Source organism: Desmodus rotundus, chromosome 9 (assembly GCF_022682495.2).
Source record: "Desmodus rotundus isolate HL8 chromosome 9, HLdesRot8A.1, whole genome shotgun sequence".
NCBI lineage: Eukaryota > Metazoa > Chordata > Mammalia > Chiroptera > Phyllostomidae > Desmodus > Desmodus rotundus.
Genome location: NC_071395.1, coordinates 103,854,775 through 104,114,000, shown reverse-complemented (window position 1 = coordinate 104,114,000; position 259,226 = coordinate 103,854,775). Strand labels below are relative to the sequence as shown.

At 43.6% G+C, this 259,226-nt stretch overlaps 5 protein-coding genes, 1 long non-coding RNA gene and 4 pseudogenes across 23 annotated transcripts; 3 read left to right on the top strand and 7 right to left on the bottom strand.

Annotated features, from left to right (window-relative positions):
• Positions 1-12,564: 12,564 nt before the first annotated feature.
• Positions 12,565-13,648, bottom strand: LOC112316468 (large ribosomal subunit protein eL18 pseudogene; annotated as a pseudogene).
• Positions 13,649-15,540: 1,892 nt separating this feature from the next.
• Positions 15,541-24,857, bottom strand: LOC112316469 (small ribosomal subunit protein eS1-like; annotated as a pseudogene).
• Positions 24,858-30,379: 5,522 nt separating this feature from the next.
• CDK12 (cyclin dependent kinase 12) lies at positions 30,380-102,186 on the bottom strand. Of its 9 annotated transcripts, XM_045182178.3 has the most exons (22): positions 100,493-102,186; positions 95,592-95,660; positions 94,382-95,263; positions 87,493-87,669; positions 86,565-86,704; positions 85,770-85,940; positions 80,889-81,078; positions 75,819-75,875; positions 75,093-75,194; positions 69,643-69,720; positions 68,550-68,666; positions 67,938-68,069; positions 66,010-66,221; positions 64,637-65,089; positions 60,014-60,817; positions 48,287-48,395; positions 47,674-47,813; positions 44,006-44,104; positions 41,540-41,587; positions 36,107-36,308; positions 35,635-35,822; positions 30,380-30,514 (listed from the first exon to the last, which is right to left on the bottom strand). In XM_045182178.3, exons 1-15 carry the CDS (start codon positions 101,539-101,541, stop codon positions 60,105-60,107), a joined length of 4,542 nt encoding a protein of 1,513 aa, XP_045038113.2. In that variant the 5' UTR covers positions 101,542-102,186; the 3' UTR covers positions 30,380-30,514; positions 35,635-35,822; positions 36,107-36,308; positions 41,540-41,587; positions 44,006-44,104; positions 47,674-47,813; positions 48,287-48,395; positions 60,014-60,104. The 9 variants fall into 9 exon arrangements, with proteins under 9 accessions (XP_045038113.2, XP_045038112.2, XP_024428678.2 ...); XM_045182177.3 differs by lacking the exon at positions 41,540-41,587; XM_024572910.4 differs by lacking the exon at positions 41,540-41,587 and having other exon boundaries at positions 60,014-60,790.
• A 5,522-nt stretch (positions 102,187-107,708) lies between these two features.
• On the top strand, positions 107,709-134,039 carry MED1 (mediator complex subunit 1). Its single transcript, XM_024573050.4, has 17 exons — positions 107,709-107,941; positions 110,127-110,233; positions 114,130-114,208; positions 115,769-115,823; positions 115,928-116,060; positions 116,770-116,798; positions 119,209-119,280; positions 119,992-120,066; positions 120,699-120,772; positions 121,135-121,224; positions 122,255-122,366; positions 122,878-123,002; positions 123,232-123,350; positions 124,108-124,309; positions 126,521-126,616; positions 126,731-126,836; positions 128,423-134,039. Exons 1-17 carry the CDS (start codon positions 107,917-107,919, stop codon positions 131,655-131,657), a joined length of 4,734 nt encoding a protein of 1,577 aa, XP_024428818.2. The 5' UTR covers positions 107,709-107,916; the 3' UTR covers positions 131,658-134,039.
• LOC139440291 (uncharacterized) lies at positions 133,509-136,109 on the bottom strand. Its single transcript, XR_011650411.1, has 3 exons — positions 135,186-136,109; positions 134,921-135,089; positions 133,509-133,624 (listed from the first exon to the last, which is right to left on the bottom strand). It is a non-coding gene; the product is annotated as an uncharacterized lncRNA (long non-coding RNA).
• A 45-nt stretch (positions 136,110-136,154) lies between these two features.
• FBXL20 (F-box and leucine rich repeat protein 20) lies at positions 136,155-218,332 on the top strand. Of its 7 annotated transcripts, none has more exons than XM_071219377.1 (16): positions 137,095-137,227; positions 150,824-150,944; positions 175,384-175,445; positions 190,723-190,777; positions 193,540-193,614; positions 194,895-194,989; positions 195,476-195,544; positions 201,204-201,299; positions 203,403-203,529; positions 204,632-204,706; positions 207,651-207,781; positions 210,409-210,469; positions 211,076-211,120; positions 214,649-214,705; positions 215,678-215,890; positions 217,363-218,332. In XM_071219377.1, exons 3-16 carry the CDS (start codon positions 175,384-175,386, stop codon positions 217,468-217,470), a joined length of 1,269 nt encoding a protein of 422 aa, XP_071075478.1. In that variant the 5' UTR covers positions 137,095-137,227; positions 150,824-150,944; the 3' UTR covers positions 217,471-218,332. The 7 variants fall into 7 exon arrangements, with proteins under 7 accessions (XP_045038285.1, XP_024429203.1, XP_045038284.2 ...); XM_053911175.1 differs by having other exon boundaries at positions 150,824-150,958; XM_045182350.1 differs by lacking the exons at positions 137,095-137,227; positions 150,824-150,944 and adding an exon at positions 136,155-136,264.
• Positions 144,787-145,997, bottom strand: LOC112316255 (magnesium transporter NIPA2 pseudogene; annotated as a pseudogene).
• Positions 183,335-185,236, bottom strand: LOC112316444 (large ribosomal subunit protein uL30-like; annotated as a pseudogene).
• A 2,664-nt stretch (positions 218,333-220,996) lies between the features above and the next one.
• LOC112316385 (transcription factor CP2-like protein 1) lies at positions 220,997-234,391 on the bottom strand. Of its 4 annotated transcripts, none has more exons than XR_011650408.1 (17): positions 234,255-234,391; positions 233,648-233,799; positions 233,441-233,514; positions 232,394-232,499; positions 232,180-232,286; positions 229,834-229,986; positions 229,484-229,594; positions 228,918-229,015; positions 228,644-228,698; positions 228,284-228,377; positions 227,837-227,927; positions 227,323-227,405; positions 226,715-226,860; positions 226,535-226,586; positions 224,640-224,699; positions 224,433-224,560; positions 220,997-221,473 (listed from the first exon to the last, which is right to left on the bottom strand). XR_011650408.1 is itself a non-coding variant. In XM_024573244.4 (15 exons), the coding sequence occupies exons 1-15, from the start codon at positions 234,335-234,337 to the stop codon at positions 226,069-226,071; spliced, it is 1,443 nt and encodes a 480-aa protein (XP_024429012.3). In that variant the 5' UTR covers positions 234,338-234,391; the 3' UTR covers positions 225,864-226,068. The 4 variants fall into 4 exon arrangements, 1 of the variants encoding a protein (XP_024429012.3); XR_011650409.1 differs by having other exon boundaries at positions 224,458-224,560; XM_024573244.4 differs by lacking the exons at positions 220,997-221,473; positions 224,433-224,560; positions 224,640-224,699 and adding an exon at positions 225,864-226,106.
• A 10,024-nt stretch (positions 234,392-244,415) lies between these two features.
• On the top strand, positions 244,416-256,848 carry STAC2 (SH3 and cysteine rich domain 2). The gene is made up of 11 exons (XM_045182588.2): positions 244,416-244,618; positions 250,737-251,043; positions 251,375-251,472; positions 251,640-251,730; positions 252,765-252,877; positions 252,967-253,039; positions 253,131-253,192; positions 253,657-253,760; positions 254,149-254,200; positions 254,563-254,700; positions 255,182-256,848. Exons 1-11 carry the CDS (start codon positions 244,529-244,531, stop codon positions 255,284-255,286), a joined length of 1,233 nt encoding a protein of 410 aa, XP_045038523.1. The 5' UTR covers positions 244,416-244,528; the 3' UTR covers positions 255,287-256,848.
• Positions 256,849-259,226: the final 2,378 nt, after the last annotated feature.

The following is a 259,226-nucleotide window of genomic DNA, read 5'->3' as shown; positions in this document are numbered from 1 at the left end:
AGGGTCTGCATGAGAGACGCACACGCACACCACACCGCAAGCATTCACAGGCCGGGCGCGGGCGTCCGGGGGCAGGGAGGGAAGTCCCGCGGCTCCCCTCCCCGCAGGCACCTCTACTCCTTCCCGCGGGTGAGGGTGGAGGCCTAGATCTGGGGGCCGCCGCGCCCCCGCCCGACTGTGCCCCGGTGGGCGCCAGAGGCCCAGCGATTTCCGGTGGCTGGAGAAGGGATTTCTGTCGGAGTTGTCCTCTTGGCTCAGGCTGGCAGGTGGGCAGGGAGAGGGCTGAGGGCTCCTTCTGGAGGCTTCCCAAAAAAAAGGGGCAAAAGAAGAACCTCTCCCCACCGGAGGCAGGAAATCAGGCATCCAAACACACGGTGCAAAATGCAAACCCACAGGCGACACACCCACACACTCACCCACACACTCACACGCAATTTTACCTTCCTCTTGTAGCGAAGATTAAACTCCCGTCGGACACCCGAAGTGCATTGCGTGTTTCTGTTCAGTTTAATGACGATTAATAAATATTTATGTAAATGAGATGCAAAGCCGGACCCGGTTTCTCACGGTGGCCTCGTTTCATTCCAGGGATTGAGCTGGGGCTCTGGGTGATGGAGACAGAGTCAAGTGACTGTGCAGAGGCCAGGTGGAGGGACCCTGGACATTCCTGGGTAGGATTCCCACCTTCCAAACCCCCTCCCACCCACCCACCCACTGGGCACCCAAACAGTTCCACTTGGCGCCCTCCCCCCCAGGAACTTGCACAGGCACACGCACCCCCGGCACAAAGCATTGCACTAATCTTACACTCCTTCCTTTCCCAAACATGCACAAGCACCTCCATTGAAAACTAAATCTTCATTGCTCAAAAATGACCGAGTTGGGAACAGCCAGTCGTTTTACAGCCCTCTGCCCGCTGTCACACAAACCAAGTGCGCGAGAACAGACAGCCACTCAGGCCAGACGAGGATATTTTTAAATAAATTAAAAAAAAAGATAGGGTCATGAGGATGAAATATTAATGGAGGAGTTGTTTTCAGTCTTAAATTTGTATTTCAGTGGCCTCAGGGGAATGGGCCATTTGTAGCCTCAGGAGTGTTGAAATTTGTAGGGGTGTTGATCAGGTTGGCAGAACACCCCAGAACTCTATGAGGGTGCCTGAGCCTAGGCACCCAGCAGGCAGAGTGGAGCTTGACCTAGCGATGAGTTTCCCCTGACAGGGTGTGGGAGCCCTGCAGGTCCACAGCCTCCTTCCTGCCAGGTGAAGCTCCTCACGTCGAGGGAGGTGGAGGAAGGGCGCCACGGAGGAGCCTGTCTTGCCCCAGCCGCTTCTGCTTGCGCGTCTCAGAGAAGGTAGCCTCATCGGTCTCTTTCCCTGAGCCTTCAGGGGCAGAGGCACCTCTGAACTGACTTCCCTAAAAGGACACCTCCACCTCAGACACCAGTGCCCACTGGGCCACTGGAATATGTGGGAAGGGGACCAAGTCCTACAGACTCCCATCCCAAAGCCTGAACACACTCAGGACTACTGGAACCCCGCTTTTTCTAATGATGCTTACTTCCGTTGCTTTTAAAAATTGTTGCTTGTTTTAGGGCTGCAATGGATGGAGGGGCTTGTAGTGTTGGGTTTGGGGCTTGAGGTTGGCTCCAAGATCCCAAAATGACAGCACCCTGAGAAAAGTGGGGAAAGAAAAGGCAGTTGAAAAGGAAGCCCTAAATACAAATGGTGGATTGGATTCCACTGACCTTCAGCTCCACTGGCTCCCCTAAATGACCACCTCCAAACCCTCTCAGTCTCCTCAGTAGAGTTGATGTCCTCCCTCCTCCACCTCGCACGGATTGCGGACAGAGCGGGTCCCCAGCCGGGAGCTGTCCGATCGCGGGTGCTGACTCCCCTGCAACCTTGCACTTTCCCTCCACAAAGGGAGGGCGTGCGATCCTGAACCCCTCGGGGGCGCCCAACAGCTTCAGGCCCCTTCTCAATGCGCTGCCGGAATTCTGGGCAGAATTCGCCCCATTTTCTGGAGAACTCCACTGTGATTATTTTAAAAATTCACCGCCTTCTCTGGAATTCTCATAAAATCGCCTCTCTAGAGTGAGATTAAACACTGGGCCTTCATCCCCAGAATTTGCTCCTGTTGGGAGTCTAAGTGGGTCTTATCGACCTCTGAATCACCCCTATCCTTGGGAGAAAGCAGTTGGCCCGTTTTCCTTCTCTCCCATGTCTTGCATGGAACACGGAGCGAGGCACACATCCTTGACCCAAATCTAAGGAGTCTGGTCTGCTTGTGGCATGGGGCATGGGGCAAGGCCTGGCAGGGGCGACTGGGGAGAAAAGCGCCTCAGCACGCATCCTGAGGCCTGAGTCTTAACCTGTCCTGGGAGCAAGGTTAATTGAGCTTCCATCCTGCTCAGCTGGCTTCCCATAACCCTTTCTGAAGTCTGGGGCCGGGCAGCACCAGCATTCGGGTGGCTTGGGGCTGGAAGTTAAAGACCCCTCCATGTGGCTCCCCTGGTCAGACCACAGGCCTCTAAGCTTCGTTCGGCAGGCAGCCCCACATGGCTGAGTTCTGTTTTCAAAGACCGATTCCAGCCCTTTTTGACAACTCTTGGGCTATGTGTCAGTGGTCACTTCATGTGGGTAGGGGTGCCTGGGCCCCTTTTTGATGGGGATCCCGAGTGCCTTGGCTTTCTGTGACTTGCCATCCACAGTAGGCACCTCTCTCCCAATTCCTGACCCCTCCCCCACTGCCCCTGCACTCCAGCTGCACTCTACCCTCTCATCGCCCTCCTCCCCAGCACTCGACTCCCTGGCAAGGCGGCGAGGTGAGCACGAGAAGAAGATGTGTGCAGACACGAGGCCCCGAACTCCCCCTCGCAGGTCCTTTTCTCTCGCTAGCTCTCCCGCTTGCCCTCTTGCACACAGAGAGAAGCTCCAGGAGCAGAAGGAGGCGGGAGGGGGGAGATGGCAGAAAGGGACCAGAGTGGAGGAAAGGAGGGGGCGCTAGGGGAGAAGTCACAGAGAGGACGCCCTCCTTGCCCCAGCCTGAGCAGCAGGGATCTCCAAGCTCACACCAACTGGCTCAGCTCCAACCCCAGGGCTGCAAATGTGATGGCTGGAGCCATTAGAGGGGTGTTTCCCCCCCTGATCTTCCCACTCCCAACCGAAGTCCAGTGTTTGGAAACAACAGCAAAACAGAGGTGTCTCTGAGTTGCTGAGGCCATTTGTCTATCACCGAGAAAGGGGGGGGGGGACCATTGCTGCTTCTCCCTCTCCGCTGAACACCATTCCAGCCGTGAAGGCCATGGTAAGCGCCTCAGACTCCCAATGAACCCCCAGCTCTGATTTCAGCACCCAGAGGGTCAACCCAGTACATGAACTGCGAAGTGTGGTCCAGGGAAACTGAGCCCCATCGGAGTCAGCGGCATCGGAGCCCTGACCCTCCTGGGGCTGCACTGCGCTGCCTTCGCTTCTCTCTTTTTCCTTTATGGGAAAGTCTGCACGGCTGAGCGGTCAGACTGTTCGTTCCCTCTTGGGTGACCTTCGTTTGCTCCTCGTCCCCAGACTCTGCAACCTGAAAGTACCTGCTCCTCAGAGGAATCTGTTGCTTTGAGGGGACATTGAAACCGAAGGATAGCCCCAGATCCCACAGTCCAGGTCTTAAAGAAAATGAGAAGGAGGGACGGTGCCGGCCAAGCCTGACCAGCCTTGGCCTCAGCCTCTACTCTCAGGCCCCTACCCCCCGTGTGACCACAGGCGCCGCCCCTCCCCAACCAGCTCCCCTGTGAAGAGAAGGCACCTTCTCTGCAGGTGGCAGAAGGGGCAGAGGGGCCCCGGCTCTCAGGACAGCCTTCCGGGCCCACTGTCACTTCTTTCCCCTTTAGGACTGGGGTGCCCAGGCACTGGTCACAGCACCAGGGGTGAGGTGGCCACCTGAACTGTGAGAAACCTTAAAACCCTGCTCCTCTTCCAAATCCTAAGGCAGTTTCTGTCCCTCATCTTTAAAAACTCTGGACAGTTTCCCTGGGTAAGAAGTGGTAAGAAAGGGCACAGGCACCTCGGAGGTCTGTTCGGCTCTCTTAAACTTTCTCCATCCGAAAGCATGGGGGTAGGCAGAAGCGCCCTGCGCACCCGGGAGTGCCAGCAGCAGACCGAGACAGGAAGGAGAGCACCGGGTTTCTGGGAGGGGAAATGCCAAGGGCTGGGGGCCTCAGTCCTCCGGTGTCGGGTGGGAAACCGCGGCGCTGGTGGGAGAGGATGAGGAAACCCCTAGACGCTGGCTCTGCCAGGGGAACTGGGGCATCGCCTTGGGCGCAGAAGCTGCCCAGATGTGCGCCCGGGTGTGGCTCTGGCGCTGCCGACTCGCCTGCCGGCTCCAGCGCAGAAGCGCAGCTCGGTCCCCCTGGACAGCCTGGGGCTGCAGGTTCCACACCCGCAGTGCGCGCCTGGTGATGGGCTATTCGAACCTTCCTCTCGGCCTCTCTCCACCTCTGGCGGCTGTCTCCTGCTTCTTTTCGGAATTAATTGTATTAGGAACGAGTCTTTCCCGGGCGCTTCCGCCTCCCGCCCGAGGCTGCCTGCGCTAGCCAGGAGGCCAGAGCTGCGAGGTCAGGTCCCGCCAGGGCCCAAGGAGCCCCCAAGTACTTTTGGGGACCTGCATGCCAGTTCCTACCCTCAGCCAAGTCTTCGCCAAGGGCACAGCTGGGCGGGGTCTGGGCAGTCGGCCCGGCTTGGGACATCTGTTCTCGCCAGAGTCGCATTAAAGGCGAGGGATGGGGGTGGGGGCTCAAAACCAGCCCCTCAATCCCAAGCGGACGCCTGTCCTCTCGACCGCAGGCGGAGGCAGCAAGGGACATCGGACGGGAATAGTTTTTCCTTTCCCCTTGGGAAAAGAGAGAGACTAGGTGTGGGGCAAGTGGGGTCTTCCCTCTTGCTTTCCTCTCCTCGGCTCCCCAGCCCGATGCCACAAGGGGCCTCGCTGCGGGAGGGCAACAGGGTCCCCCGGCCCCGCGGGAGCGGCTTGGGAGCTCCCGGAGGCGCCGGCGCGCGGGATCCGCTGAGGCTGCGGCCGGCGGGACGTGGACCGGATCCCGCTTGCAGCGAACTCGCGTTCGGTTGGGCTACGAAGCCGAGGCCCGGGGCGCTGGGCAGGGGGAGGGTTAAAAACAACTCAATTAAAACACTGCAAACATTTGGGTTTATATGAAGGGGAGGGCGGAGCTTTTAAAAAAAAAATCTAGGAAGAACCACAAAGCCCCTGAGCAAAACCAAACCCAAACCCTTAACTACTGATCATTTTGTTCCAAAGACAGAAAAACCTCTCAGATAGTTCTCCCTGGTGCCGCCACTGAAACAGTTCCCGCCTGGCGAAGCCCGGCCCCCGGACACCCCTTCGCCACCTCAGCGCCCTGGCGCCAAGCCCGGGTCGCCCCCTGCCCACCCTGTGCCCGGTGTCGGTGCCAGTCTGGGCCACTCAGCCGGTGCCCGGTGCCCGGTGCCAGGCGCGAGGGGAAGGCGGGGAGGAGCCGAAGCTCCAGCTTAAATTCCATGGCATCTGTTCATTATTATACAGTGAGGATTTTTATATGGACAGCTAAATTAAAGACAGATTTTTGCCAGAATTGCAGATCCCATAAAAATGATGACACAGGATGGGGGCTTTTTCTTTAAAAAAAGAAAGATTAAAAAAAAAAAAGTCAGCCCAACAGCCGACAACCCAAACCCCTCTGTGCCCTTCTCCTCCGACATCAGCGAGTGTCTTTGCCCCCTTTGCCCACCGCTTCTCTTCCACCAGCGGGGATGCCCAGGGAGACTCAAACCCCAGCGGCTCTTCCCGCCCAGCCTGCTCACAGATGTCCAGTGGCCAACCAGCTTGCTCCACAGCCACCGGGGTGGGCAGAGACAGGACGGCCAGGGTAGGTGTGAAGGGCCAGGTGGAGAACTGCAGCTGGGAGAAGCACCGGAAAGGGTCAGGAGTCAGGTGCCTTAACCTTTTCGCACTCCCAATCCCAAGGGCAGGCTGTGTTTTTGGCTGGTTGCCAAGACTGGGGACAGGCAGCGAGGACCAGGCATGTGGGGCTCCCTCCCACTTTCCCCTCTAATGGAGAGGCCGATGCAAGGACTGAGTGCTGGGCACAATTTGCCCAGGTGTGGGAGTTCTGGAATTTTGGATTTCAGAGGTTCTAGAACGCTGGAACCTGCACCTTGGTGGGATTCTGGAACCTGCAGGGGTTCGGGGATTCTGGGTCCTGCGGGAGGGAGCAGACTTCCCAGACTTTGGCGGTTCTGGTTGCAACAACCGCTCACGTTCGAAGTTCAGGGATGAGGCCGTGGGGCCGAGGGGGGACTGTAACAGACTGGGCAGGCAACCAGGGGCCCACCGAAGGGGTAAGGACCGCTCTCAGGGGTTCAGACAGGTCCCCCTTGAATCAATGACAACCTTTATTTTTTTTTTCATTAATTTTTTTCCCAGGGAAGAAAAAGAAATATCTGTGGAGTTCTGTGTCCTCCAGACAATTGCTGTGTCTGTGTCAGTGTCTGTCTAACTCTGTCTGTGGGGCTGTCTGCTCTTCTCCCTCAGATTGGGAGCTGACAGAATTCATATCAGAGGAGTGAACGCAGGGACATCTGTGTTCGCAAGGACTGTGCCTACTCGAACCTGCCAATCGCTCCTGGCACGCGCTGGGTAACAAATGCCTGTTACCTCGGAATGCTGGCGGGTGGGGGTGGGGTGGGGGAGGGCGCCTGGCACCGCCCCTGCTGCCAAGCTCCGCCAAGTCCCCCTCCTGCCCTCGGCCCCCTTCCCCGAGCCGGGGGTCCACGGAATTGGATTGTTCATTAATTAGCAGTGATTACAAAGTCTGGGTGTCTCTGAGCCCGGACCACCGGGTATCCCGGGCCTCCCCGTAATCTCGACCTCCTGTCTACCCCTGCCCCCTCCTCGTTTTCCGGATTAACTCGGGGTTTCTACCGAGGGAAGGCTGGCGGCCAGTCGGGGGTGGGGTGGGCCAAGGAATGCAGGGGAATGGGTCTCTGGAGGGGAGAACGTCGCTCAAGTTGCCAGGAGGAGTTTCAGTGGGCAAGTGCGAGGGTCTGCGGGGAGGGTTCGCACAGGCGGGAGGGGTGGGGGGGCACAGAGCCCCAGAGAGACCGAGACCGGAGATCTCGGACAGATGGAAGCGAGACAAGGCCGAGGAGACGCGGAAGAAGGGAAGGACCCTGGGGAGAGGGTGGAGGCCGGGGCAGCGCCGACCCGGCTCTCTCCGCCCGGGGAGCCCCCGGGATTTGGCCCACCCCGCGGGCCTCCCCCGCCTCTTGGCCCAGGCGCGCTCCCTGATCCATCAGCTGGTTCCGCCATCGGAGACGGGGGAGGGGGAGGGCGCCACGCCACAGCCAGTGCCAGCTGGGGGGGGGAGGGAGGGGGTTATTGCGAGGAGGGGCGGAGAGCACATCTAAAATTCCGAGACATCTGTTCACCCAGGGAGGAGACACCGGCTCGAGAAGGCTGGGCGCCCTCACCCCGCTGGCTCTGCCTGCAGTTCCAGGGGCGGGACTCCCGCACCCCACCTCATTCCCGTACCCCAGCCACCTAGGCTGGCCAGCAGGGCAGGGAGGGGGGCGCCAAGCAAGGGATCGGGCTTGGGGTGTACAATTCAGGAAGTGCTGTCCTGCTGGCGGGTCTTCAGAAGGGAAGAGTCAGGGCCCAGAGGAGGGACGTGCAGAGCAGAGACGCTAAAAAGGAAGGCGTGGAGGGGTGCGTGTCAGCATGGATCTCCCCGGAGCCCCCGCAGACAACCCTCTACACACACACACACACACACACACATACACTCCCCGATCATACACACTCAGATATAAATCCTTCCCTGTGAACACACATAACTGGCCCCTCACATTCAGTCACTTATTCATTCAAGCAATTTTACTGGATGCTCGGTCTGTGCTGGGCCGGGGCTGTGTGTTGGGGAGTTTCCTTCCTACCCACCAGGAGCTGTGAGCACGGGCGGAAGCCCCAGTGCACAGGCACACACTGCCCTCACCGTCCCACACACTCTGTCCTTATGGAGTAGGGGGAGGACCTGCAGGGAAGGGTTCCAGGAGCAACACCCACCTCCCACCTCCCTCATCCAAAAGCATCTCTCCCCAGGGAGATGGACAGGGGGCTCTGAACCTGCTGCCAGCCACTTGTCACCTTCTTACCTAGTCCCTATTGGCAGGAGCCCCTGCCCCCAGGTTTGGCCAGAACAAGACCCAGCCCCACTTTGCAGCAACCCTTGATGACCACTTCTCTTTCCTGTGGCCTGGCCTGGCACCTGCCCCACCACGAGGGCTGCCCTAGCTGGGCCGACAGAGGCCAGGCCTCTCAGCTGGGAAATGTCCATGTGGTTGCTACTTAAAAACTGATTTATGAGGCTGTGGCGGCTGTGGAGGCTTGGCCTGTGGTCCTGGTAGTAATCAAGGGCATATGCCCATCTCGCCTGGCACTGCCCAGCTTGTGAGCCCAGCCCTGGCCTCTGCTCTCTTGCTGGGAAGAGAGAGGCATAAAAGGTACCAAGTCTCCTTTCTCTTCAAGCCATTTCTCTCTTCCTCCACTCTCTTCCTATTTCCTCCTCCTCCTCTTCTTCCCTTTCCTCTCTCCCTCCTCCCTTCATTCCTCCTCCTTCCCTCCCTCCCTTTCTCTTCCTTCTCTCCCAAGTGGCACGGACCAGCCTGTGTGCCGGGCTGGCGCTCACAGCTGCAGCCCATCTGCTATGATTGAATGGTGACAGTGATGAGACAGGAGCTGGGGGGAATGGGAGGACATGGGGGCCGCCCTGCCACCCCCCACCCTTCCTGTGCCAGCCCCCACATGCTTCCTTGACCTCCAGACTGAGCCCCCCCATTATGCCTGTGCAGGGTGGGGCAATCCCACCCCTCTAAGTAGTGAGGGAATTCCTTTCCTTCCAACTAGATTCCTGGGAAGCAAGAGACAAGAAAGGAGCAGAAAGATAGGTAGAGAAGGGGAAGGGAGTGGGGTTGGAAGGGCAGCCTAGAGGAAATGACTCATGTGTTCACACCTGCACTGACTGAGGGGGAGTGCTGAGGCTCCAGGCTGGGCAGGAAGGCACAGGTGTGGGCCCTGGGTCCAGCTTTTTCAGGAACCCAGGAAAACATCCTTGACAGCCCCTGGTGGGTACCTTGTTCCCCAGACCCTGTTGCTTTCCTTACCGTGGGGTTCCCCCTCTGTACTTCAAGAAAGAAGTTTTAGTTAAACATGAAGAAACAGTTCCCAACTGATTCAGTGCAAGACCAAAATGCAGCAACATGGAAGCTAACATGTATTTGGAGAGTATTATGTGTCAGTAACTGACTTAGGCATTTTATATAAGTTGATGATCATCTCAACCACACTATGAAGTTGGGACTCTCATACCACAGACCATGGCACTGGGGCTTACATATGCAGCTTGTTTCATAGGCTTGGCTTGTTCTTTTTGGTACAAAATGAGAGAGAAGGAGGGAGGGAGAGAGGGAAGGTGGGAGGGAGGGAGGGAGAGGGAGAATAATTATGAGGCCCCAATTTTTAAAGAGCTCCAATATTCTTTCTTTTCCACTTACTCCACTCCTTATGCCTCTTATGCCTATGCCTGCTTCTCACCCTCAGTCAATCCAGTATCTAATCACCACTGAACACCCACACGTGTGGTTTTTCGTCCTGCCCTTGCCAATATTCAAAGAGGTGGAAACCCCCAAAAGGCAGCCATTCTCTCCATCTCACCCATGAGGAACCCACAGACACAGACTTGACTACATCTGACGCCCCCCTTCTTTGCTAGGGCAGCTGCTGGCCCATAGAGTCTCTCTGCCCAAAGTTCTGGATGGAGGATGTTATTGTGAACAGCTGAAGGGCCAGGCCGGACTTCCAGTGTAATCTGGGCCCCTAAAAGGATCAAGGGAGCAATTTGCTCCACCTGGCATATGTCTCCTGCCCTTTCTCTGGACGTTGTAGTCTCTCGGGGCCCTCACGCCCTCTCTTGCTGCTGCCATCTGCATGTCCACTCCCTCCTTCCTCTTTCTCCAGATTCTTTCCTCTTCCCTTCCTTCTTTCATCCATCTTCATAACTCTTTCTCCTCCCCTTTTCTCTTTTTGCTCTCCCTCATCTTTCCCTTTATCCCCGCTTGCCACATTATGTGATAAGCCCTTTGGGGAACCCACCCCCATCAGGAAAGTGGGTATTACTCATGTTTCATAAATTTCACAACTAGCAGGCTAATGGCGGGACGGCTATTCCTATGAGGCAACCCCGCCTGAGGGAAGTTTTCCTCTCAAGAGAGGGAGACAGGAACCCACCATCTAATCTTGTGGATAAGCGCTAAGCAGCCGTCAAATCCCTGCTATCCCCAGAACAGATCCCGACCAGCACCGCTGTGCACTCGTCCCACACAAACCGGGATGAGACATCAGATGGGGAGCTGCTTGCAGGTCATGATAGGACTTGCCTGGTGTCTATCTCCTTCCCCTACTATTTTAGGGTCCTCCAGGACAAGGAGGCACCTGAGAAGGGACAACTGCAGGCCACCAAGCACCACACACCCAGGACCCTCACCTGCCATGGCTCCATACAAACTCTTTCCATTTTTGGCCCTGAAGAGCAAAGATGGACAAATCCTTGAGCTTGATCCCGCTCTTTGGCAAGGATGGGGGGCTGAGATTACCTCCCATCCTCACCTCCTATTGTTCAAACATTCCTTAGTTGCCCTTGGCATCTCTTCTCTCTGTCTCTTCCCCCATCCTGTATCTGTGGATTTCTCCCTCCCTCCCTTCTCTCTCCTTCCTTCCTTCTTTCTTGTCTACCACCCATCCCAGGTCTCAGCCTTCTGGAAGGAGGATGGGGTCTGGTTCAGCACCACGAACAGGCACGCTGGTGGGGTGGGAACCTAAGGTCTACTGCTGGGATCTGTGCAAGCAGTGACTGCCCTCAGGCTTCTGTGTGTGTGTGTGTGTGTGTGTGTGTGTGTGTGTGTGTGTGTGTGAGTGTAGCAGAGCCTGTGAGATCGCCTGTCTCTGTGTCTCTCCGGGGCACAGCCTGTGGGCGTCTCCAGTTGCATCTGTGTGTATCTGTCTGTGCTGTGTCCCTGCCTGCTCCCTGTGTCCCTGGCTGAGAAAGGGGACAGGATGAGGACGCTCCGTTCTGGAGGTGGGGGAGGCAGCGGGTGGCTTAGTATCCCAGCCGGGCCTGGGGGCGTCATCCTTGCCCAGACGCGCCAGGCACCATGTGGCATGTGTGCCAGCCGGCACAGGCTGAGGGCATTCTGCCCGGCACGGGGAGAGGTGGAGGGGGGGTGCGGGGAGCTGGAGACAGGCAAGGAGAGGTGAGGAGCTGAGCTCAGAACTCCACTCTGGGGCCAGGCCCCTTCCATCCTGTGTGAGCCCTGCTCACAGGCACACGCAGGAAGACATGCACAAGCTTCTTGCCTTTGTGAGGGCCCAGACAGCCACATAACCATCACCTCACACACACACATATCCTCAGGGAAATGCACGGGGGACAGGCCTGTTCTGGTTTGCACACCACCTTTTGCACACCGGTTCCTGCACAGATGCGCACACACACATACACAAACACCTAAGCCATCCTCAGAGGGTGGGGGAGGCAAGAATCACCCCTTTGTCTCACAGAACAGGATCCTTCACTCACTTCATTGGTGGGCACTTCCTTCCTGGGGTACCAGGCAACCAGTCTAAGGGACTGGTAGCTTCTATGACAACTGTCCCCCCCCCCCACAGCAAGTGGGCAGGTCTCCCCAGCACCGTGCAGGCCCTGGGGCTCTCATCAGGAGTGCCTGCCCTCAGCACCCAGGGACGTCCAGGGACAGAATGCTGCCTCTGTGCTTCATCTGGGAAAGACTGAGTGAGGGGCTGGAAAGACATCCAATGGCTGTTCCCTTCGTCACCCTGTGGGGCCCTCCCCCCCTCAGAGAGTCTTGTGTGCTGCAGAAACCTAGATTTCTCACCCCAGTCTCCATACTAATTGGCTCTGTGACCCCGGGCAGGTTATTCCTCAGTGAGACTTAAATATGACCATTTCTGTAAAGTGGCTAGCTGAAGAGAGCTGTCATGAGTGGTCACTATTAGCATTGTTATGTTAATGCTCTGGAAAGAGCGGTTAGCAGGATTAGATGAGATAACTGTAGCCAACGTTTCCAGCGCATTATGTGACCCAGGGCGGGTGCTCAGGGAACATGAGTACAGTGTGAATGCTGTGGCAGAATTTCAGGGATTTAGGCAGTGACAGGATTTAGGCCGAGAATGACAGCATTCTCTCTCCAAACTCAAGAGGCAAGGGCTCCCCAGTGCAGCAGGAAGAATGGAAGTTAGACAGTAAACAAGCTGAAGGACAAACTGGGAAGCAAGAGTGGGTGGTGAGAGAGCACCCTCTTGTGGTGGGGCATGCCGATCTCCATCCTTCAGGGCCAGGGAACCCTCTAGAGGGTCTCCATTCCAAGTGTGAACTCAAATGTTTTTCAACACCCAAATTTTTTTTAAAAGATTGTATTTATTTATTTTTAGAGAGAGGGGAAGGCAGGGAGAAAGAGGAGGAGCGAAACATCAATTGGTTGCCTCTCACCACCTAGCCCACAACCCAGGCATGTGCCCCGACCAGGAATCCGAGGGGTGACCTTCTGGTTCACAGTCCGGTACTCACGCCACAGAGTCACACCAGCCAGAGCAAAAATTTGTTAACAACAAGGTAGGCTCTGGGGTTGGTTTTTGTAGCCATGGCTTGAACTTCCAGCCCTTGGAGCTTACATAGGGTTTGGTGTGGTTGTGAGCGCTTCTGCTGGGGACCTTGCCAAAATGCCTGCACACCTCTGGGCCCTTTCAAGGACCAGAAAGTAGGATAGTGCCACCAGCCTTGGAGGAGCTCAGGACCAGCTGGTGGAAGGTGAGGATCTTTGCCCCTGGCCTTGAGGATGCCGCGGGGGCAGCTGCTCACACCAAGCGCACACTCTTTCAGCTTAGGCACCTCCTGCTCGTGCAGGTCATGTTCATTGGTTGCAGTCCCTACAGCTGTGGCGGCTTTGCCCTCCTGCCCAGGAAGCTTCCTCTTCCAGAACATCCAGGAAAGGGACAGAGGCGGCCCATTGGTGGGACTCATGAACGAACAACCTCTTCAGCACCACTTGCTTGAAGGTGGAGTGGGTTCATCTGGCTAGAAACCTGTACAGCTTGACCAATAATAGGTAGCCGTCCTGGCTCCTAGGCTCGTTGGTCGGAAACGTTTGGTCTTTGCTGTGGCGGATGTCAACTCCCACGATGGCGCCTCCTGCTCCACCAGGTCTGGGTGGGGCGTAAGTCTGAACACTTTATCCACATGTCTCCCCTCCTGTTTCTTCTCTTGGCTTCCCCATGTCAATAGATGGTGTCACCAAGTTAGTTGCTCGAGCCGAAAACGTGGGCATCTGCCTGGAGTTCTCCCCGTCTCTCACTCTCCATATTGACTCTGTCCCAAGACCACTGATTGTCTCTCCAGTGCGTGCCCCACGTCCAGGTTCCTCTCTCCTTTCTCAACACTTCCCCTCCTGATCCAGGTCACATCACCTCCTGTCTGAGTCTCTGCTCTGACCTCCCACCTTGCCCCCCTCTGACTCATTCTCCCCCAGCATCTAGGGTAAGCTTTTAAAAATATAAGCTGTATCAAAAAATAAAAATAAAAAAACAAGCCGTGCCTTTCACTTCCCGCGTAAACTCTGCCCTGGCTTCCTTGGCACACAGATTAAAATCCATACTCCTCCCCAGCTGGGTCTGGTCCCTGCCTCCCTCCCCAGTGTCATTTTCTGCCTCTCCCTCTCCGGGCCCCAGCCTCACTGGCCTTTCCTTCCAATCCGCAAACACTAAGACCACCTCTCCATCCCAGGGACTGGGCTGCTTTCTCGGCCCAGACAACTCCCACACCTCCTCCCCATTCTGGTCTTGGATGAACCCTTTTCATCCCTCAGTTCTCAGTTTGTGCCCTCACCCCGACAATAAACCTCTTTGGATGCCTCTATCCAGAGATGGCTTCCGGTTATCCTCTAGTTCAGCTTGTTAGTCCCTTTGCAGCTCTTTACTTAGCTGTTGACTTGTTATTCGCTGCCTCCCCTGCTGGCCTGTAAGCCCTCGGAAGGTAGGGAGCACCGTGTTTGTTCTGTCCCCATGGAAAACGCTGTGCTCTGCATGGAGCAGGTACTTAGTCAGTGCGTTTGAATGACTGAGTTGATGAGTGCTTTGACATCTTTCAGGTGGGGAGGGGGACAGTGAGCGGGTCCGTAGCCTGGGCTACAACCTGCTCCATTAGGGGTCTGTCTCATCTCTGTTTCTTTCTCTCAGGAGGCCTGTCTGCCGGCAGCCTACTAATTATATTTTACTTGACTATAAATCTTTCCGTTAAATGTAATTGAAAAACATACCTTTCGAATCATCGAATTAACCTAGCATCCACTCTGAGGCGGTAATTAAAGACTTCCTAGAATCTCCCAGTGGTCTGGGGAGAACTGACTCAGAGATCTTCCTCTGCCAACCCCAAATGCGTAGGCACCAGTCCCCCTGCCCCCAGGAGGCAGGGGCACAGGACCCAGGCTGCCCACAGCTCAGGCTCAGGGGCTTAGCGTGTTCCCTGTCTTCTCTCTCCACTGCGGGACTCAAGACAGCTGGGAGCAATGCCCGGACCCCAGCCCAGCACTCCGTCTGGCCCAGGGTGTCAGTGTTCCCCTCTCCTGGGCTCCTGGCTCAGAGCTGTCTCAGGTGGAAGGTCATGAAGGAAGGAGAAAGAGGAGGAACAAATGTTTTCCCAGCACCTTCAATGAGTCAGGTCTGTCCCAATCAGTCTTCCCAGCTCCCTGAAGACAGGCTGAGGGAACTGATGCTGTGAGAAGTCTGCAATATGGCAGGGTTAGAAATCAAATCAAAAGGCCAATGTGCTAGAACCTAACTAATAATATTTTCTCTCTTCAGAGTCCCAGCGCTGCCCTTGGTGACTGCGGCCTTCAGGCCAGCCCCTCTCCCTTCCCAGGACTCCAGTTCCTCAACTCTTCTGGTTTCCTAAGCCCCAAACTCTGGAGTCATCCTTGACCATGCTCTTTAACAACCCACACCTGATTCAGAAGCAAATTTGTCTGCTCTGCCTTCAAAATAAATCCAGAATCTGAGCACCTCTCATCAGCCCGCTACTACCACCCGGGTCCTAGCTGCCAGGACTCTCTCCTGGATGACCACAGGTTCTGTCTTTGGTCCCCTTCAGTCTATTTTTGGTGCAGCAGCCAGAGTGATTTTTAAAAATAACAACTCTATTATTATTATTATTAACATCACACATAGGATTTTTTATTTGCCACCATTAAATGTCTGAATTTTAAATAGATTCTTGGACTGGGGGGTTTGCATCCATCAGCTCATTCAACTTGAGCACCTGCCTCCTTCCCAGTAGCTTTTCCAGAGCTGCGACCTTCACCGTGAAGTTCTGTGAGTACTCCCCATTCAAACTCGGGCTTCTTCAGCGTTTCGACTTTTCTAACGAAGACACCATGGAGCAGATAAACAGATTGGCAAGCCTTTTCTATGTTGTTTCCAATGCTATCTAGGATCAATCTATTGACTACTTCTTTCTTTTTTTGCATTTTATTTATTTATTTACAAAGAGAGGGGAAGGGAGGGACAAAGAGAGGGAGAGAAACATCGATGTGAGAGAGAAACATCCATCAGTTGCCTCTCATACTCACCCTGACCCCAGGACGAACCTGCCGCCCAGACCTGTGCCCTGACCTTTCACTTTGTAAGGACAACGCCCAGCCAACGGATCCACACCAGTCAGGGCCTGACCACTTCTTTCAAGTGCTGTCCATCATGTTCTTCTCGATTTGACGGACCTGTTGGTGCTGAGCATAGGAGGTATTCCGAATCCGATTGTTGTTTTTTAGTAAAACCAACACAGAGTAGACGAAGCAAATAACCATCGGTAGTCTTGACATCAATATGAGCTTCAGCCATGGTCTGCCAGTTTTTCACCACGGAGCACATTTTGTCCTGGGTAAGATCCACGCCATGGAAATAAGTCAGGCGGCTTTTGCCCTGACCATCCCCAGTAATCAGCTTGAGTTTTCTAAATGCAGGCCAGCTAGGTTCACTTCAAAAACGTGACCCTCGAGACCATCAGATGTGATTTTGGCCCTTGGAGGTCACGTGACTGGTGTTTTCCCAATATTTCTCATATTGAACATAGCTGGTGCTTTCGTACCACACCAATCCGTCTTCGAAAATGGACCCACTATTTTCTTCTTGGCTCCCTTTTCACCACCTTTCTTAAGGTGCTTGTTCTTGCCCACCACCATGATTCTGCTCAGAGAGCCAAAAGGCAAAATAACAGCTTTATTAAGATACAATTCTGGCCCTGGCCAGTGTGGCTCGGTTGGTTAGAGCATCGTCTCATAATCTGAAAGGTCGCGGGTTCGATTTCTGATCAGGGCCCATGCCTCGGTTGAGGGTTCTGTCCCCCGTACGGGCGCATGCGAGACACAACAGATGGATGTGTCTCTGTCACATCGCTGTTTCTCTACCTCTCTCTCTAAAAACAATGAAAAAAAATGTCCTCAAGTGAGCATAAAAAAAAGATGTAATTCTGAACACACAATACAATGTGTAGATGATGTATTATAGAATAGTACCCCTGAAACCTATATAGTTTTATTAACCAAAGGTTAATAAATTCAATAAATAAATTTTTTAAAAGATTTAATTCAATCATTTAAAGTGTACAATTTAATGGGGTTTTTTTAGTATATTCAAAGCTATGTGACCAATACCACAATCAATTTTGAACATTCCACCACCCCAAAAAGAAACCTGTACCCATCAGCAGTCATTCTCCATTCCCCCCATGCCCCCTCATCACTAGGCAACCAAAATAAAATATCACCTAAGTCTGAGAAGCTTCTCCTGGGTGCCCCATCCCAAACTGCACCTCCTCTCCTCTCCTTCTTCGCTTTATTTTTCTCTTCAGCATCTATCATTATCTACCATGCTGCGCATGTTACCCATTCGTTATGTTCGTTGTCTACTTCCCTACCCCCATGGTCATATGAGCTTCCTGTGGGTGGGACTTTACTTATAATAGCACTTCCAGTGCCTAGGACAGGACCAGGTACATCCTGTTCATTCGTCATATTTGTTGTAAACAAATATTACATGAATAAACGAATGAACAAACTCAGTAATAAAGACATTGACGTCAAGGATTTCAAAAGTGGCACCCATTCTCTAGAGGCATGCAATGAAGACGCACCCTAGGGTCCAGCTCCTGGGTGCCTGGATTCCTCTCTCTCTCTCTTCCCACTTGGTCTTCTTCTCTTTCCTGCCCTAGACACACATTCCACTCATCTCTACCCCCTGTGCAGTCCTCACCCGTACACTTGTCCCTCCCTAACCTGTACACTTGTCCCTTCTTCTCTCCTTCTGGCCTGCCCTGCCCAGCCCCTGACTCTTCCCCACTCTCAGTTTTCACCCTCAACCCTGGAGAACAGCCCATGGATGCTCTGTGGCAGACCATTAGAAGAAAACTCAGTCTTACTACCTAAGTCCTCCCAGAATGATGGTGTTCACTTACTGTGCATACAACTTGGGCCAGGCTCAGAGTTGAGTGATTTAGATCAGCACCGCCAGGCAAAACTTTCTGCAATGATAGAAATGTTCTATTTCTGTTCTGTCCAATGTGGTAGTCATTAGCCAATATGAGGTTATTAAGCATTTGAAATGTGGCTGTAACTGAGGAAATGGCTTTTAAATTTTATTTTATTTTAATTAATTTAAATTTAAATACCCACATGTGGCTAGTAGCTTCCAGTTGGGGGTGCAGGATTAGACACGTGATTTTATTTAATCTTTACAATTATCTTGGGGAATAGGTATGATTATCCTCACTTTACTGATGAAAAAGAGTGGCTAATCAAAACGAGAATCCAGGTTTCTTGGTTTCTAGAAGCCCGCAAAGAGCTGTTTTGGGGCTTAGGGGTGCGAGTTTTGTATGTAAGTGGGACATGGAATGACAGCCATTCATTTTTTTCATTCAACAAGACTTCATTGAACCTCATCTGCTAAAGGCTGGGAGATACACACAAATCTTTTCTTGGATATCTCCTGGGACACATTTTCATTCCCATTTGACAGATGAGAAAGTTGAGACTCAGCTAGATTCAGCAACCACCTGATCTCCCTGCTCCTTCCCTTGACTCTTCCGCGCTCCCCTCCCCCAGCCCCAGTCCAGTCTTCCTATAGGAGCTACAGTGAGCCTTTGAAACATCTGTCCGATCGTGCTTTCCCTCCACCGGAAATTTGGCCAGGGCTCCCCATTTTACGCCCCGAGGAAACTAAAGTGTGTACAGAGGCCTATGGGGCCCTGTCTGTTCCCCCTCCACTCCCACTGAGACCCCGCCTGCTGCTGCTCTCCTGGACCAGGCCTACCTTACAGCCTGTTTAGTGGCTGCTCCCTGATAGCCACACTGCCAATTTCTTCACCCCTGCCGTTCTTAGCTCAAATGCTGCCCTTCCCAACGAGGCCTACCCGAACCTCCTGCTTAAGAGGGCAACCCCCACCCCCCAATCTAAATCACCTCATCATGAACTTTCCCCCCAGAGCACTCACTACCTTCCCCTGAGCGGGGCAGACAAGGCTGTCTATAGGAGTTAGACTTCCCCATTTTCAGAGCAGGATTGGGAGAATGAAGCCCCTGGCCCGCCCGCCCAGCCTTGTTAACCCCGTGATCTGGTCGGTGCAGTGCATCCATCCCTTATACTGAGACTTCTTTTGGTGCCTTTGCACATGCTGTTCTCACTGCCTAGAATGCTCCTTCCCTCCTTGCCCACCTGGTAAACTCATCCGTTAAGACCTTATTCAAGCCTCTGTCCGTGGCAAAGCCTTCCCAGATCCCAGAGCAGGGTCGATCACATCCTGGTGTTCCACCGTCGCAGCCTTTCCCTCTGCTTAGCATCAGGTTAAAAGCCATAGGCCCAGGCTTCCTGGGTTGGAATTCTAACTCTGCCACTCCATACCTAGCCAGGTAACCTCAGGCAACACACTTCATCTGTCTGTGCCTCAGTTTCCTGATGTGGAAGTGGGGTGAAAATAGCAGTATCTGTCTGACAAGGGTGTGAGGAGTAAATGATTTACTCTATGCAAAAAATTCGCTCCCACACTCGGCACAGAGTAAGTGCCCAATAAGGGTAAGCTGCCGTATTTACTACTCTCACTTCTTTTCCCCCCGGGGCAGGGCTCAGCTTGAGTGTTTGTCTCTCCCAACAGGCTGTGAGCCTGGAGGGTAGGGGATGAAGCTGATTCACAAGGCTGGTGCAGAGTGGACATTTGGCCTGGCAGGACAGTCATGCTTCTCCTTTTTCCAGAGTTTTCTCATTTGCCCCTTAGTATAATCCCTATAAGCTGGTACTAATGTTCTTCCCATTTTACAGATGAGAAAACTGAGACCTGGAGGTGAATGCCTTAGGGCCCCAGGAAGCAAGCAAGTAGCAGAGCCAAGGTCCACTGTGGGACCCAGCTGACTCCAGCCAACCCCTGCTGAGCCTCGATTTTTCTCATCCATAACATGGATCTATGGCCCTTCTTCCCCTCTCTCAGGCTTACTGTGTTAACGTATGTAAATGTAAGAGGAAGAAGGGCGTTTGAGTCCCCCTTATGAACTAGGTAATGCTTTGTCTAAGAACAAGAACTATTCTGGGGGTGAAACTGAGGACTAGCTGAGACTCAAACAGCCCCAAAGCCCCAATCAATTCACCCCTCTCCCTAGGGTTTGTCTGGAGCCTGGGGCCAATTCAGCAACCTCCCCCGCTTTCCTGGGCCCACTGCCAGCCCCTCCGCCCCTCCCCCCCCCCCCTCCCCACCCTTTGACACTGGAAGACAATGGTGGGCAGGCCCCAGCCTTTGTGAGTGGGGTCAGGCCAGTTAATCTTGGGCCCGGTCGAGGAGGAGCAATAGGGGGACCAGGGGAAGGGAGAGGGGGCTGCATGTGGGGGACAGACAACAGTGGGCTTGTGAGGTTGGGAGGACGTTGGAGGCCAGGGGCCCAAGGAGTAAAAGCTTGAACATGCTTTGGGGAGCGTTTCCTCTGAATGTAGATTTGAGATCCTATTAAACTTGCCAAAAATTTGTGTTAGCTAATGGATTCTTAATTCTGTCTAAAATGAGAGAGGGAAAATTATGCCATTCATCTTGTATTGGTTTGAAATTACATCTGACACCTAATCGATCATACTGTGGAACATTAACTCTTTGGAAGAGACCCAACTTTTCCTCTCTCCCTCGCTTTCCAGAGCTCTCCAGCCACCCCCACCCCGATTCCTTTTTCTGTATTTCATTAACTAAGCAAAGCTCTGGATGTCTCTGGGGGCACGGGGTGGGAGTTAGGGAAAGGGTTCATTTGAATTGGAGGAGATAACCAGGACCCCCAATCTTCTGCCCAAGATTGGAGCCCCTGCTTCCAACCTTCAAGTGACCTCCTCTCTCTCCCTGCTTTTTCCTTTGCATTCTGCAGTCTGGAAATGCAGAATTGAAGGCATCAGGGTATGGGGTGACCTCAGAGCCACCTTGGGGGCACCAGGGAGAGGCAGGGAGCCCAGCAAAGCCGGGACAGCACCTGGGGCTGGGGCAGGAGCCTTGGAAGGGGGCTCACCTGCGACTTGCCTGGCAGATGGGTGAGGAGGCAGAGGGCAGATGACAATAGATTTGCCTCTGGGGAGCCTGATGAGCCGACTGAAAACCCCAACCCCAGACCTGCTTTTCCAGGAGGAAGACTTTCTGACAACAGAGAGAACCCACTGGAGGCAGACAGACCTGGGCTGGGATCCTGGCTTCCACTCCTGACAAGCTGTGTGACCTTGGGCAAGTTACATAACACCTCTGAGTCTCAGTTTCCTTCTCTGTCAGAGCAGGATAGATAACCTGGCACCGGCTGGGGTGAACACTGGATGAGGTAATCCAGGCAAAACTGGGACAGGGCCTACAGCCTGGCACACAGTAGGTGCCCAATAAAGGTCACAGTCACTCCCCTCCCCAATTCTGCTGCTTCTCTCTGCTCTTGCTTCCTGCTTCACCTTTTTCTCTCCTGGCACCAACCTCCTGGCCCCTCCCCCAGGGCAGACCTAGGGCTGAGAAGCCACAGTCAAATCAGGCCATGCGGGCTGGCCAATGTCTCCTCCTGAAAGGGCACCTGAAGGAGGCCTGGGCTTCCTGGGTTTCTGCAGCGATCCCCTTCCTTCCTGGAGTTCCTATATCTCCTCCAAAACTTGTGGGGGTTGTCTCCTCCATGGAGAGCTCTCTCAGCAAACCCCACTCTGCCTGGAAGGTGGGGTCTCTTGAGGAAGGGGAGCTCTAGGAAGTGAGGTCAGGAGGAGGGACACTCCAGCTGGGAGAGAGCCAGTTGCTTTCACTCACGCAGCCCATATTTTCTAGAGAAAGGTAGATTAGGTGGGAGTGGGAGCTTGGTCCCTTAAGAGCAAGGGAGAGCCAGGAGAACCAGGTGGGTGTGAGGGGAGGAAGCAGGGACCCCACCCCCCCACCTCTTCCCCAGGAGACACAATGGCTTGTCCCTTAAGTTGGCTTTGGGTCTAATGTGAAGAGAAGTTTCCAGGACCCTTCAGTTTCATGTGAAGGGGGTTCGTCATGGAAGGAATGTGGCAAATAGCTGGCATCGGGCACAGGACAGCATGGAGGGGTTGCTAAGGTGCTTCTTTAATGGAAATCTGGGCAGTCTCTGGACCCTTTCTTTAAAAAGATTTTTCTTTATTTTTAGAGAGAGGGGAAGGGAGGGAGAGAGGGAGAGAAACATCAATGTGTGGTTGCCTCCTGCACGCCCCCCACACACACCTGGCCACAATCTAGGCATGTGCCCTAACTGGGAATCTAATCAGCGACCCCTCGGTTTGCAGGCTGGCACTCAATCCACTGAGCCACATCTGCCAGGGCAGGGCCCTTTAAATGCAGACTTTACCCTCCATAAGCACCCACAGATACCTGAGTGAATGTGTAGGTGAAGGGCCCAGGCCGGTTTAAGTGACCAGTCAAGACACACAAGGAATCATTCACTCTATCAGATATCTGTTCCAAGTGCAGGAAACAACCTGAAGTGCCCCCACTGTATTCTTGGGTCTTGTGGAGGAGCCCCACTGTGCTAAGAATAATGGGGAAAGCTCACCCAGTACCCTCAGTTACAGAGGAGGAACCCAGAACCCAGAAAGCAGGTATGTTGACCAGGGACACAGGGTGAGGCAGGGCAGCCAAGGACATAGGTGCTGACTCTCAGCCCAGAGCTCTTCTGCACCTGCACCATAAATCTGAGTGAAGTCACCCAGACCCAGCAGAGCCTATGCTGTTTCTGGGGAGGGGGCTGGAGTTTTGGGAGGAAGTGAAAAGAGCTGCCGAGAGAGGCTTTCCCTAAAGAGAGAGAACAGAGGGGGCTGGGGAGGTTTCTTCGCTCCCTCTCCCGCCCAACACACGTACAAACACAGAGTGGCAGGAATTTTATTTCCAAATGTCCCTTCTCTGGGGAGCTCACTGTTTCCCAGGAGACGCCTGGTGGAGATGCCCCTTCCTGCCAGCCTCCCTGGCAGCCACTAGGCGGCTGTGGCTCCCTCTTCTGCCTAGAGACGCCACAGCGAGGTCCCATATGGTTCGCATTAATAGGAAGTGGAGCCCAGGCCTATAGGTGCTGACGATGGAGCAGGCCAGCCAGGGGTGGCCGGGCAGCCAGGCCAGTGGGTAGACTGAGGAAGCTGCTCACGGGGGCCACATTAATCAAGGGCGTGACATGCTAGATACATATGCTGACCTGCTTTGGGTCACCAGAGTAAAAAATTCCTCCTTGATATTTTTTTACCCCAATCTGGCAATGTTTTTATTGTGTCTTTACCTTGAATATAAAAGGAATGCACAATTGTTATAAAAATAGACCATTCCAACCAAATGAAATGAACAAAAGCTCTAGACTCAAATTTTATCATCTTTTTTCCCCCCTAGGAAAGCAATTAGCCTCTGGCTGAAGTGTCCAGGACAAGAGCCGGCTGTGTTCAGGAAAGAGGGGGGAAGCATCATAACATCGTGGAATGTTCTAGAATCTGGAAGGTCTTCCTGCAGCAAAAAACCTTGTACTGCAGAGACTGACATGTGTGTCTATTTCTCCCCCCTCCCACCGCCCCCAAGATCAGTGGCTTCAGAGCGCAGTTTTTCCCACCCACTTTGTTGTTTCTGCTGTTCCCACCTGCTGGGTGCACCATGCTGCCCCAGTGTGGTCATCTAGGAAATATGGGTTGGAAATATAAATTAATGAACTCACAGATGAGGAAACAGACCTAGAGACACTTAGTTGCCTGAGTGGTCCAGATCATGTTCACAAACACGATTGCCATAGGTCTGGAAAAGCTGGCCTCAAATTCTCCACTAGCTCCCTCTTTCCGAGGACTGACAGGAGCTAAAGATTGGAGTTAGCCAAGGGGGCAAAGCCTGTGTGAGAAATTTCCCAGGTCTGGCCCTTGAACAGAACAGGGCTGAGACACTAGAGGGAGACTGTCAGAACTTGTAGAAAGAGGGGCCCCAAGGAGACAGAAGAATGACAGGAGTGGTGGAGAACCCCATGTGAACTGAGAAATTAAATCCATGCCATGCCAATGAAGTGGAGAGCACTTTTGTCCCTCTGCCCTGACAAGGAAGCTGCTCTGGCTGGCAGGTTCCACGTCATCTCCTACTTAAAGGGATTTAAGCATATGGAGACTTACCTCCTTCAAGGAGAGAGGAGGGGTCTCTCCAACACAGCAGCAGAGATGGATGCCTGCTTCTCACCTCCCTTTCTCCTTGCCAGATAACTTAGGTAGGACCCTGCCATCAACATATTGACAACTGTCAGAGAGGTCTTAACCCCATTTTACAGATGAATAAACCAAAGGCTGAGAATGGTAAAGTGACCTGCCCAGGTCAGAAACCAAGTGACAGAACTAGGAAGACTGTCAAGTCTGGCCCCTAGATGCTCAGTACTTGGTTTCCTTGGTGGGGTGGGGGGGGGGCACGATTTCGTGACCAGACCACCCCCTGCTAGATCTGGGGACAGGTTCTCTGAATCACAGAGGCCTCTGGCCTTCCTTTAAGCTCAAATCCTTGCTGTGTCCTGTTTGGTTTTGGCAGACCCTGGACCCGCTTCCCCTGAGAAATATACTTAAGGCGATCTGGGAGGCATGTGATGAGACATGTGCCATCCGGCCTTGACCCCTGCCCCCCCCCACCCCGTGATCAGTGCTTCTTGAAGATGTCACCTTTGGCCAAGAACTTCTTCCGAAGTTCTCAGTCCATCACTATGCTCCCTCTGTACCCCAAACCCTCCATATCACCCTGGGGAAGGCCCAAAACCTTTGCAGAAACACGCAGCATTCATGGCCCACGGCTGGCACCTTGGTGCCCAACACCAAGCCCCAGACAGCTCCGATCCTTCTTGGCGCCCTCCCTGCCACTTGGGGTTGGAGGTTGGGGCGGGGGCGGGGGGGGGGGCAAAGGCCAGGCTGCTCCCCCCCACCCGCCCTGCCGCCAGCGGCAGAGCCCCGACGGGCCGGTAGCCCCAGGAGCGGCGGGGGGAGAGGGCCCGGAAACGGGCCCGCAGATGCCGCCTCTGCCCCCCTTCCTTGGCCGGGGCCCCCACGGTGTCGGGGAGCAGGAGGAATCAATCAGGATAATGAAGCCGCAGCCTGCCACGCACCGCGGGGGCACCGAAGAGTCGGGGCCGGTGCCAAGTCCGCCAGACGGTTCGGAGGAGCGGAGCCCGGCGCGGCCGGGCCGCGGCGACCGCGGCGGGTGCAGTGGCGGAAGCACCGAGCCGGTGCGCGGAGGCCCGACTCTACTCGCAGGCCCCTGGCAACCGCGCCTTGGCAACCGGGACGCCCGAGAGGAATCTTAAAGCGGCAGAGCACCCTTTCCTCGCAGCCGCCGCCTCCAGTACCCCAGGGGGAAAAGGTCGTGCCCAGAAGGGTTGATGGTGGGGGTCAGGCTCTGCGCCTCTCGGGTCTTGGGGGTCCGACTGATATCCTCACTTGTTTGTCAAATGTAGATCGAACCTACGAGCGGGCTAGACAATGGGGGAGGAGAACGGGCGTGATTAAAAAATGAACAAGGTCCTGCCAACGGGAGTTCACAGTCTAGCGCGCAAGGCAGACCAGACTGGCTGAGGTGAGCACAGCCCTGCGTTCCCAGGATAAAGGGGCTTCGGTTGGAAGGCTGAGGGGCTGTTCCAAAATATTCCTGCAGCACCTCCCTTGCTCCAGGCTGTGAGTTAAACGCTTCTTTCCTGTGAGATGCACTATTATCACTGTTATCGATCCCATTTTAAAGATGAAGAATTACAGGCCCTGAGAGGTGAAGGTAGTTAGCTAAAATCTCATTTTATGTTTTGGACAATCTGACTCTGGTCAGCTTTCATTAAATCATGATGTCTGGAAGGATAGACCTGAGTGAGAACTTCCCAATACAAATTGTGTAAAAAGTAAACAGAAAGGATAGCTAAAGGAAGAGGTGGCTAATTTTCCCTTCTTCTGCCCACTGCTCTGACCCTGTCTGCCCTGTCCTGCACCGCTGTATGTGGTCAGAGGGGTAGAAGAGGTGACCTCCAGAGGTCCCTCTGGTTCTGTGATTTGATACCTTCTGCCTGAAGTCCAGGCACTGTGCCACCCTCCTGGGCAGCAGTAGTTGGCAAAGAGCTACAATCTGGGGGAGATTCCAGGCTTCTGAGACAAGGGGTCAGGGGTGGTGTGGGAGGACTAGGGGGAGTGGCAAGAGGGCTCTGGCAGAAGAAAGCCTGAGTCGATATCATTAGGAAGGCTGGGTCTTATCTCTCCTTCTCTCGTCCACCTCTCTGTTTCTGCACATTCATTCAGGTAAGAAATTTGTGCCAGGTCCTGGGGGAGACTTGGAGGCTATTGGTGAGGCAAAAAATCATGCTGGCTTTGGAGCCAAGCCCATCTGGTTTCAAATCCTGGCTCTGTCACTTATTAGCTGTGTTAGCTTGAGCAGGTGACTCGATGTCCCTGAGCCTCATTCAGTTTCCTACCTTGCAGGGTGACTGGGCGACTGAAATGCAGTGAGACAAATGGATCTACCATTCGTCTGGCACGCGGTTGATGCGTAATGAATTTAAAGATGTCTTTGCTGATTTTGGTCGTCTAACCAGGGCTCCCAAAGACATGCCCACATCCTAACCCCCAAGGACCTGCGGTGTATCTGGGAAAAGGGTCTTTGCAGATGTGCTAAGCTAACAGTCTTGATGAGGGGGGATTAACCTGCCTGGATCATCTGGCTGGGTTCTAAAGGTCACACCACACATGTCCTGGTAAGAGATAGGCAGAGGGAGATTGGACACACACAGAAGAGTAGAAGGAGCTGTGAACAGAGGCAGAAATTGGAGTGATGCGGCTGCTAGCAAAAGACTGCCAGCAGCCACTGGAAGCTGAAAGAACAGATCTCCCTTAGAGCCTCCAGGGAGAGCGCTCGGAGTCCTGCCAAAGTCTTGATTTTGGTGCAGTGAAACTGATGTTGAACTACTGGCCTCCGGAAATGTGAGAGAATAAATTTGTTTTAAGCCACCAAGGTAGTGGTAATTTATTACAGCAGCCCTGGGAAACAAATACACTTAAGTTGAGATTCCATCTTGAACGAAACCTTGTACCTACCCTTTAGGAGTTCACAAGCCAGTGGGAAAACAAGAGAAGGAAACAATGCCTCGGGATGCCCAGAAGGTGGAAGACTAAGGCAGCTAAGGCTGCTGGAGGCAGAGAGGGAGTTAGCCGGGACTAAAGCAGGAAGGACATTCCAAGCACAGGAAACAGTGTGAGTAAAGGCACAGAGTAGGAGAGGACATTGTCTTAGGAATCTGCTCACACATTTGGGATGGCAGGTGTATGGGGAGGTAGGGGTGTTGTGACGGAACTGCTGAGATGGGCAGCAGGGGCAAGAGGGCCAGGTAGCTTCCACCCCAGAATGGAACCGATCCCTCCACAATGTGCTGGCACTGGGCCCCTGGTCACAGAACCCTAGACTGCCAGTACTGGACAGAAGCCTTGGAGTCTGCCTGGTCCAGTCCTGCCTTCTCACACATAGGGAAAATGAGGCCTATAGAAAGAGAGCCCATCCAGGGAATAAGCAAGAGCCAGATGGCTGCACTGAGGTCTCTCTCTTGAGCCTAAGTGTCCCATGTCTGAGGGTCTCAGAGACTCTGCCTGGTGGTCCCTCCGTAGCCTACTTCCAAAAAGCGCAGGCCCTGGTGTCTCCAAACAAAGAGGGGGTGATTTGCATATTATTTACATGTTGCTAATTAGATGAGTGAGGCAGATTCACTCAGTCCCTTCACTTCATGACCCCCCAGCCCCCATCCTATCTCACTCCCATTGAGTTCTTTCTCAACCATCTCTTGACCTCAGCAACTTCTCCCATAATTCCAGCCCAGGACTCACCCTTCAAGGCCTCCTACCTAGTCCCAGCCCAACCCCTATGGTATTAAGTATTTGGTCCTGCTTGGAAAAAGTACCTGGTAGATTTTTAGTATATGTAGTCTGGGTGAAGGATCTTGGAGCAGGTTACAGTGGAAAGAAAGATGATGAGCTTTCCAGCTGGAGGTTTACTCTGGGACTGGGGAGCAGTGAGCTCTGATTCTCTGCAGCCCAGGGGCCATCTGAATGGGGCTATGGAGTGGGGGAGGAAGGTGCTCCTTGGGGATCTGGTGGGCAGGTGCCAGCTGCATGCCCCAGGCCTGCCCCAAGCCTCTTGGCTGGCAGCCACAGCAGCCTGTGAAGAAGCTGATTCCTTCTTTGAAGGAGGGGCAATCTTAGGGAAGGTCAGGGAACATCCTTTGGCCTAGCAGCCTAACACTGGTTAGGTTGAGATTACCATGCAAGTTATTCTGGATCCTCCGACTGGGATAGAACATCCAGATTCTTGGGGCTGTCTTCCACCCAGCACAGAAAACTGGGAGGCGCTGTGCTAAACTAAGCACATTGTCTCTTTGAAGACAGGTACTCAGTATATATTTTCTGATAATGAGGGACCACCTGTTTCCTGGAGACAGATAAGGAGGAAAGGAGGTCACAGACAGGCACAGATTCTGCCTCTGTTACCTCCCATTAGTCCCCTCTTCCCTCTGAAAGGAAGGCTACCTCTCCCAGAGGAGAGGCCTGAGCCTGTCATCTGATGGTCACCACACTATAGCCATGACAATGCACAAAATGAGCTCAGGTGCCCTAGAGTTGCTGTGGGGCTCTGTCACCACCACAGCTGACTCAAGGTAGCTGCCAGGAGCTGGGGAATATTAATGCATTAGGCTTTATGGAAAAACCTGGAGCATAGCTCAGGCTAGCAACTTGCAGAAGCAGCTTGCTCTGGTTAGGACAGGGGCCCGGATGTGGGGAGAAAGACTGCCCTACCTATGTGAACGACTCCTCTCCACGCATAGGTGATGCGTGAGCCGCGTGCACCAGTGCCACAGGCGCTTCAGCAAGCATCCTGCCCTGCCCGCACGGCTCAGCGCGCACATCCCAGTCCACACCACTGTGTGTTGCACATGAGTGTCCCCATGGAATCCCACTTCACCTCTTCTCTGCTCTGGGCCTTTTCTTCTTGCTTCCCAGTAAAATGGGAAGTGAGGTAGGCAGGTCACTTGCGCCATCCCCAGGCCAGCTCCCTTTGGAGTCTCTGCCTCCAATTTCCCAGGACAGCAAGAGGTAGATCCCTCCTTGGTCCTGAGTGGGGGGAATCCTTGCCCCTTACTGACAGAGATGACTCCATCTTGCACCAATCCCTCTGCCCCAGTAGCTCCTTCTTCCCCTAGTGTGTGACATACCATTCCCTCATCTAGTGTCCAAGTCAAGGAGAGAGGTGGGAGGAAGTGGGGTGATTCTATAGGAGTGGGAGTAGGAAGGGTGGATCAGATACTGTTCGATTTTGCCCGGGTCCCTCTGGAGCACTGCTGCTCATTTAAAATTCCGATTTAAAGCTGAGCGGCTCTTTAAATTTCCACATTAGCATGCCGCCCTGATGCCAGGCCAAGATGTTGGGATGGATTTGGCAGGAACGCCTCTAACAGCGGCAAGCAGCAGCATTTGCCAGCAATAAAACAACGCATGAATAAAAGAAGGCTGGCTTGGCAGCAGCAGCAGTAGCACAGGTAGCTGGTGAGGCCAGGAGGGGCCCACAGATTGGGGGGCTCAGAGGCGTGAAGGCCTGTGCAGGGGCATGCCTGAGTTCAGGCCTCCGTGGATGTCTTGGCCCTCACACTCAATCTGCGCCTGCAGTGGAATCTAGGGTGAGGGCCTAGGCAGGACTGGGGTTTCTCCCCTGTGCCTGTCTCATCCCCCTCCCCACAGGGTTATCATCTTGGAGGAGACAGATGTTGCCTTTGATGAGGACACAAGGACTTGGCCCATAGCCCAAGTTGTCCTACTTCATTAGGGGCCCAGAGAACAGGTAGGGTCCAAGAGAGCAACACTGCCTGGAGTGGATTCCACATCTATGACCCCAGACACCTGGGTGCTGAGGGTGCCATCAGGATAAGGGGACTGGATGAGGAGTAGCTGTGAGGACTGCATATTGGTGCTGAGCTGGGTTGGGAGAGATGGTCTGGGCTGGGCAGTTGGCTAGAATGGGGGGTGGCCAGGGAGAATAAGGAGCTGGCCTAACTTTAACTTCCAGTAGACTCGTGAATATTGTTTGAGGTCAAGGGCAGGAAAAAGGTCAGATGAAGGCCAAGGCGGAAGGCTGGCCACCTCCCAGAGGTTGTTTGGTCCAGTCCTTGCTTCCCAGGGTCTGGAGAGTGTAGCCCCAAAGAACTTGAGGCTGCCGCATCCTATGTTCCTCTGCTCCAATCACCTGGCTGAGGCTCATCACCAGCCCTGTCAAAGAACAAGCAGCCTGTCCCTCTCTTCCCATCTCTTTCCCACTTGGTCAAACCATCCTCTTCCCTGAAGTCCAAGGGAAGAGGACAGAAGCAAACAGAGGGGTGGCAGCAGATGGTCTCTGCAGTCTCAGCTAAGGCGGAAAAGAGACACTTCTCCAATGGAACTCCTCCCTTCCAGCTCACGAGAGATTTCAGGCCCTTACATAGGGAGGAGGTGCTGGCGCTCCTAATTCTCTGTCCCTGGGGAAGCTGGGGGAACAGACAGGCAGTGCCAGGCTTTAGCAGGGCAGAGGACCCATATCCTGGAACTTGGGCTAGTCCTGTCCTGATGGCTTTTTCCATGGAGATGACCTCTCAGGCACCCTGTTCTCTGGCTTACACATTGGGGGTGAGTGAACTCTAGGGTGAGGGAATGGATAAAAAGCTGAGTGTAGGCAAGAGAGATATCATTTTGTCATTTATTCATTCATTCAACAAATGTTTACCGAATAGCTGCTTTATGCTAGGCACTGTGCTGGGCACTGGGAGCACACTGGTGAACACAGACAGACGTGGTTGTTGTCCTTGTGGAATTTCCATCTGGTGGGGAAAATAAGATCATTATTCAAATGGCTGCACAAATAAGTGTGAGATAACTGTTCTAAGTGCGCTGAACGGGTACATAGTACCATGAAAGTATATAACCAAAGGCCTTGGCTGAGCCCAAGTTGCTGAGGATGAGCTTGCAAAGGAGACAGAGAAAGAGCAGCCAGAGTAGGGGGAGAACCGGCAGTGACATCACAGAATCAGAGGAGGAGGTGGTCAACTGCGCGGAGGTGCTGAGAGCTCCTGAGACACCCATTCGTCCTGACTCCTCACCTGCTAGTTGTGACTACAAGTATGGAAAGGCTCTGGCATCATGCCTGGCTCACAGTTGGTGCTCTGTAGTGATAGCTCCCTTTCTCCCCCTCCCCAAGCTAAGCGTCCCTCCAGGGACCCCAGATTTCTGGAACAAAGGAGCTGCCTAGCTCAGCCTCCTCTGTCAACTCAGGCCCCAAGCCCAGCCATCCAGTCCTCAGTGAGGGATTCTGAGCCTCTCCACATTAGTTCCTTCACACGGAGCTCTACCATTCCCTAGTCTATTTCCTCCTTGCATTGGTCTTCTACGAAGAGAGGATGGGGTTTAGGTCTTGGAGAAAGATGCCATTCTGGCTCTGCTTCTTGAGCTGAGTCTGAGAAGGAAGAGAGTTGGAATTCTTAGTAGCTCCCAAAGCTGCCCGGGGTGAATCTGAGTGTCTTAGGTAGGGAGAGGGGGAGTAGTGGGAGATGGGGAGGGGGGATGCCCACCCAAGGCGGCGTAGAGCCCAGAGCCTTTTCCATTGCAGACACCCCATCTGTCTCCCACAGAAGGCTCGGGTTGGAGGAGGTGCTGAGAAGGGGGGTATGAAGGGTGAAACTGCACAGTCTGTGAGCTAGCACAAATGCAGGGAAGGTGCTGACCCAGAAGGATGGAAGGTTCAGGGTGGGGTGTCAGCAGGACTTTTGTCTTGGCCACTCAGGACTAGAGGTCAGAGTTTGGGACTGGACGTGGGGAAGATGATGGGGACACTGAGTGCTACTTTCCCTAGACAGACTTGTGTTTGATTTTGATTTATAGCTCCCCACCCCGCCAACTAGAGGGCAAAGAATCATACCTCTCTGGCTAAAAAGCTAATGGAGTTCCTACCCCAGGGCAAGACTGGATTCATGATGCCTCCCTCTTCCCAGCAATCGGGACCTTTTCCAGACCTGAAACTAATATTTTAGTTAAAGCTGTTAGTTTTCAGGGCGTTTCCTTTCACATATGACTTTAATTGATCCCACAAAAGTCCAAGGAAGTACACATTATTTTTGGTCTGCAAATGAAGTACAAGGGAAAGGTTAACTGAATAACTAGGATCACAGGAGAATAAGAAGAGGGGGCTCAGACCCAGGCCTTCTGACTCCACATGCACCCTGTAGGCTACATGTAGGCCTTCCTTGCTCCTCGTTTTCAGTGATACTGTGCAGCTCCCTCTGCTAGGTCAGCTCTGGAGCTTTCTAGGAGAGAGCTCAGAATTCCTTCCCTGTGACTGAAAAACTCTGGAAGACACCCAGGCCTTGCTGGACATACATCTACATAGCCCCCTCCTGGATACCAACATGCAGATGCTAGGAAACTGGACATCCCCAGAGGGATGGACCTCCCACAAACAGAAATATGAGAGGGCTCTAGACTGAAAGTTGCTAGAAGGAGGGCAGGACAGGGTGCGGGGGGTGGAAAGTGCCAAGGGTCCACCCCAGGTTCCCGAACAGACCCTTGGGAATCCCTGTAGACATCCTCTCCACACATTCCAAGTTCTAAATACTTTCCCCCCTCTCTCTCTACCTACATACACTGAAAAAAACATCGTCCCACAGCTTCCCTGTCTACTCCAGTCTCTTCTCCCACTTTTTCTTGTTTAGAAGTTCTTTATCAAATATAACTTTATTTCTTCAGACCGTAGCTTACTCCATCTGAAAGTACTCTAAAACAAGTGCCAAGAGAACCCAAGACAGGGCTTCAGTTATTAAATATAAATAGACAGGGAGGGGGATTGAATATAGAGACAGATATTATATCTCTCAGTCCCTGCAAGTTATTAGGAAGAAGGCACTAGTGGTTGCTAAGCAACAGGTCTCCATGGAGGACAAGGCACTGAAAGGAAAAGCCTCCTTTGACTGAATTTTGGGGTGAGAGGGTAGGGAAGGTGGAGGTCAAAGGGCTATGGTCTGGCAGACAATGCTGCTGGGAATGGTTGGTTTGTCCTCCAAGACCAGGCCCATTCTCTGGGCCTTAGCAAACTCCACCTTTACAGCTTTCAGGATTGGTGGAAGGAGGCAAGCCTCAGGCAGTCCTCCCTTTCTGCCAGGAGGAGGGAACCTGGTTTCCATAGCAACCTAGAAACAACCCTGGCCTTGTTTTGTTTATGGCTTTTCTGTAGCCCTCTCATGGAGCACTACCATGGTCTGCTTTCTCTGACCCCCCCCCCCAACTTCTGGATTGAGGGGTAGGACCCACAGAAAGGTTAGAGGAAGGGGTGCCACAAAGCTGGTCTTACTTTGCCTTAATGTGACCTATTAAGACTCTAAAGGGGCAGTGACTTTTCAGGGGAAAGGGCTTCCAGGTGTTCTCTGACCTCTGCATCTCCTAAGGGGCTGGAAAAATCAGAGCCAAATGGAAGCATCAGATCCAAATGGTTCGGGCTTGCTTCCTAGAGGGCTAGTGTAGACTGGGGTTGGAGGTCAGGAGAGGTTGGTCTTCGGTGCCCCTTGGCCACCCACACCCCCATCCTCCTCGCCCTGAAGTCCACTGTCGTCAAGACCCGCGAATGGAGATAGAGAACATTAACTATTGTCAAGTATAAGTGAGTGGCACCGAGGGGCATAATCTGTTTTTCTAATATGACCACAAGCAGAGTGTTAGAAGAATTAGGCCGACAGCTGCTGGTCCCCCCGCCCCTTCTACTCCCCCCCCACCTCTTGCTCTCCCACTCCCTTCCTCCTCGGCATTTGCACACACCAATGGCAGCCCAGCCCTGCTCGCGATTTCTCTTAATCTTCCTCCGCCATCCTGCGCTCTTTCCGCAGGCGGTGCTGCGAAGCCGGCAGAGCCCCGCGTCACACCTTACTGCTCTCTGAGATTGCTCCACAGAGAGCTCAAGGAGATGGCAATTCGGTGCTGATGCCGGCTGGCAGCAGTTGGAAGTGGGGAAGGAGGAGAGAGAGGGAGGAGGGGAGGAGGGAAAAAGTTGGCACAGATACCAAGTTTTTCCCTAGAGAGACTGGGGGGCGGGCGGCACGAGAGAAGAAAATGACACAGAGGAAAGGAAACAAGGAAAAAGAGGCAGAGGGAGAGAATGAATTAAAGTTCGCTCAGACATCCGCATGTGGACACCCTGCCCCACCTTGCTCATGACCCTCTGAAAATCGCGTCACCCAGTCGGGGTTCCTACACACACACACACACACACACACACACACACACACGCGCGCGCGCACACTCACTCTCCCTCTCTCTCTCTCTCACACACACACAGCCAACCTGGAAACCAAAGCGGCCCAGGCATGTTGTGTGTATTTGTGCAAGTGTGTGTGTGTGTACACGCCTGTATGTTGTCTCTGTTTTGGATCGCAGTAGAATGCAGTATGTAAATGAGATGGTTATTACCGCAATGTTCATCAAGCTGAGCCGAGAAGACATTAATAGCCTGATGAATATGCATGTGAATTTGTTAATTAAGTTAATTATTCTGCTGAAAATGCATTCGTCTTCCAAGGACATTTTCCCAATGATTTTTACATGCTCTAGCCATTAGTCATGCTATATTTTATCAGGGAAATGAGTTTGCTTAAGTTGTAAAAGACAGAGAGAGAGAGAGAGGAAGAAAGAGAGAGAGAGAGAGAGGAAGGGTGAGAGGGGAAAAGGAAGAGAAAAAAAATGAAAGAGGAAGGAAGAAAATGTGTTGAAGTCGAGAGTGGGAAGGCATCTGAGGCCAGCCTGAAGTTTGAGGCCCAGCTGGGCTTTTGAAGCCTGCCCTCAATTTTTATGGGTACCTTACTCTACAATTTTTTGCCCTTTTTTTGATGACAAACTTTTTTTTTCCAGTGCCAAATTTCCAACACATTAATTAATTGTTGTAGCCAATTAACTGTAGTTGTGCAAATGAGTTTAGCACTAATTACCATGCAGTGCCTGTAATCACATAAAAAACTTGCTGAGAGAGAGAGAGAGGAGCAAGGAGGAATGGGAAGGGAGTGGTGGCAGGAGAGAACGGGGCCTGGAATAGAGAGGCAGCCAAAAAAAGGGAGTAAGTAGGGGTCCTGATATTTCCGGGTTAGGACCCGTTTTGGCTCCAAGGGAAGCGAGCTGTCTCCTAGCCGCATTTAGGGCCTCTGACAGTCAGGAAGTCTCAGTGGGGGTAAGAGCTAGTAAAGAATGGTCTCCCCTGGGTCTAAGGACTTCCAACCAAAAGACAGACATGCAGAATAGGTATCTCTGGTTGTTTCAACCACATAGTGTTGTCCCTATAAACAGCCTCAGCATTTATCTGCATGGCTGAAATTACTGGGTAAGGATGGTGGCTGCCACTGGAGAACATGTGCCATTTTTTGATGGGCCAAGGGAGATGGAGCAGAGGGATTTGTGTGGTCAGCCTGGTTCTGGAGCCATAAGTAGATGGGGAAAATTGTTATGAGTCCACAGACACTGCAATAGGCCAAGGGAGCAATGGTGACACCGACTATAAAAGAGCGGGTTCCAGCAAGAGGTGGGAGGAGGCAGCCTTTGGCCAGACACAGCTCCCAGGAGAGGAGCCAAACCTTCTCTCCTGCAAATTGGCATCTCGACCATCCATCACGTCTGGGCCAACTCTAGGTTTCCACCTGTCAGCTTCCACCAGTGCCCAGAGGCTGAGGGACAGACCAAATGATTTCTACCACTCCTTCTGACTTAGTTGGAGGGAAGGAGCAGCGGTGAAGTCGGGACTAAACACTGGACTGGCATTTTTGCTTCCACTCTCTTTTCCCCCTGAGCCACGTTCCAGACACGGAGCCTGCCCAAGGTGTAGTACGTGTGCAAATGAACTGTGGTTCCCCTCCCCACAACCAAAACCTGAAAAAGGTGCTGCCTCTCCCTTACCCCTTCGGAACAGAGAGCTCACCCTTTGTCATGGGCCTCAGTTTCCTTAGACCTGTCAAAGATACATTAACCTTCACATTTCCAGGGAGGACCTTGCCCCACTCATTCTCTGATAGACAACCAAAGGCTGGATCCTCCTTTCCCCATTCCAGGTCTCAGGTCTGTGGGAAGATGTCTTATGGGCTCCGCCCACTTCAGCCTTGTTCTTCTCTGGAAAAGGGGAAACAAGGTCAAGGACGCATGCCATATAGTCCCTGCTCCGTGACACTGCTACTCTTCTAATCAATGAACCAAAGTTAGCTGGGAGGACCTGAACTGACCGAGGCTGCTCCAATGCACTTCCTGACTCTGACATCTCTCTTCAAACACGCCCTTTTCCCAGCAGCCTTAGTCAAGGTCTCAGAAAGCCTGGTGTAGTGAAAGAGCCCTATTGTCTTAAGTTCCAGGCTCTCCTTTGCCATTTAATAGAATGTAGTAGTGGGGAAATCACTTACTGTGAGCCTCAATTTTCCTCATCTATGAAATGGAAATAATAATAGTGCATGCGCCCTGGCCAGGAGCTCAGTTGGTTGGAGCCTTGTCCAAATTTATCAAGGCTGTGGGTTCAATCCCTGGTCCCAGCACACGTGAGACTCAGCCAATGAGTGCATGGATAGGTGGAGCAGTGGATCAATGTTTCTCTTACTTCCTCTGTCTCTGTAAAAAAAAAAAAAAAAGTCAGTAAAATATTTTAAAAAGTAGTGCAGTGCCAGCCTGAAAGGTTAAGAAACTAAATAATTATGAGTATAGCCCTGGCTAGCATGGGTCAGTTGGTTGAACATCATCCCACAAAGCCAAAAGTTGCCAGTTTGATGCCCAGTCAGGGCACATGCCTGGGTTGCGGGCCTGGTTCCTGGTTGGGGCACATGTGAGAGGCAACTGATCGATGTTTCTCTCTCACATCGATGTTTCTTCCCTCTCTTTCTCCCTCCCTTCCCCTCGCTCCAAAATAAATAAATATTTTTTTTAAAAAAATCATGACTATAAAACACTCAGCACACAAAGTAAAATGAGGTACTTCATTACTACCCAGCGAGTACAAAGTGAGAGTACACAGTATTCTTTAACAGGTGACTGGTTAAACTGTGGTACATTCGTACCACGGAACAAATAAGAGAACCAAACTATTGGTACATACAAAAACTCGGATGCATCTCCAGGGAATTATGCTGAGTGGAAAAAGCGAATTCTGAAAAGTCGCATAATATATGATTCCATTTTTGATATGATAAAATTTTAGAAGTGGCAGATAGATTAGTGGTTGCCAAGGGTTAAGGAGGGGGTGGGACAGGCATGATTATAAAACGGCAACATGAGGCATCCTCGTGGTATTGGAATTATTCAGTGCCTTGGCTATAGTGGTAGATATACAATTTTATACAGATAATAAGGTTGCATATAACAATACACACATGAACAAGTAAAACGGGACAAATAAATAAGATAGGTGGATTGTATCAAGGTCAATACTCTGGTTGTGATACACTATAGTACTGCAAAATGTTACTATTGGGTTACAGTAGGCAAAATGTACAAGGCTTCTCAGTATTATTTCTTACAACTGCATGTGAATCTACAATTACCTCAATTAAGAAAAAAGCTATGATAGATTATTAATGTCTCTGCTGGGTATAAAAAGGAGAAGGGGCTGCAATTGTGTTTCCATTGCAGAATTCCAAAGAGAAAGATTAAAAAATATTGTTCTCATTAGGGTACATCAATAAAATGATCATAACCATGAGGGTGGATATTTGTATCTGTTGACCCAGTAATTTCACTTCTTGGAATTTATTATAAAAAGTGCATGAAGTTTTATGTTAGAATGTTTGTTGTGGTATTACTTAGAACAGTAAAAATATCTAAAGAATTAAAAATAGGAGATGAGCCCTGGCTGGTGTAGCTTAGTGGATTGAGCAAAAGGCCTGTGAACCAAAGGGTCATTGGTTCGATTCCCGGTTGGGGCACATGCCTGGGTTGTGGGCCAGGTCCCCAGTGGGCAAGAGGCAACCACACATTGATGTTTCTCTCCCTCTCCTCCTTTCCTTCCCCTCTAAAAGTAAATAAATAAAATCTTTGAAAAAAAAATAGAAGTTGAGCCTTATAAATCACGGCTAGCTAGGTGATTAAATATTCTATAGACTTTAAACATACTTTAAATACACCCAGCACAATGTAGGCACTCAGTAAATGGTAGTTCACTTTACTAGGGTGTTCTGGGTATCAAAAGAGCTAATGTAGGCAATGTACTTAACAAACTGTGAAGGGCCTGGCAAGTGCGAGCTACTCTAATGGCTGCCTCTCCAAGCTTCCCCTGGACGAAGCTGTACTTCCAGGTAGAACACCGCCTGAGGTGCTCTTGGCCTGAGAAGAATAGGAATATGAGTCAAGGGATTGGGGCTGTTTCCCTTCCAGGAGACCACCACACCGGCTCCACACCACGAAGCACGCTGTGACCATTCTCCCCAGCACGTGCACATACACATATTTGGACTATAATTTCGCGGGACTCATCGAGTCTCTGAGGCAGTGTCAGCCCTGCTAACTTCATAAAAGTGACAGACTTTATTGTCCCAACCCTTGTTGACTGGGCACCTACTGAGTATCAGGCACTGTCCTAGGTGCTTTACAAACATTATTACACTAGATTCTCCCCACAACCGTAAAAGGCTGTTCATCTGCACTTCCGACCAGGGAAAGCCGTGCTCAGAGGTCAAGCGGTTCACCACGGCAGCGCAGCTGATCGCAGCAGTGCCAGCGCTGGGACCCACCTGGGACCCACCTGGGACTGCGGGGCAGTGCCCTGTGCAAAGACTGCAGTGAGGCCCACATCTGGAGGAGCCCCAGGACAAAGTAGCCCTGTTCTTTCAATGCTGCTTGCGTAGGTACAACTTAAATCCATCCCAGGCTGAAGCAAAATCTCTGAGGAGAAACAGGCCTGTTCTGAAGCCTTACTTCCTGTGAGTTTTTCCATATGACTAACTCTATCCTTTATGCTAAAATCTGATCCTTCTTCTTCTCGTTAGCAGTGGAGATGGTGAATATATGGTAGGGTGCCCCTCCATGAAAGGTCCTAGGTCAGGAGGGGCTACAGGAGCTTCTCCTTCCCCAGTTCTGTTGAGGCCATGACTAGAATACTTCAGTCCCCTTGGTCCCTTGGATCTGCCCCAAGGTATCAAACCAAAGACGAGCAGCAGAAACTGGACCAGAAAGAAAGCCAGAAAGAAACGGCCTAACCAGATCAAGGAGACAAGCTTGGAGGATGGCCTAGAAGTCCCTTGGGACCTTAGTGCCAAGTTCAGGGTGAAGTTAAGGTGGGCAGTTTTTCCCACCAGGCTCAGCAGTTAGCTTCATGTTTGACATCTACCCACCTGTGGAGATGTGGCCAACATTCCTCATGCCAGAGTTTCTTGTCTGTCTTGCCATGACATCTCTACAGAGAGGCAGGGGCTGGGGGTTCTGCCACTCGGTATTTATTCCTCCTGTTTCAGTACTACCTTGCTAGACTTGCTCAGGACCAGGCAGTCCACTTGGGGGCCTTAGAGATGCCCAGGGAAGAGAATGATCATGTGAGGAGAATGTTGGGATCCCCAAGGCTAGATCCAAAGCTCTTTCTCTCAACAGGAGAGCCAGGAGGGCAGCTGGGGCCTGAGTCTGGACACATGGACTGGGGAGGGGAAGTCTTGTCCCTCCCTCCCTTCATCCTTCCCCCTCCATCAACCCAATTCTGCCAGGGCCCAAGCATGCCCACTGCTCACTTCAACTTCCCTTGAGACCTACCCTATGGATAGGAGAGGGTTAAAGGCATGGTATGGGCAAGCTATAAATTTCCCATCAGTGTGGGGAGAGTAGGACTGATGGCAGGGAGGGGGCTGGGCTAGGGGGGAGGGGGAGCTGGGAAAAAGCCAGGAGGTTGTCTCTAGGTAACAATAAACACTGCAAGCAAGGAGCAGCTGTTACACTTACTCTCTCTGCATCACAATGCTGAAATAACACTAATAAACCAGTGTGCCCAATGCACAGGCATACACGCATTTAGGGCCAGGCTCCACAGCACCCCTAGGGCCGCCCTCGGCTTTGGGTCAGGGCCCTCAGTGCCAGTGGACATACCAGTCTTGGCCTGGCTATATATACTTGTAGGGAGGATGAGGGTTGATGAGTCAGCCTCAGGCAGAGTGCAGAGCTTAGGGGCCCTAGGTTCAGATTCTCAAGGCATTCACTGGTGGAGAGTTCAAATGGGATAACTCCTGTCTGGGTGTTGGGAGGGAGGAAGGAGAGCAAGAGAGAAAAGTACAGGGAACAGACAAGTACTTACCATGTCTCCTCAGATTGGAGGGGATGGAATGGCCAGGAGTGGAGGTGGCTGAAGCGACATGGAAGGGGGGCCAAAGAGAGTTTGAGGAAGAGGAGAAGCATGTGGTACTGAGGAGTGATTCTTGTATTTCTCACTCATTTACTCTAATACTGCACCCCACCTGGCCCATCCCACCTGGCCGTACCACTTTTACACTAGAGCCAGGTGATCACTGGTTGAGGTCAGAACTGAGCTTTATTGTGGGTGTTCCAGCAGGGCCCCTGGGCTCCTGTTGCTGTCAGGGAGAGCTGGGGAGTGGAGCTGGTCCCATTTCCTACATGAAGAGCAGCTGATCTGACCCTTTCTCCAACCAAAACCTTCTCTGGATCTCCAGGAGCATCCCAGCAGAAGACACCTCACCCCAGCTGCAGAGCAGAGCCACCAGCAATGAAAGGCATAGAAACAGGCAAATGAGGACTCGAACTCTGTTGGAGAAGTCCCCTCCTCTTAGCCCATCCTTCTCTCAGTTTAGAGAGAGGATATTTATTATTATGTATCTGGACACTTGGTATCTAAGATCCCTGTTTCGCTTTGCTGAAACAAGGAGGCCCCTGGGTACTGTGGTCAAAGGCACGTATGGTTCTCTTGGTTCATCTTCTGGCCCCTTGCTGCTGGTGTGACATCAAATATAGTCCCCTACCATCCCCCTGATTGAGAAAGGATGGAGAGGATACATACTGCCAACCTGGCCTGTAGAGGAAGAGAGAATCAGCACCTTTGAAGATCTAAGGAGCATATTTCCAGGGAAGAGAGTATAGAGATCAAGTGGTCCTGTAATAATGTTTTTGTTGAAGATTTTATTTCTTTTTAGTGGAAGGGGAGGGAGAGAGAAAAAAGGGAAAGAAACATTGATGGGAGAGAGAAACATCGATTGGTTGCCTCATGTACACCCCCAACTGGGGACCTGGCCCACAACTCAGGCATGTGCCCTGATGGGAAATTCCACCAGCAACCTCTTGTTTGGCAGGCCCCACGCTCAATCCACAGAGCCACACCAGCCAGGGCTTTTTAAAAAATTCCTGAGTCATGTGATGTCAGCTGGGTACCCAGAGCTCTGAGCAGGCAAGCGAGGGCAGGGAGAAGTAGCTGTATTGGCCTGGAAAGCCCCTTTTCTGGAAATGCCCAGGAACACAGAGCTGCCCCAGCACATGTGCATGCCTAGTATCTTCTGTGCAGCCAATGGTTACAGTAAGAGCGGGAATAACTGGCCTCTCCTTTCCTCACTGGAAGGCCTCTCACTGGGATGCTCAGCCTCCCCTGTTCGCCTTCCCATTTCCCTCTCTTCTTTCATAGCTAGGGCCTCTCTTTGCCCCACAATCCAGAAAAAGAGACCTTCATCCAGAGTTCAGAGTGGGGGAAAATGGGCAAAAGAGGGCTCTAACAGGCCTGGTTCTCTCCCTTCCCCCTCTGCTGTTTTCATGAGCCGCCCCCAAATGCTATGAGTCACCAGAACCTTGAGCTCAGCTGCGCTGCCAGCAGCCTTCTCCCTGCCCCTCCTCCAGCGAAGTAGATACACCCAAAGGGCCCCAGAACATACCATCTTCCTATTCGCAGGGCCAGAGCCCCCTTTTTTATTCCCAGGAATCTGCAACACACACACATTGAGAAGAGTGAGCAAAGGAGTGCAAGAGACCCCAGCATGTGCTCTGTGAGGAGCAGGGAGCCGGCTGCCTGCACAGAGAACGGGATCGCCAGCCAGGATCGCTGGCGCACTTGGCCATTCAGCCTTGTTGGCGTGTGAGAGGGGGTGCAGGGTAGAATGGGGTAAGGAGGCTGTTTCAGGAGCGGTTATCTCCTCCTGGATCCCTCTGTGGTCAATTTGTTTTCCTTGACCTCTCTCCCTGAATGCTGATGGACATAATGGGACAGCCACTTCTGAGATGCCTTCCTTCTCCTCCTCAATGGCTGTGGGAGCTAGAGAGGGGATCTGTATAACCTTCAAGGTGTCAAAGTGAGAGGTTCAGATATCCAGATCTCGCTCCATCCAGTGGGACACACTGAGGGAGAAGGAAGAAAGGGGTCCTACCAGGAGTCCTAAACCTTAGATGAATATTGAACTCCTCAATGATTCCCTTTTCTCCAGAGTGCAGGGGATTCTGGGTGCTGCTGCCTCTGCATTACTGCAGGTCTATGCCTCTTTCCCTGCAAAAGCTCAGGGTTTCTTCTGGACTCCAGAACAGACTGCAGGCTTTGACTCCAGGGATGAAGATCTGGCACCTTTGGCTGAACCTTGGTAATATGAGGCAGGGTTGTGGAAAGGGAGGCCCTGTTCTTTAGAGAAATATCCAGAATCTAGATTGAATGCTTTAAGGGCCTTTTAGCCCCTTCAATATGCCTCCAATGTTAGAGCAGGGGTGGACAAGGAGTAAGAAAGAGGGTCTGTGAAAGCCTGACATCTTCTCTTCTCCTTCCTTTTTTAATCCTCACCCAAGGATTTGTTTACAATCTCAGAGAGAGGAAGGATGCGGCTGGGGGGGGCGGGGAGGGCAGGGTGGGCGGCTGGGGAGGGGAGGAGAGGGAGAGAAAGAAACATCAATGTGCCATAACCAGGAATCGAACCCGCAACCTTTTGGTGTACGGGTCGACACTCCAACCAACTGAGTCACCCTGCCAGGGCTCCCCTCCTTCTTCACTGCATGCTCTTCTCCACTGCTCTGTGTTTCAGGGGAGAACAGAGGCTCTATAAACAGGAGCCATCTAATAAACCCCCGCCCCCCAAATACTCAATGTGAACAGCCTGCCCTATGTTAGGCAGCCAGCCCCATGAGTGGGACTCCAGGCCTCCCAAGTTCCCAAATTTCCCCTATCTTCTCCCCACTTGCAGGCTTCTTCCTGATCTCCCCTGACAGGAGAATCTTCTTTTTTCAACTCCCGTGCATAGCTCTCCTACCCTACCCCAACCTCTCCCAGCAGGCTCTTAGAAGCAGTAGGGGAGCTAGAAGGATTCTTTCCAGATTGTTTTGGGGGATGCAAAGGCCCCTTCTCATCTTGTCAGTAGTAGAGAAGGCTGAGAATCAGACAGCTAAGAAGATGACCCTGAGGGTCTAAGGGCAGGACAGGGTGAGGAGGCTGGGGACACAGAGGCACATCCTGCTCTTGACCAGGGCCTTTGAGGATATGAAATGGGGTACCAAGACAGGAGAAGGCAGTTCTGGGAGTGGGAGAAAGGTGTTGGGGGCTGGAGAGTGACAAAGTTTCCACCCACACTGCTTTCCAAGCTCTCTGTCCATCCTTGTCCTCACCTCAACTTAGTCTCATGAAGCACAGAACAAAGAATGGTAAATTTTTTGAGGAAGGAAGATGACACCAGGAAATGCCACCTTTGGAAAGTCCCTTTTCTTCCTTCTCTCCCTTCTCAACTCTAGTGTCTGAAAAGTGAAGGAAGCAGGGGGTGGGGACTGGGACAGCAGGAAATGCACCCTTTGCTCCAACGTGCACCAATAGCAAACGGAGCAGATGGGCCTGACTAAGAGCTCTGGGGCCAGAGCACCACATGAGCCCAGGGGCATTTCTGACTCAGCTTTCAGGGCCTGGAGTTCTATTTCCATTTCTGCTCTCAGCTTAGACAAGGACACCAGGTATAAGACCACTCCTCACTATATGTTTTGGCTGACTTTTCTCTAGCAGATTGTATTATAGCAGGGAAACCTGTGATAAAATCTCAGATAAGCTCAATATTTAGTCATCATTGGGGGATTTATTTCTAGGTTAAGGAACTGGGGTAGTTGGTGCATTTCTTTCTCTGTGGACCTTATAAAATATGGTAAAATCCCATGGGAGTGGGGGTGGGGTTGGATCTGTCTGCTTAGAAGCAAGGAAATGGATGGGATAATCTTTGGAACACGCTGTATAAGGGAAATGTCCCCCCAGAAGTGCACCTGCCTGACTCCCCCGAGTTGCTTCCGAGACTCAGGGGCCAGAGACACGAGACTCCAAGCAGTAGAGAATAATATCCTGCTGACACTCTTCCCCCAACTTTCCTCTCTATACCCTCTCTACCTACCTTTCCCCGTGTTCCCAGGACTCTTCAAATCCAGGGACACAAAGCAACACCAGGACAGAATTCAACCGATTTCTCACTTCTGGGCCTCCTTTTCCACGTCTGTAAAAGGAAGGGTTCAGCAAGATGAGCTCCAAGTTCTCTTCCTTGCAACACTAAGGTTCTATGATTCATATCCCAAAGGCACCAGGCATCATTTGCATGCTGTTCTGCATATAATCTCCATGGCACTTATTTTATGTCTAAACATAGTGAAGTATCTCTGAACCCTGCCCTCCTCCTCTCTTTTACCAGTCTCTGGTTCTATGGTCCCTAGCTCTTGTCCTCTCTCTTCGGACCTCTGTCCCCACCTTCCTCTCACTTAATTTTATAGAACTTACTGGGACAAGCCCAACTTGATGAAACCCTAAGAGCAAGGAAACAGTCTTACCTAATATCCTGGCTGCAATTTTGGGCCCCAGACCTGAGTCAACCAGTACAGTTCCATCCTTTTTGGAGCTCCTGGCAGTTGGGGGTAAATTCTGGCACCTCTCCTCAGTGCCTCCCCTCCTCCTCCACCTCACTGTTCTCCATGCCAGAACGCAAAGTGGCCAGTGATTGATGGGACTGGGTTCCCAGTAACCGCACCCAGTGGCCCAATCCTCCTCCCTTACCCAATCCCTCCCCTGTCCCTATTCAGAGATCAGATTGTCTCATGTTGGTCCCTGAGGTCCCATTAATTAAAAATACATCCAATTAAATGGCAGGTGAAAACGTGCTATTGGAGCTCTCCACCCCCCTTGCCCCAGCTTGGTCCCCCCACCACCCCCCTTAAGGCTCAGCTGTGCTTTGAGCTGAGAAAAAAAAAAAAAAAGACAGAGAGAGGAAGAAAGAGGGAGAGAGAAGAGGAAGACATAGGGGTGGGGGTATAGAGGTGGGGGGGTGCTATTTGAATCTCTGCCAGGGTAGCATGTGCCAGCCTGGGAGGGTGGCACTGTGCCCTGGTGTCTAATTTCTGGAGGTGTGAGTCAGCTGGGTACCCACTTCCATTTCCCTTAAAGGGGCAGAGGGAAGTCAAAGGGCATGGCTAGCTGTGCTGCCCTCCTCCTGGGCTTGGTGGGTGAAGGGCAGAAGTGTAAATGGTAGAGGGCCCTTAGGTGGGGGTGTGATGTTCAGGGCTTGGAAGAGTCTGCGGCCTCCATTCTTGGCATGTTACTGCTCCTCCCCACACTGCAGAGAAGATAAAAAAGAGGCGGCTGGGACCCAGGTGGCAGGGCATGGCAATGTTCCCAAGTCAGGCTGGGCCTACCCCTGCCCACAGGAAAACTGAGCAAAGAATGGAGGAAGGGAGGAAGGAAGGAGCCATAATTTGGGTGGGAGTAAATGGGTCAGATCGGATAAAATATAAAAAAGTAAACGTTTGTAAGGGCACTACATCCGCCAGCACCTTATAGGTAAGAGGGCCTAGAAAGACTTGTTCTGTTTGCCCTTTCTCTAGGCAAAAAGAAACAGCAGCAGTGTGAAGTCACCCTGACCTGGCTGCCTGGCAGGCTGTGAGTAGGGTAGCTCCCTTGACGAGAGCGCTGATAACTCTCATTCTCCTCCACACTTGCTATGTCCCCAGCACTTTGTCAGCACCTGCCCCTGCCCCTACCACTCCTGGTAAAGTCCTCTGGCCCCAGGCAATGCAAAGCTAACGGGCACTGAGAGCTGTTGGGAGAGGATCTAGGAAAGAAGGGGTGGCTAAGGGTGGCACTTAGAATCCAGGCAGGAATGGGGGTGGTTTGCCGACCCAGGGCCCCCGCCTGGCCTCCTTGGCAGCCTCAGTACCTCCTCACTTCACTTTAACGCTAATTGGAGATTTTAATCTGCGCTGCTGCTCTGCTCAGGGTGCTGGGGGGAGCGCCAGCTGTGCAGTAATTCCAGCAGCACCGACTGTTTAATCAAGCTGTCCTCCTGGGGAGGGGCCTTCGGGCATGGGGGTAGGAGGGAGGAGGAGAACCTCTGTCATCTCCCTTAGCCTGTTCAGACTGGAAGGGCTTCATGGAGACTGAGGATCAATTGTGGGGTACCTCATCCCCATAAGGGCCCCATGGCCACTTGAATCCCTGGCCAACGTACACTGTATGAGGTCCGTATGAGGCTCATGGGCCAAAGCAGCCTTCCTCCCCATCCTGCTTTCTGACACCTTTTTCGGCTCAGAGCCCTGGGCTATCCTGGGGTACCCTCCTACCCCTTAGGCTGCAAACATCTACCAGATCATCCTGAGATCTGCAGGTTCGTGCTGGGGGCACAGAAGGCTGAACTTTCCCACTCTGTCTTCCCTGTCCTCTCTCCAACACACTCTCACTAACAAAGATACTTCTCTTAAACCAATTTTAAGAGATTTTTTTTTCTCTGAAAAGCACAGGTACCCCCACCCTCTGGGCTAAAAAGTGACTATCTTAGAGGCAGGGACACAGTGGAGTGGACAGCTGGAGGCTGCTCCACCCTGAAGCACCTGTGCAAGGTGTTCAGTGCCTAGAGCTAGGGGGCTTCCCAAGTTCAGCTGGTAACGTACTGGGTTATCAGGCCAGTAGGACGAAGTGTTCAGGGTTTCTGGACATTTTTAAGGAAGAATGAGTGGTAATAATTATTCTTTTGGCTTCTTAGGCCCCAGTCTCCGGCTCTCTGGCGGTCTTTCTGACCTCTGTCTTGGGGAAAGGGTGCCCTCCTTGCCCAAACTCTAGCTGCTAAGGGGCAGTTTTAATTGGTCAGCAGCACCCTCGTGTGGCAGAAACCAAGACTGCAGCTGCCCAAGTGGCCTAATGGCTTTGAGAGATCAGCCAGGTTGACAGACAGGTGGGCAGGGTTATAAATGTTGGTGCTCTCTGTGCCTCAGACTTACTGCTTGACCATTTCCAGGGGCATTTCCTGCTTTCTAACAACAGCCTATGCTGCCCCCCCCCGCCCACATACACACACACTCCAACTCTGGGTATATGCCTCTCAGGGGAGGGAGCACCTTACCCAGAGCTGGCACTTATTTAAGCCTGCTGCTAGTGCTGTCTGGATTGCAGGCATGAAAGAGGCACCGCCCAGAGAGGAGGCCTAAGGTCAAAAGGGTAAGCTGATGTCACCTCCAATGGCAGGAGAGGCTCTGGCACCCCTGCCAACTCTCTACAGGCACCAGACAATACCTGCCACCTGAGCTCAGACACAGGATCACCTAGTGGTGGGTTCTGCCCTATAGCAATCCAGTCTCCACTCCCTGTGGAGGTCTGGGAATGAACAGGGACAGACTCTTCAGAGTCTGAGATCCTTGTCCTTGGCGATGGACTCCAGATAAAACATCTTTCCTCAAAAGATCCAGGTACTCTAAGGATTCCAGGCCACTGGGCAAAATGCACACCTTCTAGCTTCAGACTTCTAGGCCCAAGAGAAGGGCGACTTGTCATTAGACCCTTCCCCTCCAGTGTCAAATACCATCTGTTTACTGGCCACTTCTCCCCTACCTACTAGATGGGGAAATGTTTCTGAACTATAGAGAAGGGGATGGAGATTTAATATCAGGAAGTTCTCACTAAAAGATTAGAGCTAGAAGTCACTGAGGCCTTCCTCTTGTTGAAGATATTTAACAACAGACAGAAATACTCCCAGAGAGAAATATGACCCTGCTTGGGGTTGGGGGGTAGGGAGAGGAGCGCACCTACCTGGCAGCAAGAAGGGTAGGGGTGAGTACTAGAGGCTGGTGACCTGCCCGGTTCTGGGCATTGACGACAGAGAAGCAGCCTGTAGGCCTCTACTTCTGGTGGACAGCACAGTGTTTGGATAGGTGGATCTCCCATCTAACCTGGAAAGGAGGTGGAGAAGCTGATGAGACGGGAGAGTAAGGAGGGACAGCACTGCCCTATCCTGACTTAGGATAAAGGAAGAGAAAATAGCTTCTTGGGGAAAACAGGGTTATGTGTATGTATGAGGTGGTAGGTGTGTGTGGCAGGTATTGCAGAGGAGGCTGAGAGTAACCCATATCAGCAGCCCACCAAAGAGAAATATCCATTAGAACAGCTGGCCAAGAGGAAAGAACGGGAATGAAATGACTGCTGATGCAATGAAGGGGGTTACCCACAGTAGCCGGGAGGGAAAAACTGTTCATCAGAAGATAGGACACCATAACAGGGTCAAATAAAAAGCTAAGGAACCGCCTCTGGAGATCGTTGGGAATAAGAAACGTTTCTGAGACGGGGTGTGAGAGAGAAAACATTTGTGTGTGTAAGTCCCTTACAAAAGCAGGCCTGTAGCCTCTACTTGACTTTAGGTTCCTACCTGGCTTGAGTCTGTGAAAGACACTGAATTTGCCAGGGCTCCAGATATCAGGTGACTGATAGATGTCACCAAACTCCTCAGGGGCCATCCCTCCTGCTGCTACTGCCACCTGTAAAAGAAAATGACAGGTCACATTAGACATGAGACAAGGGATTAGACACCGAAGAGGGTCTTTGGTCTTTTACCCGGGAGCATGGCCTTGGTAGGCAGCAGTGATGGTGACGGTCACCACTCTTCCAATTCCTTGCAACCTGAATTCATAAAACCCAGAAGAATTAATGCACTCTAAGTATGCTCCCAGAGAGAGTTTTAACTGTTTTAAGAGCCCTACCTCCAGGAAACTAGTTCCAAGTCTAAAGTAAAAACCATGGCTCCTATACTTAAAAGTAAAGTTAAGAATTCAATAGAAATAGAAGCTGTGAAACCCAAAATGACAAAGGGTGGTGAAGTTTCAAGGTAAAAGCAAAGTTAATGCAAGGAGATGACTGGAAGAGGCCATTTAGTTTTCAATCAGATCATCAGCTTGGACTCAAGTCTCTCTTGTCCAAAATAGCTTCTTCAAGAAGGGCTCATAGGCTGCCCAGCCCCCCCCCCCAAATCCTAAGAGACAAAAAAAGGATGCTCGCAGGAAGCAGGCATGGTGGAATTTGAGCATGTAGGTCTATCATATACTTCCTAGATCAGTGATTTTCAAGCTTTTTCATCTCGTGGCACATACAAAATAATTACTAAAATTCTGCAGCACACCTAAAAGTATTTTTGCTAACCTGACAAAAAATAGGTACAATTTTGATTCCTTCACACCTGATGGCTATTGTGTTCACTTCTGTCATTTTTAAATTTGACAATCTAAGGGAAAAGAGGTCTGTACCCCTGACTAAACAGTCAGGTGTTACATGTTTTAAAAATTCTTGCGGCACACCAGTTGAAAAGTGCTGCCCTAGGTAAAGGTGAATTTACATGGGGACCAACTCTACTTTGCCCCTGTACTATCAGTTAGGGTGTGATAGAGAAAACGTGAGGCTTTGTACAAGGATCTATTTCTTTGTTATTAGGAGACAATGTTCACTTTGCAGACCCACTGCCCCGCTGACCTAGGCCCATAGAACTCTACTGCTGAGCAGCGGAGTGGTGCCTTTCTCCCTCCAAGATTCTGCTTCCAGCTTAGGGACTCTTCAGCGTTGCCCTCCCTGATCATCAGTGGCTCCCAGACTCATAGGTGTGAGCATTGGAAGGGACTTGCAGAAACATCTAGGGGAGGTCCAAAGGGGAGGGGAGTCTCAGCATCAGAGTAAGGTGACTTCAGAACCTGCTGTGCCTGCCAGCCCACTGAGTACACTATTTAGGGTTTAGATCACTGTGGACCACCACCACACCACCTTCCTTGTCTCATCAAGGGAGAAAACCATTAATTCAAATTTACAAAAAGAAAAAGGCGGGGTGGGGAGAGGAGTAAGTTCCCCACCCCCGATTTCCCTGTTATCTCGAATATCCCATTTAATCAGTTCTGTAATCCCTCCTACTCTCAGAGACTTCCTTTAGTTTCCCAGCAGCTGAGATGTGTTTTCTCTCTTCCTTCTGATTCTGATTTTTAATATAGCTGTATTGTAACGTACAGGAGCCTGAATTGAGGTTTAGGGTAAATTCCTCACGTTGCCTCCGAGGGTCTTTTCTGGCTATCCAACCAACCCCCAGAGACGGTGGTGAAGTGCTCCTTGAACTCTGGAGTAACTCTGAGGGCATTAGGGCCTTTGGCCATGGCTGCTACTTGCTTCCTAATAAACCAGAACCCTTGCGTCTAAATAAAAACTGCACTTGTATAATTTGCACGTCATTGAAAAGTTAATCTCTGAGGTAAACATATATAAAGCTTCTTCCGTTTTTCTTACAATTTTTTTTCATGTTTACCTTTCCCCCTCAATCTGCCCCTCCCCCCTCAAAATCTCACAGCCCTGCCTTCCTTTTCTCAGGAAGCTCAAGGGCTTTCAGGAGTTGGTGATCTTAAAGTCTGGGGGCTCTATACCCAGACTAAGATTCTGGTTAACATTCTGGCCACTTGGATTCTAGTCTTGGCTGGCTGCCACTACCTTACTATGAAACTGTGGGCAAGGCACTTCCCTTCCCTATACCTCAGTTTCCTGCTGTGTTGCCTGAGTGGTTGAGCTGGATGACCTCTAGGGTCCCGTTATAGCTCTAGCCATCTATAATTCTATAAGGGAGAAGACATAAGTGTCCTTCCATCAGGAAGTGAGACATTCCTGCCCTCAGCACCTTCTCTCTGGGTCAAGGCAGTAAGAAGCTCCTCTATAGATGCCTGCCTTTCTCATGCTGGCTTAACTAATGGGCAAACAAGTGATCTAGGAGGCCTTCCTTTAAATGGCAAACTCCTTCTATTACTAAGAAAGGATATTAAGACAGTGATTTAACTCCAACTCTGAACCGTGATAAAGCAGAGAGGGAGACAAGGCAGGTATAATGGGCAGAAAAGAGTATGATAAGCATGTTCCCTCACAACACACACCCTCTAAGACTGCTTAAGAGTCTGAGCACACATTTGGTTTTGCTCTGAAGAGCCCCGTATAAGTAGTGGCTGCTTCTCCAATACAACTGTGTGTGGACAGGTGTGAACACATTCAGAACATCGACATACACGTCTAATCAACACACATAAGTTCACTCCTGTTCTCTCCTTCTTTAGGCCTATCTATGCCTTGTAAGAAGCTATGGTGGGAGGACACACCACATCCCAGTCTTCTCCCTCCCTGAAGTCAGAAAGGAAGAGACAGTGAGACAGGAGCTACTTGGCTTCCTATAAATTGTTTTGTCCTTCCTCACAGCTGCAATCAGAAGCTAAGGGCTCCCGCAGGCCTTGTTCTGATCTGCTGCAGGCGATGGAGGGTTTTTGAAACGGAGAGGACTTGGCTGCGGCCCCGTTTCAGCTGCCATTGGGGCTGGCTAATGGGCTCATTCGGGAAGACCCCCGCCTGCCACACTAAAGAGTCCCCCGCCGACCCCCTCCCCAGTCCCAACCCAATTAATAAATGGGGGCTCCCACTTTATGGCTCTGGGAGTAGGAACTAGAGATACAAATGACCCCCAGGGAGGGACAGAAAAAGGCCTTCCAAGAATCAAGCCAGAGAATTGTGCATCCACAGGCACATGCTGCCACAGGCTAGTCATATCCCATTTTCAAAGCATTAAAGGGGAAGGAACTGAAACAAACAAACGAACAAAACCACTCTTTTCTTTCCCAGGTGCAGGGTGGGATAGTACTCTTCAAGTCTACAGACACATCCCAGCAATAAACACTCTTTTACCTGGTTTCCATCCTGAAAAGGACAGAGTACAGGAGATCATCTAGGTACACACCACACACACAACTATTTTCCAGGGGGACTGCACCCCCTAGACTCTGCAATACTGAATAAAGACACCTTCCATCAAACAGTTAATAAACACTTCCTACTTCTTTTTAAAAGCAAAGCAGCTACCACTTTCCAAACTCTCGGCACCATCAACAGCATAAATATGGCCTGGGGTCATCATCTTCAGGGCTGTCTTTTGTCCCTCCCCTCACACTCAAGCTATCATCAAGCCTTGCTAATTCCTACGAACCCACTTCCTTTCTTCTCATTCCAGTCTTCAATCTATTCAGGTCCTGAGGGCTTCTCACTGAACCAGAAAAATGATATCCTAGGCAAACTTTCCTGCTTCCTTCACCAACACAGCTGCGAGTCTTCAGCATCATACGCACCTCATCGTGCTCTGCTGTTACTACCTACCAAATTAACTTCTAATCCCTCATTAGGTCAACAAGGCTGCCCCTTTGACTTCATTTCCTAATATTCCTTTCCTGTACTTCCCTGGTTAGTCCATTCGTAGCCCTCCGCACAAAACACACATAAACCTTCCTCTCTCCTGTTCCATGTTCACTATCTTCATTACCTTCAAAGAATCTTTCCTGGTTAACTCCATTTTTTTCTGATTATTCCTTTACTTTGGCTCCACTATTACTAATTTTTTAAAAGATCTTATTTATTTTAGAGAGAGGGGAAGGGAGAAAGAGGGAGAAAAACATCAGTATGTGGTTGCCTCTCATGTGGGACCCACTGGCGACCTGGCCTGCAGCCCAAGCATGTGCCCTGACTGGGAATCGAACCGGCAACCCTTTGGTTCGCAGCCCACGTTCAATCCACTGAGCTACACCAGCCAGGGATACTAATTTTTTTTTTTAATAACCCGAGTTAATAAATACCAATTCCCTACTTCCCACTCAGGTATGAGACTTATCTCACCCTAGACCCAGAAGCTTCTTAAAGGTGGGACCCTCCATAATTTCACCCCAAAAGTTGCCCTGTACTCAGGACATGACTCAGCTAAAGACATTACTCCCTCCCCACTGAAGCAGCCCTCATGGTATAACTCTTGGGGTGCATCAAACAACTACAAGGAGTACAGTCTTAATACTCAGTGTCAATTTTCAAGTTGTCACCTGCCCCTACCAATGCTGAACTTGGCACCGAGTCTTTCCAAAATCACAAATTGTTTCATGACTTTAAAGTGCATTGAAAAACAACAAAAAAAGCACAAGCACCCAAAGAATGTGGTTATCTCCTTGAATCCTAGTATATAAACGCTATTTTCTTTGAAGACCCCTTAGAATGAGAAGCCCCATTTCGTTCCCTATTTCTAAGATTAATCCTATCCTCTCAGGTCATGACCTGACTTTCTAGAATGTAAATCGATCCCAGAGCCACTAGTAATATTGTTTCCTACCAGCCCTACCTCTAGCCTACTTCTGACCGGCACGTTTTTTGGAAGGTCCTTAGGAATAGAGAAGTTATTCAAGAGTCTCTTTCAACTATTTAGTGAGTACTTCCTTAAATTAACCTCACTCTCAAACCCAACTCTTCACTTCTTCTAGTTTAGCCCTGGGTGGTTAGACAGGAAAAAGTTATCTGCCACTCCCCTTTATCTCCTACATCTGCTCAGGATAGTAAGATGAATCTGTCTTTTTAACTTTTCCATCCCTTAACCTCAGGTGGTGCTTCCGAATCAAAGTAATAAAAGCAAAGCGCTTAGCAGAGTGCCTGACCCACAGCAATTTCCTGACAATGGTAGTTCCTGTTGGCTCTCCCTTCTTCCTCCCAAAACCTTAGGCTTCTTTCTGGGCCTGTTCCCACCCAACTCCAACGCGCCACTGGCTAAAAATGGCACTCAACAAATGAATGTCCTTCTGTAGTTCTAACATTCTGGTTAGTTTGCTCTCCTACAAACTGCCTTCACTGGGATCTAAAATGAAGGGGAGAGGAGTAACACTAGTTTCCAGGTTGACCTGAATTACATTAAAACCACTTGCAGGAGTTTTAAAACTCCAAAAATAAAAGTAACTTTTTAATGAGATGCATCTGTATCATTCCTTCCTTATTCCTGAACTATTCTCTTGAACTATGGAGATAGCAGTGCTAAGCAAATGTCCCTATGTAAGTTATTTGCTTAATATAATCTAGCTTCCCTAGTAAAAATGTCTTCGTAACATCCCCCAGACTAAGGGCTCTAGGCCCAACCTCCAACCACAAAGATAACACTACTGTTACAATGGTGCTTTAATATGGAGCCTCCCTGAAATGAACTGTGAACCTTTAAGGCATTATCCCTGAAATTTCACTGACCCAACCATAATTTTTTCTTCTACCTATAGTCCTGTTCTTTATAAGCAATTATACACTAAGTCTCTTTCTATGTGTCAGCCCGCAGACTGATCTAGTTCTCCCTTCTTTCCATCTCCTCACTTGCTTCCTTTTTAATGAGACCTTTGGCCCCTTAACCAAAGTGGCAAATACTGGTATAAGGCCAAACCCAGAAGTTCCTGAATTTATAAAAGGGATCAGGCTCCTCCTAAGCTTTCTGTCTTTGAATTCAGCCTCTTTTCTCCAGGACCAAAACTGCATCAACCTTGGTGGAGAGGCTGTCTGCCTACAAGAGGATCCTCACCAAGGGTAGTTCTGAGACAAAGGAGTGAGGAGGATCCTCTCCTTGAGGATCAGACAGGCTCCTTAAAGGAAGGAAAAGACAACCTCCTCCAAGACCCAGGCTTTGTTCTTCACTTAGCTGTTACATTGTAGCCTTTTTAAGTTCTCTCCATGCTGTCTCCTGGGAATGGTTTGCTTGGATAACATGTCCTTCATTTCTTTAGAACAATCAACATTATCTTCAGTTTACGACCATGATATAACAAAACATCCAAAAACCCATCTAATTCTAGGTCCTAGGGAACCTATGTCTAAGTTAATTTACGTCACGGTTATACCCTCTTATTCCAGAGAATTACACTGCGGCTGAGGGTTGTATATTGCGAAAGCTTCGCTAACAACCAATCACCTAGAGTAAGTACTGAAGACTAACTTTGTTATCAGCCTCTTTCTCTCAACCTCGGACTACTAATTTTTGAAATAGAGAATACAGAGACAATCCAGGGGCCAAAGTGTTTTTGGCACCCTGGTGATTAGTCATCACAGCATCAAGGCAGTCCTCATCTGCTTTCTCATGAAGAGATAGCAGGGCCCTCTTCTCACCAAACTTTTACTTCCCACAGACACCATCTGCAACTGAGCTCAGAAATGTCATCAGCAAAAGCAACAGCCTCAGGATGAGCAAAGAGGATGGAGTGAAGGTTGAGATTCTGTCTTTCCTAGACTAGTAGAGAGTCTCTTGTACCCCACACAATATAAATTAAAAGCTCCTTTCACAGCTCTTAGCAGTAAGAAAGCATGGTTATTTTGCTTTCTACCTCACCTTTCACCCTGTAAATTGAGGATCTGGAAGAGACCTTTGTCTTCTGAATTGCTTCTCACTACCCTTCAAAACTGCATAGCAAGAGTCACTCTAAATAGCGCTCCAGGTTAAGCAATCAATACCTCTGGCAATGCCTGAGGCATGAGAGTTAGGTAGTGAGTAGGAAGAAAGAACAACAGTAAATGAAAAGGAGGTGAACAGGTGGTGGAGAAACAGCTGTATGTGGTTAAGTGGTAGAGTACCCTAGTAATTCCTTCAGGTGTCATACTTGCCCCAAAGCCTCAACTCTGGCTTGGAGTATTCCTAAGCCTGTAAAAAAGGCTACACTGGGACAGTATAATTAACCTAAGTGTCCAGGAATGCTCACCTTGCCTCTCAGGATGAGAAAACTTAGCAGTTCCATCTCTGCCTTGAACTGGTTGAGTATTTACTCACTTGAAGAACTCCCCATTTCCACTCCACCTAGCCCTTCAGTTAACTAAGTTGTGAATACAGAAGAAGTAAATCAGTATCTAACACAGTCAAGCTATGGGGCAACTTTTAGTAACAATGGAAATCCCACTTTATCACCAAGAATATTAATTAACGTCCTTGAGGCATTAACCTTACCCTACAGTTAAGGATGCCTATCTGGGAAATGATAGTGCCTAAGAAATTAGGTACTGAACTGTATGGTTTCTAGTCAGAAAGAGCCTTGGGTGTGATAAGAGGGAAAAAAGTTGTTAGATAGGTCCTCAGCCTTTAGGCCCAAAATGGAAAAGATAGCCATTGCTGTAAAGTGGAAACAATATTCTCTAGCAGGTTGAAGATCACTCTGAGTCATGAACTTCGAATATATAGGTTGAAAACCAATTCCTTTTTTCTGGAGGTTAGCCAAGAACACAGGATTCCAGGAATACAAACAATCTTGAGCTCTCCATTCACCTGGATAAACATGTGACAGCTCACAGGCAAGGGAACCGGACACTTAAACTTTGGGGTCTCAAAAACAAGTGGGCAACCCTTGTCACCACCAGTTTTTGAAAATTCAACTTCTTCCTAATCTCCTTGTTCCAGTGTACCCCTTAACTTTGTATAATTGCTCAACCCATTCATAACATCCTGATATCTATCTCCTCTCTTCCTTTCTGCCTCCAGATGAGTTTTATCTCCTTTGCCTACTTACATCATAACTAGCAGGAGTGCAGACCATACTACAAAAAAAAAATTAGCTCTCAGTGTGTTAAACCATGAAAGAGAAGGGAAAGCAATTATCTCCTCAGGTGGAGATAGTAAATATTTTGGATAATAGGAATTTTAGCCTTTTAAACAACTTTGACTCACTTCCTGGATTGGCAATGTATCAGGAAGTCTCAACACAGCTATAACACAATCCCCATGCTGACCTTACTCATAGTAACACAGGAACTGGTCAGAGGTAGAGGTGGTGGTGGTGGTGGTGGTGGTGGTGGTGGTGGTGGTAGTGGTGGTGTTGCTGGTTCTCACTTAAGAGACTATTCTTTGGTCTAAACACCTTCTTACCAACTTCCCTTGATGACAGGTGAGCTCAAACCCACTTACCTCTCCTTTCAGGAGGAGTCAGGGTACATGAAGCTCAACTCTGTTGATGGCCTGGGACTGTCATTATTTGTGAAACTGTCATCTACTTTAAAAAAAATCACATTTTATGGTTTCCCCCAACTTTTTAAATTCTCTCATTCCTAGTCTAGTGTTTTGAAGCACCTCTTCAAATCCTGAGAACTTTTTTTTGGTAGTTTATGAATCTACAGCGATTCTGAACAAAGAACCCCTAAGATAAAATGGAGGGGAAAAAAAATGCCTCTTATACCTAATTGGATTTGCTGAGGGTACAGATTAAGAAGTAAATGCAATGGAGCAAAACTGGTATAGTAACAGGAAATATTTAATTTTCCAATCTCCACTTTCCATTTTTATAAACTGAAAAAAAAAGTAATATATTACAAAATATCTGTACATAGACAAGGTACACCTGATTGGCGGGGGGGGGGGGGGGGGGGGCAAAAACAAGAGAGAGGAATAGTGTCAGGAACCTAAATCAGGGAGAATGTGGTGGCAACTGACACTTTTCTGATGTGGCCTTCTCTCTCAAAGCCTACTAGTAACCATTTTAGTACTGTAACTGTATATGCATATTGTATATATATGTATATATATATACACACACGTGTTTGGGTGATGTCTATGGCATAAGCTAACAGAAGTCCTACTTACAAATTTGTGCTAACTGCCCTGCTTTTAGACATACAGATCTGATGTCATTTTCAAATCCTTATCATGCCTATGGACAGTTGAAGAAAAAAACTAAGAAAACTGGGTCAAGAAAAATTGTTTTCAAAACCACAAAAATAACCACGGTCAAACCAGTTTTGCCTCTCATTCACGAACTGAATCAGATTTCTCATCTGTTCAAAATAATGTATTTAATGGACTTAATATCTCTGAGGGTACAATACTTAAAACCACTTTCAAATATAATTATTTGAATTTGTAGTTTTCTAATATTCAAGCTGAAATTCTGCCAAACCTTTACTTCCATCACGTTCATAGTAACAGAGCTGAAAAATTAACAAATACCTTTTCTTCCTCCACACAGATTCCAGGATATTTAAGTGTTTCTTTTTTCCTCTGCTTTTAGAAACAGTCAAAATTACCAAACATTTTTTTCTTTGTCATTTTAAGGTTAGACTCCCAAAATGGGGGCTGGGGATGAGATGGAATCATGCACGCACATACACACGCACGCATACACTCACCCCCTTCCCTAGTAGCAGGGATGGGTGAATGGAGCCTTAAGGATATTATTTAGAATATTTGGCGTAATTAAAAATAAGAGGTGGGAAAGGAAAAACATTACTGATGACTGATGATAACCAAAATGTAATTAAAATATATAGAAATTTTTATTCATATTTGATGGGAAACCAATTTTTTTCCACTGGATACTTTTGAGTTCTTTAATCAAAAATGGGAGTGGGGCCCAATGCCTCAAATTCAAATATTCTAAAACACAAAGGGCCATGTCTGAAGACTAAGAAGTCAACAGACAAAAGGTTTGGATAAACTTTAATGCAATTTACCAATACCAAGGTCAGTGAGCCTGGCAAAGCTAATTGGACACACTGGTATAAAAAGTCGTCAATGCCAAAATGGCTGGAAGGTTCTTTCTAATCAATGTTTGGCCTGAGGGCAAGGCCAGACCAAAACCCAGAGAATGATAAAGAAAAACACACACCATAATCTACCAATTTCAGTGACAGGGAAAAATAGTCTTCATGTAAGTATCTGAAGAGGGTTCTTCTTTCATTTCTCTAAAGTTTTTTTATTAGTGCATCTTTCTCTTACAAGTAGTTTTTAATTTTTTAATATAAGAATTTGGCATTAAAACATGAAACTTCACTTTAGTTCTGAAAACTATTCTTCAAGATGCCGAAGCACATTTGCCTTTTCTTTGTAAAAAAGGGAGCTAAGCTATGTTTCACAAATGTCTAAGTCTGTGCAGATAATTTATATGAATGTGCATGTTTTAAAACACATTATACGCTGGTACTCACAGAGAAATGGAAGCCAGAATGAGAAGCCTCCCAAGTTATCCCACCCTGAAGCCTGTCCCTTTTCCATTTCCTGTTTATAATAAAGAAAAACTCTTGCCATGAAATCATAATTTAACCCCCTTTACCAAAACCAAAACCAAAACCCTCCAGAGGAAAATCCTAAAAGAAATGGCAGGACATACATGCTGAGATGTGTATATGTCAATACTGTTCCTTCTCACGGTCTGCTCTTTTAAAATTATTTTTTAAGGTCTCGGGTATTGATATATCTTCAGAAAAATACCCACCCTAAACTAAGTTACACTTCCATGTATTTCCAGGATTTTTTTCATTCTGACAATATTACAATGCTGTTTCAAAAGGGGTTTTCTTATTTTGACATAAAAATATATGTGTAAACAGTATGCTAACTGCTCTTATTAGCCCTCTAAGTATGAAGACAAAATCTCTAACCCCAGCTCAGCAGCAATGGCCTAGGCTGTCTGCATTTATAAATCAACTTCACCATCAGAGCATGGTTTAAAAAAAAAAAAAAAAAAATCAGAATTGAAGAGTTACAGAGAACAATATAGGAGTTTGAATTTCCTTTCCTTTATTTCAAAAAAGGTAAAGATTATCCCAGGTTCTTGGGCATCTCAACAATTATTTTTTTCCAAACAAATGTCTCAAAAAGAGACAGAAAAAGACAAACTCTATAGTTGGGGTAAAAAAGGGAAAAGACGGGGTAAAGTCTACCTACTTGCCCAAGAACGCCACTTTCTACAGCCTGCTTCATAAGCAGGGAGTGAGGGCATGTCTTTTGCCAAAGCAGAACAAACTTTAAGGATGAGTAATTTATTTGGAAAAAAGGAATGTTTAAGATGCTCGATGGGGAAAAAAGAATTTACTTGAAAGCAAAAATTTGAGGTGGTAGAGAGGAAGGAAACATTTATTTAAATCAACCAATCACTTTTTTCCCTTACAGCAAAAGCCTAAGAGCAGCTCAAATTTTGTGAACACTATTCTCTTTAAAATACAAAACAAAAAACTAAATTGAAAAGAAAAAAACTATTAAAAAAAAACCCAAACTTTAAAAACCTAAAGAGAGTCTCTCCTGAGCCATCTCAAAACTGAAACTGTTTTCTTTTTCTTCTGCTCAAGAAGTGTAGGCAATGAACTAATAAAGCATTTACTTGTCAATTTAATGGCCCTCTCCGTATTCTCTACTTGTATCTACTAGGTAGAGTCGAAGTGAATGTCTGGCTATAACCCATCCCGGGGAACTGGTGCCAACATCATTATTTTGGAAGTCGCCTGCTTAGTAGCAAGTGAGCAAGGAATACAATGGATAGCTTTGAAGTAGCCAAATGCAGATGATTACCTCACTCTGGCAAATGATTTCATTAAAGGTTCAGAGGACTGGATGGAAGATGGACAGGGAAGGAATCTTTCAGGACACTGAAGTCTCTGGGTTAGTAAGGAACTCCTCTCCCTCTTCCCCCTCTTGGCGGGACTCTTGTAGGACCCCGATAGAGTTTTCCATAAGCAGAAGACTGAGCTGGGGCCCCCCAGTTAAGGACTGCTCCTGAGCTGCTGGCTCCACTGGTTCCTGGCCCCAGCTCCCCATAGTTTTGCAATTTGGTCTCTGCATGTGCCACAGAGTTGCTGCTTCCCTCAGCCTTCAGGAATGGTTGCCCGACCACTGAGTGTATTGCTAAGGGGACCCTGGCAAAACGGAGATCCTGGTCCCCTGGAAACTGCACTGACCCTGTACCCTGGTAACTGCTGGACTCCCCAAGGTGGCTCACAGAGCCTGAGAAGGTCCTGTTCTTCACCAGGGTCTGGGCCAAGGATTCTGTCACAGCTGGACCAGAGTTGCGTTCATCAGTGTCAGTGGCACTGAACCCTGTTTCAGGCCCATCAGTGTTTCCATAAGTCCTGTTGGGATGGGGTCGGGTGGAGTATTCCATTGGTCTCATGGCCTGGTGCTCATGTGGCAGGTGGCCAGAAGGCTCTGCTTCAGGCTGGGATAAAAGTTGCAGCAAGGCGGCTGTCACGGCTGGGTTCAACTCCTGGGGGGCGCTGGAAAGATCGCCTTCAACCAGAGGGGGTGGAGGTGGCGGCGGTGGAGGTCCAGGGGGCTCAGGGGGCCTCTTCTCTGGTGGAAGAATGTGAGGAGGACATGCTGTGGAAGGGTTACTTCTTTTAAACACCATCTTAAAAATCACATGTGATTATAAACACAAACACACACACACACATACATACTGCCCAACATAAACATATCAATACAAGTAACCAAATATATATATAGAATAAAATCTTGGGATCAGGAAATGTCAATTTATAAATAAAATAAAGTGATTAATAGCAAAACAGTTGTATTCTGGATCTAACAGCTGGTGTAAAAAGATCACATGTTTCAAATATTGTTCTGATTTTTGTCTGAGATTTCCTCCATTTCCTTCCTTAAGGGACTGTTCTAATATGTAGGCTGTTGGCAGCCTCCTGCCCCTTTTTGCTGTTGAATCAAAACATTAATGAAAGTAAAGGAGAAAGAAAGAAGATGAGAGGGAACAATACACATGCTACAGTCACATTTCTGGGACATAATCTTGCTGTACAATAGGAGACCTTGCATGGACTCGACTAATACATTTTACAGAATGTTTAATAATATAAGGTTAACACCTGAAATAGAACTTAGAGAACATACAGGAGAGATGAAATAAAGTAAAAAAAAAAAACAAACAAAAAAACCCCTTTCATTACCATCATGTACACTTGCTTCTCCAAAGTTCAGTCCCTCTCCCCATAACCACATTCTAAAGAAAGGAATGTTAATCACCACTGTCATTCAGCTTCCTATGTTACAGTAATTATAAAGACCAAAGTAATTGTCTATAATTTTCTATTTTGTTTCCCAATTTCCTGCATTTTTTCCATGCTATGACAAAAATTACTGTTAAGATCTATTTATCTTGGAGACAGTGATAAGAACCGAATATTCAGAAATGTATTAAACTAATACTACACTCTGTCTTTCCAAAGATCTTGGTCTTTTTCAAACCACTCCCCAGACTTTCCCCCCCAGCTGCTGGCTTACTTTGCCCAAGCATGCCAATCATTGTCTGAAAATGAACTCCTGCCAAGACAGCAGAGTAGAGATGTAAAATGGCATGAGTCTGAGAACATATAAAACCAAGCTGAGTCAAAACAGTGCATTTAAGAGTTGGAAGTCACCCCGCTGAAGAAAATGCTTAATGTTTTGGGATATCTTCCAAATGATGGATTTTTCTTTTCCTTATTAAAGCATATTTTGAAATGTCCACATAGTCAATTCTTTTTATCTGAGCTAGTACTCGAACAAGCAAAAAGCATTTTTTAGTTATTTTAGATATTTTGGTAGCATATTTACCACAATTATATTTTGCAAATATAATCAATAAAGTAAGTATGTAGTTTCTTAGTGTGCAGACGAAAGCACTATGAAAACACCACAAAATTGTCAGCGTATGCGGTGGAAGGATGAGGTCAGATGCTATATGTAATATATAAGTAGGACAACCAACAATCCCAATTTACCCAGGACTGCTGACAGGATTCCCAAATTGCCAACTCTCACTTTTAAAACCAGGACTGTACAGGATTAAGTTGGTTACCCTATAAATAGTGCCTGCTCAAGTAACTTGTTGACAGACTTGCTGGTTGACTAGGTGGTAGGAAAAGAATGAATTTAAGGACAAAAAATTAACTATGGAAAACTCATAACCTGAAAAGTAGGCATCCTGGAAAAGGAAAGCTAACTGGACTAAAAACAGCTGTAGCTTTCAGAACTTTTTAATGTCAATGCTACATATCTCACTACATAAAAACATCACAGGACCAGTTATTTTTAAAAGTATGTTTTGGACAATACATGAAACGGAACACCAGACTGCTGTTGTTTTTAACACTGAGGGCAGACAACTTTAAAAATGCCCAACTGCAAAAGTTGTCGAAACTAAACTTACACTTTTCCAGGTATACTACTTTTCACATTTAAACTCTGTCTTTTATGTCACCAGCCTAGTTGTTTCAACAGAACTAATTCTTGAGCTCAATTTCACATTTATGAGAGGATGAAAACTATTTCAAAGTAGCAAAAGCAGATGGATTGTAAAAACTATTAAAGGTTAATAAAACTTCTTAAAGGAATTAAAAATAAAGATCACATTAAAAAATCATACTAAGATTTAAAGTGTTAACATTATTACCAATCCTTAACAGTCTGTACTAATGGAGGGCGATATTAATGAAATGTACAAATAACTTAAAAACTTTATTTGACTCATCAGATTTCAACCATAACCTTTCCCAAACAAGTACAGAGAAGCTAAACAGTAGCCAAAGTGGTAAGATTTTCACCTTCTCTGGTTTAGTCAGTCTGCCCTCTGGTGGAAGAGCTAATGAACAGTAAAATGGCCTTAAGAGAGGCAGCAGGGGAGACACACGAGACATAGGAACCATCCCCTGGTTAATCCAGGGGTGAGTGGAATAATCAGAAGTGGCATTCTTACTCTCCTCTGAAAAGTAAACCCAACAATTTTTGGCTATAAGCCAGGCCTTAATTTTAGTTCAATTTTAACATTTGGCTGATAGCTTGTTGGCTCAATTATTAAGTGAATTTCTTTCAATCACTGTATTATTTAATTTGAACCACTTCTTTCAGGTATTTTGATTATAGCTAAAATTTTTTTTGAGGGAGATGGGAGGTGGGCATGAGATGATACAAAGGCTTGCTTAAATCCTAGATTAGCTTTCTCTTATTCCATGTTTTGGAGTCTCTTAAAAAAACAACTGGAATCAGACGACAGGATAGCAAAGTGAATTAAGAAATACAATTAAAAAGGTATACAAGTTCTAAGTTCTGGCTCCGTCAATAATATGGTTCCAGCGGTGGGACCATAGGTAGGCTAATTTAAATTCCCTGGATTGCAGTTTTCCTATCTGTAAAGTACAGGGGTTAATTTCATTTATGTTATCTTCCAGTTTTAAAGAGCTTTACATACGAAAAATAGCTTATATTTTGACCCTATGCCAGTGGAAATAAGGCATATACTTTCTGCAACATCCCATATAAAATGTGAATGCAGAACCCTGAAGTTGAAGGTTAGTGAATCTCTTCAACCCTTGTACTTCTTCTCATTCCCCAATTCATGAGGTCTTCACGGACAGTGAAAATTTCCAAGAAGTTGAAAACACTTTTTAGATAAGATTTTGCAAACAGACTGTGAATCAGAATTGATTAGAATAAACTTCTTTTCCTTCTAATAAATTGTATGCTGTGGTCATGTAAGATCAAGGTATAACATATTTCTTTTCAGTTTTCCTTTATATAATGCTCATTTTCTAATCTAAAATACACTCAATTGTCTTTTTCAGGAACACAGCTTTTAAAGGAATCATTTTTGTATGCTATTAGTTTTTGAAAAGGAAATGTATGGTGTTAATTATTTACTTAGAAATATTCCCAGATTAGTTTTCAGGAGATTAACAATGATATTTTATTAGAGTTTTCTTGAATGTACCTTTCAGACAAGACTCTGGTATCCAGCATCCACTACACTAGAGTAACATTTACTATCTGCACAATCTGATGATGGTTTGTTTGGAAGGCAGATTCTCAAGTGCGAGTATTAGTTGGCCACTATACACACAGTGGTTCAAATGCATCACTAGCTATGGATGTGGTTTCTGTGGGTTAGAACACAGGGGATTTACTTACCTACCTCCTAGGAAATGGAAAAACAATCAGTATATGAAAGGTGCTTTGAGAAGCTTTGAGACTTAAATAAAAGAAGCCGGGTAAGAAATGCATCACTTGTTGGTATGTTCTCCTGTAGACTAGGTTACAGAAAAACTGAAACTGAGGCCATTGATGTGAAAAAGAAAATATTAAAGAGACTTTTTAAGAGGATCAACAGCACCTGAGCTCAATGAGATTCATGACCGGTCTGTTTACCTGCTGCCTCCTCCTGTGGCATTGTGGGAGTTCTTCGGGGCCCCTGTGGCCCACTGTTCTTGTCACTGTTGTTTTCCTCCAGGTTGCCTGCTGGCTCCTGGGTTTTCATCAGCTGACTCAAGAGAACTGCCAACATATTCTGCATGTCAGCTGGTGTGCTTGAAGCTTCAGGGGTCTTCTGTTCTGCTAAAGTCTGGACCACTGGAGCAGGGGGTGCCTCCTTCAAAGACTCCTCTGGGGCTATGGGCTCTGAGTCCTGCTGCTGGGAAGTGGCTTCCGTTAGGGCATTGAGAGATTGGTTCAGGGCCTCCAGCTGCTGCTGTATCTCGGGGTTGGAGTGGATATTAAGCAGCTGCGCCATTTGAGGGATGCTTAGGTCAGTTTGGCTCTGCAGCAGGTTCAATAACACTGCCAGTTCACTTTGATTCAATTGTTGTGTGATGTCACCGAGGCCTGTGGGGAGAGTGAAGCCAATATAAGAGGATGAGGCAGGGCAAAGAATCTTTGCTTTCTTCAGCTGACAACAGCACCTTATAACATCCAGTGAATGACATTTCATCTTGAATGTCATTTTTCATGCCTCAAATCATCAAGACACATTTTGTTATTCTTTATATTACTGCTTAAAAATACACGGACTACCTCAAACATCTCTGTATTGTAAGTAAAAGTTATTTTATTTTACCCTTATTTTTCAAGGTCAGTGATTTCTACCCTTACTGTACATCAGAATTACTAGGCTTCAGGCCTCATCTCTAGAGATCTGGCAATTGTTTAGGGGTGTTTATTTTTAAAGCTTTCTGGATGATTCTAACGTGCAGCCAGCATTGAAAACCAGTGTTGTAGGTGGACAGGGAAGGGAAAGTCAGCCGAGGAAAAAATATCTGTAGTTTAGAAAAACTGGTGGTACCACAGAACTACTTTGTTATGAAAGTTCATTATTATACACTTTTGGATATATTTAGATCAGATGACAGTCTACAGAACTAACTACATTTAGCAATTACGATTTAACATGATTGGATTCTAAGAAGGTCTTATCAAATCTAACATATACAGGGCTTCAAATTATGTGTGTTAGAGCTCCATGGATGAACTAATCTTACGTTGAATTTGGCTTACCTAATTTACTGACTTACGCCACACCTCTAACGAAGTATTCCTTATTTCAGGAATGGAAAATAACCTATTGTAGGCTTTCTGGACCACATATACAAAATTTGGTTTATCTCCTTTTCCATTAAATGAGAACATCAACCTCTTTATAAATGCTTCAGTAGCTAAAAATTAAAACACACACATCCTTGCACTTAACCTTCAAAACCTGCCAAAATGTGCTTTAAAAAGCACAAAGTCTCTATCCCAGCACTGACCTATTGCATCCCCAGCCCCAGGCTCCACCTTGCCAGGAGCAGGCTGAGGTGGTGCTGGGCTGCTATTCTTCACAGGCTCAGCACTTGTCCCTGAGGTAGTTTCTTTTCGAGAGGTTTTGGATGGAGGTGGCTCTTCTACCATAACACCACTTTGTCGCTGCCGTCTCCGTTTCTTACTCCATAATTCATGGCAATCCTGCCAGTGGGGGAGGCTGAAAAAAGACAAACAAAGGGGAAATGTGTGTGGGAATATGTAAGTGAGTGAACAGAGGAACGAGATATTAAAATGGGAAGGCAAAGAGCAGTGGGAAATGGAAAGGGTAAGGAAAAGAAAAAAATAGAGAAGTTAGTAAATAAATAGTAGCAGTATAAAAAGAATCATGGAATACAATAGTCTGAAAAAATAGAAGTTAAAAAGCCCAGAAGATTTCTACAGTGAGAAATAAGGATCTTGCTAATAACCAGAAACACACCTGCTATATAAATGCCCACATCCAGCCAAACAGTTAAGTCTTATAACTGTTTTTGGTTGGTAGGAGGAGAAGAAGAAGAAGAAGAAGAAGGTTACTGGTCAAGTTTCAGTTGAGAATAAACAACAGAGATGACTGGCTTGTTAATGGCTACAAAAAGTCCAGGCAAAGTGGTAATTTAAATCTTGGAACAATATAAGCATATCATGATTAAACACCCTCTGTGTAAAATCAATTTATGTGTTATTTGGTCTGTGAACCAGACCAAAAACTGGTTCATTCTTTTTTCTGCCCCCTGAACTTCCATGAGTGGATATTTTCATTTCTGGGGTTTATTAGAATATTTTAATATATATATAATATATTTCCAGGCTTTCCCATGATAATGCAAATAGTCCCAAGTAGGTCGAATTTTCCTACAATAAAGATTACTGTAGCCAAAAATCTATTACAAGAGGTCCCAAATTTCAGTAAAAAGGTTTATGTATTTCAAGCCACATTCAATGTATCAAAATTCTAGTGCAATAAATTTCTTTGGAACAATCAGATTTGTAGTTACTATCTATTCATGTGCTAATAACATTCTATGCATTTCTTTAAGACACACTCTTTCTATAAGAAAAAAATGCCCAAAAAGTCTAACATGAAAGCTATAATGCTGTCAGTGATAATTTAAATGTAAAAGATTTTTTATTTGCCAGAATGTGAGCTGTGAGTGTAGAACCTCTAAGGATCTTAGAGAATACAGGAAATTCATAAAACTCTGATGAAAGAGATACACATTCAAAGACCACATTTTCTACTCGAAATTCAGGACATGGGATCTAACAGTGATGCAAACTATTTAAAATTAGGACTGTCCTTGTAAGTGTGGAACATACATGGTCATCACAGACATAGGGGATTCAAGTAGATGGAATAATTCAGAGTAAAAACTAGCCCTGGCTGGTGTGGCTCAGTGGATTGAGTGCCGGCCTGTAAACCAAAAGGTTGCCAGTTGGATTCCCGGTCAGGGCACTTGCCTGGGTTGCAAGACCCAGTTGGGGATGTGCAAGAGGCAACCAATCAATGTTATCCCTCCACATGGATGTTTCTCTCCTCTTCTTTCTCCCTCCTATCCCGTCTCTCTAAAAAATAAATAAATTCAAAAAAAAAAAAAAAAAAAAAAAGTAAAAACTCAAGGGAATACCTTCAAGGAGGTTCTTAGGGCAATATACTGGGCATACAGGAACTTAAGAAGATAGTTTGAGTCAAATTAGAATATTGTATCTAAATCTATTCCTTATTTTAAAAAAATAAAGGAATAAAATATCCTATCAATCATAGTACTATTTGTGGACACCTCTCCATTTGCAGTTCCTCTTAAAGATCAATTATTTTGAGTTTCTCATCTCCAAGGCCTGGGGTGGGGGGGCGGAGGGGGAGGTTTAGGGTCACTACACGAACACCAGCACTTACTCGGGAGGATCCATTTTGCTGAGGTCAACATCTTTCAGGAAGTCACTCTGTAGGGTCTGTTCAGCTGTGCAGCGTTTGCTAGGATCTAGTGTCAGCATGTGGTCCAGTAAATCAAGTGCTGCTGAAGGAATGCTGTGGAAAGGAAGAGAGGGAAAACAAGCGCACAATGACCCCACAGTTCTTAAACCTGTAACCTTGCATCAAAGGTCTCTGAATTTCCAGTTCCACGTAAAACTGTGGAAAGGGGGTTGGAAGCTGGCTAAATAAGCAAGCAGGTTTTTTCTTCCACAGAGGATTTAAGAAGTGCTATAACACAGGTAGAAAATATGAAGCCAGCAATTACATTCTCTTTTTGTCTTGGAAAGATCAAAAAGACTATGAAAAAACATATATAATGTTCAAAATAAAATGGTTTCCTATCATTTAAAGCCTTCAAAAAAGAAAACTACAAAAAGGCTGTGACAGAACTTCGTTCAAAAATAAAATGTTTTTCTATGGTGTGTTGCCATAATAAATTGGAACCACACTAACTCCCTAGGCCAGGAAAAGGCCAGGTGCAAACCAAACATCAGTCAAACACAGAAATTAAGTGTATATTTTTGCCAAACTCACAAAGAGAATTCTTCTCGTAGACGCCTTCTATATTGCTTCTTCGGTTTCATGGTATTGAAGTAGGGCAGCTTGATAACATCAGGCCACACAGCTGGACAAGGGCTACCACAGAGTCGACTGAAAACAAAGCAGAAAGCAGAGATAAAAAAGTGAGTAAGTCAGCATCATGAATTCTGGAGATTCTAGAAGCAGAAACGATTACGTCCTGAGAGCTTATTAAATTAGACGGTATGCAGAATGAAAAACCTGACCTCACTGCTTTAAGAATAGAGAATTAGGACAAAAAGAACTGGTTACAAGATAATGAAGAGAAAATAGTGGCACATAGTTTAAAATGATCCAAGTATTTGGTTTTGTAAAACATGTTTTTAATTCTCCACAGAGATTTTCATTATCAATTTTGTTCAGTTCAGTTAGTGTTAATCACCAAGGGCTGAGCTGGCCCTATAATGTCCCTACAGAAAAAACTGGCAAAAGAGAGCCTAAGGCTGAAAATTCTGATGGAAAATTGAGTTTACTGCATAACAAATAACAAGTTATATACTACCTTTTAAAAAGCCTACATAGCTGGCTGTATTCCTTCCCTTAAATCTTATTGAATAAAACAACCCAAATTCTACCTTGACCCCAAGCCTTTCTGAAACCCTCTATTATAGGTTCTATTTTATAATTATCTGCATACATGTTGTATCACTTACTAAACTCTGAGCTCTTTGAAGGCAGGGACCTATTTTATTTATCTCTGAATCCTAAAGTTTTAACAGAGAAAAAAATCTGTTATAAAACAGGCTCGATAAATGTGTGCTGAATAAATATGATCTCATCCTAACCTAAAAATGGAATAACTATCCTGAAAATGGCATGCTTTTATATGAAGAATAAAAAACATGCAAAGTAAGACCTAAAAAGTAGGTGGAATACAACTTCTCTATATAGAGCACAATGCAAAATACATGGTAAACCTGAGTGAGTAAAGAGAAACTTACTTGGACACAAGGAGCACAAAATCATTTAGCAGAATGGCTGAAAAGTGTTAGAAATTAGAGGATGTGACTATCACACTTAGGCACTCAGAGCACATGCACAGTTGTACCTGATCAGTTCTAGCTGAGCCAGTTCCAGATTGGCTTGAAATATAGGCTTCTTTGTAAACAGTTCCCCAAGGATGCATCTAGAAAGGGTAAAATTGAGAGGTCAGAAGAGAAATCCCTGAAGTCTAATTAAAGTGTGTTTCAATAAACTTTTATGGTATGTATATAAACTTTTATAGTATATATACCATGTTGTAAATTAGCCCAAAACTGCAGTGCCTGAGTTTTGTAACAGAAAATATATTTCTTGCAGCGAAAACAGACACTATAAAGGACTTAAATTTGCCAGCAGATCAAATCCTTGCCAACTATAAAGGACAGTCTATATATAAGCACAGAAAAGGAGTCAAGAGTCCTTTTCTATATACTCCATTGTAAATTAAAAAATAACTGAAGACTAAAAAAACCATGCTTCATTTTACAGGAATGCTCAGAAGTTCCTATAGCATAACTATACTGTAGCCCTCTTGGCACTATTTGTAAAAAAGTTTATTGTCATCAGCCAAGATCAGTATCAATACTGATACTTTCACAAATACATTATGCTTAAACACCTTTATCATTTTGAAAAGACCTTTTGAAAACTATATTGACATATTAGTCTCCAAATTTTTCTCCACAGATTACTTATTAATTACAAAAGGAAAACTAGTAACTGTTTAGTGGGAGGCAAGACAACCAAGTGACCAAAGTTAACAGCATCAGTAAGAGGCAAACAGCGTTCATGTTAATATAAATGTGATACTTGAAAAGAACAGTTATGGAGTGAATATTCCAGCCAAAAACTCATAACCTGAACCTACTGAGTCTGCAGTCTTCATGTAATATAAAAGTTATGAAAGACAAAGAAAGATTAAGGAACTATTCCAGATTAAAGATGGCAACTAAATATAATAAATGATACCGGATAGGATTCTCTATCATGTGAGGTACTGTTTCCAGGACATTATTTAGGGTAGTGACAAAATGAGAATGCAAAATGTTAAGTATTGTATTAAATATAGTGTATCAATGTTAAATTCCCTGAATTTAATAATTGTATTGTGATTATGTAAGAGATTATCTTTGTTCTTAGAAAATGTACATTAAATATTAAGAGGGAAAAGAGCATGATAATACAACTACTTTCAAATAGTTCTGGGAAAAAATATTTGGTATTTTTATAAACATGTATTTTATTCTATTTACATATTGTATATTGTATGACATATGTACACACATGCATACATAAATGAATATAAAAGCAAATGCAGCAAGCTGTTAAAAATTAGTGAAGTCCTGGCTGGTGTGGCTCAGTTGGTTAGAGCATCATCCTGTAAACCTGAAGGTCGTGGGTTTAATTCCCAGTTAGGGTACATACTTAGGTTGTGGATTTGGTCCTGGCTGAGGCATGTACAAGAGGCAACTGATCCATGTTCCTCTCTCACATCCTCACCCTCCCTTCCCCTATTTCTAAAATCAGTAATTATGTCCTTTGGTGAGGATTAAAAAAAAAATTAGTGAATTTAATATGAATGCATCTCAATATAATTATGTTGAGTAAAAGATGCGAGAGGAGCCCTGGCCAGGTAGTTTAGTTGGCTGGACCAGGTGGTTTGGTCGTCCCATAGACCAAAAGGTTATGGGTTCAATTCCCAGTCAGGGAATATACCTAGATTGCATGTTCAATCTCCAGTCGGGAAGTGTACAGGAGGAAACTGATTGATGTTTCTCTCTCACACTGACGTTTCTGTTTCTCTCACTTTCTCTCCCCCTCCCTCTCTCTAAAATCTATAAACATATCCTCAGGTGAGAATAAAAAATTTAAAAACCAGATAAAAAATGATGCAAGAGGAAAACAGAGCATACCCTCACTGTATGATTCCATTTCTATAAAATTCTAGAAATGAAAATTAATCAACAGTGGTAGAAAGCAGAACAATGATTGCCTGGGAATGGGATGGTATAGAGAGGAGAGAGGTTACAAAGCAGCACATGGACACTTTTGTAGGTTATCGTTTCACTGGTTTATACAATATGCATATGTTAAATATATACAGCTTATTATATACCTCAATTAAAAGGTTAAAAAAATTTAGTAAATCTGAAAAAGACTTACTTTGTAATGTTCTCGTTTTTTGTACATTTAAAAATATTTCAAAATAAACTTAAAAACAAATGAAAAATACGAGTACTTTATACTTTTTCATATGCATGAAATATTTCTTTTTTTTTAAGTGGGAAAAGATGCCCTGACTGGTGTAGCTCAGAGGATTGAGCATGGGGTCGCCAGTTGGATTCCCAGTCAGGGCACATGCCTGGGTTATGGGCCAGGTCCCCAGTGGGGGCCACATGAGAGGCAACCACACATTGATGTTTCTCTCCCTCTCTTTCTCCCTCCCTTCCCCTCTAAATAAATAAATAAATAAATAAATAAATAAATAAAACCATTAAAAAAAAACCCCACGTTAAAAAATAAATAAAGTGGGAAAAGAAAAAAATGGACAAAGAATCTCTCCTCTGGTCTGTGCTTTGATATGAGATTTATTCAAAAATACACAACCAATGTTTATTTGCTGTTATTTAGAAATCATCTAGCTTAACTAAATTTGAGAAAGCAAAACAAACCTAGCTCTTCAAGTTATTTGCACCTTCTTATTAGTATTTGTTAATATTAACGATTAATTCTTACTTCTTACATTCTCTCAAACCTTATCCAGTGATAAAAAAGTAAAATAAAATTTAATTCTGTTTCCAACATTAACTGCCAAATAAAATTCCAAATACAGTGGCTGAAAGAACCAACCAACCAACCAACCAACCAACCCACCAGGGTTTTCAGACTCTAGGTACAATGTATTGTACTAGTCTTTCTAGTTTCTGACCAGAATTTCAAATTGAACTGCTCCAGCAATTCTCTGAAAAGAATACCCTACAAAAATATCTTCAGAGAGACTACCTTTCATCACCAAAGTAGTAAGCTCACATCAAATCTCAACTCAACGAGTCACTGGGCTTTAAAGAAAAGTCTAATTTTCTATAATTGTAATTTCCGATTGTGTTTTTGTATTTTCTTTTTTTAAATTTCAGTTTCCAGTCCTTTAATGGGGAAGACCATCATTATGCAATCAACACTTTGCTATCACACTAAGGTGGCAGGTTGCAGAGACTGAAATAATAGTACCAATAGAGCTAAGAACTTTCCCTGTGCATCTTAATGGAGCGTTAACTTGAGAGCCTAGTTGTGACAATTTAAATGCTAATACTATTAAAGCAAATAGTCCAGAACATAAACACACCCAGCTTGAGTCAGTAAAATTTAACTAAAGCTTCATTTGAGTTAGATAGGCTACCACAGAAATTATGCTGTCTTTCTCCTTCACCCTTTTGAATTTTGAAATAAAATCCCTGCAGTGCTCCTTTTAAACAATGTTATTAATAGAGGCAAAGATTGGGGAAAAGCGATATGCTCCACTGGCAAATATGTATGTCAGAAGCCTAAAACACTGAGGTCAAAGACCATGTATGTTATGTATAAGTCATACAGCGTAAAAAACAATTAATAAACATTCCCCTTAAAAACAAATGGTAAATATTTTCAACAAAAAGGAACTAAGACTCCTTACAGCAGGGGTGTCAAACTCATTTTCACGGGGGTCCGTATCAGCCTTGTGGTTGCCTTCAAAGGGCCCAGTGTAACTTTAGGACTGTATAAATGTAACTACTCCTTCCTTAACTAGGGGCAAGGAACTCGGAGCTGCCAGGTAGAAACAAGGTGCCTGGCCAGATTTGGCCGCAGGCCTTTGCCACCTGTGCCTTAAGGAAATGGCCGATGCCAGGTGTGGGGCAAGAAATACAGAGGATGAGCCTGGAACCAGAAAAAATAAAGTGTCATAAAAGACTACTATGGATGTATCAAAAGGACTCAAGAATTAACCTGAATAAACTCCCACCAGCCAAAGACTGGACAGTTTGAACAGAATAAGGATGATAACCATAACGGAGTAAAACACATCATGTATGTTTAGTTCCATGAGTTCATTATGAAACTAAAAAACAAGGCCCAAAAACCCTCTCTGGTCATCGTAAGAGAATGCTAGGAAACCACTTCTCTATCTTGAAACCTGGTAAATAAAAGAATTAAACCTTTTCCCCTACCTTTTCCTTGTATCTAGGGTTACAAGATATCACTTGTATCTAGGGTTAGCCAAATAAATAAGTTATTTTTATTTCAGGAAGGAATGCTATAATTAGAATATCACCATCACAAAATAACCACAAATGAATTAATGGATGTGGATCATTAATAGCTGGTAACATTTCTTTCTTTTAAAAATTTTTTTATTTAATGATTTTATAGGGGGACATAATTTGTTGTTCCATTTATTTATGCACTCATTGGTTGATTCTTATTATGTGCCCTGACGAGGAGATCGAACCCCGCAACCTTTGGGTTATCGGGATGATGTTCTAACCAACTGAGCAAACCCGGCCAGGGCTCACTAATGCTCACTGATAACCTTTCAAAAAGAAACAATTATATATTATGTAAAGTGGGGTGTGTGTGTGTGTGTGTGTGTGTGTGCATAAATCTGCCTTAGTAGGAACATTTTATCAGACATTGTTCAGAACTGTCTGTATAAGATGGTAATAAAAAGGAGACTATTATATAGTACATTGTTTTACTGTTTTTAAATTCTTCACAGATATTGTACCCAGTTATTGCCTGTACTCTGGGCAGAGGCTCCCTGTGTCTCCCATACACAACCCTGACGTACCATTGACTATAATCTGTCAGAAGTACTCCAAACCATCTGTAAAGTAGTTTCAGGGTCAGTGGATGATTGGGAATCAAACCTGAATTCACCCACAATTTACAGAAAATAAAAGGAACAGAGAACCATGCTGAAAAATACCATCAGGAGGATGTAATCAGCAAAATGTGGACTGTGGTAAACTTTATAGAACAACAAATGACCCAGTTTCTTCTAAGGAAATTGTAATAGGAGTGAGGGGACCCAAGATAGATAGATAGAGAATCTATAATTAAAAGACTTCAGATAATCAATGGCAATCCATGGATCTTATTTGAATGTATTTGGATCCCAATTCAAACTAAGTTAAAAGAAATAAAATGACAATTGGTGAAATGTTAAAGAAGTATTTCTGCCCTGGCTGGTGTGGCTCAGTGGATTGAGTGCCAGCCTGTGAACCAAGGGGTTGCAGGCCAGGTCCCCAGTATGGGGGTGTGCAAGAGGCAACCACACATTGATGTTTCTCTCCTTCTCTTTCTCCCTCCCATCCCCTGTCTATACAAAGAAATAAATAAAATTAAAAAAATATATATTCAACAGACTTCTCTGAAATCCCTACCCTTTTGAACTTAAAGCTGCAAAAAAGTCAATGTAGAGAGAGAACAGGATACAAGTTAAATGAGAGTTACAAACAAAAGAAAAAGTGAAGGGAGCCTTACCCACAGCTCCAAACATCTATGGCTGGTGTATAACGCTCCTCTCCCAGCAGAAGTTCTGGAGGTCGGTACCACAGAGTAATGACTTTGTTTGTATAAGGGCGACTAAAATGCAAAAAAAGCAAAAAAACAAAAACATGACATAAATTTACAATGGCTTCTGATGCAATACACTTGTACAATTAAATGCAAATAGAAATAGCTGCCAATTGAAGACAAGACTTTCAAAACAGCTCCATAGCAACCTAATAGTTCAAAAGTAAGTTGGACAAAAGTAGGAAGGGAAAAAATAACTTCCATTCCAATTTGGGTTGATTCCTTTTAGTCTAAGGATGATCTAAGAATTTAGATAGAGCCCTGGCTGGTGTAGCTCAGTGGCTTGAGCATGGGCTATGAACCAAAGGGTCACTGGTTTGATTCCCAGTCAGGGTACATGCCTGGGTTGCAGGCCTGCAGGCCAGGTCCCCAGTGGGCGCCACGCGAGAAACACATTGATGCTTCTCTCCCTCCCTCTCTTTCTTCCTCCCTTCCCTTCTCTCTAAAAATAAATAAATAAAACTTAAAAAAAAAAAGAATTTAGATAGAATTTACTGCCTATAATCTAGGCAGTAACACATTTAGGAAATTAGAGAACTCAGACACTTACTACAACTTGCAGGATACTAGGATATCCAAGAATAAAAAACATTCTTTCCTATTTCCCACATGTAATTTTGATAAATGTCTCACCTTTCTTCAGAGTTATAGAGCCGAGCAAGTCCAAAATCTGCTAGTTTGATCTGCCCGCTGTAAAACAAAAACAATTATTTTCATAAGTAACAGCAACAACTTTCAAATCATACCTAAAAAGGCAAACATTAATTTAAGAGTTAAAAACATTACAAAAAATTAATTTTAACCTCTGCTCTTTGTTCTACTTTTAATGGTCACTCTCCTAGGTTAAGTATCTTTTGACTACTCCAGTTTATAAAACCTTAGGGTTTACCAAGCCTTAGGATTTTTTCTTTTTTATTACTATGTTTTTGGATTTGACTCAATCAAATATATCATTTATTTCTTGGCAAACAACATTGACTAGGACCTACAATATTAAATACAAATTATTGAGGGGGAAAAATGGACTTTCTAGATTAAGAGAGATTTAAGAGACCTAACAATCATATCCAATTTATACCCTTTGACTGTTTCTGGTTTCAACAAACTAGGTATATAAGACATTTTTCATGTAACTGAAAAAAATACAGGGTCCAGAAAAAGTAATGATTGCTTGAGTGCAGTTGCTAGGGTAATAGTATAGGTATAGTAACTTACAGTTTTAATTTGAACATTTCATCTAAAATGTCATATGGTGTGCTTGAGTGTGATATTGTTATGTTACACAGTTACAGGCTTATGGGGTTGTAATAAAAGATTTTGTAATAAAAAAGGGGTGTTATTTGTGCTGGACACTGTATAATATATGGACTGAATGTTGGAAGTTAATAGGTAATAGTTAATTTTGTCAGAGTATTTAGGGTCAAATGTAATGATGTCTGTAGTTTACTTTAAAATAACTCAAGCAGAAAAATAAAAAGCAAATATAGTAAAATGTTAATTATATATGTATTAACTATTAAGTAAATTAGTGTCTCAATTTTTTCTTGTAATTTGACATTTTTCATAATAAACAATAAACACCACTGTGACTATAACAGATTTTTTCAAACAGGCAACATAGCTTTGATCAGAGCAAACAATTTTTATGAATGAGACCTTCTACCAAAAAAATGTCATCACTTCCTATACCGTAACAATATACAACTATGACCTTAGAGGGGCTCTCAAACTTTAGTATGAAGTAAAAATCACCTGGAAAGCTTGTTAAAAGTATCCTGGGCCCCATTCCCAGAAATGCTGATTCAGTAGGTCAGAGCCCTAAAACCTGAATTTCTAACAAGCCCACAGGTGACGTCAGCGCTGCTGTTCTGAACTATACACTTTGAGAACCTCTTGCTTGAAAAGGGCTCATACCTACATTTCACTCTACTAAGTATTCTGTCTTTGACAGTGATGTCGAGTAATATTTTAATAACTGCAACACAAAATATTGGGGAACTATTAAAAACCATTGATTATTTCAGGTTAATCATATTTGTCTAAGTTATCTTGTAGACTATCTATTTACATTTACAGCTTGTGTTACCTCTTGGGGAATGAAAAGCCATTCACTCTTTTTTTAAAGACTGGGGATATCTCAGGTGTGTGATAGCTCAGTTCAGACAGAAAGATGAGATGGAAATAAAAAAAGAGGCTATGCTGTGAGGTGCTGTTCAAAGTATCAGCAATGGGACAGAACAGTAAAACAAAGTACTACAGGCATACAGTATTTTATTGGTCTTTGTCTTACTGTACTTTCATCAACACAAGGCAAGACCCTTGACCAGCAAAAAAAAAAAAGAGGAGTCACTGAAGGCTCAGAAAATGGTTAGCATGTTTTAGCAACAAAATATCTTTTTAAATGTTCATTGATTTTAGAGAGAAGGGGAAGACACAGAGAGAGAAACATCTATCAGTTGCCTCCCATACAAACCTCCACCAGGAATCAAACCTGTAACCCAGGTATGTGTCCTGACCGGGAATCGAACCCTCAATGCTTTCGTGTAGAGGATGATGCTCCAACCAATTGAGCCACACCAGCCAGGGCCAAAGTATCTTCAAAATTAAGGTATAGCCCTGGCTGGTGTGGCTCAGTGGATTGAGCGCCAGCCTGTGAACCAAAGGGTGCCTATTTGGGGGTGTACTAGAGGCAACCACATATTAATGTTTCTCTCTTCCTCCTTCCCTTCCCCTCTACAAATAAATAAATAAAATCTTTAAAAATAAAATAAACTAAGGTATATACATTTTTTTTTGTAGATATAATGCTTACTCTCAATAGGCTACAACATAGTGTAAAGGTAACTTTTATATGCCCTGGGAAAACAAAAAATTCATATGACTCGCTTTACTGCAAATTTGCTTTATTGGGGTGGTCTGGTACTGACCTCGCAATATATCCAAGATATGCCTGTAACAACAAAACTTTACATTAAATCAACTTTAATCATTCCTAGTTAGGATTAAGGACCTCTTACCTACTTGCTCCTAACTTCATTATATTTTAAAGCTCAATTTATAATCAAATTCTGAGAAAAGCAAAAAAGAAAGAAAATGGCTGACTTGAATACAAAATGCATTCCTCAAATTTCTTGGCATCCTTATTCTGAGAGTCTGAGATAATCTAAGACTCGAGGCATACAACAGACTGAAGTTAAAATGGCAATAGACATAGTTATAGGAAAATAGGCTAGACCTAAACATCACCAGCACCTAACACATTTCCTAATCCATCCTCCCCCCCCTCACTCTCAGTAATAACCTTCACTGAAAACAGAAGTCACCAGGTGAGAGCTACTTAACATCCTGTTACCTACAAACTTCTTGCATCTATAACCTTCTTTCTTTCTTTTCCTTCAATTACAGAACAAGTGTGTCAATCTCTTGTTCAAAGACAATTAACACCTATACCTGTGGCTACTACCACCTGTAGCCTTGATCTCAACTCCTCTAGAAACTTGTTCCTTTACATTATTTTGGATCTTTCCTGAATCTTCAACTTCTCTTGATTTTCTTTTCCATTAGCATTTAAATATGCTCAAACCTCTGCATCCTTAAATAAAAAATAAAAATTAAAAACTAAAGACACACTTGCCATCATCACCTTCCTATTAATTGTGCTACCCACCCACTTACCCCACACTGTCTCCACTGACCTTTTAATCTTCAGTTTCTCTTAATGCACTTCTTAAACTTGCCTATTTTGCATTCATGATATTCTTTATTTTCTTCCTCTTTCTCTGACCATTCCCTTGGGTTCCATCTTCTTACATCTTTTCTATGCTTGATAACCCCTGAATCTGCATATACTGCTAGTTTGGAACTCCCATGTGACCTATTAGTCCTGTTCTCCTCCCTGCTCTCATCAACTGCTTTCTCCTTCCTGTCCAGCAGAAGACTCCTTACAATTCTCTCCAGGCCAACTCACCCAAAGTCTCTGTGTAGCCAGAATTAAGCAGGCAAGAGTAGAAGCTGTATGGATCAGACCATGAGACTCTTACATCCCACTTAGTTTCCTGAATTTTCTGAATGTGGGAAGTTGGGAACAGGGAAGGGCCTGACCCACCAACCAGAAAGGACACCAAGAAGGACTTCAGTTATTCCCTGGCCTGAGACAGCTCCCCATTGAGGAGCAAAAAGAACAGAGGAAAGTATGATAATACTATAGTCCAGGAAAGCTGCAAGCTGATAGCCATCAAGTTCTTGAAGCCTTACTACTATGGGTGTAGATTAAATAAGCCCAGCTTTAATGAGAATTGTGGATCATAGAGATAGCAACAGAAAGAAATAATCTCTTAACACCATGTTTTGTCTCATAAAGATATTTAAGTACAAATATATATAGTTTATATATTTTTTAATTTAAATAATGCATTAATTACATAATTTAAAAACAAAGAATTAAATTAACCAACATCCTTCAGTGGCTGTCACCTACAAAGTTTAAGCTATTTAGTGACACATACAAAATCTTTAAATTGTTTCCTTGCAACTGTCCAACTTTACCCTTCCTGCCCTACCAATACCGGTATTTTAGTTTTCTGGATTATGTTGTGTTATTTTCACATTTATGTACTTTTGTCTGTGCAATTTCTTTTGCCTAGAAAGTTAGCCCTCTGTTGTCAGTTTTTCTGATAAATGCCTATTCATTCCTCTAGATGGCATCTTCCTAGGTGCTCCCAAATTTAAAAAAAAGGGGGGGGGGTTAATAAATGTACATTGAATTAAGTTATTTACTTGTTTAGCCCCCCTACTAATCTCAGAGCTCTCCAGTGACCAACCGTCCCATATGGGACTTTGAGTGCTAAAACCAGGAGAGTCCTGGGCAGTACTAGATGATTCGTTAACCCACTCCACAAAGACGAAAATACGTCATAATCATTTCATATTCATATACAGATAATGCTTGTCAAATATAATTGAACAATGGGTGAATCAGACAAAGATGACTGTAAACAGCCCCACTTCCTAAAGAACCAAACACTGGACTGATTTCAGTAATACCAAACTTGCTTTTTATTCCTCAATGGATAGGGCTATCACCAAAGATTACTGTCCATAAAACATCTGATATTACCAATGTAATTTAGGTAAACAGCCAGAAAGGAAGAACACAGATGATAAAAGCTTCCAAAGAATTAGCACTGTCCCTCACCAAATTCATGTCTGCCTACACTGCTAAAACATGGAATTTTAAGTACTGGTCAGAAAGGTCAATCACCAACTGCACACCTGTGTATACTCTGAAATTTGGTAATTGAGAGTCTTAAGAGCAGCTAAAACAGCAGGCATATATTTCTCTCCACTAAACAAGGGAGAGTTTCATTAAGAAATCAAACTGTGTTTGAATTTGTCTATGACCACAACAATATTATTCACTATGACAAAAAAATCTCTGAATATTTCTGTAGGATGTGAGTGATTCCTTAAATTGTTTACAATGTACAATCCTACCTCTGTTAATTCCTTATTAACACTGAAGTCTGGGAACTGCTGATCAGGATACCCCTATTATAAGTTGTTCCTAAGGTACAAACCTCAGATGTATGTAAATGAAAAAACTGTATTACTGGGTCTACCTATAACCCCAATTAACTAACTTAAACTAAGAGGTTCAAAAGAGAGAGAAAAAATGTTTAACCTCATTTGGTTTTACTGTGTTACCTGTTGTTCAGCAAAATGTTAGAACACTTAATATCCCGATGCAGGAAATTCTTTTTGTGACAGTAATCCAATCCTTCCATTAGCTGTTTCATGAATGACTTGATATGATCCTCAGAAAAGTGCACCAAACCAGATTCTAGCAGTCCCATTAAGTCATGGTCCATATACTCAAATACAAGGTAAAAGGCACCTACATAAAAGAAAAAAATTAAAAATAGTAAAAGAACATGAAATGACAATGCCTTAAATTTTAATATAATATGGGAGTTGACCATGAGGCTCTCTGGAACAACTGCGTAATTTTATAGATGAAGAAACTGAAACTCAGGAGTAGTTGAATAACTTGCCCTTTCTAATAATAAGTAACAGAACTACTAACTGAATTAATCTTCTGACTCCTTATCTAGGACTCTCTAGACTACTGTCTTGAGGGGGACAAGTGCTTCAGTCATGTTGTATTACTACTATTTTTTATGATTTAAGTCCATTGGCTAATTACAGACCTTGGGCTAAATCCCGTCTGTTGGTTGGTTGTAAACAAAGTCTTTGTAACACACAACCATGCCCATTTGTTACCTATTGTCTATGATTACTTTTGTAGAAGTCTGTACAACTTAGTTAACAGGACTCACATAATATGCCAGGGCAGAATATTTATAATATTTGGTATGAATTATTAGTAAAATTCATAATATTTAAGAATTGAAAGATGAATCATCTAATTAAATTACCTAAATTTAGAAGTAGATAAAAGAAAAGTGCATTAAGAGAATTTTAAAACATTTGAAATCCACACTATCATTCCACTTTCAACAGCGTGCCTGACAGAAAAAAATATCACATAAATTCTAGACCTAATTAAAAAATAATATATCCAGTCTCAAAGTCTGTCTCCTAGTAACACAAAGGCAAGGATTCTCAATCTAGGGGGCAGGCTTGAAGGACTTTTTGAACTCTCTAAAATGTGTAACATTTAAAAAAAATATGCAGTATTTAAAAAAAAAAAACTGATCCATCTTTGACGAAGTCCATGACCCCCCAAAAAGTTAAGAACCACTCTAATAAAGGAGTATTTTAAAGAGATTTGGCTACAACCTTATACAAATGAACAAGAAAAAGACAAAAATTGCAAAATATAAGTAGACAAAGAACATAAAGTGACAACTCAAAATAGAGAAAATAAGTAAAACTGAGAAACATAGATCAAACTCAGAAGTAATACAAGAAATGCAATCCAAGCCCTGGCCAGGTAGCTCAGTTGGTTAGAGCACTGTCCCAATATGCCAAGGTTGCAGGTTCCATCCCTAGTCAGGGAACATATAAGAATCAACCAATGAGTGCATCGATGTTTCTCTCTCTCCCCCTCTAAAATCAGTTTTAAAAAAAAGAAAAGAAAGAAAGAAAAAGAAATCCAGCCCTAGCTGGTGTGTCTCAGTGGATTGGGTGCTGACCTGCAAACCAAAGGGTTGGTGGTTCGATTCCCAGTCAGGGCACATGCTTGGGTTGCCGGCTACGTCCCCAGTAGGGGGCATGCAAAAGGCAACCACACACAGATGTTTCTCTCCCTCTTTCTCCCTCTAAAAAAGTAAATAAAATCTTAAAAAAAAATTAATCCAAAATATCATACTTCACTTATCAAGATGACCAAAACCAAAATGTACTCCATTAAAAAAATCAATATGTCAAAAATACGTCCTCATTGGTGGGACATAAATTATTAATCTTTTCCTATAAAGCTAACATTAAACATGAAAACCCCTTTGACCAAATAATTATCTTCTCAGAAACTATTAAGAAATAAATCTAGACCCTGGCTGGGTAGCTCACTTGATTAGAGCGTCATCTCATTAGCAAAGATTTTGGGTTTGATCCCTGGCCAGGGCACATACACGAATCAACCAATGAATCATAAATAAGTAGAACAACAAAACTGATGCCCCCCCACTTCCTCTCGCTCTCTAAAATCAATCAATAAAAATTTTTTAAAGAAATCTAAATGTAAAGATTTATGCACAAAGATGCTCAATGCAGTGCTATTACATATTTTTTCAAACTGGCAATTGCTCAACGGGACTGGTAAAGAAAACTTGGATTCATCTGTCTTTATGCAGTCATTAAAACATGTTAATAATATGATAAATTACTCATGACAAGTTATAAAACACTAAGTACACTTTGATATCAGTAATGTTTAAATACACATAATATAAAGTACTAGAAAAAAATATGTGCCCTGGTCAGGTAGCTTAGTTGGTTAGAGCCTGGTCCCAATATGCTAAAGTGGCAGGTTTGATCCCCAGCCAGAGCATTTCTTTTCTTTCTTTCTTTTTTTTTGATGTTACTTATTTTGAGAGAGAGTGGAAGGGAGGGAGGAAGGGAGGGGAAACATCGGTAAGTGGCTGCCTCTCACATGCCCCCAACTGGGGACCCGGATCACAACACAGGCATGTGCCCTGACTGGAAATCGAACCAGCAACCCTTTGGTTCGCAGCCCGCGTTCAATCCACTGAGCTACACCAGCCTGGATGACATTTTATTATTCTTTATATTTTCAATTTTTCTACAATGGGCACGCATTGCATCTATCCATTCATTATCTTACTATTTTTTTAAAAAATAACTCAAGGAACTACTGTAAAAGACACATGGACAAAACCAAGGGGTGGAAGCAAGGGAAGGAGGTGGGTTTAGCTGGGGTGGGGGGGAGCGGCGGCGAGAAAATGGAGACAACTGTAATTGAACAACAATAAAATAATTTAAAAAAATAAAAAACCAAAAAGCCACAGCTACTAATTAAAAAAAAAGAACTTAGACATGGCAAATTATTTAAACAGTACATAGTGGCATGGTCAAGTCTCTCTCCAGAAGCAATCAATTAACATTTTCTTGTGTTTCTTGTGCACAAGAAAACTATACAATTAATTATTTTTATAATCAGAAAAAGTTAAGACATGCCAGGATATAAACCTAATATCATATCTAACTTACATAAATTTATCTAAATACTGTTGCATAAGCAGAATTTCCTTTTATTTGCTTTAAAACTACTTCTACCAATGCAAGAGGTGCTACTTTCCAGGGCTATTTAGTATCTTTTTTAAAAAAAGATTTTATTTATTTTTAGAGTGGAAGGGAGGGAGAAAGAGAGGGAGAGAAACATCAACGTGTGGTTTTGTGGTTGCCTCTCATGCACACCCTACTGGGTACCTGGCCCGCAACCCAAGCATGTGCCCTAGACTGGGAATGGAACCGGCGACCCTTTGCTTCATGGGCCGGCACTCAATCCACTGAGCCACACCAGACAGGGCTAATTAATATCTTTGAGGCTCTGTAAAAAGGTCCAGCTTAATTTTATCCGTTACATTATAAATTCATGTACTTCATATTTTCTCTTTTTGTAAAATCTGTTTTTAATTATAGTTGACATACAATATTATGTTAATTTTAGGTATACAACACAATGAAATTTAACTTTTATATACTTTATGAAGTGAGTACCACAATATGTCTAGTAATCATTGGTCACTACACATAGTTAATACAATATTAGTAACTATAGTATTTCCTTTGCTGTATATTACATCCCCTTGACTTATTTTACAATTGGAAGTTTGTGTATTCTTAATCCCATTCCCTTTTTCTACAAATCATATTCTCTCTTAACATTCCAGATTACATTCACAGATGCCATCTCTTCATAGCTGCCCATCTCTAAATCTTCAGATTTCAGTAATAGTTAGATGTCACATATAGACTACTTCAAACATAAGTACAGAAACAATAAACAATTTTATCCTCCAAAAGACATAAAAGTTACAAATCCAGGAAAACAAATCTGAAAATTGTTGTGTGTTTTTTTTAAGATTTTATTTATTTACTTTTTTAGACAGAGGGGAAGGGAGGGAGAAAGGGAAGGAGAAAGGAAGAGAAACATCAATGTGTGGTTGCCTCTCCCACACCCACCACTGGGGATCTGGCCTGCAACCCAGGAATGTGCCCTAGACTGGGAATCGAACTGGCAACTCTTGGCTCGCAGGCCAGTGCTCAATCCACTGAGCCACACCAGCCAGGGCTGAAGATTGTTTTTAGAAATACCTGCTTTGAATTCTAAACTGTATTAGTTTAAAAATTATGTAAAAATGTGGATGCACATAAACAATAACCAGAAAGGATGATGTAAAAATGAGAGTAAGAAGCAAATTCATACAAAGAAAAAACTGATGGTTCCAAGATAGATAAGGGGTGAGAGGATGGGCAAAGAAGATGAAGAGGATTAAGAAGTACAAACTGCCAATTATAAAGTTAATCATGGTGAACATAGCATAGGGAATAATGTATACCACAGGGAATATAGCCAGTAGTATTATAATAACTACATACGGTGACAGATAGATACTAAACTTGTGGTGATCATATTGTGAGGGACATGAATGTCTCTAATCAGTATGTTGTACAGCTGAAAGTAATATAATATGTAAACTATAATTAAAAACAAATTTTAAAAATGAGAGTAAATAATAAATCTGGGTTTCAACTTCCATTATTATAATTTGTAAAAAAAGATTTTAAAACTTTGGTTAGAAAAGAATCTTATAATTGTTTATATGCTGGCCATATTAGGTGGTACAGCAGACTCTAATTTTAATAAATAACAATGATTTCTAAAAGTATAAGAGTACTCTGATGAAGAATGAATATTTTATAAAATGAGCACTTTTCAGAACAAGTGCAATCTGGTAACTAACATCTTTGGTTCTGGTATAGGTTCAAGAGAGAAGCTTGAGTTTAGTACAAACTGTTTAACAATTCAAACAGGCAAACAAGCTAAGAAAGGAAAGTAAGATGTAGCAATCCACCCTATACATAGTTCTTTGCACATACCTTTGTCCTTCTTGAAATCCAGTGCATCTTGTTTATCTGTGACAATTTCCTTCATGTTCACAACACTTCGGTGGATTAGCTGACGAAGAATTTTTATCTCACGAATGGCTGTGATTGGGAAGCCTTCTTTCTCATTGTCTAGTCTCACCTTCTTCAGGGCCACTAGCTCTCCTGTCATAGTAAATTAAAACTGTTACATTATCAATTAGCATTTGCTGACCACCATCACGAACCAGCCAATACATGCCCCTATTTTGAAAGACAGACTTAATGCCTATTTTAATGCTTTATACAGATACTTTTTTATCTTAAAAAATAAATCCCTAAGTTCTCTTTCTTATCTTTAATTTAAGATTTGAATTTTTAATTCCATATTCAGTTAGGCCTAAAAACTTTGGTTATTTAAATACACCAATAATTCAACTACATCATTTTATCTTCAAGGACTAACCCCTTACCAAATAAAGAGCAACTTATTTGTGGGGGGATCAGAGTATAGGGGGACTAAATGGTAATAAAAAAATAAATATTATTATCAAAACAAGAGCAACTTTTACATTTTACTTTTACTCTCTCTTAAATTCCAAGCAAACTTTTAATAAACATTCACAATAAATAGTAAAAGAGAGGGTTTTTAAAACTATAATAATTATATTATTCTTTTGGAAAATTTCAGTATATTTAGTAACTTTGAGACCAAGTTAGAACTCAAAATGTGCTTTTTCTAAATCTTCATAAGACATCAGTATTGCTAACTTTTAAAGCTGATACCTAGAATTTTTAGGCAATATTTACCTGTGTCTTTGTCCTTGGCTTTATATACTTGGCCATAGGTTCCCTCTCCAATAATCCCAATAATGTCAAACTTGTCCACACAGCGTTTTCCCCAATCACTTTCTGTTTGCCTTCTTTCTCCATAACGAGGACAACAAATTCTAAAAATGGCAAAACAAAAATAAAAACAAAAAGTTATTTTTAAAAATTAAGTCTATTCAAAGAAAACAATTCTTTTATAATTCCTCTGACTCCTAAATCTTTTATGAATTTCTTTATTTGAAAGGCAGGAATTAAATAATATGAAATAAATAGTTTAAATGGTCTCTCACAATGGCTAAAACAGATTTTTTTTTACTTCAGAAAGATGTAAGATAAAATAATAGATTTGCTGCTTACTTTCTTACCTCTTGATTATTCACTTCCTCAACTACAGAATGGGAAAATAATCCCTACAACATAGGATTACAATAAAAATAAAATATAACACTTTGTCAACAAAACATGCTCAGTAAAGGTAACTTTTTATTAAGAAAGGAATGCTAACAATCAGAAAATCAAACCCAGATTCTACTATGCTTATGGCATGCAATTTATGTTATTTAAGTAATGGGTACATGGTTGACAAACCCTGAATAAAAGCTTTTTTGTCTTCAATGTTCTAAGTATTATGAACTCAAAAGATACAATGGGATCAATGTTCACAGTATATTTGGATTGGGGAAATTATTTTCTGAAAACAAAACAAAACACCCAGCTAGGTTATCTGTAGATGCAGATGAATGGGTCTCCTAGGTAGGCTTTTATCCATTAAATAAAAGATATACATTAGGCCCAATCTTCTATGATTCTGGTGTGGGTTATATAAGGAAAAGTATGAGATTTAGGCCCCAAGGTTCCTCACTGTAATAAAAGCTGTAATTAAGGATAGGTCCCTCCAAAAACTCACTTTGGTCTTTTTTTATATGGTTGTTGAGGTGGTGTGACTGCCTTTGGTTCTGGAGAGTCTGGGGGAGATGGATCCCCACCAGGAAGCTCTGGAGGGAGAGGGAGGTCCGTGAGTAAGTGCCGTGGCCTTTGTTCCTTCTCCTTCTTTACTGGTTTTGAAGGCAGAGTTTCTTTTGGACTAAACAACAGAGATGAAGAAAAGAAAAAGATTGCAATTACTTAAAGGATATACAAATAAAACTTTCAAAGATTAGAATGTCTGGCTATTTAAAGATTACAACGATTTTACTTTTAAAGGAAAACAAGCCCTGTAATACAAGATAAGAAAAAAAAAGTGTTTATCAAAGTTAAAGATAACTTGAATTTTACAAAGAGAAATCTATGGTATATTAAAGAAACAATAAACTTTTTTACAATATACTTGTAGGTACTTTAACAAACTATCCTTTAATGTCCTTCCCAAGATTCTATTTGGATTTTTACTGAGATGAAATGAAACACAAGAAGTAATCATCTTAAATTTGCAAAGTATCACTGCAACTCATGAAGTCAGCAAACCTACTCCATTATTTTAGCCAGCAAAGATTTAAATAAGAAATGAGAGCTCAACAATGTAAAAAACACTATTATTGCTGAAGATGTGGAGAAAACTTGGAAAAAGAAATAAAGGTAAACTGGAAATCAAAATTAGTGAAAAATACACTCACTTATTACTCCATTGGTTTGGATGCAAAAGACAACCATATCTGAGCAGCCAAAATGAATAAATAACTCTAAAACTAAAAATATAAGGAGAAACAGTCCAAGCAACTATTTCAATATTATTAAAGCAGGTAAAGTAGAAGGTCTCTCATGATAATAAGTTACAGTAGTAGTGGGAAAAAAAGAATGGCTTTTCTGGAATAGATTAGAAACCTCAGCTTTGAGATCAATTTTTTAACTATCTCAATTTATTTATGAGTAAAGTAAGGATTTTGTGTAATGCATGTCCTTAGAAAAGATAGTACAACATACTAATTCATGCCTACAAATAAAACCATCTTACATAGTAAGCCTTTTCTGTTCCATCAATAATCTCAAAAGGCTGAAACGGATGTGAGAATCCTCCACTTTTTGACAAGTGGTCATAAAAAAACATGTCATTCTTTTTCTTTTTAAAGCTCATTGTGACTTAAGCACATTTCCATTCACAAAAGTTGCTCTGAGTTACCTTTGAAGAGCTTTATAAGATGCCTAGTCAGGCTTATAATTTTGCTAAACAATACTTTTTTTTGGAAAACAAGCTCTCTGGGTAGTTACTCCCATCAAGTTGGTTCAGTTTAACATACTAATTTCTAGAGGCCAGGTATATGTAGTTGATAACTACAGAGGATGGAGGCTTAAAATTCTTTCAGGAATACTTCCACAGAACCATAAAGAACAGTTCTATCCCTTGCAATGTACCCGTTTAAAATTTTTTTATTTATTGATTTCAGAGAGAGAGAGAGGAAGAGGGAACAAGAGAGAGAGACAAGAGAAACATGGATTTGTTGTCCCACCCATTTATGCACTCATTGATTGATTCTTGTATGTACCCTGACCGGGAATCAAATCTGCAACATTGGCATATCAGGACAACACTCCAACCGAGCTACTTGGCCAGGGCTGCGATGTACCTCTTTGAAGCATACTGCTGCCCTTTGTGTGTTAAACAACCTCCAAAGCTAAAACTTCCTACCAATTTTCATCATTTATTTTTTTATCCTCACCCAAGGAGAGAAAGAAAGGGGTGGGGTGGGGGAGGGGTAGAGATGGAGAGAGAAACACCTATGTAAAAGAGAAATACTGATTGGCTGTGTTCCATACATGCCCTGTGGTGTACAGAACGATGCTCCAACCAATGAACCACCTGGCCAGTGCCCAATTTTCATCATTTTAATCTCTTGTAAATCAGAATAGAATCTAGATTAGTTTGTACTGTATCAACCAGATGGGAGTGCAAAGAATGATCTGAAACTCTGTTAAATCACCGATAAGAGATGAATTTACAACATTACAATTTGTACTACGTTTTTCTACCCTGGGGACAAGCCTATTACCAGGGAACTCTTGAGTCAGGTTACAATATTCATTTCAAATTTCCCCAATTTTTCAGACATTCAGGGAAAGAAAATTTCTCACTTATCAACTTATGTCAGATAGTCTTTTGTATTCCTCAGAAACTATTTTTTAATTTTATTTTTCAGTTACAGTTTATATTCAGTATTATTTTGTATTAGTTTCAGCATAGTGGTTAGCAGAATATTTTTTTTAATAAAAAAGATTTTATTTAGTTAGTTTTAGACAGAGGGAAAGGGAAAAAGAGAGGGAGAGAAACATCGATGTATGGTTTGCCTCTCATGTGCCCCCTACTGGGGACCTGGCCCACAACCCAGGCATGTGCCCTCCTGATTGGGAATCAAACCAGCGACCCTTTGGTTCACAGGCTGCTGCTCAATCCACTGAGTCACACCAGACAGGGCAGAATATTCTTTATAAATTTCAATTCTTCATGACTCAGAAATACATTACTTCTTGGTTCTGCTTCACTAGATTCAAGTATCTGAATTCTCTCACCATCATTTTATGTAAGTTCAATCTATGTTTTGTATTTAAGGTCTTGTTTTTCTCCAATGTTTACTTTATAGGTTCAAATATAATTTGCTGCTGTGAAAATATACATTGCTCCAGAAAAAAATAACATTATTAGCACTTCTTTTTCCAAAAACAATGAGTATTTGACAGGATGTGTATGTCTTATTAATTCAAGGCATACAAGTAGAATACAGGTCAAATCCTGTTTCAACAAATTCCAATGTTCCAAAAACCTTGGAATAACGATGGCCCATAAAAATGCAATAAAACAACATTATGGTCTTTAGCCTTTAGTGTAAGGCACTCAGTAAAATATAGCTCTATACGGTTCTGAGGGACATATGGATACCAAGAGATTTTTTTTTAAATTTTTATTGTTATTCAATTACAGTTGTCTGCCTTTTCTCCCCATCCCTCCACCCCACCACCCCAGCCGAACTCACCTCCCTCCCCTGGATGCCAAGAGATTCTAACACAGGGAAGCAGACACTGAACATCTAAGTCATTAAAGATTCAATAACAGGAAGTGTTAATCTACCTTAATATCAGTACTTCCTCGTTCCCCATTTATACCTGTAGACAATTCACACATATGGTGAGTAGGCTGCATAATGTTCATGTATAAAAATTTACAAAAAGTTGCCCTGGCCAGTGTGGCTCAGTGAGCTGAGTACAGGCCTGTGAACAGAGAGGTCGCTGGTTCTATTCCCAGTCAGGGCACATGCCTGGGCTGCGGGCCAGGTCCCCAGTTGGAGGTGCATGCAAGGCAACCACACATTGATACTTCTCTTCCTCTTTCTCCCTCCCTTCCCCTCTCTCTAAAAATAAATAAAATTTAAAAAAAATTTATAAAAAGTTGCCAAGATCCAGGACTGCCCAAAGTTTAAGTGTCTCTTTGAAATTTATAATGATAGGATTCAATCTGTACAATGTAAACATCTCTAATATAAGTCATTGTTAAAAAATATTTTAAAAGAAAACTATTTAAAAAGAAAATTAATTTCCTCATAATTTAAAAAGCATAAACTACTTCAAATATGATCATTTATCCTCTTCCTCTTAAAGCAGGTTGCTTAAAAAGTGATTTATTTTTACAAACTTCAATTAAAAATTTGAGTTACTACATTAAAAATAGGGACCAGGCATTCGATTAGCAAAATCCTAAATCAAATTTGAATGCTCATACAGATTCTTTCTTTTCTATGGGAGCTCAATACTTTATAAACAGCCTTTAAGAATAGTGTAGACTCTACAGAAGCCTAATAAACTCCAAATGAATAAGGCTATCAAAATATAAAGTAAAATAAAATAAAAAAGATTTTAAAAACCCTATGTGGATAACTGAAACTTTAAACAGTATGCAGATGATCTCTTTAAAAGAAAGAGATCCTAATGAACAGCTATGTTCGTGAAGAATGCATTCTATTGAAGTAGGTGTTTGGCAGCCTTTGCTTCCTGTAGCCAAGATTTGTAAATCATAAATCAGAAAGGCTTTTGCAATACCATTAGTTAAATTCACTCCTGCATTCGATACCAGGTAATACACTCCTGTCCAATCTATATGTTTGAAAGAAAATTTTCATTCTTTCCCCAAAAGGATTTTAATTAGAAGACGACAAATCCACCCTGGCTGGTATGGCTTAGTGGATTGAGTGTCCACCTGAAAACCAAAGGGTTGCCAGTTTGATTCCCAGTCAGGCAGGGCACATGCCTGGGTTGTGGGCCAGGTCCCCAGTAGGGAGTGCAGAAGAGGCAATCACACATTGATGTTTTCCTCCCTTCCTCTAAGGATGAATAAATGAAATCTTAAAAAAAAAAAAAAGGACAAATCTTCTATACAAGCTTTATATAATCCATGTGCCAAATGATTTAACTACATGCCCCATGTCATTTCACACAAGCCTTGACTCTGGCTCCTTCAGCAGTTTTACTTATTCATTCAAATAACCAATATTTACTGGTTGCATTCTGTGTACCATGTGTAAAGCACTGTGGGCAAAAAAAGATGTATATCATATTCTCAACATTTAAACTGCTTCAATTTCATATAAGATAGAGAAGACTATGAGTGAAATCCATGTGCAACTTTCAGATTTCTTCCTGAAAAGATTTTTTACATAAAAATTATTTTTCATGTGTGAAAAATAGGTACAGCTGGTACATGAATAGAGTGACATCCCCCCCCCAAAATATATATACATATGTGACCAAAATAACCATCTTGAATTTAAAATTAATATATAATGAAAAAAGTGGTAGAAATCTTCATTTCCATTTTTCTACCTTTAATTATTTACTTGTATTATATGTGAAAAAATTGATAATAACCATGCATTTAAGAATAATTACATTGGACTGAAATAAAATATATAGACTTTCAGAATCAGAATTGATATATAATAAAAACAGTTTGCTCACTTCATTCTCTCTCATAAACATTCTTAAAGATAGCCACAAATATTCAACTAAGCACAGAACGGTCTTACTTTACCCTTCACCCCAATCTGAAATATAGAAATCCCTATGTGCCATTTATCAACATCATTCCATATCTGAAAATTTGCACTCTACATGACCCACAGTAGGTAGTAGGTAGAGGCAATAGTTATTTGGTTAGCTAAATAAACATTTCAAAACAAAGATTCTTAGCCACATTAATATCGTTCTAGCCACTATATAAGTTAATATTTAAATGAAGTTCTTGTGGGTAAATAATGGCCTAGGGTCCCTTTGGATGATGTTCAACTGACAATATTACTGTTCCAACAAAAACTATAAAACCATATAGCCTGTATCTCTAAGTATATTGTGTACCTCAAACAAACTTTTCTACATAAATTTTGGGTTCTATTCTTTTCCTTTGTACTTCTCAGAACGTGGCAGAATTCATAAATACCTATTAATATTCACCCCACAACCCCCCATAACAACCTACTAATATTTTTAAAAGCACATGGAATTTTTCTACAAAACCAGATTTACCACCATGAATAATATTGGAGCCATTCTTTTAAATAGTCCCTTTTTTTCATTACACTTGCACCTTCTTAAAAGCACAGATGGTAGTATGGAAAAGTATAGATCTGAAGGGCTGAAATGTATCACTGTTCAAATTACCTATGTCATTTGGAAAGTAATGGAGGATTGGGAATTGGTCTAGGATACAAGACCAGTGGTGCTTATTTTTGTGCTTAGTACAAAAGTTCAGTGCAGCAAACTAAACTCATATCCTAAAGAACAGGAGGGCAGGGTCTCAGTAGAAAAAAATGGTAAAACAAACACTGTTATGGCATATGTCACTGCTAAATCATGTTTGGTGGTACTTGCCTAACTATTCCTGCAAAGAAGTTAAATAAAACATATTTCCTAATGCCTTCCATAAAATCAGATTCATGCTTCATAATCATTCTATCATTTCTCAATACTCAGAGGACACATTAAAATTAGAGCTTTTCCCATCACCCCATTGTAAATTTATACTCTAATTAGAAAATATCCTACATATTGTTCCTACATGATAACTATTTTTTTAAGAACTTTTTGAAATAAACCTGGTTTATTTTTCTCCTAGATCAGGAGGAAAAAAAAAACAGCTATAAAAGACATTTTGGGGACCACTGACAATATTCAATATTATTTATATTGTTATTGATATTATTAGAGACATACTCCAGAAGTGTCAAATATCAACAGTTAAAGCAAATGTGGCAAAAAATGTGGTAAATCTAGATGAAGCATGTAAAGGTGTTAATTGTATCATTTGTGAGCTTTTAAAAGTTTCAAAATTGCACTGGCCAGTTGGCTCAGTAGGTTGGAGCACAGTCCTGTAACTTAGGGGTTCAATTCTGGTCAGGGCACATTCTGGGTTCAGTCCCCAGTTCCAGCGAGTACGGAGGGCAACCAGTTGATGCTTCCCTCTCGCATGATGTTTCTCTCTCTCCCTTCCTCTCTCTAAAAAGCAATGGAAAAATGTCTTATGGTAAGGATAAAAAAAAAATTTGCAGCATAAAAATTTAAGGAGAAAAATAGTATTTTTAAAAATTGAATCAGAATTAGCCTTATTAGTAAATAAACTTAAGAGTTACCTTTAGTAATTCTTCCTAAATAATATCATAAATAAGGATTTTTCCACTGAAAACTGATCAAAGGCATTTCCTATTCATAAAAGCATTCTAAATAGCCATGCATTAGAGTAGTTTTAACAAAGTTTGAGAACAAAAAATGTATTATACTTAGATAAAGTAGGTTAAGTTTTCTCAGTTAACTGTGGGACTTACCTATCCATGTCATCTTCTCCAAGTAGTAAGGGTGGGAGGGGCAGAGGAGGCAACGTTGATGTTTTTAGGTGTGGAATAGCAGCTGTTACAGATAATTGAGTCTTCACAGAAACCTGTACAGGGGGCTGAGAATTTGCCTGAGAGGACAGAGTAGATGTCCTTGGGTGAGGAGAAGGGGGCAAAGCTGAAGTACTAGAAACAGGAACCTGACTAAATGCTGGTTGGGGAGGAGGCAGAGGTGGTTGCTGCGGAACAGCTGGTAGTGGAGGTAAAGGTGGCAAAGGGGGTGTCTGAGGTGGAGGGGTAGTAGTTGGTAAAGGAGGTGGAGAAGAAACTGTGGGGAGAGGTGGAAGGGTTTCCTTTTCTGATGTCTCTGTCTCTTTTGGAGTAACAATCTCCTCCTTCAACACCATTGGTTTAGAGTCTTTTGTTCCCTCTACTTTCAAATCTTTAAGAACAGGATGCTTCTCAGAGTTCTCATCCACCTTTACTTTCCCTGTATCTAAAGAATTTTTGGCCTCTGCATTTAGATGTGTTACATGCACTAGTTCAGTATCTGGGGCAGATTTTTCCAATTTTAAACCTCTGGGTAACTTTTTAGACTCCAAACCTGTATCCTTAGTCTCTACTGAACTGTTCTCTTTTCTAGCCAAAGTAATAGGTGAACCCTTGGATTCCTTTCCATCCATTTTTGCTGCAGCAGCAGCTGCTGCTCTTTCCTTCTTCTTCCTACTGAGTTCAGCTCCCAAGCTGGAGTTCAATGGAAGCCTGACAGGTGAGATACTGGAATGTCGACTACGTGACCCGGATCTCTTCTTTTTACTATGGGAAGATGAGTGTCTTGAGTATGCAGGACTTCTACTTCTAGACTTCAAGGATTTCCTAATGGAAAAAGAAAAAGGCAGTTTAATGAATAGGCTATAGCAATATAAAGGTAAATACATCAGTTATGGAAAACTGTAACTTAAAAAACCCACTCTTGCCCTGGCTGGTGTAGCTCAGTGGACAGGGTACTACTGGCCTATGGACTGAAAAGTTGTGGGTTCGATTCCCAGTCAGGACACATGACTGAGTTGTGGGCCAGGTTCCTAGTTGGGGGCCTGCGAGAGGAAACTGATCACACATCAATGTTTCTCTCCCTCTCTTTGTCCCTCCCCCTCCATCTAAAATTAAATAAATAAAGTATTAAAAACAAACAAACAAAACCCACTTTTGAGCCCTGGCCAGGCAGCTCAGCTGGTTAGAGCGTTGTCCCATGCACCAAGGCTGCAGGCTCCATCTGGGGTCAGGACACATACAAGAAGCAACAAATGAATGCATAAATAAGTTTGAACAACCCATCAATGTTTCTCTCTCTTTCCCTTTCTCTCTAAAACGCAATAAAAAAAAATTTTTTAAGCCCCACTTTGAATAAGTTAGCAATCTTAGAAATAGATTAGGTATCACATAATAATAAACCAATATTGGTTCATTAATTGTAACAAATGTACCATACTAATGTAAGATATTAATAATGGGGAAACTGAGTGCCAGGACATATAACTCTGTGCTATCTTCACAATTTTTCTGTAAATCTAAAAATATTCTTTAAAAGTTTATTTAAAAAATAGGTTAGAACAAAATCTTGTATAACAATATATTTCAGGCCTGGCTGGTGTGACTCAGTGGATTGAGTGCTGGCCTGTGAACCGAAAGGTTGATGATGGTTTGATTCCCAGTCAGGGCACATGCCTGGGTTGTGAGCCAGGTCCCCAGTTGGGGACGAGTGTCAGGCAATCACACACTAATGCTTCTCTTCCTCTCTTTCTCCCTCCCTCCATCTCACTCTAAAAATAAAGAAAATCTTAAAAAAAGAACATATTTCAATCATATAACGCTAAAAATTATTTACCTTAAGGAGGGCAGATTGATATGTTTCCCCATGCTAGAAAATACCTATATTCACAATATTTACTTTTAGAATTTTGGTTGAAATTTCTGATAAAGTGAAAACATAAGTCACACTTTATACTAAAGGTGAGTTATATTAATTAGGAAATTGAAAGTACCATAATTAGCATACCTCACCAAAATGTAAATTTTTTAACTAGAGAACTATTTAATGGGCAGATCCCAGGAAAAGATTTTGTTCCTTGTATCCTCAGTTTATAATTAAGTTGTGCCTATACTAAACAAACCCCCCAAATATGAGTTAGAACTTAACAAAATATATAAACTGGAGAAACTGTCTTAACAAAATAATTTATTAAAAGTTCCCAAAACTATAATGGCTTCTGATACTTTCAAATATAAAATGATTTCTAATCAACCTTTTAGGGACTCATAAAGCAAAGCATTATTATTATTATTATTATATTTAAATCCTCACCCAAGGATATATTTATTGATTTTAGAGGTGAAGGGAGAAAGAGAAACATCCATCGGTTGTGTACCGTATGTGCGCCAACTAGGGATGGAAACCAGAGCCCTGCAACCTTTTTGGTGTATGGAATGATGCTCCAACCAACTAAGCAACCCAGCTAGAGCAAGCAAGATATTACTGCATGTTCAATTTATTTTCATTAAGGAAGGATGGGGAGAAGTGAAATCTAATCTATGAGGCAGATTATTCTCAATTGAAACCCAACTCTAATTCTTTTTGCTTTTTAATACAGGATAATGTGCTTAGGCTTCAAGGTGACGGACGGGGGGGGGGGGGGGGGGGGGAGGAGGGGGGGGCGGCGCTGAAATTAGCACTAAAAGTATAATTGAACAAAATATAATTTGCCCAGTAGTCCAAAACAAATTGTTTCCATTCCAGATCTTCAATCTCTCTCTTCATCTTTAATCACTGGTAAGACTGGCATGAATCAGAATGTTTCAAAACAAATAACATATATCTGTAGGGGAAACAACTCACAGGATGTTAACCATGGTTTTCTTACTGTTTTTTGGAAGTTTGCTCTGAAAGCTTCGTTAAAATATGAAATTATTAGATTCAAAGTACTCAAAACAATAATGACAGCATACATATGAAATTAGGATACAAACTATTGAAAGTAGTTAAGTGGATTTACCAAATACCCACTTACCTTTAAGAAAACTGTACTTCTCTTGTAAAAAACTGGCTGAAACAAGGTTTTCTCTGAATTATAGCTGGGACAAAACTAGCACCTCTATCCCAGGAAAAACTTTTAAAGTCCCAAACACTAAGTAATGTCAGAAACCATGCTATACAAAGCATTGTCTCTATAATCTTTCAGCTTGACTAAATCCTAAGGAACTTTGCTAAACACCCTTGAATTTCTGAACAGAAGCCTATTGTTAATGGGATATCTGGATGGCCATATACTTAAGGTACTTTTATGATACAAATGCTATATTTGAGACCCAGATGCGCTCTTCAAGGGAATAAAAAAAGGGGTGGGGAGTGACAACAAATAGGTAAATTGAGGCAACAATAAAAAATTTGTCTTAAAAAACAAACGTATTTTTCCACCCTGGTTGGGCTGGCTCAATGGATTGAGGGCCGGCCTGCACATCAAAGGGTCTCTGGTTTCATTCCCAGTCAGGGCACAAGGCTGGGTTTGGGGCCAGGCTCCCCAGTACGGGGCACGCAAGAGGCAACCACACATTGATGTTTCTCTCCCTCTCTTCCCCTCTCTAAAAATAAAATCTTTTTTTAAAAATGCATTTTCCCCCTGAATTAAGTTAGGTTCCACCCATCTAAAATGAAATTGCTACTATTAATCACTACGAATTTGGTAAATGCAAAGAGTTTGCATTTCTGCCAAAGCATTTTGTCTTTTTAATTTTGACTCTCGACTCAGGGTGGGGGTCAGGAGGGGGGTATAAGGGGACTAAATGGTAATGTTTAAAAAAAAAACGATTAAAAAAATCATTAAAAAATAAAAATATAAAAATTTTGACTCTCCCAAAGGTAAAACACACAGAATACCAAAGAGAGGATCTGTAAGTTCCTCTACTCTTACACTAAGAAATTTTTGTACTTAACTGTTTGGAATTCCAACGAATGAGGAAAAATATGTAATCCACAATACAAATACATGATGGTTTTTTACCAATCAACAACTAAAAATGCACACAACTCTAGGATTATTATGTAGTACTTATATTTGTGCCCTATACCATCATAGTGTGTCTCTTCTTTGTTGATTTGTTTTTACCATTTCTGCACTAGTTCCAATTAAGTGAATAGAAGAGAGAACTTGAGGTATGAATCCGAAAGGAATCACTGCAAAGCCACAATTCTCATTGAATCTTGTTTTAGTGTTTTAACCTCAACGTACTTCTATATTCCCAAACTCCACAACAATACAAATTCTCAGAATAGCCTTATTAAACTACTCCCTCAAAAAAACGAATATTCTGAGAATATTTCTTAGGGTTCCTTAAAAAACTAAGCAACTTTACAAATGGTACACACTTAAGACATCCATTTCCCTATATATAAATTTTAGCTCTCATTAGTAGTCAACTCTAGCTAATGGTATACCTGTTAAAGCATTTATAGATGTCAGCAACTTACTTTGAGATAAATCAAAACAAAAGATGGACTGATGGAGAGATAGATACATATAGACATAAAACATATAGCAAATATTAATTGCAGAATGCAAGTGGTACAAAGCTCTGGCCAGGTAGCTCAGCTGGTTAGAGCCATCATCCTGATTCACCAAGGTGTGGGTTGGATTTCAGGTCAGCGCACATACAAGAACCAACCAATGCATCCACAAGTGGAACAAAATCAATGTTTCTCTCTCTATCTAAAAAAGTCAATAAAAAAAATTTTTTTTAAACAATACAGATGATACATTTATGGATCCTCACTACAATTCTTTTAGCTTTCCTATGTTTGAAAATTTATAATAAAATGGAGGAAAAAAAGACTAAGGAACTTCAGACCCTGACAACTAAGAACTCTGCAGCTTGATCAATTCAAACTAATTTATGAATAATTATATAACTTTAAGTCAACAAAAATTATTCATATTGGCATATAAAAGATATGCATTTTTTTTTCAGATTAGAATAATTTCTCTATTGGTATTCAACAACATTTTTCTTTCTCATAGAATTTACTGACTGGCTCCAGGTACCAAGCATTGTGCTATGAACTCCATATTTACTAATTTAATCCTCACAACAACTCTAGAAGTTGTGGTTATTATTCCCATTTTACACATAAAAAAACTCAGGCATGGAGAAATTAAAGTATTTGCTAAAGGACACAAAGCAAGATTAGGATTCCCCTCAGGTGTAACTCCAACGCCCACGTTCTGCTTCTGCTTCGTGGACAAAAAAAGTGAGTCCACAAAAAAGGAGGTACATTTCATCATCTACAAACAAGAACAGTTCCTGTTCATTCTAATAATTAAATTTCAAACTAACATGCCTTTCTTGCAAAAATAGCACAGTAAGGGCACTATTACCATTTTTTAGAGAAAGGTTTTGAAAATTGTCACTGGTCAGAGTAGGTCAATGGTGATGCTGTAAAGAAAATCAAATTATCGTTGGAGCCAATTTCCACTAGGCTCTACCATCAAAAGGAAAAAGGACTAATCAGCTGAATTTCAACTAGAAATATCTGTGAAAAGACAGGAGTCTTTTGTAAGCGATCAAATTATTGTCAATTAGGAAATAAATAAACTTAAGTTTGAAGCCTCAGTGAACAGAACAAATGGTAGATGGCCTAGGCAAAGAGCCTCAAGATAATTCAAATGAAAATTTGTCTCTAATCAGGTCCAATTAAGTCTAAAGTAGTAATACCAATGTCACTTAAAATTTTAAAACAAAGCAACAGAAATAGCTAGAAAAGATTGGAAACCAGTATCAACTCTATGCACTTAACAGAAGCCTATGATTTTTCTCACACAGGAGCTTGCAGCTGAGATCCTGCTACTGTAAGTACCTACCTTTAGCAGTTCTAGGCATTAACTTTCCCCACTTTTCAAATTCTGGGTTCAGAAAAGACCAGATTCACTCACTTGAATGACTGACCAATAGTAAAATGTTCTTAGTCAATAAACGATGGAGATTTCAACAGAACATCGCTAATTGCCAGTTCCTTATAACCCACCTTAAGAAAAGACTGTTAGACAAATTGCTCACCTGGGGAGTGGACTCCGACTCAGAGAACGTTTGCTGGTGAAAGGGCTGCTGGATCTGCGTCGACCATAGGGACTGGGTGACCTCCCACTGTAAGAGCCACTCCTTTCATAACTGGACGACCGTCTCCGGCTATAGGGACTCACAGACCTCTGCCGTCTACTGTATGGACTGGGTGACCGGGTGCTGGACTGGTAGGCCGAAGGCTCCTTGTAAGGTGGGCTAATAGACTGCCTTCTTGAGGTACTTCCAGGACTCTTCTTGTACGAGTCATAATTGCTGGAGGTGTGAGATCTTGGGGGACTAAGGTCATAATCTTGGCCATAAGAAGCTCCTGAAGGGCTATCATCTTGCTTGGGGCTGTCAGACCATTTCCTGTGGGGACTCCTGGATCTCCGTTTGGGGCTGTCCACTGTTTTATAACTTTTGGGTGTTTCCCTTTTCCGATGACTTTTACTCCGGTCTTTGTGCCCAGACTTCAACTCACGTTCCTTCCGGGCCTTCTCCTTGTGGAGTTTGGACGACCTGGATTCCTTGTTGCTGCTGCTTTTGGAAATCTGTGCCTTCCCATAGTCGTCATTTTCCTCATTTGAACGCTTTGAACTTCCTGATATCCGGTCCTTCATCGATCCCGACTTGCTGGAAACTTCCTGGCTTTTTTCTTTTTCTGTCTGTTTACTTTTTAGTAAATCCCGGGAACGTCTGTGCTGGTGGTGACGATGTTTGTGCAAGCGGTCACTTCGATCAGTTCCACGACGTTCATCATTCTCCCTCCTGTCTGGTTTGAAGACTATGTCGTCAGAGAAGGTATCTGAATCAGAGCTGATGTCATCATACTCCACCAAAGGTTTGATCATTGTACCCAAAGGTGCTGCTTCGGGGGTCACCAACCCCATGTCTTTGGAGTGCTTGGACTTGTGCCGCTTGTGCTTCGACACCAAGCGGTGACGCTCTCTGCTGTTGGAGCTGCCACCTCCCGAGGACGGCTGCAAAGTTCCAGAAGCTCCTCCACTCCCGTCCTTCTTGCCCCCATGTCTCTCTGGATTGGGCATCCCCTTTCCCCTGGCCTCAAAAGGGGGAAAAAGTTCCCCAGCACTCCGGAACGTAACCCCCACCCTCCCCCCAACCCCAACCCCACGCCTACCCAAGCGCTCGCAGCAGGGGGTGGGGAGGGAAGGGACCGCGGCGCAGGCTCCTCCTCCCTCCCGACTCCCGGGCACCCTCCTACATGAGGTGGGGGTGAAGGAGCCAGGGAAGGAATGAGAGTTCCTCAGCAGAGGAGTTGCGAGACGACCGGCAGCCGCTCAAGTCCGTCTGCCCTCCTCCCCACGCAGGGCCAATCCTCAGTCCCGGGGGCCGGGGAGTCGAGGAAGTAGGAAGCCGACGGCCCGGGGCTACAGGGCCGACTTCAGCTCTGAAGCCCTGGGAGGACTGCGCGGGCCTTCCCCCCTACCCGGTAGCCCGGCTCGGGGTGGCTTCCTGTCGCTCGGGTTCCACGGCCTAGGTGCCTCACACCGCCTTTGTCCCTCGCTCCTGAGGCAGCTCCTTTTCCTGCCTCCGCCTCACCTCAACACCTCACACACTCACTCACTCCCTCGCAGACTCAGTCACACACTAGGTTAAACCGAAACGGCACTTGGAGGAGGGGGAGGGGCAATCCCAAGAATGTCGCGAGAATACTAAGCTCGCGGTACTTCGTGCTTCCCTTTCACCCCTCTCTACCGCTCGATCCAAAGGACGCGAGAGCACGTACCGGGGACCAAACGCGATCCTCCTTATTCTCGCGATAAGCTCCTCGCTTTCCATTGGATCAAAGCTTTAAGATACGGAGTTAGGAGAATTTTTTTTTTAATTCAAAACTTTATTGATAACTCTTTGAAGAAATACTCGGGAGACTCCAGCGCAAACTATTTTTTTCGTACCATTTAACTACCAGGAATGTTAGACGGGACAAAGGTCTCAAAGTCTGGGTGGTTCTTACTAAATGTTACTCTTGCTGTTAAAATGTAGCACGGTGTTTTGCAAATCAGCTGTAAAAACAGGGTGAACCCTGATCTGTGTGACTCAATTTCTTGGGCGTGGTCTGCAACCCGAAAGTTCCCTGGTTCGATTCTCGTGAGAGCACGTGTCTGGGTTGTGGGTTCGTCCAGGTAGGGGTGAGTGCGAGAGGCAACCGATCCCTGTCTCACTTTTGCACCCATGTTTCTTTCCCTCTCTCTAAAAATAAATATAATTTAAAACAAACAAACAGGGTGAGCTTGACAGGACCTCAACCAGCCACTGCAAATAAATCAACAGTGTAAGTGACCAAAAAGTGTATGTAAGCAATGGCTAAACTTCTTCCCTTGGTGCTTGAGACATGTATCCCATGTCTCCTCGTTTTATTGTTGCAAATAAATAAAACTACCTCGGGACCTCTCATCTCTGAATGGAGCACTTCAAGCCACAGGCCTCTTGAGTTCGGCAAGAGGATGAAAATAAAGTCTACAGGACACAGGGCAAATGTGGGGACATTTCTTCCCAAGTCCCTAAATAGTAACAATGCTTACAACTTATATAGCATAAAATGCGTGCATTATCTCTAATTCTCATACTACCCTGCAAAACGAGATAGCCTCATTCCTATTTTACAGATAAGGAAACCCAGACTCGGAGAAGTTAAATAACTTACTCAAGTTAACAAAGTTAGTCAAGCAAGTGCTAAAGATGAGATTCACATTCATGTCTTATGCTAAGGTACAAGCTCTTTCACTGTGTGGCACTCTTTCCAATTGGCTTAAAATATAAGAACCTGAAAGCTCATCACCTCTTGGGATCATCTGTGGCTCTTCCGGAGTTATTGAGCTTTTTATCTTCACACAGAAGATTATAACTATGAACAAGAAAATCATAATATTTATGCATAAGAAAAATAGCATCTTACAGTGCCTCTTATTTTTTACTTTTTGAAACTCCTTTGCGCACATTAACTCCTTCCATCTTCACAACTCTCTGAAATAGGGTTGTGTATGATAGGAAACTAAGGCACAGAAAAGTTGTGACTTTTCCACGCTTATTCATTCTTTTCTTCAACAAATTTACCTGTGATATTTTAAGGCCTTTCTCTGTGTAACAGTGCCCAGTAAGGGCCCTTAAAGAAGATGTAGACAGTATATTCATACCAAAGATATATGGTGAGAATGATACAGAGCACTGCCTGGGTTCAAAAGGAAGCTGGGAGTATTAAGAGAAAGCTTTATAAAGGGCAGTTGAGTTGGGCCAAGAAGAATAGATAGGATGTGTATGGATCAGAAAATTAGGAGCCAGAAAACATTCTAAATGAAGATAAAAGGATCTACTCTCAAAAAATCACTCCCTGAAAATGGTCTTGTTGCTTTTGGTTACATGGGTACTAAAAAAAAAACTTTTACTTTAAATGTTTGAGGCCATAAATCTTGATTACAAATGGAAAGGACCAAACTTTTCATGACAACTTCTTTTTAAAAAGATTTTATTTATTTATTTTTAGAGAGAGGGGAAGGGAGGGAGAAAGACAGGGAAACATCAATGTGTGGTTGCCTCTTGTGCACCTCCTACTGGGGACCTGGCCCACAACCCAGGCATGTGCCCTGATTGGGAATGGAACTGGTGATCCTTTGGTTCCTGGGCTGGCACTCAATCTACTGAGCCACACGAGCTAGAACTGATGAGAACTTTTTAATCATCTATAGAAGTAGTCAAACTAATGCTATCAAGAGAAAAGAAAGAGAAAAACCAGGGTAGAATTAAGCACTAGAACTCAGGTGTGGTAAATTTCCATCATTGCTGCAAGAGGGCCTGGATGTAAAGGTCCCCACCAGTGTCTGACATAATGGCAGATGGTATGAGATTTAATGGGCCAATTAGATGAAGTTACTGGCCTGTGTTATTAAACATTGGCATGAGTTCAGATAAATTACTCTGATTTTTTTTTTTCTTGTGAAATCGAGTTTTTGACCCAGATACACCCACACCCACAGTAAAATGGAAAAGTGGGGATGGCAGAAAGAATTACGACAATGTGTCAAATAAAATCTTGAAAAATAAAATTTATCATCAAAATTAAACAGCATTACTTGCACTTATAATTATTAACTATCTGTTTGTTACCTATTGAAACAGATTACAGACCCCTAGTAAATGAATGAATGAATAAATGTAGCTTTATACTGAATTTGTATATCTTATATTTTTATACCACTTTTCAATTTTCTGCCTGTCAGAAAATTGGTGACCCTTTGGTTCACAGGCTGGCACTCAGTCCACTGAGCCACACCAGACAGGGCTATTGTCCTCTCCTTACCCTACAGAAAGACTGTTCCTATGTGCATATTGAATGTATTTCTTGTTTAATGATATGTCTTAACTATCTTCTTGAGTACAAATTTTTGACAATGTCATTTAATTTGCATTTTTAGATGAGAAATTATAACTTATTTTATTCTGTGACCAAAATTTGGCAAAGTTTACTCTATTTTAAGCTTTATAAGGTTTAAAATTTTCTTCCTATAATTAGTATAGACATTATTGTTTATCTGTACAGAAAGCTTCCATGAGGAATTGTAGCTGTGTATCTAACATCGATACTTTAGACATGATAATAAAGTAAAAACTTTTTGAGTACTTAGGATTATTGTGACCAATTGTATTTGCAGAAGTCTAAATCAAATGAGCCCAGTCCTGGCCGGGTAGCTCAGTTGGTTGGAGTGTTGTCTCCATACACCAATGTTGCAGGTTCATTCCTGGTCAGGGTACATATGAGAATCAACCAATGAATACATAAATAACTGGAATAACAAATCAATAAACAAAAAATTACAAAAAAATAAATCAGATGAGCCTCTCAAACACTGGGTTTGTGTTTTCATATTTATATTACCAGTTCCTAATACACAAGTATTAGGTCTCCATAGATGCTTGTTGAATGACTTTGACAACAGAAAAGGAACATAAAATATGAATTGTTGGCACTCTCCCTCCTGGGAGCATGCTCACGTCTTTCTTCCCTCTCGGGGGGGTGTTCATCTCCTGAACTCTTAGGGTCTCCACAAGACTTGCAACAAGGGGAGCAATGGGCAGCAGCAGCTCCACCTGGGCTAATCCCTAGAACCTGTCTCCAAGGCCCCTTTTCTCTGACTTCCAGTGGGCCAAAGCAGTCCCACCTAAGCTCTCTGCCTAGAGTTGACAGTCCAGCAGGGAAGACAGGCATTGAACAAATCATCATGGAATTAATTAATTTTAATATTGAAAGTGTTATTAGATAGATGATAATGTACGCTGGCTGGTGTGGCTTAGTGGATTGAGTGCCAGCCTGTAAACCAAAAGGTTGCTGGTTTGATTCCCAGTCAGGGTACATGCCTGGGTTGCAGGTCAGGTTCCCAGTTGGATGTATCTCTTGCACATCAATGTTTCTCTCCCTCTCTTTCTCCCTCCTTTCCCCTCTCTCTTAAAATAAATACATAGAATCTTTAAGAAAAGAGAGAGAATAATAGAAGTCCGGATCAAGCCAGAGGTTAGAGAAGGCTTGCTTCTTTAGTCTATAGGAAGTTGAAATCTGAATGAGAGGGCCTTAGTGAAGTGAAGGGAGTGGGTAGAGAAAGGCCTCCTAGCAGTTAATATAGCCTTTTCAAGGACCTTGAGGGAGAAAGGAGTGCAGGAATTTTCTACACAGAAGAGAAAGCCAGTGTGGCTGGGCCTTGGCAAGGGCAGAAGAGCTGGATCTAGAAGGCTTGGTAGGCCCAGTAAAAGATTTGACTACTAGACCCAGGTACAGTGCTAGATAGCAGGGATTCAAAAAGGATGGGCAATTCCTGCTCCAAAAACTCTCACGTGGTAACTCAAAGGAATGAAGATAAGAGGAATAGACAAGAAATAAAGTTTGAACTTTACTTTCAAGGATCATGGTTAAAGATAACTTTGCAGCAATAAACATGTTCCCAGACATTTCCAAAGAGTTGTTCTTGTTAAATTTATGCTGTTATGCCTGCTCACCTGAACTGTATTTACTGAAGCTTTGTGAAGTGCATTTTGGAAGTGTGGGGAAAGTCTGAGACATGAGAACCAGCAGAAATTCATTGCTTAAGATCCTTACTGCAAACTAGGTAAAATCAAACTTTTCACCAGTTATTTTCAAGGGTGTGTATGGATGGAAAAAGAACGTTAAAAAAAAGTAGCCTTAATCATGTTAAGAAGTTTCACCCAATGCTAGCTAGCACTGTTGTATTTTAGCCTGGTTCTTAAGCAGTTCCGTTAGTCATGAACTAACATCTCGGTATTACTCCAAATTTCTTTGTGAGGATTTACTGATACAAGAGATATGACTATATATTCCTTGCAACTACAAGCTAAACTGCTTATTTTCACTATGATTACAAAAAGGGACACAGTCAATTGAACACCTTTGGGACCCTTTTAGTCCAAAATCTTCCAGATCTTCAAAAATATTGTAATTGCTCAAGAAATATTTCTTTAAAAAAAAGAAAATGGGAATTAAGTGTTCTGGGCTGGCTTGTAACGTGTTTCAAAGAACCAATATCTTTTTTATTGCATAATTATTCCATCTAGTATCTCAAGAAAACGTATTATCTGTAACAACATATTGCTGATACCAATATTTTTCGAAAACCTAGTCTTTCAGGAAAGAGAGCCAGGGATTTTATTTTTTTATTTTTAAAATTTAATCTTTATTGTATTATTTTCTCCATTACCATTAAGTCCCCTTATACTCCCTGCCCCCCAGCAATTACCACACTGTTGTCCACGTCCATGAATACTTTTTCCTCAATCCGTCCACTCCCTAACCTCCCCCCAGCACTCCCACACCCCCCTCCACCTAGCGATCATGACAGATGATAGCTGTCATCTATCTAGAAGTCTGTCCCCATTTTCCTTGTTAGCTCAGTTTGTTCATTAGATTCCACATACAAGTAAAATCACACACTATTTGGCTTTCTCTGACTGGCTTATTTCACTTAGCATAATGTTCTCCAGGTCCATCCACACGAAATGCCAGTTCTTCTAGTCTCAACAGATCACTGTCACTTGCCAAGCACCATACCCACCTGCCCTAAGTCTCAGACTACCAAAATCTAAGGGAAGGCAGGGTTGGTAGAATCTCGCGAGAACAGCAGTAACCCTATTTCACGATAGTTCGGTGCACCTCCCTTTCCTTCTCTCTCGCAGGATTACTGTTAATCTCGCGATCTTTGGGAAGTTCCGTTGGGGAAGATGGCGGCGGCCGAGAGCACCCTTCTCTTCTTGCCGCCTGGGACTTCAGACTGAACCTTCCTGGGAAGAGTGGGGAGTACTGGTGCCCTGCGTCCTGGGAGCCTGAACTAACTTGATTCCTCCCTTAGTGGTGGGGGACGGCTTATCCTCTTGGGTAGGACTCAGGCCTTCCCACTGTCAGGATGAAGGCTCAGGGGGAAACCGAGGGTGAGTAACTGAAGGGAAAAGCAGGGGGGCGCGACACAGCTTGGTGGGGGGGAGCCAATCTATGAGAGGAGCTGGGGTCCGATCCGTTCGCGAAGGCCACTCTCCCGAGGACGGAGAGTCCAGGAGGCGGGATTTGTGTGAGTTTTGATTCTGACTGCCTTCCCTGGTGGTGGAGACCTCCGACTTTGGGGTGATGGGGGCTCCCAACTTCCGTGAAGGTTTCCAGCTTAGATAGGGGCAGTTATTGGTCCGGAGGGCATTTTATCTTAAAATTATGGAAGACCAGGCGAATGAATATAAAACCATTCTTACACATCGTTCTAGAGGAGACATCTGCATAATATGACATAAGAACAATAATACAGAGCTGTCCATCAAAGTACTGGAAGGTGTTTTGGCATGAGTGAAATGATTAGATCCTTATGATATTAAAAGCCAGCAGTTCCCTAGAACGTCACCGTGTTCAGATCTTGTACTATTGTATATTTTTTAAAATTCGTTTGGTTTTCATCTTTTCAGTGGTTGAACTAACTCAGAACTGAAAGCAACTTTTCTGTGGAACCTTACTTTGATTCTCTAAAGTTCTACACTGCAGTTTAAATGCTTCCGTAGTATTTTGGATATAGTTCTATTACTAATACAGATCACTGTATTATTTTTTTTCTTTTCTTCTTTATTCTGAGCTTTGTAGATCAGGGACCTTGCCCTACTCATCATTGTATATTCCCTGGGATATGAATAGTTGCTCAAAGAATGTTTGATTTGAGCATTCATATAAAGATATTTGTCATCAGGCTTCTCAAGGAAAAGAAGGGGGGATATGTTTTGAAGTGGAGAGAGGAGAAAGATTTATGCCTTGGGTGCCGAGGAATGACATGTAAAATGAGGCAGGAATTTTGTCTAGTTTGCTCACTGCCAAATCCCCCTGAATATAAAATAGTGCTTGATTGAATGAGTCTTGAAAGTGGGAATTCCCAGAAATGTGTCCAGATCTATACACTGGCTGAAATAGCCCCAGAAGCAGTTATGCAGAAGATGAGGGTGTTGGAGGAAGGAGTTTGGATCTGGGTTTAGAAGATGTCACTGCCTGAAGTCTGATTGCTGACATTCTGTTTATTTTTTCAGTGACGCCTTTTCCGTAACATTCCTGCAACTAATTAACGTTTCCCCTTTTAAATTTCAATTTGTAATGTGTGTCTGTTTTTTGTTTGTTTTTAATAAAATTAAGTTTATTTAGAAAGTTACAGAGGTAGTAGAAGTCAGCCAGCTGGACTGCCTAGACTCAGGAAACAAGTTCCAGAAGCAAAAGAAGGGCCCTGGGAGCTTAGGAGAGGGAAAGGCAAAGGTAATACACCTGAGGGGAAGAAGAAGGGGAAGGGAAATCTCCCCAGAGGAAGAGCATGCTGTATCTTTGTTTTGAAGAGCATATATCATTTTGCCTTGTGTGATGGTTATTTCTGTGTTAACTTATCCACATCCTTTCACAGATGTCATCCCAAGCATGTTGTGTTTTTGTATTGCCAGTGGTCTTTAGCACAGGTCTTTGCTGATACTAAGAAGTACAGGAATTAGAGGCGGGTTTAAGGGTGGGGGAGGTTCATTTACACAGTTATGGAGCCAGTCTTGTCTACCTTTCTCTTACTGCTGCTGGAAACTCATCCTTTAGATATTGACATCTTCTCTGTCTATATAGTTTTAGTTTGGATTCAAATAGGAGACATCTGAATGACAAAGCCTGTTTTCTTGATAATACCTATAAATCGATCCCTAAAATTATGAAAAAAGATTAAGAAAGTCTATATTTTCATAATGAAAATCAGCTAACCTTACTAGACCATGTTCAAATGAATGCTCTACATATATTGTCAAGGGATTTCATATCATGAAATGGTCTTGTCACTGAATTATAGTCCTGACCCTGAAACATGATTAGACGTGGTTCTTTTTTGGTTCTCATTAAAAGGTCGACTAGAAAGTAGTCCTGTTCTGTGGTGTTTATTAGATTAGACCCATAATTTGTGTGTCTTCTTGTCATTAAAAATAAATTCTTTATGTGTTTTGAAGTGAATGAGATTGAAAAATATTTTAACTTGAGTTCTTGATGTATGGGGGGTTTTGTTTGTAAGAAAAACTATGAGGTCTTAAAAGAAGAGTTTCTAACAATGTCTTCTGATTTATATCGTAGAGTCGGAAAAGCTGAGTAAGATGAGTTCTCTGTTGGAACGCCTCCATGCAAAATTTAACCAAAATAGACCTTGGAGTGAAACCATTAAGCTTGTGCGTCAAGTCATGGTGAGGACTGTGGTGTGTGCTTTGATAATTATTTAATAAGCAAACTTCCCTGTGTCGAAGTTTTCAAACTAGCTATTATAATGTGTCTTTAGTTTTTTATTTTTATTTTTTAAAGATTTTATTTATTTATTTTTAGAGAGAGGGGAAGGAAGGGAGAAAGAGAGGGAGAGAAACATCGACGGATGCGCGAGAGATACATCGCTCTAGCAGGCCCCCAACCGGGAACCTGGTCTGCAACCCAGGCATGTGCCCTGACCTCTCATTGGGAATTGAACCGGTGACCTTTCGGTTCATAGGCTGGCACTGAATCCATTGAGCCACATCAGCCAGGGTTGTCTTTAGTTTTATTTATCATAAAGTTGATAGCTACCATGTACTCAGGTGTTTTAAGAGTGTACCTAAGAAGGAGATAGATTTATAAAATTGTGTTAATCATGAGTTATATAGTATATCGGGGTACTTTGGGCAAAGGCGCTAAGAAAACACCAATTAGAGACACACATGATAGACTGGAATAGAGACATTTATTCTTCACTTCCTGTCAAACTCTTTGATACTAATGTGATAGTAGTACTTTCATTGTACCTATACTAGGAGTTGAGTTTGCAGTTCATTCTTTTTTTTTTTAAAGATTTTATTTATTTATTTATTTTTAGAGAGAGAGGAAGGTAGAGAGAAAGAGAGGGAGAGAAACATGATTGGTTGCCCCTCACATGCCCGAGATTGGGGATTGGCCTCCCCTGACATGGTATCAAACTGGCACTGAGCCACACAAGCCAGGGCCACAATTAATTCTTAATTTACCTGTTCACTCCATCAACCTTTTTATCTACGGTATTACTTCTCCTTCCGGAGTCTTTCACCCATACGTCAAGTCCTTAGTTAAGTGGAAGACAGGGAGGGTGGGGGACTAGATGTTAAAACTTCATCCATGTGATTCTAGTGGTAGTCAAGCGATGTAGGAAAACTTCTGTGTTTTCATACTGTTGTTCCCAGTGCACCTGGGCAATGGTTATATGGGTGTGTTTACTTCGTGATAATTCATGGATCTCTTTGGACTCGTGTATCTTTCTGTATGTATGTTTTACTTCAATGAAAGTATCTCCTCCTCCCCCGCAAATCTTACCTGGGTCCAGAGTAAGTTCAGTTTAGTAGGTTTATTAGTGTTTAAAATAATCATATCAGTATAGCACTAGCAAAAGAACTGAATTTGCTGTCAAAAGACCACTGTATTTTTGGCTGGTTAGCTCAGTTGGCTAGAGCATCGTCTCAATGCACCAAGGTTGTGGGTTCTCGGGGAAGGGCACATACAAGAAGCAACCAATAAATACATAAATAAGTGGAACAACAAACTGATGTTTCTTTCTCTCTCTCTCTCCTCCCCTCCTTTCCCCTCTTTCTCTAAACTTAATCAAAATTAAAAAACAAACAAAACCCTGTATTTTAGGCTTGACACCAGCGCTTACTACTTATATGACCTTGGACAAATTATTTAATATCTCTGAGTTTCATTTTTCCCATTTGGAAAGTAGAGGCACACAATAGCAGTTTGCTTTTTCACATACATTAAGTGCTTAATTAATATTAATAGGTCCTTGGAAACTGCAACTTTAAGCGAAATGACAAATAGCAAAACCAGTATTACCATAGGCTAATTGATATACACAAGAGTTAAGTTCCTAGGGCATAGTTCTGGTCACAAAACCATTACCAAACTTCTAAATAAAGACACGAGACACTTCTAATATTAAACATCGAAATAAATGTGAGCCATACATACATTTAAGAAATAGTAATAAAAACAAGAAAATTATTTTTCAACCTGCTTGTTCTAGTTCAGGGTCTTGGGTGGCCAGAGCCTATCCTTGCAGCTCAGGGTGCAAGGTAGGAACCCACTGTGGACAGCATGCCATTCCATTGTGGGTGCACTCACACGCACAGTCATACTCACCCAGAATGGGACAGTTCAGACATGGCAGTTAATCTGATGTGCGTGTCTTTAGGACATTGAAGAAAACTGGGATACCCAGTAAAAACCCACACAAACATGGGTAGAATGTGTAAACTCCACACACACAGTGGCCCCAGCCAGGAATCAACCTGTGTTTTCTCATCAGTGTTATGAGATGAAGTTATTCAAGGACCTGCTGTAGTTCTGTTGTAAGGATCAAATCAGATAATAGATATTAAAGTGTCGTGTTGCTAAAATATTTCTGTAACTGTAAATTCTACAAATGTATGTACATCTTCTGGCTCGGGTTATGCACATAAAAGGTATTAAAATGTTTTATTTTTTAAAAGTATCTTTTTATTTATTTTTAGACAGATGGGAAGGGAGGGAGAAAGAAAGGGAGAGAAACACCAATATGTGGTTGCCTCTCATGTGCCCCCCATTGGGGACCTGGCCCACAACCCAGGCATCTGCCCTGACTGGGAATCAAGCTAGCAACCCTTTGGTTCACAGGCTGGCGCTCAATATACTGAGCTACACCAGCCAGGGCAAAAAAAAAAAAAAGTTTTAAATAAAAGAATGGCAATTTTTACAGTCTAGGAATTCAGAGGTTGTCATTTTTATACTACAAGGCAACCATATTCTAGTTTGAAATGTGTTCTATATAATTGATATTGTCATTAGAGAGACATCATGACAGAGGAATTTTAGGTGGCCTCTAAGAACTGTTTTTTGGGGCACCAGTGCCTTGGTTTGGTCACCAAAACTCCCATTGTCTACTTTTTACTTTTGCTCATTCAAAAATGTAATTTTATTGGTATGTCAGTACTTCGAATTGTTTTCAACAACTGACATTAACATATCTCAGTAGATTAACATGTATATCAGAGTGACAGTTTATTTAAAACAGAGGGTCTGTCTTTTCAGTTACCAAAATACTGGTATTCATTGTCCAGAGCATCCCCTTGTCTATTCAGGGTACAAAGGAAGCCAGGTTATTAATTAATCAGATGTTTGTTTTGTAAGGTTTGAATTAGAGCAAAGGGAGATGGATTTACAGCATGGAAAAACCTGCAAAACTATCCTCGTATCATAAAACTGTTCATATTTCTGGGGATTGGAATGTTGTGCAGAGAAAAGCTTCTTCCCTCGCTAGGGTCAGAAAAACTATGCCATTATTTTTTCACTCTTTGGGAATCCCTTTTCTGGACTACATCATCTGTTTCTTAGAGTCAATCTACTTTGACTGTGGTTTAGTCGTATTTCTTAGATTACATACAAATCATCTGATTAGATTTGGGGATTGCCAGATCTTGTGAGCTACCCTATTTAACTGAGTAAATCTTGTCATGTAGTTACCTCTAAAGGAGGCTGATGTCATTTGTTACATTTTGATTCTTCCTAATTCGCCTCCCCTTGAAGGTTATCTTTTCTTTTTTTTTAAGATTTTATTTCTTTATTTTTAGACAGAGGAGAAGGGAGGGAGAAAGACAGGGAGAGAAACATCCTTGTGTGGTTGCCTCTCGTGCACCCCGCACTGGGGACCTGGCCTGCAACCTAGGTCTGTGCCCTGACTGGGAATTGAATCTGGGAATCAAATCGGCAGCCCTTTGGTTCGCAGGCCAGTGCTCAATCCACTGAGCCACACCAGCCAGGGCAGTTACCTTGTTTTAGATGTGGGAATACCTTTCCTACCTTCATGTATATGGATATGGATGTATCCACGTACCGTATGAACTTTCCTCCTTTGTCTGGATGGACAGAGTAACAGTAAAAAGTGTATTTAAAAAAAGTTTATAGACTTATTATCAAAAGTATATACAGCCTACAGGATATAGTGTACAGACTATCCTGAAGTATTGGTACTAGGATAATGTATGTGTTTATCTGAAAAACTGTTGGCTTGGTTAACTTTTTACCTCAAATTTTTTCCCACTTAATACAGGAGAAGAGGGTTGTGATGAGTTCTGGGGGACATCAACATTTGGTCAGCTGTTTGGAGACATTGCAGAAAGCTCTCAAAGGTTTGTAATCATCTTTGAAATATGCTGATTTCTTAAAACATGTGTTTAAGAAAGATTTTACAATTACACTAGAAATATGAATTGAGATAGGTCAACTTTCTATGCTAGGTGTTGGTTTTGCTTTCATTACAAAATTGAGATGAGCTCTTACCTGAACTTTTAAACATTTTGATCTTATTTTGGAGGTTGGTAGAGACTCCAGAGATAATTGGTGGAGTGTAACTATAGATAGCAGGGGAAAATCTTGTTTTTTTTCTTTACATGTTTTCTTCTAATTAATTCTCAATTAAAAAGATGGACATTTTAATGTTAAAAGGTTTTGATTGTGTTTATGGACAAATGTTTCAGGAGAGCAAACGTAAAATTTAAATCATGAGCTTGATTATTCATACTTACAATTACCTCTTCTATTTTGCGGGAGAAGTGAAAGTGAAAAAAGATTTTATTCTGATGCCTTGCAAATGAACCTTATTCAGCTGAATTTTTTTTGTTTAATCCTCACCCAAGGGCATTTTTTCATTGCTTTTAGAGAGAAAGGGAGGAAAGGGAAGAGGGGGAGGGAAGGAGAGGAAGAAAGGAAAGGAAGGAAAGAAAGAGAAAGAAACATTGATGTGAGAGAGAAGCGTTGCTTGGTTGCCTTCTTGTACACACCCTGACTGGGGATCAAACCTGCAACCTAGGTATGTGCCCTGACAGGGAACTTGAACCCGGGAACCTGAACCTGTGACCTCTTGGTCCGTGGGACAGTGCTCCAACCAATTGAGCCATACCCACCGGGGGAGTGATGTTTTGTTAATTGTGGTAAAACATACGTAACATAAAATTTACCATTTTAACCATTTTTAAATGTACAGTTAATTGGCACTAAGTACGTTCACATCGTTGTGCAACCATCATCACCATCCATCTCCAGAACTTTTTGATTAATTATTTATTTATTTTTTGGAGGTGAAGGGAGCGAGAAAGAGGGAGAGAAACACTGATGTGAGAGGAAAACCTCAATTGGTTGCTTCTCCTATGTGCTCCAACTGGGAACCAAACCTACAACCCAGTCATGTGCCCTGACTGGGAATCGAACTGGCAACCTTTTGCTTTGTGCGATGATGCCCAACTAACTGAGCCACACTGGTTGGGGCATCTCCAGAACTTTTTCATCTTCCCTGATTGAAACTCTATATCCATTAAACAATAACTTCTCATTTCCCCCCATCTCCAGCTATTAAGATATTAATCTTTATTACGAACATTAACAAATAACTTTCTTCTTTACATTAAAGATAACTTGTCCCAAATGAGTAATGAAAAAGGGTAAGGACAAAGGTCCAATAGTGTTTTCCAAATAGGTTTTTTGGGTTTGTTTGTTTTTTTTTTGATCCTTATTACTGTATAGGCCACAGCTAACCCTTACCCAGGTGAACTTTGTGCAAATTATAAGCATTTGATCTACTGAATGTGTTTATCACTTTGAGAGGATGGGTATACTCAGCGTATTTCTGTCTTTGAAGAATATAATTTTATTTGGAGCATCCTTTGTGATTTCCTTTTTTCCCTGTTTCATAGTAACATCTTTACCAGCAATGACTGACCGTTTGGAATCTATAGCAAGACAGAATGGGTAAGTAGACTATCTGTAGGCAGAAATGTTTACCTTAGTGTTGACTTTGGGTGGCTTTATTTATGTGTCTTCTATTAATTTTTGTTTTGATTTGTTCCTGCTAGACTGGGCTCTCATCTCAGTGCCAGTGGCACTGAATGTTACATCACGTCAGATATGTTCTATGTGGAAGTGCAGTTAGATCCTGCAGGACAGCTTTGTGATGTAAAAGTGGCTCACCATGGGGAGAATCCTGTGGTATGTGTTGTCGATATTTCACTGGAATCTATGGGGTTTACTTAGAGACATTAATTTTAAAATTGTTGGGGTTTGAAATAGCTTGGGTTTAGATTTTTTCATGAGCCACTGTAGAGGTGATGTGATGGGTTACAACATCAATAGCTATAGAATGGAGTTTAGAGTAATATGGGTCCATCTCTAACATTATCCAAAAGCTTCAGCAAGTGGAAACACCAGAAGAACCCTTTCCATTTCCTATAAACAGACATGACTTGCAATTTAACTACAGGTGTTGAGGGTTTAGAGATAAATAACAATGTTCCTCTCCTCAAAGAACTTACAATAATCAAGACGGACAGATAGTCTTGTATATAGCTGATGTCTCTGAAAAATCCTGTAAAAGAGAGGAATCGAAAATGTGTGTAACCAAACAATTGGATATGAATTCCAAGGATAGCATTAAAGAGAGGTCCTAATATTTTAAACAAGTTTCTGAAAGTTGATCCTTTTATAAACTATTTCGTATACTTTGATCTTTAATTTCCCATCCCAAACCCATGGTTTACCAAGTAGGAAGAAGGTATTTGTTGATATCTTGATAATAAGGACCTTGTATAGTTTTAATGTTTTTGTTCTAAAGCATGTGCTGCTAATAAGAGAAAAATTACTGGTATCTTTAAAGGTCTTAAAGTAGTTTAATGTTTTAACATAATTTCTTTAATTTCAGAGCTGTCCAGAGCTTGTACAGCAGCTAAGGTAAGCAAGTGATATATTCCATGATATTGGCAGACAATGCTGTTCTTTAGAGCTAGGTTTATTTTATTATTTATTTATTATTATTTTTTTATTATAGCTAGGTTTTGAGGCTGTCCAAGGTTACCTTCTTTGGACACTTGGAGTGGTGAATACACAATACGGTGTACAGTGTGTTGTAGAAATATGAACCCAAAACCTGCACAGTTTTGTTAACCAATGTCACCCCAGTACATTCAGTGAAAGGTGGGGTGGGGGCGGGGACAGGAATTACCTTCCTAAGGAACAAATTTATTTTCTTGGGTCAAGATTTTTCAGAGTCTATACTTGTTCACTTTCAGAATTGGCTTAGCTTGATTTCCTACCCTATTCAATCTAGCTCAGGGTTTTTCAACTTTGGCAGTATTGACAATTTGGATTGGAAAAGCCTTTGCCCTAGAGGGCTGCCCTGTGCATTGTAGGATGTTTAATAGCATCTTTGGTCTCTCTCCACTGCTTGCCAGTAGTATCTCCTGAGTTGTGACGATCAAAAATGTCTCCAGATAGTGCCAAATGTCCCTGGAGGGCAACAATCACTCTTGTTTGAGAACTACTCAAACATCTAACTTTTGGAATTCTGTATGGAGCAAGAATACCGTCTAATTACTGAGTCAGAGAAGGCTTGAGGAAATTGAGTCTACACCATAAAAGTAACTTTTTTCACTTTAATTTTGAGAGAAATTGTTTTGCTTTTAAGACATATTGTGATATACTCCCATCATAGTGTAGTGCTAGGTTTGATGAATCTTTTAGCAATTGATGTTTTTTTTTTCCTCCTGACTTACCTTTTTCCTTTGAATTAAGTTGAAATTTCCATATTTAAACTTAAACCCAGAATTACCTCTCTGGGGATTTGAGAAAGTAATTATATCAATTTTGTGTTTTAAATACAGTGAAGTTTTCAGATAACACATGGAGATGTCTTAGGGTAGTAACATTGAGGAACTAAGTTTTATATGGAGGTTTCTCAGTGATCAGTTTAATGTACTTATAGCCAAATGCACCAAATTTGAACCAGCTTTTCAAAATTGCAATTTGGCCCTGGTTGGTGTGGCTTAGTGCACTGAGTGCCGGCCTGAAAACTGAAAGGTCACTGGTTTGTTCCCTGGTCAGGGCAGGTGCCTGGGTTGCAGGTGGTCCCCGGTGGGGGGCGTGGGAGAGGCAGCCAATGGTTGTATCTCTCACACATCAATGTTTCTCTCCCTCTATTTCTCCCTCCCTTTCCCTCTCTCTAAGAATAAATAAATAAAATCTTTAAAGAAATGAAAATTGCAATGCAACATAAAGAAATAAATTTTCTGTAATTTAATTGAATCAATAATTCTAGCAAAGGTATATTACCACCTTAGTCCAGAAAGATGGACATTGGCTTAGTACAGAAAGCCAGTATTTTTGGTTCTCATCTGGAGTAGGAGATTGCTCCAATTTATGAGCTAGTGGTGTTCTAAAGTTAATTTGTGAGCATGTTTGGAAGTGGGAACCTCAGCCTTTATACCTCTGATATTTTTAGTCACTTTGTATAGATTGTAATTTTAAGGTAGGGAGTATATTCTGCTGCTGCTCCTGTTTCTTTTTATTGCCTTCATGGCACTTCTAGCCGTAAGTATTCAATAAATGCCTGACCAAGTATCTGACATTGTCAGAGCAATTTAGCTTTCAAGAGACTTTTTTTTTTAATTTGAAAAAAAGATACAGAGAGAATTGTTGAGTTGTGTTGGATTCCTAAGCCTGCCCACAGAAGCTATTTGACTAAGAATCCAAGCTGGACTAATTGGTTCTTGAAAGCCAGGGATCATGGTAGTACTGTTTTTATGTTTTCCCCCTAGGGTAGATTTAGACACAGGACCATTGAAATATGTGGTTTGCCTCTGTAGTACCCATCGAATTTTCTCTAGGTCACCCATCTCTCTCTAGTGTTCATTTATCCTCATTGTTCGTATGTTTCCATTTACTAACAAGTGTTCTATTTTCTCAAATTATTTACTCCATTTCCTCTCCAATCAAAAGTTTTTTTTTTAATCCTCATAACATCTGGTCTTCTTAGTTAATTTATACAGAGGAAAAGGAAGTGATTTATTTAAACCAAGTCTCATTGCCTAGGAACAAATTAGTATACAAATTATCAGGTCTTTTTGACTATATTTTAAACTATTTATTAGCACCGTCCCCCAAAAAATGGACAGAAAGGAAGACATTTCATTTGCTTTTGCTACTTTTGATTGATTCTAGAAAACTGGCTGGGGCTAAAAAGAGTAGAGCAAATTATGAAAATTAGTTTGATTTGGCCATGATTTTTTGGCACTTTGTTGTTAAGATTAAGTAGTAATTATATGTTTTATTCTCCCCCCTCTCCCCTTCCCTGAACTCCTTATAGGGAAAAAAATTTTGATGAATTTTCTAAGCACCTTAAGGGTCTTGTTAATCTTTATAACCTTCCAGGAGACAAGTAAGTATTTATTTATTTATTTTTTTGCTTTGCTTTTGTTGGAAAAATCAGTGTGTATCTATAAATTGTGTGCTTAGAAATTTGTCAAGTCTCCTGCCTTACCTTATTTGTGATGTCTAATGACAATCTATAGCTCAGCTTCTAACTCTCTATTTTCTAAAGGTATTTTAAATAAACAGTATCTGCATTAATGGATTATCGTTCAGAAAGAAGACAATAATCCTTGAGATGTCTTCAACATATTGATTTCTGTGCTGAAAGAAATTCGTTGTAGAACTGTCTTGTCATTTTTACTTTTATGGTACTTGGGATTCTGTTAATCTGCTTGGCTCTTTTAAATAGAGATAAAAATTAGCTTTGAAAGAGCACTATGGATTTGTTTTTTATTTTTAAAAAGTTTTTATTTATTTTTTTTAGAGAGGGGGAAGAGAGGGAGAGAAACATCAATATGTAGTTGCCTCTTGAGTGCCCCCTACTGGGGACTTGGCCCACAACCCTTTGGTTCATAGGCTGGGGCTCAATCCACTGAGCCTTGCCAGCCAGGGCTGAAAGAGCACTATGGGTTTAAACCTTTTTAAAAGTTTTTGTTAATGGCTATTTTACTTGCTTCCAATATAGACTTGCACTCTAGCCTTTCTGTATTTGTTTGTTTGTGTGTATGTATGTATATATTTTAACTGTTTAACTCTTGTTCTCTTCATTGACTTTTAGCAAACTGAAGACTAAAATGTACTTGGCTCTCCAGTCCTTAGAACAGGATCTGTCTAAAATGGCAGTCATGTATTGGTAAGACTGGCTAAGGTGACAATTCTGTATGAACCCTCTGGGTACCTTGTTCCTAAAGTTGTTCACATAGGGGGTTGTTACCAAGGTCCTATTATACAGGGTTGGGCAAAAGTAGGTTTTTAGTTGTTTGTATGGAAAATAATACAATAATTAATAAATAATACAAGAATAAACTGTGTTTTACGTACTCACAACTGTAAACCTAACTCCCCCCCACACACACACACTGTGTATATCTCTATAATGGATGTCCATTATTATACGTCTATGTTTTACCTATATTATACATCTCATGCATTTCCTTTCACTTCTCAAATGTTGATTGCATTCCATTTTCTGAGTTTCAGTATCCCTAAGTTGTTGGTTGATACTCCCTAGGTTTTATCTTAAGACTTGTCAAACCTGGCCTCCCATCTAATAAATAATAGTAGTAATTTTTATTTGCCACATTATGTATTGCTGTATACTCAGAAATAATCCCTTTACTTTGAATATGAAATACAGTTGTTATAAGCACAATAATAGGACAGAGTTGTTACTCTACGTCTTTCAAAAGCTGAACTCATTTTCACATGGTGCACTAATACCTGCAGGGCTTAAATACAAGCAAACGTAGGTCATCTGTCTTGCAGGAAAGCAACCAACGCTGGTCCCTTAGATAAGATTCTTCATGGAAGTGTTGGCTATCTCACTCCAAGAAGTGGGGGTATGTGATCCTATTTTGCTTACTTAGAAAAATGTCTGATTTTAGTTGAGTCATTGCTTAAAATTTTACCTTGGGTTTATAAAAGCAGAGGAAGAAAATCACCAGTACTTTTTGTATTTTTAATGATTTCTAAGGTAATTAACACCTGTTTTTGCTAAATTTTATTTTTTTAATTGTGAAGTAAATTGTTGCTCCTAGAAGCCATACTTGTGCATCAGTCATATTTTATAAGCTGCTTTGGAGCATGAGTCTTCATACCTGCAAAACTATTTCCTTGTATATAGGTATATAGAAATGGGAATGTTGTTGTTTATTTGTATTTTACCTGATAAAGATGTAGTGATAAATGTTATTTTTCACAGGTCATTTAATGAACTTGAAGTACTATGCCTCTCCTTCTGACCTACTGGATGATAAGACTACATCTCCCATCGTTTTGCATGAGAATAATGGTAAGACTTTAACTGTAAAACAACTGAAGATTTTGTTCTATGTTTAAAAAGTATTTTTAAGAATGTGAATGCCCAGCCCTGCTTGCACTTTCTGGTTTGCTACTCCGTAGTAAGTTTGCCACCCCTACAAAAGTTTGCACCTGATGTAGTCACGCGCACACACACATGCATACCTACCTACATATGTATATGTACATATATATACATAATAATAAAAGCTTAATAAGGGCTGCTGTTGAATAAGTAAATGAGTAAATGAAAAGACATAAACCACCTGATTTGAAAAAATCCCTTTTAATCATTACTTTAAAGGTGAAGAAATCAGCCAATTTACTAAAGAATTACAACAATGCATGTTATTTTCTATTTGCACTTAAATACACTAAAACAAAAGGAGAAATGCCCTAATACCTCATTTGGTGCCCTTGTAACTTCATTCATTGATTATCCTATAATCATAATTCTATTTAAATACATTCTGAAGTTAGAGTAAATATTGGTAAAATTTTTTTCTTTGGACTGCATTGTTTTCTGGTTTTTTTTTAATTTGTTTTTGCTTTATTTACACACAGAGAAATATGGTTGGTTAGAAAGGTAACTTCTGCCCTGGCTGATGTGGCTTAGTGGTTTGAGCGCCAGCCTGTGAACCAAAAGGTCACTGGTTCAATTTCCAGTCAGGGCACATACCTGCATTGTGGGCCAGGTCCCCAGTTGGGGGTGTGAGAGAGGCAACCAATCAATGTATCTCTAACGCATCGATGTTTCTCTCCCTCTTTTTCTCCCTTCCTCTCTCTCTCTCTTTAAAAATAAATAAATCTTTTTAAAAAGGGTAACTTGCATTTCTAAATTATACAGGTATTAAAGTATCTGATAGTCAAAATAAGGCTGACAAATTATACAGAAGTTAGCCTAGTTAGCCTTTTTTTTTTTTTTAAATATTAAGATCCTTTCCTTATAATTTGTGTGACTTTGGAGAATACCCTGTTTCTTTTTAATTTTTTTTTTTACCCTGTTTCTTTTTTATTCCCAGTTCCTCGATCTTTGGGCATGAATGCATCAGTGACAATTGAAGGAACATCTGCTATGTATAAACTCCCCATTGCACCGTTAATTATGGGATCACATCCAATTGATAACAAATGGTAAGTCAAATATAATTAATTCTACGATGGCAACGTCCATTTTTTCAGCTTCAAGCCAGTATGAAACACCTGTTACTTTCACTTGGCTTCTCTCTAACTTGACTTTCTAGAGATTGGCTTTTTGTCTTATTCATGTAATTTCTTTTTTCAATGTCTATTTTAATATTCCTCTCTGAAGGCTGCTCATAGAACACATTTTCTGTCCTGAGAGAGAGAACTGTGCTAATCCCTCTGGTTTAATGATTGCTGCATTTTTTCTCTCGGGACTTATGTTGATCTGGAGTTATGCCGGAGTGATAATTAGAGGACATGCCTCAGAATAGATGTTTAATTAAATATATTAGGGTTAACAAATAGGATGTTCCATAGTTGGGGGAAGAAAGTTCAAAGAGTGAGTTTTGATAGGCTTTGTGAACATATGTTTATATGATACATACATGTCTAAGAATGGGTGTTGAGATTTTTCATTTTCATATCAAGTCAAAATCCAACCCTCCACTTTTGTTTGAAGGACCCCCTCCTTCTCCTCAATCACCAGTGCCAACAGTGTTGATCTTCCTGCCTGTTTCTTCTTGAAATTTCCCCAGCCAATACCAGTATCTAGAGCATTTGTTCAGAAACTTCAGAACTGCACAGGTGAGTTTTAAGCATCAGGAGCTAATCTTGTTATGAATGTGAAAAGCAAACTTAGACCTCTTTCAGTCTTGAAAGACTCAAAAAAGTACTGATGGGTATAAATGTCATGGTGTTTTGTACTGAAGTACTTTTTGAGTAAATGGACAAAGTAGAAATTATGAAGGAAAAACTAAGCTGTCAACATTTTGATCTTATTGTAATCGTTATGTTGATCCTTTTTTCTCCCCAGGAATTCCATTGTTTGAAACTCAACCAACTTATATGCCCCTCTATGAACTGATCACTCAGTTTGAGCTGTCAAAGGACCCTGATCCTGTACCTTTGAATCACAACATGCGATTTTATGCTGTAAGTAAGGCCCCATAAGGTTATGTTTGGACCCAAGATCAGAATCTTCCCTTATAGAATTACTGAGGTCAGATAACCTACTTTTGGACTGCTGGATCATATCCTATTTCCTCAGTCAGGCAGGAAATTACAGAAATCTCTGGAACATACTGAAGAAAGAACATGAGCTTCTAGTCAGGAAACAACATACGTTTCATTGTTGAAATTTTAGATGGAACTCTTTTAATGGTATTCTGAACTTTTACAAGCTTGTAAATAGGTGTTAAGCATTCTTATTGTTTAATTTTTTCAAGTGCCATGAGTTTATAATCTGGAGAAGAAAGTGCTGGAATGAATAAATTAAGGAAGGTTCTAAAACCTTATCTGTACTTGAGTTTATTGGAATGTTTGGTGATAGTGCAGACTAAAGTAATAGTTCCAAAATTCTGGCTGCACTTTAATTATATGTAGAGTATTTTATAAAAACACAGATATTTTACTTATTGTTCAGGAACCTCTTTTATATAGATTTCTGAGGTAATTTTTATGTTAGCTAGATTAGGAAACCACTAGCAGAACATTTACCAAAAAAGAGCCTTTTTGGCCAAGTGAGTGTGGCATTTATAACACCAGCTAACCAAAGAATTAACAGTGGAGTTCTATTATTCACCAAGAAATTGCTGTTGAGTTTTGAGGCACTGGGGTTTTTTTTTAGGATAGCTTGTGATTGGAGTACAGTGGGTGAGTAGCATTAATTTCCTCTGTTCTTTTTGCTTAGGCTCTTCCAGGTCAGCAGCACTGCTACTTCCTCAACAAGGATGCTCCTCTTCCAGATGGCAGGAGTCTACAGGGAACCCTTGTTAGCAAAATCACCTTTCAGCACCCTGGCCGTGTTCCTCTTATCCTAAATCTTATCAGACACCAAGTGGCCTATAATACCCTAATTGGAAGCTGTGTCAAAAGAACTATTCTGAAAGAAGGTACTGCCTTTCCTTTTGATATACTTACTGGTAGATGTAAAGTGAAAACTCCAATTTGGTGACCCATCACATTGCTTATGGAACTTGTAAAAAATGCAGATATTTGTCCTTGACTGGTGTGGCTCAGTGGATTGAGTGCCGGCCTGCTAATTGAAAGGTCGCCGTTTTGATTACCACTCAGGGCACATGCCTGGGTTGCAGGCCAGGTCCCCAGTTGGGGGTGTGAGAGAGGCAACTGCTTGATGCATCTCTCTCACACTGATGTTTCTCTTCCTCTCTTTCTCCCTTCCTTCCCCTCTCTCTAAAAATAAATAAATAAAATCTTTAAAAAATACAGCTATTTGGTTTCCACATCCACATGAACTGAATTAGAATAGAACCTCAGTGGGGGGTGTTGGGAATCTACTTTAAGCTCCACAAATAATTTGATGGAACCAGTCTATAAATTGGCATTTGGAAACCACTGTTTTTGGGGGGAGGTGAGGGGTATTGCAATGGATACTCTTTCTCTGCATACAGTGATATAATTGGGTAGCTAAGGGCCTGAAACTTGCATCAGAATCTAAAGTAGAACTTGGGGTGCTACAGGAAGAGAGGACTTCTTCATATCTAAATTTTAGGTTGTTAGGACAGTGCTTTCAGTCCTGATTATATTTCCCTATACTTTTGAGAACTTAATTGTATAGTTTAAAATGGAGTGAAACCTGTGCCCCTTTCTTTTTCTCCCAGGATTCTGGAATGCTGGAGTTTTTCCAACACAGTTTGCTATTAGAAGCTTTGATGTGAATGTTGGCTGCTCTAGTTCACCATAGTTACTTTTTACCTTAGTTGTAAAGCACTTCAGGGATACAGACATATCAGTGCAAATGGCAGGCAAGAAGAAACAGGGAAGGTAGATCAGGACATTTTTTATGGGAATAAGAATTACTTTAGAAATGAGAAATTTTAGAGAGCAAATGCAAGTGTGCTTATGACTCTTCATTTTATGTATTTGAATCCTAGGAGAATTTTCCAAATAGCTTCAGGTCATCTAAAAATGAATTTTTTTTTAAGTTAGTTATGAAATTAGTCCTACAGAGATGCTTTCTGCCAAGAAAGTATGTGATCTTTGTCTCTGGGCTGCCAGCATGTTTGCCATAGGAACATATGATGACGGATATGTGTGTATTTGGCTTAAGTATATCGTTTTAGATTGTAGCCCTGTATCCCTGCTCAACAGAGTATGGGCTGCACAGCTAACAGCAGCAAACACTGATAGAAAGCAGGGCTTATGGCAGTTGTTTTAGATGTCTGCTTATCAAATAGAATGAGGAACTCCTCTTGGCCATATTTATATTCAGAATTCACTTTTAAGGCCAGCTGTCTATATCTATCAAGTCTTTAACAATTTAGGGATTACCATAAATGCTTCATTTTAGAAAATTGAAATTTAGTTACTACTTTGGAGTATTTATAACATAACCTGGCAGATTCCTTTTATTACCTGTGGATGATATAGTAGGTATATGTGGTAGCAACTCCGGCCCGCAGTGCTCCTCCTGTCCACGGTGGATGAGAAATAAGTTGTCCCGGACACAATCTTGCTGTTCTAGCAGGAAAGAGGGTGGTGATTCCCTCCAGTGGAGAATGCCCCGAGCCCTTCTCCAAAATGGCTTTTATTGGGAATGGTTTGTGTAGGTGTATACATGCATAACTGATCAAACAATGTCAGAAAGGCTATAGTCATACAAAAACAGGTATTACCTATAGATAACAATTGAAGGAACACAGATTTGTCATAGGTCAGGGTCTGTTAGTCATGCTGATGCCAGAGGGTCTTTAAGAGGTGTTTCATGAGAGAAGGAGTTTAGTCCTTATGCCTTTAACTTAAACATCTGGTTTAAATCACCAGGGCTATACAAAACAAAGCAGAGCATGCTTCAAAGAATACAATGTATTTATCAGGCCTGATTCCCATAGGAACTGTTGGTGTTAGAGTCCAGTCATGTCTGCCACCTGCGTTTTTACCTGGTTTTCCAGGGAGACTTACTAGCCCCTTTCAGGGCTTGCTCTCGTGGGGCTACAGTCTCGGAAACCACACAGAATGGTCCCCAACAGGTACAGAATCTAGGTTCCAAGGGAAAGAATTTCATTCTTCACACTTAGGGATTATTATTGTCTCAAGTCTTATTATTTGGTTGATTATTTTATGATTTTTTTTTTGTCTTTTAGATTCTCCTGGGCTCCTCCAGTTTGAAGTGTGTCCCCTCTCAGAGTCCCGGTTCAACGTATCTTTTCAGCATCCTGTGAATGACTCCCTGGTGTGTGGTGAGTTGTATGGGTGGCTACCACCTCTCATGGCAGCAATTTGGTCTTTGTCTCTTTCTGAAAAGTCAGAAGCTGAATCTATCTTAAATACCTCCTGTATATTTTGTCTTTCAGTGGTAATGGATGTGCAGGACTCAACACATGTGAGCTGTAAACTCTACAAGGGGCTGTCAGATGCACTCATCTGCACAGATGACTTCATTGCCAAAGTTGTTCAAAGGTAGCACTGGCCCTTTTCCATGAGAATCCCAGTAAGAGGTGTATAACAGTGAATTGGAAATTTAGGAGGAAAGCACTTAGTCACTGCTTTGAATTTACCCTTCTCTGCTTTTGGATTCAAAAGCAATATGAGCTTTGGTTTTTAAAATATCATTATGAGAGTAATGGGAAGTGAGGTAGGTAACTTCAGGTCTGGTGTTAGCATTCTTTTAGGAGGGAGAGAGCTGAAATAAGATGTAAATTTTTTTTTCACTTACCCTCTCTGTCACTTCCTAACATATGTAACATGTCAATGGCAGTGTGTGGGAGGATAATTAAGCCAGTTAGCTTTCCAGAAATATTAATATGTAATTGTGAGATTTTTCTTGAGCAGGTACTAGTGGACCATTTTGTAAATAAATTTTATTAAAACACAGCCATGTCTGTTTTATTTACGTATTGTCTATAGATGCTTTTAAGCTAAGATGACACAGTAGTTCAGCAGAAACCACATGATCTTCAAAAGTCTAAACTGTTACTGGCCCTGTAAGAAAGGTTGCTGACACATTCTAGAGCAAAATGTTTTCAAACGTAGGTTTCTAAAAAGAAATGTATAAGATAAACAGTGTTTTGCTTTAAAATAAACAAGATTTCGCCCTGGCTGCTGTGGCTCAGTGAATTGAGCACCTGCCTGCGAACCAAAGGTAGCTGGTTGGATTCCCAGTCAGGGCATGTGCCTGGGTTGCGTGGGCCAGGTTCCCAGTAGGGAGCGTACAAGAGGCAACCACACATTGATGTTTCTTTCCCTCTCATCCACCTTCTTTTCCCTTCTCTAAAAATAAAAGAAATAAAATCTTAAAAAAAAAAAAAATTCACCCTGGCTGATGTGGTTCTGTGGATTGAGTACCAGTCTGCAAACCCAAAGGTCACTGGTTCAGTTCCCAGTCAGGGCACATGCCTGGGTCCCAGGCCAGGTCCCCATTTGGACACATGCTAGAGGCAACCAATCTAGGTATCTCTCACACACTGGTGTTTCCCTTTCTTTTTCCCTCCTTTTCCTTCCCTCTAAAAATAAATAAAATCTAAAATATATATATATAAAATAAAAAAGACTCCATACCAGTAGTGGCACTTTTCACAGTATAGTTTTGGGGTGATCTAAGCCATTAAGGTTTAGAACTTGATGGGTCAAGAGTTTTTCTACTGGTTCATTAACATAAATGTATATCCCATTTAATTACACGTGAAACTCCAAAAGGAGGGCATTTTGTTCATAAGTTAATTATTTACCAATTTTAGTTCATGATAATAGCTAATTATTTGGATTCTCATTTATGGTTAGTTTGTTTTTGGTGGTGCTTCAAAAGAGGTTGATGATTATCTATTGGTCCAGATTCTTTTAGAATAAATATCCAAAGCTCTGGCATTTCATAGAAGTGTTCCTGCCTGTGGGGTCACTTGCCTTACCTGAAAACTGCATTACTGCAAACCTCTGATGATGTATCTAAATCGCAGGCAAAATTAAAGCCTGTTTTCCTCAATAAAAAGTGGGTTTCATTCGGCAACTAGTGCAATGTTAACTTTGTTTTCTCTCTCTTATCTTAACAGATGTATGTCCATCCCTGTGACGATGAGGGCTATTCGGAGGAAGGCTGAAACCATTCAGGCCGACACCCCAGCACTGTCCCTCATTGCAGAGACAGTTGAAGACATGGTGAAAAAGAACCTGCCCCCGGCTAGCAGCCCAGGGTATGGCATGACCACAGGCAACAACCCAATGAGTGGTACCACTACACCAACCAACACCTTTCCGGGGGGTCCCATTACCACCTTGTTTAATATGAGCATGAGCATCAAAGATCGGCATGAGTCGGTGGGCCATGGGGAGGACTTCAGCAAGGTGTCTCAGAACCCAATTCTTACCAGTTTGTTGCAAATCACAGGGAACGGGGGGTCTACCATTGGCTCGAGTCCGACCCCTCCTCATCACACGCCGCCACCTGTCTCTTCGATGGCCGGCAACACCAAGAACCACCCGATGCTCATGAACCTTCTTAAAGATAATCCTGCCCAGGATTTCTCAACCCTTTATGGATGCAGTCCTTTAGAAAGGCAGAACTCCTCTTCCGGCTCACCCCGGATGGAAATGTGCTCGGGAAGCAACAAGACAAAGAAGAAGAAGTCATCAAGATTACTACCTGACAAACCCAAGCACCAGACTGAAGATGACTTTCAGAGGGAGCTATTTTCAATGGATGTTGACTCACAGAACCCTATCTTTGATGTCAACATGACAGCCGACACACTGGATACACCACACATCACTCCAGCTCCAAGCCAGTGTAGTACTCCCCCGACAACTTACCCACAACCAGTACCTCACCCCCAGCCCAGTATTCAAAGGATGGTCCGACTATCCAGTTCAGACAGCATTGGCCCAGATGTAACCGATATCCTTTCAGACATTGCAGAAGAAGCCTCTAAGCTTCCCAGCACTAGTGATGATTGCCCACCCATTGGCACCCCTGTTCGAGATTCTTCAAGCTCTGGGCATTCTCAGAGTGCCCTCTTTGACCCTGATGTCTTTCAAACCAATAATAATGAAAATCCATACACTGATCCAGCTGACCTTATTGCAGATGCTGCTGGAAGCCCCAGTAGTGACTCTCCTACCAATCATTTTTTTTCTGATGGAGTAGATTTCAATCCTGATTTGTTGAACAGCCAGAGCCAAGGTGGTTTTGGAGAAGAATACTTTGATGAAAGCAGCCAAAGTGGAGATAATGATGATTTTAAAGGATTTGCATCTCAGACCCTAAGTACTTTGGGGGTGCCAGTGCTTGGAGGTGATAATGGGGAGACTAAGTTTAAAGGCAACAGCCAAGCTGACACGGTTGATTTCAGTATTATAGCAGTGGCTGGTAAGGCCTTGGGTTCTGCAGATCTTTTGGAGCATCACAGTGGTAGCCAGAGTCCTTTATTGACCACTGGGGACTTAGGGAAAGACAAGACTCAAAAGAGAGTAAAGGAAGGCAATGGCACCAGTAGTAGTAGTCTGTCAGGGCCAGGATTAGATAGCAAACCAGGAAAGCGCAGTCGGACCCCTTCTAACGATGGCAAAAGCAAAGATAAGCCTCCAAAGCGGAAGAAGGCAGACACTGAGGGAAAGTCCCCGTCTCACAGTTCTTCTAACCGACCTTTCACCCCACCTACCAGTACAGGGGGATCCAAATCTCCAGGCAGTTCAGGAAGATCTCAGACTCCCCCAGGTGTTGCCACACCACCCATCCCCAAAATCACTATTCAGATTCCTAAGGGAACTGTGATGGTGGGCAAGCCCTCTTCTCACAGTCAGTATGCCAGCAGTGGTTCTGTGTCTTCCTCAGGCAGCAAAGGCCACCATAGCCATTCTTCTTCCTCTTCCTCATCATCTGCTTCCAACTCAGGCAAGATGAAAAGCAGTAAATCAGAAGGTTCATCAAGTTCAAAGTTAAGTAGCAGTATATATTCTAGCCAAGGGTCTTCTGGGTCTAGCCAGTCCAAAAATTCATCCCAGTCTGGGGGGAAGCCAGGCTCCTCTCCCATTACTAAGCATGGACTGAGCAGTGGCTCCAGCAGCACCAAGATGAAACTTCAAGGAAAGCCATCATCACTTATGAATCCTTTAAGTAAACCAAACATATCCCCTTCTCATTCAAGGCCACCTGGAGGCTCTGATAAGCTTGCTTCTCCAATGAAGCCTGTTCCTGGGACTCCCCCATCCTCTAAAGCCAAGTCCCCTATCAGTTCAGGTTCTGGTGGTTCTCATATGTCTGGAACTGGTTCAAGCACTGGCATGAAGTCATCTTCAGGGTTAGGATCCTCAGGCTCATTGAAAACTCCCCCATCATCTAATTCTTGTACAGCATCATCATCTTCCTTTTCCTCAAGTGGTTCTTCCATGTCATCCTCTCAGAACCAGCATGGGAGTTCCAAAGGGAAATCTCCCAGCAGAAATAAAAAGCCATCCTTAACAGCTGTCATAGATAAACTGAAGCATGGGGTTGTCACCAGTGGCCCTGGAGGTGAAGATCCCATGGATGGCCAGATGGGGGTGAGCACAAATTCTTCTAGCCATCCTATGTCCTCCAAACATAACATGTCAGGAGGAGAGTTCCAGGGCAAGCGTGAGAAAAGTGATAAAGACAAATCAAAGGTTTCCTCCTCGGGGGGCTCAGTGGATTCATCTAAGAAGACTTCAGAGTCGAAAAATGTAGGGAGCACGGGTGTGGCAAAAATTATCATCAGCAAGCATGATGGGGGATCCCCCAGCATTAAAGCCAAAGTGACTTTGCAGAAACCTGGGGAAAGTAGTGGAGAAGGGCTTAGGCCTCAGATGGCCTCTTCCAAAAACTATGGTTCTCCACTCATCAGTGGTTCCACTCCAAAGCATGAGCGTGGTTCTCCCAGCCATAGTAAGTCACCAGCATATACTCCCCAGAATCTGGACAGTGAAAGTGAGTCAGGCTCCTCCATAGCAGAGAAATCTTATCAGAACAGTCCCAGCTCAGATGATGGCATCCGACCACTTCCAGAATATAGCACAGAGAAGCATAAGAAGCACAAAAAAGAAAAGAAGAAAGTAAAAGACAAAGATCGGGATCGGGACAAAGACCGAGATAAGAAAAAATCTCATAGCATGAAGCCAGAGAGTTGGTCTAAATCACCCATCTCTTCAGACCAGTCCTTGTCTATGACAAGTAACACAATCTTATCCACAGACAGGCCCTCAAGGCTCAGCCCTGACTTTATGATTGGGGAGGAAGATGATGATCTTATGGATGTGGCCCTGATTGGCAATTAGAAACCTTAGTTTTTAAGACAAAAATTATGGCCAGAGAAAAACTAAAGTTTATAGGCAAACCATCATTGGGGGTGAGTTGGACAGGTCTGATTTTAAGAATGTTAAATGGCATGTCTTTGACACTAGGCTGGGTGAATTAGAAAGGCATAGCCAGACCCTACTAGAGGTCATAGGTTTGATTCTAGGGTTTGATTACTAAGAATCACTGTTCCTTTGCCAGAAAAAAAAAAAGTTAAAAATATTTGCTTATGAAAGGGAGGGGGTGGGAGGGACATAGGGAAAGGGAAGGGTGGGAAACAGTTTTGTGGGAAATACTCATATATATTTTTTTCTCCCCTTTCCATTTTTAGGCCATGTTTTAAACTCAATTTTAGTGCATGTATGTGAAGGGCTGGGCAGAAAATGAAAAAGCAATACATTCCTTGATGCATTTGCATGAAGGTTGTTCACCTTTGTTTGGGTAGCTGTCCATTTGAGGCATGGACAAATGAAGGACTTTGGTTATTTTGGACACTTAAGTAATGTTTGGTGTCTGTTTCTTAGGAGTGTTTGGGGGAGGGAAGATAATTTTAGCTATTTATTTGTAATATTTTAACCCTTTATCTGTTTTTATACAGTATTTCTTTCTAACTCTGTGAGGTTCAGGGTCAAAATGATGGGAGTGAAAAGAGCAAGGCTTATTTGGTTGTAGGGAGCTTGTAGCTTGTGCTGGTACTATAGCATCAAGCCCAACCAAATTAGTCAGAGCCCACCTTCGACGTTAAGGAGAAAAACCAAAAGGTATTTTTTTTCGAGGTTCTTCATGGCATTCAAACATCATAGGAATATTAGGAGCTGCCTCCCTATGGAGGTAATTGATTTATAGCTTCTTTTTCCTTTACAAAAAAAAATCTGGGCTGGCTTTTTGGGATGTAAACATGTTTTCAGATGCAGTAAGGTTTAATGTGGGACAGCCTCCCTGACCCAGAGTGGCATGAAAACCATTGCAGAATTAATAGTTCTCCTATTTCCACAATGTGCCAAAAGTCCACACCCCAGCATTTTGTTTGTAGGAGAACTGATGCCATTCCTGAGAGCTGGGCTCCTTTCTCTTTGCAAGGAGTCCAGGCTTTAATCACTCATGCTCCCTTAGATAAAACAGTAAAAAATTGCAGCCATAGTTCACTTAAAACAATTTCAAGCTCACTTGAAGTAAAGGGGGCCTGGAATGCTAGGTGGGCATGAAAATAAACCATTGCTACTGTGTAGCGACACAATTGGACCTTTATGGAGGAATAGGTCTGAGTCTGGATTCTGGGGCACATCAATAAGAAGCCCTTCTCATAAACGTAAAAATCCAGGAGACCATTTGAGTGCAACATAAGTTCTCAGTATTTGGAGGGTCCTCTCAAAATTCTGCGGCCTTACTTTGATTTTGACACCTGCACTGTGCCATTCCTGATGATTCCATTCAGGATCTGTATCAGCAGGATGGGGCACGGTCCCCAGCACAACTCTTCTGGATTCAAACAAAACAACAACAAAAAGCCAGGTCATCAATTTGTGTATGTTTGTGATAAATGGAGTGACTTCATCAGATACTGAAGAAGAAGATTTCCATATTCAGCTCTTTCTGCAGGTTGGAGTTAGCATAGGGTTGGAAAATCAGCTTTGGCTTTCTTCCCTGACTGTCTCTGATTTCCTCTAGTGGTTTCCCTTTTCTGGTCATCAGCTCTCAACAACTCTGCCACTTTTGTGTCCCAAGGTAATAAGAAGTAGGAAACGAAACATTGCAAAGTGGAGCAAGAAAAGTTATCGGTTACTGTATCAGAGTCAAATGTCTTGGGTGACACTAAGAAGGACATGGGCAAGGTGATACCAGAGTGCTTTTATCTTGTGATGCTGATACAGTAGCAGCCTCAGACATACAACCAGGTTGGATTTCTCACAAGTTTCTCACCTAGTTTTGAATCCTATCCCATTGGTTTCTGCAGGAAAAAAAAAAAAAAATTACATGCCTTTTAAGTTTGTTCTGGGTGGGGAAAATCTTATGGGGAATGTACTGCATAATATCAGGGGCTCAGCTCCCCCAAGCAGAGCTAACAAATACCAAAATGAGTAAACTGGGAAGCTTTTTCTCTCTTTCTGTCTTCATCCCAGATCAAAGGATCCCGAGTTAGGATCTGGATGAAGGATAAGCCCCTGAATTGTCGATGGGCACACCCCACACACTGACCCAGCATCTGAACTTGCTTAACAGGGAGCCGGGGCTAAACTGCTTCACCCTGCCTGAGAACCAGGGAGCACTGCATTTCTCCACAGGGTGGAGGAGAAGAGGCAGAATAAACCAAGCCTGGGACACCTCCCTCCTGTCTAGGTGTACTCATTCTCCTGTTTCAAAAGACGGCAAGGATATGAAGTCAACTTCTACCTGTCTTCTGCTGGTGTCTTAATGTATTCTTTGACCTAATTCCTCTTCTGTCTTTTGGCACATGTTAGGGGGTCCTTGGTTTAAACCTGCTCTGATGTACATGAACATTTCAGGTTCAAAATCAATGTGTTTTAAAACAAGTATTGTTGGGGTGGGGAGTTGGGGGGAATGAAGCAGGATATAATTGCCAAAACCAGGCTTTAGGTTGGTGGCTCTTGGAAAGATTTTCCTTAAGGCCTAGGTCTAAAAATTTAGTGCAGCAATATCATGAATTCGTAGAACAGAAAACTTTCAGGGAGTCTGTGAGTCCCACAGTGTTCAGTCAAGTTACTTAAAGCAGATTCCAGTATAGGAAACTCATTCACAATCCCTGGGCAATCTCATTTCCATTTACCTTTCTTTTTCTTTTCAATCCTCCTCCCCCCGTATTTCTATCCTTAAGTTAGTTTTCTGAGGGGTAGGAAGTACTTAACATCTCAGAAACTAGGTTGGGAAACATGCTCAGCTGTGAAAGCTGGGCTTTAAATTTTGAGTTTTAAAAAATGTACATCAGGAGCAGCTGGGGAGGGTTTTTTCTAAAATCTTTCAAGTTTGATTTTCTGTGTGTATGGCCATTCTGTAAATACTTTGGGGTTTTTCATTTTTTTGAAAGACAAAATCTGTGGGATTTTTTCCCCTGAAACATTACAAAAGAATCTGATTATTTACATGCAAATAAATTTCTTTGATAAAAAGTAGTATGCTTGTATGTTACATGTTTTTAACCCTTGAACAATTTTCATTTATTCAAAGCAGTTCTCAGCTTTTTAAAAATCTGGTCAACTAAAATTTTATCAAAAAGTAAAAGTCTTGCCTTGGCTGGTGTGGCTCAGTGGTTTGAGTGTGGGCCTGCAAACTGAAGGATCGCAATTTGACTCCTGGTCAGGGCACGTGCCTGGGTTGCAGTCCAGGTTCCTGTTGGGGGCGTGCAGGGCATTCGGAGGGCAGCCAACCGATGTTTCTGTCCCTCTCTCCCTCTCTCTCTAAAAATAACATTAAAATTAAAAAAGTAAAAACCTTCCTCCAGTATTAGTCGAAATAGGTTAACTGGAAAAGATAATTGAAATATGGAAACAGACCTGTAAAAGTTTCATTTGATTTATCTACCCGAGCCAGTTTGACTATTTTCTGCACGCCTTAGTCATCAAATTCTTCGGTAGTTCCTGCTGGGGAAACAACTGCTCTTAGATGAGCCATAACTCCAAGGCTGTTTTTTACGTGGCTGAAGTGAAGCAATAACAAAGGTATCTGTGAGGTGGGGAGAACATACATCTAGACTTGGGGGTGTGGGCCTGAGAATGAGTTTCTGAAGCTTGGGTTTCTTGCTTAGGAAAGGAAGTCCTTTCTAAGATAATGAAAGAAACAATGCTGAAAGAGTTGGGTAATAAGCCTCAGCTAAACTATGCCGATTTTTAAAGCTCTCCAGCACAATTCTTAAACTCGTAATGAGATCCATAACAAGACAGTCATTAAAACTGAGAATTAAGAGATATGAAAAATAACTTTTAAAAAGAGCTTTGAAAACAAACGGTTATCTCCTTTAGAGTTAGGAGCAGTGGTGCTGTCAGACCAACTGGAATTTATGATAGTTTCTGATACTTGATCTTGGATATGATTCTGTAGTTTGTCGCTGTTTTAAGGGTAAACTCACTCCTTAATTAATTGAAGTTTGGTCATAAATTTCGAGACCTTGAGGGCTGGAGTTGCTAAAGTATACGTGATGACACAATCTAAGGCGTCAGATAAATGTCACAGTTTCCTCCCGACTAGCGCCCCCGCCTACTCGCCCAAACACGCTTGTTTCTCCCGCCAAAGTGGCGTCAGGATCAGGTTCTCACCAACCAGAGGCCTGATTGGAGGACGGGCAGGCAGTAGAGCCCATTGGGCGCCAGCGGCGGTCGGGTGGCTAAGAGGCGGGGGAAGCCAAAGGCCCTACAGCCTTGCCCGCCCCCACTTCCACCAAAGCGCGCCCCTCCCCCAGCTAAAGGAGTAGTCACTCAGCTCTAAGACTGCACCCCCTTGACCCTAGGCCGCAAGGTGCGGCCTCGCTGCATATCCCCGCAGCAGCGGACAGCGCAGTTATCACCCTGCTCTCCTGATCCATGCATAGGGAGACCCACGCCCCGCAGCAGCCCTCCAGGCCTCCCTGCAACACCCGGTAATGCAATCCACGGGGGCGGGGGAGGCGGCGGCAGCTGTAGCAACGGCGGCGGCGGCAGCAACAGCAGCACTGCCCCAATCTAGAGACAACCAGAAAGAGGAAAATGGCTCCGAGCAGGGACCGCCTGCTGCACTTTGGGTTCAAGGCGACAGTGAGTGATAGGGGAAGGGAGTTGGGTGGCCGGGAAGGACGTGTGTGACAGCACAGGCTATCGGGGAAGAAGCGACAAGACTTAGGGGCCTGGGGAGAATAGACAGAAAGCTCAAGTGCTTGGTGGTTGAGGCGTGCTCCATGCCCGCGGAGGGGAGGAAAACAGGGGGCTCCGGTGCTGCGTGCAGTTTTCCTCCTTTGCTCTCCCGGGTCCGCGAGCACGCGCGCACTGGCACCCGCCCCACAGCCCCTCCCATACACAAATACACACAGACAGATAGGCACTTCCCTGCCTCTCCAGTTCGCGGTGGGCCTGCCCGCCTGGGAGCCGAGAGCGGGTGCCCGCCGCCGCCGCACTCCGGCTGCTCCCAGGCTGACTGTCGTCCGCGGCGCCCGGGAGTGGGGGAGGGGAGGTCCCGCGCCGCCGCGCGCTCCTCCCCCTCCCCCTCCCCACGCAGCTCCGAGGCCGGGCGACTCTGCCCAATGAGGAGCGGCGTTGCTGGCAGGTGGAGAGTGTTTTTGTTTTGGGTTGAAGTTGAGGCTGAGGAGAGAGGAGAGCTAGCGACGAGCAGTCGTCGCCCCTGCCGGCGCCGTGGTAGGTGGAGGAGGCCCAGCCGCAATCGAGAGGTCTCTCCTCCCCCTCCGTCGGCCCCTGCCCGCCGCTCCTCTGCCTCCTCCGGGTCCCGGAACTCCTGGGCCTGCCCGGGGCCCCTCGGCTTTGCACTCCGCTCGCCGCAGCGCCCGGCCCCGGCCGCACCCGCCGGCCCCATGAGGAGGGACGTGAACGGAGTAACCAAGAGCAGGTTTGAGGTGTGAGCTTGGGGCTGGGGGGAGAGACTAGGGTAGCGCGAGGAAGGCGATTCCCACCCTCGTGTCCCCCAAATTCGCTCCGCACGGAGCCTCCTACCTTGCTCAGCGCCGTCACGCACCGGCCGCTGGGGCTGCCCGACTGCGTTCCCCATCCTCGCAACCCCAAAGCCCAGCGCAGCCCGGCTGCCCTCGCCTTCCCGGCTGGTCGCCTCCTGCCTCTTCCACCCGCGGGCCCCAGCGGGGGATTAGCTATGTCGCCCTAATTCTCCCCTCCCCCCCAGTATCACTCAGCTTTCCATTCTTTACACAACCCTTGGCTTGCCTCCCTCCACCCGGCAGAAAAAGCATCCCAACTCCGATCGACCGGAGCCTGTTTTTCTTTCTGCCAGCCTTTTCGTGAATCGAGGGGGAAGTGGTGGGTCAGGGGGCCCGTGGTCCGAGTTTGAGAGACGTTGGTTAAACGAGGGAAGTGGAGGCGGTAGGCCGGGACCAGAGGGACGACCACGGGGTTTCGGGGCAGAGTTTGGTTGGGGTATTGTTCTGATACTTCCTCTTCTTTCCCGTTGTACTTTTGGAGCTCATTGTTTCTGGAAACTCTTAGATGTGTACAGGCTTTGAGATTGGGATGAGGTCCGAGAGACTACAGAAAATTCATTCAAATCTGTCTGTATCTAAGAACTTTTCTCACGGGAGAGGTTTCTAGTCATGATATTGAGAACTGGATGAAGAAATAAGGAAACATTTGAAGGCGTCTTTATAGAGTCGTCACCGCGTAGGGAAGTGATTCCTTTGGGAAGTGAAGTAACTACAGATGAATTGCAGTAGTAGCGTAATTTACAAGAAGGTTTATCACGGGGATTGGGAGAAAGTAACGTCTACGACAAGAAGAGAAAATGTTACCTGGCCTTTTCTGGCAGAGAATCAGGCTGACCTGGGATCACTCACAGCTCAGTGTACATCTCACTTAGTGTTTTTCTTCATTTCCATTTGAAGGATGAAATTGTAAGACGGTGAGACAAAAGTTGCAGGAAACTTGCCAACTAGGTGCACAGGGTGAAATTTTTACCTAAAAGTCTTCTGTTTAGTCTGTTGCTTGATTTTTTTTATGCTTATGGGAGAATATTTTAATTTATCCACAAATATCAAGATAGGAAGTGTTTGGGGGAAGTTTAAATTCTTGTTGCAGGTGAGGAGTGGAGGCAAATTAAGTAATGGTCCCCCTAGAGTTTTCATATTTAACTTAATCACAGGAAGAAAGCATTATAGTGGATATGATTTGGTTTTTATTGGGTTGGCCAAAAAGTCCGTTACATTTTTTTCTGTAAAAACAAGACATATTTGTCATTTTCACCAGTAACTTTGTTGATTTGAGTATTTTGAATATGGTGGCTATCTCCAGCTATTGGCCTCTAGTGGGTAGAGGTCAGGGGTGCTGCTAAACAGGGTCCAGTGCATAAGACAGCCCTGCAGCAAAGAATTATTTGGCCCAAATGTCAATAGTACCAAGAAACTTTGCAAACCACTTTTGACATGTTCAATCAGTCACAGCACCTTCTCTATACACTGTACAAATCCTTTTTTGCGTTTTAGTTGCATTTTCACCTTTCTTGAAATAATAAAGCATAATAAACCAAAAATATTGCTTCTATGCAACGTTAAATGTTGCTTCTTCCATCTTCAATATTACAATGACTACACAAAAATTCATCAATTTTGATAAGTTTTTTTAAATGCACACTGGTATGACAGCTGACACAATACACTAACAAAATTGTTTCAAATGAGGTTAAAGACAACAAGCACTACTAGAGCCACCATCACGGAACTTAAGGGAATTTTTGGCCAACACAATACTGTAATAGAACTTTATGTTGCCCTAATGTAGAGAGACCCAATAAGCTTAATTTTTTTGGTGTTTTCATACTCGGTACTGCTGTAAAAGTTGGGACTGTCATTAAAATTACTGAGTAGACATTGAGTGTTAATAGGAATCTTGAAAGCACTCAAATCCTGAAGATTTTGCCTTTTACCATTGCCATTGCAACCAGCTCCTTATCATTTTGCTATTCACTTTTAGGTTGTGTAACTGTCAGAGTTCTTTTGTAGCATATGATTAAAAATTACATTGCTCTATATTTTTATAATTTATATTTTATTTGTAGTTTATCTGTAGTAGCGGTACTTAAAAATAAGAAAGTTCATTACTTTATTAAGCACAACTATTTACTTTGATTGGTATATAACTGGCAGTTAAAGCTTTCTAAATGTTTCTGAGAAGATAAAAAAAGAATAAAAAGGGGAAAAAAAAGCCCTCCTTACACAGTGTTGGTGATCAACGTGTTTGTAAACAAAAAGCTACTCTTCTAGTATGTGAAGTGCTTTGTGCCAGAATACAAATGGCAAGGGCTGGAAATGGTATGTGTTAATGAGCTTAATTATCTGAGTATTTTAAAAAATCATTTATTTTTCTTTTTGAAATTTATTGATTTTAGAGAGAAAGGAAGGAAGAGAGAGAAAGAAACATCAATTTGTTGTTCCCCTTATTTACGCATTTATTGGTTGAGTCTTGTATGCACCCTGATGGAAGATGGAACCCATAACCTGGTGTATGAGGATGATGCTCTTAACCAACTGAGCTACCTGGCCAGAACAAAGTCATTTAGTTCTTTATTGCCCTAATTTACAAGTAGTAAAACAATAAACTTTTGATCTTGTATGAAATAATAAACTTATTGATAATTCATTGAAAATATTTTCAGTATTTACTTTCAGTGGATTGAGGGTGTAGTTAACATAAAGGGAGCTTCTCAAAATATTCAGAATGCGTTTTATTTTATTTTTTTAGAATGCTTTTTAAAGGACTGATTATTTTATGATTGTAAGCAGATATCTGATCTCTGAGAATTTTTGTGAGTGCAGGGAATTTTTATAGCAAATAAGTAATTTCAAATTAGTTATGGTTAACACAGAAAGTGAAAGATTGTTTTCTTTTCCTTGGCCACATTTTTTTTTTCCTGGTAGAAGGAGCATAACCGAAACATCTTTTTATAGGGAGTATTGTGTGCATTATGCTTGAGGATATTGTAACTGAAGACCACACACTTTAAATCTCACACTCAGGGCTAGTGCTATAGAAAAAAAAATTAAGTTAAAAATCAAGGGAGAAGAAGACTACCTGTTAGCCAGATATGTAGCATCCTGTAAATAAATAGCCAAAGTAGATGACTGTTAGATAAAAGAGTGAAAAAGATACAGAGATGTGAAAATTACTACTGTTCATTGCTGTATCTCTTTGACATTAAATCTGTACTATAATAGCCCTTAAAAGTTAACATAATATATGCCCAATTGAACCGTTTTATGTTCAGGCACGGAGCTAGGTGTTGTACCTCAGTTACTTGTAATTCTCACTATTCCCATTTACATGTGAGAAAAGCTAGGGCCTGAGAAGTGTCCAAGTTGGACAGTCAGTAAGTAGGGGAACTAAAATTCCAGTCTGCATTTTGTGACTCCACTCGATCATTCTGCTCTGTTTTTTGCATGTGTAGCATAAAAGTCCATAAAGTGTGTGGAGAAGAACTTCCTAAAGTTCTTCATCTCGTGTATTTTCTTTTGTTTTTGCTTTCAAGAGAATGAAGCTACCCTTCATCTTAAGTTCTGTAACCAATGTTACCTTAACACTCACTGACATTAGTGACAGATGTGTAAATTTAGAATTTTTTCTTTCAGTTAAACCTCTCCACTTTGTCGTGCTCTTAGTAGCTCCATTATGAGAATAAAGTACTATTGGAGGAAAAATTCTGTCTTATTTGAGTTCATTTAAAAATTTAACATTAAAAAAGTTATAGTGATAGCATTGACATTCACATGCCATTTTACAGTTTAATCAGTACCTGGAGATATTAAGACTCATACAGTTAGGACGTGATAAGCTCCAGTTTGGGTATTTTTGAAGTATTGTTCATTATTGTTTTTCATTATACCTCACTGCTGCTCTGATAAATCTATAATATTATAGCCTGCTTCATTTTATTAATTCAATTTGTTCAAAGTAAGACGAAATCATTAAATGTGGAATGGCAGAAAGAATATACCGTAGTACATTGGGACTTAAGGGAACCGGATATTAGTCTTGGTTTGAGCCACCAACTAACTATAACGTTGCTCTTTCTTTGGACTTGATCTCTGGTTTGATCATTTCCCCCCTTTGCAAAACAAGAGGTTAGAATCCATTATTAAGGTTCTCTTTGTTCCAGAATCCTATAAATCTGTAGTTTTTGAATAAAAGCAGAGGCCCATATTTCTTTGGCCTTTTCTTCTGAAACAGCCACTCTAATATTTGGTTAAAATTTGTAGGCTCAGTTGCACAGTACTATTAAGGCTGCAGTATTGACCTTCCCTCTCCTTAAGGTTTTATCTTCTAATGTAAAGAACATTTTGCACAGTAAATAACTATATTTTCTAATTTGGTGCATGTGGAAAATGTTACATGTTTTTCAAAAGGGTGAGAGTTATTTGTTTCATTATTTGAAAGGCCTTGCAATGAGAAACAATACTGGTAATGCTAAATAAAGTCTTTTGTTTTTAACACTACAGAGATTGGTTTGAAAGCAATCTAATATTATAGAAAACCCAAATAAGAGGGCTATGCTTTTTAGGCACATTCAGACAATCTGCCCTTTTTGAATAGTGTTATTGGTGTTTCTTTATTGTATAATCATGGATCCTTTTTCATTTAAAAATTAATGTGTTTGTATCTTTCCAGTCTTTATAGAGATAAACCATTATATATTGAACATTATGTTTTCCATTAAGTTGTTAAAACTTTTTAGTGTAGCAAAAACTTCACAAAAAGTATTCTTGATATCTAAGTCCTACATTCTTAGATGTAATCTGTTTATATTGAAGACTTTCATTCATTAAATCACTATTTCTGCACTTTTAATGTTTTATGTTCTTGCTCTGGCTGGTGCTTAGTGGATTGAGTGCTGTCCTGCGAACCTAAAGATTGCAGATTCAATTCCCAGTTAGGGCACATGTCTGGGTTGTGGAACAGATCCCCAGTTGGGGGCCTGTGAGAGCTCTCACAGATCCATGCTTCTCTCTCTCTCTCTCTCTCTCTCCCTGCCTTCCCTTCTCTCTAAAAATGAATAAATAAAATCTTTAAAAACAATGAAGTCTTATGTTGTTGTGTTTTAGATCATTTATTAGTTTTAAGCTGTTAGTGTCTGTTGCTTTTTAATCTTAAATTTAAAAATTCTTTTATTGTGCTCCTCAGAGTTGTCTCTTTTTAAATTTTAGTCTCATATTTTAAAAAGATTTTGTTTATTTACTTTTAGTGAGAGGGGAAGGGGGGGAAAAAGAGAAGGAGAGAAACATCAATGTGTGGTTGCCTCTCATGTGCGCCCCTCGCTGGGACCTGGCCTGCAACTCAGGCATGTGCCCTGACCTGGGAATTGAACCGGCTACCCTCTGGTTCGCAGGCCACCGCTCAATTCACTGAGCCACACCAGCCAGGGCTAGTCTCATTTTTCTTACAGTGTGGTAAATACTTTAGTTACAGGCGAAGGATTCCATTCCTAGCCCTTAGATGACTGTTTCCCAACTAGTGACAGATTGAAAACTGAATTAAAATTTTCAGTAACCTAACTACTACTGTGGTTTTGGAAGGGTATTTTTAGATGTTCAAAATAAAATATTCCATTACACCAGGAAAATCCAAGGGAAGGAGGAAGAAGAAAGAATGCCCTTAAATTGACAAATTTAGCTGCTTGTGCATAGTTGTCTTTACACTGTTTTTTTGTTTGATCTTGTAGGCTTAGTAAATTCTTAGATCAGACCCCCTCCCAAAACTGACTCAGAAAAATGAAGGCGTTCAACTATGGTTTTATAGATTTATGTCTTAACGCACTTTGACTCATTTGATAATAAATGTTAGTAGCAACTAGCAGTAGGTGATGATATTGAACTATGCAGTAGCATTTGTGCTTCATCTTGCTTAATTACATAACTTAAAAAACCAAATATATATTCAAAATTAACCCAAAACAAATTTGCATTAGCTTTTGAAGACTGTTTCTGTTAAAAGAATGGCTTTGCTGGATAGTTATTTTCAGCACATATGAAATAACTATTCAGCAAGCATGTGAGTTATATGTATAGGTAGGTAAGTAACCTTTTTATTCCCTAATCGTATTTCCTCCAATTTGATTTTATGATACTCTGTTTTTATGATATTATGATTTTATGATATTATAAGGCATTATAATAAGCCTTATATCTGACAGTTATAATCAGGTGGAAATGTAATTAATTTAATCAATTTTTGCTCAGTTTAAGTTGCTATGAGGTTAAAGTCACCTATTAAAATAAATCATGGTAGATGAGGATTTGGTCAGTTGTGAAACGTATTGACAATGTGTTGTTCTGTCATTTCTATCCTGATCCCAGGAATTTCTAGTAAAAACTAAAAAAAGAGAAACAGAACACCATGAAAATAAGTAGTAAATTGATCTTATGCATTCTTTGGTGCTGAGACAGAAATCCTATCTAACAACATGGAGGTGAAGGTTGATAATATATTAAACACCTGCCCAACATTATATAATCAAATGTACCAACTATTATGGTATTTGCTGGTGAGTCTGACTTCCTGATCAACTGTAGGATGCAGGCAGATATAATCTCATAATCAATTAAAAGTAAAAAATGGAAAAGCGTTATCAGTTTCTTTGGTTTTTTCCCCAATAATTTGCGAGAAGATGCCATAGGACAGCTATTCTGAGTGCTTTGAGTTTGCTTTACTGTCTACAGAGTGAGGGGATGTATGTGGCAGGAGGGACAGACGAAAAGAAACAGTAACATTTCTAGATTAGAGCACCGTTGTTTTTTTAATTGATTTTGAGAGGAGAGGGAGAAATCTGTTGTTCTACTTATTCGTTAATTGGTTGACTCCTTTAAAAAAAATTTCATTCATATTTAGAGAGGGGAAGGCAGGGAGAAAGAGAGGGAGAGAAACATCATTGTGTGGTTTCCTCTTGTGTGTGCCCCCCTACTGGGGACCTGGCCCTGCCTGGGAATCCAACCTTTGACCCTTTGGTTTGCAGGCCTGAGCTATACCAGCCAGGGCTAAAGCATTTTTATAGACTTAAAGCTGTCATTAGTGCGTTTAGATTTTGGTGAAAGAACATTTTAAATACTGCTATAATAATACAATGATAACAAAAATTGACCAGGCACTGAGGTCATGTTAGTGAGCTACCATCAGTTAAATATAAGAAAAGTAGGGTTTTTTTGGTGAATTAGTGAAACCTTAAAAAAGGTTGTCCATTCATTATTTGAGAATATTGCTTTTCAGACATATTCTGAAATTCACTTTATAACAATTATAAATTAACCGTTTGATTACATCTTTCTTAAAAAGTTGTCAGATTTCCATTTCTTTTTTTTAAATTTTTTATTGTTACTCAATTACAGTTGTATGCCTTTTCTCCCCATCCCTCCACCCCACCCCAGCTGTGAACCCACCTCCCTCCCCCACCTCCACCCTCCCCCTTGATTTTGTCCATGTGTCCTTTAGAGTAGTTCCTGTAGATTTCCATTTCTTTGGGAGGTATTTTCACCAATGTGCTGTTCAGTTCCACAGGTTAAACTTTCTTCATTATTATTAGGAACTTCATACATACTAGTGAGATTGCCATTCATTGCTTTTTCATCTTTTCAAAAAGACACAGGAAGACTTGATAGACTAAAGCTGACGTCTTCAAAGGCGTGCACCAAGAATATTTCCACAATGATTGTACAGAAGCCACTCAAAATACCAATGACATCGTCAAGAGGCTTGTTCTGCCACTCTTGAAAAGGAATGGCTGAACAAGTCAGGACTGATGTTGTGAAGAAGACAGTAAATTGGAGTCACAGGGGATGTGTTGAATATGTCTAGGGCCCTGTTCAGGTAGTTGATCTATGTGCTCACACAGAACATGAGGCTCAGCAGCAGGGCCCAGGCCTGGGGGTGCTGCAGCACAAGCACAGGCTTCCCAGCAAACAGCTCCTCGATAGCGATGCCCAGACCCTTAACTCAGGAGACTGAAAGTGCTCCCATCACAGATCAGACCATGATATCCTCGGCATGATAGTCTGCCCATGGTGGGTTCCCACTACAAAGAGTAATACCAAGGACACAATGGCCCCAAATGTCACAAAGACCACAAAACCTGGATTCCCGTGCTTGTGAGACATTTTGTTTAAAGTCTCAATCCCCTTCTCTTTTTGCGCATGAATGACCATAACTGTACATCCTAGAATACTTAGCAAACATCCATTTTTCCCATGAAAATTAAGTCCTTCTTTTAGAAAGTATGACTAAGGAATAGGGTAGCTGGTGCACAGGCACAGGTGGCAAAGTTGGCCGCCTCACTGGCTCCCATTGATAGCAGTCCAGCCCACCACAACCATTCTTTAAGGTATGCATGACTGTCTTGACCTGCTCTCATGGAGCCTTTTCTGGCACATCACAGAGGCCTCCTCCCCCTACCCCCAAAATGAAACGCCAGTGAAAATGCTGGAGCTCATAGCCAATCCCAGAGCAGTACAGAGGTCGTATTTTCAGCCCCCTGGCTCATTTTTGTTACTTAAGAAGTTCAGGTGACTCACATTGATCACAGGACAGAGAATGCTGGAGGCAAGATGCTGCAGTCTTCAAATTCCAGGTGGCAGACTGACCATGCAGCTTCGCCTCTGATATCCCGCTGTGGTCACCTGCACTCACCCTCCCCGCACACAGGTCCTATGGGCTGATCTACTGGGCTGGCAGGGCCAGCGCCTTCAGCACCTTTGTCGCTGTCAAGTAGGAGGTGCAAGCATCTGGGGCTGCGGGCTTGCGCAGACTCCTTCGTGGGGGAGCCCTGCTCTATATCGTTTTAAATGCTTTAGAGGAATTTATTATTTAAAGGAAAATTTCTGTTACAAAGGAAAGCATATAACTCATTATCTCTTTATTCATCTAATTGTTTTATACATTGGGTTTATTAAATAGGAACACCTATGAATTTTAATCAGTGTAGTTGAACAGTAATAAGTTAGCAGTGTTTTAATCTAGAGTTTATACTGGAAACATTACTGTATTCATTGTTAGGCAAATATGGATAAATGTCTCCTAAGTTGAGAATCTCACACCAAATTGTGAGTTGACATTTAGGATTTTATTTACGGTATTTATTTTTTAGGGAGGGGGAAGGAAAGGAGAAAGAGAGGGAGAGAAACATCAATCAGTTCCCCTATCATTACTGGTAACTGTGAACAGCACCAGATGTAACCAACGAAGTTAGGCTGAGGTCCTTGAATTGAGCTGAGAAAGAATTCAGAGCCAAGAACTCTAATTATAAGAGAAAATGTATTTAGACTGTCACAGAAGTGGAAGAAGTGACCCAGCTGGGCTGCATGGACTCAGTAAAACAAATTAGAGGCAAAAGAAGGGCCCCTTGGAATTTAGGAGGAAAAAAAGCAAGGGTATGCACGGGAGGGAAGAAAGGGGGAAGGAAAGACTAGGGCAGAGGGAGAAAGTGGGGAGGGGAGGAGGAGGGAGGAAGAGTGTGAGGATAGGTGCAGCCATGTTTGAGAGTGTGGGCACTGGGTCCTTTGTTTCAGGGATTTTTATCTGGTTTCCAAAGGTGGGGATTTTAGGGGAGGTCTTTGGAGCATGTCAACAGAATGTTCATCAGTTTTCCAAGTATGTCCTTTCAGGGAATTGGTCTCTACTGATTGGTTGGCTCTGGAGGGGATCATTAGTTATTGCAGCTGGTCTTCCTCTGGTTTTGCTGCTTTTCTGGGCCTGAAGCTAAAATACTACTGAGGCCTAGATGTTATCTCTACTTTTACCAAAACTCTGTGGTCAGCAGATTCAACGCTGTTCTTACCCTCACTGGCGCTGTTCTTACCCTCACTGGCGTGGCTCAGTGGTTTGGGTGTCCGCTGATTCAGTTCCCGGTTGGGGGTATGCACGAGGCAACTGATGAGTGTTTTTCTGGCACATGTATGGTTTCTCTCCCTCTCTCCCTTCCCCTCCCTCTAAAAATAAATAAATAAAATCTTTTAGAAAAAAGATTATTCGATGAGGGCCAGAACCTTGTTTGTCCTGAGGGCTTAAATCTTAAGAGAGTGGTCTTGCAAGGGCCTGTATGGAAGTTGTATGAGGCTGTTGATCAGCCCCCTTGTTTCTCCTCTGAGGGTGTCTGAGACATGGAGTCGTGACATACAGGGGAACAAAAGGTCAGGGAAGGGTCTGAACCTCACGACCAGCAATATGAAAGGCCAAAGGGTCTAAACCACATGACCAGTGATATGCTAGGGGAGGAAAGGTCACCCTGGGAGCAAGGTCCCATCCTACCTACAATGCTTGTTATCCCAGTTTTGCTCATAGGCAGGCATGCTGGTTCCTACTTTGCTCATGTCTACCTAACTGGCTGCCATATCCTTACCATTATTTTATCCAAAGGAAACTTTGGCATCAATCTCTTTCCTGTCCTAAGTTCGCAATCGCTTGTATTTCTTTTATAAATTGCTTGTTTTATTCCTTGTCACGTTTTAAAAATTGGGTTGTGTCTTTTTTTTTTTTTAATTCCTCTTAGGCATTCTGTATATTGGATACTAACCCATTGATTGGGCTTGTCTCTTAACTTTGTTTATGTTTGCTTTTTGTGTTTATTAAAAAAAAAAAAAGTGTCACCCAAGCTGGTGTAGCTCAGTGGATTGAGTGCTGGCCTGCGAACGAAAGGCTCACTGGTTTGATTCCCAGTCTGGGCACATGCCTGGGTTGCGGGCCAGGTCCCCAGTGGGGGGTGCGCAAGAGGCGATCACGCATTGATGTTTCTCTCTCTCCCTTCCTCTCTCTAAAAAATAAATCAATCTTTTTAAAAAAGTGTCCCCTAGTTACAAGATTATAATTATTCTTCCATATTTCCTTCTGATATTTTTATAGTTTTTTTACATTAACTTTTTAAATATCTAAGTTTTTAAGCTACCTGGAGTTCATTTTATAAAATAGAGTTCTGACTGAACTTTTGCCCTGTATTGACAGCCAGCTGTTCTAACACAGTTTAGTCCATCTTCTCCCCACTGGTGTCGAAATAAAGCTAATTAATTGACTTCATAGGTGCTTTTGAACTGCATTCTTTCTTCCATCTATTTTTTTATTGCTAGTCTATTTTAATTAACTGACTTTATACATTAATTTGGAGAAATTGATACCTTTATAATAAATATTTTCCTTCCCATTCAATGAACGTGACATACAGTGTTCTGTAGAAGTAGTGCCCGCTTGAGTGTGCCCGGCAGGCAGGGTAAGAATATGGGTGTAATAATTTATAGTTTTAATTTGAACATTTCACCTAAAGTGTTATATGGTGTACTTGAGTGTGATATTGTTATGTTACAGAATTACATGCTTGTGATTTTGTAATAAAAGATTTTGTAATGAAAAGGGGCTGTTATTTGTGCCAGACCCTGTATATTTATTCAGCTTTTATTATCAGATTTTTATAGAGTTCTTCCTTTAAGATCTTACATAGTTTTGTTAGTTTTATTTGTGTATGCTTTATATTTTACAATGTTATTACAAATGGGCTTTTCTTTTTGTTACATTTTCTAATCATTAGTTTACTCAGCAAATATTTGTTGGACACTGTATACGTGCTTGGTATTGTTAGAGATACTGAGAGTATAAAAGTGGACAAAACACAAAGTCTTGCCTTAATGGAGCTTAAAATTTAGTAAAGGGAGGTTGGCACAAAACAGATGGCAAAAAGTAGATACATAATATGTCTGATGTAGCAAGTGCTATGGACAAAAACGAAGGATAGGGAACAGAAAGAAGGGAACTGGGCATGGTTTATATTTTACATAGAGTGGTTAAAGAAGACTTTATTGTTAAGGTTAATTTGAGCAGACTTAAAAAAATGATAGAGCAAGGAAAGACCATTACAGGCAAAGGAATGCAAAAATGAAGGTGGCAGTGTGCTTGATGTGTTGTAGAAACAGTGAATAGGTAGGTCACGATGGCCAGATCATTTGAGGTTGGGTAACTGGTAGGAACTCCACAGAGAGTTATGAGTGAGGATGGGAAGGTAGGTTGATTGGAGACTAGAGCAGACCATGAATGGCCTTGTTGGACATGTTAAGCTCTGGATTTTGTTCTGACCAAGGGAAGCCATAGGGATTTTTGAGCAGAAGAACGTGTATAATTCATGTTTTGAAATCACTCTTGCTTTGTCGAGATGAGAGTATAACTGGTATTCAGAACTCTTGTAGTAATCCAAGAAAGTAATAGTGGTTTCCTGTATGAAGTTAATTGTGGTGGAGGTATTAGAAGTAATTAGATTCTGGATATATTTTGAACATAGATCTGGTAGGATTTGCCTTCATTGGAAAGCTATAAAGTTTGTGTTGGTTTTTTTGTATTAATTTGTATTACTCAGTTTGGGTACTCTCAGCTGCAAGTAACAGAAAAGCTTTTTCCTTGACTTAAACAATAAAGTGTCCATTATCATACATTATGAGGAGTACAAAGCAAAGCATTTTTCCAGAATTAAGAACTATGATTTAAGAGAGGTATATTTTCAAAGGGTTACATGGAAAGCTGATAAATCACCTGGGCCCATGAATTTGCATCTAAGAAATATAAGGAAGCTTAAGTGAGCACCACACTTTTGGGTAACACTGACTTGGAGCATAATAAATAGAAGGACTTGGTGTTTAGTGTTTGAAGCACAACTGTGGAGCCAGGCTGCCTTTTAGTGTATGGGACAATGCTCCAACCAACCAACCCACACCAACCAGGGCTTATTCCTTTTTATGTCTGAACAATCCATTGTATAGATATACCATATTTTGCTTATCCATTTATTGTTAACAGATATTTGAGTGATTTCCATCTTTTGGCTGTTGTAAACAGTGCTATGAATATCCTTACCTGAGTATGTATTTGAAACGTGTTTTCAGTTCTTTTTTCTTTTTTCAAGATTTTGTTTGTTTATTTTTAGAGAGAGGGGGAGGTAGAAAGAAAGGGAGAGAAACATCAATGTGTGGTTGCCTCTCCTGTGCCCCCTGCTGGGAACCCTGCTGCAATCCAGGCATGTGCCCTGATTGGGAATCGAACCAGCGACCTCTTCGGTTTTGCAGGCTGGTGCTCAATCCACTGAGCCACACCAGCCAGGGCTCTTTCAGTTCTTTTTCTTTTTTTTTTTTAAACTCTTAGTTTATTCATCCTCTTTCGAAAAATCTGCACAATCACCACAGATAAAATCACTGAAGAACCTTCACTCTTTTTTTTTTTTTTTTGCCAGCACCAACATTGGCCTTTGCAGTCCTCCTGACTTCATTCTACAATTGCTCGAGGTCGTCTCCTCATATTGGCCATGTGTCACAAGGCTATGTTTGGGTTCATTTTTCTTTGCATATCATAAATCATGCCAGTTGTCTTGCCCCCACCAAAGTGGGTTCTGAATCCAAGTACAAAGATGACATTTGGTCGGGTCTTTCACATTTTGGCTAGTTTTTCCTGAACTTCTGTCTTAGGTGTACGTACTGTTGTCTTCCCAGGGTGAAGGACGTCAGTGACCATTTGTTTCTGCTGAAGTAGTCTGTCGGTCATAACCTTGCTGATCTGGATGGTTACTGTGTCCTTCATGATGGCGGCCGATCTTCAAGCAGCCAGGGAAGGGTCAGTTCTTTGGGGTATGTTTAGGAGTGGAATTGCTGGGTCATGTAGTAATTTTACGTTTAACATTTTGAGGAACTGCCAAACTGTTTCCCATCTCAGCTGAACTTTTTTACATTCTACCAGCTATGTACAGTGGTTCAAATTTCTCCATATCCCCGCCAACAGTTGCTGTTTTCCTTTTTTTTTTTTTTTTAATTATAGCATCCTAGTGGGTGTGAGGTGGTATCTCATTGTGGTTTTGGCTTGTATTTCCTTAATGACTAATGATGTTGAGCATCTTATGTGCTTTTTGACCATTTGTATATTTTGTTTGGAGAAATGTCTATTCAAATTCTTTGCACATGTTTAAACTAGGTTATTTGTACTTTTATTGTTGAGTCATAAAAGTTCTTTATTTTGGATACTAGATCCTTCTATATGTTATTTGCAAATTATTTCTTTGCATGCATTGTAATTTTTTGTTGAAAACTGGGCATTTTGAATATTAAAATGTGGTAAATTTAGAAATTGTAGTCTCTTCCCTCTTGGGTTTGTTAATGCTGCTTATTATAGTATTATTGTTTATTTAGTGTCTTTTTGAAATAATACTGAAAAGTGTGTATTCTATATCTTGTGTGGCCACCAAAACCTTTGTTCCATTAGCTTAGTAGTTGGGTAATGATTATACAGAGATTTCCTTAAATACCAACAACCAAAAATTCTCTTTATGGAGGGTTTTTTGGTACATTTTAGGGTGTATGCCTTCAGTGCTCAGCCAGTTTACAATGATGCCTAACTTGACCTTCACTTCCTGCTTCTGCAGAGCTTCAAGATCAGCCAGAATTGACAGGTCAGGGCCTTCTCAGGTCTTTCCTGGACATGTGCACAACCCTGGGCACGCGTGTGACCTACTGTTTTCCCTAGGAATATTTTGGAGCTTTCGTTGCCCTGTGGGCATCTCATTCTCTGGCCCTTTCCTCCCAAGCCCTTTGGTCAGTCCATAGTTTGCTCCAACTGTTACCTATCATCACTCAGGCATCAGTGACTAAATATTTGCTTATAAATGTGCTGGACAAAGTGGGGTAGTTTCTGTAGCACTAAGCCCCTTTTGAGTTGGGCAAAATAAAGACAAGCCATTTGTGTTGGTCTTCCAGGGAGCAACCAGTCCGGTGAAGACAGATACAGGATACTTACGATACTATATTTTGAAAAAGAGATTTGTTTTGGTTCCTCAGTTACCAGCAACGCAAGCTGTTATTTTCAAAGCTATTGCTGATTTGGGGATTATGGTAAATTGAAATGGCACAAGCTTTGTTCTTAATGAGATTCAACCTTTTTTCTTGAGTATGCACTCCTAGGGTTGTTGAAAACCTTTGGTTAATTCCCAAAGTTCAAAAAAAAATTGTTTTGGCAGTTTTTTGGTTACTAACTTTTATGGAGAGGTGAGATTTTAAAATTCCTTATTCTGCCATTTTCATTGATGTTGTCTGTAAGTATACTTTTGATCTATGTCTTTTGAAAGACCCAATTCTGTCTGGCTCCCTGGTTTTGAAATACTCTAATTATACTAAAATGTACTTTTTCATTTTCTAATTTTTATTCTGTAGAAGAGTGACCATAACCAGTAGTTTGGCTATGTCTTCTAATCATTTTTATGTGCTACTTATTTTTAACCACTAAAGTTACTGATGATGACATATTAATACAGTGAATTCAAATAGTTATTGCCTTTGTTCAGTATTATAGAAAAGTAACGAGATAATCAGCTTAGAGTCTATCCATTTCATTTGTGTAAACTGAATTGTTTCCAGTTTCAGGTTTATAAGGTGTATAATTAGCTTCTAAAAATCCTAAAGAATACAGACAAAAAAACCCCAGAAACAGTGGTAATGACCCAACATATTGTACAGGAAATTTGACAATGATAAACAAAATATCAGTTATTAGTTTTAATGTGGCAATATTAATATGTGGGTGCTATGACTTTAGAATGAGTATAATCTGAAATAGCAAGAAAACATGAAATCATCTTTACTTTTAAAGAAACATTTAACCATTCAGTCAATCCGAAACACATTTATGTTGTGGCTTGTGTGTAAGGTACTGTTGTTAATCTGCCTTCTAAAAGCTCACAGCCTAGTAGGTTAGAAGGCTGTGTTAACACAGTAAGAAAAATTTAAGCTCTGTAATAGAACCATAACCAATGTGCTGTGGATTATAGGAAAGTAAGTGAACATAGCTATTTAGAGAATATTAGGATTTCTGAAGAAGTCTGAAGTAAAGCATCCCTTACCCTTGCTGAAGTTCTGAACAAATAGAGAAAACAGGAGTGACGTGGGGGCCAAAATAACACTCTTAATACTAACAAATACCAGGTTGGAGGACATAGCTGTATGAGCCTTTTAACTGAAGTCCTTTACCCACCTAATTCCAAGAATTGCTGTACGGATTAATAAACTCACTCTATGCAGGGGAGAGTCCGGCCCTAAAGAAGTAGGGTATGCTTGCTCCACAGCTGGAAAAGGTAGAAACACAGAGATGGGCCAAGTTTGCTCTTCATCTAGGATTAACTAGCCAGGTAAGTTCAGATAAGTCACTCTGTCTCTATCAGTGAAAAGGGACAGAGAAGCCTTGAGTGTGTTTAGAGAAAATTCCTCTTAAAAACCTGAAGTGGGGGAGAACCAAGATGGCGGCGTAGGTAGACACACTGCGCCTCCTCGCACAACCAGAACTGACAGAGAATCGAACAGCAAGGGGGACCAACACCAAGAAAATAGAAAATAACCATTCATCCAGACTGGTAGGAGGGGCGGAGACGGGCACCGGGGTGGAGAGGACTCGCGCGGCTGTGGCGGGACTGAGACTGGCAGAGTGTGGGACAAATGGCGCAGGCAGTCCGAGCACTAGCAGACCCTGCGGCCCCTCATCTGCGCAGATAAACCGAGAGGGCCGGACTCAGAGTGGCGGAGAGTGGGGCAGGCAGAGCAGCGGGTAGCACCCCGCGCGGCACCAAATTCGCCCACAGATAAACCTGACGAACGGCGGGCAACAAAGCAGACTGTGCAACCCAGGGCTCCAGCTCCGGGAAATAAAGCCTCAAACCTCTGATTGAAAGCGCCCCTGGGGGTTGGGGCGGCAGCAGGAGAGACTCCCAGCCTCACAGAAGAGGTTGTTGGAGAGACCCACAAGGGCCTAGAGTGTGCACAGGCCCACTTACTCGGGAACCAGCACCAGAGGGGCCCAGTTTGATTGTGGGTATCGGAGTGAAAGATTGAAATCCGGAGGAGAGTGAGGCGGGCGCCATTGCTCCCACTTGGCCCCGCCCCCACGTACAGCGTTACAGTGCATCGACCAGCATTACCCCGCCCCGGTGAACACCTAAGGCTCCGCCCCTTAAAGTAACAGACGCGCCAAGACAAAAAAAAAAAAAAAATGGCCCAAATGACAGAACACTTCAAAGCTCCAGAAAAAATACAACTAAGCGACAAAGAGATAGCCAACCTATCGGATGCACAGTTCAAAGCACTGGTTATCAATATGCTCACAGACTTGGTTGAATCTATTCGAAAAACAGATGAAAAAATGAAGCCTATGCTAAGAGAAACGAAGGAAAATGTACAGGGAACCAATAGTGATGAGAAGGAAACTGGGACTCAAATCAATGGTGTGGACCAGAAGGAAGAAACAAACATCCAAGCAGAAAAGAATGAAGAAACAAGAACTTGGAAAAATGAGGAGAGGCTTAGGAACCTCCCGGACGCCTTGAAACGTTCCCACATCCGAATTATAGGGGTGCCAGAAGGAGAAGAGGAAGAACAAAAAATTGAAAACTTATTTGAACAAATAATGAAGGAGAACTTCCCTAATCTGGCAAAGGAAATAGACTTCCGGGAAGTCCAGGAAGCTCAGAGAGTCCCAAAGAAGCTGGACCCAAGGAGGAACACACCAAGGCACATCATAATTACATTACCCAAGATTAAACGCAAGGACCTACATCCAAGATTACTGTATCCAGCAAAGCTATCATTTAGAATGGAAGGGAAGATAAAGTGCTTCTCAGATAAGGTCAAGTTAAAGAAGCTCATCATCACCAAGCACTTATTATATGAAATGTTAAAGGGAGTTACCTAAGAAAAAGAAGATCAAAAATTGGAACAGTAAAAATGACAGCAAACTCACAGTTATTAATGGCCACACATAAAACAAAAATGAGAGCAAACTAGGCAAACAACTAGAACATGAGGGTTGTCATTAAGGGAGTGGGAGGGGGAGAGAGGGGGAAAGGTACAGAGAATAAGTAGCATAGATGATAGGTGGAAAATAGACAAGGGGAGGGTAAAAATAGTGTAGGAAATGTAGAAGCCAAAGAACTTATAAGTATGATCTATGGACATGAACTATAGGGGGGGAATGTGGGAGGGACGGGGGTGGGCAGGATGGAGTGGAGTGGGGGGGGAAATGGGACAACTGTAATAGCATAATCAATAAATATATTTAAAAAAAAAAAAAAAAAACCTGAAGTGGGAAAGAGGCGTTTCTCCTGTAACAGAGGATCAGTGAAACTTTCATGGAGAATATGAAACTGGAGCAGAGCATTAAAAATGGAAAGATTTCCAGGTAGAAGATAAAAAGCCACAGAGTGAGAAAGTATAGGCTCTGTTTGAAAAACAAGTAGTTTAAATTAACCCAGCCATTTGAGTTCTTGTGTTACCCTTAGGGAGTTAATTATCAAACGTAAACATTTAGTGCTTGAATAGCAGTGGCTCATTTTCAAGGTTGTTTGAATTAAAAGATTACAAACATCTTAAAACCTTTCTGGTTTTAAGACAACAAAGTAAAATTGTTTCCAGGCTCTTTTGAAAATACATAAAACAAATATAAACTCCATCTTTGAAACTGTGACACATCTGTAATTGTACTTCAATGGAAAGAGGGAAAGCAGAAAGATTATGTGACCTAGCATGGGAGAGGAAGGTCAAACGCAAGTGTGCCTGTAAAGGAAAGAATGGACAGAGCATGGATGTGCCACGTACCACAGATGGAGACTGAGAATGGGAGGGAGACTGTCTGAAAGTCTGCAATGGGAGATAGACACCTTTTAGCCCCCTGTAGTCCCCCCAGTACTCACCCTCTTCACCCTGAGTAGTTGGGCTGCTGCCATCAGCCTTGTAGAGGTCAGGAGATAATTCTTTGGAGGAATGAATTTGAGAAGTTCAGGACCTAGGACCCCAAGCCCAGAGGATGATGGGGCTGAGATGTCACACTGAATAGTGGAACCACCCAGTTTCCTTCTCTTACCTGGTTCCAGAATTCCATCAGCCAGGTAGGAAATTAGAGAATTGTCCTCCTTGTAAGAGAATCATCCTCCTCGTAAGAGAATGGTCCCAGAGAAAAGACAACTGAATTTTTCAATTCTGCATATATATCAACAGGCTCATGCCTACCAATGTTGATTTTTTAAAAAACATCTGTAAACATGTTTATGTTCATTTTTTATGACTGATGGCAGACAACCTCATAAAGTCATTCATGCCCAGGTTTTTTTTATAGAACTCTGTCATAAAAGTACATTCTAGGAAATCTACAAAACCCTTGGATTAGTAAAATTTAGGGGCGGGGAAGAGAGGGCTAATTAATAAAAGGTAGCCAATAGTGTTTTTAAGAATATATGGTATACCACTGATATTTTAAAATAAAATATAGATTAATTTACACCAAATTTGAAGGCTATAATTCCAACATTTAAAAGTGTAGTACATGTAAATTTATGAAAAATCTCATTGTCTTGATTTTTTTCATTTGGGATCACTACTGATCGGGCAGGATAGGATCAAGCATACTGCCACAGAAAGAGTTAACAGACCTGTGTTCTCCATTAAATCTAATTTGTTTATACGCCCAATAACGACACTGGACTGCTTTTTCCTTGGTCTGCACCGTTTTTAATTTTTTAATTTTTTTTTGTTTAAGAAAACCTATTTTAGCACATTCTATAATCCTTATGTTAATAAGGATTATTATTTTACATTTTTAAATTTCTATTGGTTCCCTTTTTGATTTTTCTCTTTTTGTTTCCAGCTCTATCAAGATAATATTGTAGTCACATGAGTTGTGCAAGTTCAAGATGTCCAACGTGATGAACAGTCACTGTGCTGTACTTTATAGATCTGCAGGACTCACTCATCTGTCCGGAAGTTTGCACCCTTTGATCGCCTTCCCTCATCTCCCCCACTCCGCAGACCCTGTCCTCAGTTCCAAGCCATAAAAGTGAAATGACATCTTGTAACTTAAAAGAAGTCCCTTTCAACCACACCTGAGTTTATATAAATAAGGTGACTTTTGGAAAGCCCGTAGGTAACTTTAAGATGAGACTGGTTGCCAGGGCAACCAACAAGGACTAGAGGGTTGGACTTTTCAGTCCCTCTCCTCATTCCTCTCCCCCTTTACAGTTTTAGAGGAGAGGGGCTGGGAGTTGAACAATAACCAGTGGCCAGTGATTTAATCAATCATACCTATGTAATGAAGCCTCCATAAAAACCCAAAAGGACATTTGTGTAGATGGCATCCATGTGCTAGGAGGATAACACTCCCCAGTTCTTACGGGGACACAAGCTCTTGTGCTCATGACCCTTCTGGACCTTACCCTGTGTGCCTCTTCATCTGACTGTTCGTCTTTATTCTTTATAGTAAGCTGGCAAATGCAAGTTCTCAGCTTACTAGAGCTGCTCTAGCACATTACTTGAACCTGAGGAGTGGGGTCATGGGAATCAGCAGTTTACAGCCAGTTGGTCAGAAGCACAGGTAACAGCCTGGGCCTGCAGTTGGTGACTGAAGTGGGGCAGTCTTGTTGGACCGAACCCTTACCTATGGTATCGGATTTGGTAGGATACCCAGTCAGTGTCTGCTGAGGCCTGGAGAATTGCTTGATGGTATCGGAAAACACGCATCAGAACACCACTGTGATCAGGAAAGATACGTGAGATAATCTCTTTTTTTCTGAATTTGTTGAGATTTATGTTGCGGCCTAACATGTTCTGTCCTGGAGCGTGTGTATGCTGCTGCTGCCTGGAAGTTCTGTCCATTGTTGAGAGTACGGTATTGAAATTCCCTGCTACTGCCGTATTGCTGTTCATAACTGCTTTTAGCTCTCTTAGTGTTTCTTTATATATTTAGGTGCTCCAATGTCGGGTGCATAAGTATTTACAATGGCTATATCTTCTAAATGAATTGACCCCTTTAGCATTATTTAGTGACCTTTTTGTCTCTTGGTTCCTTTGTTCTACTGGTTCTTTTAGTGGTACAAAACTTAATGTCATCTAGTTCAAGCTCCTCAATGGAAGAGTTGATTCTTACATCCCTGATTCTGGGAAGGCTGGTTCACCAGTAGTGGGGAGAGCTCACAGCTTTACAGATTTATTTAAGCCAAATCTATCTTAATATAGATTGTCTCCATTCTTCTGTGTTGGCTATCTGGAATAATGTAGAACTACTTGATTCTAAAGGACAGTTGGTCAGACAATACGTTCTTTCGTTCAAGGCTTTGAATATTCCTCTTGTTTTTACCATTTTCCCAAGACTTAATTTTAGAACCTCTCAATACCTTGGGATCCATCTTCTCCATATCTAGTCAGCTGTGATACCAGACTTGGTAACAACCACTCAGAATATGGAGTAGGGTAGTTTTGTCCCTTGGTCTGATCCTTTGCCTTTCATTAATGTAGTCTAAGATTATACTTTTTCTTTCCTTTTAAAGTGTTAAAGTTACATAACTGACTCTTGATAAACCAAAACTCCATAAGTTTTTTGTGAAACCGAGTTTCCTGTTTTGTATTTATGTAACTGGTAATTGCTTAGTTTCTGTTGAGTTCCTCTTGATACTATCCTTTCAAAATCATGTCCTTATTCTGTTATTCAAGTTATTATTTATCGTCATGAGTTTTGTGGTCTCCACACATTTAGTAAACATTATTTATGATTTTACCCAAAACATCTAAAACTCATGAGGATTTTGGTTAAATATGGAAGTTCGACTCAATATTTCTATTTCCTTTTCAAAGCACTAAAATTATAATAAAGAAATAAAAACAGGCATAAGACCATAAGGAGAGAAATTAGTGGAAGAAGAAACTATGATCTTCAGATGAGAAATTTCAACTATTTTTAGATGATAAAAAATGAATCAACAAGTGATAAGTGATTTAGCCAAGTGGAGGAAGGTACACCCGGGGTTGTCTTCAGGGACAAGCAAGTTTACCCTACAAAATTTCTCAAAAGACTCAACATTTAGTAGCAGAAAGTTTGAAAGGACAAGGATGAGGCTTGTGACTCAAAGTAGGTAATGGCTGAAAGTTTTATGTTAAGCGGTTGAATCCTATGCACACTATTTCTTCTCCGTCTAGGGAACTAGGGATTGATTTCTTTTTTTCCTCCAGGAAAGCAGAAGCTGAGGGTTTTGAATCCAGGAACATCACATGAACAAGATAGGGGTATTGAGCCGAGGAATTAAATGGTAATATACATACACACCACTGGGCTTTTGAAAGCACAATGAACTTCCATTTTGCTTTTTAATGCCGTGAATAGGAACATACAGCCAAGGATAACCAGATAGTTGAAGAAAGCCTCCAAAATGAGAAAACAAACAAAAAAGAGACACAGCAGAGAGCATGGGGTGGGGTGGAGGGCAAGAAGGGGTATTAATATCTAAGAAATGCAATGTTTCATTTTCTAAAGAACAGGATGCTGTTTTGAAAATCTTAGGTATTGTATACTTTATTTGTTTATTTAAAATAAGGGAATGCTTTTTTTACGAGTAAGTAGCATGGCTACATTAAAATACTATTGCTTTGGAAATATTTTCTGTAGCAGTAAGTTGATTTAGAATGTGTGTTTGTGAGTGAATTGTAAAATTACTGTCTGACATATGTCTTAGAAAGTTCCACATATTCTTCCAGTTTTCGGTTTCTGGCACATTGACTAGAATTTGTACATGAGGAAATCAAACCCTGCTTTCCCTTGATTTACCAATCCCTGTGGCATTTTGGAATATGAAATTCAGTTAATTGCCTACTACTCCTGAGTCAAATCCCATTAGGGCTTGCAGTATCTACCTCTTAGTTCTTTAGTGTGTATTTAGGTGGGGTGGGACTGGGGAGAGTGGAAGAGGAGAGGGAAGGACATGTAATTATATCACTACTTGGAATTTTTAATTCTTTGCTTTCACTTCAAACTTCAAAAGAAGTTTTCAGTAGGGCGTGGAAGGTTTTGTCAACGCAGGGACTTCCAAACCTGTAGAACATTAAAGAGTTTATTTCAGCCAAACTGAGGACATGCCTGGAAGCAAGATCTCAAAGTGCTCTGGAGAATGGCACTTCTGCGGTTCTTTTTATACATTTGGAATCAAAGGAGGGAAGGAATCTATTGGTGGTAGATTAAGGAGGTGAGAAAGCAAGGCAGGGAAATCCCTATGATTGAATAAAGAGTAAAATGGAGAGACATTTACACTGGTGGGTACAAGATTGGTAACAATTACTGTGAATTGGAATGGTATGCAGGCAGCAAGATCATGTGTTCCCTTGAGGGTGGTCATGCCTCCGAGGGGGGTCTGAAAACAAAGATTTCTCTGGCATTTCAGAGATGTAACCTAGATGCACAAGAACAATGGACAGAGCTTGCTTAAGACAAAGACAGAGCTTTACTAAAGAAGTTATAGGCCTAGGGTATGACTGCCCACTGGGACCTGCCCAGGGAGGTATTTATGATCAGATCACTCTGTGGGTTTACTTCAGTCACTGAACTTGTCAGGTTTATTATATAGCCCCTGTTTCATTCACAGATTCCAGGAATGAGCGGCACCCAAAATGAATTCCTGTTGTGTCCAGTAATTCCTCAAGTTCATGGAGTCCTTAAGGCCCTAGAATGTTGCTGGGTACAGTTAAAACTTAGTAGATGAAAGAGATACTCAACAGAGAACAGAATAAAAGGGTATATTTATTTTAGATTGAGAGTAATGAATTGGTAGTGGATATAGATTTTGGTTAAGTAAACAGAAGTTGGGATAAAAGAAAGCTTGGAATATTGAGTCAGATGTTAGAGGTGTCCAAAGCAGAAAGTTAGACCTGTTAAGTAATGTGTCTGTTTTCTAAATGTATCCCTTCCTTGGTGTTTTATCTAGGGATTTCTTTCTTAGGATAAATTTAGTCATAAGATGGTAATGCGCTGGCAGTAGTTTTCTTCTAAAAAGCAGTTATATTTCTGTTAGGGGCAAGATGTTAGGTGGAGGAATTGCAGACTTTTTTATTTTATGTTTATTTAGCCATACAAAAATGTTTTTCCTTTTAGATTCTGGCAAGAAATCCAACCAATCAGAAAAACATCTGGTGTTGGCTTAGCTAGGGAATGGCATAATCAGGAAAAATTACTTATAGGAAAAAAATAGCTTTAAAAAACTTCAACTTTGGATTTTCATTTTTAATAATTTTTTTGTCTTTTTAAAAAAGATTTTTTTTGGAGGGGGGGAGGGAGGGAGAGAAACATCCATGTGAGAGAGAAACACTTATCAGTTGCCTCTCCTGCACCGCCCTACAGGGGACTGAACCGGTGACCTTTCACTTCCACAGATGACGCCCAACCAACTGAGCCACATCGGTCCTGGCTGGATTTCTTTATAAAAAAAATTTATCCTCACTCTCTTACTAAAAATTGTCTCCCACCAAAAGAGTTGACTTAATGTTGGGCTATCTTTGTATGTCTTTGGTTTTATTCAAATCTGTGAAATTTAGATCATGAGTCATAAACTTTTTAAACATAGAACCTGTTTTTGTAGCTTTCGCTGTTAACAACCACTCTAAAACTTAGTGGCTTAAAACAGTTATTTAGTCTGGCAGTTCTGCTGGTCCCTGGAAAAGGTCACTCATCTGGTAGCTTGACTGGGGCTTGGCTATCTAAGATGGCCTCACAGCCTGAGACCTCGATGTCTCGCTGTCAGCTGGTAAGTCTTTTCCACGTGGTCTCATCGTTCAGAAGTTTATCCTGGGCTTTCTTACATGGTGGCAGGAATGTTTCTAGAGGGTGAAGCTTCAGTGTCTCTTAAGGCTTAGCCTTGAAAATCATACAGTGTTAGTTTCCCCACAATCTTTTGATCAGAACAAGTCACCACATTAACTCAGATACAAAGAATGGGAAAACAGACTCTACCTTTGGAAGGGAGATGCAGCAAAATTTGATTGCAAAAGGCCATTGCCACAAGGAGGTAAGATTAATTTGGGACCTTTATTATAAGGTTCTACTACGGTCTCCCCTCTGGCTCCAATGAGTTATATTCTTATCACATGCAAAATACCCCTTCCCAAAACCTCCGAAGTCTTAATTCAAAAATAAGTAGACGTAAAGACCTGTAACTTGTTATCTACAGAACATTCAAAAATGGATGAGGGTTCTCGCGCAGTTCCTCTTGATCCAGAGACCTATGAACTAAAAAGAAGTTATCTGCTCCATGTACATAACATACACTGTTGTCACAGAGCTGGAATAATGGCAATAGACATTCACCCTAGCAGGGAGGAGTAACAGGAGGCACATAGCAGTTGTTGGTCCGTATCAATTCTGAAATCTACCTGGGCACGTGTTGTCAGGGTCACCTACTCCAGGAGCAGGAAAGGAACCTTGATAGGGGCCCAGTACTGCTTCCTGGGAAAGGTTCTCATACCCTTTGTTCTCTGTGGCTCTTGTTATCACATTCTAGGCTCTTAACGCTGCTTTCTCAGAGGTCTCTCCTTTTACATTAGAAATGTCTTTTGAAGCTCAGTAGCTTTGTAAGTGGACTTTACTTCCTATAGAAAGTTGAGAGGCCTGAATCCTCATTTGATTTTGAGTGGTCTCTGTCCCTTTCTTTTTAATACAGCTGGTACAACTTTCTTTAAAATTGTAGGATTTTCTGTGAATCTGATTTGTGTTATTCCATGTCCCAAAAAGCTGCATCGTTACAACACATTTAAAGCCAGACTTCTCTCTACTTTGGTTGTGTCAGGCTACTCAGGAATAATTCCTTGAATTTTCTTAGAGGCCTTTTTTTGTAGCTGAGAGAGTTAACAGGGTATGGATCTAAAATTTTTTGAGGTCTTAAAAGGAACTTACAGCCACCCCCTTGAACTGATACTTACCATGAGGGTAGTTCTAATTTTGAGAATCTTACTGGCTTGAGAGACAGAAGATGAGGAATAGTTTTATTTTCCACTCTAGCAAGTTCTAGGCCCTCTGTATTTCATCCAGTTTTTTTGTAAACTGTACAGTTCTCTCTTTAGCGTATTTCTTACTGTACTTTATCATATATAGCTAAAAGAAGTCAGTTACCACTTTCAAAGCAACCAATATAAACACGTTCAAAGACTAAAGGAAATTGGGTTTAAATCATTAAAGGGAAGCATGAGAGTGACTCATCAAACTGAAAATGTCAATAAAGAGAGAGAAATTATAATAAAAAACTAAATGGAAATTGTGGAGTTAAAAATAGAATACCTGAAAGAAATCACTAGAGATACTCAGTAGCAATTTGGAGATCTCATAGAAAGAGAATCAGTGAGCTTGGATGTAGAAATTATCCAGTTTGAAGAAAAGAATGAAACAAAATAAATGGAACCTCAGAGATCTGTGGACAAAAATATACCAACATAAATGTAGTAAGAGCTTCAGAAGGAATCGGAGAGTCAGAAAAAATATTTGAAGACATAACAGATAAAATTTCCCCAAATTTGACAGAAAACATTTATCTGTACATCCAAAAATCTCAGTTATCTCCAAGCAAGATTAACACAAAGAGATCTACACCTGGACACATTTTTGTTGAACTGTTTAAATCCAATGCAAAGAAAAAAATCTGGAAAGCAAGACAAAAATAATTAATGATATGTAAGGGAACAACAATGTAATTAACAGCTGAATTTTCATCAGTAACAACGGAAACAGGAAAGCAGGTAGATGACATTCAAAGTAGGGAAAGAACATGAAAGGACACCCTCAAAGAATGAAAAGACAACCTAAAGAATGGGAGAAATGATGTGCAAATCATGTGTCTCCTAAGGGTCTAGTATTCAGAGTACATAAGGAACTCCTACAAGTCAGCTACAACAAAACAATCTGGTTTTTAAAAGGGCAAAGGACTCGAATAGACACTTCCTCAAAGAAGATATGCAAATGTCCAAAAACATGAAAATTTGCTCAACATCATTAGTCATTAGGGAAATGAAAATCAAAACCACAATGAAATAGCTCTTCACACCCACCAGGATGTATATAATTTAAAGTGGGGGGCAGGGAAGAAATAAGTGTTGTCAGTATTAGGTGGAGAAATTTGTAACCATGTACATTGCTGGTGGTAACGTAAAATGGTGCAGGCACTGGGGAAAATCTGGCAGTTCCTCAAAAAGTTAGACATAGAAATACCATATGACCCAGAGATTCTGCTTCTACATAGACACCAAAAGAATTTAAAAGCAAATACTCATAAAAATACTTGTACATAAATAATGCTCAAGTAATAGGAATATTCACAGTGGCCAAAAGGTAGAAACAGTCCAGGAGTCCTTTGACAGACAGTGGATAAACAACATTTGGTTTATCCATACAATGGAATATTACTCAGCCATAAAACAGAATGAACTACCGAGACATCGTACTGTATGGATGAACTTCCATAATGTTATAAAAAGTGAAGGAGGCCAGACGTAAAGGCTTACTGAATGATCCCATTTATGTGAAATATCTAAAATAGAGAAATACCCATGGTGGTAAACGGAGATTATAGAGGCTGGCTAGGTCCTGGGGATGACAGGACGTGGGGTGGTAGGTCTCAGAGCTGATTACTTCTGAGTTTGGGGTGTGCTGGGGGAATGAAAAATTTTGAAACTAGAGAGAGGTGGTAGTTGTACAGTATTGCAAACACTCTAAATGCAACTGAATTGTACACTTCAAATGGTGTATTTTATGTGAATTTTCCTTCAAAAGTAATTCAAAAAATTAAAATTTTAAAATGAATTCCATATCCAGCAGAGCTATTACTGAAAAATTTAGGCAACATGACTTGACCAGCATGGCTCAGTGGGTTGGATGTCCCCCCAAACAAAGCAAAAGGTCGCCAGTTCGATTCCCAGTCAGGGCACATGCCAGGGTTGCGGGCCAGGTCCCCCATAGGGGAGCACTCAAGAGGCAACTACACATTGGGGTTTCTCTCCCTCTCTAAAAATAAATAAATAAAATCTTTAAAAAAGAAGAAGAAGATACAACCTAGGAGAAAATACTTGCAAATCAGACAAGTAGATAAAGGGCCTGCACATATAGAGCCCTTAAATCTCAATAGTAAGAAGACAAACCAAATAAATGGGCAAATGATTTGAATACACAGTTCACCAAAGAAGTCGTTTGAATGGCTAATAAGCACACAAAAAGGTGATCAGCAGCCTCAGTAATTAGGAAAATGTAAATTGAAACTGCAGTGAGATACCATCAGACTGGCTACAATGATAAAGATAGGCAATAAACAAGTGATGGTAAAAATACGGACAAACTAGACCCCTCATATTGCTGATGGGAATGTAAAATGGTACAACCACTTTGGAAAGCAATTGAGTTTAAAATAAACATACCACCCAATACAACTCAGTAATTTTGCCCCTTAGATTCTGTTCATGAGACATGAAAACATTTCAACCAAAAGACTTGTAAACAAAATCTTAACGGTTTGCGACAGCATGGTTGGACCTAGAGGGTATTATGTTCACTGAAATAAGTAAGTCAGAGAAAGATGAATACCATGTGATTTTACTTGCATGTGTAACCTAAAGAACAAAACAAAATCGACACAGACTCACAGATACAGAAAGTGGTTGCCACAGGGAGGGGACTGGTGAAAGAGGTGAAGGGCTTAGGAAGTACAAATTGGTAGTTACAGAACAGTCACAGGGATGTAAGTGCAACATCGGGAGTATAGTCAAAAATATTGGGATAACTATGTATGCTGCCAGTCGGCTACTGGAAATATCGGGGAGATACCTTGTAAAGTGTATAATTGTCTAATAACTTCTGTGCTGTGTACCTGAAACCAATACAAAATAATATTGACAGTAAACTAATTGGAAAAAAGATAGTGATCATAGCAGCATTGTTCATAATAGTAAAAAGGTGGTAGTAATCTACTTTTGCCACATAGACTGTGAGGATGAAGACCATTCTCAGCAATCAGACTGTTGACATTCCAGAAGGTGTCGACACCCCTCTGAAGGGACATAGTTCACACAGTTACTGTGAAAGGCCTCAGAGGCACCCTGCAGAGGGACTTCAGTCACATCACTGTAGAACTCAGTCTTCTTGGGAAAAAAAAGATGAGGCTCGGGTTTGACAAATGGTGGGGAAATAAAACGGAACTGGCTGCCATTCGCACTACCTGCAGTCACATACAGAATAGGTCAAGGGTATTAGCTGGGCTTCCATTACAAGATGAGGTGTGTGTATGTATGTATGTATGTAAGTATGTAAGTATGTTCACTTCCCCATCAATATCTTTATTCAGGACAATAGTTACCTTGTTGAAATCAGAAGTTTCTTGGGCAGAAAAAAGTCCACGGGGTTCTGATGAGGTCAGGGTGATGCATGTTCAGTATCTCAGGCCCAGAAAGATGAGTTAATTCTTGAAGGAAAACAGCATTGAACTTGTATCAAATTCAGCTGCTTTGATTCAGCAAGCCACAGCGGTTAAAAACATGGATATCAGAAAGTTTTTTAGATGGTATCTATGTTTCCGAAAAAGGAACAGTTTAACAAACTGATGGATAAGATTTGAGTTGTCCAGGTATAGAAACAGGAGGGGGCCAGATGATTCTTCTAAATTACTTGTGATATTTGAAAGATGCAGTAAAAGCCATGTATCAATTCGGGGTGGTTGAAGACTAGTAATCCAAATGCCTGTCAGCTAGGAATGATTAAACAAAATGTGACATTTTGTACACTGGACTACTATTCAACAATAAAAAGGAATTAATTAGTATTGCATGCCACAACATGGATGAGCTTCAAAAACATGCAGTATAAAGGAAGCCAATTGCAAAAGGTAACGTATATTTTACATTTCCATTTTTTAAAAATGTCTAGAAAAGGGAAATCTACAGAGCTAGAAAGTGTATTACTGGTTCCTTGAGGTTGGAGATCAGCGCAGGGATTAATTGCAGGTGGGTCTAAGGGATATATTTGGGGTGGTGGAAATTCATTAAAACTGAATTGTGGTGGTTGCACAGCAGATTACTGAAGTGTACACTTAAAGCCACTTAAGTTTATTGTATATGAGTTATACCATAATGAAGCTGTTTAAAAATGCTATATGCAGGTGAAATTCCATGTTGGTGAACTTAGCAGTTATTACAACTTTAAAAAAACCTAGTTTAACACATGGAATACTACGCAGCAGAAAGAAAGAAGGAAGTCTTACGTTTTGTGGCAGAATGGATGGAACGGGAGACTCTTATGCTAAGTGAAATATGCCAGTTGGCAAAAGACAAATACCATATGACCTCACTTATAACTGGAACCTAATGAACAGAATAAAATAATGAGAAAAATAGAACCAGAGACATGGAAACATGGAACAGACTGATCGCTGTAGGAGGGGAGGAGGGAGGGAGGGTAATGGTGAAAGAAAGGGGAAGGGACTACTCAAAGAACATGTTTGAGTGACCCATAGGCATTAACAACGGAGAGGGGATTGACTGTGGCCTAGAGGGGTGGGCTAGGTGGAGGGGAGAACAAGGGGAAAAAATTGGGACAACTGTAATAAAATAAACCATAAAAATAAATACATATACATAAAATACAAAACAAATTTAATGTAGCTCATATTCCTTGAAATTAATGGGCTATAAGCTGAGTCTCCAAACTTTTGTTTCTTCATATATATTTTAAGTATTTGTTGTAATGATATTCAGCTTGTTACTGTGCTAATGTAATTTGCATCTTATTTACTGAATTTAGGGTAACAGTTTATTTGTTTATTTTTACGCTCTACTGTAGAGATACAAAGGGGAAAAAACATGGAAACCTGTTGGGAATTTACAGTCCAAAGAGTATTTCCACATCCTTATGGTATAAATGGCATTCGTTGGTTCAGTCATTTCTAGGTGCTGTGTTGCTTGCTGACTATATTGTGGTGAACTGAACAGACAGGGCCCCTTTCCTCTTGGAGCTTACAGTCTGATATCAGAGGCACTGAACTGGTGTTCTGAGCTTTGGGATGCGTCGGTGTTTCATAGGAGAAGGAACGAGCACACCTCAGGAGATTGACAAAGGCTTAATGGCGTAGATAGCCATGTCCAATGGACATTAATCTGTTTCTGTTGACAGATTAGGCAAGTTTGATTGCACAGGTACTTTAGAGAAAATAACAGGAGAAAAGCACAGAGCCGGTTTCAGGAGAAGCAAATGCTCCTTAAATTGTATTTTATTTCTCTCATGTTCTTCTCTGACAACATCCTTTTCATTTCTGGCGGATAGATTATAAAAATACGCAATGATGCATTCTCGCGTTAACATAAAACCAGATTCCCTAAGAATGTCACATTTGAACAGTCACTTCCTCTATTGTGTTTCTTCCATTGGTTATAATTTACTATGTACATGTATAATTAAAAGTTGCTGTGAATTATAAAATGTACCATTATTTTATAAACCACAGAACTTTGATTTTAATTTTAAGATGTTTCCTAAATTTAGAATTGTTAAAATGTGAAAAAAAATTTTTACTTGTGAAAAAATACATGTAACATAAACTTTGCTGTCTTTGTCATTTTTAAATGTACAGTACACCCACAATGTTGGGCAACCAATCTCCAGAACTCTTTTTATCCTGCAAGATAAAATACACCTTTTTTTGGCCCCGGCTGGTGTGGCTCAAGGGATTGAGTGCCAGCCTGCGATCCAAAAGGCCACTGGTTCAGTTCCCTGTCAGGGTATATCCTGGGTTGCAGGCTGGGTCCCCAGTTGGAGGCATGCAAAAGGCAACCAGTCGACATATCTCTTGCATGTCAATGTTTCTCTCTTTCTCCCTCCCTTCCCCTCTCTCTAAAAATAAAGAAATAAAATCTGAAAAAAAAACTCATCTTTTTTTAAAAAAGATTTTTATTTATTTTTAGAGAGAGGGGATGGGAGGAAGAAAGAGGAGGAGAGAAACATTAATGTGCAGTTGCTGTCACATACCCAATGTTGGGGACCTGGCCATCAACCCAGGCATGTGTCCTGACTGGGAATCGAACCTGCAGCCCTTTGGTTCTCAGGCCAGTGCTCAATCCACTGAGCCACAACAGCCAGGGCCACCTTTTTTTAAATCTAAAAATATGTTTATAAATTAAGCTGCATGTATCAGAGTTTCAGGTTAAAAGTGGCTTAAATATGATCATTTATTTTTACATACAAAGCCTGGAGCCATGCTGTTTCTGCAGTCATCTGCAGGCTTTTTCCAGTTTTCTGCTTATCTTTAAAACTGCCCCTTCAATTTCATGATATAAGGTGGAGTTCAGTTATCCTAACCTCACATTTCTTTCTTTTCTTAAAAGAAATTTTATTTCTTAGAGGGAAAGAGAGGGAGAGAAACAACAATGTGTGGTTGCCTCTTGTGCGCCCCCCTACTGGGGACCTGTCCTGCAACCCAGGCATGTGCCCTGACTAGTAATCGAACCAGCGACTCTTTGGTTCGCAGGCCAGTGCTCAATCCACTGAGCCACACCAGCCAGGGCCTAACCCCACAAGCAGTAAAAGTAAAGAAGAGGCACACCATCTTTCTTTAAGGATCTGCCTGAAATTGCAGCCATCACTTTTTCTTACATTCCTTTGGCCAGAATTTAGTAACCTGGCCTTAATCTAGCTGTAAGATAAATAAGTCTTCTTTCCACACAGCCCTGTGCTAGCTAAATATTGGAACTACTGTTACTCTAGAGGAGGAGAGTGGATATTGGGGGATAGCTAGTATTCTCTGCCAAAATACTCATTAAATTTTGTATTTTTTCTATAAAGCTTGAATAATACGGATCACATCTTTTAAATGTTTTGGGGTTTTTTTGGAGTTGATAACTATACTATTAAATTATCAGCAGGGGTCACTGTTGAGCAAGTATTTATTTCTTTTCTCTGTTCAACCTGTCATTTTCCACCCAGATCCTGGATTTAAAGCTTCTGGATCTTGTTTGTTTGCTAAGCATTTAAATTTATTATGTTAGTAAACAAATCCCCAAAATGTGCCAAAGTAAGATTTAAAAACAGATAAGAAGGCTAAATTAATAGCAAAAAATACTATTCAGGAATTTTATTAGATGATGTGATTAAAACTTGTAATAAGTGGTTTAAAAGTTGTGTTTTCAGCTATGTAATTATAGAAAAACAATTATAGTATTATGCAGAGCAACAATAAATGCTAATGTATGACAAACCAAATCACTTATTTAAGTGGATTTTTTTTTCTTTTTTTAATTTAAGAATGTTCTATCCCTAAAAGACAGGGCTATAGCTATGTCTCTGGTTTTTTAGGGGATAATGTCCTACCTTGAAACAAATAATAAGGAGAGAACAGTCTAATTGCTCTCCTGTTCTTCTCTGACAACATCCTTTTCATTTCTGGCGGATAGATTATAAAAATACACAATGATACATCCTCGCGTTAACATAAAACCAGATTCCCTAAGAATGTCACATTTGAACAGTCACTTCCTCTATGACAATTATAGCTTAAATCCTTCACAAATTTGTTGTGAATTCATTACTGCCTTAATCTAATGAGTTTTGCCACCCTTTGTATTTTGCATGAGAAACCGAGAGTTTGGATTCAGCTGAAATAGTAAAATCTCTAAAATATACATTTGATTGCTTCTGTGAAACATTTTACAAACAGTACCATCAGCTGGAGCAGAGAGCATTTGGGTGTCCTAGAAAACATCTGAAATTCTCCAGAATTGTTTTTTTTTCTTTCTTTTTTTAGGATTGCTTTCTAACCTCCATTGCTATGACACTTCAAATAATAAAATATTCTGATAATCTGTGAGAACTGTAATTCCTTGGGTTCTGAGGTCCTCAATTTACTTTATCTAGTTCATTGGTTCTGAAACTTTTAGGAGGCAATATCACCTGGAGGGCTTGTTAAAATACGGATTGTTCCTCTTTCCCTTCACCTCCTTCCCAACCCCAGTTGCTGATTCTGTAGGTCTGGGGTACAGCCCGAAGAATCTGCATGTCTAACAAGGTCCCCCTTGAAACTGATGCTGCTGGTCAGGTGACCACAATTTGTGAACTGCCTATCTTATCCTTTCTAATAAACTTGGAGTGGGGTACGTATATGCAGAAGGATGATAAGGGAAATATAAACCTGGACAGATGTCATATACACCTGGTGTTTCTCAGGTCTCCCCCATCCCCCGCCCCAGGATACGGTGTATTCTTCTCTCCATTCTCATACCTTCATATTCCCACAGACAACAGCATTCAGTCTGTATAGACTGAAGCAAGGGAGAAGATCAACAGCCATGTGTGAGTTTTGTTTCTTTTCATATCTAGAGTTGTAGAAGAGGGATGTGATTCTTTTAATAGCGTCCACCAAAGGGTAGGTATTGTTGGGAAGCAGATTATTCTCTCATCAGATTGTTAGGCAGTAGCATTACTTTATTATAAGATAGTCTGTTTGCTGCACTGAAACTTGGTAGTTGAACCAACTTCTGTTACCAAGTCCTTATTCAGGAAAAAGAAGGAAGTAACCTATAAAGGAAAGCCCACTCCCTGGCTGGTGTCGCTCCACTGTCCTGTTGGAGCATCATCCTGTAATGGAAGGGTTGCAGGTTTGGTCCCTGGTCTGGAAGTGAATGATCCCTGGTCTGGGCACATATGGGAGGCAGCCAATCACTGCTTGTCTCTCTTGCATTGATGTTTCTCTCTCTTCCTCTGTCCCTTCCTCTGTCTCTAAAACATTGAAAAAATGTCCTTGGGTGAGAATAAAGACATAAAATAAAATCCCATTAGGTTATCACTGGACTTGTCAGCAGAAACTCTACAAGCTAGAATAGAGTGGAATGAAATATTCAAACTACTGAGAAAGAAATTGCCAGCCAAAAATAATATATCCAGCAAATTTATCCTTTAGGTGTGAAGGAGAAATAAAGACTCTTGCAGACATACAGAAGCTGAGGGGTTTTATCACCAAAAGACTTCCACTGCAGAAAATATTCAAGGGAGTTATTCTACCTGAAACAAAGACACAGAAAGGTCACACCACCACCAGTAAGATCACCAACAAACTTAGAGAATAAACAGGGTTAATTGGTGACAAGAAAAACAAAAGGGGACGGGGTAAAGATCTGAATTCGTAAAGGAGGATGGAGATCAGATGCACTCAAAAGGAAAAGGACTACCGTATATATGAAACTTCCTTTTTCATACATCTAATGATAACCACACACAGAACACCCAAAGCTGAGTCACATAACTTAAAAAGAGAGGAAACAGAGGGAAGAGGTATGGAATACCACCAAACAGAGACAACAGTCAGAAACACAGAAGAAAAGAACCAGTGGAGGAACATAGCTACCAGAAAACAAAAGATAAAATGGCTGTAGTAAATCCTCCTACATCAATAATTACCCTAAGTGTAAATGGACTGAATTCATCAATAAAAAGGCACACAGAGTAGCAGGTTGGATTGGGAAACAAAACCCAATTATATGCTGCCTTCAGGAGACACATTAAAGCTGCAAAGACAAAGAGGGTCAAAGGATGGAAAATACTTCCCCAAGCAAGTAACATCCGCAGAAAAACAGGTGTAGCCATATGTATATCTGACAAAATAAAAATCCTTTTCTGCAGTATTTTTCTTTCATTTCTACTACCCCTGTAATCTTACAGAGACCTGAATTATATTTTACTTGAGCTATAATTTCAGTATATTCTTATCTTATCTCCTTGCTCTTAGTCCAGAATTTAATTTCTTTAGGTTTCTCTTCTCTACAGGATTGTTTCAAATTTCTAACCTGATGTGCATGTTTCCTTCATGACCTAACCTCACCATCCACTTAACAGTTCATTCATCATTTGTTAGATTTATTGAGTTCCTATCATGTACCAGTCTCCAGGCTCAATCCTGGAAATAGGATGGCAAACATGAAAGGCACGGTCCCTGCCCTCACAGGGCTTTCTGTTTAGCTGGAAGGTAGATTATTATAGTTAATAGAGAACATTTATTGGGATTGCTCTTTAGATGTCTGCAATTGAGGGGAAAATACATTCTGTCCACTACTTCCCTACCCCTTCAGCGTCCCTTCAGTTACTGTATTTTGCCATGTATAATGCACACCCACGTTTTTGGCCCAAATTTTCAGGGAAAAAATCTTGCGTTTTAATTTTGTAATTCAGTTATTTATTTACATTTAGATACTTATTTTTTGTATTTTGAAGGAATTTCAGCACTTATTTTTTAAAAGGTTTTATTTATTTACTTTTGGAGGGAGAGGAAGTAAAGGAGAGAGGGAGAGAAACATCAATGCGTGGTTGCCTCTTGTGCACCCCCTTCTGGGACCTGGCCCACAACCCAGGCTGTGCCCTGATTGGGAATCAAGCCAGATACCCTTTGGTTTGCAGGCCGGCACTCAATCCACTGAGCCACACCAGCCAGGGAAAATTTTAGCATTTATTTTGTAATATATTATGGTACAAGAAACTTTAAAAACAAAACACAAGAATAAATACAACATATTTCAGGTACTACCCAGATACAACACCCATCCTTATTTTTCCCTCAAAAATTTGGACAAAAAAAGTGTGCATTATACATGGCAAACTACAGTACTACTTTTTTTGTGGGGGGGAATACTTCTACTTTGTTGTTTTGGGGTTTTTTTTTTTTTCCAAAACTTTATTTACTTATTTTTAGAGAAGGGAGGGAGAAAGAGAGGGAGAGAAACATCCATGTGTGGTTGCCTCTGGTGTGTCCCTAGCTGGGGAACCAGTCCACAACCTAGCCCCTTACTGGGAATCAAACTGGTGACTCTTTGGTTCTCAGGCTGGCGTTCAATCCACTGAGCCACACCAGCCAGGGCCATACTTCTGCTTTGAATCATGAAATGCCAGGGTCTTATGTATGACTCCATGCCTTTATACATCTTACTTACTTGTCTTTTTCTAGTTATTGTCTGGCCTTCCTCACATCCAGTTTAGATATTACCTGTGGTTAGAATTGTTTCATCCTTTGCTCTCACATACTACTTGTCATTTTTCACTAATAATTAATAAGATATTTGCCTGTTTCTGTGTTCTTTGTAGAGCAAGAGCTCCTTAAGTACAGGGATAACGTCGTCTTTTCTTTTTAACTCATTACCTAGAAAAGCATCTGATATTGACTGGGTGTTCAGTAAATGTTCATTGCATGAAGTTCAGGCGTCTGTATATTATTTAATGATGTGTATTTGCTGTTTTTACTATACTTTTTATTGGGTATAGCTATTTGGTTTTTTATGTAGTTTACTAGACAAGCTTATAGTCATGATCTCCTGTGTGGGAGGAATGGTTTTGATTAATTTGTTAAATGAGCACTTGTGTGCATCAAGAATGCATCTGGCTGTGGTTGTGAAGCATTATTGGTTTGCTGCATGATATATAAAATTCATAAGAGAATGTGCTCTATCCCAGGTTTCGGGGCACCTCCTCAAACAAGTAAATGTGCGTTTTATTTGGGACATCACCTTATTTTAATGGCACTTGTATTTTATTTATTTTTAGTTTTTTGAATTCTTTTAAGAGCTTATTTAAGCCAAACTTGTGACGTGCCAGGGAGCAAGATCTCATATGCTCTTCAATGGCATTTTTATTTTATTTTAAATTTTATTTATTGATTTGAAAGAGAGAAACATTGATTTGTTGTTCCACATATTTATGTATTCTTTGGTTGATTCTTATATGTGTCCTAACCAGGAATAAAACCCGCAACCTTGGCCTATTTGGGAAGATGCTCTAACCAACTGAGCTACCTGGCCTGGGCTCCTTAATGGTTTCTCTCTCTTACTGGTATTTAGGGAGCCCTGGCCGGGTATTAAAAATGACATTTTAAAACTTAGTAGTGATGTGGTTTTAAGCAAGTAAATCTTTTGTAATTCAGTTTCCTTATATGTAAAATGAAGACTAGGAATAATATGAAGATTCAATATATCAGTACATGAAAAACACAACAGTATCTGGCACATAGAGTCATCCTTTTGACTGCTATTCATTTTCTCTAAAGAGAGAACAGGTTAAATGTCTCAAAGATGTTTTTCAGCCTAAAGAGTCTCTGAAAACATGACTTTGACTTGTAATATACTGTGTACTTATCCACCTCTCTCCTAAAAGGATTATCTCTAAACTCTTTAGTTGAACTTAATAAAATGTTAAGTAACAACAAAATGTTTTATTTTTGCAGATGTTCTCAAATAGTGATGAAGCTGTAATCAATAAAAAACTTCCCAAAGAACTCCTGTTACGGTAAGCCTGAATGCTAATTTTATGTTTCAGTGTGTGTGTATATCATTTGTCTACTTAAAAATCTACAGACTTACTGCTTTTTTCACACACACACACACACACACACACACACACACATATATATATGATCTAGATTATCTGAATTTGTAAATTTATTGATTCTTTTGTTAAACAATCTTACTTTGAATTTTCTAGATATAAATCAAAATTTTGGGTGTTTAATTTAGAAACAGTTTTCTCCTACCCAATTTCTAGCTGTATATGATTTTGTTTACTCATTTTCCCTTTGCCCTATTCTTATATAGAATGTGAAAGAGGTAGTATGTTTTATTTTATTATAGTATTGATTTTTTGAAGGCTTGATTCTAATCCATCCTTTCCCCCTACTTATATTTGCAACAAAATATTACATATTCTGAGGTGCTGTATAGAAAAGTAATGACCCTTTATTGTATTTATTTACTTTCAGAGAGAGGGGAAGGGAGGGAGAAGGAAAGTGAGTAAAATGTTGATGCGTGAGAGAAACATTGATCAGCTGTCTATTGCATGGCCCCAACCAGGGACCAGGCCCACATACCAGGCATGTGCCCCAACTAGGAATTGAACCGGTGACCTTTTGGTTTGCAGGCTGGTGCTCAATCCACTGAGCTACACCAGCCAGGGCACAACAACCCTTTATTTTAAAGATAAGAAGGCAAGTTGTTTGAAACCCTTTTTTTCCTATAATATGCATGGATCTGTCATTCTCTTTAAAAATTTTTATTTATGGATTTGAGAGAGAGAGAAAGCCAACACAAGACTTAAAAAAAATACTGATTTTTAGAGAGGAGAGGAAACATTGATTTGTTGTTCCACTTATGCATTCATTGGTTGATTCTTATGTGTGCCCTGACTGTGGATTGAACCCGCAACCTTGGCCTATTGGGATGACACTCTGACCAATTAAGCTACCCAGCCAGGGCACCATTCTTTCTTTTAATGTGTAGAAACTACATTTAGGATCACCCATAATGTAAAACACATAGCTCCCGATTTACGTACATCTGACTCAGGAATCACCTAGCGAGAAATAGGCATCAGGGGACTTATTTTTAGAGCTCATTACTTGGGCACTTAATCACAACGTTCTTTGTTTACTTACGTGGAATATTTTGACTGAGAAAGGATATTCTCTTTTGCATTTATAAGAAGTCAACAAGTTCCTGTGTTCAGAGGCGTCTGCTTATTGCTCTTACCTGCTACTGCAGTCTGACCAGCTCATAACTAGCCTAATCTCTGCTTCAGGGTGGAAAATGATCTCTGCTCTAGTGCTGGTAAAGAAAAATGTTCCTGGCACTCCTAAGTATTTGTATGTCTAAGTCCTCCACTATATTTCAAGATCCTGATAAGCAGGGACTGTACCCTGTAAATCTTTATGTAGTACCTAACACATTGGAGATACCAAGAGAAAAAATAACTGAATTAAATTTAGAATGGATTTTTTTCGTGGAAGCAATGCATATGTACATGCTGGTGGAGTAGTTTAAATAATAGTTAACCCCTTGGCTCGCCAGGGCCATTGGAGAATGTATCCTGAATATATTGAGTGACATCTTGAGTATCCCTCAAATTTCAGCACAATTTAGCTATTTTAAAGAGAAATATTTTTAAGTAGGTTATGTTCTTCACAGTTATTATATGCTGAGTATACTAAGACATACTTTAGGGTTTTAAAATAATTTTTTATGGATTGGTTTTTACAGAGAGGAAAGGAGAAAGAAACATGGATTTTTTCCCACTTATTTATGCATTCATTGGTTGATTCTTATATTTTTTCTTTTTTAATTATATTTTATTGATTATGCCAATACAGTTGTCCCCCCAATTTTTCCCCTTTTGCCCCCCTCCACCCAGCATCCCCCACTCCAGCAGGCAATCCCCACACCATTGTTCATGTTGATGAATCATGCATATAGGTTCTTTGGCTGCTCCATTTTCTATACCGTAGTCTACATTCCTGTGGCTGTTCTGGAACTACCTCTTTGTACCTCTTAATCACCTCCCCTACTCCCCCATATCCCCCTCCCATTTGGCAACTATCAAAACACTCTCTGTATTCTGTCTCTGTTGTTATTTGCTTAGTTTGTTTTTTAGATTCAATTATTGATAGATACGTATTTTGCCATTTTACTATTCATAGTTGATCTTCTTTTTCTTAACTAAGTCCCTTTCATATTTCATATAATAATGATGTGGTGATAATGAACTCCTTTAGTTTTTTCATGTCTGGGAAGATCTTTTATCTGCCCTTAATTCCAAATGATATCTTTGCTGGATAGAGTAATCTTGGCTGTAGGTCCCTGCTTTTCATGACTTGGAATATTTCTTGCCAATTGCTTCTAGCCTGCAAAATTTCTTTTGAGAAATCATTTGATAGTCTTATGGGAATTTCCCCTGTAGGTAACTAACTGATTTTCTCTTGCTGCTCTTAAGATTGTCTTTTTATCTTTAACCTTTGGCATTTTAATTATGATGTGTCTTGGAGTGGGCCTCTTTGCATCCATCTTGTTTGGGACTCTCTGTGCTTCCTGGACTTGCATGTCTATTTCCTTCAGATAATTAGGGAAGTTTTCATTCATTATTTTTCCCAATAGATTTCCAGTTTCTTGTTCTTTCTCTTCTCCTTCTGGCACCCCTCTGATGTGAATGTTGGATCGCTTGAATTTATCCTGGTGCTGGAGCTCAGAGGCAATGAGACTAAGAAGCTGCTTTATACTATCCTCGTTTTTGGTGGGGGGGGGGGAGGCAGTTTGGATTCTGTTTTCTTCTGATTGGTTGTTTTTTGCTTCCTTGTGTTCCAAATCATTGATTTGAATCTCAGCTTCATCCACTCTACTGTTGTTTCCCTGTAAATTATTCTTTATTCTGATTAGTGTTATCTTTCATTTCTGACTAGATCTTTTTTATGCTGCTGAGGTCCTCACTAAGTTCCTTGAGCATCCTTATAACCAGTGTTTTGAACTCTGCATCTGATAGATTGCTTATCTCCATTTCCTTTAGCTCTTTTTCTGGACTTTTGATCTGTTCTTTCATTTGGGTCATGTTTCTTTGTCTCCTCATTTTGGCAGCCTCCCTGTGTTTGTTTCTATGTATTAGGTAGAGCTGCTATGACTCCCTGTCTTGGTAGTGTGGCCTAATGTAGTAGATGCCCTGTAGGATCTAGTGGTACAGCCTCCCCTATCACCAAGTGGGAAACTCGAGGTGTGCCCTTTGTGTGGGCTGAGTACACCCTCCTCTTGTAGTTGAGCCTTGGTTGCTGTTGGCAGGTCAATGGGAGGGTTTTACCCAGGTAAACCCAGGTTTAACCAGGCTTGTTTTACCCAGGCCAGTTGCAAGTACTGGTTGTGACCGCTGATCACCAACCTCCACCCTCTGTGGAGGATCAGCTGTGCAGGGGCAGGATGGTGGTGCTCTGACATGGTCTGTAGCTGTCCACTGGGTGCACTGGCCCTAGGTTTTCCCTGGGTGGTACAGGCCAAGGTCATCCCCCACCTATGTTTTGCCCGGGACCACCCAGCCTGAGTTGTAAAGCTATCTGAGATGGCTGCTAATTGTGCTGGGCTTGGAGACTCCCAGGTGAAGCCACGCTGTGAATTTAGAATGGCTGCTGCTAGTGCCAGGCCTGGGGCCACTTAACAGGAGGTACAGGGGCTAAGGGCTCACTGGGGCTGGCTGTTGCTTTTTTGATTGGATTTAGGAAGTTGTGAAGCATGAGCCAAGACCTGCCACTCATATGGAAGAGCAGCTTGGGTGGGCCCATAAGTTGGGTGAGACGGCGTCTCTGGGGATCTACAGGGCAGGGCAAACAGTGTTAGCCAGGTTGATGGAGTCTCAGATATGGCACCAGCCTGCTGGGTTTATGGGGAGAGGGTTCAGAAAAGGGACATTGGCCTTTGTCTACCTTTCTGTCTGGGAAAAAGCTGTTCCCCAGTTCTCACCTTGATGTCAGACACTTCAGTTCCCCCCTGTATGCCACTGGTACCTTTCATGCTGCTACCCCAGTGCTGAAGCTCAGAGGAGGTGAGTCTGAGTAAGTCTGTGTTTGGGTTCTTTAAGAGGAGCTGTTTGAGACTCTGAAAGTTTCTTCCACTGACTCAATTCCCACTGGTCTTTGCAGCCAGAAGTTACGGGGACTTACCTTCCCGGCACTGGAACCCTGAGCTGGGGGCCTGGTGTGGGGCTGGGACTCCTCATTCCCAGGATATCCCTCCTGAATTTTTATCCACCACATATGGGTATGGGACCAGCCCATTCCATATCTCTGCCCCTCCTACAAGTCTGGATGGATGTGGTTTCTTTAATTCTGTAGTTGTCAAGACTCCTTTCAACTTGATTTCTGATGATTCTGAGTGATGGTTCTATGTTTTAGTTGTAATTTTGACGTGGTGTGGGGAGGTGAGCTATGTTTACCTATGCCACCATCCTGACTGGAAGTTCCCCCAGTTCTTACATGTTTTTGAGTGGGGGTCCAACCTGCAACCTTAGCATTTTAGGATGATGCTCTAAACAACTGAGGTATCCAGCCAGGGCACTTCAGTTTTTTTTATGATGCCATTAGTTTTGAATACTTAGCATTATTTTGTACTATTGTAGTTCACCTTATGACTCACCAAGATTTAGGGAGATTATTTGACTCTTTGGTAACTGGCTACACCATGTTATGGTTTATGTTTTTCTGGTTTTGCCATGAAACTCAAATTCCTTACTGTGTCCTACAAGACCCCTAATGATCTGGCAGGGGAGTGATGTGATTCGGTTTATATTTTTAAAGGATAAGTCTTGGTACTGTGTCTTGGCCAGATTAGGGGATAGGAGTGGAAAGCAATAAGAAGGTTATTACAGAATTCCAGGCAAGAGATGAGGATAACATAGAAAACATGTTCTGTCATTTTTTAGACTACAGCATTGCTTACTGCTGCCCTTTCTAGCTTTAGTCCCTGTCTCTTACTCTTTTCTTTTGAGACATAATCAACGTACAATATTATATTAGTTTCAGTTGTACATCATAATGATTCAATACCTGTATATATTATATAATGATCACCACGACAAATCTAGTTAATATCCATCGCCACACATAGTTACAAAATTGTTTTCTTGTAATGAGAACTTTTAAGATCTATTCTCTTAACACTTTCAGTTATACAATCGAGTATTGTTAGCTGTAGTCACCATGCTGTGTACCACATCACCAGGATGTATTTATTTTATACCCGGAAGTTGTGTCTTTTGACCACCTTCGCCCATTTCACCCCCCCCCCCCCACTGGCAACAACCAGTCTGTTCTCGTATCTCTGAGTTTTGTTGTCGTTCTTGTTGGCACTGAAGAGTTATGTAACTCTGTGTTAGCAATACCGTTGCTGCTTAACTTTGCACACTGCTATTGTGCCTGTGAGGAAGAGTTAGGAGTCTCTGGCTCTTTTTCTAGGGTGCGGAAAAGAGTAAGCATGAGTTGAAAGGTTGGAAAAAGAGGAAGATTGAAGAAGGATAATGTGTTCCTGGCTTCTCAAATTGGAACGCTGGAGATATTTTTTCTGTAGCAACATTTTTGTGAATGAGAATTTGGTTCTAATTTATATGTGTTATATTGGAACTGATCCTTGTATACATTATAGTTTAAATTGGCTGCTTTCTAACTTAGGCAGGGAACCTAACTACCACATATGATATGATTTCTGGGAGGAAATGAGGTTGAGTTCCAAATCGATTCTGTACTTACTGATGGGAACAAGTTCCTTCCTAAATTGGAGACAGAGTGAAACTGATATCCTGAGAAGAGAGGAAATGATTAGACACCATAAAACATACTACTTATGAATGCATTTAAAGACAAACCAAAAAAGAACCCTTTTTGATATCTTTGACATTACACCAAACATAATTAATTGATCGGTATAAATATTAATAAATTCAGTCTGGCATTTTATAATTTATTGGAATTCATTGAATGTGATATTTCCTAAAATTTAAATTTTGTTTAAAGCATATAGGGCATGACTAGAAACAACAGGTGCCCCTAGGAAGGGAAACCAGGTAACTGGAAGATAGGAATAGAAGAAAAACTTACTTTTCATTAGGCTTCTCTGTATCTTTTAGATATTCTAATTTGAACTCATCATTTTGAAATAGTTGTAAAAATAGTACAAAGAATTTTGAGAATACTCTTCCCTAAGAATTAATATTTTATGTAATTAAACAGTTATTAAAATTAGGAAATTAACTGATACACTACTATTTAATCTACAGACCTATTCACATTCTTCAGTTGTCCCAGTAACATCTTTTTTCTGGCCCAGGATCCAATCTAGGGTTAGACGTTCCATTAAATTGTCGTGCCTGCTTCGTTTTTTAGTCTGGGACCATTCCTTAGTCTTTCCATGTCTTTCGTAATCTTGATACTTTTGAACTGTCGTCACTTTATAGAATCTCTCTCAGTCTGGCTTTGTCTCACATTTCCTCACGATTCAATTTAGGTTATGCATTTTGGCCGTGTATTTCCGAAATGGTGGTGTGCCCTTGTCCATGTGTCATACCAGGGAGCACATACATCACTGCGCTTATATTACTGGATGTTAACTTTGATCACTTAGTTAAGATAGTGTCTTTCTCCACTGGGAAATTATTTTACTTTGTTATTAATAAATATCTTGTGCGGTGTTGAGACCGTCTAAGTGTTCTGTTAAAATACAGCTTAATAAAAATTACACAACACTTGGTTTGGTTAGATTTTAAGTTACATATTACATCATTGAGTCCACCATATATTAACCTACAAGGAGGACAGTTGTGTTCATAGGACCATACTATTTCCTTGTAAATGCAAGGCCACAGCCAAGTTACCAATGAATTAAATAAGCAAGTATTCTAGTTTCCTTCTAACTTTAACTTACAGATTCTCTTTCTTCCCTTTTGAAACAAGGTTTATTATGAATGCTGTAGCAAGCTGGAATCCACTGTTTGCATAATGTAAAATCAGTTAGCAGGATTGACAGTACTCTCTTTCAGAGCAGAGTCGTCCGTATTTGTTTAGGAGTGCCTCTTGAAAAATGAATGTCAGTGTTTATAAAACAAAGAGTCTTGTGTATTTTCCAAGAGCTACTATAAAGTGACTTGTTCCTCTGAGATTTCTTCTGAGGTTGATGTTGATAACTGTGAAAATGACATGAGGGGTAAGACTGCTTAAGACTGCTTGAGAGCCCGCACATGGCCTTTCAGCTGTAAAACAAAGTACAGTTTCAGAATGAGGCAATTATTTTTCTCAACTGTTGGAGGGGTTGTGACATAATTATCATGTAATATATAATATGTATATTTGAGTTGGTAGAAGATGAACTTTCTGAACTTAACATGAAAAAAAATTATTGGGATTTTTTTTTGTCTGAAATAGATAATTGTGCTGTGTTGGGGGTCCCTATGAACACCCCTAGGTTTGGTAATTTACTGGAAGGACTCACGAGACTCAGCATATGTAGTCATACTCATAGCTGTCATTTATTAGAGGGAAAGGATGCAAAGTTAGTAAAGGGAAAAGTGCAGAGGGCAAAAGAGAGGAAGCCAGGCAAGCTTCCAAGAGTCCTTTCCCAGTGGAGCCACACCGAATGCACTTAATTCCTCCAGCAACAAGTTGTAACAACATAAGTAAAATACTGTCTACCAGGGACACTCACTGAGGGAACAGTGGGAACTCTACCAAAATTCAGGTTCTTGAAATGCCACTCAAGAGCCAAAATTGCAAGCAGGCCATTCTAAGGATAGGACGACTATGCTAAGTCTTACCTGCACACACACTATCCCATATTTTATTTGAAGAAGCTTAGAATGTTGATGATTCCTTGTAGCTTTTCATTCAGTTTAATTACCAGGAATTCAGGATAGATGGGTATGTGTGTGTCTGTGTGTTTTCCTTCCTTTTACTTATTTATTTTTTCCATTTTAAAGCATTCACTGTTTATTAACTGACCAGATTACAAAAATAACTGTAGTAGATACTATAGTTCATCTTTCTGATAAGCAGTTGATTTGGTTTTCCCTGTTGCCAGCATCTCCACCTCCTATAAAATAGGTGGTCTTTTTCTTCATACCACCTCATGGAGGAGATGATTTGAAGGGCCATAGGAAGTTGTTTGCTTCTTTGAGGCGTTTTCCAACAGTAGAGACCTCATGAATCAGATCCTCCGTGCAGATGATGTCATACTTACCGAGAGATTGAGCAATATGTTATCTGTCAGGGCAGTTTCCTTTTTGTTGATTCTGCCATAACCACGCTTATAGATCAGTTGATTTACTGACTTCAGGTTGTGGTACCCCGTGCAATACCAGGTCTGTCTGAACAAAGTCCAGCCATTATTGATATAAGCAGAACAGTTTGTGCAACATCAATGTAACCTGGCAACCACGGAGAGTGGACTGGAATGCACATGTGTGAACAATGAGGACTTCACTGTACTAGTCAGTGGGGGCGGTAGATGCCATTGAGTGAGCATGCACACTGTGCGGCTGTCACATTCAAAATGACTGAGTGAGTAGAGCAACAAATCTGCATCAAATTTTGCCTTAAGCTCGAACATTCTTCTGCAAAAACTATTTGAATGAATCAGAAGGCCACAGCTATGGGCAACTGGCAATTGGCAGCTTCATCACAACAATGTGCCTGCTCGTGCATCACATCTAGTGCAGCAGCCCTACAGCCCAGATTTGGCGTCCTGTGACTTTTGGCTTTTCCAAAAACTAAAATCACCTTTGAAAAGGAAGACATTTCAGACCATCGATGAGATTTAGGAAAATACAACAGGGCAGCTGATGGCAATTGGGAGAACTATGTGAGGTCCCAAGGTGCCTACTTTGAAGGGGACTGAGGCATCATTGCCTTACATGCAATATTTCTTGTATCTTCTTCAATAAATATCTCTATTTTTCGTATTACGTGGCCGAATACCTTCTGGACAGACCTTGTATATGGTTCCGCAATCCTCAGAATGTTAAATGAGGCCTTGTTGAGCCTAACAAAGGGGCCATTGAAGATGTAGTGAGAAGCTTGAAGGGGAAGAAGCTTCAGCACCTTTTAGACGTTTGGACTCAAACCATTGATCCCTCTGATCCTGATGACAAATGCCAGTTTGGGTTCTGCAGGGACAAAGAAGTTGCCAGCTCTTCTTGCCATCCAAGCTTTGAATCTCAGTTCTGCACACCTGCCTACATTCCTTGTGATAGTGCTTAGCTTCTTCATACACAAGCTTCCTCCTTGCCTTTGGAAGCATCTTGTGGGCAAACTTTTTTCTCAGGCATGCCTGATCTTCAGCTCTGCAAAATTCCTTTGTTTTTTTCTTAAAGATTTCTAGCACAGCAGGAACAACTTCTGTTCTGCCCACCCCATGGTTCCAGTCAGAGAAAAGTGTTTTCCTTTCTTTTAAAGACATAATGGTTAAGAACCTGGACTCTGGAATCTGACCTCCTGGATTCTATCATTTACTAACTGTAAATTGAGAATTTCAGTACCTGCCTCTTTGGGTTATCACAAGGATCAAAAGGGTTGATAAATGTAAAGTGCTTAGAAGAGTATCTGTCACAGAGTAAGAGCTAGAAAAGTGTTAATGTATATTACTGTTAGTTCTATTTTTTACCCACGGACCATAAAATGATGTGATCAGGTTCCGGGACTACCAAAAATGATCATCTCTCAACTCTTAAGGTGCAAATTGACAGACGTCTTAATTCAAAGAATACAGAAATTGCCCTGGCTGCTGTAGCTCAGTGGATTGAGGGTGGGCTGTGAACCAAAGGGTCACTGGTTCGATTCCCAGTCAGGGCACATACCTGGGTTGCAGGTCAGGTCCCCAGTGGGGGCCATGTAAGAGGCAACCACACATTGATTTTTCTCTCCCTCTTTTTCTCCCTGCCTTCCCCTCTCTCTGAAACTAAATAAATTAAATCTTTTTAAAAAATACCTATAACCTTTAAAAAAAAAAAGAATACAAAATCAGTCTTTCTCTTTTTCAGCATTTAGTTTTCTGGCCTTCTCAATTATCCATAACAAAGCCAAAGAAGTAAGCAGAAAGATCAAATGTGCATTTTACTCAGAGGATGCGTGCCAGTCATTTCTCAGGCTCTATTTACTCCTTTTCTTTAGACACAATTCATACAAATTTGACTATGAGTTGCAGTAAATAAAATTGGGATCAGAAGAGTGATCCTGATAGGGGATCCACTGAGTTTTAAGAGTGGCAACCTGACAGTAAGTGAGAATGTGTAAAAATAATAAATAGAAACATTGAAAAACATTATAGTACAGGGCTATTTATTTAATGAAAAGGTAAGCAGATTTTAATCACCCATTTGGGTTCCACTGTATAGGATGGCAATTGGTGTTCACGAAAGCCATGAGGTGCTAAAATAGTTCAATTAAATTATAGTCCCTTAAACCTTTTTTCGGTGAGAGGGAGAGTTCAAGTGATATATTCATTTATTTACTTACTTATTTATTTTTAGAGAGTGGGGAAAGGAGGGAGAAACATCAGTGTGAGAAACATTGATTGGCTGCTTCTAGCACACCCCCAACTGGGACTTCGCCTGTACCCCAGACATGCGCCCTGACCAGGAATCGAAGCAACAACCTTTCGATTTGCAGGACAGTGCCCAACCAACTGAGCCACACCAGTCAGGGCTCAAGTGATATATTTCATTAAATACCAAGAAAATTCAGTATAATTTGTTCTGTACTGATTTTTAACAAAATAGTTATGTATGTAACTCTTTATATAAACATATTTAAGATATTTTTTCAATATAACATATGCATGGTACATTTTCATTTGTGTTTGCTACTGCAATTAATCTATATATTTTTTCTTTGGTGAGAGAATCAAAACTGTGTATTTTATTTTGCATTAGTGGCCAGATACTAAAATGCTAATAACCAAGGTCTTTGTATTCCTTCAACTTTTTTTCTTTATTTTTTTAAAGACTTTATTTTTGTAGGAGTTTCAGATTTACAACAAAGTTGAGAGGAAGTTACAGATTTCCTATATGCCCCCGCCCTTATCTATGCATAGCCCCCATCATTATCAATACCACTCACTAGAGTGGTGGGTTTTGTCTTTTGTTTTGGGGGATTTTTCTTTTACTATACCAAGGATGAATCACCATTGACACATCATGATCCGCAGAAGTCCATAGTTTACGTTAGGGTTCGCTCTTGGTGGTGTAAATCCCGTGGGTTTGGACAAGTGTGTGATGATGCATATTGTTACTGCCTTAAAAACTCCTCTGTGCTCCGCCTATTCATCTCTCTTCTCACCACTGGTCGCCACTGATCCTTTTGTCATCAGAGTTTCTTTTTCCTGAATGTCATATAGTTGGAATTCCCTTAAACTTTAATGCAGGACCAAACATTTACTGAGTACCTGCAATATATAGCAGGCATTCTGTTGGGTATAGAAATAAGAAAGAGTCACTTTTCTCAAGAAGCTCACTGAGTAGAAAACAGACATGAAAATAATCAGCAGGGAGATACAATGGAGGTTAGCCTGGAGCAGCAATTTTCAGTCTTTTTCATCTCATGGCCCACACAAACTAATTACTAATACTCTGTGGCACAACCAGAACATATTTTTTAATTGATTTACAAAGGAAGTAATAATAGTAATTACCTACCCTTTTTGGTCCAAAGTGACTTTTAAAATATCAGGTGCCTATACTGGTATATAAGGATTTCTGATACCAAAAATTAGCCCATCAGACGCAACCTTATTATGTGACGTGACTAATAAGATGCAACTCTATCTTATATAACCTGTATGTTTATGGTTTAAGACAGGCTGTTGTTCTGTTGGCTGTTGTCATGTTTTTATTTGACAGTCTAAGGGAAAAGAGATCTTTGTCCCTGACTAAATAGTCAAATATTGCACGTTTTAAAAATTCTTGCAGCACACTGGTTGGATTTGCTGGCCACCAGCCTTAACAGCAGGCTCACATGCAGGACTTCACAGCCAACTTTGGAGCGTTCACAAGATGCTTCCAAAGAAATGAGACGTGCTTAAGGAGTCAGTGGTGATTGATTCGAGAAGGGGAGTGAGGGAGAGGACATCTCAGATCTGGGAGAGATTCTTGTTTTTCCTTTGTGACTAGAGACAGTTTTTGATTTAGGTACACTCTAAGATATGAGGTTCAAGGTTTTTTGTCGGGGGGTGTTTTGTTTGTTTGTTTGTTTTTTGGTATAGTATATAGTATTATAGTTTAGAATCTTTTTTGCCCCTGACCCTGTAATTTGTAATATCATTTATTTTGGGGAACTTACAAGCTTTGCGCATACAGTCCATTAGTAAATTGAATGCTGCCTGTCTATAGAACTTCATTTCCTCCCTGATTTGCTTGTTTCTTCATAATTGCCATTTGCTTTTTTAATGTCGCCAAGCTTAATAGTCCATTGCCTGGAGCAATAAAAAATGAAGAATACTCTGAATAGTAAATTGGATGTTTATTTTAGTTTAGTCAGAGGGGAGACTTCAACCCTATTTAGCCCCAAATTTTCTAGCCGGTAGCAGCTCCTTGTAAGGCCTCAGTGTCATGGTAATGATAGACTGTTAATAAGATACATATTAGACACACTGCCTGTGTGCATGTCCTATATATATAATTGTACACACAGAGTCATTTGTGTATTGAAATAAGAGCCACCTGGCTATGGGAAGATACTGGGGTTTTTTCAAGTCCTTTTTGTCTTCTACCATTAAACATTCTAACATCATGAGCTCCCTCCAGGTTCAGCTGGATATTGTGAAGCTAGTTTAATAGCCCTAAAGTCATATCTTTGTTAGATCAGGGCTGTCTTGGGAACTGGAGAATGTGGATCATAACTTTATCCTGGAAGAAAACCTTATTTAGAAAATAATCTTGCCCTGGCTGGTGTGACTCAGTGGGTTGAGTGCTGGCCTGCAACTAAAGGGTCACTGGTTCGATTCCCGGTCAAGGCATATGCCTGGTTTGCAGTCCAGGTCCTCAGCTGGGGGCCTGCAAGAAGCGACAACACATTGATATTTCTCTCCCTCTCTTTCTCCTTCCCTTCTCCTCTCTCTAGAAATAAATAAATAAAATCTTTAAAAAGGAATTTTTTTAAAGAAAGAAAATAAGAAATCAGGCTCAATTTTATGAATATTATCTAAAATTGTTTTGTTAACAGTCACTTTGTTTCCTGAAGCTTACGTGTGTCTGCCTGTTCATTGTATTGTAGTTCAAAGCTCAAATGTAGAAATTAGCTTGCAAAATACAGCATGGCCCAATTACATATATGTAGATGATATAAGCCAGTGACTGTTGTTCATATTTTTACTTTTAAATAATTTCAGATTTACTGAAAAGGTTGCAGAAATAATTCCAAGAATTCCCATATACCATTTACTTGGGTTCCCCAAATGTTAACTTTTACCTCACTTGCATAATCATTTTCTGGTTTTTTGTGAACCATTTGAGGTAAGTTGCAGATGCAGTGTTTTTTATACACAAGAAATCAATGCGTATTTTCTAAAAACAGATATTCTTTTACCTAACTACAGTACAGTTATCAAAATGAGGAGGTAAACATTGATACAATACTATTACCTAATCTACAGGTTGTATCACTGTTTTACCATTAATGTCCTTTATTGGAAAAGGGGAGAAAAAGGTTTTTCTTCCTGATTCAGGCTCCAATCCAGATCCCAGACCACAATTATTTCAAATATTAGTTACCTGTACCCCTGAGGAGCTGAGTGATTTAGTGTGCCACATGGGGGATTTCCAGATAATAAATCGATTGGGTTTGTGTAATTTCTGCTGAATATAATTGTAGTTAAAATAATAGTTAAGCAGCTGGATAACAACAAGACCAATTGTTTGTGACCTCTCTCCATATTTGTGAAAATAAGATCATCTCAGAAACACCTAGGAAACTTACTTTTCTATTATTTATGACCGGGGTGTGTGCATCTGGTATAAGCAATTTCCCATTGAGATTCAAGTTCATAGTGATGAAAAGAGACTTGACTTTGGATGGTGAACACACATTACAATATACAATGGTGTATTATAGAATTGTACACTTGGAACCTATATAATTTTATTAACCAGTGTCCCCCCAATAAATTCAATAAAACTTTTAAGAAGAGAGGTCCGAGTTCAAAAGGAAGGAAGAGTCAAAGTACAGCCCTACTTTAAGAGGGGATAGATTATCTGATCTCACAGAGATGGTGTCTGCCAGCTTTGGTTCACTTAGAATGGAAGATGTCATCTTTGTGTTACATTAGTAACCAAGTCTTATAGAGAGCTGTTACAGCTTAATCTATAACTTGTTCCTGCCTAAAGAGTCAAAGCTCCAATAAGTCCATGAGAGCTATCACACGCTTCTAGCGGAGTTCTCCACAAGATCACAGATAATAACCCTACTGTCATAACTGTATCTGAAACCCTCTTTCTAAAATGGGGGTCTAGAAAAACTACATCTGTAGTTTGATAATAAAGACACTAGCATACAATTTTAATGACCAAGTCCTCACACTGCTGGTCTCTTTTGAGGAATAAGAAGTGTGCGATTTTTAGGGTGAGGCAGGGGGCTGTAGTGGGGTGAAAATGGAGACAACTACTTGAACAACAATTAAAAAAAAAGAAAAGTGTGCAATTTTGAAAATGTAGTAGTTCTGCCAGACATTAGACAAGTATCAAAACTGTAAATTCACAGGAGGCTTTAACACTCTTATGGGGCCAAAGATCTTCATCTAGTTCCTTTTAAAATTTTTTAACAAATACTAATTACCTATGAGTTCGACCCTTTTTTAAAAAATAGAAAGTAGCTCCAGTAATTATTAAACTTTCAGATTCTTAAAAAAAGTAGTTCTGGCTGGTGTGGCTCAGTGGATTGAGTGCTGGCCTGCAAACCAAAGGGTCATCGGTTTGATTCCCAGTCAGGCACACGCCTGGGTTGCAGGCCAGGTCCCCAGTGGGGGGCATGTGAGAGGCAACCACACATTGATGTTTCTCTCCCTCTCTTTCTCCCATCCTTCCCCTCTCTAAAAAAATAAATAAAGTCTTTTAAAAATTGTATTAGAAATATTTTATCATTCCTTGATAAATACAATTGAACTAGTATGGTACTTATACATACATTATCAAGTAAAAAGATTATTTTCTCCCCCTGTTTCATATGGGCAGTATTATCTTTGTAAATTGCTCTACTTCATATTATAATAAAGTTGTCTCTATCTCTTTTTAGGATATTTTCTTTTCTGGATGTTGTTACCTTGTGTCGCTGTGCTCAGGTCTCCAGGGTAAGAATGGTTGACATGTTTGCAGGGGCGCCCCTTCCTGCCACTGGGATACCAGCTTCTGTATGTAGTAGGGGAACTGTTTACTTGGGTTGTTAGTTGTATGTTAACTTTCAAAGGACGATGTTTTACTCATGGCATTCCCAAACCCATGTAATTCTACCGTTCTACTGCATGCGCCATTTGTAATTTTTTTGGAACTATTGACTATTTGTAGTATACAAACAGGAAACATTTCAAGGAAAAATCATTAATAAAAAATTAGGCTCTGCTTAGAATTGTAATAAAATAGTGTTTCATTCTGTGTTCCTGGTCCATTTTATGCACCTGCATGTACTAGGGTCTAGAAGGCTCTTGAGGGTCTAATTCTCACGTTATCTCCCCACACTTTTTTCCTCAAAAGATAATAGGTAAAATTTATTATTTTTTAATTGTAGAGCCAACTAGATTCCATTTCAAAGTCAGTTTCTCCCTCACACTTAATGAGCCATTTTTGGCAGTGAACGTCGCTGCGACAAAGCAGTGAAACATCATAATCTTACTATCTGCCACTAATACAAAGAACAGAATCTCTGTTGTGAAAAAAATTGCTCTATGAACCATCCCTGCTCTCTATTATGATATGGATGTATAATAATTAATAAAATGAACGTGTGCCTACAGTTACCATCTTCATACGGACTGGACAGCGGCCTAGTCCTAGGTGTTGGATCTCTACACGGTTGTATCACAGAGCCCTGCCTTTTTTTTTTGTAGGTGGACCCAGGTTTTCCTTCAACTTCCCAACACCACTTAAAAAATAAACAAGACACAAAACTCGACAGAGAAAACTCACTTTGTCTTGCTAACTTTAATGTAATTTCTGCATCCTAAAAGCCTTAGTAAATCTGTGCATGAGCTATTTTGGAAACAATCCGTGTTTTGATGGTTTATGACATTGCTGTCCCTGGTGTTTAAGTGGTTGCCCTAGATACAAATGAGTGGGGTTTCCTTTCTGTCTCCATACGAAGCTGAGGTCATCATTGAGAAACAGTACACCCAGGCCAGTGTCTGAACATGTTTAACTGCAGCACCTCTTCTTAGCCACACTGATGTGAGCAAATTTTAATTGTTTTCATTGGCAGGTTTCTCGTCCCTCTTAATAGGATTTAACTTAAAAAAAAGAAAAGCACAATGCAATTCTCAGTTTTCATTAAATCTGGATAGTACATCAGTAGTTATCTTACTGTTCTCTGTACTTGAAATATTTAATTAATTAGTTAAAAAAAAAAACAGACTCTGAAGAACAATCTAACAATAGCCAGGAGGGAGTGGGGAGGGGACAGTGAGAAGAGGGGATTACAGGAACTACTATAAAGGACACATGGACAAAATCAAGAGGGAGGGTGGAGTGGGGGGGAGAGGTGGGTTCGGCTGGGGTGGGGTGGAGGGATGGGGAGAAAAGGCATACAACTGTAATTGAATAAAAATTTAAAAAAAAAAACAAGACTCTGAAAGGGAACCTGTTTTTCCTAATTTTAGTCTCAGTTTGGCATGTTTCCTGTTCCTGGAGAAAGTGGTATAAGGAAATGAGAAATATCAGACCAAAACAGGGGCATATTTATTAGCCCAAAAATATAGTAAACATATGAACTTTAAAAGTTTTATCTCTTGTCTCCCATGCTAACCATTTAAGAAACCATTGGAAAAACAAGCTACGAAAGGAAAAGTAGCATTGAACTCCTGAGACTCCTGAGAAAACCTTAAAGATTTCTAGAATAATAATAACTTTGTTTACTTTCATACCCCTGACATATTCCTTGCTTTTTGTGTGACACTTACCTTGGGGTCAGTAAATGTGTACACAATTTCCTTTTTAAAATTTCAGTATCAGATCTGTGTTTTGATTGTTATTGTAAGAGGTGATATTCTAAGTTAATAGCTCAACAATATTAAAACTTTTGTTTACACTTTAAATTCAACAGGAAAAACTTTTAAAGGCTTTCTGATTAAAATACATAATGATCCACAGCAAATTAACTCTTACTGAGTCATTTTTCACCCAGTTCTGAAAAGTTGAAAGCTGAGAAGCCTCCTTTTAAAAAGCTTACTGACAAAACGTATGTGAAGTCTTAAACTTTCAGTTTTGAAACTACCAACTGAATCCAGTTAGAGGGAAAGATGGCAAATTGAAAAACACACCTGAATCTTTAATTAAAAAAAAAAAAGGAAAGTGCAATGCCAGTTTTCATTAAATCTGAGAAAAGTGTTTAAGGCTCTGTCAGGTATACAGAGAAATGATACTGTCTTTTGTAAGTTCCAGGTCTCCATATCATAGTTTCAAGTCTGACCAAATATATATTGAACATAGAGTATTCAGAGGACTGTGTCCTCTTTCTTTGGTTTCACCCTCATTTGATCCTTGTTGTGGGATAGAGTAACAGACTTGCTTTTCATCAGCTGAACTCTCTCATTTTTGGATTAGAAACTAGAATCTTCCAGTTAGAAAACAGTTTCTGGCTATGATACTTAATATAGTCTGTCCTTTCTCCAATCCCCTAAGATCTTTTATAGCTGCTAGTTTCTGTATCCACTCATTTATGAGATCTCTAATTGGAGAATAAAGTAGAATAAGAAGGCTGACTTACTGGCAGTTAGTGATTGGAGGCTGAGAAATGTTTTGGTCAATTTCAGTCATTTGTAGACTGAATTGTGAACTCCAGTATTGCTTGCTTTCCTCTTTTGTTTTGCCTCCTGCTCATTCTTTCTCTTTTTCTTCAAAATAGGCCTGGAATGTTCTGGCCCTGGATGGCAGTAACTGGCAGCGAATTGACCTGTTTGATTTCCAGAGGGACATTGAGGTATAATTATGTCGCATGTGGCCCCATTTCTCTTGTTAGAATGTAATTACAGCATGGACCAGATTAGCCCCAACCATCTAGATCTCCTTTCCCTGGGGAGACAGACTTATTAATTTTAGTGCATGTGAACTTCATGGGAGCCTGCAGTGTTCACAAGAACTTACTCATTTTTTAAAAATAAGCAGAAGTATTTTGCTGAAATAAAACTAAATTATTTGTATTAATAGGACCAAAAAATTTTTTTTGTGGTGGAAATTTAAACCTGTACTTGCTCATTTTTAAGGAAGTCTTTTATATTTGTTTATTGAAGAACCAGTCAGGTTAACTTGTTGGGGTATGGTATTTGCATAAATTCTTTTTAGGATGAGCATTTTGTGTCTTGGAAAACCTATAGATAGTGTTTGTGAAGAAAGAAAGAGAATAAAATCAAAGTCATTTATTGAATTATTTTTCTTCACTCCCATATTTTATCTCTTAGTATTGCCTATGATTTCTAAAATGGAGAAGCAAAATGGCTTAAGATTAAATTATTTTAACCTCAATTTGAGCTCTGTGGTCCTTGGTTTTCTCAGCAGAAGAATGGAAATAATAGATTGTTCATTGTGTTAAAAGGGTTAAATGAGATTTAAATTTAGATTTGTAGGGTTTTTTTTAAGTTCTAGTGGAACTTAATTGTCTTGAGGATCCATGTTAGAAGTTTTTAAAAGCCTCACATGAACTCATTATCTTTAAAAGTGCTTTTAAAATAATACCCACTGACATTAAGCTGAATTGTTATGTTTTCCACAATTTACTAATCTTTATGGAAGAGAATGTTTAAAGCAATGTGGCCCATGCAGGCATTCAGCAAGCTTTTGGTAAGTGTTCATTGAGTCTCTGCTGTAATTACAGTGCTATAGTAGACACTTTGGAAAGGACACAGGCATGATAAAGAGGGTTAATATCCTTCAGCAGCTGCAGTTTAATCAGGAGGGGCAGTCTACCTTAATATAGATGTAAGACCTTACGTAGACATCTACCTTAATGTAGGCATGAGAGAACTACAGAGCATCGTTTTCTCAAATACAGAATATCTTACAGAGTAAAATAAGTAACAGTATTGAGTTTAGGCATGTTTCAGGTAGATGCATTAATCAGGAAAGCTTTCTTACAGTAAGTTGAAATTTTCCTCTTTAATAACTAAGCCTTTAAATGGTTTGTAAATTATTAAAAATGAGGATGTGTTCTTTTCAAAGTCAGTGTGATGGCATATCTTTTTGTTTAACTGCCTTTTTTTACAGGGCCGGGTAGTGGAGAATATTTCCAAAAGATGTGGGGGCTTTTTACGAAAGTTAAGTCTTCGTGGGTGTCTTGGAGTAGGAGACAATGCATTAAGGTAAGAATGTGACTACTGACTAACTGATTTTCCTGAGTGCAGTAAAGCAAGAGCATCTCGACCAGAAAAGGCTGAAATGATCTTAAGCTATTTATAAAGTTACAACTTTCTTGAAGCTATTCTCAACCCAAATGCACATGCATTGCTTATAACACAAAAATACCCCGTAGTGGGATATATGGTTTTAAGAATAAAACAAGAACAAGTGCCCCCTCCATAAAGGCCAAATTCTCCATGTTATAAATAGTTCTTTTGAAGCCTCGAGTAAATTTTGTTTACTCAAAATTAAGGTAATTTTACCCTTGTTTGACAAAAATATCAATGTTAAACGTTTATGGCTGAAAATTAATTTATTTGTAATTGTGAACTACTTTTGTACTAATATCCAATATTACTACTAATAATACATATCTTTTTTGTTAATTTCTTAATACCAGAATTGTGTACTTCATTTTAAACCTTTTACTTTGTTTCTTTCCTGTAAAGGACCTTTGCACAAAACTGTAGGAACATTGAAGTACTAAATTTAAATGGATGTACGAAGACTACAGACGCGTAAGTATTTTGTGTTTGAGAAGGGTAAGTCGTAGCCCCTTGTGTTTTGCCTATACTGGCTTTAAATGTGGGCTACTAAATACATTTATAAAATTTCATTTTGGTTTTATAGGAGAAAGATATTTTAAAAGGAGAAAGTGACATTAGGGTAGAAATGAAATAAGAAATTAATTTTGGAATCTGGCCTAAATCCTGTTTTGATATTTTAAGGGAAACTTAAAAATTTAGTGAATATGCAGTAGGGATAAGAATGATATATAAATTACTAGGAAAACCTGTATTTCAAGAAGATACTAGTAGCTATCATTCAAAAGACAGAGTAAAGGTAAACGAATAATTCTATAAAAAGATGTAAATCTTAAAAATGAGACTAAACAGCTTGTGATAATTGATATTGACAGCATTCATTAAATAACTTTAAATGTGCTGTGTTTGTGTTGGCCACAATATAAAAGAAATAAAACTTGATCCTTCATCCTTGAGAGTTTATAATCACAGACACAATACACATCGAAGGTAGACATTAAAAAGCCCAAGGATATCTATTGGTAATAACATGTATCAAATAACATTTCAGTATTATGTAGGGAAATTGTTGCCTATAGTGAAGTGAGGTGAAGTCATTGAAAAAGCATTGCTTTCACAGAGAAGGGCCAGGATTATTCACTGAACCTTCCCGTTCCAGAAGTCGTCATAAAAGAGATGGTATTTTTAGAACTGCTTGAGTGAAGGAAAGTGGAAGATACTCCAAGCACAGGGTGTATACATTGTTTATTTTATTCCTTTCTTTGAGGTCACAGTATTGTTAACTTTTAATATAAGAAAGTGTTTGAAAGACAAGGACTATGGTTTTTAATTGATTTTACTAAGTATTATTCCTATGGATTGATTTGGAATCTTTGATAGATAAATTACTAACCCCTACCCCAACTATGACTTGATGCCAGTAGCCCAACATTTACTTTAGATAAATTAACCTGTTTCTGTTTTTCCTTTGAATATTTAACTTCATAGAGATTTAGAATTTGAACACTTGGTATCTAAAAAGTGACATATATTTTACACATTTTTCTAGAAATTTTTATACCAAAGATACACTGGCAAAAATATAATAAGATTTAGGTACAAGGCTATATTCATTTTTACTGTTTATAATAACAAATACTGCATTATTCTTAATAACAAAAGGCAGAAAACAATCCAAATGTCTATCAGTAGAGGACTGGTTAAGAAAGGGAACCATGGCCCTGGCTGGTGTGGCTCAGTGGGTTGAGTGCCAGCCTGCAAACTGAAAGGTCGCTGGTTCGATTCCAAGTCAGGGCACATGCCTGGGTTGCAGGCCAGGTCCCCGGTTGGGGACGTGCAAAAGGCAACTGATCAATGTTTCTCTCCCTTTCTCCCTCCCTTCCCCTCTCTCTAAAAAATAAACAAATAAATATTTTTTTAAAAAAGAAAAGCAATGTGGAAAATCTTTCTGTAGTACTCTGGAGTGATCTCCAGGACATATTGTTGAGAAAGCAAACTGCAGAGGAACTTGTATAAGAAGATACCTTTTGTAGGGCCAGGGGATATAATACAAATATATGTCCATATTTATTAATATTTTCTAGAAGAGACAATGGAAACAATCAAAAACTAATAAAAATAGTTACTTATGGGGGGGAGAAGAAACATGAAGAGACAGGGATGAAAGGAAGACCTCTGAAGTATCATGTTTTAATAGTTTTACTTTAATACCCATGTAAATGTTTTTCATAATTAAAATATGAATTAAACTAAAAGAGAAATCAATTGAAAACAAAACATGAGCCCAGCCATGTCAAGTTGGAGCTATAAGCATCATAAAGAAGTTACTTCTACTGACTTTTGACTTCTTAGAACAGATTTTAAACATATGCCAAAGTAGACAAAATTGAATCCATCAGCCGTCTTCAGATTGATAATTGAGAAATGATCACCTTATGGCTAGTTTTGTGTCATCTTACCCCTTCATTTTATCTTATCTTGGAAAATGTCCTGGATATCATATACGTGTTTCTAAAAGACTTTTAACAAAAACACATTAACTTTGTCACTCCTGTGGAAAAAAAAAATCTTAAAATCATCAAATAACTCCTGGTCAGTGTTCAGATTTTTGCTCATTCCAGTAATTTTAGAAACAATAATTTAAACATAATACAAAAGAAAAAGATACAAACTCTAAGAATCAAAGATGGAGACTTTCACTTCTGATTATGACAGTTAATTGCCCTCCTGCTGTAAAAAGCAATTAAACTGTACAAAACATAGAAGGCGATCAGTTTGAGATGTTGGGCAACAGGCAGCACAGGAATAAGAAGCATATGACTTGAGCCCTATGATTACCCTGGCTTTCTGCTCGGTGACATTTTCCAGATAATAGCTGGCACAAGGAGAAAGAACTCAAGCAGAGCACAACATTCTGGCTGATTTGAAGAGAAAGAGATTGGAGTTCAGGGAGACCAAAGTGGCTGGGATTTGTGTCTCGAAAGGGAGGACCTACTCAGTAAATGGCTACAGTAATTACATAGATTTGACTGAATAGTAAACTACACGTGCACATATTGAGACCGCACAAAGCTAGGCCGAGAATGTCTAGTAAGGAAAGAACAGTTATACTAGGGAAACTGTAAACTGAAGAGTTGCCAGGATATTATCTCTTTATATATTTGTTGGTCTCCCTGAATTGTGATCAAATATTTAAAGAAGAAATAATACCAGTCTTCAAACTCATTCATTTAAAAAAAGAGAGAGAGAACCGCTTCATAACTCATTATATGAAGCCAGTGTTCTTATGATACCAAAGCTGGCAAACAAAGACATCACAATAAAAAGAACTCTACTGATACATATCTCTCAAGAACAGAAATACAAACACACTTTATTGTTTCTTTCTTTTATATTTATTTTTTATGTTTATTGATTATGTTTATTATTAGAGAGAGAAATGTCTATGTGAATGAGAAACATTAATTGGTTGCCTCCCATATGCACCCCGACTGGGGATAGAACTGGCAACCTAGAAATGTGCCCTGATCGGGAATCGAACCCCCAACCTTTTAGTGTACAGGATGATGCTCCAACCAACTGAGCCACACTGTCCAGGGCCATACTTTAAAAAATTTTAGCAAACTGGATCCAGCAACATATAAAAGGGTTTTAAATCATATCCAAGTGGGATTTATCCCAGAAATACAAGTGTGGTTTAACATCTGAAATCAATTAATATAATATCTCAATTATTAGAATAAAGTAGGGGTCAGCAAACTTTATATATGGGGTCAAATAAGAAAATATTTTAGTCTTTGTTGTCCATACAGTCTTTGTCACAACTGCTCACCCTGCTAATATTTTACAAGAGCAGCCATAGACAATACATGAACAAATGAGCATGGCTGTGCTGCAATAAAACTTTGTTTCTGGGTGTTGAGATTTGAATGTCATAGAATTTTCACATTACAAAGTAGTATCTTTTGATTTTCTTTCAACCATTTAAGAATATCAGAACCATTCCTGAATTGTGGGCTGTACAACAGTAGGCAACTGGTGAGATTTACTGCCTTCTGGAATAAAGAACAGAAACGACATGGTCATCTCAATATGATAGTCTGTAAAACGGCCCCCGAGTAATTCCTGCCTCCTACCAGTATTCACACCCTTGAGTAACCCTTTCCCCCTGAGCATGCTCTAGACCGAAGGGTTCATTTCTAACAATAGAATACTGCAAAAGAGATTGGATGTCACTTTGGAGATTAGGTTACAAAAAGACTGCAACTTCTGTCTTACTCTACTTTTTCTCAGGGCTCTGACGTGGTGTGGAGTAGGGCACGTTGCCCTGTTTTGAGTAGGTCTGTGGAGAGGCCCAAGTGGCAAGGAACTGAGGTCTCTGGCCAACAGCCAGTGAGGACCTGAAACCTACCAAAAACCAAATTAGTAGACTTGGAATTGGATCTTCTGAGGTCTGCCAAAAGCTACTTAAATGAGCTTGGAAGGGAGTCTGTACCCAGTTAACCTTTGAGATGATTACAGCCGTGGCCAGTACCTTGATTACAGCCTTGTGAGAGACCTGAGTCAAGAGGCACCCTGCTAAGCGGCCTGTGCCAGTATTCCTGACCCACAAAAACTGTGAAATAATAAATGTTTGTTGTTTTAAGCCGCTCACTTTGGGATAATTTGTTATGCAACAATAGGTAACTAGTATATCATTAGGTAGAAAAAGCACATGAAAAAATCCAACACCCATTCTTGATACAAAATTCTCAACAAACAAGGAATAGAAGGGAGTTTTCTCAATCTGGTCATAGGCATCTATGAAAAACTTATTGCTGACCATCATACTTGATGCTGAAAGACTGAATCCTTCACCCTAAGGTCAAAGGCAAAGCAAGGGTGTTAACTCTTGCCATTTCTATTTAATATTCTCTTTGAGATTCTAGCCAATGCTTTATGTTTATTATAGAATTGTGAAATAAAACCCCAATAGAAGGTTACACTCCATACCCACTAAAATAGCTGTAAGCAAAAAAAGAGAGACCAGTGCCAAGTGTTGGCAAGGATGTAGAAAAACAGGGACCTTCATAGGTTGCTGGTGGGAATCTAAAATGGTACAGCCAAATAGAAAGCAGTTTGGCAGTTTCTTAAGAAGTCAAACATAAACTTAGTATAGGACCTAGTAATTCTCCTAGGCATCTAGCCAGGAGACATGGAAGCACAGGTCCACGCAAAAACCTAAGGAACATAACAGACAAATGGAGTGTAAGGTTCTTATTTGGATCCTAATTTGATCGACTGAAATTGGCAAAGGCATTTATGAGACAATTGGGGGAACTTGAATGTAGTCTGGGTAGCAGACATTAAGGAATTAAAATCCTTATCTATTAGAAATGTGTCCTGAAATATTTACAGGTGAAATCGGTCTGGTATTCGCTTTAAAATGCTAGAATGAAAAAAGGAGGGAAGAAAATGAATGAGATAGAAATAGTAGAATATTGATAAATATAGAAACTTAATGATGGTACATATTGCTTTCTCTGTTACTCACTCGTGTGCATATTTGAAATTTTTCATAATTAAAAAAAATTAAACTGAGAACTTGACCACTGTGGAAAAAGAGCCTTAAGGTATTCATAAAGGAAAGTAGGAAGTAATGTTACGTAACTTAGCTTGTTTCAGCCCCATATTGGTCCATCCTCCGTATGTCTTGCAAAAATTCAATTGTACTACTGCCGTGCAAAATGTTGCCTTGAGCCGAGATGTCAGCCTTCACGTCCCTGCTTGCTAGCCCGTACTAGCTTTCCGGTGCTCCTGGATTTGCAGAGTGCATGTAGAGCTATTACCGGCACATACGCAGTTTGCTGTTAATAGGTATTACCATTTCCAAATATAAATAAAGTACCATCTTCCCCCCCCCCCCCCCCCCCCCCCCGCAAATTCTCATACATGACAGCCTTTTTTATCTTGTGTAAATGGCACTGGTCTCTTCCTTAACATGAAAGATCCCAGGATTTATAACTGCTTTTATTGGGGGTATGGAAATTTTACAGTTCTTGTGTATACACATGTGTTTAATGAGAATCACGTATGATATACTAAGGATGTGGTATTTATTTGTTTATTATTTTCTCCTTTTTCCATTTTTCAGTACATGTACTAGCCTTAGCAAGTTCTGTTCCAAACTCAGGCACCTTGACTTGGCTTCCTGTACATCAATAACAAACATGTCTCTAAAAGCTCTGAGGTAAATTTCTTATAATAAGATTATCTAACAATCAAAACAAATGCTTATTTTTTTAAAATAACTGACATAAAGTTGGAATTGAAGGAAACTGTGTTTTATGGATATATACTACAGTTCAGATTAGATCTTTGTCTTACCACTAGGCCAAATTACAGACAGGTAAGATGACTAGAGGTAACTGGGGTTTCTGAACAGAGTAGTACAATTTATACGAGAACCGTTGGATTTTTATGAAGGCTTCCTCCCCTCTCTCCCCCAAAATGACACATATTACAGCGTAGTGATTAAAACAGTACTCTGGAGTCAGGTTATTGACCAGGACCTTGGGCAAATGTAAACCTTGTGAGGTTTTCCTTATCACCTCATAGATTTGTTATTAGGATTAAGCAATATTATCATTATTGCATAATATTAAGCCAGACCGTATAAAGTTGCCAATATTTCAATAGCGTTTGTCTTATAAATGAAAGTTTTATCCGTTTCAATCTAATGTATATAAATTGCTTAGCATGTAAACACTCAATAAGTTTTAATTTTTTTAATGTTAACATTTTTTAAAGTACATTACAGAAAATGTATCTTAAAAAGGAAGGTGAAATGCCCATTCTCTTTGTAACTTTACTTTTTTTAACTTTATTGTTGACACTATTACAGATGTCTCCCTTTCCCCCCACTTTGCCCACCTCCACCCAATCCCACACCCCTTCCCTCTGGCCATCGCCACAGTGTTGTCTGTGTCCGTGTGTCGTGCATCTATGTTCTTTGACTCATCCCTTCACCTTCTTTCATCCAGTTCCCCTTTGCATCTGACAGCTATCAGTCTGTTCCATGTACTCACACCTAGAACTTTACTTTTTATCATCCTTTTATGCTCCCATATATTGGTTACATTTATAAATAGTAAGAATTAAGCTATTAAAAGAAGGAATGTAAATTCAGTTAAGTAGAGTATAAGTAATCTAAAAATCTAGATGTTCCTTGGATTAAGCAAATATGTATCTAAGACTGCTGTGTAAGATAATAGAATAATACAACATTTATAGTTTATAGCATATTCACATAAATGATCTCACTTATTTGAAAGCCAGCCTTGTGAGGTAGACGTAGGTAGGACAGACACTTCACAGACAGAAAGTCTAAAACATTTTTGAATGCCAGGTAATGTGATTCAACCGTGGGATGTGACTGAATGAGGTATTGTCACTACACTTGCGTTGCTCAGAGGCTAGTGTGAGGGAAAAACACTAAACACGTCATCATCTTGCAGAGTGGTTAAGGGCTGTGATAGAAGTGCAGCCGTTTGCGGAGAACATAGAAATGGCTGTGGCTAATCTTCGAGTAGGAGAGGTTCCGGGCAGGCTTCCTAAAGTGACTTGCCTGAAGTCACACTATAAAACAGTTAAATCAGTATTTTCCAAAGAATGTCGTAGAGCTTGGGACTCTTCCATAGTTCAAATCTAAAATCAAAGATCAAAGATGAAGCTAGTATTTGATAGAAGCCAGAGATCAAATACAATATATTTTAAATTCAAATACTATTGCCTATGGAAATAGTACTTTAAATACTTCCCAGATAAGGGAAATTTACAGATCCTGTCTAATTTTTTAAATAAAAGTTTAAATGTCCTCGTTAGTACTTTGATAAGTAATAGAATTATTTGATAGAGAATCTGGGTTTGACTCTACACTCCTCATTAATTACTTGGTCAACTTGAACAGGTCACTTAATTTTTATTTCCTGTCTAGCGAACTTATAAATGTGTGATAAGTACAAAAAGAATATAGTTTGCAATGTATAAACCTCCATTAAAATCTAATATATCTGTAAAACAGTATTGTGGTTTGTGCTTGCTAGTTGAGCTGGATTTGAGCTAGCCCTCCTAGTGATACAGTTCCACATGAACACCATGAACATTGATAAACCCACTTTTATTGGTATGGGATTTCCTGGGTTCTAAATCTACATTAAATAAATAATGTATATTCTTGTGGGAGAGCATGGGGCTCTATCCATTTCCTGACTAAATGGCCAATAAAATGAGGCTTTGGTATCTTTGAAATTGGACTTAGTCATATGTTTGTTTCATTTTCTTTTATCCCAAGTGAGGGATGTCCACTATTGGAGCAATTGAACATTTCCTGGTGTGACCAAGTAACCAAGGATGGCATCCAAGCACTAGTGAGAGGCTGTGGGGGTCTCAAGGCCTTATTCTTAAAAGGCTGCACACAGGTAATAAATACTCCATGTGGTGCTTATGATAGAGAAACTATAAGCTTTACAGGCAGCCCCAAGGCATTAACCTAAAGAATATGTAGTTGTTTTGTATTATTGACCAAAGACGTGTTTACCAAAAATTGGTGTTTTTCTTAGAGTAGGGGAGAGAGAGAGAGGGAGAGAAGAATTAACATCTGACGAAAGATAAATTTTTATTTTTAGGGGAGGCAGCCTGGGGAGATAAAGTTCATTTTGAGTAAGCACCATAGGCAAGAAGGGTTTCACACAATTGAATCTGAAAGGAAAACTTGCCATGTCCTTACTGCCTGAGACCTTGAACTGGGAAGGCTGGGAAGGTGGCTTAGCAGTTTCACTTGTTTTTAAACCACCAGAAGGTTTTCTTAAATGCGTCAAGTGTACAGCAAACCTACATTTTATAGCGTTGATGCTTATTTCCTGCCGGTCACATTACAAATCCAACTAATTTTGTCATTAAAAATATTACTGGAAGGAGTTGGCATGGAAATTAGTGGGTTGAGAAGTAACTGACAAAGAAGGAGTAGGCTCTTGTTGCCTTATATTTTTAATGGTTATTAAAACCATGCCTTGGATTTGATTAAAAATGTCCTTAGTCTTTCACCATGATGGGAGATGTTCCATTGTTTGAAACAGAGCTCTGAAAGTATGACTATCGTAAAACAACAGCTTGAGCTTCTAGTTATTAATGGAAGCCTGAAAAATATTGATTGGAATGCATCATTGTAATCAATTGCTTGCCATCTGTTCTCAGCACTGTACTCCTGGCACTGATCTTCAGCAGCAGATAAACTGTGGGTTCTTTTCTCAGCTCCTGCTCCCCACAATATAGGGAGTGTAGAAATGTGAAAATTCTTTTAGCTTCATAAATGCTCGGCAAGACGCTGTAAAGCATGTCTATCAGAAGAAAAATCCACAATACTGATCATACGAATTACACCTTTATGTGATCATGTTTCATGGTTCCTTTGAAACTCGGTTGACTATATTTAGAGTATGTTGATGAGTGTGTGTGCGTAAATCTCTGTCCTTTAAAACAGTGTCAGTAATCATTTTTTTCTCTTTCTTTTTAATCTTTTAGCTAGAAGATGAAGCCCTCAAGTACATAGGTGCACACTGTCCTGAACTGGTGACTTTGAACTTGCAGACCTGCTTAGTAAGCAGTCCTCCCTATAGCTTTTCTGTATTACTAATCGATTTCTGTATTATTACTGTAAGTTTCAGTCATCAAGACCAGTCGTTTTTTTCTACTTCAACCCTGGGGACACAGTAGACACAGCTCATTCTTTACTTGCTTGACGATACTCACTCCTAGGGGTTTTGACACAGGCAAGCAGGAATTATTCAGAATTCCAAATAGGCTAATTATAACTTCACCCCTTTCTTTTCTACTTAAGAATACTTTTTAGAATTACTTACAAACTTCAGTATATAAAATATTTTTGGTTAATTAATTGCAGCCCACCAATTAAGACCTATCAGTGGATCATAACTATTGGAAACCACTGATCTGAACAGATGACAAGCAAAATGTACCCTTTAAATTATATTCAAGTGGTATTTGTAGTTCACAGTTGGTTTCTTTTAGACTACTAATCTTTATGTGTCTGTCCCAGAACTCCTCAGTTTTACTTAGAGAATTTGTTGAAACTATTCAGGGTTCTCAAATGTTGACAATACATCTTTAGCTTTTTTTGTGTTGCCTTGAAAATCGTATATATGTGTGTTGGTTTGGCGTGAGAGCCTCTCTTAGCAGTGAAAAAAGTTGGTGAGGGTTTTCCTTGTTTCTACTAAGGCTTTTGCTTATTATATTCTCCCCTTCTTGTTTTATCACCAATAGCTTGAAAGCATAGTGGCTGTTTGGTATAAAAATGGTAATTTTAGCCCTGGCTGGCGTGGCTCAGTGGACTGAGTGTTGGCCTGCAAACAGAAAGGTCACAAGTTTGATTCCCAGTCAAGGCACATGCCTGGGTTGCAGGCCGGGTCCCCAGTTTGGGGTGTGCAAGAGACAACCGATTGATGTATCTATCGCACATGGATGTTTCTCTTCCTCTCTTTCTTCCTCCCTTCCCCTTTCTCTAAAAATAAATATATATATATATTTTTTTTAATGTGATAATTTTAAAGGTGCTACATTTTGTGCAGTTTAAGCAACTTGCCCTTCCAGGGTTGTGCTCACTGATAATCACCTGCTTAAGAGGCTTCTGGAGCCTGAATTAAAAGAATGACATTCTTTCTTAATTCTGACCACCCCTTCCTTTTAATTCTGATTGCCATAGCTGCTAACTACCAGAATTTGCCTAATTTCATTTATGAAACTGAAATATTCGACCTGAGAGAAAGAGCTTATACAACTATTGTAAGCATATAACCTTCATCTTACAGTGGCAGGAAAAAACTGTTTCGGGCATCTTCAGATTTTATTTACATACACACACACACAGACATTCTGTATGTGTGTGTACGAATATGTGGCATACATGTTCGCACGTATGCATAAATATTACATATATCCGTACCTATCATTTGCTCTTTCAGTTTCATTTCCTTTACCCTTCCAACAGACAGAAATCATAGTTGATAAGCATAAAGAACCAGTTGTCTCGTGACCCTTTGGTTCGCAAGTTGGCACTCAATCCACTGAGCCACACCAGCCAGCGAGGGCCTAAATTTTATTCTTTTTAAAATTTAAAATAATGGTAATAGGACTGACTTTTGTCCTCTCTTCTTCCTCAGTAATTCCTTGTAGACTTTAAAACATTAAAAAGGATTTATGGGGCAATGTCACGACAATAAATTCAATAAAAAATTTTAAAAACATTAAAATGGAAAAGACAGTACAACCCTACAATACTTTACTAATATTGTGTGACACGAATCCCACTGGCCTGGTAAATACTCGTGTTTGGTGGTTATTTCCTCCTGTACGTTTCAGTTACCCTTGTTTAGCAGTAATGATGTATCACACTTGCGTGGCGCTTTTTTAGGTTCTTCTGCTTGTGTGTATACCCCATTAATTTATCCTTATGACAGATCTTGTATCTGCCTTAACATCTATTTTTATCTGTATTTTGTTTCAGTTGTATAATACTGAGAAAAAGCTGAATTAAACAGTGACGATTTAAAGCTTGATTTTATTTTTCTCAGTGGTCCTTGCAGTCTAAGGACACGGGTTAAACAGAGATGAGATTACAGGAGAGCTTTTCTGAGGCTTATTCAAACTTAGTGAGTCCAGCAGGACAAATCGAAGTTCAGGTTGTATCTGATCATATCCAACATGTTCAGACATTTATACATGACTTGTTTTTTTTAATCCTCACCTGAGGACATACTTATTGATTTGGGGGGGCGGGGAGAGAAACGCATTGATGTGAATGAGAAACATCGATCGGTCGCCTCTCATACACACCCCGACCAGGGATCAGGCCCACAGCTATGTATGTGCCCTCACTGGGAATTGAACCCGCAACCTTTTGGTGTATGAGATGGTGCTCCAGTCAACTGAGCCACCTTGCCAGGGCCTATATGACTTTTTTTTATGTAACATCTTTTTCATTTTAAAATAATTTAAAAATACAAAACTATATTTGAGTTGGACACAACTGTTTATCTCCATAAATTAGAATATTCTTTATTAGAAAATAAAACTATAGAAATAAATGGATCTGTGGTTGATATGAGATTGCAACTGTCATCCACAGGTGGTTTTATGTTTTTAGTAACTTAGTAATCAATTTTGAACTTGTTCATATGTTTATACTATTAAAATACTGCCATTCTTATTTGTTTAGTAGATTTTAAAACCATTTAATTGAATCTACACCATAATGCACCCCATGCTGTTCCCAGTGAAAGAATCCTATTATAGTTTCTTCCCTTTATCCCCCCAATGAGCACAGATTCTCTTGCAAGCTTAATGAAAAGGAACTGGAAGGAAGAAACAAAGTGTGTTCGTTTTCTGTTACGTCTGCTACTTGATTAATATTAAATCTGCTTTTACTTCTTTTTGGTACTTATTTTCACTGAGATAGCTTTTTTTCCTTCTTTTTGTTCTGCTAAGTTACTAATATGTGTGGGGGTTGTTTGCTCTTGTTTTTTAGCAAATCACAGATGAAGGTCTCATTACTATATGCAGAGGGTGCCATAAGTTACAGTCCCTCTGTGCCTCCGGCTGCTCCAACATCACAGATGCCATCCTGAATGCTCTAGGTCAGAACTGTCCACGGCTTAGGTAAACATTTCTTGTTTAGCTCAAAAGTCGAGAAAAGAACAGAGGCCTCCTTAGCTTATATTTATTCCTTGGAACCTTGTAATCTTTAAGGTAGATCCTAAAAGGCCACTAACCTTTTAGATGCCCTCTTTCTTGCTTTATACTTTATTTGACTACATGTAATTGGCCTGCACCAAGGGATTAATAGCCCCCATTTTCTACTTCCTGCTATACATACTAGAAAAAAAAATCATTTTACCTTATTGCTTGAGGAAAGAAATAAAGGCATTTTTTCTAATTAGTGCTTTAATAGACAGTCCCTGACGTAAACTGGTTCAACTTATGATTTTGACTTTATGATGGTGCAGAAGCAATACACATAATAAATTACAGATATATTCAACATTTTGTTATAAAATAAGCCTGTGTTAGGTGGTTTTGCCCCACTGTAGGCTAATGTAAGTGTTCTGAGCACATTTAAGGCAGGTGAAGCTAAACTATGATGTTTGGTAGGTTAGAGATATTAAATGCATTTTCAACTTAACATTATTTTCGACTTATGAGGGGTTTATCTGGACATAACCCCTATCACAAGTCAAGGAGTATCTAATTCCTTTCTGAAGAAAGATTTTCAAGGTCTATTCCGTGGTCACTTATATTGTAATAATGATGCAAGGTACATTGCAGAGAGTATTTTTTAAAAAAGCCCCAGAGGAGAACCTTCTCTATGCTGATTAATGGTATTTTAGAGCAAGCTTTATTTCTTTATGGCTCCACCTATGTGGCTAAATATTGGACTGGCTAAATATTTATTAAGAATGCTGTGTTAGGGGGGGAAATCAGGACAACCATAATAGCATAATCAATAAAATACAATTATGGGGTGCTGGGGAGGGGTGGGGGGGAAAGGCAGAAAACTGTACTTGAACGATAATAAAAAAATAAAGTACAATTAAAAAGAAAAGAATGCTGTATTAGCACGCACATGGCATCAAACCCATATTGACTCTGTAAGAGCACACAACACACCATTCAGTCTCCATGTACCTTTTTTGTTTTTTTAAATAAAACTTGTACTTCTATGTTAGACATGTTAGCCATTGTTTTAAATGATTCACAAGTATTTATTTAATCACTAAACACCATATAAGCACTGTTATTATCTCCATATTATAGATGAGAAAACTGAAGCCCAGGGAAGTCAAGTAACCTGTACAAGGTCTCACAGCTAGGAAGTGCAGGAGCAAGGATACAAACCCAGGCTCTCTTGCTCCAGAACCCATTAAACTACTTGTTTTACCTGTAATAATCATTTAAGCCAATAAAACCTTTTAAAACTTTCGTATGTAATCACCTGGCCATGGGCCTAACTACAATGAGTAAAAGAAAATTTGCCTAAAGTATCAAAATTCCTTAATAGAGATCATAGACTTGTTGGTCAAAATTAGTAATATTGGAAGCCTAGAGTAGAGGCTTGTTCAAGAGCTAAGGAAATAGCCAAACTCTGTCTGAAAATATTACCCGTTCTCTTTGTTTTAAAGAGAGGGGTGTTCAGCTTCCTCCTCCAGCATGGTTTACCTAACAGTTAGAACAGAAGGGGTCTCAGACGGGGTATTTGTGTTGGGTTCAGTCAGTTCATGTGTTTCCATTAGATACAGCATTTCATTTCTAATTGATTGTTGGTTGATAATGATTTCTTATACATCAGTGGGTTTTTTTAACTTATATAAGTAATTTGTAAGCAAAATACAAATATTCTATGGTACTATCATGCAGATGCCACCAAACTTTTCCCAGGAAAGCTCCTTTTTTTTTTTTTTAAAGGATTTTATTTCTTTTTAGAGAGAGGGGATGGGAAGGAGAGAGGGAGAGAAACATCAATGTGTGGTTGCCTCTGGTGCACCCCCTACTGGGGACTTGGCCTACAACCCAGGCATTGTGCCTGACTGGGAATCAAAACGGCAACCCTTTGGTTCCCAGGCCACCGCTCAATCCACTGAGCCACACCAGCCAGGGTGGAAAAGCTGCTTATGATTCCTGGTCCTGTGGTTGGTATTTAGGTTGGTGTTTAGCAATTCCTGAGTAGGAAAGTGGCTGCCAACTCAGCTTCCCTGTCCTCTGGGCCTCCCTGGGAGCCTATGGGAGGAAGCTTAAGGGTGTTTTTTCATAGATGTGGGATTTCATATTTGGGATAGGCCTGTAACTAACCAGTTTCTTCATTACATTTTAAAAATCTATTTAAATCTGAGTGGACCTACATGTAAAACAGGGAAAGAGAATAATTAACTTTAGCAACAAATTAACAGAGTATCTGCATTTCCGTGTTCTAGGAACAGGCTGCCTTCTAGGGATAAGCAGTATGCCATCAAGAAGCCTTTTAAATGCATTTCTCTTGCATTTTGGCGTTAACTACAAGCTTCTTTTATATTATTCTGATTGCATCACTCTGAAATGTGCTATTTACAAGATCACTTTATGATGACTCAATGAAAATGAATGGCAAGATCGTATACAGACTTGTTAGCTGTTAATGTCACTATATTATATATTCCTTAGGGAATAGGAGGTTGTTTTCTTAAATTCTTGCTGTTTTAATAAATGCAGTTTTCAGGGACCAAGGGCTTGACTTTCGCTTTGTTTTTTAACAGAATATTAGAAGTGGCAAGGTGTTCTCAATTAACAGATGTGGGCTTTACCACACTGGCCAGAGTGAGTATTTTCTTCAGGTTCTGTGTAGGTTTTGTTTGGGATTTTTATTTCAGAAAAATGAGCAAGGAGGGAGATGTGGAATAGCAGGAGAATTGAGGATGTGGGATGTGGGGCAACTGAGCTGCAGCTGCTGTTCCTGAGCTTTCTCGTGCAGCAGCTACAGGCTTGTGGAGTACGCACTGCTCTAGAAATGCAGGCGTACATTGGATGACATCATGCTCCTCCATAAGACTTCATTTTCCACACTTTCTTACTACAGACTAAGCAGGGGTTTTCTAGTGCTTCATGAAAGAAACTTGCCTGGTTATTTGTATGCGACTGGTGGGTGAGAGTAATGTTGAAAGGAACATGTAATCCTAATTTTAAGTGGAGATGTCTTAAGAGATTTTCTGTATTCTCCAGAAGATTTTAGTATTTACAGTGGTCTATAAATCTGTATAAGAGCAGCATTTAAAATTATAACTGTCTTTGACCAATGTAGTGGATCAAGGGGAAGGGTGTTTGCTTTCAGGCAGATGGATACTTAATACCATTTAGTTTTCTGGCCTTAAATTTTTCCTATATTTTAAATGTTTGTAATGTAATGTTTGCTTTTGTGTCTTATAGAATTGCCATGAGCTTGAAAAGATGGACCTGGAAGAGTGTGTTCAGGTAAGGTTGTAGGTTTTTACTCAGAAGTACAGCATGATAGAAACTTGGGTAACGTGCACGTGGCAGCGTCCGCGTCCCTCACCGGTGTCTGGCGGCACTGCTGACTCTCCGTCTGCTGCGGTGTCCCCCAGGCACACCAGGCAGATAACTCATGGCTGTGTGTTGAGGAACTAGGAAAATACATGCCATCAATAAGGTTGCCATCGGGGAGAAAGAAGGCCTAAACTTTAAAGCTACAAAGATACTTCCTTAGACCTACAGGGTTTTGATACTAGTAAATGATTAAAGCCCCATCACACTGAATAGCACTGCCCCTTCTTAGCTTAACTGGATGGTGGACCCCTCACATCATTAGCCCTGGAGACCTGACTCTGTATGGAACCCTATCCTTCAGGCAGGCAACCAGATACCTCTTTATCAACAATTTCTTTTCTTACCAGTTTTAAGACCTTTGAAATTAGTTGATTGGGGAGAAACTAGAAAGAAGATAGAGCAGTGAATTGTTTTAATGGTAAAAAATAAAGAAGATACTTGGGTAACCATTGAGGTCAATTGTTGTAAATTACTTGTTATCTGACACTACTTAGCAGCTATTAGTTCTTATTGAACTAAAACTTGTTTATGTTCATTTGTCTCTTGCACCTGCCTGAGTATCCTGTGCACCCTTCCTGGTGTTAGTCCTTCTGAGTGATGGGCGCACACCCGCCTGCCCCAGGCCCCCACCCTTTTGACATTTCGTAGCCCCTGTGAAGCTGTATATATTAGAATAGTATAATACCTCAAGAGTTAGAAGAATTTGAAAAGAAACACTGATTTACTTTTTGTCCTAAGATAACTATAAAAAGCAGTTTTTCCTTTAGGAGTTTTTCCTTCCTGAATGTTCATAGGTAACCCAGATTTCAGCAGTCCTTTGTGCCACCTTTGGGAAGAAAACTGACACCGAAGATATCAATCCTGGCAAGGCTTATAAAATACAGGTCAACCATCTGAACATTTGAGGATATTCACATTAATGTTTTTTCATAGAGCAGTGTCTTCTGATTGTTTTCTGTGATGATTCTAAGGAGGTAGAACAAAAAATCCAGTGGGTAAGTTACCAGGGCACAGATTTTCATTCATTTCAAAAACAAAACAATTTTCAACAGACCCGTTCAAAGATTAAGACTAGAGGAATACTAGGACTTCTGGCCAAAACGGAGGCGTAGGTAGACATACTTTGCCTCCTCACACAACCATAAGGATCACAACCAACCTCAAAACAAAAAACAACCAGAACTGCCAGAAAATCAAACTGTGTGGAAGTCCGACAACAAAAAATTTAAAGAAATATTCATCCAGACAGGTAGGAGGGGCAGAGAAGATGCAGTGTGGCGGCGGCAGAACAGGCGGTCCCACATTCATGTGTGGCAGATAAAACCAAGAGGGACACCTGGGGAGAAAACCATTCTAGCCCTAGGCCAGACCACACAGCCCAGGGTTCTAACACCAGGAAAATAAAGCCTCATAATTTCTGGCTGTAAAAACAGTGGGGATTGGAGCGGTGGAAGAAACTGCTGGTCTCTCAGGAGAGTCCGTTTAAAGGGCACCCATGGTCCTAGGATGTGTGCAAACACACCCACTCTGGGAACCGCCACCAGGGCAGCAGCTAGAGGGGCACCAGTTACATACAGGAAGTGGGTGAAGTGACTAAAAATGGGGTGAGTGCTGAACAAGGAGCATTGATTGTTCCCTCTCTGACCCCTTCCTCACATACAGCACCACAAAGCAGCAAAGAGGGTTCCCCCCGCCCTGCTGAATACCTCAGGCTCCGCCCCTTACAAACCAAGACAGGGAGTCAAAGCAGCTCTAATACACACAGACACACTCAGGAAGGCTGCCAAATTGCAGAGACAAAGATATGCGGCCCAAATGAAAGAACAGATCAAAATTCCAGAAAAAGAGCTAAGTGAAACAGCCAACCTATCAGATGCAGAGTTCAAAACACTGGTGATATGGATGTTCAGAGAACTCACTGAGTATGGCAAATGCATAAGGGAAGAAAAGAAGGCTACACTTAGTGAAGTAAAGAAAAGTCCACAGGGAACCAACAATGAAGGGAAGGAAGCCTGAGTTCAAGTCAGTGGTTTGGAACATAAGAAATAAACCAATACAGAAGGAAGAAACAAGAAAACAAAAAATTAGAGAATTAAGATGACTTTGGGACATCTCCAAAAGTGCCAACGTCAGAGTCATAGGGATGCCGAATAAGAAAAGCAGGAAATAAAAACTTATTTGAAAAAATGAGCCCTGGCTGGCGTGGCTCAGTGGATTGAGCGCCAGCCTGTGAACCAAAAGGTTGCTGATTCAATTCCCAGTCTAGGGCACATGCCTGCATTGCGGGCCAGGCCCCCGGTGGGGGGCACGTGAGAGGCAACTACATATTGATGTTTCTTTCCCTCTCTCTCCCTCCCATCCCCTGTCTAAAAATAAATAAATAAAATCTTTAACAAAAAAAAATAATAATGAAAGAAAACTTCCCTAATTTGGCAAAGGAAATAGACATACAAGTCCAAGAGGTACAGAGAGTCCCACACAAGATGGACTCAAAGAGGACCACACCAAGACACATCATAATAAAATGCCAAAAGTTAAAGAGAGGATCTTAAAAGCGGCAAGAGAAAAGCAGATAGTTAACTACAGGGGAGTACCCATAAGACTGTCAGCTGATTTCTCAGAAGAAACTTTACAGGTAAGAAGGGACTGGCAAGAAATATTCAAAGTGATGAAAAGCAAGGACCTACAACCAACATTACTCTGTCCAGCAAAGCTGTCATTTAGAATTGAAGGGCAGATAAAGTGCTTTCCAGACAAAGTAAAGCTAAAGGAAGGAGTTAATCGTCACCAAATCCTTATATGAAATGTTAAAGGGACTGACTGAAGAAAAAGAAGATCAAAACTATGAACAGTAAAATGACAACAAACTCAAAACTATCAACTACTGAATCTAAAAAAGCAAAAACAAACTAAGCAAACAACTAGAATAGGAATAGAATTATAGAAATTGAGATCATGTGGAGGGTAATCAGCAGGGAGGGGGAAGGAGGAGAATGGGGGAAAAGGTACAGGGATTAAGAAGTATAATTGGTAGGTACAAAATAGATGGAGTGTTAAGAACAGTATGGGAAATGGAGAAGCCAAAGAACTTATATACACAACCCATGGACATGAACTATGAACTAAGCGGGGTGGATTTGTGGAGGAAAGGGGGTTGCCAGGCAGAGGAGGGCAAAAGGGGGGGGAAAGGGACAACTGTAATAGCATAATCAATAAAATGTACTTAAAAATTAAGACTAGAGATTAGATGTGTTGAAGCCTAGCTTCTCAAAGAACAGATTCAAATAGCCATTGGGATTTCAACCTCAAGATTTTGTTATTTGATAACTTATCATTCAGGATATCAGTTTAGATTACAAATATAGTCAAGAACAAGGTACAAGCCATGAGTTTTTTTGGAGTTACATCTAAAATAAACTTACATGTTTCTTTCAGATAACAGATAGCACATTAATCCAACTTTCTATACACTGTCCTCGACTTCAAGTATTGGTGAGTTTGACTCTGAAAATTTTATGTTTATTAGATTTAATCAAAACCCAGCTCTTACTGGCTACCATTTGGGGAAAGTATGTTTTTCCAAATTGCCAACTTATAGAGGACCAAGGAAGGAACTGAAAATTTAAATGTTTTCTTTATCAATACTTGGAGATTGTTTAAAAAAAAAACTTGGAGATTGAAAACTGATGTGGAAAGTATGAGTTCTCTCTCGCACATGAATTACTGTCTAAACTGAATGATGTTTAAATTTCAAGAGGTCCCAGGGACATGACGGCCCAAAACATAGCTTGCTTCGCTTTGGGACCAAAACAAAAGTAATCAAGACTTTACTGTAGGGAGTTCTCTGCTACTACTTCTAGTAACACTGGGGAAGCCTTCTGGTTGACCATTCTGTATCTAGGTTCATTTTGGTGTACTTGGTGACACTTTACTGTCCAAAATTGGGTCAAGGGTTTTAAGTTTTCACGTGTAGGAATGGAGACCTTAAGGAACATTGATAAAGTGAAGGGATTTGTGTGAAGAGATAACCACACCTGACAGCTGTAAGAATCGACTTCATTTAATTCACTGGGCATCCCCCTGTACCAGGGAATCAATATTTAGTCCAAATTCCAGAAATTTTGGTGCAGGAAAAGCTTGAGCCCTGCTTGTTCATGTAAAAAAGAAAAGTGTTCATTTGTCTTTGGGGGAGATAATCTTATTTTGTTTGTGAACTATTTCACAGTCATTACATGAATTCACAGAATATATCTTGAATCACACGGAAATGTCAATCATTGTCAAAAGCAGAACCCCAGCAACTCTAGTTTGCTTTCTTCGTTTTACCACGTGGATCTAGTGGTGGTTCCACGTACATCAAAATCAAACCAGAAAGGTCTCCTCTCTGATGGTAGACAGGCAGGCCTCTGCTAGAAGAATGCCATAAGGTATTTCAGTGTCCTTCCTTGCTCTATTTGGCCGCAGAGTCTGTCTCACTGTGAGCTGATCACAGACGATGGAATTCGTCACCTGGGGAATGGGGCCTGCGCTCATGACCAGCTGGAGGTGATTGAACTGGACAACTGCCCACTGATCACAGACGCCTCCCTGGAGCACTTGAAGAGCTGTCACAGCCTTGAGCGGATAGAACTCTATGACTGCCAGCAAATCACGCGGGCAGGAATCAAGAGACTCAGGGTAAAGATGGCTCCATCACTCTCCGGCTTTCTTGTTCTTGGCACCCTTTCCTTCTTTCATTTTTTTAGCTTTAGATTCCTGTGATTATTACATTTACTTAGACATTTAGCAAAGGGGAAAGAGTGGAAGATAAACCTAAAGGTAGATAGTTTCAGCTGGAAATTTAGTAGAAAAATACCCACTGAAGGGAAGAAAAGGAGGTTTCCTCCCAGCAGAATTTCTCCAGTAATGTCCAGAGTTTAATAACATGGCTGGAGTCAAAAGCATATGCCAGATTTTGGTTCTAAAGGAAAGAAAGAAAGAAAGAAAATATTTAGTTAAATAGGATTTAAGACTTTAATTTGTATTTCCTTTCACATCATCCCCTTTTGTTGGGGTTTTTATTTTTTAAGACAACAAATGGATCGAGTCATTTTCTCCCTTTTTCTTTTTGCCCCACCTTCCATAGTAGAGAGACCCATGTATAGTTAAACGACTGGGAGACAGGTTGCCAGCAAGGAGGTTGTAAAAGGCTGGGTGAATCTGTGTGTTAGAATATTCAGCTCAACAGACATTTATTGGAACATCTGCTTCCCACCTGCAGTGAGAAAGGCACTGTGCTTAGTTGTCATTCACAACCAACCTCTAAAAAATGCCATGTTGGCCAAATGGCACCTGATCACGTAAAGGGCACCAAACCTCACCTTGATTTCCATTTGGCCTCAGTTCCGCCTCTCCCATCAGAAGTGCAAGACTGAGGCACGACTGCAATGGGGACTCCTTGCAGCCATGTTTCTTCTACTCAGAGGAGAACCGCAGGCCAACCAGAGCCTCTTCTGCGGCCCACTCGTACTAGGGTTCCTGGCTGTCAGGAACCTCTTCCATCTCTGAATCTTCAGAGTCTTTATATGCTCTTCAAGTCACTTAACACCTCTTCCACTTTAACTTAGCTGTGTATGTGCACGTCTAGCCTGTAAGTTCCCTAAGGGCAGGATCATCATCTTGACCATCTTTGTATCCCTCTTACATAACTAGTACAGTGCCTTGAACATAGTAGTTATTCAGAAACTATTCATGTAGTAAAAACTAGAAGCATGTTGTTAAAAGAGGAAATAGTGGTTTTTTAAACATCAGAAGAAGCATTGTCTACAATGACTTGGAATAAAATCTTACCTTAAGCTTATATAGTTTATTTCAACTATGGGAAGGAAACAAGGAATCTCCTTTGGCACAGGTTAGGAAACCGATAGGGAGTTTTTCCCCGGTTGTAGTGTTATGGAAGCAGGTCCCAAAAGTTAGGAGAGGTGAGTCAGTTGTTTAGAATAACGTGGGATGATGCAGAGTAGAACCCAGGCCTCTCAACGTCTGGCTGCTAGTGTTCAGCCTCTGGCCTGCTTTCATGGCCACTCAGCCTCTCAGCGTTTTTTCTGAAAAGCAACATTGCTCTTTCTGTTTGAGCCCTCTCTCTCAGTAATGTTTCTGTCTTGTTTCAGACCCATTTACCCAATATTAAAGTCCACGCCTACTTCGCACCTGTCACTCCACCCCCATCAGTAGGGGGCAGCAGACAGCGCTTCTGCAGATGCTGCATCATCCTATGACAGTGGAGGTGGTCAACCTTGGCGAACTGAGTATTTAATGACACTTCTAGAGTTACCGTGGAGTCTCCAGTGGAAGCGACCCCAGTATTCTGGGCAAGGGTTACAAAGTGAGGCAGCATCCAGATTCCCAGAGCCACACGTACATACACATACCCGCGCTCACCCCCACCCACTCTAGCTCTGTGACCGGGGGACTGAAGATCGTGCTGGCTTTATCAAGTGGATTGGTAAAACCTTACCATTCCTGTTGGACATACCCGGAAGAAAATTATAGGCGAGGTAGGGGAAGGGGGCATTCCAGCAAACCCAGTGTTACTGCTACTACAGTTTCTTTATTTTGTTAAGGGGTTTCTTTGGCAAATTTGGAAGAGCAACTGCAGTCTTCCAGGGTCAAGGAAAGCATAGAAAAACAATATATGTTGTATCCAGGGACCAGAAAGGAAATTTCTTTGCATCCTATAAATGGTAGCCATCCATTGTGAGATGACTACACAGCTTCTGTGCTTCCTCGTTCCCATGCCAACATGCTGAGCATGCTCACAAAGAAGGCTCCTCCCTTCCACCTTCTGTTTTAGTATTTGGCCCAGAGGTTTCCTAAATGATTGCATTGAAATCTCTGTGGTCCAAATGTGGTTACTTATTCACTCAAATTGTCACTCCCTGTAGCACTCTCGTGCACCTGCTGTCCTCTGTTGCTCCCTCCTGCGTTCTTGCTCAGTCTGTCATCTGTTCAGTCTGCTTACTCACAGTTGTTACTCTTTTGCTATTGTGTTTACAGTTTGCATTTTGGATGATTAGTTGGGGTTACCAAACATTTTTAAAAGAGACATTATCAATAAATATTTTTTTAATTCTAAATTTTGCCATTAGGGGACCCTGCCTGAATCTTTGCCAGTCTGAACGGAAACTTATTACAGAAGCAAGAAAAGTTATAAAAAGAATTTGAGCTAAAACTATTTTGATGAAAGTAAACTTTGCTTTTTGGTTTCTGTTAACGTCATGTGATATACGTGATGCGCATGATACGGCCACTACTCCCCTGCACATCTTTCCCTCTGCCAAGTCCCACTCACTTAATGAGGAAAGCAAAATGCGTTGCTAGTGAAGAGCGGAGTGGCAAACCCCGGAACTGAGCCTGAGAGCCCCCACCGCCTGAACTCAGACATGTTGCGTGATCGGTGACGACTCAGACTAGTGCCTGTGAGACAGTGTTGTTTTAGCAGGAATGCTGCTAGGGAAGCTGTGCTGTCTAGCTAATCAGTCTCCCCCACACCCCCATTTCAGCCCATGGAATGCTAGAATGACCCTGTCACAGCTGGTCAGCTGTGGGTCAGTGTTGGTGGTATCATATCGAATATTGAAACCTCAAAGGACCAGAACCTTTTCAGAACCTGTCATCCGCATCTCTCTTGTGCTTTAAACTTCCCATGAATGAAATACAAGTGTAGGCAGATGGAGAAATTGGGGCAGCAGAAAGAGAACATTGAGAGGAAGTAGGGGGTTCAGTGCCTCTGCCCAGCCTGATTATCAGACCTGACAGCGGGGTAGAATATTCAATGCCCAAGTCTCAGTCAAAGAAGCTTCCCCTCCCCCACCCTCATTCCACGCAGATAGGTTCCCTATACCCCTCCCCCACCCAAAAAATCATGCTCGATGAGGTGAGTTTTTAAAGTAGTAGAAGTAGATTTCTAAACCCCAAGATTAGAAAGCTTATATGATTTTTTTAATAGGTTGGCTTTTTTTTTCCTTTCTTTTGCCTTTTAGAACATTAGTGTGCAGCCCACCGTGATACTAGATCATCTGCATGACCCAGATGGTTAAAAGACTTGTTTTAGTGCTTCGAGTGCTGGTGCAACCAGCATGTGTGAGAATTACATGTGATTTATTTCCTCCCAGGCAGTCACATAAAAGGGTCTTAGAAATGTACGTGACCCATCAGTATTTAATATGTTATATTTATTTTAAATTCTATTTAATTATTCCCTTTTAAAAACTCAAATTACAGTTTTAATTCCCATTTCCCCTTATCCTGTTTTCAAATTACGGTGTAAGAAACATACTTTCTGAAGTGAGACTCACTCTCCTGGCTCTACCCCACACATAATCAATATATATACTTGTACACACGCTTCCAGGTGTAGTTCATGATATTCAGATCCCCAGGTTACTCATTCAAACAAAACTAAAAAGTAATATTTAGGAGCCATCTGCTCTAACACAGTTTTTTTATAGTGTCTGAACAAATTGACCATAAAACCCTGATTGATTAGTGATTGTGGATTTGAATTGAGACTATAAAGGTACTTCTTTACTTGAAAAAGTATGTATATAAGTTTAAAAGACCCTACTCACCGGTGCATGAATGTCCTGGAAATGCTGTTTCTCTCTTCAAAGAGTGTACCCACATACAGGGCCATGTGGACTTGCCCAGGCGACCCTTGCCTGCCTGGGCAGAGAACAGCCAAGTGACAGAATAAAAGCCTGGGATGTGCAGCAGTATGTGGTCAGGCAGGAGACTTGTTCCTTTCTCAGGAAAACTTCAGGCCCATCAGGCTTGGAAGGAAATACAGTTTTTATGCCAGTCTGCAACCCATGCCAGCCAGCTGATGAAATGTGCCAGGACTTTGAGAACCCAGAACATGGTAAGTTTTTGGTCAGGTGGAAAGGGTCCTGTCATCTTCCTGTTTCAACGTCAGGGACACTTTTGAAAATTTAGTAAGGTTTCACAGGTGTAACTCTCCTTAGGAAAAGCTTATTGTTCCATTTGTCTGACGCCAGAGCCCCTCCACACTGTGCCTTCTATAATGAAAAACTGCAGTGTGAGCAGAGAAGAGAGTTGGAAGAAGTAAGAAGGTACCTTCAAAGTTATTGCCATAAACCTGCCAATAGCCAGGGGGGTCCTTGCAGTGTCCTCTGGAGAAAGTTACGAAACACCCAGATCATGGTTTTTCTAAGCAGCCTTTCTACCCTTACATTTTCCAGCATCATTTGCTACATCAGTATCTTTTACATCCTCTTCATTGACCCCATCAAAGTGATTCCAGCTTTTTTTCTTAATTGACTTTTGCCATACCCTTCTTACCCATCCTCGCTGTCTGTTTAAAGCCTCCCTCTCACCCCAGGTAATGCTGCTGGTCTGTGAGTTCTCCAGTCTGGCCGCCGCTCTGGGTCCTCATCCTGACCCAGGGGACGCTCCTGGGCAGCCGTGCCTGCAGTGACTGGTGCGCCTGGGCCTTGTTTCACTGGGTGCTCTTTGATGTTTGCTTACTGAGTTTGAAGTCAAACCTGGATGTGAGCGGTTAAAGGGGATCTGGCTTCATTTTTTTCTCCAATATTTGGAATATGAAAGTACATTGTACTTCATGTAAAAAGGGTTTTCTCCTATTCTGCTCTTCCATGGATGTAAAAATATTTCTTAAATGTGTTTTGTAAATTTCCACGTTCATGAAATAAGTTGATTTAGCAGACACAAATTAGAAGTTTTACATATTCCTTATATGACACATCTTAGAGGGATACCTGGTAAATATTTTTATGATGCTTTATTTTGGGCTTTCCAAACTGAGAACAGTCAATATAGCTATAATGCTATAGCAATCAAGTTCTTATATTCTAATTGCCTTGTAAAACGTGTTGTTACTGGATTGATAGCTCGCTGACGCCGTGGGCGGCCAGACGAAGTATGTGATGGAGCCTGTCTTGGTTTGAAGCTGTTAGGAAATAGGATGGTGTCACTGGAAAGAAAGGGGTAGTTCCCTGCCGCCTGATTGGCAGCATACCCTTAGGGCACCGGATTGTTCTGGAGAGAAAGAACACTTGCCCATCGTGGTTGCAGACCCCTGACCACTTGACAAGTGCTATGCTGAAAGTGACAGTCGCCGCCTGTGAGAGAGGAGGTCGGTCTGGTCCGCCTTCCGCTCCTTGTGTGCGTGATTGAAGGGTAGGTTTCTGTCCCGGTTGTGGGTCTTGCCGACAGACTCTTCCAGTGGTATGCTTTGAGCTTCTGGAACATTTTATGAAATGGTTGCCTTCTCTCTCTGCCCTCCAGTTCTAGGATCTTTACCCACCTCAAACCCAGGCCGTGTGAATTAGCCGAGCGTTGTTTGAGAAGAGGTTTAGGATGTTTGGCTGGACTTGAAGCAGAGCCCTTCCCCTTACAATGATCTAGGAGCAAAGACCCCTAAAGCAGTAGGAGAGTGAGGGAAGTACGGAGACTGCGCTTCACCTCACCGTTATTTCTGTCATAAATTCTAATTGTGACATTGGAAGATACAAAAAGCTGCCAAAGACCGTGTCTGTCAGTAGTGTATAATTAATAAAATTTGACTGTATTTGTTATATCCAGATGCCCTAACTTACCATCTTGGTTCTCTTGCAAACAATGCTTCTCTAAGCTTACCTGGTCACTTGGGACCTTCTATCTGCCAGAAACTACCATTTGAGGCAAGTGAGTTTTCTGCCTGAAGGGCTTTTGCAGCTCCCCCCTCAAGGCAAGTCTACCTATTTTGTCCACTTTTATTCTTAGGAGCATCAGTTGTACATTTGTGAAGCATTTGATCCTTAGGAAAGTTAATAAAAACCTCTCAGCTGAGTCAGTGAATCTTTGGAGCCCGAGAGAGTTACACTCAATTTTCAGCAGAAAAAAATTTGTTGGACAAGCTCACATGTGAGGTGTTAAGAGGAATTCCATGATGCTCTCCTTCCATCTCTGCTCTGTGTGTTTTTTGAGTTAGCCCCTGGTGGAATTTGATTCCCAGGGGTTGACTCGGCTTCCTCCACCAGCCTGGTTTACTGCCCTTCAGGGAAAAGAACCGTGAGCTGCTGGAACGGTGTCAACTGACCCTGTGTTTTTCAGTGTCTTGAAGAATCAGGGTGGGAAAATGGTAGGTGGGATTTTTTAGGTAAAGGAGAGGGTCAGTTCTGGAACTGGAGTGCTTTGCCTCGGGTATAAGCATCTGGCCTGGACATACAGAAACAGCTGCTTCACATGTGAATAGGTCTGTACCGTTTTTACTGGCAATGAGAGCTGCTTTCCACACACCTAACCAGAGTCATCCAAGCCACATGGGGCTGGCACCACAGAAAGAGAACCCCCAGGGCTTCCCAGCTGCTGCTGGGCACAGTGTTCACCAGGGCAAGAACAGAGAGGCAATGTGAATCCCCACCACAAAAGGGTGGGAGGAGAGAGGTGTCCAGACATACTTTTTCTCTTCTGCCACACCCCAAGAACCCAAGGAAACCTTTGAAGTGATGTCTTTTTTTATTAATTAAAGTTGAAGAAGAACTTTGCCCCACTAAGTTTCACTTGTCATTGTCTCTTACTACTGTCTCTTATTAATCCAGACCTGTGCTGCACTGCTGTTCACACACGTGTATGTGGGTCTGACCTGAGTCTAACCCTTCTCAGCACCTGAAGTCCCTGTTTTTCTTTTCTATTTTTTTTTTTAAGGCACTAGTGAATGAGAACCTAAAGTCTTAGAAAATCCTAACTTGAAAGGAGTTTCTAAATGGCATGGTTTGATTACTTTACCTTTCCCCCCTAAAGACTTGAATGATTTTCTTTCCTAGTGCTATGTAATAGATCTGTAATACGTGAAACCTTTGCTGCTGCTCTTCTGGGTTTACGAGTTTTCTCCTTCCCTTAAGAATAATTTATCTGTGCTTCTCTGATGACTGTTAATTTCTAGTAAGTGCAGGGTGAGGTGAGCCTGAGATTTCTTCTCTTACTCCCCTCCTCCCCGGACCCCTGAATTACACACTGACCTCTACAACTTCTGTAGGACGGGGCTCGTCAGAAACTACTTGCGTTTTTTCTCAACTTGTTGCAGCTCTTGGAGCTGGCCCCTGAGGCTCTGCGGCTGTCCAGTACTGAGGGTTACTTCTTAATTTCGCCTTCCTCCATTCCTGTTTTATGACTCGGCCTTCAGATGCCTCCCACTCTGGTCGCCTCTGTTTTCCTCCCAGGAATCTCTTCCAAGTAACCTGCCTCGGGCATTTCCCAGCTGCTCTCCCCACCCCTGCCCCTTGTTGCCCCCCTTGCAGTGGGCCTGAGAGCACAGACCTGAGAAGCGGGCCTGTGCGGTGCTCAGAGAACTGTGAGGACTGTCCCTGCCCAGCAGACTGCGCTTGGGGACGGAGGTAGACGGGTAAATGGTGCTGTGGGGGACATTCATATCTTCAGACCAGGCTCTTTCACCCGCCCCCTCCCCCATACTGGATCCCCTCTGATCCCAGCCCTTGAGGGGGGGAAATGCAGAGGACGTTGACTGGGAGTGTGTGATCCCAAACATCATGTCTGGCCTAAGCCTTCCCCAGCCCTGCGGCCTACCCTGGAGTGCCTCAGAGTGTGGGTGCTGCTGCCTACCGTTTCTCCACCAGGCCTGCCCAGCGCTTAGCCAGCCAGTCCCTGGAACCAACACAGTTCCCTACATGGTGACTTAACACCAGGTTCCATTAGCTTTCCAAGTGACTGTTTCCACCCAATACTTTTGGCACTTGAGATTGGGGGGAGGGAGCGTCATTCAAAATAAAATCCAAGGTGGCAGTAGAGGATTCCTTCTGCTTTAAAATCTTTGGACTAAAAAGAAATGTTTTTATATATAAATATATAAATTGTTATGTAACTATTATTGTTTCCTGTATGTTCTAATTTTGTTTTATGATGTAATTAAAGGAAATAAGCTGTGAAGGCTTTTCATTTTGCTGCGGAAATAGCCTGACTTGGAGCTGTGATTCTTAACTTTCTTGAACCCTAGAACTGCAGAGGCTCCTGAGGCTGAATGAAGGGGCTTCTTTTGGCATCCTTATATTTTTAAATATTATTTAACTAATAATCTTTATTTAATACCTTATTAGTAGCCTTTCTTAATACCTTGAACTTGTCTAAGAAAAACAAAAGACACATAAATCAGTTTCTGAAAATTTTTGTCTTTGATACTAACAGTTCAGCCTGAGTCCCTTACCTGCACTGAGGGTTGTTGCCCTCACCTCGGCTAGGAAGGAGCGTGGATGCCGTAGTGAAATGGTGAGACGCACGAGCTCCCAAATCCCATTGCCTGACTTCCACCGAAAGCCAGGTGTCCCATCATCACTGTTAAAGTAGGGGTGACAGCACTTAGAATTGTGACGATTGAAAGAGTTGATAATGGCACATTGTAAACACATGTTACCTGCTTTTAGTCACTTCATTTCAGCAAGTAATTTCAGTGTCTGGTCTGTGTTAGAGGCTCCTAGGTTGAGAGATACACAGAGGTTAATGATACGGGGCCCCTGTCCTTTTGGTGGAGGTGCGCATTGGAGCCGAACTTGCAATGTGAAGTTAATCTCAGGGTTCTGTCCTGCCGTGAAACACCCTGGACATTCGTGTGGGCTGGCGGGCCCCACTTGAAATCTTCTCATCCTGCATGAGGTAAAGGCCCCGTGCGAACTGGTCCTCTAGGTGAGGCCAACGGGGTCCCTTCAGGAGTACAAGCAGGTGCCTACTCAGTTTTCCATATTGAATCATCCCTGAATGTTGAGGGAGGCACTTAGTAGGTCTCCAGGGATAAGCAGACTTCCCCTTCCCCATCCATTCTTAGTTCAGTCAATGTGCAGAGCCAGCCTCCTTCCCACCCTCCCTAGTCAGAGGCTTTCTGGTTTAAGGCTTACCAGAGATGGTCAGTAAATGATAATTACTAATAATAAGGAATTAAACAGGTAATCCGTGAATGCGGTTTTTCCCATTTCAGTATGTTTGAAACTTTTTTAAGATAAAATTTTGAGAGAAGGGGATGAAAAGTAAGAGTAAGATATGGCCTGGTATCACTTTAAAAAGCACTTAATATAAAATTTTCTACTTGGAAAAATATACACCAAAAAATCAGTTTCAGGTGGATTACAGATCTAAAAGTAAAATACAAAATTAAAATTTAATATTTGAACTTTGAAAAATTCGTATTTATGACCTTAATATAGGGAAAGACTTCTTAAGACCTAAAAATAAAAATTAATAAATTCAATTACATTTTAAAAATAAACCCTATGGCCTCAATGTTCAAGAATAGCTACAGTATTTCCCAAATACCTAGAACCACAGTCAAATGAGCACAGTGATTTGATAGTTGAACCATCTTCTGGAGGCTGTAGTGAATGGTTTTTGCCGAAACTAGGTGAGAAAAATAAATCCAGCCACATTTATTTATTCCTTTGTCCCAGACTCCATCCCTTGCCCTGCTCTACAGTTCAGGCAGCGGACATTTCTCCAAGAGGACCATTCCACCAAGAAAATTGATCAAGCATTAAGTGTGTATGTGTGCATAATATTTGCAAAAATGGAAGGGGTAAGTAAAATTTTAAACACGAAATAAGGGGCAAAAACTCATCAAAACCATTTCATGGGTTTTTTGCCCCAGGCCTGGCCAGCTCGGCCCCTCTTGGGAAACTCTGTCCCAGGTTCCAACAACTGGCGATGCTAAGCAGAAAGAAACGTGAGCCTGGGGGTGCTGGCTTTCTCCCTGGGGGAAGGACACGGGACGGGTTGGCAACGAGGATTTTCTGGTGAACACGGCCAGGGAGAGCCAGGCTGTCGTCAGTTTCCGCTGCCGCGGGGCGCCCCTGGGCCTAGGTCAGAACCAGGTAGTAGCCATCTGGATTCTGCACTGAAAGCAGTAAAAAGGGCACCACTGGGTTGGGGCTGGCCCCCAACTATCACCGCTGCGCTGCAGCGTGCCTTCCACACCCAACTGTTCTCTCAAATCCACCATTTTTAGGGAGCCACCTGTGTACTGTAGCGTCTCAGGGGGGACAGAGGGTGGTCATCCAAATAACCAGAACTACCAGCTGACTGGTCGTTGAGCATCTGCTCTCCTGACCCGTGTGATTGTTGCAGGTTGGGTGGGGCAGAAGAGACACTTCCTTTGTAATAACAAACGCCCTAACAGAGAAACTGGGGCACTTCCCCCCCCCCCCCCCCCGTCATGAGAATGCATTTTTTCCCAGTCACGGTTTTCCTGAGCAATAAATAGCTTTTAGCTATATGAATCTGTCCCTTTGACAAAAAGCTAGCATCTCCCTCTAAAACCCCTACCTTTCTTCACCACAGCCACAAAATACGATTCATCCTTAAGATTCTGAACCACCTGCAAGGGAGAAGGGGTCACTAGGATAAATCGGTCCTTGCAGCCAAACAGAACAAGCTAGGGTAGGGTGAGGGAAACACGTGAGCCAGGCCCTTGTGGATCCTTGTAGGGCAGCGCCACACCTTTACCTGGTCGCTGAGGAGAATGAGAATGCCCCCAGGGCCCTGGTGGAAGAGGCGGTGGATCTGATTGGCCGGCAGGGCCAAGAGCTCTGCCAGTTTCCCCATCAGCTCTACAGTACTGAGTTCATCCAGAGAAATCTCTTGATAAAAGCCTGGGATGTGAGCAGCACAAGGGCAGGGGGTTAGTGGGGGAGGGGTTCCAGGGGTGGCCCCAGATACCATGGGGGTGAGGGGAAAGTAAAGGAAAAAGGCTTTGAATCCGATTAGTCTTCACCTATTCCTCATCTTTGGGGAGGCCTCAGACTGGGGAGGGAGACCCCAGTTGAAAGAGGAGATGGGACATCTACCTATGACTGAAACCCAAGTACCCAAAAAGGATTATAATGTTCTAATCCCACATACAAATAGAATGACGAAATGAAAACCAAAACATGGAGGAATAAACAGCAGCAAGACATCCTGGAAAGAGGACTAATCTGGCCATGGCAGGCAGGGAATCCTAAGGAGGGCACTCGGGGTCCCAGGAATGGTGGACCATCACTCTCTCCCCAAGCCAGAGGGATTTCATGCAGCCACACCTGAATTTCTTCTGGGGACAGAGTTCAGGACCTCACCTGAGTCCGGGTTCTTAGAAACCTCATTCTCTTGCCTAGAAGCCGCCTGAGCCACATACAAAGTCAGCCGGTGACGGATGGGCCTGGGCCAGGAAAACAGTCAAGTAGCCCTTCATATCTGAACTAACAGCTCTCCCTTTGAGCCCCCATCCCTGGGAGAGACCCCACCTCCTCCCACGTCTCCAGGGAGAAAAAAACATGAAGCATTTCTTAAGCATTTTGTGAATGCTGGAGCCTGGGGGGGGAGAAGATGAGAAAAATCTAATTGTCCCCAGAAACAGTGATGCATATGGGATGGTCACAGAAGTCTAGGAGCCTAGCTTGTGAGCCCAGCCCTGCCAGCCTGTTCTGTGGCTTCGGGCAGGTCAGTGTCCTTTCTGGGCCAGAGTTCCTCTGTGGAATAAGTATCCTTTAAGAGGTCTCTTGACTTGAATATTCTATGAAACATGACTACTAGCTGAATTGGTAGGTGCCACGAGAGTGGGAAGGGCCCCTGGTTGGCAGTGCCCAGCACCTGGCTCTAAGAGTATTGAAAAGGCGGATCCCGTCGGCAGCCCCGCAGATCTGGACGAGGTCCTGCCGGGTGAGCTTCAGCAGATCGGTGCCTGCAGAGGCAGACGGGGCCAGATTGGGGGAAGAGGCCTGGGAACAAGGTTGGCAAGGGACACAGTCCAACATGAGTCTACAAACAGCCCTAGTATACCCGGAGAGTCAGACTTAGATTCAAACCCCAGCTCTGCTACTTGCTGGTTGTGTATCCTTAGGCAAGCTATTTGACCTTTCCGAGCCCTGTCCTCAGTGGGTAGTCTGTAAATTATAGAGACTAATAGAAGAGAACCTAGGAGGCATGGTACCTGGCAACCCTTAGTCTTCAATAGAAGCTAGTTGAAGGGCACAGAAAAGCCAGGACAGAGGCCGGCTTCCTGCTGAGTGTCCCGCCCTCAGTCCCCTACAGCCTCACCAGTGAAATTGGCTAGAGTCCGGCAGTAGCTGGAGAACCTGTGCCAGTGTAACCACTGCTGCGTCTCTAGGACGGAAGCTCCAGGGTTCAGATCCTGAGACATAAAGAAGGCAGTCCAGGTAACACCATGGACCCACAGACTGAGAACAAGGGGTAGGGGAAAGAGCCCCTGCCTTCAGGGGCCCCAAATCTGAGAGGGAAGGCTCATCCTGCGGGTGGGAAGTGCCCCTTCCCATTAGGGAAGTTTTGTGATCTGTTGGCCATACCAAATCTGTCCACCAGGGGGCAGGGCCACCCTACTCTGGAGCGTGAGATGAGGCTTTAGGATAGAGAATGGAGAATTGGAAAGGAAAAACTCACCTCAGCTGGGCTGCCCCCCAAGGTGTCGGAGATGAATGGGGATGAGCAGAAGAACCTGTGGGGGAGTAGAAAGTCAGGGGCTCTGTGGAGCAGTGCAGCCCGCTGCCTGCCCTGGGAGACAGAGCTTGCCAGGTGTCGTCCCACATGTTCCCAAGGGTACAGGGCTGAGCCTTTCCCGCAGCCTCAGCACACCTCTCAACCCTGCCCTCCCGGATGATGTCTTCTCTTCACTCTCACCCCAAAGGGCTGGTAGCGAGTGTTCATCCTCACTCACCTCTCCGGGGACAGGAGCTTGCAGGAGTGGGGGGAAGTCAGAGCCAGAGGGCTGAGATGCTGGCAGGGTCCTGCACTGGGCTCCGGCCACGGTGAACACTGTGGGCAAGCAGCAGTGTGGGCCTGGACAGTCCGAGGGCAGTGGTGGCTGTCCCTCACCTCCCTCCATCTGTCTATTAACAGCTGACAAGGCGTCTCCCTTGGGCCAGACTTGGTCCCTGCCCTAGGAGTCTGTGACAAGCAGATGAGTTTCCATACACAGGAAGAGTAAACGAGCCTGCAGGTCAGGCTGGGAGAGTTGGGGCAGAGTTCCTAGAGGAGCTAGGCAGAAGCAGCAGCAGGAAGGGAGGCGCTCCAGGCAGAGGGAGCGGAAGTGTGGTGGCAGCGATGGCAGGGCACAGGAGAGGCAGCCTGGAAGGTGTCAGATCCTGGAAGTCTTGAAGAGATGGTGCAGTTTGTCTTTGCAGGGAGCGGGCGGAATCACAGAGAAGGAGGTGACCATCGTGGAGCAGTTTCCCCAGGTGTACAACGAGGATCCTCCGCCAAACCTCTCTCCCCAACACGCACCTCCACGAAGACTGTGCTCTCACAGGCAGCCTGATACTTGTCTCTCTCATGCAGGGGCTGTTTCTCAATCTTCTCCCGGTCAGTTTTCAGTTTGCGGTCAGCTCCTTTGGGCTACAAGAGGGAGACATGGAGACCGCAGAGGCCCCTCTTCACCTGCACACTTCTCATTACAGAAGAAGCTCTAAGAGAGAGATCAAGCCCCATGCCTCCGTGCGCAGAGAAGGAAAGCGTCCCAGAGATGGGACCATAGGCTGAGGGCCCACAGCAAACAGAGCCAGAATCCACGCTGCCAGCAAGGCAGGGTGACAAGCCCTGAGAGGGAGGGGGAGGGGACCCAACCCTGCCTTTACCTTGAACACCTTGATGAGGCAGCCAGCTGAATGCAGGTGTTCAGGTGGAAGCTCCTTGTCACTGGGCTTGAAAGTGTCAATCTGGAGGCGGAAGGGGACGCCTTTCTCTCCACCTTTTTTCCGAGGAGTGAACTCAGTGCTGATGCAGTGAACCTGAGGTGGAGAAGAAGCAATGAGACTCCAGGTCCCACCTACATTCTAGGGATTCCACCCGAAACCTCTTGCCTGCCTGTCACCTGCCAGCCACTTTGCATTCCCAAGCAACATCTATGCTTAAAGTGCGACTTTATAAGGTTCTTTCTCGTGTTCAGAATCCTTCAGCGGCTCCCCAAGGCTATGGATGAGAAGCACAGTCCCTGGGCCTGGCATCTGAGCACCTGGAAGAGTCAAGTCAAGCCTCACTGCACGGCTGCTCTCTCTCTCACCTGTAATGAACCTGCTGACCCGTCTAGCCAGCCCATGGCCCAGCACTCCTGCAGAGTTCTCCCTGGGACCCTCTACCTGGAAAGCTCTCTCTGCTCACATCTGAGCCAAGTTATCCCATTACAGGGTAGGGCTGCCAGTTAAAATGCAGGATGCCCAGTCGCACTTCAGATAAACAACAAATAATTTTTTATTAATCTTTTAAAAGATTTTATTTATTTTTGGAGAGAGGGGAAGGAAAGGAGAAAGAGATGGAGAGAAATATCAGTGTGTGGTTGCCTCTCACACACCCCATACTGGGGACCTGGCCTGCAACCCAGGCATGCGCCCTGACTGGGAATCGAGCCGGCGACCCTTTGGTTTGCAGCCTGTGCTCAATCCACTGAGCTACACCAGCCAGGGCAACGAATAATTTTTTAGTATAAGTATGTGCCACGTATTACATCAGATATACTTGTACTAAAAAAGAAAAATCTTTATCTAACATTCAAATTTAACTGATTGTCTTCTTTCTTTCTTTTCTTTTTTTTTTTTTTTTTTTTGCCAAATCTAGCAGTCTACTCCAGGAAGCCTTCATGGTCTGCTCCCCACATGACTTGTAACCCCTGGGTTCCTCTTAGCACCAAGATTCCAAGGGCAACCAGGGCCTTCCCCTCTGTTCACACCCACTGCCCACTGCAGCCCTCCCACAACCCTGTGGAGAACAGTTCCAGGGGCTAATTTTGAGGGTGGGGGACTAAGGCTTCCAGAGAGTATGCCACCTGGGCGAGGTCCGTGCTAGGGAGCGGTGAGACTGGTATTGAGCCACAGCTGCCTGACTCCCAGTCCAGGTGTTTAGACCATGGTGGGCACTCAGAAAAGGGACTTACAGGTGACTTTGACAATATCGTTTGATTGCAAAGGGAAATCTATTCAACACAGCAAATGTGGAGAACACTGAAAAAAAATATAGAAGAATGCAGGCATCTCCTATCACTCCACCCCTCAGAGACACACTGTTGGCATCCAAGTATTGCCTCCTCCCATCTTTTCTCCGGGCAAGAAGTGGGGGGAAATTGTCTACACACACACACACACACACTTTTGTTTTTTACAAAATAGAAATTAAACTTGAAATACAAGTTCCTATTCTGCCTATTCTTTACATACAGGGAAGCAGTTTTCTTGTAATGAGGTACTTCTGAGTATCACTTTGAGGGCTAGAGTTCCCATTGTCAGTCTGTACTAAACTCACTTGGAAGTCGGTCCTCTCCTGACGGACATGTCGATTATGCCCAATCTTTTACAGGACACATTAAGTGGAGCTACTGGGTCAAAAGGTATGAATATGAAATGTAATACATTTAAGGGCCACCACACCTACAGGGTGGGTGTGCCAGTCTGCATTCTCAGGACAGGAGAGTGCCCGTTTCCCCAACCTTACCAATGATAACTTTCTGAGTCTTTGAACAGTTATATATGAAATATTTTTTAAAATTCTTTTTCGATTACAGTTGACATTCGATATTATTTTTTTGTTACTTTGGGTGTACAGCGTAGTGGTAGATATTTACATAACTTATGAAGTGGTCTCCCAGTAACTCAAGTCCCCACCTGGCGCCACACATAGTTGTGACAGTATCATTGACTACATCCCCTACGCTGTGCTTTACATCCCCATGATGTATTTGAAATCTTAATGATCATTTTATGAGGCTGACCTGCTCTGAAGCTGCGTCCTGTGTTTGTAGTTTCTTCCACCGCTTTAACGCTCAACCAGCCCTACCTTACGGTGACATTTGAGAAACTGTTATCTGTATTTTTTCCTCAAGGTGTTTTCTGGAAGTGATTTCGTCTTCTTGTCCTCTCACCCCCACTGAAACTCACCGTCCCTTCCCACCACGGCTGCTGCCACCTGCACGTGACCTGCAGCTTCAGACTCACCCGCAGGAAGAGGGACGTCCTCTTGGCCGGGTCCCAGTGAAACTCCACCGTGTTGAGCTGTGAGGGCGGCGCCTGCGGTTCCATCAGCCCCACAGACAGCGGCACGTCTGCAGACACAAGGTGGCCAGCAAGGAGCAGGGCTCCGCCCTCCCCAGCCAGAAGGGCTTCCAGGCCACAGAGTGGCCCCCAAGGGTCCATGCCCCTCCCCACTCACCGATGTCCAGGATGCGGTCCCCGGGTCGGCTCCATCTCCAGCCATCCAGCTGCTGCTGCTCCGTGTACTGCAGGCGCCGGTCGTGGAACACCACACGCGCCACACTCTGCGGGCGCAGCAGGGCGAGGCGCGTGGGGCGGGGGGCTCCTGGGCTTTTGGGAAGCACTTCCCACACCTGGCATAGGCCAGCCATCCCACCCTTCCCCCGACTTGCGTCCCACTCCCACGGGGCAGAAGACTTAGAATCGCTGCATTGGGTCTAGATGCGCACCTGCCCCTCACTCACAAGCTGTGAAACCGAAACCGGAGGAGTAACTTAGAGACCCTGAGCCTCGGTTTCCTCATCTGTAAAATAGGGGAGTTAATCCCTCCCCACTCTTAGTCACTCTACCCCTCTCTTTTCTTTGCAGCACTTATCAATTTGCAATTTGTGAATCAACTTCTAATTACATATAATTTGTGTAATCACACATTCGTCTCACTCAGTAGAATGCAAGCCCCCTGAGGGAATGGACTACACCTGTTTCTCTACTGCCGAATCCCTAGCTCAGAGAACAGTGTCCGGCAATGAATGGGAGCTGCATGAATAACTTTTTGAGAGGAGTCATGTGTGAATACCTTATTTCTGACTCCCAGTTCTGCTACTTACTGACTGTTTCCTTGAGAAATACCTAACCCAGGGGTGTCGAACTCATTTTCACTGCGGGCCACATCAGCCTTAAGGTGTCCTTCAAAGGGCCGAAATAATTTTAGGGCTGTATACATGTAACTACTCCTTAACTGTTAAGGAGTTGAAATTACACTCAGACCTTTGAAGGCAACGGTGAGGCTGATGTGGTCCCCCGTGAAAATGAGTTTGACACCCCTCACTTAACCTCTCTGTGCCTGTTGCCTCAACAATTCCTGCCCATCACTGTGAAGGTCAAATTAAAAGGCGGACTTGGGAGGGTTCTACTTGACAATGACATCACAGTGATGACATTGGCTTCCTGCCCAGAGGGACAGTCATACCGAGCCTTTGCCAAATCTGGGAGGAGATGCACCTACCTTTAGCAGCCGGGGCCCCTGGGTGGCATCACCACACTTGGAGGTGCAGAGCATTTGCACCTCATAGGACTGGCCTGGGAGAGATTAAAGGGATGTGTGAGCCCCATTCTGAGGGGCAGAGATGGAGCCTGCCTCCCCAGCCCACCATGGCACAGCCCCCAGAGCTTGCTGCCCCACTAACCCCTTTCCTTCCCAGGCCCGGCGTACCCTGGTTCAGGTAGGTGAGGGCCTCCTCCTGCTGCTTCACGGCTGGTGAGGTGGCTGCACAGAGCACATACTGGAATGTGGGGCCAGGAGGCTCCGTGCTGGGCATGTTGGACAGCTCCTCCTGCTTCAGGTAGGGCAAGGGCAGGGACTCCCTGCCAGGGAGAGGAGAGCACTGCCTGCCTTCTGCCCTATCCACTCCATCCCCTACGGGGCTCTGACTCTCTCTGCCAGGTCCTATCTCCAGGGAGCCTCGAGGGTCCTCAAGCAGGCACTCTAGCAGCAGCCAGGGCCAGGCGGGCCCCCATTCAGCTCCTGTGGCCTCTGGGAGGCCTCCATTAAGATGCAAGTCCCAGATATTCGCAAACATCTGCAAACAGCTGAAGTCAGTTACTTGTTTGCAACCTCAGGGCTTGCCTGATACCAAGTCAATGCCCAACTGAAGTATCCTGAGCAGGTGGTGGACCAAATGTTTTGAGATAGCCCAGGACCCACTAAACCACTGCCCACCCTCAAAGGAACCCAAGAGCAGGAAGCCCATCGTCCTCCACCTGAAACAGATGGCCCACAGCTCAGACCAGGGACTGAGCAAAGCAGGTCTGGCCCTTACCTGAGCAAGCTACTCGGAGGCCCAGAGTACAGTTCCCCAGGGCTGGGCCACAGGTGTTCAGGCTGGTTGTGCCAAAACAGCATTTTGGAAAGGGAGCAGGGCCAGGTGTGTGGCAGAGAGCTCAGCACTGGGTTGGGCTGGAGCCGCTGGGCTGTCTACCTGGGGCCTCAGCCTCTATATACAGAAGCAAACCCACTGAAGGGTGGGGTGAGGCCTGGGCCCTCTGATTGGCTGAGTACCCAGGGGTCGAGGAAACTCTGGACCTGTTAGGCAGCCCAAGCTGGGGGTTAATCAAGAAATGGTGTCCCCAGTGCTCCTTACCAATCATTAACTTGCAGAGGAGATGGTGGTGCAGCAAAACAAAGTCACAAGGACGGACATCCGTGCCCCCACCGTTCCCCAAGAGACCCGGAGACAATGAGGGATATGCTTAGGTTTCGAGATTGGCCCCAGATCCATGAGCCATGTGGAATCCTGAGACCTATGGGCCTGGACCCCCCACATGACCCATGGAAGGAACCTGACCACTCCCAGGGGACACACAAGCAGACATGCAGCATCACATGGACCTGCAAAGGGTCTTTGCTCCTCGCTGGCCTCCCACCCTCCTCTGCTCTGACACCCACACACAGGTGCAGGGACGGCAAGACACCTGTCCCTTTGCTGGGGCTGCCTGGCCAGGGGACTGGAGTTTACAGAACATAGTCCAGCTTGCTGTGGAAACAACTTAGGGAGGGAAAGCCTGCCTGTGGGGAGGAGAGGGGTGTGCCTGGGGGCGACCCATCCCCAGGCAGTAGAAGGAGTGGAGCTCCGGTAGAGTGGGTTTCTTTGCCCCTCCTCCGCCCTGGGGAATGGGGTGGATTATGTTTATGGACAAATACAGTCTGCCCAGGGGACGGCTTCCTTCCCCGTGATCGGCCCCTGTTGTCACTGCACACAGACAGCCCCAGCCCCTGGTGCCCATGCACCGACTTCTGTGTTTGGTGTAAACAGACACGGGCCTTGCAGAGAGCAGAGAGACAGGGCTCTAAACACACAGCCCGAGCCCAGGTGACCCTAGCTGTCCAGGCTTTGTGATTCTGAGAAGCCTGCCTTGGGGGGAGGGAGAACCAAAGTGCCCCCTACCCCACACCGGGCAGGGCACCTCCATCTCCAGGTACCTGGCCCTTGGTTCCTGTACCTGCTTTCGCCTATGATAAGCCAGAAAAAATGGAAGAGGGGAGGAGAAGGGAATGGGAACGTGCCTGGCGGTGGGGGCCAAAGAAGCCCAAGTGCCCGAGATCCCCGTGATAAGATCCCAAAGACTTGGAGGGCCCACCCATCGCCCAAAGCTGGATTCAAGGCAAAGAGACCTCCGTGGAGCCCTCCCAGGATGGGCAGAGCAGGACCCCAGGAAGGCCAAGGGAAGGGGCATGGGTGGGGTCCTGGCCTCCTTGGCCCTGGCCTGGGAACAGCAGGGTGCAGGGCAGAGGAGATAAGCAGGTGGGTGGAAGTAGAAAAGGTGGGGGCTGGTGTGGGCCCCCTTTGAGGACGTCCGCAGGAATGGTCCTGGAAGGGGGCTCCAACTCCAGCACCCAATCCCCTGCCTTCTTACCCACCCTCCACCTCCCGAGCTGCTGATCTCCTCCCCCACCTAGCCCCCTCACCCCCGCCTGGGTTCCATCTCTTCCCTACTGGCTGCTACCCCTTCCTTCCACCGCTCTGCACTTTTTTGTCCCCACCCAGGGGTTTCTGGGCCTGTTCCAGGTTTTCTATGGCTCTCTCTCTAAGGAAAGAGGCCTGGCTTGAGGCAGTGGATCCTCACCACTTGCAGCCCCCCACCCCACTCTTGCACTGCGCCCCCTCGACAGCATGGCACAGGGTCTGAACAACCCACCCTCAAGCCCAGAGAGGCCTTAGGAAACTCCTGGTGGTCCAGGCAGCCCACTCTCAAAGGAGTCTCAGGCCCTGGTGAGTGTGAGGCCCCCCAGGAGGCAGAGGCATGGCCCAGAAGCCTTCCCTTTACCTTTCTGAGTGGAAGCAAGGCCTCTCCCCCACCCAGTGTGGCGGTGAGGATTAATGGGAAGTCTGTGGCACTGAATCTTCTTCCAGGGTTTGAGGTAGCGGGGGACACCAGCAAGGACCCCAGGGTCCCGAGTCCTGGGGGGTACAGACATGACTGTCCCAGAAACTTCCCCACACACAGATAATTTCAGGGCAAATTTTTTGGGTGCAATTTTTTAAACGTATTTTTTTGCCACCCAAAATGCTCTGTCATTTTCTAGGCCATGGCATAACTCCATCCCAATAATACCCTCTTGGGTTCCTTAAGCCAAGAAACTAACTTTTTATCTGTAAAAGTGCTGAGAAATAAGAATTCCGTGTCCTTTTCTCCTCTAACCAAAACATTTTGTTTGGTTTTGCTTCCTATCCCCACGTAACATTTGACCCTGGAGAGTTGAAGAGTGAGGTCTACCCCTCCCTCAAAGAAAGAGGAGCTGAGAGGAAAGGTGTCATTCATTCATTCACTCATTCATTCAACAAACAGTTATTGAGTGACTACTATTGAGTGACTCTCTCTCCCTCTCACTCCACACAGTGTACCTGAATAGGTGGAATCCTGACTACAAAGGGCTCCGGAGACACCTTTTGCTACCCCTACATTGGCGGTCAAAAGGCCTGGGCCATGAGTTTCAGGCGAAATTATTTTAAAAAGGAAGGAATGACAGCATGATTTTTTAGACATCGTGTGCACACACACGCACGCACAGAGGAAGCTGACAATGCCATATGGCAATTCCTGCGTGGTCTGTGTGTCTGTGGACACAAACACCTCCACCCCCAAGAGGCGGTCCCTCTTCCCAGGAAAGTGTCTCTGAGGACTTGGGGTGCCCAGCTCCAAAGGGCACCACACTAAACAGCGCCCCTTAGAGTTCAGCAATGCATAGGCCTGGATCTAAGCCCCTAATTCTTTATTCCTGAGAGTCCCTCTCAACTCCTAGTAAGTCTGGCCTTGGAAAGATACCCTCTCCCCTTTTCACGCATCAGACTTACTGCCTGCTTCTTAACCCTTCCGGCAGATGGTGCTCATGTTCTGCATGTCCGGTCTCTGCCCTTCACCAAATTCCTTCATAGCAGTCTTCTGACGTGCAACTTATTCTTTGTGTACTTTGTCTATTTTCCCCCCAAAGAGTGGAAGTCCCTTGAGGGTAGGGATTAAGACAGTTTTGCTAGTGTTGAGATGAAGGGTGTATTTGTCAAGATAGACTGAATCCAAGTGCAGCCGTGTGGCTTTGGGCAATTAACTTAACCTCTGGAGCCTCATGCTGCAACCATGGAAAGAGGTTGATGAGAGCCGCCCCCCCGTAGGGTTAGAGTGGAAACCGAATGAGATGATAGCTGAGCCCTCAGTGAATGTGGGTGTCTTTCTTCTATGTGTCCCCAGTGCCTCGTGCCTCGTGCATCACAGGTTTATTTATTTAACACTTACAGGTTTATTTCCACAATGTATAAATATAGAGGGCTTGCTTGTCAAATAAACTATTCTTCAGTGCTTTTCAAACAGTCTACCTTCTGAGGAAGATGCTATTATTTTATTATCTGCCCCCCCATTACACAGATGGGGAAACTGAGGCTGAGAGAGGTAAGTAGTCATCTCAAGATCTCGCAGCTAAGAGAAAATGGAGCCAGGGTTTGAACCCAAACTATCTGGGTCACAGTCCCTGTTCTTACTCACTGTCCTATGCCTCACTCTACCTGAGATCTGGTATCGAATTTTAAAATCAATCTGCAGACAGCATTCCAACCTGGAGAGCTGAAGGATGAAGTCTACCTCTCCCCAGAGAAAGAAGGGCTGATGGGGGAAGCATTTCTCACCTGTGTGTTCATTCATTCAACAACTCCCGAAGAAATATTAGACCCAGGAACCTGATTATTCCCATGACGGCAGCAACTTTGAGCCTCTCTGAGCTTCAACCTTCCCAGCTGCAAAATGGGGACAAAATGCTCTCAGCCCCACTCCCAGGCTGTGGGCCCTGAGGGTAAGTAATATGAAGGGTAGTGGCCAGGCTGCTGAGGTTTTGATAAGTGGGGGGAGGGGAGGCTAAGGACGGGGAGGACAGGGCAGGAAGCAGGATTTGTGGTCTCATCAGGCGCGACCAAGACGAGGTCCTGCTAGACTTGGGTGTTCCCTTGGGATAAGCAGCACGTGCAAGCTTCAGGAAGGAGGGAAAAGCATTGCAGGCAAGGGAAGCAGCTTGCCCTGGGAGGTTAGCGTTGTGCGATCCACGTGGAGAAAGCCCAGCTCCATTGCTCATTACAATCTCCCCGCGAGGGAGGACGGTTCCCATTTAGAGCAGGAAACAGAGGGCCGCACCTCACCCAAGATGATTAGCTAGCAAGATGGGGGCTGGACCCTGAGTCACCTCGCTGCCCTGCACACCTACCACCGTCCACCCGGGCCAAGACACAGCACTCCGTCCTGCCCATCCCACGGCGAAGCCTTTGGCTAGAGGACCCTAAGAGCCCACCACTCCGGCTCTCTGTTTTCATTTTGTTGCCTTTGGGAGCCAGAAGGCTCCCCCTAACACACAGGAACGACAGTACCACTCCTCTGTGAAGAGCACGCATGATCCCCCCCACCCCCCCATTCTCAGCACTGTTCCCACACTGGGCTGTGAAAACCCCTGGGCGGCCATGGCCCATCTTCCAGGGCAGCAGTAACATACAATGGTTAGTGCTTCAAGTAACTTTTCGGTTAGAAAACTCCCATGGATATTCTTGGAGTCAAATGCAAAGCTTGCACAAACATTTAATATAGAGCCTCGTCTTTAAAATGCTCTCAAGTTCTGAGTGAACCACTTTGCCAGCTCTCCGCCACTCCCAGCCCCTCCTTCCTCCGTGGCACTGCTGGGCTCCCGCAAGTGAGTTTGAGAAGCCACTTTGTACAGGAAAACTCAGCTTCCTGGCCCAACGTTCAAGGCCATTTGTCCACTTTCTTCTGCCTTTCCCTCTCACCACTCCTCCTCCCTCTCGTTTGACCGCCGCTTCCAGCACAGGCTGTTCTGTTTCACATCCCTGCGCTTTTGCCCAGGCTGCTACCTCTGTCTAGAATACGCTGGCCCTTCTGCCTTTCAGTGCAATTGACGGCCTCTGTCCCCACAGCTCCCTACCCCGAGCTCTGCTCAGAAAGACCCTCTGAATTATTGCTCTCTCTGGGTCAGACCTCTAGTGCAGGGACCAGGCATCCCAATGCCCACTGCTACTCCAGGCACTTAGTAGGACCCCACGGTTCAGATGTCTCAAATGTAGGCCCTCAAAAGCAGGACCAAACACGCTTCTGTGCAGGACATCCAGTGTTGCTTTCTGTGCAGCCTGCAGGGGGCGGTATAGTCTCAGACCCGCCCCCAGGCTCCCCCATGCTGCTTCATATAGCTCTAGATTTTCCCACCCAGAAAACCTCTCCCAGGCGTTAAAGGGCTGGACCCCAAGCAAGGAGTTACAGGCAGGGTCCACCCTCCCTACCTCAAAGTCTCCTTGGCATCCCCATCCCCATGCTTCTCCCACATGGTAAGCCAGAGTCACCTCTAACCCTGGATCCAGTTGCTTCCAGATTTCATCCTCCCTCTTTTCCACCAGCTCTCAGAAACAGCGTCCACCCAGTTGGTGTCCAGGGCCCCTCTCCAGCAAAAGGATCCTCCTTTACTAGTTTGGGTTCCCTCAGTGCTCATCCCTCTAAAATTCTATCTCCTGAGAGTGCCCACAGTCCACTGGGCTCCACCTCCTTGCTCACCCCAAAGGATAGCATTCCTGTTACCTTGGTAACAGACACTTTGCAGGTGGGTAGGAGGAATGAATGGACTAGAGAAAGAAAGCAGTGGCTTCAGGACACTATCAGAGGCTTGGGAGGTGGGTGGTGGGCAAACTGGCACAGGGCCTGGCGACGGGCAGCCAGGGGCTCCGACCCACCCACCATGGCTGCCATCAGCCATGTATCCCCAGCCTCAAGGAGAAAAAGACAGAGTAGAAGGGGACATCTTCCTGGAAAGAAAAGTTCTCTTCATGGAGGAGCGGGAAACATCCCCAACCGAATCGTCCCCCTCACAAGAACAGGACTCCTGGACAGCCTGGGCTTGGCAGGGGCCAGGGCCAGGACTGTGTACACTGGAGCCCACGTTGCTCCCTCCAGGGAGCCTGGGGCGCAGAAAGAGGGAACAGCTCACTCAGCATGTGGTATGGACAGTGCCACAGGCAGTGGGAGGGCGGCTCTGTGCCAGTGTCCTGAGCTCCAGGGGTTGGTGGCAGCTGGAGGTGGAGGGGCCCTCCTCCAGCCCCTGGGGACCTGGCTGTCCCAAATGCCACAGCCGGGAAGTGTGTCAGGCACTTGCGTAAGAGCCTTCTATATTTCCATAAAGTCGTAATTACTGATGCCTGCCACAAGCCTTAGCTCATTAGAGTGCTATCTACCCCTGGGGCTCCGGGGTGGGCTGGCAGGGGGAGGCAGGGGAGACTGGGCAAGGCCGGCCATTCCTGGTGTGCTCTGCATCCCCAGCCCCACTCAGCCTTCTGCCTCTCCCCAGTTGGGAGAAGAGAACCCAGACTTAGACCTTCCCCCAACCCTGGGGCATCAATTCTAGAGCCAGAGGGAAAGGCCAGCCACTCATGTTTTCAGCTTGGGCTGTCCTTGGCAACCCATGGGGGCAGAGGCCACAGTGGGAGGGGCCTGAGCTGAAGGTTTTCATGGGAGAAAAGAGGTCAGTCCTTCTGGAAGGAGTAGCAACCCCTCACATCAGAGAATCTCAACCTCTTAGTGGAGGGGCCCTGGGGGTCATTCAGACCAGAGGTTCTTAATCTTCGGGGGGCCTTAAATTCTCTGAGGAGCAGATGAATGCTCTAACTCTCTCCCAGAAAGTGCTTATCCTCCAAAATTTTACACAGCTTCAAGAGGTTCACAAATTCCCTGAAGCTCACTTGCAAGCTCAAGGTTAAGGATTCCTTAAAAAATAACAATAATAACAATTTATTGTGCGTGTACTCTGTCCAGTTCTTTACATGTATTAACTCATCTAGTCCTCAAAAGAATACTGAGAGATAAGCAATTATCGCCTCATTTTAACCCAACTTCCCATTTCAACCTAATGTGGTCCAAATCTGCCAATCTAAAAAGAAAGGAACCAAAGTCCCTCCAGAGAACAGCCAGCTCTCTGCCCAACATCGCAGAACAGAAAGAAAAGGGCAGATGGACCCTGTCCCAGTGGCTCAGTTGGTTGGAGTGTTGTCCTGTACATCAACAGTTTGTGGGTTCCTTCCCCGGTCAGGGCAAACACCTAGGTCTTGGGTTCAATCCCAGGTCGGATGCATATAGGAGGCAACCGAATGATGTATCTCTCACATTGATGTCTCTCTCTCAGATCAATAAGCATATCCTTGGGTTAGGATTTTTTTTTTTTTTAATGGACAGATTGGGGTGAGGATCAGGCTCACTTAAAGTGCTGGGCACTGTGCCCCATGCAGATTTTGTCACTGGGTCCATCCCTCTGTCCCTGGGCTCCTGAGGGCCCAGCGCCCACTCTCACTCACGCCACTCTCCTAGGAAGAGGCACCCCAATAGTTCTATTTTGACTTCCGGTCTAAGGAGTTCTGAGAGTGTGACCGCCACGCATTCCCCCATGGCACCTTGCCCTTTGCTTCGCCCACGCCTCATTTCAGCCCTCCGAATCTGAGATGGGACAGCGTCCCTCCTTCTCCAGGAGAAGCTAGTCTGGCTGTGCCTGCCTGTTCCTGAGCCACTGCAGTAGGAGTTGTTGGCGCTGAGACAATGACTCAGACTTAGTTCATGAAAGACTTCTCCAAAACACTTCCAGAAAGGACATCCAGAGGTCATGGCATCCAGCCCCCTGCCTCCTCCTCACTCACCCCACCTTAGGCTCCTGATGCCAAGATCAGATGGGGCCAGGCCCCACCAACTTTCCCAACTTTCCTTGGTCCCTGGTACCACTGATTCCCTTAGGAATTCTCCTCCATGTTTCAGCAGAATCTTTTTCTGGGTTGGCTCTCCCATGAAATAACAGGCTCCAAATGACCCAGGGAAGTGAGGGGAAAGAAGCTCTTTCTTCTCTCTGCCTCAGCAAAAGCACTGGGAAGGGACAAATATTCCAGAAGAAAGGAGGGAAAGAAGAAAATTAATTTTCCCTGCCTGTCTTCTCCTTCATTCTCCTAACAGTGAGGCAGCACTATGTCCATTTTGCTGATGAAGAAATCAAGGCTCTAAATGGGTTTAGTTACTCACCCAAGGTCACAGTTAATTAGTGACTATGCAGGGACTGGGTTCTAAGGAAGCCAGAGTGTCTGCTCTTTGGTAGAAACAGGGGGACGTCTCCCCAGGAGGTCTCCAAATGCAGAACCCATGGTTGCTCCAGCTCAGGATAAGTGGGGGACCTGATGATGCTATCTCAGGGTGCTCTGAGCATTCTTACATCTCATTTGCCCAGGGAGGGGATTTGGGAGTGACCTGGGCTGGGCAAGAGGGAAAAGAACAGCCCTCAGAGGAGATTGGGAGAAGGCTGGTAATGAATGGGCCTTTGGAGAGACTGGTTCGAGGCCAGCTTCTATGGAAGCTCCTTTCAGGAAAGCTAGCGCCAGAGAGTGCAATTGTATTGGGTGGATATGGAGGGAGAGGGGGCTAAGCCCCTACAAGCCCGTCTGCCCTTGTCCTACTTCTGCCACTGTCAAATAAATCTCTATTCTTGGACACAGTAACCTGAGCGGTGCTCCAGTGGTGAGCTCATCCTTGAGAGGACAGAGGCCGCCCGAAGGGCTGGGTGTATGGGCAGACACAGGGTTCGGCTTCTCCTCCAGGGCTGGCACAAAGGCATGACCTTCTTGAGTACACCGCCCCCCACCCCCATCTCATCACCTGCAGCAAATGAGGAGGAAAGAGACTTAGACCCAGAGGTCTCTCCACCCACAGTCAGGAAAGGAGTCTCTCAATCCCCCGACCTACTCCCCTTTCCTTGGACAGACCAAGGGATGAAGCTAGACCTTTTGGTCAGGACAGGAGGCGAGGGAGGGGTACTTGCGGAAAGGGCAGGTAAGCAACATGCATTATAATAGCTACCTTCAGAAGAAGCGGACAGAAGACTCCTTGGAGGGCAAGAACCTGCTTCCCTCGCCACCTTTCCCTACCCCCTGATCTAACTCCATTTGTGGTAGGATCTATAGGAGAGGGGAGGCATGTCCTGGAGAAGTTTAGAGGACCTTCGGTACAGGGACTGAGGCCACTTCTCTGTTCAAATCCAGACAATAAGACGGGAAAGTGACACAATTGTCCTGCTTTCCATCCACAAAAGAGCAACTGTCAGGCCTGGCCTTTGATACATGATGTTAAGTTGTCCCTTCTCTGCTTGAGGAAATCTCTATGTCTTAGTCCAGGGGTGTGCATGTTGGTAGAGAGTTTCTTTAGGGCAGAGAGACATCCAGGTGTTGGGGCCGAAGGGTCCCCATTCTACCCCCACTTCGCTATCAGAAAGTCCTAATTTGGGTCCCACTCTCCGCTATCCTGCAGATGCAACCTATTCCTACTCCCCCAACCCCATACAGACTCTGGTGATCTTCCGAGACATCCCTCAACCTTGTCACGCCACCCATTCTGGGTTTTCCAGTGTAAAACTGCCCCCTCCACCTCTTTACCTTCCAAGCCCCGCCCCATCTTGGCGAACCCCCCCAGGCTCCGCCCAGTTCGCCCTCAGAAGCAGCCAATAGCTGAGAACCTGATTTGCATAGCGGCTCCAGGGAGCAGCGGAGGAAAGGGGGAGGGACAAGACGACCTCCTAAATCAAAGTTGGGAGGCGAAGACTGGGCGGAGGGGGCTGCCGGGTGTGGGGCTGGGACCCGTGGGGGAGGGGGAGGAGGATGGGGGGCGGGCGCAGAGGACGGCGGAGACTGCCGGACACTGACAGCTCTATTGCTCCCTCCCGCAGCTCAGTCCCGCGTCCCCACTTCCCTCCTCCCTCGGCTCCGAGCAGCATCCTCTGCAGACCCTCGGTCCTCACTCCCCGGGTCGTCCCGCTTCCGCCGCTCCGTGCAATTACTCTTCCCCGGTCAAACCCGGAACTTTCTCCTCCCGCTCACGGGAGTGAGGGGTTGCTTTGTCTGGGAGGGTTTCTGCTGGGGTTCACTGGGGAGCAGTCTGCGGAGAAGGGCTTCAGGGTCCCAGAGACACGCCGGTCACCCTCAGCCTGCCCCCGAGCGGGCCGGCCGTCGGGTCTCCGGACCCTCTCTTCCCCTCTACCCCAACCATGACCGAAATGAGCGAGAAGGAGAATGAACCTGATGACGCGGCCACCCACACCCCCCCGGGGACCGTCTCTGTCCTCCAAGAAACCAAGGTAACTCGGGAGGCACGAAGCCTGGACCCCTGTCCGGTGCGCCCCCGGCCCGGGCGCCCGCCTCCGGACTCGGTCGCCACAGTGGGCTTGGGTGCCCTGGGGTCACAGTATTGGGGCGGGCGTGATTCTTAAGGCTCCGCGCTGCGACCCGGGAGGAGTGGGTTCGCGACGACGGGCCACAAGGAACCCCCATCATACACGCACGACATGCCCTTGCGCGCGTGATGAGCGGACGCACTGCCGCGACCCTCCAGGGAGGTTGTAACTCGGCTTTGCTGGAGGGAATCGGCGCAGCGAAGGCGGAGGTAGAGTGTATCCCTGTGTAGCGAGTGTGGGCCGGTGTACGCGCCCGTGTGTACGTGCGAGGCGCACCCCTCTGGTGTCCGCCAGGTCTCCGGGTGTAGCGCAGCCTGTCCCTCTCTCTGTGTCTCTCTGAAAATGTCTCTACAACCTGTTTGTCTCTGTCTTTGTATCTTTCTGTGTGCGTCCCTCCCGGGTTCTCTCGGCATCTCCATGTGTTTATCTCTGAGTCCCTTTGGATGTCTCTCTCTGACCCGCCGCAGTCCTGCTTTCCCCGCTCCCAGCCGGGTTAGGCTGGGGGACGGGAGGCGGCGGCCCGGGGGTGCGCAGCTTCCGAGTCCACGCTGGGGGCTGCGGCAGCGCAGGCCACAGCGGGCGGGGACTGGGGGACTGTTGTTGCGGCTCCAGACCAGAAAGACAGGCAGCCCCACCCCCACCCCGGGAGCGGGACGGGAGTGGGGTGGGATGGGGAGGGTAAAAGCAAAAAGAGAAGTCATCGTAATTAATGAATGTCATAATTAACCCTAATTATGTATGATTGTTACTCCTGCGGGACTCACAATGAATAAATTATTCCCCAGTGAAGTCTGGCTGAGCCCAGACTCCTGGCGTTGAAGCCGGTGAGGGAAAGAATGCCTCTCACATTCTACGGGCACCTCTCCCTGCCCCCCACCCCCAGTCTGCTCCTTCCCCAAGTTCTAAGTGCTCACAACTGACCCGCAAGAAGTTCTGCGGGAAGCAACCTGAGCCGGCCTGGGGATGTGGAGAGAAGAAACAGCTGTGTCAAGGGTGCTCCCTGCCCCCTCCCCAGACTACAGGCCCAGGCCCCCTTCCCTCCCCCTTCCACCTGGTATTTTGTTCCCACCCTACTCCTACTATCCAGATGAGGAGGGAGGAGGCAAGAACCAGAAACGGATGGGGTCTTTGGCTCCCCCTGTTATCCCTAGCTTATCTATAGTTCTCTCCAATGTCCATCTTCCTCCTCATTCTGTCTCGACCATCTCCCCAGGATATAAGGGTGATTCAAGGTCAAGGTCATCAGGGGAGTGACCAGGGGGATATGAGAGGGTCAGGGTGGAGTCTAGCTGAGGCAGCCCAGGAGGCTTCTCATCCCTAAACCAGCAGGACACGGTGGGTCTCCATGTCCAGTTCTTCAGATATACATTTGACCTTCTGCCCCCTTCTGTGGACTCTCAGACCACGGAGTTAAGTTCCCTTCAGACAGTCAAGTGCCTACTGGCAAAGGAAAGAGATGCTGGGGTGGGAGGATATTGCTTGGAATATTTGGGACAGCTTCTTTCAAGCAGAGGGTCCCAGGCACTGAGCCCATCTTGAGTTCCAAGGCCCTGAACTCAGTTGCTTCTAGTCACCCTGGACAGACATACACAATACCCCTTGGTGCTCCCAGGGCCTTAGGGGCCCCCCAGGCCCTGCCCTGCTTCCCACACCAACGCCTGACTGTTCTGCCACTTCCTTAAGAGCTCCCCACAAGCATGCAGGAGCGAAAGCAGGCAGGATCCCTCGGCAGTGCTGCCTCAGCAATCAACAAGCTGCAAGCTCAGCTGTGTGGAGACAGGGAGGTCGGGCCAGGCAGGTGTGTGCCGCCCTCCTCCCAGCCCAAGGACCCTCTAATGCCATCACCCCTGGGTCTGAGCCATGGGTGTCCCAGGAGCAGGCAAGGAGGGGGGTGCACAACTGACCTGGCCCCTCTGTGCCAGGCCAGCTGGAGCCCTGCACCTTAGCTCCCCTACCTGTACCTCTCCCTCGTGAAGGACTCAGTAATAACAACAGGGTCAGGAGGGCAGAGGTGGGCAGAGGGAGAATAATTCAGGACCCTTGCCAGCCTCCTTCCATCCCCCACCCAAACCAGTCTCAAAGAAACTTCTGTCTCCAGGCTGTAGAAATGGGGGAGAGGGAAGGAAGAGGGACGGTTGCTGCCCACCCAGCTCAGTCTGGGGCAGGTACAGCAGAGGGGGCTGGTGCCCATCAGGCAGTGAAGCCAACATCCCAGGCTTATATATCAGTGTTTGGGGCCCAGATCCAGCCTTCTGCCCACCCTAAGGTTGGGTCTCCCTGGCATCCAAGCTACTCAACGACCTTCCTAATGTCATATCCCCTTTTCTGGGTCCCCATCCCATATTACCACATAGGGCTTGCCATCACCCCCTTTGATGCCATTGTCGGGAAGACTCTGCCATGCCAGCTCTGCCATCTGAGTCAGCTTGTGCCAAGTCTGCCACCACCCACTGCCCCCTGCTTAGTGCCCTTAGGCACTGGCAGGCAGTGAGGAGGTACTGTGGAGAAGTGAGGAAAGAAGGAACTGTCTAGGATGTGGGGAAGTGGGAAAGAGGCAGGCAAGCCAGGCCTCGACTCTGGGAGGGGATTCGGAAGAATAGGCCTGGTGCTTCAGGCTCCGAGCCACACAAGGCCCTGGTACATTGGGATGGAATAGGATCCAGGTGGTAGAGCTCCCCAGGGTACATGGCGACTTCTCCCCATGCCAGGGAATGGGTCCTGGGACAGTGGGTGCACCAAAAAGATAGCTGCAGGGGAGATGGGGAAATCATGTCTGGGAACCAGAAGTTCCAGGAACAGGAATACCTGGCCAGGCTGAGCCAAAGCGAGCTTTGCGTAGCCAAGCCAGGTGTCTCTGGAGTGGGCAGGTATCAAGCAAGCCATTTGGCAGGGGTGTCCCCTTCCTGCCCTTAGGCCACAGCTCTTGACATCTGCCAGCCACAGCAGGTGGTATCTGGGGCCCACAGCTGAGGCAGGGAATCTCAGGCAGAATTGGGGCTGCCCTGGTGCTGGAGAACATTTGGTTCCAGAGACCTCTGGAACCCTGCAGAGGTGGCGTGTGGCACTGAGGCCAGGGCGCCACAGGAAAGGCCCCAGGCTGGAGAGTAAGGAGTGTTACAGTCATCCTGTGAGGATTACTATGAAACCAACGGCTTGGGAGGGGGAACAGGATTGATACCTTAAAATATTTGAAGGACTGATGTGTAAGAGGGAGGAGCCCTTTCTGGAGCTAAGGGAGGAACAGGAGCTGATAGGCAAAAATTGCAGGTTTCAGCTCTGTAGAGGGAAGCACTTCCCAGTGATTGCAGCTGCCCAAAGACGGACCGGCTGCCCCAAGAGAGGACAGTCAGACAACCATTCTGTGGGGACATGCAGGGCGACAGGGGAGGGACTGCTCTAGATGGTCAGTGTTCCAAGTCTCTTCTAACCCTGAATTTCATTACTGACCTGGTAACAAGCCCATGGAGCAACTGAGGGGCAGAGGTGAGGGCAGCGCAGCAGGATGCTCCTGATCACGTGGGTTCAACAGCTAAAGCCACTGGTTCAAGTCCTGGCTCTGCTGCTTAGCAGCTTAGGACCCATGATGAGTAAGTGACAAGGCCTATGAGCCTCAGTCCCTCATCTGAAAGGTGGGACAATTGTCACCACCGCAGAGGGCAGTGCCAGGACTAATGAGGGGCGGCATATAAAGTGCTAGTTCACTTCCAGTCTGCTGACAGACAGCCCCTAGTTACAAGTTCATATTTTTGTTTTTTGGACCCAGAACCTTGCATTGCTTAGAGAGCACATAGTCCTGCCTCCTTCCCCTTGGATGTGGGGAAACTGAGGCTCAGAGAGAGGAAGTGAAGTGACTTGCCTTTACACAGCAGGGTTAGTTTTCCCCCCACCCCTAGCTTACCCTTCCAGAGACCTTGTGTTCTCTGTGTCCATGACCCCTGGGCGGTGGTTCACTTGCCTCTCTGGGCCTGTGAGAGCCCCCAGAGCCGTATTTGGCCCATGGAACACATTCGTGTTCTAATGACTGTCCCCCTGGCCCTCCACCTCTGCCCCAGCATGCAGGCATCTGGGGCCCGGGGCCCTGAATCTCACAGACACACAAAGAAGCCCACAGTGCTGTCCAGGAAGCTGCATTTGGAAGGAGTTAGGCAACCCAGTGTGCCAGACACCCCAGAGCTCGGGCTTCCCAGCTGGCACACTGGGCCTGCCTTGTGCCCAAACATCTCCCTCTCTGCTCCCCACTCTGTCTTGCTGCCTGCTGACCTCCTCGGGGCTAGAGGGGCCGCCACTTCCATCCTCTTGGCAGGGTTGCCAGGCTGGCAGCCATAGCACACAGGCTGCCCGGTGTGCCAGCTGGGAACCCTGGCCAAGTATCCCTGTCTGAAGCCAGGCCTCTGGCACCCTTTTTCTATCACTAGAGGAAAGGAAAGAGCGGGGGTAGGAGGGGTCTCAGCAGGAGGGGAGTGGGCAAGGATCCAGGTCGAGAGGTTTCTAGGCCTCACTCTGGACAGACTCAAGAATGGTATGTTTGGGTGAGTGGTGGAAACAATGCTGGCCTCACTGCAGAATCCACCCTGCACTCCAAAACGCGGGCTGCATGTAGGATTCTAGCCGCTGGCTCATCATTTATTAAACAAATGTTGACTGAGCACCTACTTTGTATCGAGGCCCCGTGTCGGGATTTGAAGCAGCTGTCCCTGCTCTGAGCTCACAGTCTCTTGGGAAAGTAGGAAGTGAATGATAACATAAACCTGACTGAAGCTATGATGGAAGTCAGTACTGGGTGCCACGGGCCCCAGGAGTGGGAGTGGGAGTGGGAGTGGGGTCCACTAAACTTGCAGAAGAGACAGCTTCCCAGGAGAGGAAGAGTCACTGGAAACCCTGAAGGATAAAGAAGGTATTAACTGGATAAGGCAGAGAAGAGGACAAATTAAATCAATAGCTTACAGGTTTGAAACACGGATAAATTGGAGTCCTCACGTCCGGGCTGCAGGTGGAAGGCAGGGGTTGGAAAGGCAGCTTTGGCCAAGTTGCAGAGACTCATGTCTGGGGCAGGGCCTTGGCTGGGTCCTGAGGGGCCATGACGTGTTTTTAGCAGGGTCAGGGATCACCTCCCTGGCAGCTGCGTGGAGAGCAGATGTAGGCAAGGGGTTGTGGCCCTGACCCAAACTGGGGGTGCTGGGCTGTGAACTAAGGCAGGGCTGTGCAGGTGATGAGGTGATTATAGGGGGTGGGCTGAAAAGGTGTTTGAGGGAAAATCAACCCTGAGGATGAGGGTCCAGGATGACCACTCCCCCACCGTTCAAGAACACAGGTGGAAAACTGGGGATGTGACTCTCAAAGTATTTTATGTATTTTTATAAACAGGGAAAGGGAGGGAGAAAGAGAGGAAGAGAAACCTCTCGTATGCATCCCCCCGGGGACCCAACCGGGGACCCAGGCATGTGCCCAGACTGGGAATTGAACCGGTGACCTTTTGCTTTGCGGGAGGACGCTCAACCAACTGAGCCACACTGGTCAGGGCCCAAAGTATTATTTTTTAACTTGAGTAAATGGTGTACCCATACGATGAAACCCTGTGTAGCCATAAAAAAGAATGATGGAACTCTTTATGTATTGATATGGAATGATTTCCAAGATTTACTATTAACTAAAACAAGGTACAAGAAAAATAGTATACTACCATTTCTGCAATAAGAAAAGGAAATGAAACCTCTTAAATTTCTTTGTATTCAATTTCACATAAAAGTTTCGATTCCTTTTGAAAAATTGGAACACCTGACAGCCTGGGCTGGCCACACAGACTAACCTCAGTTACCTAGGAGACCAGCAGCTGCTCGCTGGCTGTACAGTTTGCCACAGTCCCCACTCCTCCTAATTATGCCTGCTTAGCCAGAACTCCTTTGGTTACTGTGGGCATCTGGGATTGTGGCCCACCTTCTGGAATTTCTGACCAACAGAGATATCCTGGGGGGGAGCCAGCCCCCTCTCAGCCTTCTACTCACAGCCCCTCTTTCTCTCTCAGCTCCAGCGGTTCAAGCGCTCACTTTCTCTCAAGACCATCCTCCGAAGTAAGAGTGTGGAGAACTTCTTCCTTCGCTCGGGCTCTGAGCTCAAGTGCCCCACGGAGGTGCTGCTGACGCCCCCGACCCCTCTGCCCACTCCTTCCACACCACTGGCATCCACAGATAGGGGCCTGCCCACCCCGGCGCCCTCCCCATGCCCGGTCCCACGCTCCCTGGCACCACTCAAACCAGTGAGGCTCCACAGCTTCCAGGAGCATGTCTTCAAGCGAGCCAGTCCCTGCGAGCTGTGCCACCAGCTGATCGTGGGTAGGTGCCTGAAACTGGCAAGGTGATGGGCCAGGGTGGGTGCAGAGAGCCGGCCTGTGGAGCTTCCTGACGTTCAGGCCTCCCAGTCCTATGACAAATGAGCACCGTTGGGGGAGGGTGTTTGCCCGGTGTTGCTGTGTTTACTAACAACAGGCTTCAGTGCCAGTCCACACCCTGGCTGTTCCAGGGGTAGGGGCTAGGCCTGGAGGCTGGTGTGAGGACCCCCAACCCCTGCTCTCTCCCTACTCCCTAACCTGCCTCCTTTGCTCATGGCCCAGTGGACATGTCCTCTCTTGACTAACATCTCCTTCCGAACTCAAATTCTTCCCAGGAAACTCCAAGCAGGGCTTGCGGTGTAAGACATGCAAAGTCAGCGTCCACCTCTGGTGCTCCGAGGAGATCTCCCATCAGCAATGCCCTGTCAAGACGGTGAGTGGGCACCCTGCGGAGACGGCCTGCTGAGAGCTCCTGGGACTGGCCCGTGGGGCACCGAGCACTGGTTCCGCGTGTGGGGTGGTGGTCACTCGGCTTAGGGGAGGCCAGGTGCTCGGTGGGCTGTGATATCCTCGTGCCCTCTCTGCCTCTTCTTGCCACAGTCCTCCTCCTTCCGTCGCAACTTCAGCTCCCCCCTCCTGGTGCATGAGCCACCACCAGCCTGTGCCACAAGCAGAGAGTCCCCACCCACTGGTGAGTGTCCCTCTGCTCCTGATCCCAGTGTGGTGTGATGAGAAGCCCGTGCCTCCCTCGCAGGGGCGCCTGAGTCACACTGGCACTGCCAGTTCTTGGCACCTATACCACTTCCCTCCCCTGGATGATTCCTGTCCTGAATGTATGGTTCATTCATTCAGTCATTCAATTGTTTGTTCTTCAACAAAAACTTTATTGAGCACCTACTAAGTGCCAGACACCATGCTGAGCACAGGGACGCAGCACTGAAGAAGGTGAAGCTCATGGTCTGTAAGGAAGCTAGACATGAAATGGATAACTTTATCCATCATCAATTAATCACCATTCAGATAGATGCCTAAAACAAGGATAGGGACTACAGAGAGGATAGAGCAGGCACCGTCCTCGACCACCGGGACCAGGAAGGCATCTGGGATGTCAAGGATGGGGACTGAGTGCACTGAGGGTCTGGGGAGGACTGGTGTGGGTAGGGGTTATGACCCACGGCAGGACAGGGCTGAGACCAAGGGAGGGGGAATGAGAAGGTGTGACAGGACCCTGGGTGCAGGGTCTTGGGGTCCGTTTTAGGATTGTTCTTAGGACTTTATTCTGCCTCAAGAGGCAATTTTTGTGGTTTTGTAAGAGCATTCTGGCTGCCATGTGGATTGTAGGGGCTGGAGTGGAAGCAGGGAGAGTAGCTGGGAGGTCGTGACAACTGCCACGGGAGAGTTTGGTAGCTTGGACTGGCCTGGCAGCAGTGGAGGTGGAGAGAAGTGGATAGATTCCAGAAACATTTGGGAGGCAGGACTAAGTGATGGAGTGATGTAGGCAGTGAGGAGAGCGAGGGGTAGAGATGCCCCAGGTTTCTGCACGGGCTCCGCTGGAGGACGTGGAGCTCTCCCTGTGATGAGGTGGGGCAGCAGATGGGAAACAGGAGTTCAGCCTTGGCCATGCTGAGCCGGAGTCGATGGGACAGCGAGGGCTGGGGTATGGGGCTTCGGGGCTGAGCGAAGCTGGCAGCTGGGTGCCTGGCCCTGAGGGTGCATCCTTGGCAGGAGCCAGCGGCAAGGTGGACCCCGTCTATGAGACGCTGCGCTATGGTACCTCCTTGGCGCTGATGAACCGATCCAGCTTCAGCAGCACCTCTGAGTCCCCCACACGGAGCCTGGTATGGTGGGCCCCAGCGGGGAACCTCGGGGGCAGGGGTTTTTGAGAGTGAAGGTCTAGGGGCTGAACCCTCCCCTCTCTCTGTCCCAGAGTGAGCGGGATGAGCTGACTGAGGATGGGGAAAGCAGCATCCGCAGCTCTGAGGAGGGCCCTGGTGACAATGGTGAGTGGACGTAGGGACCAGGGGCAGGGAGGGGGCACAGTGCGGTTGCTCCCTGCTGCCTCACACCCTGGCCTCTCCCTGGCATCTGCAGTATTCACAGCCCCTGTGGAGACTGAGGGGTCAGGACCAGAGGAGAAGAGCCCTGGACAGCAGGTGAGGTGATGCTGGCACCAGCTCCGGCAGGCCAGGTGGGAAAGGGATGTCACTTATCCTTGTCACTGACCCATAGGTGGCTGACAGCAGGGTGAAGGGGAGTATTACTTCTCCGTCCTTTATCCTCGGTCTACAGGGATGGGCAATGCTAGGGTGAGTGGGCCCAGGAGGCAGGCAGTGCGACACCTCCCGCGACTGACCCAATGATTTTTGCGCCCACTCCTGTTCCCCCAAGGGAGGGCAGTTTCAGGGTACAGCAGGCATTGGAGCATCTCCCTTCTCCATGCTGTCCCAGTCCCTCCTGGGGTGTGTGAATGCAGCCTACAGGCGAGGCTGACCTCTCTCTATCCTTGACCCAGGAGCGTTGTGTCCCACCTCCTAACCCCCAGGTAGCAAGGTCAGGGCAAGTCAGTGGAGTGAGGAGGGTGTCACCCTCCCCTCACTGACCCAGAGGTCTTCCACAGCCTCAGCCCCCCAGACCGTCCCTGCGGAAGGACGTGGGGCCCATGTACTCCTACGTCGCGCTCTACAAGTTCTTGCCGCAGGAGAGCAACGACCTGGCTCTTCAGTGAGTCTTCCTGGTGCCCGGCCCTGCCAGGCAGCTGCCTGACTCCAGCCTCAGGGCTCGTCACTCCCAGACCCTGGACATGAACATGAGGGGCCATCAGGACCCTTCTCCCAGCAGAGCTGAGACTGCTGAGCCTAGAGAGCGGCAGAGCTGCCCAGAGCCCAAGAGGGATTTGGTGCCAACGGCATGGCCCCTGCCCCCTGCCCTAGCTCTGCCCTGGAGAGTGTCTCCTGTCCCTGCAGCCACAGGGTGTCCTCTCTATGAGGGCATCAAGAGTCCCCCTTCAGCTGAGGGGGGCATGCCAGGGACCTGGGGGCCCAGGACCGTTGGGATGCGGAGACGGCGTGCCCACCCTGCCCTACCTGCTGCCCTGGCTCTCTCCTCCCAGGCCTGGAGACCGGATCATGCTGGTGGATGACTCTAACGAGGACTGGTGGAAGGTGACTCAGTGGGGTGGGAAGTGGAGGGACCCTGGTAGGCATCTCACCAAACTCTGACCCCAGTGGGCACTGCCCCACCTCCTCCTCTGGCCCCGAAGACCACTTCTCCTCCAGCCACTGGCCCTAGCCAAGCCTAGGACCAACCCTCAGTCCTTGCTCTTGCCTTGACCCCCACTGCCTCAGCCCTGTCCCTCTGTCCATCTAATGCCCTTCCAGTCGCAGAAGCCACCAGACTGAGGACTGGAATACAGGGAGCTGAGAATCTAGCCCTGGCTCTGAGTGGGCACTGGGTCTAGAGAAAGCCGCGGGGGGTGGGGGGGTGGGGGGGGTGTTACTGCTGCTCACACCGGCCTCATCCCCAGGGCAAGATTGGCGACCGAGTTGGCTTCTTTCCAGCCAATTTTGTGCAGCGGGTGAGGCCAGGCGAGAATGTTTGGCGCTGCTGCCAACCCTTCTCCGGGAATAAGGAACAGGGCTACATGAGCCTCAAGGAGAACCAGGTGAGTGCCTGGGCCCCGCGGCATGCCGCAGTTAGAGGCAGTGGGACTGCCTCTAGTCTCTGGCATTTGGGGTTGGTGGCCACAGGCAGAGGGCTGAATTACATGAGAGACAGCTTTGGAGAGAAGAGGAGCACTGGATTAGGAGTCTGGAGGCTTGGGTTTGAACGCTGGCTGTGCCTCTGGCTTGTTATGTAACTCAAGGAGTTCCTTTCCCTCTGTGGTATGGGAGTTGGGCCACGTTAGACCAGCGGATTTCAAGGGCCAGGCCCAAAGCGCTGCTCTGTGTCTGCCGATGTGCTGGTCCTACCGCTGCGTCCTGTCCCCTCACGGGGTCTGTTCCCATCACCCCAGCTGAGGTCTCCAATCCCATGTGATGCTGGTTTCATCATTCCCTGCAGTGGGCCCCCTGGGAGCTATAGCAGGACTCGGGGCCAGGGCCGCAGGCAGTGCCAGGCCTCAGCTGCATGTCTCTCTGGCTCAGATCTGTGTGGGCGTGGGCAGGAGCAAGGATGCTGATGGTTTCATCCGCGTCAGCAGTGGCAAGAAGCGGGGCCTGGTGCCAGCCGACGCCCTGACCGAGATCTGAGAGGAGCCAAGAGAACCCAGATGCCACCCCTGCCCATGCCTGGCCCTTGCTTCCGGTCCCGGCAGGGGAGCAGGCGTCTGCGCCTATTTCTCCTCCCGCTGCCTTTCTCCTAGAGGCCATGTGCTATGGCTTGGGAGCCTTCTACACTGAGGAAGGTTTAATTTCTTGGGTCTCAGGGCATCCTGAGAAACATGCTCCTCTGGGACTTGGGGGCGGGGGAGCAGGAGAAAGTGGGTGGGAGCGGGGACGCCTCAGGTGGGCCTGGCAAGTGCGCAAGCACCTTCAGTCCAGTTGCAGTGCTGAGTCCAGCCCTGCGGAGCATTCTTGGGGGAGCTTCCCTGCTGCTTCTTCCAGAAAGCCTTCCGTGCCCATACCAGCTTTGCATGACTGGCCTTCTCTTCAGGCCCCGAAGACCACTCCTCCTCCAGCCACCGGCCCCAACCGAGCCTAGCACCAACTCTCTGACCTTGCTCTTGCTTTGACCCTTCCTCACAGAGCCTCTGCTTGGGTCTGTGTCTGTGCGACCATGCTGGCCCGCTGGGAGTAGGGCCTTAGGAAGGTGCCTTCCCGGTCTCTCAGCCCTCTGCCCTGGGTCGGGAGGGGACTCCGGGCTACAGGAGGGCCCTGAGTCCACCTCCCGGTCTCACTGCCTCAGTCACTCCATCAATTCTCAGGAAAGTTCTGCAGGAATCTCTCCCATTACTTGAAACCTGGGCGGACAGAGGAGGGGAGGGCTCGGGTCTGGGGACGGTATGTGGCAAATCAGAGAATGTCCCCTTGAATAGAGCAGTCACCACAGAGCAGCTCCACCCTACCCTTGCCCACCGGAAAAGGACACCCAAGAGCAACCCGAACACAGAAACCCGACTGATAACAAAAAACTGGCCCATGCTTGTTTGAAACACCCCCATTCACCGTCAGGGCTCTAAAAGCCCCAAGAGCAGGACCAACCAGCCAGGGGAGCCTTCACAGGCGGCCTGGGGAGCCCCGCCCTCAGGGCTGACCTCCAATGGCACTTCCTCACCCCCCTCTCTGAGCTCTGCAGGTGAAAGGGCCGCTGTTGCAGGGGTCCCTTTTCTGGCTGTATTTGCTGCCTTGCCCTGGACAGAGAGCCCTGGGAGGAAGAAGAAGTGGAGACAAGGAAGGTGGACCATTGTTTGGCCACCAGGAAAGGAGGGGAGGAGGCACCCTGGGGGAGGGGTGAGCACACACAAAGAGAACCCCTCCCGTGCAGGTTGCTTTACTCTGGTGCCAACCTCCCTCTTGCCCCCAGCCCAGAGCCTCCTCTTGTGCCCTTGGCTGTGCCAGCTGATGCCAACCCCCCCATCCTGGGCACAGTCATGCTCTCCCATGCAGTGGGAGGAACATCATCTTACCCACTGGCCCATGCCCCTCTCCTCCCTCCCACCCCCGTGCAGAGGGGGACTCAAGCCACACTGCCCTGTTTGCTGCCATGAGCCCCCCTCAGCAACCCCCCAGGGGCGGCCCAGTGCCCACTGTACATAAGGCTGCATGATGGGTGTGCTGGGGCACTGCTGAGCCCCAGGCCCCCAATTAAATGTTTCTTGTCCCAACCTGTCTGCTCTGTGTTATCTGCCTGGGACAGAGGGAGAAAACGGGCAAGGGGTGGGGTGGGGGCTGCGGGCACTGAGAGGGGACAGGCCTGAAGGCGGAAGAACTTGTTGGTCTCTGAGATGACGCGTCACGGCTGTCATGGAAGGGGTTCCCAAGCCTCCTCCGCTCCCTTTCATTCGAGCAGCCTGAGACGCGGAATCTGGGAGGTGTTTGAGAGAAGGCGCTGGGGAGAGAAAGAGGAGAATAACGTGGAAAGGACCTGAGGAAAGGAGGGATGAGGGTTTGGGGGACTCCGGAGGGAGGCAGGGTGGGGCTGAGGCCACTTTCTGGTTCCACGTGCACCTGCGTTGCGCAGGGGGTGGGCGCACACCTCTGCGCGCCAAGGCGGCTCCTGAGCACCCAGCGGCGCCATCGCAGGCCAGGGGGGTCCAGGGCCTGGGGGGCTCAATACCCACCCGAGATCAGCCTCGCCTCCGCAAACTCCCAACCCCGAAGCACAACCGTTGGCGGTGGAGACAGTCGCGACAGAGGGGCCCTGCGATGACTCAATCTGCCCGTCATCCGGAGCCTGGCACGAAGCGGGCCGGGGACAGCGCGCCTCCCGCAGCGGTGCTCGCCGCCCACCTGCTCCGGGCAGAAAGGCCTTCCTCCCTCCGCGCCCCCGCCCGCCCAGCCTGCGTCAGCGTCACTGGGAGCACAGCCCGTGCTATTTATAGGCGGAGGGGAGCCGCGAGTGAGCGAGAGGCGGGCTGTGGGGGTGCCAGGACGACGCGGTGCTGCGATAATGCAGTGGGCGAGACCCGCTCCTCCGGGTAGGCACTCACCCGGTTCTGCTTTCCAGCCCCCACGCCCAAAGCAAGGTAGGCCAGGTGGGACCAGGCCCTGAGCTTTCTTTGGGCTCCCTCACCTAAGCAAGTCCTTAGAGCTGGTGGGGGAGAAGGAGGAGGATGACCCCCCTTCCTAGGACCCCTGATGGTGGGAGTGAATAAAGTGGTCACAGATCCGGTCCAAAAGCTTAGAAAGGGGGAAACTCACATATACAGGCACTGCTGTGTCCCAGAACCAAAACAGTAATTTAATTTTATTTAATCTCAATGACCCAGTGAGGAAAGTGGTGGCGTCCCTTTTCACAGGTAGAGAAACTGAGGCCCAGAGATACTAGCTGGCTTAATCAAGGTCATAGAGATTATCCTGTCCGAACTTGCCCCTTTTATACACGGGGAAATTGAGGCCCAGATGGACAAGTAATTTACCCAAGGTCACCCAGCAAAATAATGGTCCGCCCAGGCTCAGATGTATTTCTGGCAGTTCAGCTCATCTCCCACTGGACCATGGGTCTATCAGTGATTTAAACCAGCAAGATGGAAACAGAAACACCCTGAGATGTTGGGCCAGGGATCAACCCTCCACCCCCCCAATAGAGACAGTGAGAGCCTTTCAGCGAAGCCTTCTGCACACCCCACTTGCGTCTGCCACCAGCCAGCAGCTGGCCTGGAACCCGCCCCTTCCCAGCCCATTTGCTGCACTGCTTAGCACAACAGCTTTTTCGGGTGGCTGAACCACTGACAGCATGCTCACAGCCTGAGAGCTGGGAACAGCTGGTGCCCCTACTAGAGCCTCTGCCCGCCTCTGTGCCCACTCAGGGAGGGGCTGGACCAGCAACACCATTGGCCTGGGGCTGCAGATGCCCAGGAAACTGCTGGTGGTGCCAGCCCACCATTGGGCGCTGTTGTCTGACCCACATGTGCTCTCCAACCTCCCACCTCAGCCTGAGTTTAACTGTTGGGGATAAAGGTTACCTGGATCTAGGAGAGATGCAAAAAAGGGGAGCCAGATACAGGAGGCATAAAAGGGCAGAGAGATGGATAACACAGGTGGGGGAGGAGGGAGTCACAGCCTCGGCCCTCTCAGTGCTTGCCAGGAGCCAGCCTAGGTGGTCCCTCTCATAGTGACACAGAGAGCACAGGGAAGGAGCTCAGGGCCCCTGTACCCCTTCTCCAGCTCTTGCAGCAGCTGCTATGCGCAGTCCCTCTGCTGCAACCCACCCTGAGTCACACCCGCCCACGTCCAGAGGAGGCAAAGGTGGGTGCTCGCGTTCATGTGTTCATGCAGCGCTGAGGTTCTGGAGAGTTCTTGGCCTCTCTGGGCCTCACTGCCCTCCAGACATGAAGTTGGACTTGCTCAGAGAGTCTTTTTCTGGGGACCATGAACCCCTTTAAAGGGTATGCAAAATTACATAATAGGACCAGTGGTATGCTCTTGAGAGAATGGACATATCTTTTCATTATAATTTAACAGGTTTTGCCCTGACCAATGTGGCTCAGTTGGTTGGGTGTTGTCCGGCAAAGCAGAAGCTTGTTGGTTT

What these genes read in the sequence shown, in the direction of transcription:
- CDK12 (XM_045182178.3), bottom strand. Translation starts at nt 101,541, where the DNA reads ATGCCCAATCCAGAGAGACATGGGGGCAAGAAGGACGGGAGTGGAGGA. An exon ending in AGTCGGAGTCCACTCCCCAG is followed by an intron (nt 95,661 to 100,492) that starts GTGAGCAATTTG and finishes TCCTGACCCCAG; the next exon opens with ATGGAGCCTGCAGCCTTGGT. An exon ending in GCTCAGCTAGAACTGATCAG is followed by an intron (nt 68,667 to 69,642) that starts GTACAACTGTGC and finishes CTTTGTTTTCAG; the next exon opens with TCGACTCTGTGGTAGCCCTT.
- MED1 (XM_024573050.4), top strand. Translation starts at nt 107,917, where the DNA reads ATGAAGGCTCAGGGGGAAACCGAGG. An exon ending in ATTGCAGAAAGCTCTCAAAG is followed by an intron (nt 114,209 to 115,768) that starts GTTTGTAATCAT and finishes CCTGTTTCATAG; the next exon opens with TAACATCTTTACCAGCAATG. An exon ending in AAGAACTATTCTGAAAGAAG is followed by an intron (nt 124,310 to 126,520) that starts GTACTGCCTTTC and finishes TTTGTCTTTTAG; the next exon opens with ATTCTCCTGGGCTCCTCCAG.
- FBXL20 (XM_024573437.3), top strand. Translation starts at nt 136,559, where the DNA reads ATGCCCGCGGAGGGGAGGAAAACAGGGGGCTCCGGTGCTGCGTGCAGT. An exon ending in GCTTTACCACACTGGCCAGA is followed by an intron (nt 210,470 to 211,075) that starts GTGAGTATTTTC and finishes TGTGTCTTATAG; the next exon opens with AATTGCCATGAGCTTGAAAA. An exon ending in GTCCTCGACTTCAAGTATTG is followed by an intron (nt 214,706 to 215,677) that starts GTGAGTTTGACT and finishes ATTTGGCCGCAG; the next exon opens with AGTCTGTCTCACTGTGAGCT.
- LOC112316385 (XM_024573244.4), bottom strand. Translation starts at nt 234,337, where the DNA reads ATGCTGTTTTGGCACAACCAGCCTGAACACCTGTGGCCCAGCCCTGGG. An exon ending in TGGGGGGCAGCCCAGCTGAG is followed by an intron (nt 228,378 to 228,643) that starts GTGAGTTTTTCC and finishes TTTATGTCTCAG; the next exon opens with GATCTGAACCCTGGAGCTTC. An exon ending in TTCTAAGAACCCGGACTCAG is followed by an intron (nt 226,861 to 227,322) that starts GTGAGGTCCTGA and finishes CTCACATCCCAG; the next exon opens with GCTTTTATCAAGAGATTTCT.
- STAC2 (XM_045182588.2), top strand. Translation starts at nt 244,529, where the DNA reads ATGACCGAAATGAGCGAGAAGGAGAATGAACCTGATGACGCGGCCACC. An exon ending in AGCAATGCCCTGTCAAGACG is followed by an intron (nt 251,473 to 251,639) that starts GTGAGTGGGCAC and finishes TTCTTGCCACAG; the next exon opens with TCCTCCTCCTTCCGTCGCAA. An exon ending in AGCAACGACCTGGCTCTTCA is followed by an intron (nt 253,761 to 254,148) that starts GTGAGTCTTCCT and finishes CTCTCCTCCCAG; the next exon opens with GCCTGGAGACCGGATCATGC.